Source organism: Patagioenas fasciata, chromosome Z, assembly GCF_037038585.1.
Source record: "Patagioenas fasciata isolate bPatFas1 chromosome Z, bPatFas1.hap1, whole genome shotgun sequence".
In the NCBI taxonomy this organism is placed as follows: Eukaryota; Metazoa; Chordata; class Aves; order Columbiformes; family Columbidae; genus Patagioenas; species Patagioenas fasciata.
In genome coordinates, this window is record NC_092560.1 from 28,708,549 (window position 1) to 28,996,048 (window position 287,500).

The 287,500-nt window shown below is 39.1% G+C and overlaps 1 protein-coding gene and 1 long non-coding RNA gene across 4 annotated transcripts; both read left to right on the plus strand.

Moving 5' to 3' along the window:
* The first annotated feature begins 42,426 nt into the window (after positions 1–42,426).
* On the plus strand, positions 42,427–141,019 carry LOC136114788 (transducin-like enhancer protein 4). Of its 3 annotated transcripts, none has more exons than XM_065860358.2 (20): positions 42,427–43,308; positions 43,722–43,819; positions 44,943–45,006; positions 46,438–46,482; positions 74,358–74,420; positions 83,682–83,756; positions 97,766–97,970; positions 98,377–98,393; positions 127,089–127,208; positions 127,744–127,797; positions 128,440–128,592; positions 129,864–129,996; positions 130,252–130,445; positions 130,637–130,713; positions 134,298–134,547; positions 135,618–135,865; positions 136,772–136,919; positions 137,527–137,677; positions 138,001–138,077; positions 139,192–141,019. In XM_065860358.2, exons 1-20 carry the CDS (start codon positions 43,264–43,266, stop codon positions 139,297–139,299), a joined length of 2,325 nt encoding a protein of 774 aa, XP_065716430.1. In that variant the 5' UTR covers positions 42,427–43,263; the 3' UTR covers positions 139,300–141,019. The 3 variants fall into 3 exon arrangements, with proteins under 3 accessions (XP_065716430.1, XP_065716431.1, XP_071658980.1); XM_065860359.2 differs by having other exon boundaries at positions 97,769–97,970; XM_071802879.1 differs by lacking the exon at positions 83,682–83,756.
* Positions 141,020–155,074: 14,055 nt separating this feature from the next.
* LOC139826422 (uncharacterized) lies at positions 155,075–187,222 on the plus strand. The gene is made up of 3 exons (XR_011736467.1): positions 155,075–155,168; positions 174,038–174,251; positions 183,541–187,222. It is a non-coding gene; the product is annotated as an uncharacterized lncRNA (long non-coding RNA).
* The last annotated feature ends 100,278 nt before the right edge of the window (positions 187,223–287,500 follow it).

Genomic DNA, 287,500 nt, shown 5'->3' on the forward strand with positions numbered 1-287,500 from the left:
ACATATCATTCTCGAGATTAACAAATAAGTCTTTGTAAATGACAAGCAATGCAAGTACCACTATTAGAGAATCACACCACTCTACCATGTATGCAGTAAAACACATTTTTTTTTCCCAGCATAAAATGAAGCATTTTGGTTTTAATGACCTACAGATTCAAGCATGTCTGATTTCTTTCCGTAGGAGAATGGCTATATGTCATGAGAAATTAACATGTTTAGTATGGATTGTCACAAAGCCAAATTCACAAGTGATCCAGAAGAAATACAAAGGTCCTTCTCTGGGCAAGGTTCACTTAATCATGATATGCATCTAAGCCCACAATCTTCAGATCATCTGCTACAACAAACAGTATTTTCAATCTTTTGGCCACCAGTGTTTTCATTGATTTTGGGATGTCTCCATTTGATCTTTATACCATTGTAACATCAAACATAACTGTTTTTTCTACATTGAACTTCAAGTACATGTCTATTGAAAGTGGCTCAGGCAATTCTTTTGGGGTAGTACAATATAGCCATACTGGGATAGCAGAACATTGGTGGTTGATTTTTGTATTAATGGTTTTCCAACAATTGGCTGGGATTTGCATGCAAGTAAAATCTTGTTGTTATTCCAATACCAAATAAACTTCTTCTAGAATCCCCAAAATATTACAATTCCAGCTACTTTCCCTCAGAGTTAATGATGTAGAGTGAATGGTTGTGATATCACCAGAAAAAAGTGTAGCAAAATATGTTTATGACTACAATTTTTATCTAGGGCTTTGTTCCATAAAAATAAAGTGCTGCAAGCATATGTGTCCTGGTTTTCAAGCCACGAACAAGCACGGTCTTCAACACTGTTCCTGAGTGTACTGTCCATAATGAGACTATAAAAAAGGTGGGTTTTCTTGTCTTTTATTTAATTCTAAATGTTTCAGTTGAGCTGTTGCTAATGTGACAATCATATCCAGCAAGTGTAAAAAAGATTGCTGAGCACTTCTAGTTGAATATAAGGAAGGTACTCATTGCTTTAGGTCCTTACATTGGTCTTAGCTTCTAAATCAGTTTTTAATCAATGAAGCCAAATTTAGATCTTTTTCTTCTTCTTCTTCTTCTTTCCTTCCACTATGAACTACCTCCAGAACATTATGTTCCGCAAATTACATCCTTCCAGTGAAAAAAATACTGCCAAGGGTTCTTTGTCTGATTACAGCAGCTCATTCTTACTTCCATCATGCCCTCCCCCTTTACAAATGAACCAGCTTCAGTTTCCCAGGCAGGACGATTATGGAGCAGCAGAGTCCATAGTGCTGTGGAGCCCAAAGAGGAAAACCATGACTTTGCCATCAGCCCTAAAACAGGAGTAGTGCAGACAGGAGTCGCTCTACATTTCGTTGTTTGTCCCCATTTCAGGGTGAGCACTGCACAGTGAAGCACATCACTCATGCAGCTCTGGCCCAGCTAGACCTGCTGTGGAAGCCCTGTCAGCTCTTCCTACCTGTTCCTTGGGAAAAGGCAACCCCACAGGGGCTCTTCAGTCCATTGCTTCCTAATTGTCCAAGGAATAAGAGGACTTCTTAGGGCATCCTGCTTCCCTGTGAAAGCCGTGCTTCAGCCCATAGATACATGACTCGAGTCAGAGATACATGGCATCAACACACAGCTTTTATGCCCACGTCTGCTCTGTTTTTGACTGATGCTTACCACTAGCCTCCACAAACAAACACTATAGGCCTCAGCAAGGACCCTACCCCACTGTGGTACAAGTCCGTTTCCTACGAGGAAGGAAGCAGTCTACAGCCTGTCCTGGCTGTAGCTTTCTGCCTGGCTTTAAATCCTAACGGAGGACAGCTCCTGCAAAGTGTGCTCATATGTTATTGGCAAGGAGCAGCAAGTATTCAGTATGATGCATAATGCATGCTACAGCTTTACTTCACCTAAAATACTGTCACGTACTCTCATAATTTTATAATACACACAAGAGTATATTTTGGATGTGCCTAGGTGATAAAAAAAGATATTTACCTTATTTTATTCTGCAGGAGACAAGCAAGATCTGTTGAGTTGAACCAAGGTTGATCAGGAAACATACCAAAATGCAGCCACAAGCAGGATTTGGGGGCTGCAAGGCTGCATGTTTCTTTAGATTCAAGTAACTTGATGTGAATACTCCATAACAAGGGAGACTAGTAGCAGAAGATCTACAGCCTCCTTAGACTCCCTGTAAAACTCTGTCTGTTATACAAAATGTAAACCATTTTAGAAAATATTTTCAAGAAAAATCTTTCATTCTAGCTGTATGTATGTTTTTACAAAAACACAGGCAATGCAGCAATACCAGCTCATCTCTTCTCACATTTAGTCTTTAATATTCAGGTTCATGTATGCAAATATCTTGTAGTAGTGATTAGTTTTATAGGTGCAGGGAACTGTCTTTTTGAATTAGTGATTTGACTTCAAATATCCTTTAAGTATGGCAAATACGTATTATGAATTCAGCTGTTAAGATGCAAAATACATCATTGAGATAGATTAGGAGATGGTGAGGCCTATTTTTCTGTCTTTACGCAGCTCAGGAACCTCCTGTCCCACAGTAGTTCTACAAACTTCTTCAAAGTTACTTACAGGTTAAAAAATTAACATCAGAACATCATAATTTATAAACAAGTAAGCCATGGTCCAGTGCATTGAAAATGATCCTGTTTCCCAAAGAGATTATTTTTGTCTAATGAAGATAGGACACTGCTCAACTGGTGAGGTTATGGCTCTGACCAAAGGACAGATATTCTCCACAGCACAATCTGCAGTCCTGTTCCTAAAGCCAGCAACATAAGAGGACCAGTAGCTTTGTGTCAGTTTTCTCTTTGTGAGCTTGATTTATTTCCTAGAGAAAGCATGGCAAAGAAGAAAGACAAAAAGAGGGAGGGGGATGGTGTATAGCCAGGCTTTATTAGGATTGGACTAGGACACATACTTGGATTCGGCAGCTGAAACATGCTTTCAGATCTGCAGCACAAAGCACCACAAATCTCACGGCATGTAAGAGCACTTCAGAGAGACATCGATTAATGTCAAACTGATGTGAAATGAAAAGCTTCTTTTCAGTTTGTCAGACCATCACTTTGATTTGGGCTGAACTGGCCTGAAACAAAATATTCTGTTCTAAGTTTTCTCATTCAAACCCAAACAATTTCTCCTCCTTCCACAGCAACTTCTAGGTTTGTTTTTTTTGTTTTTTTTTTTTTTTTGTTTTTTTTTTTTTTTGTTTTGTTTTGTTTTGTTTTGTTTTTTTTTTATTCTTTGCTATGGACATTTATTAAGCCTGGTTTCTGTTACTGGCAAAAAGCCAGTTAGGTAGAAAATACCTGACCACCTCCAGTTTTTTAATTGCTGAAATCTCTGACTAATGTCATCATAAGACATACATTTAGGTTGAAAATGATGGAATGCCCTCTGGGGTTGATGGAAAGCCCTGCCTTCCCTGACTTCCTGATGCCACAGAACATAATCTGACCTGTACAGCTTGACCAAAAGCTCAGCAGGCCTGGGGTATAACTTTAAAATGTCACTTTGAATCAAACCAATGAACCAGAAGGTCCTCCTCAAATCACACTGCTTTGTTCTTCAAAACAGGCTTGATAATAGTGTTCTTTTCACTAAAATTGTGTAGAAAAAAAATCACAGAGCTGCAGTGCAAATGCCTTCATCAGGATTTCCCAAATCCTTACCTTTCAGATAACCTAGGAGGGTAGATTACTTGGAATATTAGAAGCAATTCTGTTCCAAAGTTACTTAGGCTCTACAAAAAAAGGTAAATTTGTGTAACTGTAGAACACATTTTACAACATAAATAGGAATATGCAGCCACATATTTAACTGGAGAAACAGGAAGAAAATGTGCCACAAGCATGAATTGTGGCTAAATCAGCATTTTCCTAGGAGCTGTTGTTGGCTGAGCAGTATTTTAACTCAGCAAAATTTACCTCTTTTTGTTTCATGAAGTGCTTCTGGACCCAGCTGAAAAGATCCAAGAAATATTATAGGTAAATTATCAGCATTTGCTAGGCACCTTCTCCCATGAAGTTTCAGGTGTTAGTGTTTATAACTGAGGTTTTGAAAGTGGTTGCCTATGTCGTGTTTGGTTTTTTTCATCTGCTTGGAAAAACAAGGGCATACAACGATTAAATGCCTTTCTTCTTTGATAACAAGTGTGTGTTTGACTGCCAGACGAGGTCATCTCCAAAGATCTCCACAGGCAAAGCTGAAAATACTCTATATTTGCAGTTGAATAAAAGGCTTAATAGAATGACAAGTAACAGTGCAGATGTTCCGTATTCCGCTAGTAGCAGATTTAAGTAATTTTTGCCTATACAGAGTTCTGCCAGCCCTAGATTAAGTGCACGAATGACACAGAAATATTTTACACTGTGTAAAAATGTTACTTGGGTATAATTTAATTTGTATATTTCTCTAGAACTAGAAGAAACATCAACGTTGCATTAAAGTTGTGGCAAATCCTCCAGTTCTCTTTCTGGCTAAATGTCCACAGACTGATTAAGTTTTGCTTAAAAATTAATGTAGTCTATATATGTTTTGTACAATATCCTTAAAAATAATAGTATTATACTATAATATCAGTGATTACCTGATTTTTGTCCACAATAAAAAAGCAAAGTCTCCTAGAGTGGAGACATTATATAAATTATACTGTTTAGTAGTAGCAATGTTCATTATGAGAGGTTTAATTATGGTCATCATTTACAAAGAATCTGTCTTGTCACAGAAAGCATAATAATGAATGTGTCTTATTTTAAAATTAATAAAACATTTTTTTTCTGAAGGGATGAAGTCTACTAGTCCACAGGGTGTCATCACTTTTATTTTGCTCTTTTAAAGAATTAATATTAATGTAAATTAGATTTCAAATAATTGCAAAATGAGAGACTTTTTTATACTGCAATTTGGATATATTTGTTTATTTACATGGAAAACCACACAAAATAAAGAAAAAAGGTTACAAGAATAAAAGACAATAATATTTGGTTCTGCAGGAATTATGTTGTACATAGGATGAAACTGTGCTCTTATTTACACTGGTGCAAGCAAATAGCAAATTTAATTCTATTCTAATTTACAGCAGAGTGGTTAGGAGCTTTCTTACTTCTAGGGACTAATACATAATGTGAGTAGCTTAAATTTTAACTTACTATGTGTTCCTCAAGAGAAGATGTGCTCCAGTGCAGGATTCTCATGCAATGACTATGTACAGGGCTTAAGGGGGGTTTTATAGGTATGGGGCACAGGCTTTACAATACTTACATTCATTAGCATTAATTTTAGCAAGTCAGGAGAATGGAAAGCAGCTTTTAGTTTTCAGAAGAACTTATATTTTAATGTTTTTGTAGCAGGCTCTCGTCGTGTAAACTGAACCACATCATTCCTAAATAAAGCAATTTGTAGTGAGCTCACTGACATTTTACATGTCAGTTTTAATTCAGCAGTAGTAATTCTGAGTTGGCAAAATGTAGATTCTTCATTAGAGGAGGCATTTTGTCCTTAGCTAACCTAGCAAAACAGATTGGAGGGGAATACTTTTGAAACTTCATAAAAGTTAGATGGCTGTGTTTGCTTCCTGCAATCAACAAAATAAAGGATATGGATAAAAAATTGTTGCTCCATCATATCAAAGAAACAGTCTGTTCATAACCAGTTTCATCTGTGAGGGCTGGCTGCAATCTCTTCTGGGACCAGAGTCTACAAAGACTAGGCTCAGACTAGACTCATAAACCTCTCACCCTTCCAGAATAAATTAGCAAACAAAAAAAAAACTGCTGGCAAAGAAAAGGTTTTAGAAGCTAAAGTGTTAGGATAATTAAATGCATATTTCAGCAGTATTTATTTGGCATTGATTGGCTGCGGCCACTTACTGTGAAGAGTTGAATAGTTAATTCAAGTGCTAGGCATCTCCTAAAGGAGATGACCTTGGGGTCATATAATTGTAACAGTAATTTATTTAGCTGAAGAAACGAATATGTTCTCAATTAGCTTAGCAGGCGTTATAATAACACTAGTGGGATTTATATTTGCTTATGTCACTCTGCTGTAAGGATAAAGTTATTGGATCTGTTTGCCTGTATTTAGTCCCTCAGTTCATGATTCTTCGCAGAAGAGATGTGAAGGTTTGCTCATCCTGATTAATAGGTGTCCAATCTTAATGCTGCAGATATTGGCATAATCACTCAAGGGACCTGAGGGACATACACACAGCAGTAATACTGGCAGAAGATAGTGTTACCTACTTAAATCTTTCTCATGCTGATTTTTTCCCCTATTATGGATTCTAAGGCTTCTGAAACTTACCCCATAAATTGGTGCCTGATCTGAGATTATTTCACCGTTGGGGCTCTTGGAGGTTTATCGCAGATGTTATTCTGCTGGGATTTCTTTTTTTTTTTTTTTTTTGGCTGCTTTAATCTGCTGTCACTATAAAATGGAAAGCAGTAATTAATCTGACTGTGCTGTACCTCAATACTGCTGCAATTCTCTCATCTAAATTCCTTAATGCATTTCTTCTAATTTTTGAATGTTGACACATTTTCACTGTTCACTGGTCAGGGTACATGTCAAATAATATATGATAGGTGTAATCTACCTACCTCACAATGCAGTATGTGATTTATGGAAATTTGCAATCTAGAGTTGTCCATTATCAGCAGCTGCAATCACAACTAAAGCAACTACTGTCACAACTAAAGCAACCATGGGGATTTTGTAGAAATAGCTCCACAAGAGAGATGGGGAGTGGGGGGTGGCGGGGTGGGATGGGGAAAGACCATTAGAGAAAAAAACAAACAAACAAACAAACAAACAGAAAACCCTCCACATTCTCAGGTTCATCTGTCTTTTGGAAAGCAGAAGAATTAGTCTCTGAAGGCTCGCCATACCCAAGGTGAGGAGGAATGAGCTAGGCATGACTTTCTGAGCTCTGCCAGGAGAGGTCTCTGCAGGACTCACTACTGCAGGAGGTGTAGGGCAGACCCTCTTTGTGTGGTCCCAGCTTTCCCCTTTGCTGCACCATAGGCAAAAAGAACAGCATGCCCATGATGTATGTGCCAAATCAACTCTGTCTCTAGCTTGTAGGCAGTTCAGTTTCATCATATGCTACCATTTATATAAATTAGAAGCAGGTGAAGAAATCCTTTAGTGTTTAGAAATGGACTAATCAAGTTGTTAAGATAGGCTGGCTGAGTTGGTTTGCTTCATTTCTAATAAATAACAATCATATCCCCATGGAACAGCTGAGTGAACCAAAAAGAAGTGCGTCATCCTAGGTTTCTCTTTTGTATTTTTTCCTAATTACACAGGGCACTTACACCTGTGCATTAATCTCTTACTGATACACGTTTAAATATTTTATTGATCAAAGCTGGATTTCAGCCTGTGTAAGGAGGATTCCTTGATCACCTTATTTTCTGAGTCCTGAGGAATCTGCTCCCACTATTTCCCTGCTTGTGGGAAGGCTCCACATACGCAAAGCACTCCCAGAAAACAGAAGGGATTGTGTGGGAGTCAAGAAAACTTGTATCTTGGGAGTGAAGCTCCAGAGTGTATAACCTATAAAGCTACAAACTCCATATGATATAGAATATCTGGCCTTCAAATTGTGGAAAAAAAACTATTTATGTTTATTTTCCCATATTTTGTAATCAGTGACAGCACTGAATTTCACATATAGATGCAGGCCATTTTGTAGTCAGTGTCATTTTACAAAATTTGTTTAAGGAAAATATATTTTCAAATTAAGCTCATTTTTCTCCTTTTAAATCACAAAGATGTACAACTCTCTGCAGAGGTTTGGAAGAAGAGATGAGAAAATCAAAGAGCTGTTTAGTTCTTTTCAGCCTCAAGTTCCCTATTGACTAGGAGAATTGATGAGAAGAAAAACTCAATGAGAAGTTTACAGGCATAATAGCAAATATTTTAGCAGGACTAAGCGGCTTGTTTTCCATTTATGACTCAGTGTTTAGAAATTGATGGCAATACTGAACAAGAAACTTTGATCAGAATACTTATTTTGGTGTTGGAATACGGACTTTAGTGGCTACCTATGGACACTGGGGCTTGGAAGTTGACTATGATTCACAAACAGGTTGAACCATATTCTTCGTGCCTTGAGTGCATTATGATATCTCATTGTAAAAAGATGATTCAGTGTTAGGAGAACAATAATCCTAAAAAAATTCCTTTCCCCTCTTAATCACTGCAAAGTGTTACAATTTTCACTCTGTCCCAACTCATACTCTACTCAGTGTGTGAGGCCTCCTGTTGTGTCAAGGTCTTTGGCCAACACAAAGGCTATTGAATCTTACAAGTTAGTATGCACATTCACCTTCAAATTAATTGACTCATTTGTAGTCTTCACAAAAGCTATGACAGTTATGGCTTGTTGCATGAAATGCTGTATTTTACTGATGAAAGCACATTTTTATTCAGGCTTTCACTTCTTCAAATGGAATAATTTTGAAGATTTTTGTGTAGCGTATGAGTCCTGTTTTAAAGCAAGTGCTGTAATATTCTACAAAAACAGTCTGAAACACCAAGGTTTACTGTAGGGATTTTGCAGCGGCTAACGTAATGTTCTGTGTGACTGCTTTATGTAAGCATTTTCAGTTTATCAAGCTCAACATTCATTGAAATACTGGAGTGGTGAATCCTGTAGTAGCTATTTGGATCCAGGTTAAGTGGGCAGGGCTTCACTGACTTGAAGGAAATTGTTTTTTCTCACACCAAATCTCATCCCGGTCCATAGTGGTAACAGCAAATCTCTTTATATGAGCGAATATATAGTCTATACATAATCTGTATGTAATAGAGCACAGTTTTTCTATGGCAAACCAAATATTTTAACTTGGTGGCAGAAAAGCTGGAAGAGAGGGGTAGAGGAACTCTCTCCCCACTTAATATGGGAAGAAGCACCAGACAACCACCAAGATGCTTTACCACTTTTTATTTCTGTGGCCTGTCTTTTAGTGTCTCCCTACCCCTGGTCAAACACAAGCTTTTTGGATGACATCCCAACACAAGTGGTACGGATCTCACCCTAAGGTTCCCTCGATATGAAGTAGAGGTCTTTACCACACTTTTTGCTCTTTCCCTTCCACAGTAAATCCTCTGGGAAAGAAACAGTGAAATGGAAAGATTTTCCTTCTGACTGTGTTGTTTGGACAACCACAAGTCAAGAGTTGCTTGGCTTGGCTGGGTTTTTTTGTCCATACTCTGTGTTTTGTGTTCATTACAATTCTACTGATCACTGAAAACACTGTCCTCTGTGACTGTAGTGAGCTGCAGGGGCAAAAGGGACAGAACAGAAGGGAAATGACGATGTAAGGGAAACCTGTGATGATTGAGTGTGTATTGAGAAGAATTCCTCAGGACTAGATTTCCCCTGGCGCAGGTAATCTTGTTTAGCACTAACGGGGCTTAGGCAGATATGTTTCCTAAGACAAAATACTTACCTTTGTGTCCAGGTGCATGATCAGTAACTATATGAGGAAATCTTCATGCTCTGTAGTTTAACAGTAGATCCCAAGTTTCCCCTAAACACAGTATGTTCTACCTCTTGGTAGAAAAGACACCTTTCACCTGTACAGTTAAGACATGCCTGAGATATGGGAATTCAACATGGCAGTCTTGCTGAAATGAAAGTGTCATGGGTTATATCAGTACATTTTTAATAAAATTCTCTTACCTCAATCAATCTATGCTCTTGAATTTAAAGTTGAGATTAATTCTTCAAGACACATTATGGTACTGTATTAATACATGAAATCATCTTATAAATGCTTGCTTTCATATTTGGCATAACTATTGTACCACTATAGAACCTGCTTCTATTGACCTTTAGATTAAAAATATGCTGGATTATCATGATTGACATATTCAGAATGACTCATTCTTGCCAAACACAGCATAACAACTTTTTAACATTCCCTTTTCTTTACAACTACTTCCACTTTCATTATATGAAATATGGCTGTATTATATACCACCTCTCATTGCTTAACATGCTTTTTTTCAGAGTTCAAGAAGATTTACATTTGGAGCTAAATGTTTCAGTGATTGCTCTGTTGGATTTCATTATACCAGTGTAGTTAATCAAAGCAAGTCTGGCCTTGCAACCATGATTCATTGTATGGTTTTTTGAACTTAGTCATTTATACTAAATGAATATACACATTATCACCAGAGTACCAGATTTTCTTTAACAGCCTGCATGACACTGTACTGTAATGCCTTAGTAAACTACTTATGCCATGTGCGCACTGCAGCTACTTTTTGAATTTTTTATTTTTTTTTTAAGAAATTTATTGAAAGCCATTCTCTTTATCAGTGGTGATGAGGGACTCACTGGGAATGTAGTCAGTGTGAGGGAAATAGTATTTTCTTGTGGTCCTAATGACTGCTATTTCACCATACACAGGAATACTGTCAGATGTGCACACTTTGTCTATGCAGCTGGGTGGTCTGCACAACAGTCGTTACTAGAAAGCCCCAAATAAGCATGACATGTTCAAGTTTGGCTGAGGTTTATTCAGCCACATGCCTTATAGTGGAATTCATTTACAGGCAAGAGAATCACGAGTTTTGGTGTGGCTGAGAAAAGGTTTTGTGGTTTTTGTTTCTTTCTCCTGGGCAATCTGAAGTACAGTTTTGCCACCACTATTGATGTGGCAAACTCTTTTACACCCCAAGAACCCCTGGAGGTTAAGATTTAAGGTAATAGCCCATGTTAGCTAATGCTTCCTAACTAACTATTTTGCAGACTTTTACACAGGCTAGAATCTGTCTTTAACATGCTGGCAGAGTTAAAGCCTCAGCAACCTCTTTTAAATGGTATAGATCAAACACACAGAGATATTCAGCTGCCTAGAGGTGAAGATGTCTATTTAGTAAGATTTACCTAAATGCCTAAACAGGTCAGGTACTTAATTCTGGCTGAAACTGAATGACAGTACTTCAAATACCTCTGTAAATCAAGATACTTGTACTTCTGTCTACAGTGGATTTTTGAACTGTATTAATACTAGTACCTGCTATTATCATGCCTTTATTCTCTGTCTGGACTGAACATATGTGACAGTCATATGCTTTCAGTATAGTGTGGAGGAAAGCAGCACTAGCAAAGCCAGTTTTGATGAGTCTCTAGATAAAACCCAGGCACAGCTGACTGTGGTGTCTCTGTCTTCCTAATCTTTGCTTCTGCACAGCTGGTGCATTACAGCATACTCTGTGGGGTTCACCATTTCCATCACAGACAAAACACACTAGCTCTTAGGTGTTAGGTGTGACTGAGTGGGAAGCCAGTTTGCCTAAAGAGAAGACAACAACAGGGGTTGCCCATTTTGGATCAGTTACTCGGAAAAAGTCCATGTGGCAGGCAGGGAGAAATTTCTAATCTTGTACAGGTTTCAGTCTATTATTCTATGAAAACAGATGCTGTCTTCTAAGCTGGATTACAGTCATTTTGCACCTAATCAGTTAAACGGTTATAAATTGATTGAATCCAATTATGGGAGATTTCCTTGGTTAGAAGGATCCTCCACTTATTTAAGTCTACCACAACAGCTTCTTTGACCCAGCTCCTTTTAGTCTTTGTCATAGAAGTAGTATATTACAAAGTGAGAAGTGATTTCCACCTCCTCAAGCAACCCTGAGGACAATGGTTAGCCAGCACAGTGTGGAACAAAATCAATTTTGAGGACGACTATTGGATATATGCTGCTACTGCCATTTGCCTAGTTTGTTACTACCTAGGAACTATTTTTCATCTTAACAAAAGCTACCCAAGAGCATCAAACAATTACAAAACAGGGAGACAGACAAAAAGTATGCAAATATCTGCCACTGAGATCGTCTGTGTGTCCTCAGTGTCACTTATCTGCCCTACCAATAGCACATTGTTAATTCATTCCCCTGTTTAAAAACAAGATTGTATTTTGTGTTGGCTACGTGATAATCACAATCCCCTTTTGTGTTTGCTTTCTACAGATATATGAATGATTACCTTTTGCCGGTATACATGGTCATAGAACACATGCTGCCCTATCACATGCAAGGGTATTCACTGAAACTAAATGTCATATTCGCATGTGTAAATATTTATTCCAGAAGTATTTGCTTGTTGTCCCAGTGCATGAATAGAAAGAATACTTTGTGACTTATCTGGCTCATTGCAACTAACCAGCCCAATCGAGTTGTCAAATATTTGCAGATAATGGGTTTGGATTAATCTAGATGGTTACTTTTTTACATATACATTTTTTAATACAATTTAAAATAACAAATGAATCTGGAAAACTATGATCTTTTTGCAGATATTCTGTTTGCAAAAAGAAAGCAACATGTGTCTGATGAAATATTCATTGCATATTATTCACCAGTCTCAAACTGTAGTAAGTGTTAAGACAAAAGATTTGTAAACTCATCAAGCATTCAACTAAATTCACCAAGCCTGCTATATCTTTTTTTTTTTTGTCATGATATTTCTGCCTATGCAAATATATTCATGAATTTGAAAGATTCTACACACTTTATGTATACTTTCTGAATTAACAATTACTCAGCAGTTAAAGCAAATCTATATTACCAATAGATCTGTGCTCTTTTGTTTTATTGCTTCACTTCAAAGACATATTAGTTTTGCATATAGCTTAATACTTTCCAGAGCACATATCTTGAGCTCTTCCCAATACACATCATTCCAATACCAAAGGAGAAAACTACCCAGTTCTTCTGATATTCAGTAAAAAATTGCAACTAGGAGAAAATGTATAACTATTAATTTAGTTTAATCATCCTTCACATTTTTTTAGGATTAATTTTATCTTTTACTTGACAGAAGACAATTCCAAAGAAGCCTTGTTAATTCTACTAAATCCTGATTTAAGAATATGCATTGTGCTCACACAGGGCTTTTGGCTATTTGCTTCAGGCAAAACTTCACCCAAGTGCTATGACTTACATATGTAAAGATAGTTGGGAATTCTCCTATGGAGTCTAGCAGTGTAGAAACTCAACTACACAGATAATTCCCACTTCAAGCAATTTTGATGCATTGTAATAAGTACCATACCTATTTTGGGTGATTTTTTAGTATCTAAACAGTGAAATATACAATTGTTGACATTTCAGATCTAAAACAACACTCAGATTGTTTTCTGCAACAAAGGTTTCACCATAAAAAGTTTGGCTACATAATTTCCTGAGCTCTTTATAGGAAGTTATTGTAGGTTACGATAGGATAGAAAAGATTTTAGGGGGTTAGATGCCTTCTTAGATGGGTTTCTTTAAAGAAGTCGTCCAGCAGATTGTTCTAAAAATTACTTCTTTAATAAGAAATCCTGCACATGGTGAAACACTGATAGCAAATACAGCATGGATTCAACAGAATAATTTCACCCTTTTTTGTAAAACATGCTAAGAATTGTACTGTTTGTCCTCCATTAGAGTGAGTAGTAAATAAATGTGCTACAAAATATGGAAACATATTTTTTTAAAGCAATCCATTGTGAATACACAGAATTTTTCAGAAACTCCCCTCACCCCAGTTCATCAGAAAGGTGGTTGCTGAAATCTACACATTAAAAACAGGCAGGAAAAAGACCTCTACTTAATTTTTTTGAAGGATGCTGATATTATGTACACAAACCCTAAAGCAATAGTAAGTAATGTACCAGATGTGAATATTAGAAGAGGGTTTATAAAGCTTGATCTACTGTGTTGGGTGTTTTGTTATTGCCTTCACTTGTGCCTGTAGAAGAAGTTTCAACATCTTGCTGAGAATGAAAACAGCTTCTTGGTGTCTGGGATCACTCCAGCAATCTTTGCATTTGCTAGGGTAGTTGCAGGCCACATTCCTAGATACATCCAGGATCTCTAACTGGTGAACAGGCATCTTTCCTAGCCATCGTAGTTAAGTGACAGTGCCATCCACAGTGTTTCCAGGCACTTGAGCACAGAGTGGATTTGTCTCTCACTCACCCACGCATTCAGCTGTATTTATTTCATTACTATCATCTATAAAAAGCAAGTGCTTACCAAGTGGATGTAGAGACCTCAGGTAGGATGAGTCACCTTTACCCTGTTGCACCTCCAGTGATTCTGCTATTTGACTCATACAAAAAATAAGCCCATATCATCAAAATGAGGCATTTCAAAATAGGCATCCAATGATACAGAAATCTGTCTTACCAATTTTGGTTTCAAGGCACATGTACATGTATGAATGATGATTTCAGACACATTTTCACTAAGACTGACAGGTAGTAACTTTAGGAAATTATTTTTTAAGATAAAAATAAAAAGCTGAATGGCACACTCAACACCACCTGTGTTCTCTGGCTCACTACATCAAGTGGCCTGCACCTTGGAACATACCTCAGGATATTACAAACAACATATCCTCACATCAATTGCCTTTCAGTGTACTACAAAAGACTTGCTGCTAAGACTACATCAGGACAAAAAGTGATCATGAAAATAGCCTTAAAATTATTAGAGGTTTTAAAAATGAAATTTTTAAAATGAACCTAACCCAGGGAGAGGTAAGCCATGTCCATGCTATAGGCTGCATGATGTGGTACATCTCTTGGCCACTACTTGCATGAACAAATTTGTTGATTTCCCTGATATTTTAGAGGTCACATTCTAGAAGTGTCGTTAATGCAGTGGGTGGAACTGCAAACCAGCCTGAGTAAGGGAAGGGTAAGAAGAGGTGGACTGCATTCTCTGCATTTTGCAGAAAAGGGGAATTTCTAGAGCTGCAGGACTTTGCATGGAGGCAGGACAGTTTGAGGGTATTACCAGAGAAAGACCTAAAAGCAGCCACTTCTTTGAGCTTAAGTGAATGACGGAGAAGACTGGTGCAGGCTGTGGCATGATAGTGTGATCAGGAGAACGTAATGCAAGGCCAGCGGGTATGTACCTCCTTGGGCTGGCCTCACAGATGACATTCCCCTCACCAGAAACCCTTTTGTGTATGTTTTATATGAGTCAATGGGAAAATTCATCTGCTTTAATAATCAGCATCTCCCTAAATCCTCTCTTGAAATGGGTCAAGGGGTACAGGGAATAAAGGATGCCAGAAAGAGAATACATGGAGAAGGCAGAGAATAAACTATTCAATGCAATTGTATGCTTTCATTATTTTATCAAAACAAACATATAAACATATAAAACATCCTAAAAATACCTTATCTCTAATTATTTATGGGTCAGCTTAGATTATTTCTTATAGAAATGGTCTGTGCTGCATTATTATTACTAATAATTTATTATTATTATTTTATATTTCCAGGAACACCACATTTATTTTGTCTGACCCAGGGGAAAGTATGCTTAGAGGTAAACTATTTTTGCAATGTTTAGCCATTTCTGTTCTATTCTTCTGCTCTGCTGATATTAATGTAAGAATGTAAGCTGCAAAAATATTTTAGCAGTATGCAAGTAAAGTTTGTTTGGCTCACAACAAAGATTTCTACAATCACAACTAATCTAGCCCTCAGACTTTCATAACAGCAAGTCAGCCCTTATAAGCAGAAAATTTAGAACAAGAAGTCCCCTCACCCTAAATTTCTTTTTTTTTTTCCTTTTTTTAGTAAAACACAAAAGAGAAAAATGTCTCCATCACCCTTCTCCACCACACACACCCTATTGTAGACATCATCAAGCTCATTTTACTTTCCATTTACTTATTTTTCTCCAAATCTCTTGGGAGCTGCACATCATTATCTTCAATGAATATCTTCAGTAAACAGGACATTTAAGTGTATTTGTACTGTTCTGGCTTCTTGCAGTTGTTTACCTGATTGGATCACATGCTGCTTTGATCATTTAAAAAGGAAAAGGTTTTTTTAAAGCAGCATATGCTGGAATGCTTTGGAAAAGCAAACTAAGGAGAGAGACATATTTATTGTTTGTTTTCTCGCTGATGTATCAGTTTTAAAACATCCTGGAGATTGCAGAATCCCTCCCCCCAACACATATACCTTCCAATTATCTTGACTTTGAAGGTTCAAGGTTAATCACTTCCATTGCATAAAGAATTAATTTTTTCCTTTCAATAATTTGAAAGAGCACTTGAGTTAGGGCCTGCCATGGAGTACTTCAAGTTACACCAGACATGATCTTGAATCATTAATTAGTTGGTTTGCTGCTAGTCTAGAATAAAGTCATTGTATTACTGATAGCTATAGACAAGTCTGCTTTCTGCTTTCTTGGTAGTTTTTTAACTTTGGACTGATCTTCTGTTTTGCGTGCAAATATGTTGTTAATTTGATGGGATTTGCAATAATCACAGTAACTTCAAATTCTGCCTTAGTGGTAGAAAGAAATTAAGTGATTATTTTGAGCATAAATCCGTGCACAATTTAAGCAAAACAACAGATTAGGATACTGAAGACTGGTTGTTCTATACCATATAGGGATTTCTTTGTGTCTCCAATACAGGAATGGAAATTGGATTAGGATCAGTTTGGACCAGCCACTGTAAAACAGTAAGCCAGTAGCATAGTGAAGAGAGCATGGTCACCTTCAGTTTATCATTTCCCCTGCATTCCAACTACTGGACAGATCATAGAGTCATAGAATCACAGAATAGTTTGGGTTGGAAGGAACCTTCAAATGTTCTCTATTCCAACCCCCTTGCCATAAGCAGGGACATCTGCAACTAGATCAGGCTGCTCAGAGGTCCATCCAGTCTGGCCTTGAATGTCTCCAGGGATGGGGCATCTACCACCTCTCTGGGCAACCTGTGCCAGTGTTTGACGCCCTCATTGTAAAAAATTTCTTCCTTATGTCTAGCCTGAATCGCCCATCTCTTAGTTTAAAAGCATTAACTCTTTTCATATCACAACAGGCCTTGGTAAAAAATCTGTCCCCATCTTTCTTATAGGCCCCTTTTAAGTACTGAAAGGCTGCAATAAGGCCTTCCTGGACTCTTCTCTTCTCCAGGCTGAACAAGCCCAACTCTCTCAGCCTATCCTCAAAGGAGAGGTGTTCCATCCCTCTCATTGTCTTAGTGGCCCTCCTCTGGCCACTCTCCAACAGGTCCATGTCTTTCCTGTGCTGAGGGCTCCAGAGCTGAATGCAGGACTGTAGGTGGGGTCTCACCAGAGCAGAGCAGAGGGGCAGAATCACCTCCCTTGACCTGCTGGCCACGCTTTTTTGGTGCAGCCCAAGATACAATTGGTGCCCTGGGCTGTTAGTGCACATTCCTGGCTCATGTCCAGTCTTTCATCCACCAGTACCCCCAAGTCCTTCTCCTCTGGGCTGCTCTAAATCCCTTCATCTCTCAGCCTGCATTGATACCGGTGGTTGCCCCGACCCAGGTGCAGGACCTTGTACTTGGCCTTGTTGAACCATGTGAGGTTCTCATGGGCACACTTCTCAAGTTTGTCCAGCCCTCTCTGGATGGCATCCTGTCCATCAGGCATGTCAACCACACCACTCAGCTTGGTGTCATCTGCAAACTTGCTGAGAGTGCACTCAATCCCATTATCCATGTTGTCGATGAAGGTATTAAACAGTACTGGTCCCAGTAAGGAACTCCTGAGGAACTTCACTTGTCACCAGTGTTCATCCAAGCATTGTGTCAGACAGATGACATCTGTAGCTCTTCCTTTGTCCACTGATGCAGTTACTCCATCACAAAAGGTCACTAGGTTGGTTAGGCAGGACTTGCCCTTGGTGAAGCCTTGCTGGCTGTCTCAAATCACCTCCAGGTCCTCCATGTGCCCTAGCATAGCTTCTAGGAGGATCTGTTCCACGATATCCCATAAAATTCCAATACATTAGTAGGTGACACGATACTACATTTCCAACTTGAGTTTTGTAATGAAAATTATACTGCTTTTGTTTTCAAAACATTGCTCCATAATCCAGAAGAAGTGAAGTTTTAGGGTCAGATTTTAAAAAACAGAAGTTGAAGAACCACATGAGCAATGCACACTCCTTCTCCCATACGCACATGGGCATGTGGCCACCCTATTGGTGCTCGTAGCTTCAGTAACACAGACAGGTGCTTTTAATCAGATTTACACTTTTACACAGGCCGACTTGGAGCCCCCACTATGAAATTCTGAATGCTCAGGCCTTGTTGATTGTACTCTGTGTCTGGGGGTACACAACTAATACTAATAATGAATTGCTGTGAGCTTTCGCTTGGGTTGATCCTTTAGAGTGTTTTGTGTGAGCTCCATATCTAAGCACAGTGAATCTGAATAACGCTAACAAATTCAGGTGGTAGCTTTTTACACTAATTTTGCTCAGCTGGAAGTAGCTCCTCCAGACAAAGAGCCAAAGTGAATACTAGTGGAATTAGGCCCCGTATATTAAGCCTTCCTTCTCAGGGAGTTTTACAGCATTAATTAATTCTCATTGTCCTGCTGTATGTAGCTAAAAATTTTATTATCCCCATTTTATAGATGGATAAAATTAGTCACATAAAGGTTAAGTGATTTGTGCAAGGTCATGTAGTAACTCTGTATCAGGGCTGAGAACAGAATTAGGAGTCATAACTTCTGTTACCTTGGGCTAATGATGATTCCACATGCCACGTGTTATCCTTTCATAAATGACACACACTCAGACAAGAACTGACTATAAATTAAGTATTTAAGAGATTCTTTATGTATCTCTTCATACTGTGTGTATTATAAAGGGTTTCAGGTGCATCTGATAAAACATGGGATTCTACTGTAGTGTTGAGTATTGTCCTTACCCTCTTTAGGTCTATACTTTTCAGTTAGTGACATGTACAGCTGGCCAAACTGGGCTGGGCAAAGAGAACTCCACACGAGTCTATCTCAGTGCTTTTTAAAAAAGTCCATGTGGAAGAGTCTAGGGAAGAACAAATCAACCAGATTAGAAGAGTGAAAACAATTTCCCTGGGAATGTCTGAAATTAAGTTCTTCCTTATGTCCTTGAGTGACCATGAATGTCCCGTGTATACTGAAAAACAGCATTTCTTGCAGGGTGTGTAGTGAGGTTTTCCAAATCTCTGAAAGTCTGCAAGTCGCCAAGGAAATCTTCCATTGCTGCAACACATCATTTCCTGCAGTTGCCTGCACTGCTGGAGCAAACAAAACTCTCTGTGGCTGTCTCGCCTATATAACTCAGCAGCATTTGTATAGCTTTGGGATATAGGTTACACTTCTTGTTGCTTCTGCTTGTCACAGAATAAAAAATGGGTCTGTGTTAAATGACATGGCCCTGACTGGGCTTGTGGTTGCGGGGTGGGGAAACCATGACATTCAAGGCATTCATTTATGAAGAAGAGAAATTACATTTGTCAAGTTCAGATAAAGCTTATTGTTTCAACCTTGAGAGAACAGACATGATACAGATCCCTAATAACCTGGCAATTTAAAGTAAAACAAAATGTGAAGGCAATAAAAACAGGAAGGAAAATTCCCTGCTTTAGAATTATTTAAATTGTATTTAAATGTATTTAAAATTAATCATATATAGAACCGGCTGAATTACCAATTGCAAATAAAGTGCCAGACAGTACTACTGAGTGAGTTATTAGTCAGAAATCAGTGACTTTTTTTATAGTTTGCACTCTGGTGGTACCCAAAAAAGCCATCAAGATAAGGACCAAGTGATCTTTTTTTTTTTTTTTTTTTACGACGCATATCGTACTAGGCACAATGAAAACACACAAGAGTAGCCCATGTCTCAAATATTTTACAGTCAAAAACACCATTAGAGAGAAAATAAATGGGCAAAGTGGCATCTCGTTGGTTCCATTTCCTTCGCTTTAAAAAATTCATTTTTGTCATTTTTATCACAGTTACAGGTAATGATGTAAGTTGAAAATGGCCGAAGGAGCTGAAGAAACAGCAGAAAATTAATTAGGTAGGAAAGAGAACACGAGAGTGGCAGTGTGGCAGGAAGACTGAAAGGCAAAGGCAGAACAGGAGAAAAAGAATGAAGCTTAGTTCTGCAGGCAGGGAGCCAGCTGGACCTACAAAGGTATTTGAGAATAGGTGTGGGGAAGGGGCTTACCTCCCAAATTTTAAAAGGGCAGGGATTCTCAGAAGGTTTAATCCTTCTTTCCTGCAAACTACTTCATCCTAGTGACCAATACTGGTAAATTTGTAGCACCAATTAACAATACAGGAGAAAATGGCAGAAACTCCAGATTAGTTCTGGTGCTGATGTTTTTTTTTCTGCTGGTTACAAATCACTTTGACCCTTCTAGCATATATATATGTCCCCAAATCGCCTGCTTCCATTATTTTTAATGATTGCAGAGATACTCTATTGTTGAGATGATTTTATTTTGTTAAGCGGATTTGGTCTAAAATGGTGGGGAGAGTATGGAGGATATCGGTGGGAAGGGCAGTATGCATTTAATGTACTGATGTGAGGCCTGTAAGATCTGAGATAAAGCACTACCATTACCTTCTCATACCTTTGCATTACTAGCCATTACTGAATGACAAGGTGCAGGAAGGCTGTTAGAGAAGGCTAATGCCTATACAGCTGATGTAATGAAGAAATCGGAGGTTTAGGTACAGGAAACCACAGGTCCAACAGAAGGAGCTGAAAAGATATAGATAAGATTAGTGACATATGTAAAGGCACAGATAATGTGTGACAGTGTCTGTCCAGCTGAATAGGCTGAAGCCAGCAGTAACAGGAATCCCATGTTCTTCCTAATCCTCCCAGATAAGCTGTTCCATCCAGAATTATCAGCCAACAATCTTCAGGGTATCAGGCTGAAAATGAAGTTTCAGACTGCTTTGATTCCTCATCCATAAATGAGAAAGTGCCTGAAGGATCTTTATTTATTCTCGCTCCCTTCGAAACACTCTTCAAAAAGTGCCAATATAGGAGCAACAGATGCATAAAGCCTCGCTTACTTTGATTGACAGAACATGATATAAAGCAACTCTCACTTGACATTTCAGTTTCATAAGGCTCCAAGCAAGTGTATGTGTGTAGGGAACTTTAAAACTTCACAAGAAAATAAAAGGGGATATATGCAAACTTCAAAAGAATGTTTTCTGAATAGAGTATAACTCTTCCCTTATTTCGATATCTTGTATGACAAGTAATTTTGGTATATCATTTCAGCTCTGTGTTTATTAAATGCTTGCAATATTTGTACTGTTGGCTTTTGTAGAGTTACAAAATAATTGATATGTATGTCCCCAGGAAATGCATTTAATTTGAAGAGAAAAAGTACTTTAGGACAAACTTTCAAAATACAAATGAGCGCGAAAAGGAATATATGTTCATATCTTCTTTAAAATGAATTAAAATGATCAAAAAGGTGGTGGCAGAATTTTTGTTGTGTTTTGTGTTTCTCTTCTTGACTATTTTATGCACGGACAAAGGGAGAATACCGGCACCCACCTGCAGTGTGCCCCTTTTCCTGGTGTAACTCCTTTAGTCTAACTCCCCTGAGGAAGTCAGCTGAGCAATGGTTATGAGCAGTGTTTGCGTGACGTCCTCTTTAGCTTTTATACTTTAATACATTAATATATTCTTTTATTCTTACATGTGGTTTGCCCTGAGCTTCCTGTGAGACTGTATGCTATATATGTGAACACTGAGAACATTGACAATGCTTAGGAATTAAACAATTTGTACTTGGAGAGAAAGGAAACTGCTTGAAAGAATCTATAATCCTCAACTCTATGATAGGATGCATCTATTCTTCCTAACGAGGAGTGCTTTTCACCTCTGAAGGAAAGGGAAAGGAAATGTCTGTCCGTGAGTTTCGTTGGGGGAAGAACAGAACCATGATCAAAGGGAACTGGCAGATTTCTTACTTTTTATTTACAATAGACAACCAAAATAATTAACAAAAAAATGACTAGTGGAAGAACACTAGAAAAGAGAAATTGTTCCTGAATACTAACATGAAACTTTTCGAAGAAGGGGAGAAGAACTGTAGATGAAGCATTCCTATTTTTCTTTCCTCTTGTTCCATTTCCCCTACAATAAGCTGTAAATTACCTGCCTCCAAACCTGAAAAAGTGCTGCTCGCACCTGTTAATCAAATGTCTAAAAAAGCTACTAATTTTTGCAAAGCTACTAATATTTCACAATACTAGTTATAAAATAAGAAATAGTTACTTTTCTGAGCAATGCTCTAGGTTTTCATATTTCAGATTTTTAAGGCACTAGCTTTTCCAATGCTACACACACAATTTTCTACTTCCTCTCATTCCTGCCTGACCCTGTTTTATGAAACAAACATAAACCAGTTGAAATGTCCTGTGCTGTATATTCTTGCAGGTAAAAGAGTAAAAATGAAGGAGTTTAATTTTTTTAAAGAATTGTCAAAATAGTTACCTTTTCAGAAAGTACATGTGAATTTTGAGAATACCAAGTACATCACTGATTGGTTCTCCCCAGTGTTTTGTGTTTTCCATTATTCTTCATCCTATTGGCACCACTGTAAAGAATTTCTATTTATGATATCTGTTGGTTAACATGAGTTAGAAAAATACATACTAAAACCAACATCCACATCACTGAACGGAGAGACAGGGCTAACAGGAGTCTCCAAAGCAAGGAGTTCTGAGGGATAATCTGGGAACTGGGGACTGAAGCTCAGCTAAAGCAGAGTTGGAAAGTGAAAAACAGGTTAAAAGACATGTAGATTGAGAAATTCATACTCCATCTTCAGATGCAGACATAGTTCTTGTCTTTTCTTCTTTCCTGTCCTTGACTACTGGAGCATGCACAACTTTTCTGAATTCCTAAAACTGATAAGCCAGAAGAGACATGTGCTTAGCTTTTTATCAAAATATCTTGTAGAAAACCAGAAAAGTAGTTTTGCTCCTGTGTTCTTAAGAGTAGGGAAACTCTCCTGATACTGGACTTCCACTTGCTGAAAAACAGTAAGAAGTAAAATAATCTAATATTTACTGTGTTAAGCATCACTGCTGAACACTGCAGAACAGCAGCTGGTGAGTAGTGTCCTTGTTCACGTTCGGAGTAATGAGACAAAGTGGATCCTCAAATGCAAGTTCCACTAAGGTCAATGGGGATTGTCCTTACTCAAATGACATTGGAACTGGATGCCTTCCATGTTTATTTAGCCATGTTATATACCCAATCAGTGGACTCGAACAGATGTTGACATTTTTAGTTCACAGATGGCAGCACCTGTGAGTGGACTAAAGACAAGGCCTTGCTGAACAGTTTTTCACAGCTGCAAATGATCCTATGTATATTGCAGCTACACATTTGTCTATGGATTAATGCCTTTGAGTACTGCATTTATTTTTAAGTGAATAGTATTCCTCAGCCATGCTTTAGAATGAGGTTCAGCTGCCTGAGAACAAAGCTCAGCAGAGCTGGAATATGGATCTTTGGGTGATGATGAGTCCCTGCTTTGTTCATACATCAATATGTTCAAGCATGTGAAAGAGGGCACAACAGAAAAAAAGAGATTGAGGGGAAAATGTACTAAAAAGGATAAGTCCTGCTGACTTTGAACAGCCATATCAGAGACACTATTTTGAGCACAAACAGGATGTGGGAAAGGATTAAGGAAACCGATGAGTTTCTCAAAGCCTAAGGGCAAGGTTGTTTCCTTCACCCACGAGGGTAGGTTAGACAATGAAGTGAAAGTTGGTAAACCTCTTTGTACCACCAAAATTTAGTTAATGTAACTGATTTCTCTAGTGCCTCCTGCGTAGTGCAAAATGCTTACTTTCTGGAAGTGCTGACATGTTGGTATAACCCGTATTCCAAAGAGGGAAAAAAAAAAAAAAAAAAGGAGCTACAGCAAAGAGCTAAAGGGTTAAAATAATTTGAAATGCCACACAAAGTGCTCCCACAGTTTTAAAATGTTAATCAGTTTTGAAAGTGTAAGTCATCCCCCGCTGATAAAGAAAATGAACACAGGAACAGAGAAAAAATTGGAGTTTCTGAATTAAGAATCTGTGTGACTTTTCATCAACACTTGGTAGGCAATCCAAATACTCAAGTCTGTCATCCAGCAGACTGGTGAACAACTCTGCATTTTATATTATACACGCATTTAGAGTCAGGAAGCCTACCTGTGTTTCTTCAGTAGCCATTTTTGTTATGCTTTTACTGAGAATGACAAAGGAGAGCACTGAGACATTCAGAGGTCTCTCTTGAACTGTCTGAACTCACTGATTGCTTTCATTGCCAATTACCGTGTTTCTAACATAGATATTCCCAAGGGAACTATCACCTCCTCTACATCCTTTGCTTCGGCTGATTTAACTAAAGTGGAGTCAGACTGAAGGAAAACGGGAAGCTGTCACTGCTCCACGAGCATTAGCAGAGAGAGATCCTGGCTCCCCATCCTGCCACAGATGTTCCAGTGCAGAACGAAGAGAGGGCCCTTCAGTTTGCTTGTTCTCTAAATGATGCCAGCTTTACCTTGCAATATCGGTGCAAAGAGAGGCTTTGCCACTATATTGTGAGGGATGTGTTTCATTCAGGTTTTTTTGTTTGGTTTGGTTTGGTGTTTTGCTTTGTTTTGCTTTGGTTTTAGGCAGATTTTGTCTTGGTACTGTTCATTTCCAGGGCTTAATTTTATAAGGTACCATACAAGGACTCAACATATTTAATGCTGCAGGGACCAAACTGATGACAACCCCATTCAGAGGGAAAGTCCTCACTCACTGTAAGAAAACCATGGCATATTTTGCGTCTTAATGAGCTATTATAACAAGGGCAGGGGGAGGGATCAGAATCAGCAAAGATTCAGCATATTTTTCTTCTTTCGCTGTAGTCAAGAAGATGCCTTAAACTCCTCAAACAAATATACACAAACCAGACTTTCTCTCATTTCAAATTGGCATTTGCCTTCTGCTTGTTTATTTTAAATATGTTGCATTTTATAAATTCAGAACTTGTAAGCTCAGAGTGGGATGCTACTCATGGCCCCAAGCAAACATCTCTGATTTTAACATCCTATTATGCATGGATGAAAAGCTAAGCTAATAACTAATTTTCACCCTCACAACATGGACATCTCTGACAAGATTAAAAGTTATTGTCTTTAAGGGATGTACACTAACATTAGCCCAAAGTGGACAAATGGGCAAGTGAGGAAGCGAAGTATGATCCTGCATTAGAATGAGGCAATTTTGGCAGCACATTTAAGAAAATACACAACATTCACAAGAGAGGAAAAGACACAGACAATGAACATATCGTATTAATGCCACATAAGATCCAGTGAGGAAAATACTATAAAGGAAATGCCTAAATGGTTGAAAAATGAGCATTTAGTTTAATGCTGTCTGTGAATATTGCATAATCTTTTTTTTATGCCCAAACTGGGTGTGTTGTGCATTACCACAGTATATGTGAGAGCATACACAACAAATACATAGTGGAGGATAAGCGGTGTCTCTTTCTCTTGTTCCAGGAACACATTAATATGAGCTCAAATACAGAGTTTTACCCATTATAATGAAATAACGTAACTACTATTCTTCATCTTGATAAACCTAACCCTTTAAGGAGCTATCAGTAGAAGCCGAAATGCTTCAGGAAATGGTATAGTGGGTCACATAAACAGTTCCTTTGTTCAACTTTTTAACAGTTGCCTTGGGTGCACTGCCTTTTAGCTGAGACAAAATATATATGGATTTCTGGTCAACAAAGGCATTATGGTACTTTCCAAGGAGACGTTTGTGAACTCCAGTGTCATGGCTAAATTGCAGCTTGGGCATTGAGGTCTACCAAAACTTCCCCGTGTGGTTTGTCTGATGACGTTCTCTGCTTCCTTTCTCTCCTGGATGGCTGTGTAGTGCAGCTCTGTGTGGTCTAATAATTATCACATTTTGTCTTGTGCTATATGTAGCTGTATTTCAGTGGAGAAATTAAAGATTAATAATATCCCTCTGTGTTTTTCTGGTTTTGTTTTGTTTTGTTTTGTTTTTTCCTGAAGTGCTATGCATCTTTAAAAGCCCACTGAGATAACAGGGCTATAAAATTCAACTTTATTTTACTCATTATCATTACTGGCAACATGAAGATGTTGTTTACATCAAAAGCAAGGGTAAAATTCTGAATAAGAGAAAAGACATAAAGAAACTCCCCTGAAAATTAGTGATGACTGCAGCTAAGATTTAACTATAAGGTTGTCACACAAACTCATATGGGCATTACTGGCCACTGTACAAGTTGTGATGTATCTTTTACTGGTAAAATAAATAACAGGATCAATTGCTCATTTCAACTGAAGAGACAAGAGTGGTTTAGCAAAAAGAAAATAAAAGGAAAAAAAAATATATACACACACATACATATACATACACACACACATATATATATATATATATATGTATATTTGAAAGACATTGGATATTGGATGACCAGTGCTGAGTCTACACCACGGTACAAGATGCAAATGCAATTTCAGTTAATGCACTTAAGCTAGATTTAAATTAACTCTGATCTCTACGGCAGTATAGCTGCAGCACTGTGAAGTATGACTAGTTAAAGGCATTAACCAGATTCATTTTGCCATGGCTTGCATCTTGCACTGAACTCCAGAGAGCCACTGCAAGACTACTTGTTCTCCAAGCAAGTTTCCCGAGAGCAGAGCTGTGTCACACCTGGAGTGTGACATTATTTGCCTCTGCTCAAGTGGTACAAATCATCCGGAAAACTAATCTAGCTGGTTTGCTAAGGATTGCCCATTTCTTAAAGCACTTTTCCGAAGCATGGGCCACTATACCCGACCATCAGTTACGAGTGATCCCAGAGAGTCTTGGGTAGTCAGCGATGACAGAACAGTTTTAGATGGTTCAAATTTATGCCCAACCCAATCTGGCTCCTGCCAGTTCCAAAGTCACAGGAGTGATAATGTAGTTTCAAGCCACATTTTTCACACCTTTCCTTGCAGTTCAGGCAAACAAAAGGCTTATCCAGCAATTGTATAGCTTCAGGTTAACCTGGAGAACTCTCTTCTTAAACCATTTATAAATCAGATTTTAAACTAAAAGGAAAATATTTTATAGATAGAACATTGTAGCTAAGAACAGAAATCTGAAAGTCTAGGAATAGCTAAGACTTGACAGCAACTTTAAACATACCCTTTTTCTTTTGTTTATTTTTTTCTATTACTGAAGGAAGAATCGTTTCTCAGGGAACAAAATACACTTATTTATAACACAGTATGTAATCAGTTCAATCTATCCCTTACCCATAGCAACAACAAAACTTCTACTTAGAACACTGAACAGGAATACATTAAAAACATGACATGAGCCCTTCAGAGGTTTTCAATTATTAGTTTTCTTGCATTGCATGAAGATACAAGCTGTCATTGTATAGTGGCTTTTTAAAATGCAGCATACGAAACAGATATGTTTCTTCCACATACAGCCTGTAAGTACAATCATTGCAAAATTTAAACTCTCCTTCTTTTTAATCTCCTTGCTTCTTTAATAACTCCCAACTACTACTTAATACAACAATCGGGAAAAAAATTAGTTTCCATAGATGAAAAATATAACAATAAAAGGCAGCAGAGTACACAGAGCAGGATATGGATCTTTGGGATGCTCCATTTCTTTTCCAGGCTATGCTATTAGCTCTCCATGTTGCCACAAGGAGGTAATTCCACTTGGCTACTGCTGATTCCCTGCTATGCGAATACCACCACTTTTTTTTTTTAAATCTTCTGAGGAAATAAACTTGGATTTACTTGTTAAAAAATTAGACTGATCCCAAAATTCACAACTGAAATCCATAAGAGTCCTTCTGCTGGTAGTAGTAAGTAGTAGTAGTAGTAGCAAGAATTTAAATGTAGATAATTATGTACAATTTATTTAGATCAGCACTTCTCCTTGAGTGTATAGGGGGCTTGTACTACATACATTTATTTAAAGTTAACAGTAAGCTAAATGAACTCAGCATCTAAACTTGTTCTTGTCTTTGAAATTCTGCTATGGGGGTGAAGGATTCTAAAAAGTGTCTGTTAATATTGTTTGTTTGTGATATTCACCCTGCACATTATTATGTATTAAGATCTTTGGACTAGAGAAAACAATATAAAAATGAAAAAACCTATAGCCTTCAAAGGAGCCACAGATCAGACTGTCATACAGAGTTTGAAGATTTCCATTATGTCTTTCAACTTAAACAGCTAAAGATGTACTTCACCACAGTGACTAGGAACAGTCTACATCTTCTTACTTTAACATGAATTAGTACCTCCATCATCATGGTGTGAAAAAACCCAGCTCATCATATGGTGTTTATCACTTAAACCTTTCTACAGATTTCATAGAAAGGAATATCACTGTGTCTGAACTTATCTTTTTGCAGTCAGTCAGTCCTAGGAATATGGTATAGAACACATGCCTTATTTAAAACTTGTACATTGTACATTACAAATGTTGGTTTGTAATTAGTACTTTCCGCAATTAACCGACTAAGCAGTTCAGTGTCAAAGAAGTTCAAAACCTTGTATGAGAACAGTAAACTACTTAAAAGAATTATTTCTTTCCAAAGCTGTCATAAGGGCAAATAGCAAAAATAAGAACAGTTCGATATTCTTTCTAAAACAACCTTAGCAAATGTGCTTCAGGAAAATTCCATAGAAATGGGTGTAAAAACAGAAGTACTCTGCTGATATGCTTTCAGCCATATGTTATGTTGTTTTATTTTTCAGCACATGTCATCAACAGTTTTCTTTTGATATGATCAAAGAACTATACACACTTACTCAAATAAGGTATAAAGAAATCTGTGCTTCTATTTTTCTTTAGTTTTCACCCCTTCATTTTCATCTGTTCTTTACATAAGAAACCTTGAGTGTTCTCATGGCTAAGATGTGTATCAATTTAAAGTGAACTATTTACTACAGGGAAGCTAAAAACTTCAGGACCTTTCAGATATGCATATCAATGGTAGGAACCTGATTGCACTTCAGGGACATACTCTATCACAGAAACACTCAGGTTTAGTGCTCTAGTGATTAGGGTAGGAAAAATACACATGCAGATAACTGGATTAAATGGAAGCAACTAATTTTGGCCTCATGAACTGAGCCTGTAACACAATTCCTGTACATATTGTCGGCTTTCATTAGTGGCTAGGGGCACACATTATTATACATGATTGTGCTCTTCTGCTATAGGGCTGGACTACACAATAGTGGATCAAGATGAAAGGAATTTTCATTTTTTAAAGGACTCACAGTAATGTGTCTACAATTGCAAAACAGTAGAGCTTGATGCAATAAACATACAACCACCAGACATATTGTACCAACTTTTTCCTGATCCCATCAAATTTCATAAAATAATTCGTACTAAGATTGAAAACTTTCTAGGAATGTGTACCGCTGCTGATATTCATTATTGTCATTTTGCACTGGAACACCTCTACCTTCTGCTCAGGGAGAAGGAACAGCCTCATGGAGATAACTTCCATATTTTGTCTGCTAAGCACTGAAAAATCATTACTTGGATCAAAAGGTTATTTACTTGCATTAAAAATAATGAGGAATTTTTTGGCCTTTGCTTAAATGCACTATTTAGGTATTTTGAGATGTCCTGTGAGCTTCTTCCTTAAAAGGTCATGTACAAACTTCTCTACAACTCAAGAATCAAAGCTTAGTCCATAAAAAAAAATTGTAGACACTTTGGCAGACCAACAGCTCTGGGCCTGTTCCTTAGTCTCCAGCCCTTGGAGAAAGTTAGAGCGAGAATGAGTTTGGGATCCTGAGTTCACACATGTTCTTACTTGTAACTGTACTCGGCACAGTTCAATGCTCTTCCAAAGCATGAGCAGAGCTGAATTTGTACTATGTTCCCTTATATTTCTAGCTGTGGCTTGGCAAGGTGCTGTTTCTATGCCTGCAGTAGAGTTGTGTTTTGGCCATGAAGATGTTCACCATAGCCAGTATGACAAAACTGCCTAAAAAAGACCAGTAGGAAATGCCCCAGAAGTCCTAAATATTGCTTCTCTTGGTGATTTACAGCTTCAGTTACTCTAGACACTTTCAAGTTTAGGTGGAGAGGGCATGCCAGCTTGTCCAGATTTGCCATTAGAGAGATTTTTGCTTGGTGCCTCCAGGGCCAAACTATGAGCAGACAGAGAGTTTGGATACCATGGCCAGAGTCACCTCCTGCTTTAGCTGTGCAAGGGCTCAGCAAATTGCAAGTGTGGACTTCGGGACTGACAGGGGAGCAAGATACAAGATGTGGTTATCTAAAATCAAGATCCACGACTGGATCTTCACAGGCCACCAAAACTTCTAGTTGAATCTGAGGCCAACACTACTTTGTAACTTGGCTCTAGCACCAGACTTTTTAAAAATGAAGTTGAGAGATTCCTGACAAACAAGGCTCAGAGCTGAGAATATGATAAAAATACCAAGCACTGCAAGACTGATGCTAAAACTGTGAGGACTGATGGTGTAATTCTGAAATCCTCCCTTCACCAAGGTCAGTGAGAGTTTTACTGGGGACCTGACAGGCTAAGGACTTCATGCTGTGTTTTCAGAGGCAACACACAGCTGTGTAAGTTTTGACCATATCTACTCATTTCAGCCCACCTATCAGAGCCCTGGAAACTTCCGAGATACAGTTTTTAACGGGCACCACTGTTTAAATACAAGTTGCTTAACTGCTGATGACCAAGAATATCTACATGTTTTTAAACATTTATGTCCAGCCACTGAAACTGGCATTCTCTTTAAATGAAAAGAGAAAATTTCTGATTTTTCTAAAAAGATGAAGCCAATGTACAGCAAAGACAGACAAGAAATGAAATCTAATATATATCTTCTAATAAGAACAGGGAAGTTAACCCTAGGATCTTGGCTGTGTTCCAATTCTAATAATTGCATTTTAGCTCTCTAAATTCCCTCTGTAATTTCATATAAGTATAAAATTTTTCAATTCCTGTCCTAAGCTGTTGTGTAGATTTGCTGTTCATTAATGAACAATGCCATTTTCCAGTGAGGCAAAGCTTATGTCATACATGAACTATTTGGATTTTATCAAATTAACTATTAAGAGAGTGCCCTAACGCTAGTTTAGTTGCATGTAACTTCTCAGGTAGTTTCACTGGTGAAAAGAATTACAATTCTCCAAAGTTGTACTTCTTCAGTTGAAATGTCTAAGATTTTAATATTCCGATATACAGAAGTAGTATCTTTGAATGAGTATACATGTGATACTTTGAAATAAGAAGGTATATTATTCAGATGACCACAAAAGGACATGTTTAACACATGCATAAAATGTACATCACTAATGTTCAACAACATGCGTACCTACCAAAGCAAAACTGGAACAGTTTTTCCTGGATCTTACTGTCGTTTGAGTACGTTTTTTCTGATGTTCAGTCTTTACTGAGTGCATTAGGGACTTCTCCAGGGAGCAGAAAATGTGTTTTTTAAGTAAACATGAAATGCTTTGATAAATCAAAACATTCAAATGAGATTACTATTAAAAAAAAAAAAAAATCCGGTTTTAACTGAAGTCTGTTGTTTAGGATAATAAACCTCTTCATCCAAAAAGACTGAAACAAAGTTTTATTCATTGTTGTCATACCGTTCATTTTTTAAAAAATAAATTGTCATGTCAGTTGTAAATAACATATTCCCATAAGCTAATCAGAAATCATACTGAATGACTGATATTTGAATGTGGTAACTAAAAGGAGTGGCACCTTTCCAGTACATGTATTCTTGTATCACAGACATTTGGTGGTCTACACATTTACCTATTCAATAGGAAACAAAGCAACCCGTAGCATTAATGAATCACACATCTTTTGAATATTGACTTGTGATAGTAAATTCCAGACTACTGCTTGGAATGGTGCTGGATATGACCCCAGAGGATTGTTTTTTACTTAAATAACTACTTCTTGCTGCTTATTACCTTACATTGTTTCAAATTACACCTTGGAATCTTATGGTTATGCAGAGATTTGTTTTTATGGAGATAAGCCCCCAAATACCTACTCTAAAGTAAGAGCCTTATTTTTCAGATTTAAAATACAGATTACAAGCCTGACACTGCAAGGCAATTCACACTGTTCAGTAGTGCCTACTAGCTGCAATAGGCTCCTTGCAATTAAATGAGACTGCTCCGTAAGTGGAAGATGCAGCACATATTTCTACATGCATTACTTACGTGCTGTACTACAAAATGGAAACATTGATATTATAAGTAGTGTCAAGCAGGAGTCAGATCTTCAAACATGTAAACTGCAGTAGTCTTATTGCAGTTGCCTGCTGCATGATGCTTTATAGCACTATAGGTTTTAGCCTTGTGTTGAGAGAAATAAAATAACTAAATATGAGCTATAAGAGTATAAGTCATACACAGTCGCATTTGAAAAGTATAGATAACTAAAAAGAAACTAGTCAACATTTAGGTAATTAAAAGTATCTGTAAATATTGAGAGATCTCTTGCCCCAAACTGACTTTTATAGATATCTAAGTCCACCAGTACTTTCAGCTGGACCATAAATTGTTAAATTATGGTATCTGATCTCAGCAAGTTTAAGAAAGACAACTAAATCATAAACTTAACAATCTGGTAACAGTCCAGCAAGGCATTTAGACTTGATCTTAATTTTAATCTAGTGACTAGCTCCGCTGAATTAATAGCACAGCTCCTGGGCTCGTAGTTAAGCAAATGTTCAAAGCATTTTATTGACTCAGTTACAGCTATTAGATCAGAGCTTCTTGGGACTGCTTCTCAGACATTGCCAGATTTGTCGTTAGTGTGAGACTAGAGCAAGTGTTGATATCAAGGAAACTCCTGCAATTCTGTGAAAGCCAAGGGGCACACAAATTGCATGCCTTTGCGAGGGTTCCTAGATTTACATGTACTAACCTTGGAGCCTCTTCCTGAAATATAATAAATAATTTACGGATTCTACAGCCCTGTACAAATATTAATTACATCAAGTCTTATCACACTTCCTTAGCAAAACTGAAAATAAATTGTCCAAAGCCAGGCAGTGAGTGGCAGAGCTGGTAACACGCTTCTAATACCCATTTATTTGCTCCCTGCTTTGATTTGATATCTGATTCAAAGATCTAGACACTGTTTGACAAATCAGACTTTGGGCTGAGATTATTGCATTTTAACTATTCAGTCCTAGGTGCAGGAGCTGTAAAAATTATTTTTTCTTCTTTTTGGTCCTTTAGTTTCCAGAGAGGGGAGTAGGTGATGCACTTCTTTTTGATTTAGAAACATATTCAATGTAAATTTATAGCTAAAGAATTCCCTAAAGTGAAAGAATGGGTTAGAGATAGTGTGTAAGTACAAACTCTTCCCTCCTGGATCCAGAGATCACGCACAATTCATTTGAGGGGGGTAGGGAGGGTCTCTCTTCGTTTAAGTATGGCCCTTGTTCTTCTCCATTACCATTACCGTACATCCATCCTCATCTCTGACGGCTCAAGATACTGCTACCCCTGTGTCATCGTGAGTACACAAGTTGTGAGCCCTAACACTTTATACATTGAAAAAGAAGTCCAAACATTAGAATCTAAAGCACTTCCTTATTAATTAATTAGCAGCACAGTACTTGACCTCTTAACTAGATTGTGGTCTGTAATTTGAGGGTTATCATTAGCAGCCCCTATAAAACTGGTACTACAGATCCGTGAACGTTGCCCTCTAACTTGGAGTAATAATCTTCATACAACTGTGTTCACTGTTGTTCTTTAACTGTGGGGAAAAATAAATATAGCAATGCAATTGAATGAATCTAGTATTTATCTCTCTTTTGCTGCCTTGTATGTAGCAATTACAAAGCATTATTCACAATATCTGTTTGGTAAAGGTAATAGTAAAAGGTTGGTGTAGAAAATAGGTACAGCATATTTTAACAAAAATATCCATGAAATTTGGTGGGTAGAAAGCTTTTATAAACTCTGGTTTCTGCTAAGTTACTGTATTAGGAGTCTCAAAGCTTCCTCTAGTTAAGGTTAATTTATTGTTTGCATTAGTGCATATGCCTTAACAATGTAAAGAGCATTTCCCACAGATTGGTTAATAAGATGCAGCACAGAGAAAGGGCCAATGAATCTGTTTGTTACAGTCTACTAAGTGAAGCTACGACTACAATACTCCAGTGCTGAAGTCAGTGAAAAGACACCAGCACAACACAATCCAAGGAAAATGCAAGCTGATACAGCACAAAAGATTCTTTGTTTAAGAGCAGCAGAAATTTCCAGCAACTATCTGTACAAAAATGCATGATAGAAGAGAATGTAATTAAATAACAAAACAAACCAAAACTAAAAGAGAATCATTATAAACCAGGACAAGGACATTTTGTTTTCAAGCACACACAATGAATTTTAAAATCTTTCTTCAGAAGGGGCAATAAAGTATTATGGAGGAGTGACACATTTGATGGATGGGTGGGTTCTGAAAAAACTACATTATCAATTACTTTTTCATGTTTGGCTCTGATCCAGTAATTTTTATTTGAACAGGCCACATGCTAGCATGGTTTTGATTGCAGGAAGTGACTGACTGTTGTTAAAGGGGGTACTATTCATTTGCTACTTTCAGCTTTACTCTATCCCTCTTTTTTCTGATGGGGACTCACTTACTTCAGCCACTGTTTCAATTATTAAAGGAAAAAAAAAAGGCAGAGAGGGTGGAAAGTTTGTTTACTAAACTACTCCCTGTTTTGTTTTCAGCCAGCTCAAATTAAGTTCAATCCAATATATCTTGCAGGTTTTTCAGAAAACAAGCTATTCAATTGCCCCACAAAATTATTTTCTAATCAGTTCAGCCCTGTGGGTTGTATCCCTTCCCTCTTTTATACCAATGTTCATCCAAAGCAGTGCAAATAAACCAAATGGAGTCACTGAGCTACAAGCAGTTAGGGAGTAAATCCCCATCTATGTTTCCTTACGTAAACTTTACAGAGCTTCGTGAGATTGCTTCATTGAAAGGATTAGTTATCAGGAACAAAACGTCCTTGTTTACCTTTGAGACAGGTGTTGGTTAAAGGACTGGCTGATACCTGGAGTACCTGGAGTGAGGATCATTGCATGCGTACCCAGTTAGCCAGACAGAAACAGTCCTTCAAAGAACAATCATTTCCACTCTACTTTCTTTGACTGTGGGTTGTGAAGGTTCATTTGCCAGTACCCAGTGAGGAGAATTGCACTGTTTGCACTCAGCTTTCATAGCGGCCAGACTGTGGCCCCTACTATAAATCATACCTAGAACACAGGGCAGAGTCTCACCAATTCCAGAATCTATTTTGCTTCCCTCTGGGAGACTGACAGCAGCTCTCCATCCCACAGAGATACTCTGGACTCCTCAGTGGGCTCCTCTCTGGTATTGGGGGCAGGAAAGAAAAATGTGTCATGGACAAGGCAAGACTGCAGCTTGATGATATAATTCACACTAGGAGAGTGCGCCAGACCCAGGTGAGCAGGGAGAACAGAAAGGCAACCTTACATGCTGCTTTGACATATTCTGATGACTTGGTAATCCTTTTCAAATCAGTCCAAAATATGCACATAATCCATAAAAGCCCAATGGCCATTTTCTGAAGAAAGTATTGCTGACTTCAGGGATATGCCCATGTCCATATATACGGTCACTGTATGTTAATCCATTAAACACAGAAATAGAAGCAGAATGCATTCAGTGGCTCTCAAAACCCATTTACTGTTTAAAAGTTTCAATGCTGAAATAAACTAAAGGTTCAGAACTGCCTGCACTCCAGTTGGACAGCAGGAAGTTTACATTGCAACTAATAAATTTACTTGAAGCACATCATCTTGACTATTTCCATTCTGAATAATAACCAGAGAGGAAATACTGTTTCTATTTCTTAGGAAGGAAAAGTATATTTAGAGAATAACCCTGATTATTCAACAGATGAAAACACACTGCTGTTGAAATAGAGTTCTCCATTGTTTTAGAAGAATAAACATATATACAGCAACTATTTGTTGAAATCAGTCTCTTGTAAACACATTAATCCTTCTCTGTAGTAATCCATAGCTACTAAAAGAGGTGTGTACATCTTACTCATGAATGTTGCTCCGAAGGAAGGTGTAAAGAAAATAAAACTGTTTCACAATACGCAGTATTTAAAGTCACAATTCCCTGTGGCTGTTGAGTCTGCAGTACAATGAAAGCATGCAAGTGAACTTCAACATATAATTGAAGATTAAAAGAGAAATGGTGTCTTCACCCTTTCAGAGACACCAGGAAATTTGCCATATATGAAAAAGAGAAGTTGAAAATTTTATTTACACTCTGAAAATAATTTAAAATTTTTTTCTTTTTCCCTAGATAATATTTTTGTGTTGCTCAGTTTACTCACTTTTGCCAAAGTACAGAAACTTTTATAGGGTCAATATGAAGAATATTAAACTAAAGATATATTACATTAATTTAAAATTTTTTTTTTCTTTCGACCGCTTCCTTTTAGGAAAGGCTTTCCTCATCCTACTTAATGCACCTTGAAATTATAAAATTAAATTGTTTTTTATAGTTTTCTTGCATGACAAAATATAAATGATCCAACAACATTAATTTCCAAACAGCGGTACTTTATCTTTTATCAATATTATGTGACAAAAGTCCCCTTTTCAGCTTAAAACTTACTTTTGAAAAGCTAAAGTTCTGAAACATGTGGAATAATACTTATCACGCCTAAGAAGTTTTGAGCCAAAGACTTAAATAATTGGCTTTATTCAGTAATTACTATGTGTCAGAAGCTAAATAGTGACTTTAGTTAATGTTGTTGTGAGGGCTGGAAGAACTTTATTGACCTTCAGAGCATGGACTGCATCTCGGGTAGCAAGAAGGCATGCTAAATCCATTCTCCTTATCTTCTAATATTGCTAACAGACTTCTAATGTTGCAGTAAGCACTGGAACCTGGCTAGAGAAGTTGAGAGGATGGATAAAATGGTAAGCTGTGTGTTTTCATACAGCCGTCAGTCCTGAGAGGGAAGCCCTTGTTCTTACACTGGGGGTGAACACAAGGGAGGTTGTATCATGTGAGTGGGTAACTTCTTCCTCTTTATAAGTCTGGCTTTCAGTACATAGTCCAGATCATGCATTTCCTTGTGAAACCATCCGATTAATTTTTTGAAAGCTAAGAAAGATTTGGATCTAGAGCTTAAAATGAACTGGTGAACTTTTGAGTTACTGACATTAACATGAATAAAGCGCATGAATACTGCTCTATTCTGCTCAGGGGTATCACGTCTCATCCAGCTGCAATGTGACTAAAAGGCATAGCTGTGTGAAAATGAGTAGTTCAGGTCCAGCTTTGTCAGTTCAAGGTGCATCGCACTCATTCTATGTCTATTGCAAGCTTGAAGAATGTTGCCACAAAATGTGGGATAAACAGCTTTATGGCTACATCCATTTTGCAAATCTTGCAGGTGAGCCTCAAGATTAAGTCACTCCCTTGCAGAAAGTGAGGGGTGACCGTGTAGCAGTCACATCTCAATCCTGATAAAAAGGCATAAACACAACTTAATGATGGCATAAGACTTTATGAGACTTCTCTGAGGGAGTTTTCTTCCCAAAGGATTTGTCATGTGTTTGCCAGAGAAGAAAGTATTCCTTACTGCTAGTTCATAGATTTCAATGAGAAAAGGAGCATTGTCTAGGAAAACTACTTTAATTTCAAATATCTGCCTAAGTCATTCTGTACTGCTTAAGTTTACAAATCCAGCCTCCAGTATACGATAGGCCTTCAGTGGACTTTAACAGAGGTTTTCCTGTCACATCCCAAATGACTTTCTTATAAGTGGAATTGTGTCATTGCAAGAAGTATGCAGGTAATTGTTCAAGCAGAAATAAACAAACTAAGACTATGAATCCAAAACACAAACATCTGCAAAAGAACTGAATAAAATTGGACTTCAGCAATGTTAAACAAGAATGTAAAGACTTTACAGAAAAATAGTTTGAAACATGCAAAACTCTTGTTTTGTGAGAGAGCTGCATATAAATTGTCATATAAATCATCGTATTATACATACTATCATAAATTCTCCTAATGTGCTGACTAGCTACAACATATCCCTAAGGTCAGTAGTGACTAATTTAGGAAGTTGTAGGCAGGGAGCATTTCGAAAATGCACGGAGGCAGGGTCACTTGATAGCACTTGTAAAACACAAGAACATAAACCGTGTGCCATGCTATTACATTCTTCTACTAGCACAATCCAGCTTAACACCATAATTAAAAGTTTTAGACATAGAGAACGTGGTGCCAATTGAACTGAAAACCTCACTGAGTTTATCTATTTGAAAGATGAGTGCTTGTTACACAGTCCACTTGAATGCGTACTGATGTAAGATCTACTCTGAGGCATGTTGAACTGATTGATTTATCAGTTTAACACCTTTATTTTCGTGTGTGTATGTGCTTGCATGTGAGTACACAGCTGACAAAGCATGGTGACCTAGAAACTTGGTCCCAAAATAACCTGTAATAAGTTGTACTGGTAGGCACAACTCTCCTGGCCTTCAGCTACAGTCATTCCAGACAGGAAACCTGTGGGGTTACATACAAAATGGCCTTAGGATTGGACCCTTTGTTAACGATTCTCTGGCACTGATACATCTTTGTGGTAAGGTTATAACTTGACTGTAAAAAACATCACCAGAGACTGAGAGTGGGCTATAAAATCTCTGCTGGAAAAGAGTTTTTCACCTATCCTGTAAAATACATAACCACACACTGTTCTGTCTGTTTTGAACCCTGGGCTTTGAATGCAAACAAAAACAGACTAGTTCTGAATAATAGGACCGAAATAACCAGTTGCTTTTCTTGATAACAGGAGAAAAAAAGACTTGATGAGACGCTTTGTAGCCCCTGGCTGCTGTGTGATATTTCTTAAGAGTTTTCCTACACCAGTCAAAACTCAGCGCACTTACTGTGCATATAAAACCGCCTAAATATTTCTTGCAGTCAATTCACTTATGAGAAATCTTTAGCAAGATGTGTGAAACATTTAAAACCTACCTTCTCCACTTTCTAGATAATAGTACTGGTTATATAACCTACCATAAAAGATTTTTCATAAAAGAAGGAAAAAACAAGGAACTTTAAATACAAAACAGCCTATATTTAAACACCCATCAAGGCTGTGTCAGAAGTGACAAAAGACAGGAAAATAGAATGACATTGACATTCTGATCTTAATTCACATCATTTAAAAGTGGCAAGTTATAGCACACTTTCTCTTAAACTTCTGAGCTTCGTGGATCTTGCCAGAATGCTAAAAACTGTGCAAAAATATGGTGATTATTTACATAAAGAGTTAAGTATACAGATATACACTTCTTGCTAAAGTTTAGCAAACCAAACTCTGCTCTAGTTCTAGTCACACAAATTCACTGAAGACTAACAGGCAAGCAAGGATGAACAGTGCCGAAGCTTTGATGAACATCGCTGGTAAATTGCCCTCCAAAAGAAGAGGGACTGCTTTGGCCAAAAAGCTGTATGTGTTTGCCTTCCAAAGAGTGGAATACCTTTCCAATTGGAACTCTGTACCTCATGCTAGGCTCATGCAGGGCGACAAGAAACAAAGAATCCTGCTGTTATTTTCAGAATTCAATTTTTTCAGATATAGTGTTTATTTTATAACTGGACTAGTCCTCCAGGTTGTGGATTTGATGGTAAAATCTGCTAAGGTCACCCATCACGTTTCCAAAGATGCCTTCAGCCCTGCAGAGTGAGCTGTTCTGTTCTTGCACAGCTTTCAAGTACTTGGGTGACAGGCATTAAAGCATTTGCAGATTGGCAGCCATACTTCTGAATGTCAAGACTTGATCCTGGCACATGGTGAATGTCCTCTGTTTCAGAGGAGTTGGAAGCACTTCACTGACTAGTGAATGATGCTCATTACAAATCTTTTAAAGGCGTTTTTGGTACTGGAAGATTTAAGACACATGAGATACAATATTTTTTGTAATTAGCCAGGTGTTTTATCTCCAAATCTTTATGATATTTAGAGGTCTAAGTCCCATTGGAACACTATGAATTCGGTAAACAAAAAAATCCCAGCAAACAAAATATGCCGGTGAGCTGAAGGCTGATTATTGCAATACCTAACGTGCGGGCATTTTCTGTGGTATAAAAACAGAAGGTGAAAAGAACACGGTTTTGTCCACTTCCCAGTGGACCACTTACCACTTTAGGCAAAAAAAAAAAAAAAAAAAAGCTTTGAAAGGATTCAAGTTGCCACAAACCACTCCAGATGCTAGCGGTTATAGTGCTCACCACGGAGGAAGCATATTTTGGTTACAAACTCTACTTCAGAGAGAGGAGGCAGCTCCACTCTGTGCATCCTGCACCTCATGAGCTCTCAACTACTGGACCAGTCCTTGGAGGTCAGGTAAGGAAGGAAAAAATCGCTGTGTCAAAACCTGGGTGGTGTGTCCCATCAAAGCCTCAGCGCACTCAGCAGCTGCAGGCTGCAGGCCAGAGGTCTGTGGGCAGTAAAAAATATTTATGACCAAAAATTAAATACATATAATTTAGCTGCCATCATTAGGGCACTAATTGCTGAGTGCAAGTTTTGAGCCTATAGATTTGGAATACAGGCATCAAAAGTGACGTGACTAAACTGCATCTATTTTGCATGCAGTTTTAAACCGCAGCTCATCAAGAATACAAACTGCTTAAAGGCAAATCTAAGCATGACAGGGGCAGAGAGAGAGAGAAGGGGAAAAGGAACAAAAAAAAAATGCCTGAGCCTATCCCCCATGTGCGCGTCACGGCATGGCATTGTCTGCAGTGGGGCTCGGCAGAAAAATTGTTTCGGGGTCCTTTCAGGACACAGCACCGCTAGGTGCAGAGCTGCTTTTTCGGGGAACCCAGGCAGTGACGTCGCTGAGTGCGCGGCCGTGCGACCTGCGGGGCTGGGAGGAGACTTCCCGGACCTACTCCCGCGGGAGGCGGCTACAGTTGGTTGCCCCTTCCCCTTCCTCGGTAGTTCCCGGGGGAGTTTATTGCCCCTTGAGCAACCGGGCCCGCAGAACCGGCCGCCCTCCTCCCGTCGGACGCCGACAGAAAACGCCCCGTCGAATCTGTGTGTCCCTTTACAAATAGCCCGCAAAGGGCAGGGCTTTGAGCCTTACTCCGGCGAGAGGCTAAAGCCCTCTGGCCGCCGAGCTTCCACAGGAACGACCGAGGCCCTTTAGCAAAGCCAGCAGAAAAAACCCAACAATTTAGACGCCGTCGCATTCCGGGCTGCACCTCGGTCCCGCTCCGCCTGCCCAGGCCACGCCGCGGGGCCTATCGGCACCGGCCACGGCGAGGGAGGGTGGCGGAGGGGACGTCCCCGAGCCGGGGGCTGCTCCACCGGCACCCGCCTCGGCTTCAGCACCTTCCCGGTGTAAGTGCTTTAAAACTGACGGCCGCAAAGGGAGGCCTGTCCCAGCCCCAGGAGGGGAGGGCAGGGCAGCACGGCGCCGACGACTCCCGGGGATCTCCCGTCCCTCGCAGCAGGCAGGACGGGGGCAGCTCCCCCGGTAGCAGTGCCGCTCCTTCCGACAAGCCCCCCGACGGGCCGGGGAAGGCGAACCCGGAGACGCCGTCGCGCCCGTCGAGCCCCCAGGGCGTCCCGGCCCGCCGCGCCTGTCTCTTTAAGGAGCCGTTGCCCCTTAATTAGCGCGTCCCCGGCGGCGCGGGAGGGCTGCGGTGCCCGCGGGCGGGGCGGAGGCGGGGGCGCGCGCCCCCCGCTCCCGCCGCGCCACCACCCCGCGCGCAGGAGGCGGTGAGAGCAGCAGCGGCGGCAGCGACAGCCGACACCGGCCCACGTTACTTTGATTGACGGCTGAACAAATGTTTCCCCTGTTCGAACGCCGGCGCCGCGGAACGCCAGCGATCTCAAGGCTCCACCTCGGGCGGCGGGCAAACAGGAGCGGCGAGGCAGGGGGAGCCGCCTGATTGGCTGTGAGGCCACCCTGCGTCAGTCCCCCACGTGGGGGCTGATCCCGGGGCCGCCTCCCCCTCCCTTCTCGAGCCCCTACGCCCATTTGTCAGCGGCGAAATGATGGGCATTAATACAGAACGGCGATTAATGTGCGGCCGCCGCCGATTGGTCGTTGGCGACGCCCTTCATGGGCGGAGCGGCGGAGAGGGAGCGCGAGGGGGGCGGGAGGCGCCGCCGCGGTGCCCGACGGGAGGGGAAGTCCTGAGAGCGGCGGTGCGCGGGCAGGGCGGGCAGACGGACCGGCGGGAGGACTGCGGCTCCCAGAGTGCCCCGCGGCGGCGGCCTTCCGGCTGCTGTGAATATGTATCAGAATGTTAATGACCAGCTGCTGCTAAATTTGGTCAAAGGAGTCACCTCGCCAGAGCGTGCGCTGGGAGCGGCGCGGAGCGGCGGCGGCGACGGGCCAGGCTGGGCAGGGTTGGGTTGGGCAGGGCAGGGCAGGGCCGGGCCGGGCCGGGCCGGGCTAGGCAGGGCCGGGCCGGGCTAGGCCAGGCCGAGCCGAGCCACAGGGCCGGGCACGGGGCTCTGCTCCGTGCGGCGCTGCTGCTGCCGCCACTTCCTGGAGTTTCGAAAAGCGAGGAGGGAAAAAAGGCAAAAAAAAAACCCAAAACATAAATAAAACAACCCGGACCATTTCTTCTTTTTCATCTTTCTCGCTCTCTTTTAAATTTTTTTAATTGAAAAACAAAAGGGCAAAACCAAAAGGAAAAAAGCGGCCCAGCAGCACTCGCGGGGAGATGCGGTCCGGCCGGTAGGAGCGAGGACCAGCCCGCCACACAAAAGGGCACCGTACCGCACCGCACCTCCGCGGGGCAGCCGCCCTCCGCAGCTGCCCTCCCCACCGGGGCGCTCCGCTCGGCGCCGGGAGAAGCGCCGGCAGCAGTAAAAGTTTGCAGGAGAGGAGGAAACTGCCGCCGGGGATCTCTGGCGGAGCGCGCTCCGGTGGAGGGGCTTTCCCCGCCCTCCTCCTCCTTTTCCTCCTCCTCACCCGCCGCTGCACGGGGCTCGCAGCCCGCAGGAGCCCGCGAAGCGGCGGCGCTCGGGAGAGCCGGTCGGCGCCGCCCGCTGACCGCCCCCGGGGGATGTGGCAGCGGCCCCTGCGCGCCGCGGTCGCCGCCGTCGCCGCCGCGCCTCGCTGCTGCCGGCGGTGCCCCGCCAGCCCCGGGGCGGCGGGGCCGGGGCGTCCCTGCCCGCCGTCGTCGTCCTCGTCGCCGCCGCTGCGCCTGCAGTCTTGATCGCCGCCGCTCCGGCCGCCAGCGCCCCCCGAAGCGGCGTGGATGATCCGCGACCTGAGCAAGATGTACCCGCAGACTCGGCATCCGGTGAGTGGCGGCGGCAGCCCCGCGGGCAGCGCTCCGACGCGGGCACCGCGGAGTTGTAGCCATTTTCTTATTGTTGTCCGCCGCGCCGCCGCCGCCCCGGGCTGGGGTTGGCTCCTCCGAGTTGCCCTGGCCCGGTGCGCTGCGGTCCCGGCGCCCGCCCCGCGCCCCGCGGCTACGGCCAGTGTGGGGGGTCCGAGGGGGTGACGCCTCCCCCCGCGGCGGCCCGCACCGCCAGCGGCACCGTCGGGGCAGGAGCCCCGGGCGCTTCGGGCATCGCGTCGCAGCCTCCGGGCGGGCGGGTGTCCGAGAGGCTGCGAGGGCCGCGGCGGCGGGCGGGGGGTGGCGGCCGGGCGGGGGGAGCCGCGGGTGGGCTAGAGGGGGCGATTTAAAGACCCGCTGTTGCTTGCTTGCAGGCTCCTCACCAGCCAGCGCAGCCCTTTAAATTCACCATTTCCGAGTCCTGCGATCGGATTAAGGAGGAGTTTCAGTTTTTGCAGGCTCAGTACCACAGGTAACGTTGCCTACTTTCCCAAGCCCCGCGCGGGCTCGCCTCTCGCCGCTTTCCACCACCGCTGCCAGGGGGTCGGCGGTGCAGCGGCGATGGGAACCCCCCCCCGGCGGAGCCCGGGCGCGGAGCCGACCCACCCCAGCCGGGCGCTGCTCCGCCGGCTCTTCCACATCCCGCCGCCACTCCCGGCCCTTGGGACGAGGGGTTCACAGGGGCTCCGAGCCGAGCGGTGCGAGCGGTTTTTCTTGCTTTCCCCACGCTCCAGGTTGTGGGTTTTTGTTTGTGTGTGGTCTTTTTTATTACTTGTATTTTTATTTTTTTTATTCTTGGTGGGGGATGTTGATGGAAAAATATGTGGCTATCTGGGCTCGTCCTCTGCTTTTCTTCAAAATGCCGCTCAGGACACGCATCTTGTCTTGGCTCGGCCCCCTCGCGCCTTTCATTGACATATCAAGTGCTGATAACCTGGAAGTGAGGCAGCGAGCTATTTCATTATCCTTAGCTGGAAGAGCGCTGAGTCCTCAAAGTGACAAGTGACTTCTGGCAGGATTGCTTAGCGGGCTTCTGAAAACAAACAAAAAGAATAGCGGAGGTGTTCATGTTTACCACGGTGATCCTTAAATTACTTGCAGTATTTTCATTGCAGTTCTGTTATCAGTAACAGCAAAGAAAAAAAAATGCAGCAACTTTTTGCTCTGTGGAGTGGTGATACACATTTGATTGCTCTGTGGGTTGAGTGAAAGCAAGAGGTGTTTCTAAAACTCATTTAAATAAAAACTCCAAAACCCAAATTATGGATTTGTAAGTGGCTTCTCAAGCTTAAGTGTTATAGCTATGAACCCCCGCATGCTTCTACTGTGAACCAGTGTTGGGGTGTTTTTGTCAGAGAAAAATAGTCTCCTGTGTAGTGTATGCAGTTTGCTTAGGGGATGAGGATGTTGCACAGTATCTCCTGAAAGAGGAAAAAGTGCGAACCCCACCCTGAACTCCCAATCAAGAGCCGAAATGCATGTTTCTATTTGTGTGTTGGAGAAATACTTGAAAAGGGGGAAAAACCTGTGCTCAGAAGAATGGTAGTTATATGTTGTGAAGTACCCATGCATTTTCCTTTTTATGTCTTGAACAGTTTAAAGCTAGAATGTGAAAAACTGGCCAGTGAGAAGACAGAGATGCAGCGACATTATGTCATGGTAAGCAAGCTGCATAACAAATTCAAAATGTCTATTAGCTTGGTATACTGAGACTGAAATGCATTCAGATTGCTGGAGGCGAACAGAAAGATTATAGTAGTGCTGCTGTTGTTGAGGTTGCATCAGTGCTTGCATTATAAATCCTTAGTTTCAGGGGTTTATAACCTGTTTGCAGCAGTCAGTTTTCTGTGTGAAACCAGCTTTTTAAACCTTTAAAGCAATCGGGGCTATTTCTTCCAAATGCTAGGAGATTGCTTGTCAGCCCTTTAAAGCCATGTACAACTTTAATAGTGTACCTTGGGAGGATGTTTTTTACTTCTTCTGACTTCTCTCAGTGATCCTATCTCTGTAAAAATGGTTCAGGATAGTATTTTTTTCTGTGATGGGAGTAAGCCAAAATTGTACATGTACACATACAAAACTGAAGTTCACTTCCTAGAAAGAACTGTTGCACCTGGGCAGCTGGTTCATTGTTCGACTGAATTCAGAATGGCAGAGGTCTCAACTGTGAAAGTGATTTCCTCAGTGGTTGTGGTCTGCTGGGTTAAATAACATGCATAGGAAGACATCTCTAAATACGTAATTGAGTGATGGATCATGATAATGCCAGAGCTCTTGCTGTCTTCTTTGTTGTACATCTGTGGAGGATTAGCCATATGTATGTATGTATGTATGTGACAAGTAACACTCTTGTATTTACAAGAAGAGTAAATAACCTTGAAAAATTCTTAACCAAGAGCACAAGCAAATATTAAGGTTCACCAGTATCTTTTTCATGCCTCATATGCTTGGAGATTGTTTGGTACTGACATTACACACTGAACTGAGTTCCCCTCAATACTTGGGCACAACAGGACATACTTAGATTAGTGCATCTGCTTTGGCTCTGAATATTTGTGTTCTTTTATTTCTTGCAGTCATGCAATGTAATTGTAGATTTTTTTGTGTTTTTAATTTAAAATACCGAATAACCGATCTGTTAGACATTGCTGACTTGTATGTATGTCTGGCTTCAAACACTTCGGACATTTTTTAGAATCTTTTATGTGTGCTGGGGAATAAAATCTTAAGCATCTTCTGTGGGTTTTTTTTTTCTGTTTCTCATCTTTGACTCTGGTTGTGATTATGTGATTTTTTTTTTTGTTGTCTTTTTTTTTATTGTTTTATCACTGTTCTTTGTAAATTTTACATGAAGCAATGTAGATAAAGCAAAAAACAAAAAAAGCAAAAATACACAACCAAACAAAAAACCAAACAAAATGAAACAAAAGGTTGCTGCGAAATGCAATCCTATTTTGAATTCCGGTAAATCTTCAAGACCAGTAAATGTAGGTCTGTATGTCTTTGTATAGATGATGTCTGAGTCAAAGTGAATTTTGGAATGGTTTTCACAATTGCAGGGTCTAACAGAGTCATTTTCTTCTTTCTCAGTATTACGAAATGTCCTATGGGCTGAATATAGAGATGCATAAACAGGTAGGTATATGTTTTGTTTTCTGTAAGAATGTTCTGTTTAATTTCTTCAATCTTTCTTAAAACAGACGTGTATTCTGTGTCACTTGCTTTAATTGCATGCTGAAGTGCTTTGACAGTTTTTTTGTACTTAAAGTGGCCCTGAAACTTCCATCTTTTGTATGGTATATGAGCTCTGTGTAGGTTATGGTTGTGGCTGCCCATTGTGCATTATTTGGTCGACTTTCCACATGCAATCTCCAGACATGCAGGCAGTTCTGTACTGTACAAGGAGGGTGTGTGTGAGTCAGACATGCAGGCAGTTCTGTACTGTACAAGGAGGGTGTGTGTGAGTAGGAATGGGTACGTGGATTGTGCTTTCAGGTCTATATGACCTCAGACCCTCAGGGTTTGCTTTTTGGGATGATAGCTATATCACAAATGCATATCGGGTGTTGAGGGATTTGCATTTGTGTGTGGGAAAGACTGTTTTCTTCTGTTAACCTGGAGTCCCAAAAGCAATTGATGCACGGCCATATTCCTGTTTCCTTCAGGCTACTTACTTGGACCTTTGTCCAAAACCAGTGTCTCAGCATCTCAAACACGAAAAAGTAGATGAGCTTTCTGTGAGGATGTTAGCATGCTTGGTTTTGTGCCTTGAAGTCTAGTGCTTAGGCCAAGATCAGTCAGATGGAGCATGGTAGTGTAAATCAGTGTTTCTTATTCGGTAATGCATGTTTTTAACCTTCTCTGGAGGAGAATGAATTAAACATCTGACCTCTTTTCCAGCGAGGGAACTTTTTATAGGGTGGAGTTTAATACTGACAACTCATTTTAGCAAACGGTTGAGCAACTTGCCAGCATTACTGGGGAGTGTAAACTTCAGAAATAAAGAAATGGTTGGATAGGAGAAGAAAGACCATCTGAAAATTGGTTTGTACGCATTTCTGTTCAAAGTTAGGGATTTGGAACTTCTCTGGGTTGTGGAAATAGGATTTCTTTATCTTCTTGAGAGCAGGCATACAAGTCAAATGTTTTTTCGTGTTATTTATTATTTATTATATTTTGTATTCCATTAGCATCCCAATGCCACAGTACTGATGAGGGCCATTTGCACTAGATGGCATACAAATATGAAGATGGTGGGATTTCCTGCCTGAAAGCATTTTGCATCTGCAGCTCCAAACTTACGGGACCTTGTACATATACATTATTTTACAGACACATACCTAAACCTGTTGAATTCAGATGTCCTCCTTACAGGTACCTACCTGTGAAGACTCAGCAGATGCATTTAACAAACGGTTGGTGTAAAGACTGGTCACTGGCTCTCAGAGGTGTTGGTTTTGTTCTCAGATTAATTTCCAGATTGTTTCAGGTCTGATTTAAAACCAAACAAATTAAAGCAAAATTAAAAAAAAAAAAACAAAACAATCAGTGAAGTAGTAGGTATGGAAACAGTTTACAAAGACCAGAATCCTTACAGGCCGCCTACGTAGCAAATTCTTTGGGCATTTGAAAGCAACCCTTGCAGTCAAACTTGTATATATTTCTAGGTACTTGGTTTTTATAGCAATTAGTTATATGTAAACTTAGACTGCACAAAATTCTGTGAGACAAAATCAGCTTGCGAGTGCAATATGGAATTAAATTGTTTGAAGTGGGAGAGGGGAAACCCACCATGAAAGCCCTTTAACCTTAATTCCTAAATGTTTTATTTCAGAAATTGTATACAATAAGTCAATAGAGTCATCAGTGATATTCTGGAGAAATTAAATACTTGGTCACCACTAAGTGTGGGGATTGCAAAGCACTGGGTTTTAATGAAACACGTTTTTCCATTACTGTTCAGTCTGTTTAAATTAGTAGTTTAAGTATGGTACTCTTATGCAAAACACTTGAATATTTTGTCAGATGTTGATTCAAACTAGTTGTGACTAAAAAACTTGTTCGGTATCATTCTTAAATCTGATTTCGTATCTCTTGCATTTCCCCTTCTATTGCCGGTGTGTGGCTGTTTTTGTGTTTTTGTGTTTTGTTTGGTTTTGTTTTTTGTATTCTTTCTCACTTCAGGAACTGCAAAATATTTTCCATCTTGCTTTATGATCGCAGCATTAGGGTCCAGTTTGGTATATTGTATAGATAGTGCTGATTGCTTCATTTGATGTGTGCGGAGCCTTTTTGGTTTTCCACCTTAAATACCCTTATCTTCCTTTCCCATCTTTGAATTTTACTCGGCTGAAATTGACGGATTCACCTTTTTTTTTTTTTTTTCCTGTTCCTCCCTCCCCCCAGCTTTCTAAATTCAATCATATAAAAAATCCAGAGGGCAGTTTATCACGTTATGAAATACAGACAGCCCTGCAAACCACCTACTTATTATATTTTCTTTCTTTTTTTCACTTTAACACAGAGGCATATCTGTCTTTATTTGTTTTTCTGGGCAGACAGCCTTGGTTCCTCTCAGGTTCTCTTCCAGATGTACTCGCTGGATGCCCTTGTAATGGAAAGCAGGCAATAATGCAGTGAAGTTGCCCTTCGGCGTAATTGGGCCTAGTTCTCAAGATCAGGTTAGGCTTATTCACTTATTAGATTTGCGTCTCAAAGGGTTCAAGAGCAGGACTCCCTGGAGTCCGTGGAAGTACCCTAGTAATTGGTGGCCCTGATATTTGAAACCTTTGTGTATTTTTCTGTTAAAGCTTCTGTTCTTCTTGGCTGCTCCCAGCCACAGAGTATTTATTTTTAGAGAAATTTTTCACTGGAACAGAAAATGATGGCTGTGATGGAGTCATGACTCTGTGACTTAGCAAATTGATAAAAGGATAAATGCACAGAGAGCAGCAATAGTGAGTGTGCCTATGTGTCTGAGGGGGTAGCGCGGGGAAGAGCATCTCTCTTCCCACCCCTCGTGTGATGCTCATCATCAGTCATCCTGTGTTGATTTTGATAGAAGACTATTAAAGTGAAACCTATGGGGAATTTGTCATTCTGAAAGGAAAGCTAATGTAATTAGTACCAATTAAAGTACATTTAGTAAATTGGATTTAATCTTAATTAAGCCTGCATAATGTTGCCAATTTTTAACAATTATGTTTGAGAACATAATTAATTTAAATTTTGGTAACTGAGTAAATAGCATTAGACTTGTAGAATTAGTCTTTTTTTTTTTTTTTTTTTTTTTAAGACAGTTGTGGGGTATGTTATGACGTGGTGTTACAGCCTAAAATACTAAGCTAATTTTTTATATTCTGTACTGGGATCAATAGAGCTTCAAAACAGACACAGTTCAAAAAAAAAAAAAGGCACCAAGTTGGAGTTTTTGGGTCTCAGTATGAACAGATACTTACTTACAGTTTTAAATTTCAGTATTAGCATAAATATGAATGCTTGAGTATGGTCTGAACATGTTAATTTCCTACTAAGTCCCTTTTTTAACATTTGTTTTTAAGAGGCTTAGCCGATAGTTTATGAATGAATAGTTGACGTGCTGTGCTGTGTTTCTAATATACTGTTGCTACTTGGTGGTGGTCATTTGGTTTAATTTCTGAAATTAGGCTGTTTTAATGTTATGGTAAACAGTTTATTTAAATTGCTGTAATCAAACACGCTTGCTGAAGGTTTTAATTCAGAATTGTAATTATCACTTAAAATAAGTGTCTGTATTTGGTTACTGCCAGCAGATATTTGTGAATGGGACTGATAGAAAGCATGAATAGGATACACCATTCACTTTTCACTTTGATTATGTTTCTTGCAGGTGGCGATATGTAAATTTTCAGTTGCTCTTTTTGGTTAGACCTCCGTCCTTGAACTAATTCACGTGCTAGAATGTTGGATTTCAGGATTTTTGAAAGAAAATTTAGGTCTTTTAAGAAGCTAGGTATTAAAAAAGAAATGAAATGACTTTTTAAGATTGCAGTAAAAAAAAATCCAGTGCAATCCATGTAAATTTTATTACAAGACTTGGGCAACAACCATTTGAGTGCTGCTAAAATATTAATTGGATAGAAATGAAAGGGCTCTGCTAGCTGATAGGATATCATAATCATAGCTTCAGTAGTCGATGGTAAATGATGATAAATGGCATTAGGAACCTTTTAGCAAACTGTAATAACTACGAGGAGGGAAGCAGTATGGATTTGCATTATATCTGATACCCTCTAGTACCAAGTGGATTGCCAATACTGCTTGTTTAGCATTTTCTAAGGGCAATAGGATATTGATTTCTGACTTACAAGGAACGGCTCTATTTTCACCATTGAAAAGTATTGCAGGTTGTTAAGAAGAAATTGACTTGAAGAGGCCTGACTGCTGCCCATCATGGAGCAAATAAAGCAAAACTGCCGAAGCATGGTGGAGCAGCGAGATGGGGCCCTCAGCAATTTGTTGCTATTAATTTACCATGCTCGACAGCAAATCAATCGGCATCTACTTCATCTGCTGGAGAAAATGCTGTCCAGGGCAGATAAAAGGCCCTGCGTGGTACAGGGTATAGACTGGATTGGCCAAACGGAGGCTGCAGTTAATGTGTAAATAAGTGAAATCAAGGCCACTGTTGCCGAGAAAGCTGTTTTTAATTAGGTTGGGGCTTTATAGTGAGCTATTTAAGAAAGTAGTATGGAGAGTAAGGGGAGATTTATTGCTGACTGAGTTAATATATGGGCTGCACGACATCCCAGCCTTGAGTCTGCTTGCTTCTTAAGCCTTAGTAAATTATTTTGGTAAAAGGGTAAAGATGGGAATCAATTTGTTTAATTTAGGACAGAGTTTTGACTGTTTTTCATCTTCATGGCCATAAAACACATACATCACAGGGAATTGGTTTGTATATGCGCTACCTGTGTAATGGAAAAATACTCTTGTTTTTCTTCTCTGTTTTTTTGGACAGTGGTCTGGTCTTGATGTGAATGTGTGTACATATATACGTGCATTTTTTCGTTGCTGTTTTTAACACAATAGTTGAGTGTATATTGTCTTCCATTTGAAAAATAGCTGGAGAGCCAGCTAAAATTATACTGGCTGAATTTGTTTTCCATTATAAACAGTAGGAAAGATTTAATAGAGATAGAGGCAGTGAGTAGTCAAAACTGAACTAGAAAACTTCGAAATGAGAGAGATTAGAAGTGAAATTTTGAAAACTGCAGCTCACACAGGACTATTAAGGAGGAAGAGAAAAACAAGTGGCTTTTCTATCAAAGTCGCAAAATGTAAAAAATAGGCTGTCAAATCAGTTTGACAACTGAGGCTTGTTTGTCCCAGTTTTAGGTTATTTAGCCTCTGAAGCCAGCAGAAAAGCTTAGAAGCTTAGAAAGAGTTAGAAAATGTATTATTCTGCAGCTAAACCAGAAACCTTTTACTTGGTAATAACTGCTAAGTTCTGAAACAAGATTCTGTGCTTTCTTCTCCTCATGATACGTGTTAGATAGACAGCCTTTCTGTGGAGAGGTCCTGTTAATTACTGGGAAGTTTGTTGTTGCCACTTCTCCATGAATTAGTGTTGAAATAACCTTTCCCCCTGCAACTGCAGAATAACACGGATGAGGACAAGAACTTCCATTTCACTCTGCCTTTGCCATTCATAAGCAAAGTGTCATTTTTCCCCACTTGTTTTGGCAATTCAGACAGATGCTTAAGGCACAGGAAGCAGGACAAAACATGCTGAGCAAACTTTTATATCAAGACTTACACTCTGTTTTTACTGGCAAAAGGCTGTGCTCTACAGTGCTTAAACATAAAAGCATTTTTTCTGCCTTTGAAAGATGCTAATTGCCGTGATGCTTCCTCACTGACTGTGTTAGTTTATGAGCTCGCTTGTAATTACCGAGGAGGCCAACAGTGACCCTGTGGTTAGGGTTGCCCAACACCTTCCCCTGTAAAAAAATCCTTGCCTTTTTTTTGTTGTTGTTGTTTTAAACACAAGAAACTCCATCACCCTTGCTGTTCGCATTAAGGGAGACTGTTATTGTGAGAGCCCCCAACCCCTTTTGGGCAGTGGTGGGAGCGAGGGAAGGTGGAGGTGATATGGGGCTCCCTGTCCCCGTGGCATCGCCGCTGGCACTACGGGGTGGATGGTGGGGCTGGAAATAAATGCCCTGCGTGAGGCTGCTGCTGAACAATCGGAACTTGCTACCCACGAGGAGGGGGAAGCTGTGTCACCATTTTGTGCATAATAACCTTTACACCATTTTGTGGGGTGAGATTTGGCTTCCTCTTGGGGGTAAAAAAAAAAGTGCTAAGGTCGTTCAGCACAGGAAAAACAAAATGATTAGCAGGTACGTTTCAAAGAGAGTTGTCGGGATGCTGGGATGCCCAAGCTTTACAGCATTTGTGTGAGCTTGATCCTGTCCTGTTGTGTATGTGCATTGTGGTGCAGTTTTTAGTTATACATTCGCTGATCTCATTACCGGTTTTCCTAAAGGACCTCTTTCAGTGCACAAAATAGACATTAGGAAAGGAGAATTAAGGCTGCAGAGGCGATTGTAAATCTGCCTTGAAAATGTTTGACTGCTTGGCTCAGCAACTGAAATAACTTTAAACATAAGGATTCAGGCATGTGAATAATTGTGATTGTAAGCTCCTCGAGGCAGGGATTCTGATTTTGGTTTATGTTACAGAAAGTGAAGGGAATGCTCACACCGGTCAATCACAGTGTATGAAGGTTGCTGAAGGATTTGATGCATTGAAGCTGGAAAACAGATTTTGTGACTCTTAATGCCAAGGCTGTCAAAGATTGAGAATTCAGAGTTATCAATTTGGTTTTACATTTATATATCTATTTTTTTAATTAGAAGGTGTGATGTACTATTTGTGGAGCTAATAGAGAACTGAAGTTATCACAGACGGTCAGTTTGTGAACAGTGTGATTATAATTGTTACAGAAGTCACTTCTTTTGCTGTCTGCAGTTTGAGCACATGTGTTGCCGCTGACTTTAAGGAAATCCATTTAGCTATAAGGCATAGCAGGAGCAGAACAAAGCTGTTAATGAGAAACATAGGATGTATAAACTGATACTTGCATTGACTAACAGATGACAATATACTTGAAGCTGAACCTATTGATACTCAAGAGATGCTATTCTATGAAAGAAATGGAATGTCTGAATTAAAAAATAATCCTTATTTTAAAATACAAAGTGGTTTTAAGAATCGTATTTGTCTCTCTGTTTATCTGTATATTTTTGCAGGTTTTGTCTTGGTTCCGAGATTATGTTTTTACAGTTCCAGTGGTACCTTCTGTAAATTTTTCTCTTTATATTGTCTATATTGGTGGTGGTACAAACATTGTGGTTCAGTATAGCAGGAAGCGCTTGGGCACAATGGCAAAAGTGGGTGTCTATTATATTTTTTTAAATTATTATTATTATAGAAATATGGCACAAATATTAAACAGAAATCTAAATAGTGCTTTCTTTCCTGTGTGGATAGGATTTAGACATAAGGAATTGTCTTTCCTAGCCCAGGATAGGTATCTAATGATCTGGTATTGAACACTATGGTGTTATGGCTAAGATGTTTAAATGTGCAAATGTCAGGCAAGTCAAAGTTATGGTCCCGACTGTAAGCTTGAACTGGTCTCTTTATGGTTTTGTATTTGTATGGTATGCTGTATTGCCAACTCCAAATATTAAATCATTCCAGTCCACAGAAAATCATGAGATTGGCTTAAAATTAATCATGAGATAAAAATAATAAATTTAGGTTTCTTTTTATTTCCTTTCTAATTTTAAGCTGTCAAACTGTTCTTGGCTCATGCTTCTTAGTTTTTCCTCCAGTATTCTTCCATAATCATTTTTTGCAAGTAAGGAGTGAAACGTCCCAAGAATCCTGGTAAAGTCAAGGGGGCTGGGTATGAGATATAGCTGGCAACTTTTGCCATAATTTCTTATTCTCAGAAAATGTGTGAGGTGTACTCTCCTAAGAAAAAATAATACCAAATTAAAAATATGTACATATTCTTTCTGGCATTGCTTGTTAAATTTTTGTGGATTATATATCATAGTTTGTTACATTTTTGTGGATTATGTCATAAGACGGCACAGATATGCTGGTGGCAATTCCGCTTTCTGTGGGAGGGGGAGAAGGAACACAGGACATAATTTTGAGTGGAGATTTTCTACCTTGGCCTCTTTTGGTCTACTTAAATGATTTCTCTACAGGATCCTATACTGCAAAAGGTTTCTGACATGTGCTGAATGAGATCTACTTTGTCAAAGGAGAAAAACCTTTCACTGTTATGTTTGGGATGTGGAACATGGGCAATGAGAATGAGTGCTTTTCTTTTTTCTTGTGTTTGCTTAAAAACCTCAGCAGAGTATCTCAGAGTTGATCAGAAGTAAAAATCTGTCCCCTTCATGCTATAAAGAATCTGCATAACAATAGGTCCTGCCACTAGATTTTGTTTGGCATGTGTCATGTCATGTACTGTGCACATGCTGTGTATCATGACTGAGAGCATTTAATTTTTAAAAATGCTGCTATTTCCTCCATTTTAAATACAATAAATGTCTCTTGTATTTACCCTGTCTGCTTATGTGTGTGATGTCTTTTAGTGTCTCAGATGTTTGGAGAATTTGCAAATGTGAAAATCCCATTCTGACCCCATCCTGGCTTACCTCACAGGGAAGTGATTGCCCTGGGACTGAGTAGCCGCTGGTGATGGAGGAGCATATAGAATAGAGGGCATGATGAGACTGCTACTGAGACTTCACCTGGGTTTCAGTTACAAGCATAGCCAGTGATGCAGATTTACTATGGCACTTTGGAAAGCCAAGGGGCCCCTTTCCCCTTGTCTTTTCTGACTTTGAACCCAAATTCAATAAATCAAAACACAGCAGGGCCAACACACGCTCTCTGCAAATACTTAATAAACATTGTGGTACTTGTAGGCAGTGACAGCACATGCTATTGAAATTTAGCACTGACAATTTTAAACCCTAGAACAACAGCAAAAAGGTCTAGCCAGAGTCTGTTGTGTCCTTAAGGCAGAGATCTTTCTCAGAACTCATGGGTTGTCGATGAGGTTAAGATGATGGGCTAAGCAGGGGATGAGGGAAGAGAAGGTGACCTGAAACGCACTGAGCTGACACAGTGGTGTGATCCCATCCTCAGGTCCCCGCTTGCAGTGCCTGGGAGGAGGCTTGCGTGATGGTACACAGACCTAAGTGTTTGGGAAGTCTGGGTTGTAGGATTTTCTTGACAGTTGGACATAATCATAATCCAAACTGGAGTGAGTTTTAAACTGGAGGTTGTGGGAGGAGGCCACATTTTGATCACTCATTTTTCATCTCCTACCTCTGTTTCTTGGCAGGAGAGTGGAAATTCTTTTTTGCTTATTCTTTGTAATGCAGATAGCTCAGTGGAGACTTCCAGGTTAAAATATTTGGATATCCAGTTAAACTGTCTATCTCAGTAACTTCTGTTTGGTGGCCAACCAATTACTCCTACTTAGCATTCGATTCCAATTTTATCTTTTAAAAGCACAGGGAAAGTGGAGGGATCATTGAGGAAAGTTTTTATCTTGGACAACCGCTTCTTCCCGTTTCTAACATTTCACAGGGAAGAATAAGGAGTTTTCAGCCATGCTGCATAGCTAATACACTTCTGGACTTTGTTTTGACAGCACAGCGTTGTTTTCCTATTATGCTTTTCTATTAATAAATGCAAGGGAGGGAAAATAGCTGAAGTGCAGCCCAGCTACGGATGGGCAAGGGGGCATGCTTAGACCTGGCAATGCTTGTCTGTGTGTTTTCATGAAAGCTGCTTCATGAACAGCTGTGAAAGGCTGGATTTCAGTCAGTAGCTCTGGTGGTGTCTCTGATTGGTGTCCTGTCTGCCATGGAAGATCCTGTGTCAGGTTTGAGGTGGACAAGCCACTATTTAACTGCTTGACAGCCAGGTAGCCAGTGACAGCATGAACTCTGGGTGGCTATTTGTATCCGATAGTTAAGCCAGGATTTGTCATCATTTTGGCTTAAAAGAGGGATGTGGAGCACCACTGGGTTTTTCAGGTGGCTGCAGGATGAAGGGGTGTGAGTTCAGTACTTGCCCTTTGTGAAACTCTGTGTATCTGCAGAGAAAAGTCAGTATTTGTATCTGGTGTGCTTCCTGCTCTGGATACCTGCAGATGCATACCCAGGGACTTGACTGCCTCAGATCTGGGGAAAAGGCCATTTTTAATTTAAAGCATGTAACAGATTATCAGTTATGGTCTCTCTGACTGCGAGCTCGTGCTCTGCAGCACATTCTGAAAATCTCTTAACATTCCTGTGTGTCTGTCTCCCTCTATGAAATGGTGGTGATATTTACATGATGGGGAGTGATCTAAGATTTAATTTGTTAACTTCCATTATTAGATGAGAGACTCTAGAGAATTGCAGCATATTGAATGAATACATACTTGCTGCAGAGGAAAGAGGACTCCTTCCAAACCCACGTCCGCTGTGTGTAAAGGTCCATCAGTGCCTTAACTGCTGTGGGATTTCCTTTGTTCTTACACCCCAGAGGTTGCCAGGAGATATCACTGAAGGTACTTGAGTTGTCCTCCTTGCCTGCTGCTCTGTTAATTGTATTTGGAGATAAAAGTTGGAAATAGGGGAGGGCTGGTCTTGTAACATCTGGAGAAGGGCAGCAAAGATAAGAAGGCCAAAGCTGGCCGAAACACTTATGCTGAATTTTTTGTTTGAGGGAGAAGTCAAGAGATTGGAGGGAGCTCGTTAATTGGTTTTCTTCTCACGTCTTCTGTTTCCCTGCAGTACCATTCACTCTGTATGACCACCATCCACTTTCACAGTGCCCCCTTTGAAGGATGGCACCACGCTGATCTGTGAAAGAGTCAGCTACAACACCACCACTGTCTGCTTTCTGTAATTTTATAAAGCATGTGACTAGATACAAAGTGGGTGCCTCTTCTTGAATTATCAGTCCATAGTGTTTGAATAACACAAGAAGATTGGAAAAACTTTGTGCATAAAATACATGCCGTATGTTTGTGTCACAGTGTTAACAAAGGATAGATTGTATATTTTTATACTCAATTTAACCAGTAGGCTTTCTGTTCTAATTTCAGAAAGCTGTTGCAGTCTAAGCATGTTGCTTATTTACAAACTGTATCAGTATTTCTTCATTTCTGAGGACAACCTGTATTTCTCAGTCTTGTCCTAAACAACAACAAAGTCAATCATTGATAAGATTTTCTTGCTTGTTTGTTACTCCAAAGCATTATGGTGGAAGAGACACCAGCTTCTCCAAACATCAAGGACTTAATGTCAGAGTTACTTGCTGTGTATTTATCCGTATGTAAATATGGAGATGTTACTCTTAAAAAGGAAATTGTGTATAAGCTCTTGGTTTAAGTTGTTCAAGAGTGACATCCTGCTCCCTTTGCATTTCTGCTTCTATGTCCTTCTAGAGATGGCTGTTAAGCAAAACAAAGCTAATAATATGTCTTCAATGTGGACAACACGAGAAGACAGACATTATCCATGCATCTCTACAAGACAGTTCTTTTTCCCCTCACAACGTTTCCTCATTTATCTCTGCAGACTAGTGACACCAAAACGTGCATCCTGTTTCACTTGTTGGCAATGTAAGAAAAATCTTAGAATTCTGTGCATGTAACACCCTGGAAATTTCTGGGGAATGGTTTGTTTCTGGCATTTTTTCTAAAACCACATTTGACTGAGGATAACAATTGTTCTTAGGTTTGATCGTGTAGATAAGAGATGTAAAGAGCAACAACACCACAAGATTGTACAAGAAGAGAGCCCCCATGAGTATACATATGTATACATGAGTCTACATTTTATTTCCAAAATTGTAGGTTTCTGCTTGAAGATGAATTTTCAAACATGTATACAAGATGCTTTTCAAACTAACATAAGCAGCCTTGCTATTATATGTTTTCAAAACCTACCTATGTAGAAACACATAAAACTTTCCTTTGCAGATACAAATATCCAGCTTCTTCACATATACAACATTTCTTTTTTAAATGTGCCTTCAGCCAAGTGGACGAATAGGCCTTGTGAATATGTGAAATTATGCTACTTTGTCCTTTGTTTAGTTGATATTTACTTAGCTCTGTTTTCTGCCTGGAACTCACGTGTGTTTTTCTTCTGAAGCATTGATTTTTTTTAACAAGTCTTTTTGTGTGGGTGAGAAGAATCCTGGGATAATATTAGTTTATGCATTTTCGAAGGAAAACTCCGCTGCAAGTATGCACTGTACTATTAAGGGTCATGAGGTTTGTTTAAGCCTGTGACAGAACCTGGAGAGCCTGAAAATCTGTAGACACAGGAGATACCTCTCTGTATTAATGTGAAGCAAAACAGAGGGCCCCCAGGTGTATGGGATACAGCTGCAAGGGTCAGAGGCTTAGGGGGGACCCAGGTGCAAGTTTCTGGACTGTGCTGTCAGGGGCTTCCTGTGAGATCTTGGACACACCACTTTGGCAGCGGGACAGGAGCAGTGCTGTGGGTGCTTCAGCCCCATGGGGCTGCAGGGCCAGCTGAAGGAGGGCAGAGGGATGTTGGTGGGGCATGGGGCGAGTTAAGTGTTCTAGCATGGAGGCAATGAAATCCATCACATATGAAGGATAGCTTACAGGGAAATGCTGAGGTCACGGGTGTGTCTTGAATCTCTCACTGCATGAAGGCTGAGACATCAAAGTTGGTCCTGCCTTGACATGCTACCTTGGCTTGGTAGTCTCAGAATCACTTTGAAGAGTGGCACCTAAACTTTTTTTTAAAGTGTAAGCGTAGTGCAGATTTTTTTTAACAAAAAATAAAAAAGCTGGAGAAGCCAACGCTGTTGTTTCTATTCTCTCAGGAGAATGGCCGGGATACCCAGAAGAAAGCTCTGGTTTGCATGAGATCCTTAATGGTTCAGTAGAGCTGAAAGAGGAGAGACGTAGGCTGTGCTGTTGCACTGGATAGGCTCTGGCCAGCTGGAGTGAGTTGGGCTGGTTCCAGTCTCTGCCCCAAACCCATTTACATGTTTTAGCCCATGGTCGCTTTTCGCCATGATTCTGAGCAGAAACTGGAAAAAGGACTTTCCTTCTCTGGTGGAAGATTTGGGACTATTTCCTTCCCAGAGTTTGCAGAAGCCTACTAGACAAGGTGTTTTCCTAGCAGATGGGAAGGAGAAGTAAAGAAAGAATTAAAGTCATGTATAGAATGCTTTGATTAAACTCTTTAACCACTAAGCTATTACATACAAGTCTACCTGTTCTCCACCCTTTTTTTTTTTTTTTTTGTTCCAATGTGCTGCTGCTGTATTTTATGTGGGAATAATTCTGGCAGTAGTTCTCATCTCCCTGGGGGACATGGGTGGAGAAGCATTGAGCTGGGGGAGTTGCAGGGTGAGGGTGTTTGCAGGGCTCAGTTGTGAGCTGGATGCCAAAGAGCCTGGCCTTGTTCAGTAAAAGACTCTTCTGAACGTGTCTGGAAAGGGATTTAGCAGGGTTAGTGGGGAGCTTCAGTGCTGGAGATGGAAACTCATATGCACTCCTGGTGACTTCAGCACTGCATCGTTCCTGAGTCGGGAGGCAAGAGGGTGAAGATCATAGTTTGGGATTTTAATGTCTAAATTCTTGTGATGCTCCAGCCGTTTTATGTTTGACGTGCCTGTTTTTTAAGATGCAAAGGTACATTTATCTATCTATAGGTATGGGTTGGTGCCCCCCTGTGCTTAGGAGTTATTGAAAATATTTTTCAGCATTTGTCTGTTGCTGACTTTCTACCAGAATTACATGTCTAGTCTGCTCAAGCATTTTAAAAAAATCCTATTATGTACCTTCTGGAGCCTTCACCTCTGGCTTTTACTGCTTCAGTTCTCTGCCTGGGAAGTAGAAGTAATACTATTTCCTGAAGCGTAACCCTTACCACAGAGGAGTTTTTGGAGAGCAAGTATGTTAAGAAATGGGAGGTGAGATATTATTACGTGGGAGTCACTTAGTCATGTAGAAGTGGCTGTGTTTATCTCTGTAGACTGTAAGATGCTTGGGGCAGGGTGCTCTTTCCCAAGGCAGTTCTGTCCTCATTTTGCCTCCCATGTGAATTCTGCTGTCTTTTCCATCCCAGCTGTGATTAGCATGCTCCAGTGATGTACCTTTCAGCGGTAATGCAATCAACACTTTGATTTGTATTAAGGAAGTTTGCCCTTGATGATCTATCTTTTCAGCCTCTCTTCTCTATCTGGAAAATAAGATAATACTACTTTTTACCTGAGTGGGATTTTTTGGGGAAAACCGAAACAAACTTTCTTACCTTATGGTATCATGTCCGTACCTTCTTCCTGTGGGCCAAAACCTTGGCAAATATTAGAGCTGGGGCTTGTTGCTATACATGGAGTGGCTGCAGCGCAGTGGGATCTTGATTCTCTGGCACAAGCAGTTATATTGTAAATTTAGGGAAAACACAAGGTTTGTTAAACCTCTCTGTGGTTCCTGGTTCTGTGCAGAATTAGCCTGAACTAGGCTCATGGTGTAGATCTCAAGTAGCTAGTTTCTCAATCTCTTTTTAACCTTGCTTGAATTTCTATCTGCCCATTAGACAATAAATCTGTGCAAAACTCTTTCTTGATTTATTTGTTGCAGGGGTTGAAGGAAGATAATGATGAGCTGTCAAAAGATTAGGCAAACCATCTTAATATTCAGCAGTGAGGCTCACAGCTTTGGTTGAATCTTTGCTCCTCAGCATGTGAATACCCCACACATGTGAGAAAATGTAAATGTAGTTTTGAGCACTTTGGAAGAAAAGTATTAGTCTAAAGGCTATCTTCAGCATAATATAGCAGGAAGGTTTGATATCTGGTCCTCTCCACTGAAACACTATTGTAGTTTTCCACTTTGTTGAAGCAGTGGGATTTAGATGATAAAGTAGGTCGCTTTCTCTGTCCAGGCATCACTTTGCCGTTACCTGTCTTGGTTACCCTTCGTCAGAAGAGTACCAGTTTTGGTGGTAGAACAGCTGCAAATTTAGCAAGACTATATTATCTCTCAGTATACATCTAACTTAGTCAGCAGAGATGGAGAAAGCCTAATTTACAACCTTATTAAATGAGCTCTGTACAAGTTCTGTGGCGGATATTGAGAGTAATTTTGGGGCTGCATTGGTGGAAAATGGCATCTGGTTTAAAAATTTGTTTACAGCTACAGAGTTAAGATAAAGTGCTCTTTGTTGCATGTGGATGGTGTTCGGCAGTCTGACTGAAGTACTCGGGTTTGTTTTAACCACCGTTGAAAGACTCATTCAGGTTCTGCTGAGAGGTCAACAAGGTTTTACTGTGCCGGCTGTATTTTCAGTTTCTTGGACAGTTCTGCAGCTAGTTTAAGGCAACTTCAGTATTGTGTTCATGAGCTGAAGTTATACTTGTGATGATAAAGTCACGGTGTCTTTTGTTGGTGAGTATTAAAAAATAAACTTTTTCTTGCTTTATATTCGCTTTCATGTGTGCAACGTGGTAAATTACAGTAGTGAAAGCAGACTTATTTCAATTAAAAAAAAACCCTAATTTTGAACTGCCTTCCCTTTATATTAAAGGTTTATGTTTTCCGACTTATTCTTTCATCTTCACTGAAGCTCACAAAAAAGGAAACAGTCTGAGCTATCCGCTAGTCATCAAACCTATTTCCTTTCCTCCTCCCCCAGATTTTTCTGTTGTCTTTGTGAAAAACAGATAGTGATTATACACAAACAGGTTTGCAAACAGTCAGTAGGTAGTTCAGTGCTTTTAAGGTTTCCTTTCTTGTATTCTGGCAAATTTCTAATTCAAACAGAATAGCACAACTAAGTCTCTAATTGTCATGGGAAGCTGCTGTTACAAAAAGGAATAATTGTAGTAGTTTGTGCAAAACAGGTTCTCATAAACCAAAATAGATACAAGAGATATTTTTGTGGGTAAAAATGTTAGGATTTGAATGAGTATTTTTCATATAAATACTTGGCTGAAACCTTTTTGATTAAAAGGATGGCAAGATTACAGACCTGAAAAACTAAATATGAAATTAACAAGCCCAGAGACTGCATTTTGGTAAACCATAGAATTACTCTATGGCAAAAAGCCAGTTATCCATTAAAAAGAAAAAAATATTACCAGGCACAGAAATGTGGTTTTGCTGTCATGCTGTCTGCTATAACTGAGAAAACATATATTGTTTCATGAGTGTGTTTTTTTCACAGTTTTGACCACAGCATTTAATTTCATCATCTGACCACTACCGAACTAGTACATCCACCACTAACGTGCACTAGTTTTTATTCCTCTATTGTTTTGAATTGACTGTGCAGTTGGGTATTGGTGATTTGGTTTAACAGATGAGCTAACAGTGGCTCTGAAGACTAGGAGAAACTTGCAGCTAAACCAGATGGTGTTGCCAACCCAAGAAGTGAAAAGATGAGATTGTGGTTGATATCAATACATCCTGGTGGCAGGGTAGTGGAGGAAGAGAAATGGAGTGCCTTCCCGTGCATGGAGGAATACCAGTGTCTGTAGCAAGACAAGCAGCTGCTGCGTGGTTTGCTTCCTTAACCCTCCTCTGGTTTTCTGACTCAAAGGAGTGTTCTCAAAAAGTCTCGGAGGTTTTGTGTGTCTGAGACTGAAGTTTTCTGTGCACTTCAAGCAGGTAGAAAATGGCATTGGTAATGAAATGGGTGATCCTTCATTTGGGTTAACCCCATGGTAAACTGGGTCTGGCATGGGGTTTGTATTTTTTAAAAAATGCTTTTTTTGGGGTGGGGGAGTAGCTGGGTTTTAATTTGGGTAAATTCATTGCTTGGTTCACCACACACCCACAGAAATGCGGGCAGCGCAAGGGTGGGGTGAGCAGGATTAGCTGGGTTTGGGGAGAGCCTCTTCTCTGCTCGTTTTTATGCCAATTTAAAGTGCATGTGAAGCTACAGTGAAAGCCTTTTCTCTGTCTCAAGGCTAGATACAGCATAATTGGTGGGTGTATAATCTGTATTTCTGGCCCAGGCATTTTATAGGGAAGTTGTGGGTGCAAAATTGGACCAACTTTATGAAAGAATGCTGTTTTGCCGATGCCTTTTCTGGTAAGAACATGTTTAAGGAGAAATACCTTGATATTATTATCACATGGTTGATTTGTTTATACAGTTAATTATTTAGCCCTTTCATTTGCTTATATTTGGCCTACTTTCCACATTCTAGATGTTTTTATTAAAGTCTGTAGGTGCAGCATGATGAAGAGTGCTCTTAACATATGGTGCATCTCAAGTATTTGTCTGAAATTAATGCAATTCATAGTAGTTCTCCACACAAAGCGTGATTTCACAGGGAGTTAACAGCACTGGAAAAGGTTTCCTGAAATCTACATTTCCCGACCAGAGAGTTTTCCTTTGCTTTATGCCTGCTGTTCTTGTCTTTATGGCATTTTCTTAAACTGTGTTTCTTTAAAAAGTTATTTTAAGTTGAAATCCCTCTTGGATGAAGAGTATTTGGAAACTTCAATAATGCTGATGTAATTTAAAGATAAATGCCATTTAGTGTTGCTTGACTCAGACTCTGTCCTGGCAGGAGTTTTACTGGGGGAATGCCATTCAAATGAATTGAACATCAAGATGTACTTAGTGTATCCAGCTGTCTTGGGCAAGTGAATTTCCTAAAGACATTAAGGATGCATGCCTTACAAATGTCTTAGCATTTGCTTTGCAAATGTGTCTTCATATGAAGGTTAAAAAGAGAATTGTGAACTCCCTGATTATTTTAGATGTACTTCCTAGTGAAACTACCACTTGGAAATATTCACATGTTGAAGGATAAAATTACCTGTTCTTTCCTTGTCCTCCTTCACTTAGGGGAAAAATAGCAAGAAACCCCAGCTGTAGAAATGCTGAAATCCAGGTAGAGTTATTTTCAGCAGAGATAGTTATGATCCACAATGACTGAAACTGTGAGCCATGACAATTCGTATCAATATTTTCTCCTCAATAGGTGTTGGAGCTACAGATTGTTGTTTTGTTGTTGCTCTCAGGAAAGCAACATTCAGCTCCATCAAGAATCCCTTCCTGTTGAGCTAGTTGTAGCAGCATTTTGCTTAAAAAAAATGAATATGAATCAGTATCGTTTGAGTGGCAGCTGAGATGTGTGAAGTGCTGGAACTTCCAGTCTTCCCTTTTTGGATGAATGCACTCGATTCTCCAGCTCTTCAGTACTGTCCCTCTTACTCTCAGGGCAACCTGCTCCAGAGAAAAGGGATTGGCGTCCTGACTGGCTGTGTCATCGTATGTGGTATCGCGTGAGCCCTGAGTGACAGGGCTGCTGATGGCTCGTCCTAGCTTGCCTGTCCACACCGTGCAGCAGTATTGAAATTCGCAGCTGGTGCTTCAGTACAAATGTGGCACTGCCATCTCAAAGCATGAGGAAATATAATGAGTCAGTTCTTGAAGTTGAAACTTGCATTTAAATTCAGAGTAAAAGAAAATGTGCCCTAGTTACACACCCCTAGCATTTTAAATAACTTTCACTTGCTGAGTGTTGATGAAAAAAAGAAAACAAACAAAAACAACAACAAAAAAATCCAAACCAAACAGCTATCTAGGTGGGAAAAGGAGGAACGTTTCTCAAATGTAGCCTGATTCTCAGATGATCACTTTATTCCAGAGATGGTAATTTCATTCCAGAAACTGGGACTTCATAAAATGCCACCAAGGAGTATGAAACATTTATTTATCTTCAGAAAGAATTAACAGGTGTCATGCTTCCACTTGGTTTAACAACTGAGATAGTAACATACCTTATTTTAATTTGTGTCATTGCAAGGATCCAGAATTGAAGCTTGATTATAGCTTTGCTATAAAATCCACTGCACTTTTCGTTCATCTCTTTTGGGGTGTTGTTAAAATCATGCTTTTGTGTGCTGGCTTAAAATGGGCAGGTTTTTCTTCTCTTATGTCAAATACAAAAATGTTACTTTAATCTGTGGCAATTGCATCTGACTATTGCTCATTTTTGTAGGACAACAGGAAGTTGCAGTGGAAAAGGAGTTAAAATATTGTTTCCTTTGTGTAGACTACTTTTCCTTGAAATAAATACTGTCTTTTCTTACTGTATTTCTTAAGCTAATTGATAGCTATTAGCCATGTGGTGTGAAATTCCTGGTTAGAAAGAGGAAATGAGGGATTGAAAATGAATCACAACAGAGTTTTCAAACACGGTAAGAATTCCTGTAACCAGACCTAACAATTCCACCAAATAGATCAGTGTGTTGATTCCTAGTGTTTATTTTTTCTGGAAGCAAACATAATCAAGTGTGATTATCAGTGAATCAAAACAGGCTGCAGTCTCAGCCTTTTCATGCCCTGCAAAGCTGAGGTGGGTAAGCAAAGGAAACCAGAGGTGGAAGAGAAGAAGTAACCTTGTTCCTGATGCAGAAGGACTGATTCCTGGCCTTCAGAATGAATTGACTTCAACAGTCACGTTGCTTATTTTGTTTGTGGTTTTTTTTTGTTTGTTTGTGTTTGGTTTTTTTTCTTTTTAAATTTTATTGTTTGGTGGTTTTGTTTGGTTTTTGTTTGTTTTGTTTGAGGGGACGACTTCTGATTGCTACTTTTATAAGTTTATTGATTAATCTAATGTAGTTCATTAAAATCTGGAACAGCACAATACTTACTGGAGAGACTGAACTTTTTTCCTTCTTTTTTGCAAGACTATTGTATGTTACCATTGCTTGCAGTGTTTTATGCAAACTTCAAGACTAAACAGTACGACTTTGTGGGTGTAACTGAAGTCAGGCACAATCTTTACAGTTTTCAGCCATGATAGCATATCAGCTTCTTGGTGATTAACATTTGGAGCATACCGCTCCAGAGTAAGCACTGTAGCCATGATAAAGAGTGGATGTAGGATGGTGGGTGCCTACAGCTGCATCTGAAACTTCATTTGTATGTATTTGTAAATGAAAGGTGAGTGTTGATGGTGATCAGAAGTGGACACTGAGAGCTCTGTTTTGTAGGGGGAAAACGATTTTAGTGTTTATTTTGTGGTAATGTTTAAGAAGAACAGCAGAACACCCTTTCCTAAGCACTGGGTATGTAAGTTTTAAAGTATGGTTTCTTTCAGATTCACCTGCTAGAGGTTTTCAGCTTTTTCCTGAAATAGCTGCCCTAGGAAAGTATTAAGGAGGCAGTAAGGACACCTTAAGTTCAATATAAGCCTACTAAGAACAGGTTTTTCCTATCTCTCACCTCTAAAAAAAAAAATATCATGATGTACACATTGAAACTACTGATGCACAAGGTTTCTTTCTGACCACTTTTCCTGCCACCCCTGAGAAAGAGAACTTGTCATGTAAATAAATAGAGGGGACCTTCTGGATTGAGTTAAATCAAAACAGTGCACTGAAACCACTGTATGCACGCAGTAGCGAGGACAGGCTCAGACCAGATTGTGCCATTTCCAGCGGGCACAGAACTGGTCAGACTCTTTGGAGGGATGTGTGAGGGGAGGAATTGAGTAGCAAGAGATGGGTGATTTTGCATGTGCTGCTATGTTTCAGCTGTTATGGGAAAGACTGAAATGGGAAATTCTGACCTAACGGCAGCTAGGAGACAGATGCAAAAGACTGAGCTTGGATCTGAAGCTGCTTTAGTGTGATGCCACAGGTTTACGAGCTTAAAAAAAAAGTGGTGGTGTGTGTTGTGGTTTTTTGTTGGTTTGTTTGGTTGGTTGGGTTTTTTTTGTTTGGTTTTGTTTTGGTTCTTTTTTAACTATGAAGTCAGATTCCTTCAGTTGGTGGAGGGTGGTGGAAAATTCTCATCCCTCTGGTATGAAACCATATTTCACAAAACAAATATTGCTGTGAAATGCTGAGGATTTCTGATAGGGAAAAGGATAGTACCATAGTACCTTACAGAGGACTTCAAAGCTCTACTGATGGAATCAGCACCTCCCTTGTCAGTGTCCCCTTCTTAGTCATTTCTGTCTGCTTTTTCAGCGTTAGTTGCTGCTTTCAAGGAGGGGATGTTGAAGCCGGTCTCTGCCATTTCAAGTTCCACTTGCAGCCTTTTTTCTGACTGCTCTGCAGGTGCTGAGGGCAGGACAGGGCAGGATGCAGCTTGCTACGTGGTGGCAGCCTGAAAAACTGAAGGGCTATGGGGATCACCAAGATGTGCATTTTTATTCGCTTGCTTGCTGGTAGAAGTCAATATTAACAAAAAACATTGACTTCCTTAAGTGACAGGCTTGAAACGTGTCTATATGTCACCTTACTTGACTTGCTTTTTATTGTCTTAATCATGAATGATTCAATATGTATCCTTTCTTGCTTAGTTGAGCTCCACATGGTTCTTGAGACATTAAATAAAAGCCATGTCTTATCAGCTCACTTCAGCAGCCCACGGATCAGGTTGTGCATTACAAAATTGATTTTGAAAATTCTGCCACTCCGATTTATTGCTTATGTTGCTGTCTGCAGTATTTTGTGCAAAATAAGCACCTAAATTAACTTACAAAGAGTAAGTATCAAGTTTACAGTGCTTCATGAGCTTAGCTGGGATGTTCGTAAAGAAGGTTGATAGGAAAGTGAGGTGGAAAATGTACCTGTGATTATTTGGCAGAGTCTGGTGGTTCTGCTTGCTTTCAACTCATGCATGCATTGCTCAAATTAAATCTCCTAAACTTCAGCAATTGGCTTAGTGAAGAAGTTGTTTTCTGTTTAGTATCCCTCTTAACAGAGAACTTTTCCCATCATTCTCTTCCGCTACAAGACTAGGCTCTTTGTGGCTCAGTTTCCAAACACCATTCCTTTAGGGCTGAAGAGAAATTTCATATTCAGGGCTTACAGTATTTCCTTTAGTTCTGTAGAACTGCAGTAAGCACTTCCAGACAACAGGCTGTGATTAAAACAAAACACATTCTTCTTTATGAAAGAAGGCTTAATTTTCTCTGAAATACTAAGATTAGCTTTTTTGCTTGCTTTATTCAGAATTGTGATATGTCTCATACAGTGTAATAATGTTTTTTGTGCTCACTAATTTGTGAAATGCTTGTTTAGATATTATGTGTGTGTGCATGTGTTCTTGGTAAGCACTTAATAAACTAGATTGATCTTTTTGGCAAAGGCTGCATTGTGTAGAACAAATTAAACCTGAAATAACAGTTGTTTCAGATTATTTTTCTGAAAATGTAATTGCGTATATTCTTTTTCCTACTGGCTGCTGAAATGGGTTTCCCAATAGTGTTTTATTATTCTGTTTTATTTCAACAATACATATATAGTAGTTTTGTTTCCATTCCACTGACAGACCTGCAGCCTCCAGTGGTAATTCTTTACTAGCAATTTTTTATAATTGTAATAACTATGGAACTTTGTGAAATATAGTGGAAATATTTTCCTGAAGTTTATATACTATAAATAAAATCCCAATTCCCTTTTTTTTTTTTTTTCCTACACCAAAAAAGAATGCAAATGGGGATTTTTAAGCAACAAATTGATTCTGAACTCCCTATGTATTAGAACATTTCTGAGTATTTTAATATCTGGCGTTTATATGACACTTGCTTCTCTTTCAGTCCCCATCTGTGCAAAGAATTTGGACATATGCTAAAATACTTATCAAGGCACTTAAACACATTTCCATATTTTACCGTGTGCTTATGTCCTATTTTAGCCGTGTGTGGCATGAGTAAATTGAATTAAACCCCTACGTTGTCATCCTCAAAGGGATTTAGGAGTCTAATGGTCCATCACATGCTCCCCTCTGCATACAGCTGGTGGCTCCTGGGCTGTGGTTGTACCCCAAGGATGAGCTTTGCTGAGCCCCTTCAGAGGCCTTGCCCACAGGCTCATCTTCTGAACATTTTTCTGAATGCTTTTTAGGCACGTACGAACTTAAAGCTCAAGTTTTTAGGCATATTTAGGCAAGTAAGTACTGTTTAACCGTTGGCTTTGGTCAAAAAGATTTTGTTGGTTGAAATCCTAAGCTGTTGCTCTTTTATTGTATCCCTGCAAAAATACTGAGGGACTATTAACTGATATGGGTCTTCATTCCTTTACTTAGGTCCGATTCTGGAACAGTGATTTTATTATTGTCTCTTTGTACACAAAACAAAACAAAACAAAGTTATTAACATTGTCGTTAATAAATATTTAATCTTTCTCAAGAAAGATACCACATAAGTCGTTAGGAAAAGAGCTCAAACCTCTTAAAATCTTGTTTTCTGTAGGTGTCTCCCAAAGGATACAAACACTATAAGCTTGCGTTAGATAAGTAGAAAGATGATTTCTGCCTGAGCCTTCTTTGCCTGCCTCTCCCTCATCTTTCCTGGTTCCATGCTGGTGTCTTTTTATGCGAAACCAAACATCTTTTGTGTTTAGGGAAAGGAGTAATAGCAGTGTCGATGTTTGTTAACATATTTGACAAACTACGGTAGCAAAAGCCATCCTTTTTATATTATGGCATGAGCAATCACCCTTTTATTGGGCCATTAATGCTATTTCAGAGCATCGCACTGTATCCACAGGCAATAATTTAGCAGCTGTTTATCAGGAGCTTTCATAAAGCTTTGAATAGTATTCTAACATTCAGTAACCCTAACAACAACATTTCAGAATCTGTGCTGGTTTAAATGGGATATCCATGAATGTAGTTGTTCAGGGATGCGTGACCCACATAACCTATAAATTTGATTGGAAGTTACAGTGCTGGCATAGGCTGATGGATAGCAGATTAGAGCCCTGATTAACCATGTGATTCACAGGCTGGGAATATATTGTCCTAAGAAAGATTCATCAGATGCAATCAGAATTTCAAGTGGTCAGATGAAATTCAAATGCGCTATGTGCTGCATTTCCCACCCCGCCTTCCTTCCTTGTGCTTTTCTTCTTAGGTTGCCCTCTGTTATTTATTTATTTTATTTCCAAAGCTGAAAAATACTTCTTTGATGAATCTGCTCCTCACCCTAAAGCTGTCTGTCTGTTATTCATCAGAAAGCAGGTCGCAGTTCAGTGAGCAGAAGAAAAGATTTTAATAGAAGCTGTGCCAAGGGCTGTAATGCATCATTTTAGGGCCCTAATTACATTACAATGACAAATATCAATGGTGACAACAGCAATAACCTACATCCTTTAATGGCTATGCTGGAAAAGGAGTTTGGGCACTGTGCCATCAGATTAGACTGGGTTTCAAAACATAGGCCATTAGAAGTGTGTGTGTCCACAGTATTATTGGCCGATAACCGGAGCCCAGTGGAAAGGCCTGTAAATAAATGATGCCTCTCCAAAGCCTGGTCCTATGGGACAAAAGAGGCAAAATTGGATGACCGCGGAAGCAGCCGTGTTTCCGAGGCAACTTTGGCTTTCCGTGTGAGGATTGGCTGACCAATTTTATGAAATCGTACTTTTTCCTTCTCCTGCCAATTAGTTTGATCATGGAAAACCCATTGGCCTGATGTTTAAGTGAAGAGTGACGATCCTAAGCTGGTTTTGAAATGTAGTGTTTTAAGATTTGTATGAGCGTAGAAATATGGACTTATGTTTTATTTTGTGTGTGACATGGTACTTTATGCAAAGAAAACGAGTTTCCAGGCTCCCTCCAATGGCAGTAGGAATAGATCTACTGAGGTGCTAACCTACATCATCAATTGTGTACACCTCCAAATTTTAGGACGATGTCACAAGAAACCCACTCCTGCCAGCTTTTAACAGCTGACTCCTTCTACCTTCTTCTCCTGTGTGTTTTGTAGTAAACAATCAAGCTTGTTGCTGGGGTGTTATCCCCTACAGTTAACTGCACAAATAGTTGCAGTGTCGAGGCAGACGGTACTTTGTGTTTACTTTGTATTTACTACATGAAAATGTCTGCTTTTAGATTTCTTTTAGTACAGAACATGTAATGTCTTTCTGATCATCTGTGCACATACGCAGTGTTTTCTCCAAAGATGGGCAGTTATGTTTCGGCCATGCCGTGCCTCTGCGGTCCACTGCTGCGGGGCTGGGCTGTGTCCTTGCTGGCCAGGTGTTGAGGGTGATAAACCATAACTGTGCACACAACCACGCAACTTGGGGCACTCATTTTTGGGGGAAGTGAAGACTGTTTTAATAAGGAAATAGTGTAGAAACCTGTTTTGGTGCAGCAAGAGCTTCTCAGCTTTGTTGGGCCCCTTGCCTGGCTGAGAAATGCCACTGGGGAAAGTGTCAGCATCTCCTGAAGCTGTTCGTGAGCTCTTTTTCGTCTCCATAGGTTGAGCTGGGTTCTGTCTCCATCAGCTTGCTTTCCTACATACAGCATGAAAAGACTCGCTGTTCTGCACTCCAGTGGGATTGATATCAAGAAGTTTATTACAGTTGTGTAACTGTTCATGTTCAGTCACCTGTTTTCAGTTACTTACAGCTTAACATTTCCCAGGCTTAGAATCTGCCGGAGGTGAATTTTTCTGTAAGTACTGAGCAAATATGTTTCAACTACTTTTTGGCCAGAAGAGAAGAGAGATACATACTTCTTCTATTGGGGCAGGGGGAGGGAAGTGATCAAAAGAAAAACATCATAGCTGAAATAGCTTGAAATAGCTGGGGTTGAGTACCTTAATTGAGAAGAAATGCCTCAAAGTGAGCTGAATAAAATTATTTTTGTTGACTAAGCTATATTCTAGCTGAACTAGAATTTACGTGTTTGATGGAGAAGTCAGTGAAGTTTTACAGCCTATGTTACTCAGGAGGTCAGATAAGACAATTTTAACAGTCCCTTCTGGCCTTAAAATCTATGAATTGACAAGCCTGTTAAAATTACACACTGAGCTCCTGCATGGCACTTTGAGCCAGTTTTATTCTCAGTTCCTGAACAGTGCAGTGGAGGCATCCAGCTAACATAGCTGTGGTGGAAGAGCGGTCTTCTGCTGAGCACAGGCAAGGCAAAGGCTCCCCCAGGAGCTGCGCAAGAGGTGGGTAAGGTTGTAACAGACATTTTAAAGATGGGTAGGAGGAGTTGTTTTGCAGCAGAGGAAGGCATCGTGTGCCTTTTTTTACTAAGGCACAGATGCGTGTTAAATGGTGGGTCAGAGGGGCTTCAGCTCAAGTCAGGACAGTGGTACTTGGGAGTTTTGTCTTTATAGGGGGAAGCCTCAAAGAGCAGATTGTGTAATTTTCTCTTTGGTTTTAAAGCACTCAGGAGATTCCTTAAAAAAACAAACAAACAAACAAAAAAAACCCAACAACATGACTGGGACCCAAAGTTTGGAAATGAGTCAATTAATGGTACTTGAATGACTACAGCACAGGTACTTTGGAGCTGTGCTTTATATTATGGTCTAAAACTCTTTAATCAAATATTATTTCTCAAGTAATGCTGTATTGGATTGTGCAGCCTCTCTGGCTGAAACTTAGATGCACACATCTTGTCTCTCCTGTACTGCTCTGTGTAACATGCAGTTGTAAATCTCTGTGTCAACTACCATAGTGAACACTGTCTATTTAAAGGGGTATTTAAGTTTTACGGTCTAGGTTATCTGGTATTGCAGGCACACACAGACCTTTGAAATTAGCAGATAATTTAGCTTTATGGTGAACAGAACGTATTCTCAAGTGTCCTTTAAGGTACCTATGCTGCTGAACAAACAGAAAAGATGTGGTAGATGAATGTAAAAAATGAGGACTTGCATAAACAGTCAAGACCAAAGAGAAGATACTGGGACAGTGTAACACAAATTGCTATATAAATAACCAACAGGAGTTTAGATGCATTTCAGAGAAATGAAGCAACTGTATTGCAAAGAAGCGTGTGTGAGCTCACGGGTATTGCAGCGTGCACAGGGGGACAGAGTCAGGGTCACCGGTACCCTCACCTCTGGCATGCCATGTCTTGTAGTTATGCAGCTGTGTAACTGTGGTATTTCCTGAGCCCAGATTTATTTCATATGTGACTTTTTTTTCTGCTAGTTTGGAGCCTTTCTGTTCTATAGGTTCTTGTCTAAGCACTGGCAGTTTAAAAGACAGCATAGTAAAATGGCTGGAAGCATTGCTGTTAAAAGAAGCAAGCCTAAATTGTACAAGCTTTTATGTCTTCATCATATGGTTAGTGACTTGGCAAGAGGAAGGGCATTCTGTCCTACTGTATAATGAGGAACTGACCTTGGTTACAATTTATTAAAAGAAAGTTATTATTTATTGTAAGAAATTCTATGTGGCTTTAAATAGTCTGTTTCTGGAGCTCTCATTCTTGTGTTATGTCTCCAAATCTCTTCTGTCTCTATTGAGATTTGCAGATTAAAAACACAGAATAAGAATTGATCTCCAGTATGGAAATAAAACATTGTACATTATTGATTTCTGATCACAACTGCAACATGAGAGTAACTACTATCAACCTTGAATTTGATAACAGCGTAAATATGATACAAGACTGCAGTATCCCCTTCTAAAATATGTTGTAGCGTGATTACCAGTGAAGTAGTATATTGTGTTGCTAATTTTGTCATGATATGCAGTGTTGGTATAGAAATAATTGGTTTATTTGTTCCCTTCGCTTACAGTGGCATTGCTGTAATTTTAAATGATCCTGCTTTTTGCCTCCTAGGAGAGAGTTTAGTTTGATACACAGTATTTTGTTTGTCCTTTCTGTTACATCCCCTGAGGATTTTTTCTTTAAATGCCTTTGTTTGCATAATCAACATTAACTTTTCTTTGTTGTCAGTTCTAAACTGTGTTTTTTAAGGAAAACCCTTTTGCCAGAAATTATTACCTTCCTAGATATTGTTGAATTGGTGTCCAAATACTTTTGTCATTTTTGATAATCTGTCCTGGCCAGAGGGTGACTAGAGATAGGGAAAAAAAAAAAAAAAAAAAAGAAAAAGAAAGAAAACAAGCAAGCAGTTGTATCTTCTGTGTTCATGGGTGACTATCGCATCTGAGAATGTATGTAACTGAACTTCTTTCTTCTTGTCACTTGCAGGCAGAAATTGTCAAGAGGCTGAATGCTATATGTGCGCAAGTCATTCCCTTCCTGTCCCAAGAGGTAGGTAGTCGTTTGTACTGATGCTCATATAAATGATTGTCTCATCGTATCTATTACAAAAGTGGGACTTCGTGTTGCAACTGTTTCTTTATGAACCTCTTGGTGCTTGTAGATGACTTTCCACTGTGTTGTTATCACTGTAATTTCATTATCTTCTCCAAGTCCATTATCATATCATTTAAATGTATTTATGAAATAGAACATGTAATGTGCTAAGCAAAATTTTAATTGTTTAAATATTTTGATCTCATGTACAATGCAGTTTTTCTCACAATTATGACTTTGTTGGTCTGAAATCAGAGGATAGCTTGCAAAAGTGCTAGAAAGGCATGATTTTTGCTACGTTCTTGGCAGCAGGTATTAAAGTTCAGCAGAAACTTCTATTTTGGTATACCAGGCAGTGATGTTCAACACAGCAGGCATACAAATGCAGCCTTTTTTCTCTCTGCATCCCAGATTTCTTTTTACCTTAAATCCTTTTATGTTTTCTGTGTATTTGGGGAATACAGACAGAAAATTGAAACTTGCTGTGAGCTAATTTCTCTAAGCACTAATTTTCTCCAAATTATGATTTGCTGCTATTATCTTGAGTGCATTGCAGATACTTTGAGGGGCAGTGGGATTTGGGGGAGTTGGTGCGAGCTAGCGAGGGAGCATTGTAGCCACAGGCATGTGTGAAGTAAAATTAAAGTGTGGTTCATGAAAGGAGACCTGGGGTGCATAAGGGCTTCCCCTGCCCACCCTCCTGGAGGAACGGGACTGGAGGCTGGGGTCTGTTGGCGCAGGCTCGCATACATCTTTTCATGCATATTTTCATTTCAGTAGAGTTGGTAGCTGAGAAGTCAAAGCTGGAAGGTATATTTCTATGCATTGCATCTGTAAAGTGCCGTGCTTGAGAACACACTATGACTCTCTCCAACCTTTTCAGTTGTTCCATAAAGTGCCATTGCTTTTCAAGAGAGCTGCTCGTCCTGCTGCAGTTGAGAGGCTGTGTGCTCGGTATTAACATTCAGCTAATGCGCTGCATGTGTGCACGCGTGTGTGCATCTGTGTGTGTTTGAAATGAGAATAATGCTATCAAAACTAGAGCTTGACAATGTTCCTGAGTGCAACTGTACTGTCTGCTGATAAAGATGGATTTGTGGAAACTAAATGATGTGTAATGATCTAGTTACATCGCTGGGAGACAAGAATTCAAGTCCTGCGTGGATCTAAAATGAGTAGCTGTTGATTTTGTATTTTGACTGCTACAGAATCTTTATACATCTAGTTACAGGGTTTTATTTGCTGTGCAGGAATTACACAGCATATAAAAATGAGGTGTAAAGTTTATTCATACTCATGCTAAAGTGAGCACTAAAATGACACCATTTTGAAACAAAGGCAGGGGTGAGTACTTGGCAGGCAAAGCTGTGATTTTGGCAAAGACATGGGATCAGCATTTCTACAACAGAGATATCTTCTCCAGAATATGTGATACCATGTTTAGAAACTTTGCACCAGCATACTACTATTGGTACTGGTACTGCTATTTTCAGTTGAAATGCTAAACAAAACTTTATTACCATACACAAATAAGTCACGCTGCTCTACTTGCTCTGCTTCCACAAACCCAGCCCATGTGCTTTCTTAGAGTAGGTGTTTCTTGCCAGTTAGACAAGTAAAGGGATTACATGGGCTTGAAGAAAGATGTATGTGATTCGCAGTGACTGATAGATTTTGGCCTTTGATTTTGGAAATCCTAGCCTCCACCCCCTCTATATACTCCTGTGGAATTGAGGGGGGGGAAAAAAAAAAAAAAAGAGAAAAAAAAAAAAAAAAGCCTGTAGATTTTTGAACTTTGACGTTAGTGGTGTGGCACTCAGGTGTGCATGCACGCTGCCCTTTTTCTCTGCTCCATATGCATCGTGTTCTCCTGTCTGTGGAGCTAAATTGCTCTAGAGTGTTTCTCCTCAGAGCTGACATGGGTAAATTTTAAGTCCCTGCCTTAGAGGGAGGAGGCACTGTGAAGGATGCACATCATACTGCCTTCTCTTCTGTCAAGGAGGATCTCCCATGTGATGCTCAGAGGCAGTAACTTGGGAGCTGTGAGCCAACAGACCTGATTGCTGTTTAACTACCTTGTGGCCATCAAGCTCAGCATGGAAAGCAATTTTGAAGTAATTCTCAACCGTTGCAGTAGCTTGTCATGAATATGGTAGTTGTAAAAACTAGGTAGACAACTAAGATGATCCAGATTGTAAACTGAGAAAATGACATCCCACTTCTGTCATGGGTATAGTACCTCCAGTGAGGGCTTAAGCGCACCAGTGTCACTGTGCTTAATCACTGCTGTTTACATGATTAGGCTTGATATCAAAGGTTTAAACTAAGCAGCTTTAGACCTGAAAACAGGTTCTCATACTGCTTCTGTGCGAGTGAGCCTCTGCTTTTTAAATCTGTGGCCCATAAAGTTTTCTTCACCTGTTTGCACATCTCACTTACCAAGTCTTACAGCTCCTCCTCTGTGAATGATGCATGGTGTGCAAGCTCTTTGGGCTACAGAGGAGATGGAGAGGTCAAAAAAAGTTCACAACTTCAGCATTTTCATGTGCATTGACAAAGACAAGAAGGAGCACTTCCAAAAAGCCAGTGTACACATTTGTTTTGTGTGGAGGCAAGTGTGCTCTTTGGGTCACTTAGCAAGAGCGGAGGGTGACTGGACAGCAGAGAGGGATTGAAAAGAGGAAGTACAAAACATCTTTTCAAGTGTCCTGACGGTGCCACTGATCATGATAATTTTCAGGTTGGGGTTAGGAAAATCTTGATCATAGTTTGACCTCTGTTAGTAGAAACACTTATTTTAATCCGTTTATATTGGCGTATGCTGATGATTGGGCAAAAGAGAACTGATCTCCAGATTTGAGTATTCTACTAGTCTTGTTTTCTGCCTAATTTGTGTCTTTAAAAAGTGAATGTCTTAACGGAAGTCTCTTTATTTCATCATCTAGATTAACAGAGAATTGCATTGCAGCATGCTTTTGCTGTTTATGCATTTTGCATACAGTCTAATTGTGGAATAGTGGCTGAAAAATGTGATCAGCCTCCTTTGTATTGTGCCTCAGGGAAAAATGAACAAAATACAGTGGTTACATGCACTGATGGCAACATTATTGCCTCATAATAGCACCAGGTTAACTTGTCTTATTGCTTGTTAACTTTGTAAGGAATCAATGGCTTGCGATAACTCACTTAGAAGTAAGAAATCATGACCAGAATTGCTAGAGAACTTGTGAAAAGGATGCAATTACAATACATCACCCTGCCATGTACTTCTGCATGCTTTGTTTCAGGGGACAATCCAGTAAAGCGTTCTGGAATTTCTCTAGGCTTCAGTCACTTTTACTATGCTGTACATTATCTAAGCATATATCGAAAATCAAATTCCTAACCTGCCTAAAACCACAGTCAGGTGGTACCTTATTTTTTACATTGGCTCTGACTTCGACAGACTGAAGAACAGCAACAAGAAATACAAGCTTCCCATTTTGGTAGGCAAGAGTGACTTTGTGGTCGAGGCATGACATGGACCTCAGGGGTGATGTGCGTTCAATTTCTGCTGTGGTTGCAGGCTTCCTGTGTTGCAACAGTAATTTTTCACCTCCCTGCGGTATTGTGAGATACCAGTGTGCTCAAAGTAGTTCCTATTGCATAAAGTGAAGGGGGTGCCTGAAAGGTTGTATGTAAATACTTGGAGGCTGTTTGCACTCAGTTAGTTTAGTTTTGATCTGCTGCAGCTGTTATAGATAGCTCGGTGTTCACGTAATTGAATGATCTGCCCAGTAAGATGCATCTCATTTTGGGTCTAACGATGTAGATCATGCCTCTGTTAATTTACACTTCTTCTCAACTGAATTTACCAGCTGCAGCACAGTGTGACACTTGCACAAGACTGTGGGTTTCAAGTTGGGGCTGGTTCCTGTCTGGTCAAGGTGGTGTGTGTGGCTGTCTGCAACCTGTGGCTGTCATTGTGGGACCCTATGGGCTACTGAGTGCTGAACAACCTCATGTGCTGGATAATGGTGTTTGCTCAGTGTGGCTGGAGATACACACGTGTCGCGGTTACCTTATTTTGAGTAAATATTGACTGTGTTTATATTCATGAGACACATGCAAACTAGCTGATTTACAGCTAATGATGTAGTTGTGGCAACCAGGAGCTCAGGACAACCTGCAAAAGCTGCTTAAGAAGCCAGATAAATGTTCACAGGATTGTCCCCTGTCAGCTTCCATGGAAGCATTACTTAGGCTGGAGGAGGCTGTAATGAATTTTTTTCGGAAGGTGCACTTTCCATTCCAACTACCAGTGAACTAACCAATAACAAGCTAGAAGGATTGCTCATTAATAAAAATCTTCAGCTTCCTGTGTACGATAAGATGGTCAAATATACTTAGAAGCACAATAAAATGCCAAGCGCTGGCATGCATGCACACAAGCAAACATACAAAAAGGAAATGCTGCATGCAGTCTTTTCCTTTCAATCTCTTAAATATTAGTTGATGGTTTTCCTTTTACAAGGGAGATGTGGGCTGCAATGTGCTTGCTCTTCTCTGTACATGCATTCACTAGAGGTGCTTCTAAAGTTCAGTGAGTTTGGATGAAGAGTGTGAGATCTATTAAATAGAAGCAGAGCAGGAGGTCTTATTTACATGCTGTTCAAAAGAAGCAGTTGTTGGTCTGAGGTGTGAGAGGCTGAGAAGACAAAATTATTTTCCTCCATCTTGGACTTGCCCTAGACTACAGCTGAAACAGTAGGTACAAGGAAGCTGTCAGATACCTGTAACTCCTCTACCAAGGAAGGCTTCTTATTAGCAACTTGTGTATGTATTTCTAATAATGTTTTTATGAAGTGATTATTATATTATGTCTGAGTTATAGAGCCGGGAAGCAATGAAACCTGCTGGTCCCCTTTGGTTTTCTGAGTGTGTCCTCTACCTCACTGTCAATGTCTCTGCTCTCCCGTTCTCACTGGTGTTTTTGGTGTAACCTCCTCTCATTATGCTGTCTCTAGACTGTGCTTTCCAGGATGGCACTGCTACAGTTCTTAAGCAAGACCTGGTCCATACTCCCTCTGAACAGGCAATACAACAACAAAATAATATGAAGAAAACATAACAGAGCCTGCTCGTGTCTGCAAAGTGAACTCGTAATGGAATTTTGCTTTGGATGTTGTTGGCAGTGCTGGAGACAGGCTGAAATTAGGCATTTTTAGCACCAGCATCTCTGTGTGCGCACCAGAGGGAATTTTGACTGCTTGGTTGCTGCCAGCACATCGCCCCTGTCATTGCGAGCTCTGACATGGTATAAAAAGCCCAGGCATTTTCCACCATGATGCAATGCCTGTGCAGGAGCCTGGGCAAGGTGACAAGATGGTGTGGTCAGACAATGTGATGGTGAAAAAGCCAACATCCTTCTTGTGGTCTCTGTTGTTGCTGCCTACCGTGAGACTTAAAGGTGGTGGTTTTCCAACACAAGGCAAGTGCAAACATACTGCTCATGGCAGAAAGCAGAAAGGGGTGAAGAGAAGAGACAGGGAAGAAGTTAAAAAGGAGAAACGATACTAGTCTGCGTGACAGGCGGGGCAGGGTATTGAGTTCATTGCTACAGCCTGTTAAATGCAATGCAAAATACTGTTTTCCTGTAACTGAAGAAAATGGATCTGTCATTTGCTTGCATGCACAGAGGAAGGCTAGCATTAAATGCGTGTGAAAGCTGCAACCCTGCGTCTATATTTGGTTGGGAAAAAAGTAACCCATTTTTGGCGTTACTGTTTTAACTTGGCTGTAAATTGCTGTGAGATTGTTTGATGGGCAGGCTAATGTGTACTGCTTGGCTTTAGCATAATGCTTCTTGCTGCCAGGGCGCTGGTGAGAACAAGTGTTCAAGCATGCAGTGAGCACCGGAGCCGTCTGTCTGTCTGTCCTTGGGTACCCACATGGGCTGGGCCAGCCCATTGCCCTCCCACTCGATGAGCCCTGGGCTCCATGCCCCGTCTCCTTGGTTTTGGGTTACAGTGGATCTCTGGAACCTGGCTGGGCTCCTCCTCTGTGTGCAGAGATCTTCATCTGTGACCAGAGCCAGGGTGGGTAATGTGGAGTCCACCACTGCACCGGTGATGCTACTTTTCCTTGTCTTTATTCACTGGGACATGTGGTTTGTGCCTGTGACCCCAAGCAGCCCGTGGTTAGTCGAGGCATGTCCCCCGTGGGCCTTCGCAAAGCTGAGCAGGAGTCTGCTCGGTTGCTGCGATGAGGTGAAAGTGATGGAGAGGGTAATTGCAGACCATCTATTTTGGGGTTTTTTGCAGACTATGCCACTGCAGATTAAATCAATGTTAAAGCAGCTAGCAATAGGAAGGTTTTAATTGTCTCTATGGTACCTAATTCAGGTTCAGCATTAAAAGGCCCATGGGTTTTCCCATCTCTGTGAAGGCTTGATCCCAAACCTATTAGAATCAGTGAAAGAAGCCTTATGTGGCTGCTTAGGGAATTTCTGTCTCATGGTGCTTTCCATAAGAAATCTTAATGTGAGATTTTGGTACTCTACCCCTCCACCTTCTCTCCCCTTCACCTGGGAATGAAACAGTGCTTTTCCCAAGTACTCCTCTGAGACATTCTTCATATGTTTGCTGTAAAGGAAAGGAAACCGTTCAAACTCTTGTGCTTGACTTATTTTTCCAAAACTTTGATGAAAGTTGGAGTAATTTCTACAATAACTTTGATGTGTTCAGGCTGGCTTTCTGTAGGTCCGTCAGGAGTCTTTTTTTCCTCTTGTGGCCCTGGGAACAGGATTTAAGTAAATGCATGTTGGAACTGAACACTCAAATACAAATCAAGAGCTAAGTCACTTTCTTTACCTAAGTGCTAAAAGCATTGCTTAGGAAAAGGTAGGAAAGCAAAGATGCCTGTAAACTTCTCAGTAAATGTTTTTATTAAAAAAAATGTTAAAGATCTTTAAACTCCATTTTTTGGGTTTTATTTTGATTACTTGATCAGCGGTGTTGTGGCCCATTTTTGTTGTGGCTGACCTTCACCAGAAAATGGTGATGTCATTTTTATGATCACCTTGTTGCCATATAGAGCTGTGTGCCACTGGGCTTTCAGCTACATAATCAATGAAACCTGTACCTGTCCTTAATATGTGATGACCTGGAGATGATAACACATCATCAGGAACTTTAGGCTTGAGTAGTGTAATTTCCTTTTTACTGGTTGTCTGTGATGGTGATACACCATTGCTTTCCCTCCCTCCTCCCCTTTCCTTTTTTGGAATGCCAAGAACACATTTGCTCATGTTCAGCCTTCTTGTTGTTCTTTACATTGTCTGCTTATAAGCAACAGATTTGGTTTACATTAGCACAGAAGCTTTACAAAACTCTAAATGTGACTGTTGTGTTTCTGTGTGCAACAGTATGTCATTTGCTCTCCTGGTATTTCCTTCATTTAATTCTTTGCTTAAAAAGAAACAAACATAAAAACCATTTTCTTCCTTCCAGGAGTGTTTTTAAATTCCCTCCTTTATTATTCACATTTATCCATTTTTTTTGTAGTTGAGGTCAGCGTTTTTTACAGTTATGGGTGGCTTTTTAGGCTTGCTTTTCCTCACACTAGGGTGGGAGAGAATTTGTAAGTGAAAAGGCCATTTTTGGTTGTGTGTTGCACCGAGAACCAGCAAATCCGAGAGTGCCAAGTCCCAAGTCCCTATGGCCCCTCTCCCAGCAGGGCTCAGGGTACTACCTGGGGAGTCTTTCTGATGCTCTTCACCTGCTCTTTTATTGAAGGAAATCTCGAGGATTTGGGTCCCCACCTTATTATGTGCAGCTTTCTGCCTCTGGTAAGGATGCCCAGAAGGTGTTGCTATGTGGGTTGTGCCTCGGCTCTGCTCTGCCCGTATACGCAGCCCTGGGGAGCAAACTGGAGGCTGTATCATAGAATCATGGAATAGTTTGGGTTGGAAGGGACCTTTAGAGATCTAGTCCAAACGTCCTGCAATGAGCAGGGACATCTTCAACTAGATCAGGTTGCTCAGAGCCCCATCCAGCCTGGCCTGGGGTGTCTCCAGGGATGGGGCATCTACCGCGTGTCTGGGCAAACTGCCAGTGTTTCATCACCCTCATTGTAAAAAATTTCTTCCTCATGTCTAGCCTGAATCTCTAGCTGAGAAACCCTCTCAGGTTTTTCCTTAAACTTTGCACCAAAGAACATCTAGATGTTGGTTTTGATACAGAGTTGATGTTTCATCATTATGGTTTAAGCACCCCTTGAGATAAGCAAGAACTCCCTTCTCTCTGTGTTCAACCTGTGGCTGTTAATCAGAGATGAGTCACTCCCAGTGCAGATCACACAACCTGCTTGCAGTTCTCCCTGACCCTCTTGTGCCAATTTGTCACGTGTATTCCTGATCCTGTGAGGCTGCCTGTGCCAGTGAATTTGCCACTGGTAGAGCTTCAAACAGGCACAAATATGGTTGCAAGATGAGGACCTTATTTTATTTGTAGTTGGTGTTTTCAAATAAATATTAATCAGTTTTCAGCATACAGCAATTTTGAATTTACTAGAGGAATGCAGTATCATTCAAACTGAGATAATATAACCACTGAAGCTTGTAAACTGTGTTGTTAATTAGACCATGTGTTTTTGATGGACTTCTTAAAGCTATTAAAATTTACATGTTGGGGATTGAAATAATTAGTTCTCTTTCATGTGTTTGACAGAATTGTGAATGGCATTTTAAATTTCTTTCTTATGGTTGAGCTGCTTTGAAATGCACCAAGAGGGAGAATCTGTATATCCTTCAGTGATGTGGGTGCCATGTGCTTGTTGAAAATACATACCTTTCTTTTTCACTATATGCTTTTTTAAAAAATCTAAGCTGCTGTGGCTGTAAGGGAAGTTGCTTGCATTTGAAGTTGTCATGTAAATTAAAGAGTGCACTGTGCTGATAAAAAAAGAAAAAGGAAGACAGCTTCTTTTTTAGCCAGGTTGTAAAATAACTCTTTTGCAGAGCAAGAGTGCAATTCCTGGCAAGTAGTGGCGTAAATAAAATAATGCCCTTACTTGATACTCTTGTAGATCAATACAGAATGTGACTGTCTGTTAGAGAACAGTTATTTCAAGACCTGCATGTATTTGAAAATCAAAGAAAAAAGATAAAAGGAAAAATCTTTGCTTAATAATTTAGAAAACAAATAATTTTATTCTGTTTCTGATCTTCATTTATAGCACCAGCAACAAGTGGTGCAGGCTGTGGAGCGTGCCAAGCAAGTGACCATGGCAGAACTGAACGCAATCATTGGGGTATGTGGTCTTTCCGTTTTAGCTCTAATAGTGTTTGTAAATAGCTTTTCTTTTTCTTTCTCTCTTGTATGAACTCATTTCCATCAGGTGGGCAAAAGTTGTGGGCAGTGGTGAAATTTAGTAGCTTGATCTTCATAAAAGCTGGTTACTACCTGAATACTTTTGCTTGCACTTTGCCGAGAAGACTAACAGGGTAATTAATGTCTGTGTTGTGTCCATTCCCTGGTATCTATTTTTTTGTTGTCCTTTATGAGTAGCGTGGCATCCTTTGTGTACCACGTGCCGGTCTGCTTCTGCAGCCACCGTGACAGATAGCCTTTGTACGACACACTGCGCATGAGAAGCATTTTTCACATCCTTGCTGCCCACGTCTTTTTCTGTGTGGCGGCCTAAGACTGTGGGTGTTCATCACACTTTTCATTTTTACATTAAAAAATAGCTGTTGCTTTAAAAAAAAAATCCGCAACCAAAATTGATGGCAAAACTACTTGTCACCACTGTGCTCATAGGTGCCTTGTTCCTAGTCATCTAAAAATAGGAGTGTGTGGAGCCCCTCTGGTAAAAGCTTTATTGCCAGCAATATTAGCCCAGTATAGCAGTCTTGTGAGGTTTTATGGGTGTGGGCAGCTGGAGTGTTTACATTTTACAACTGGAGAGGAAAGGCAAAACAATGAAAACTGTGGCTGTTCACACTACATAAAATAAAGGTGAGAAGTCATATCTTAATCATTTCTTAATAGCACATTATTCACATGTATAATTATGCAGCTGGTGCAAGCAGTTGTTTAAGTTATTCTAATGAAGACACTACAACTGTACTTCCCATCTTCTGCGCCCTCCCAAATGCTTTTTCTTTTGTGTATAGATTATACATAAAAGTCTTCTTCTTTTTTTTATTCAGTGTATCAAACACACTTTGAAATGCTAATTATTCCATTTACTTTCATTAAAATTCAAATTGCTGAGTGAAGATGTGGATAAGGGTCGCGGAATAATCAATCTGAAGTGAAGATATTGCTTCAATTATGCCTCTGTCTTTTAGCAAGGAAATCAGGACTCTCTGATCATTGCTGACGGTGGTGTAGAGCAGCAGTCTGATTGTAGCTTGTTTTTAATAGGCTGTTTCTAACTCTGTTTTGTGTTCCTCTGACCACAAGAAAACACTGGTAGTCAATTAGAAGATATAAATGGAAAAGAGTAACCTTTATTTCCTCTGAAGTGCCCGTTAGAAAGAAGGGGGTGAATTGGAGCGAGTCATGTAGAATCATGAATAACATTTGTTGTACGTCTTTTATGCTCCAGTGGGGAGAGTGGGAGATGAATAATTTCCCAATTAGTTTTCATTACCTAACCAAAAATATTGCCTTCTATTAACATTCTTTGCATAAAATAAGTAGCTAAAGGTTGGCTTCTTTGCTAAATAAGTTTTTGTATATCTACACTGCATGTATGTGCGTAGCATGGGTGTATATGTGCACATACTGTGGTGTGTGTGTGTGTGTATATGCACACGCATGCATATGAGTACTGCACAGTCTATTTGTGTAGATTTTTGCCGTTTACTTTTGTTTGTGTCAGGGAAACTGCTAAAGCAATTTGCTTTCTAATAAAGAATAATTTGATTGATGTAGAACATGTGAATTTATAGATACTGGCTATTACACTCATTATTTAAGTTTATCCTGCTTTCATGAACTACTAAACCACACAGAATAAATACGAGCAGAATAGACACTTGTGTGGGAGCCTGGCATAAACTTCTACTGGTCTTGCCCCATCAGCCGGAAGTACATTTTCTGTTTGTTGCTGTCTGAGTTCGTCTCTTCAAGTCAGTTGAAATTCTATTGCTTCAAATTTTTGTAATAACTGAATTTTGGTTTTGTGCATTAAAATAGGGCAGCTCTCACCTCCCTCATCAGACTGATTTTTACCTTGCTCTACTACCTTTTTCCATTTTCCTGATTTATGTTGAGCTAGGAAATGCTGTCTGGACCTCTTTTTAGTTTTAGAGAAACAGGAGCAATACAAACTGAAAATTCTGTGTTCCTCGGGTTTGAAGAGAAGTAATCCAGTCTTTAAAAAAATGAAATAAAAAGGATAGCAAATTATCAAAGAGACTTAAGTTCTAGTTGCATGAATACCCACAATAATGTTATATCTGCACTTAGAGAGATTTAGACTCTGGAAATGCAGCATGGGACTAAAAAGGACTCGTCATACTTTATGAAGTGTATACCAACAAAAGCAAAACAAAGAATGTAATTAGAAATCATAGCTTTTCCATATCTAATTATGTGGTCTTGCACCGTTTTGCTGTTTGATGAGTCTGACAGCGTTTCTCTTCTGCCAACCCTTTTATTTTTTAAAAGCCTCCAAAGTTGTTTCCTCTTCACATTTTTAAAAATACATCTTTTAGTTACCCATTGAACTGTGTAGCAGGCAAAGAGAGAAGCAGTATTTGAGTTTTTGAAATACACCTGTAGTTGTGGGGCTCTATTGAGTTCACCTCACCTATGCTGAAACCCTCTGGAGTTTGAACGGAGGGACCCTGCATTTGAGTTTAAAATGGATTTTGCCGCAATGGAGGATGGCGCAAGAAAATAATAAAATGTGCACGAATCATGTGTCTCTTTGTGTTTCACCTGTATGTATTTTTGTATGAATGTGCTGTGTTTTAAAGGAATCTGATAAAGCACCTTTTAACTTTGCAATATTATTCTATCTTCATTGGTAAATGAACCAAATCACTGATCCGTGCAGTTTAAATGCAAAATACTGAAGTGAGCCTGGAATCCAGAGAGACGGCTTGTTCTCCTGACAATAAACTAGTTGTGTTTAATGGAATGAAACACAGTTATAATGACTTCTTTCACAGGTCACGTTCAGTTTAAAACTGTTGACGGGCCGAAACAAGTTAAGTATCATCTATCTTCTTCTGGAGAGATGCAGGGAGAAAAACTAAATGAAACCTAGGTGTCATAAGCATGCTGCAGGACTGTAAATCTGCAGCAGGCATCCAGGCTCTGCACCTGGTGTCGTCCACGCCGCGGCATTCTTGCATGGAGCTATTTGTTGTGCACATCCAGAGCTCCTTTCCAGGTTGGGTGTCTCAGGACGAGCAGAGTGATGTATCCAGCCCATCATGTCACGTGCCGTAGCTGCCGTGTTTTTACATTAGAGTCTGCAAGATCACACTGTTGGAACAACACACAAATTGTAGCCTTAAATCAGTAATATGATCTAATTAGGAGTGATGGTTTCATTTCCTGTATTATTAAATTGACTCATCTAGCTCTCCTAAATTTTTGTTGTTGTTGCTGTTGTTTTTAATCCGTTGTACTATATAATCAGAACATGCTGTGTGAATGTGGTTACATTTTAATAAGGGAACCAGGGAATTAACTTGTAACTTTATAAGAATTTTATCAGAGTGGTGTGCTTTTTGATTTTTATTTTTCATTTTTTATTTCTTCTGTTTAAAATAGTCGGTTGTCAACTGCAGTTGGATAGTAAGGCAGAAATGGAGGCTAGTGCTTGTGTGCCTGTTTGTCACACAGAGGGAGATAAATGTACCAAAAACTTAAGAACAGGTATGTGATGGTGTTCAAAGAAAATGCGGTTTAGCACAAGAAATGCTGAACCTCAATTTTTAGCAGTGACATTTTAATGATAGGAAGTCTGCAAAATTATTTGCCATCAATTGTGAAGGCAATAACAAGCCTTGGTGGTTTTTCACACCCTCTGTGTTAAGTGCTTTCAGAATGACAGCGTAAACTGTGTTGGAGAACTCCAAGGAAGTAAAACTGATTAAAATGTTCATGCTTGAATGGTGCTGATGGAATAGTTCATTTGGACTTTCTCTACCTCCTGCAGCTCAAGCTGAAATATTAAAATTCAGTGGATTTAAATCTCTCTCCCCTCAGCTCAGGAAAAAAACATTACATTTTAATAGGTTTTAAACTCATAATTCATTGGTTTGGAGCAGCACTATTAAATCTATTTAAATATTACTTGTATTACTAAGGAAATGATTTGAATGATTTTTCCTTTACCATTCTATACATCCGAGTGAAAAAAAGAATACTTCGGTTTAATTTTTAAGCATTTTATTATGTCATTTTTATTATCTTCTTTAAAAATAAGCAAATGGCAGTTACTGAAAGAAAAGGCTTCTTCTGTATTGTTGCATACAATCATCAAGCTATAAAGTTCCTTCCTTAATACACTGCTTGTAACAATTTCTGCCTTGTGTTTGAGGTGAGGTTGAGGTACTTGTCTGACCCATCTTGAAAGGTGTGTAATTTTGGGTTGCTTTCAAGTGAGTAGTCCATTATACAGCTCTGGAGAACAACGCCTGTTTAAAAAAAAAATAACAGTGTGCCATCACAGGCATAGAAACCTTTGCAAGTGGCACAGTGCAGATAAGTGTATGCAAGTTGTAATAAAAACTTGGCATCAATGCTTCTTATTGCTGCTGTGGCACCAGGGTCTGGAGCTCCGGACGCCACATGCCAAGGGATTTTGTTCACATTGATGCTTAACATGAAGAGGCATCTCTGCGTTGTTTCTGCCTCGCTTGCCCTGTGTGGAAGAGCGAGAGGGTTTTCGTGGAACCAGTGCAGCTGAGGGGGAATGCTTTAATTCCCATTTGTATGGTGAAGTTTCTCCAACCCAGTGTGTGCATTCAGAAGCAGGTGCCCCAGGGAGGATACGGAAGGGAGGCAGAATGAGCAAATATGTGTAGGACGGGAGCAACAGTCACCTCTCTCTTCAGCTCTTCTGTGTTGCTTGTTCAAAGGTGTATTAAGTGGTGGTTGAAGCTCAAATGCTGTAGGAACAAGTTGGCCACATGCCCTATATTATACCCAGTTTTTTACAGTGGGAAGGTGGCAGAGAGGGCTAACTTAATGGGTACATGCTTTGATTTGTCTTTGTGTACCCTAAAGAAATGTTGAAATTCATTCCTCCCTGTTTAATTTTGCTGTTTGTATGTTGAGGATGTGTGATGATGTGGTCCTGCAAATTCTTTGACGCTGCCTAGTGCCTGGAATTGAATTGTAGAAGGAATTGTGGATATAGAAGGCTTTCGGGTGAGCACTTTTTTGTTTTGAATTATTCATCTGAAGTCTGGCTAGGTTAAAGGCACCATGGGGTTTTTTTTTTGGGGGGGAAGAAGTGTTTTGTAGGGATTTTTCTTCTCCCTTTATTCCCAGATGCCAGCTTCAGAGAGAGCCTTGCAGGTGAGGCCTAATTTAAATAAATCTCCTCCATATGCAGCTTTATCCTGATTTAAAGAAGCTGAGAATGAGGCACATAGTCTTTTTGGGGATTTTTGGAGGAATTAATTAGAATGTAAATAATTCCAGGTTCCATATTTACTGAAAAAAAAAATGCTTCAAGGCTGGATTTTAAATAATGTTGCTACACTGGGAATGGGCTGCCACTGTTTTCCTCTTTTTCTCCTATTTTCAGTAGCTGTGGTAGGTACTGAATTTATATTGGTCTATCACTATAGGAGCAGTCAGTAATGTTGCAGTGTGAAGTGCAGACCACTTATTACAGCTCACTGCCAATATGCTGATGCCAGAGGCCCTGCTCGTTATGCTTAAGTAAGTGCATATGACATGAGTGTTACGGCTCACATACCGTATCTGATCAGGCAGGAGAGCTGACTTCTGCCTCCGTGTTCTTCAAGGTTTTCCAAACCCTGGCACCAAAGCTATGTGACCACCATATCTTTTTTGAATTAAGATTAATCACAGCAGATACGAGAAGTCCTATGAAGAATTTCCTTCATGGTCTACAACAGGAACATATGCAATATTTTATTTATGACTTCTTATTGTGTGCTCTCACTTCATACACAGTAGAAAGGAGAAAACACTGTTGCTAGGGTGGTCTGTGCTGCAGTGTATGGAAAACTGTCTCCAACCACATACAGATTTGTGACACTGCATCGGACTCTTGGTCTGTTATGTGCTATATATTACCTTCAATTATGACCTTACACCAGTGCTTTGGAAAAGAAGAAAAAGTCTATAAAGGATCTGTTTGGTTTGGAAGTATTGCAAAGGCAGGGATTTCCCAAAAATGCTTCATTGCAAAATCAGCAATGTTAATGTACTCAATGGAGATGCAGCCCATTTAAATGTGTATCCTTACTGTACAGCATAGTCTAAAAATTCTTCTTATTATTGTGTCCTGTTTTGATACCACAGAGTGCTGGTATCACCCCAAAACAGATTTGTCATCTACACTTCTTCTCAACCACACTTGTAGGCTGCTGCCTACAGCTGTGATTGTGGACCAAAACTCCATACAGTGGATCAGTTAAGCATTTGCTTTTCTTGAGGTATGTGGGTAATTCTTTTGGTGTCTTCAATCTTAAATGTAGGCTAAAGCAGGGCCTTTAACACTTAACTGGGATGGACTTTAAAGTACTGCATAAGGGAAGTGTTTCCAGATGTTAAGTTCATCCAGGAAGAAGGAATGTAAGAGGTCTTAAATCTTCACGTTGTCTGATAATTTAGACTGTTTGACTTTTGGTAGTGAGATAGTTCCTTGCTTAGTGTTCAGTGAACTTTTCACAGGCACTTCGTTAGTATATGAGTGCATCACAACCATTGATGAACTTACCCCAGTAACTTTTCTGAAACGGGAGTACTGCTTTCCCTGTTCTACCTTTGGAAGAGGCTAAAGCAAAGAGAACAAGTGGTCTTTCCACAGTCTTGGAGCTGCAACTTAAACCTAGGTGATTTGATTTCTGTCAAGACCTTCCTTTATCAAAGCTGCCATGACTGGGAAACTGCACTAAAGCAAAAGAAATCACTTTAAGTTTCAGTTATTTGACTAATGGGCACTACATTGAAGAGACAGAACACTACATCTGTCAGTGAAATCTGCTTGGAGAGAGATAATGGTATCCACATGTCCTAACGCCCAGTGTTGACCTGTGGGAATAGCCTGCTCACCACCAAGAGCAGCAGGTGTTACGCTGCTCTGCACAGGAGCAGAGTCTTGAAAGATGCAGAGCGGGTTGAAAGAATGGATCAATCCAAGCAACTCGGATTTTTTATCCCAAGCAATTTTCTGAAATCCAGCACAGTGTGTGTTAGTGTGTTGTAAGCATGATGGAACATAGTATTAGCACTTACGGAGTTATGGAGCCTGTGCTTCTCAGCAATTGCTATCCAGAAATTTGAGTTGCTAAGGATTGGCTTTAAAAGATGCATTAAAGTAATGCATGTGTGAGACACATAAGATGCATCTCTTTTATGCTAGGGCTACATGGCTCTTAGACTATACCTTGAGAGGAAGCTTAGAAGTGAATTATAGTTGCCACATTAAAAGCTCTGGTGATATAATTACTTATGGATTTAGCAACTCAGGTCTCTCGGTGACCAGTGGCATTACTTCTAGCTTTTATTGTTTAATTCATTATACACCTCAGATGGTACTTTTTCACTTTTCAGTAATGTTTATATAGCTGAGGGTCTCAGAAACTTGTTCATGTGAGGACCCTAGAAGGTTATTTAGAACACTGCTGGAAAAGGCATAGGCATCACTCTCATTTTCTGGTTCTAAAGAAAACGGCCAAGATTCACAAGGTCACAATAGGGACTCTGCTTTTCTACAGTCAGTCCAGAGGAGAGAAAGTCTCTTCCCAGAGTCCGTGGGTTGGACATGAGTGGAGCACTTGGTAAATATGGCACTTCAACCAGCATGTACCTACCTGTCCAGAGCTGATTTTTGCCATCTGTTCATCCATAACAGAAGATGCCCATTTGCTGCCATCATTACTCTTTTTTCTCTGCATTGGTCTTTGTGAAAATGTTTTGAATTGGTGGTTTAATTTCATGCCACTGGTGCTCTGTATCATAAGACCTTGAGCTTACTTGCATTTGGTGCTTTCTGCCTTCTCTTGCAGGCAATATGAATTTTCTTTTCCTTATCTTGCAATTGATGTGGGAGAAGGAAGGAAGGAAGGAAGGAAAAGAGAGGTTAGGTGGCATGATTTATGCAAGAATTTCTGCCCTTTATTAAATGATAATAAAAAGTCTAATAATATATGATAATAAAAATTCTAAAATTTCTAATTCTTCCTCGTTCTGCCTCTGATGTGAAATTGAGATGGAGAGGAGTCCTGCAAGCTGATGAAGGAAGTACTGAACTCCCAAGATTCTGCGGGAAGCTGGGGACTGGGATTTTCCTTTGTTAAAATACTAGCCTTTTTTTACCACAAGTCTTTTATTTTTCAGTGGGTTGTGTAAATTTTTTTTTGAACTTTTGTCCTCTGTCTGTGCTGTTTCACTGAGTGAAAAATAGTCATAAGGGGGGAAGACAGGAAAAATGGTGAGACATGTATTGTGACAGATGTTGCTGTGTATATGATTAAGAACAGAGATGTGCTCTCCATTTATTGCCTTTCATCCCACAATAAGATTCGGGAGTTGACTTTTTGTTCCTATATCACTTAAAAGAACTTTGAGGTAATTTGTAGATACATGAATCTGATAGTTTCTTTGTTATTTATTGAAGAGTTCTAAATGCTTCCTTTCTGATTAATGACAACCATTGATTTTTTCCTTCCCCTCATAGTTTTCCTAGTAGAGCTTGCTTTCCTCCTGTAGAATCAGCATCCTCAAAGGCAGAAATTACTATTCTCAGAGAGTAAGAAGCTCAGCATTTTTGTTTGTTTGGGGTTTTTAAAGTTTTTTAACTATTATTGTTTGTCTCCTTCTTATTCTCTCTCCTTTTTTATTGTTTTTCATTCTTTTTCCTAGATTTTATCTAACCCGTGCATTCATTCCCCTTTGTGAACAGAAACGTGTTTTCTAGTCCATCAGCTATGTATAAGCGTTTAGAGCTCCTACCAGTCTCTGATACCTTTCTTTCACACTTGGCATGTTCATTTGCAAAATGATCACTCTCCCTTAAAAGACTAAGAATAGTAGGTTACTCTACCCCACATCGGTACCACAGTTTCTTTATGGCAGATTAATCATATGATTAATGCATATAGCTCCAGGACCATTCCACTGGAGGAACTGCTGCGTGACTCTCTTTGTAGGCTGTTTTATCGTGTTGTATCTTAACATCAGAAACCCCTTTTTTTGTAATGGTGTGCCAGCAGAGAGAGAACTGTACAAAGGAAGTACAAGCAGTGCACGTCATGTCAGGGGTGCGAACAAGCATGATAGATGAAAATTCATACCATCCTAAGCACACTTACAACTGTGTGTGCCAAAGGACTTCCTTTTCTTGCTGATCTTTAAACCATTGGTGTTGACACTGTGTACTCTTGAGCCACTGTTTTTATGTCTTTATTTCCTCTTCATCTTGGTTACTATTTTGTCTGTATGCTCTCTTACTAATGATTCACTCTGAGCAATCAAACACTTAATCTAGCAAATTTCAAACAAACAATGAAGCTATTTTATCCAGATTTTTGAGGTCCCCTCCCAGCAGCATTGCAGGTATGGGTAGTGCATGCGTGTCTGTAGACATAAAATACCTTTTTGAGACATTAGTTTGTTAATGTTAGAAATGGCTTCAGGTTAGAGGAGTGTGTTCAGGTTGTTTGGATAATGGCTGTGAGCTTTCAGGGTCTGTAAGATGGAAAGTGGTAGATTACTGTGACACAGAGCTGCTTGGAAAGTATCCAGTAAAAACTTGAAACTTTTCCAGGAAAATAGGCTTTGAATGTGCTGACTGTAACAAGAGAGCATTAGAAGCTAATTTGTTAGTGGGTTTATTATCGCATTTTACTTTAAATTTGATCTCTTAAGATGTATTGGGAAAAGAATTAAGCTGAGCATCAATATTGAGAATTGCAGCTGTAAAAATTAGTGATACTTAGATAAAAACCTTTTGCAAAGCCTTTTTGTATATTTGTTAAGATGTGGCTTTGGAGTTATTTTACTCTTTACTGTAAAATGCCTAGAAGAATACACAAAAAATTGCAAACAAACAAACAAAACCAAAATATTAGTAGCAACCAGATGTTATCTTGATTTAACATATGTTACTATGTCTTGAGAATTTTACTTCAGTTTTTACTACCGAGCTGATTTAAATGACCATCTTCCTAAACTTACTACTAAAACCAACAGTGTCTTACTTTTTTGGCTTCTTTCTAATTGCTCGGTTTACCCTTGCTGCTATATTTTTTGTGTGTTAAGGATTTCTTAAAAACACTGCAATTTGGTTTATGGTTCTGTAGTGCACATTTCTTGGTAGCTAACTGTTGCTGGTTTTATTTTTAAATAGTTCTGGAAAATTTACAGCATAATAAAGCCTGGGGTACTGCCTTTGCAAGTTTTCACCTGCTATGCATTGATGCTGAAAATTTATGCTTGGCTTTACGGATGCTGTAGTCACTGTGATGAGATTGTCCAAAGTTAACCACGTGCTAACAGTTCATAAATAACATGACTTAGGTTAACAAATTAAAGAGAAGATGGAGGAGTGGGAAGTGAAAGCATTACAGCAACATCAAAAAATCGTGTGGTTGCTCAGTTGGCTTATTTTCAGGCTTTCCTTGGAAGATTTTAAATTGTGTCAGATTTTATGATCTAAATTCGTGGTGCAAGCAGAAACAAATGTAAACTTCCTTCCAGAGTGGCATATTCTGTGTAGGGAGAAAAATCTATCAGTTGTCTTATTCCTCCATGTCTTTAGCATTTTGATGACTAGAGGAGACCACCTTTTTTTACCACTTTGTATCACTAACCTGATGCTCAGTGGGTTAAAGAATTGCCCAGGTTTTTATCACTTTCCCTGTAACTAGGCAGCTATGTACAGGCCACCTGGGTAGCAGATTATCACCAGTGACACCCGTGGGCGCTGGAAAAGCAAAACCAAGCTGTGAATGTCAGGGGCATTTGAATTATAGTAATAGATTTCAAAGGTCTGGAAATGGCATTTAGAGATGCACTGCCACTTTGTCTTCACCTTCTTGAGTATGTGTATCATCAAACAGTGCTGTGATTGTATACTTTTTTTTTTTTCTCTTTTGCTCTTTTATATTCTGTGAGCAAAAGCCTGCCCAGTGTTTAATTTCAATTCTTGTCGTTTTTGTGTCCTACCAGTGCCTCACTTTTGCTGTTGGTCATCATGTTGGTGGAGCTCATAGTGCAATTCCAGACCACAATCCTTCTCCTGTTGTTGGGTTTGTAGTCTCACCCCAGTCTAAAAACATGCACAATGTTGTCTGTGTCTGTGTCACACATGCATGTGGGGCTGTACTGGAATTTTGGGTGTCCGACTTGCTTAACAGTCCAGTTTTTGTACCAGAGTGTTTTCTTTGTGCCATTACAGTGTGACTAAATTGCACTGAATTTCTGCTGTATCAGTGAATGACACTTTTGTCACTGTGGGGGCCATGTTCTTTCCAGATTTCATGTTCCCATTGTTTTCTATGGAAGAGCTTGGTCTCCTCAGGGAAGTTCTTCATGGCAGGAAGGCTGTGGGTTCAGGTAATTTTTTTCCTGCTCTCTCCAGTTATTTTCAGAGTTCTCTGCAACTCACAGTGAAAATGCGTTGGTTCTTGGCCAAGAGGGACTGGGCCAGCCAGGCTGTTCTGGGTGATCTCAAGCCACAAGGCACTGAGGTGTCATTACTCATGCAACTCTTAATGCCTGTATTATGTCTAGGAGGTGTTAATGATGCTCGGTACATCCAAGGTGTGGTCTGTGCTGCTGTCTTCAGAGGTTCCCAACAAAGAGCAGTAGAAAAAGGGATTGCATTTGCAGTGCAGTTTTTTTTAAGCTCTTTGAAAACCATCCTGTACCCAGAGCAGATGGCATATAGTGCAGATTGGGTAGGTCAGCAGGCAGATCTGTATGGATTGTACAGTACTGCACAAGGAGTGTCCCTTGCCTGGTATACTTTGATAAACAGTGAAACAGTTAACAAGTTGAAAGGTCTGTCACCGTTGATATTCTCAGGCTCTTCTCAAAGCCTTTGCTTCAAGCCACGGACAGATTCAGGCAGACATCTTCTCGCTGTGATTTATAGCACGTTCTCAAACAGGAACGGGAAATTCCTTGTTTAAAATGAGACTTCAGAACACAAATTATTTTGTCTATTCCTTTTCTTTCTCTTGGTTTCCTCCTCCCTCCCCACATCAGGCATGCCAGATTGTTCCATTGCTGCAAGGCAGCCCCATTCAAACCGTGAAGCTAAACTGTTGGCTCTTGCTTCGTTTTATTGTAGTTAATTTAAAATTCTGAGAAACAAAGCATCCTTCCATAAGAACATCAAGCAAGCAGAATGTGTTTGATACTCTCTACAAGAAGGGGCACCTGCTGGAATGACACGGGCTTGCAAGCAGGGAGAAGATTGAGCCTTTCCTCTGCCACCTGGAAGAACCTTCTTTCTGGTTTTCTTTTATGTGGGTGATGGTTTTTGTTTGGTTGGCTGGTTGTTTCCTCGCTCTTCTTTTTGGATCATTCCCCTCCTTTCCATTGCACTGATCTGGGTCAATGACATGTGCATGCCACTGCCAGTCTGCTTCCACCACCTGGGTTGTATTTCTAAGAGCAAGAGAAGGATCTGTTCTTTCATAGGGTGATGTTGAGGGAGGCGTGCGTGCAGTGTGCTGCTTGAGTTACTGATGTGCTGTATGCGACTCGCAGGCTTTCACTTTCAGCTCACCATTATGTAAAGATTCACGCTAGGGAGGGGAGGGAAAAATAAAGTGAAGAGCATTTTGTTTCTTGATTATTTAAAGAGCTGGGGTGCAAGGTGGGAAGTTAATTTATGTTCAAATGGAAAACAGACAAAAGGAGGACCTGAATCTTCACAATTAAGAATTTAAAATGGAGTGTGTTTATGCAAAGTGCGTTGTTTTTATTTCTTCTTCTGAAGTCCTTTATACAGACATGAAGTGGGGAGAGAGCAATCCTAGGGGACTTCTGACTCAATTTACCCTCAGTCCTGAGCAGGGACTTCTTGTAAACTAAACCCAAAATTTCAGAACTAATCTAGTTACTGTACAAACAGAAATCAGTTGGATGGTTAATGGGCAAGCTTTAGACCTGAACGCATCTCTCTCGGAACATATTCAACGTAACTTTGTCCGCCTTTTTTTTCTTTTTTTTTCTCCCTTGCCTTCCCATTGAGTAACAACAAACAGTCTATCTACTCCACTATGGTTAGTATAGCACAGAGCTTGATGCAGCCCTGGTTGAGGTCAAGCACTCCAATTCAAACCTCTCAAGGGCTTTCTCTATGTGTTGCCAGTGTACTGGTAAAAATGACTTTAAACTCTTGTCAGCGCAGTTACTGGTGCATGCATCACAGTCCCACTCAAATAAACCTGTCACAACACAGAGTCAGCAGCTAGAGAAGAGTACAAGGGCAGGCCTCTAGCTTTTCATTCGAGCATCACTAAACGTGCACAGAGTGCCCAATTATTTCAGCATTATTGAGCAAGCCTACAGGAGGACCCAGGCCTTGCTACATTAGATTTTCTTTAGTAATTTGCTCAAGTACCGCTGAGGACACTTAAAGGGCTTAAAACGGTGGCTGCAACCAGTTTCCTTTTCTGGATTGTTAATTCAGGTTTTCGCTTTCAAATTAACTCTCACTGCATGCTGTGCAGTAGCGCTGGGAGAACTGTTTAACACTAATTTTCTCAATTTTCAGCCTTTTTTTTTTGGCATTATATAACTGCTTTTATAGTTACTTATGTTTTGATTAGACATGTATGTGGTGCATTTCTGCTAGAAAGAGGAAAATGTAATATCTCTGCCAGAGAAATAAAAATTTCAGCAAAACTGTAAAATTCCTTTTTTTTTCTTTCCTTCTAATTCAGCCAGAAGTTTACCAGTTGTGCTGTCTCCAAACATATGGACATTTTTAAAACGCCAGGATGTTTGCAAGAGTTTATATCTGGATTGATCAGATGCATTGGTTGATGTGATCGTCACTTTTGATAGACGGCATCAGTCTGACAACCCCCGGCTCCCTGAACAAATTCAATATCTGTGTTTCGTTTTTCACAGCAGCAGCAACTCCAGGCCCAGCATTTGTCACATGGACACGGTCTTCCCGTGCCGCTCACTCCGCACCCCTCGGGCTTGCAGCCTCCAGCCATCCCACCCATTGGCAGCAGCGCCGGTCTCCTGGCACTCTCCAGTGCGCTGGGGGGACAGTCGCACCTCCCAATTAAAGACGAGAAGAAGCACCATGATAATGATCACCAAAGAGGTAGGTGCTGCTAGATGAATGTGAGACTTCATTCATTTCTCTTTTATTCTTTCCTTTTTTTTTTAACTCTCCTCTTCAAAAAAAAAAAAAAAAAAAAATTTTCACAAGAAGTCGTGGCTAATTGCCTCAATATTTATTACCTGGCAGTAGCCAGAAATTGTGTTCCAGTGCTAGAAATCCAGTTTTATAAATCTGGCTGTACAGTATTAATAATTAACTGTACAGAAAAGTTAACATCTGTGCAATTTATTATTTAACAGACATCAGGATTCTTTCTTCCAAGTATGATAAATGTATAGTTTTATGTAAACTAACTGGTACTTTTCTCTTTCTCTCTCCCCTCACCTCACCATCCCGTGCCACCGCTTCCTCCCCTTGTTCCGGATGGGGGCTGCTCTGCCTGCAGACAGAGACTCCATCAAGGTAGGACTCCATTTCATAGGTGTAAGGAGTGGCTTAAAAGAGCTGCGTGCTGCATTTTTCTGAAGTATGGCCCAGAGTAGTGGAAAAAGTCACAAAAGTGAAACATGAGCAATGCTCATGTTGCTTAGCAGAACCCTGCACAGACTGTGCATTAGACGTAGAACGTGGCTGGTAGTGGGGCAGCTGGGATTGCAGATGTGTTGTCCAGTGGGTTTGGTGGAACAGCACTGGGGCTTCCTCCTGGATGTGGGGAAAGGGCTGTGTTGGCGTCCCTGCCCAAGCTGATGAGAGAGAAAGAATTAGCCGTAATTTGGAGGCTGTAAACTGTAATTCTGATATGTCCTGATAATGCAGATATGTCGCTCGCAGGGGAGAGGTGGGTTGCTGCCCACTGTCCTTGCTGAAGCAGCTCGCTCCTCTTGAACTGCTGTTCCCTACCTCAGCAAAGGCGCTACACTGAGGATCCTGCCTTTCTTTTCGAAAAGCTAATTTTCAGGCTCTGAATTACTCTTCAGTGTATGTGTGTGCACCATCCTGTGCGTGGTAGTGTTTATAAGTAGATGTAATAAGCACCTTGTGGCTTGTGTAATTTTGAGCATTCAGTGATGCGTACGGCTCAGCGTATGTGCCTGAATGATTGTCCTGGATGTGTCTGTCAGAGACTCCTGGGGTTTTAATGCTGCAAGCAGAGAGGTGCATCTTGGCCCTGCAGTCTCCTGTATCCGTCTGCTCTCCTCACTGGCAGTTTACCAGCTTGCAGCAGACTCAGTTGTTGCCAGCTACACAGTTACCTGCCCAGCTCTGGGTAGCTGAATGTAGTTACAGAGTGGAGCCTGAGTGGCTTGCATAATTTTCGGGAGCATAAGATTATGCCTTTTTAGGTGATGGTGAGTGTGAAATGAAAGATACACTTCTCTTACAAAGAGCAAGAGCTATATCCACCTTTTGAGCACTTAGAACCAATTTGTCAAGTTTTTAGTGATGCTTTTTTTAGGAAGATGTCATATATTCTCAGGGTTGTCCAGATGGCAGAAGGGGTGTTCACAGCATGACTCAGGTGCATTAAATGAGGTGACCAGGAGCTTGCCAGGCAGATGTTAGTGGTGTGCCATAGATGGGATTGAGAGGAACATGGTGCGAGGCTCAGGCTTTGCCCCAACCAGAGACCTGTCTGTTGGACTTGCCACGTGGGGGGCTGTGCCTTCACTCCTCAGCAGCTCCAAGTGGTGACGTGTCCCACACCCTTCCCCAGTGCACCCATTCTGCCGCCGGCAACTCTGCCACGTCCCAGTCGAGTGCAACTGAGCCGATGGTTGTCAGTTTTGCTGTTACCCACATGGCTCTGCATAACAACCAGGAGCTGACAGGAACTGTCAGTTTTTACTGTGAGGAGCAAAGGCACTGAAGCTGTCTATCTGCCGACGTAGGACAGCAACGCGTCAGATTTCACTTCAGATTTCTTGTCAGGAGGGTTGGAGACTGGGATTATTGCTTTATGCAGCAAGGCTGGGTGCAGATTAATGATGGTTTTCTTAAAACACACCGCGTTTGCTGTGAACATAGATTTGGTACATCATCATTTTTTTCCAGAACCTCCACAAGCAAGTACAAGTAGGGCAGATATCTAAATGTGGGAATACAAACCCACCTGGTTTCTTTGGTGAGTTTGCATACCTGTACGTTTGCAACCATGAGTGTTTCACTCAAGAAGGTGAATGAGAGGAACTGTTAGTATATGTCAATCGCTGTCTTAAAACAAAATGTGTTAGTAGTGTTTCTGTAATGTCTGTGGGATGTTGGGGTGTTTATACTGGCGTGGATGTTACAGAGAGTGTTTATACCAAAAAGGCTGATTTTGTATGGGAATAATTCAAAGGCACTGTTATTCGTAAAGTTTTGAGAGGGAGAAGAGGGTGTCACTACTTTGTACCAATTTACTTTCAAATGATAACTAGATGTTTGTCTTGCACAGTGTTCAGGTTGTGAGTTGGCTTGTGTGTCAGCATTATGGGGCTTGCTGCCAGCTTTGCAAGGTGAAATAGTTTGCTAATTTCCTTAAATGTTTTCAGTGATACCCAGAGTACCAGTTAGTCGCTTGTTGGATCGATCTGTCCTCCCTTAAGTGGCTCCTGGTTAAGGGAGGCTTTTTATGATTGTCTGTTGTGTGACTTGAGATGGCTTTTGTCAGCCAGAACGTGCCAGTTGCCAGCAGCTGGAGTCTGTGTGCTTGTATGAAATAATTTATTCATGCAGGATAATGCTCCTTAACATTTAACAGGTAATGAATGTGACATAAATTTCATTCTTGCTTTTAATTTTTCCCTTTCCTCTTCTAATGTGCAAACAGGCAGCTCTGGTACTCTAAATAGTAAGTAATTTTTGGCCATCTGTCAAAAGGAAATTTCAATACAAATTTAAATTAATGGTGCCTGAAATTTTTTATAGCTCCTCTAAAAGCCTCTAATGTGCAGAAAATTCTGAATCTGCTGGTAGTAATTAGTGTAGCATGTAATGAGGATATGGGCAATGTTATACAGCCCCAGTGTAACGTTTTGATATGGTAGCAAAATTTTGATTTATACAAGGTTGTGCCTGGGTTTAATTGTGAGAGACACTTTAAAGTGTTTTCTTGCTGATACAGATTATTAAGCAGGGCAGATTTTAGAATAGCTCATAAAGTGTAAATTTATGCTACAGTGTACAATTCAGATAACGAAGGTACACTACCCATTTCTACAAAGAAAGGAGTTTGGCTGAAGTAGCCCATTGCTTGCCACCACTTACAGTGCTTTGCTGGCCAGTTGTCTTTGTGAAACTTGCTGTTCCTAACAGTGCTGGTCCTGATCATCCTCCTGGTTCAGCTCAAGGAAAAAGACAGTTTGCATCAATCTTCTAAACATGATGTTTTCTGCCTGGTAAGCCAGACTGGGCTCACACCCTTCCCAACAACTCCCTGAACTGAGCAGTTCACTGCTGAGATCGAGTAGTCACCTTCCAGGTAACGCAAGATTGTCCAGGAGCTATTCCTAAATAATAGATCAGCATCAGCACAGCAAGCTCCATGGAGAAGGGCAGCTTTGGGACCTCTTTGATTTCATGTTGAATTCAGTTCTCTCAATCTTTTGTGAAGTTTGAAAGTGTGGGAAAACTCTAGACACAGTAAATTGGGTCAGGGGAGCGCTCTTTGTGCAGCAGCAAGGCTGTGGCGTGGACAAAGGGAAGGCAAGGGTGGCAAGTTCCAGGGCTGCACTCAAAGTGCAGCCGTGGCTTAAGGGCTCTGAGGGAATATAATGTGTTTAGACAGAAAGACAAACAAACAGCTCTGCAGTTAACCGAGCAGCTTTTAATAGAGGACTTGGCGTGTTTCCTTTTCAAAGCAGTAAAACCTCTTTTGAAAAAAAAAAAAAAAAGCTTATTTTGCAGTGGATTCTTGCTTCCTAATTGCACCCTGCAAGGATTTTTCCACCTCCTGCAAGATCTGCTGATGCAGGAGGCATGTTGTTCTTCTCAGCCTTGGTACTCTCTCTGGGACAAACGTGGCAAAAGTTTTTCCAGTGCCTAACAAAGTCCCTTCGTAAAACACCCTGTGAAGAAGCCAAGGAAGCATTTTGTGTGCAAAAGCACCACCTGGCAGAACGTAGTCTATCTAGTGCTTGCAGTCTCTCCCTGCAGCTCTCGCTGTGGCAGCTGGAGTGAAGGAGACCCCAGATGCTGGCTGGGTTCTGGGTCTGCCAGAGGTAGCCAGGGTGTCCCTGAGCAGGTTGCTCAAGGGTATCAGAGTCTCCTGAACCACTGCTTCGTGCACCGGATCCAACTTGTGTAACTTTTTACCACACCACTTGTTCTTTATACTCATGTGGTGTGTTGTTTGTTTGGTTTTTTTTCCCCACTTGAATTGTAAATTATTTGGGGCAGAGACCATGCCCATAGTAACACTTGCCAGTGCAGTGGAGACTGTTCATTTTGATGCTGGGGGTTACTGTTTCAGCAGCAACAAGTTCCAATGACTAAAAGCTGCAGTCTTGTGGCAGGAATAAAATAGTTTGAGATTGCTCTGGGGAAAAAAAAAAGTTTTAAATGAAAGGATCTGAAATAATGTATCAAATGTGGGTTGGGGGTGAACTTCTGTCCAACCTGCTCTTGAAATAGGAGGAGTCTGTCAGGGCAAATTTAAGTGGGTTTAGCAATAAGATTACTTTTGCCTTAATCTGTGTGAAGGCTAATAATTACGCGTGTGGCAGATGCAGGGAAAGTGGATGGGTGTGATTCCCACGTTCCATTCGCATTTGTGGTGGCAGGTGCTCCAGTGCTTCTCAATTTAGCTTCTCGAGCTGTTAGCCATTCTTAAGTGTTTAGACCTCTGTTCATTTAGTATGTAAGTAAGATAAAGCTGCTTACTTCTGCAGCTGTAATTTGGTACTTAAAAAAAATATGAGTGTAATGCTGCTGGAAAGAACAAGGCAGTTTAAAGTCAAAACATCCAACATATATTGTAAGACTTTTGGATATTACCAAATGTAATGACATTGCTCGGACTTTATTCGTCTGCTGGTAGAGGAACATCATGTAAACTGCCAGGATGTACGTTGTCTTAATTGTCAGGTTTCTTTTAAATGAGACTTCCTCTAGTGGTGAGTGTCTCGCCAAATGTCTTTGTGTCCAGTATGTCAAAGAACAAGTCAAAGAAACACAGTTATCTTGTACACACCTAAAGAAATTTGCAGAATTTATTTCCTGATCATTTTGTTATTTTGCCACTTTAATACCATTCAGCTTAAAAGCACTTCACAGGCTTGTTAAGATCCAAATGTTTCACACCCGTGTCACAGATTCTGCTCATCCTTTGCTCCATTCAGAAACAAGGCATTGCGTGTATTCTGCTTTCTGTAACAGTGAAGCAGTAGTTTTAAAGTGAGCATATCTGAACTGAACTTTGCTCTCCAGGATCTGTGGTTTTGATCTTTTTGAGTGTTTTAGGGCTAGCATTATCAAAATATGAATAACTTCTGTTAGCTTGTGATACATTAATTTTTTCAGTATTAATTGATATCTGCTTCTGGGTGTGTAAGCTGTGCCGAATGTAACAGGTGCCCTAATTCCATAAAACGTGTTGTAATTGTTTGTTTGTGGAACAGATGAATAAATATCTATGGGGCATAGCTGGTCCTCAGGTGGTGAACGTGAATGGATTAATGATGTGATTGGGTGAGACATGCTTGTTTGTTGCAGTCTCGTCCAGTAACTGTCTGCTGAAGCAGAACAAATATTAATTAGCAAGGTCCTGTTTGTTGTCTCAGTCTATCTTATGGAGCTGATTTTTGGCACTGCTTTCTTTTCTTAACCTTTTCATGGCTAGACTTGTAGCATGTCATTCAAGCCCTGTGTTTTTTTAACAGACTTTTAGAACATGAAACTAGGCCTCAGGTATATCTCCCAGGTGCGTTCTTTATTTATTTTCTAACTCCTCTCCCCCCGTGCTGCTGAGTTTTACATTTCTTTCATTCCGTGTCACATCATTTGCCTTTTTAATGAGGTTATCTGGGAATTTTAATTTAGTGTAGAGTATTTGTGTGAAGGCAACAGCATATACCCTTGTATCAAAGAATTAGCTGCCTCTGCCATTTTTGGTGGCTTCACGTCCTTTACCCATTTAGTTTTTTCTCGCTTTTGTGTATTCATAGAATCATAGAATGTCCTGAATTGGAAGGGACCCGCAAAGGTCCAACTCCTGTCCCTGCCTGTATGCTTGCCTCTTACTTTGCACTCTTTTGCCAGTTACCGCAGGGTGACTGTTATTTGGTGATGTGCCCACATTTGGACAGACTCGTGCAGTGCTTCTCACTGGCAAACTTTATTTTGCTACTTGGTGATTTAGGGTAACTCAAATGTTCTTTCTCCAGATGCTCTCTTCACCTGGAGGCAAACACTTACATGGGCTGTAATTTCTAACCTGAGCAGTCATGTCTAATTATTTCCATGGCAACCGACTGTGATGTTGATAACACAGGATTATGACTTCACATTGTTGAGTAGGAAGAGGAAGTTTGCTGGGGTGAGGAGGTGGGTGGAAAGGTCTTCTCCAGTGCAAAGGCTTTGACAGTGTAATAGATGGGGGAAAAGAAGTAAAGGGAGGGAATGAATTTGTTTATTATCTCTTTTGAAGTTCTCCTCATTGTAAGTGTACAACTAAAATCATACCTTGGATTCTGGCATTGATGGCTTACACCAGTTTACTCATGCTGAACGTGTCTGGAATGAAGAACACATTTGCAGGCCGGGTTAAATAGGTGTTAGTCAAAGTAATGGAAGAAAATAAACAATACTTGTCAATTTTTGTCAAAGTGGCTTAAATGGCTGCTTTTTGTTATAGATTTCTGTTGGCACTGTGATACCTGTTTTGGTTACATTGAGCACTTTCGGTTTTGATTTTGAGTAATCTTTAAAACCCTTAGATCCAAAGTAACTTGAAACATCCCTTATTTTTATGCAAATCAGTAGATTCCATGGACATGCTGATTATCTGCTAAAGGGAGGGAAGGAGGACGGATTACCTTCTGAAATCAATGACATGGATGACAGGAGCTGGAAATTTCTGTCTTCTAGCTAAAGTCACTGAATGCTAGTAGTAGGTTAATATTTGTATTTGTACTACTACTCTTCCTGTCTCTTCCCTGGCATGGCAAAGAAGCATATTCCTAGTCAAAGTGTTATCAGTCTCTTAGGTTGATTTTAGAAGAAGTTGAAGGAAATGAGTAGTCTGACTGATTCCCAAGTTGTTATGCAAGATTGTTGAGTGCATTATGAATTACAAAGTTTTAGCTGTGCTTTGAAGGAAGAAGCAATTAGGCCGGCCAGCAGGAATTGGCCATTGAGGGGAATTTGAGGGAAGGTTACACCGTGTCTCCCGCCTCTCTCTGGTACAGCTCTAATTGAGTTGAATAATTAATCAAATATCTAAGGCTCGATTAGCCTATTCTGCATAGCAATTTGAAAAGTTCTGTGTTTTCTTGAGCGACATTTGGCCTTTTGAAGAACAAAAAATTGGAAATGCTAATGTTTTTCAGCCAACTAAGGGAAGAAAATAAAAATGTCTCCATAGCAACAAAGCTTCTTTCTAGATGGTTTCCTAAGATATGCTTGAACCAGAAGCAGATGTCTGATTTGAGAACCTCGCCTCCTTCAATGTAAACAAATAACTTCTAGGCAGGTGTTGGAAATAATATGGAAATCCTATTAAGGGGCCCTGGGTTCCTGTCACTCAGGAAGCCCCTGCCACAAAAGGGTTAGTTGTCTGAATAAAGGAGGCAGAGTAAATTCTCGTTAGGCTTTAGCTTTTCCCAGGAAATGATTGTCTCTGCGTGCTCTTTCTCCTGCGAGTCTGAATGTAAGCCGTTCCTTCTATTGATCCCCTCTGCCACCCTTGCTTTCTCCCTCTCCTCTCCCGCTGGATTAGCGCTTGCTGTCGGTGGCAGCTTGCTGTGGGCGTTGTGGCATTTCTGATTTTAACCCCCATCCCTCCATCCCCAGCGCAGCCTCGGCCGGTGAGAGGACAGCCAGAGGAGATGCCCAGTGCCAGCCTGGAGCCAGGAGAGGATGGGAAGCGGGTGATGGGGGAGGTGGAGCAGCTGAGTCCTGGGTGGCTTATTGCTCCATCTCGTTTGTGTGAATTTATAGATGATGTTGTAGCCCTTGGCACTGCGACACAGCGCATTGCCTGGACACAGGATTTTTCTTTTTCACAAGGGTCACAGCTTTGGAGGAGCTGCGGTCAAGGTTTTGGCATGGCTGGCTTGCTGGTGTCACATGTTGGGATTCAAAATGAGTGTATGTTTTTTCTTGTAATATGTCTACAAAGTTGGTGGGACTTTTTTTTTCTTCCCCTCCTTCTTTAGTTAGAAAACATGTTTTGCCTACCATCGGTAGTCTGTTAGTCTGGTGTAACAGTTTTGCCACCTTTGAACTTGCCTCTGCCAGTTTTGTTCCCAGACCCCTCTGTGCTCAGCCCTGCACTACCACAGCCCAGGGACCAGCTTACCTGCGGCCTGTGGGTGGAAACTTCAGTGCTGGATAGGCAGGAGGAGGCACCGAGGACTTGTTTTCCAGGGTCTCTAGGCTGGAAGCAGAAACTGTGTGCGTATTCCCCCCTCCCCGTCTCCACTTTCCTCTGTGCGCCAGACATGCATAGTGATGCTCTTAATAACACTCAGAGGGTTAAATGTGGATAAACACAAAACAAGGCTTCTGAAAAGCCTGACGATTATCATGCAGCATTTCTCGGACTATAGCCCCTGAGACGCACTTCATAAAGCCAATAAAGTGCACGCCGGTGGTCTCCCGTTGCCCTGGCAACGGACCACAGGGCACCCTGTGTGTGAAATGCATGAACATCTGCGAATTAATCTTTTTTAGTTTGTTCTTTCCTTGGCACCGGCGGGGCCGTGCTGGCTGGCAGCGGCGGGGGCTGGGCTGGAGGGTCCCCCAAGGATGCCCCCGGCGCCTGGCAGAGGGGATGAAGCCAGGTCCCTCCTGGCAGTGCTTCCCGCAGTGGAAGGACTCGGCCTGGCGGCACTGTCACAGGAATGCTGTTAGCTCGCTTTTGGCTGCACAGGGAAATGAATTAAAAAAAGAAAAAAATTCTCCTAAATTGAGGCATTATTGGGCTTGTCAGTCTGCCGTGAAAAAAATAATCTCAGGGGAAAATTGAAATAAGAGCTTGTGTCTGCACTGCACTTTACTGGACTTCACCACTCCTGTGCTTCGCTCTCACCAGATTGTGGTGGAAACAAAAGTCGGGAGTAGCTGGTCTCGTGCACACTGCAAAATGGAGACATGTAACAAAAATCAGCAGCGCAATAGCCAAACCGGCAAGTGGCCTGGCCACGACTGCGCTTGCGAGGTGTAGAACCCGGGGAACGATGGTTTCCTCTGCCTCGTGGAGCAGTGACCCGACACAGTGGTGGTTCACGTCCCACCAGTGCCCGTGCAGGTGTGCCAGAGCTGGGTTTCCCTTTGCCCTGCTGTGGCAGGAGCAGCCGGCTGCAGGGTTCGTGCTCCGGGCGCTGTGCCCGCTGTGAGCGCAGGGCTCGTCCTGCTGCTCTGCACCGAGTCTCCGGGAGGACTGTAGGGGGAACACTGTGTATGTCCTATCCTCAGTGAATGCTGGATGCAATCAGTGTTTTAATCAAGTATTGGAAGTGAAATGCGGCTTTAATCTGCTAATTGCATTAAGAGGATGGCAGATTGCTCTGTATCACTTCTTTTTGAGCTGCAAGCTTATCAAAGAGTACCGAGGTGCTTTTAAGTGAGGTGTTGCAGCCAGTCGGACTCTACTTGTTTGCATACGAATATGAGCAGGCACAGCTGTACCTCTGTTCTTCTGCCTCTTGAGAGGCAGTGAATGCAGCTGTGGGAGTTTCCTTAATGTGTACTTACGCGTAAGTGGAGCGGAGGGAGGGAGAAAAATTTCAACACGGCTTGTTCCTTTTTCCATTTGCAGGCTGAGCAGTCTATCGTAGCTTCTCCAGGCAGTGAAGCTGGCATGTTTGAAGCCACTGGATTTTTTGAGAGAGGGCATACAGTATTTTCTTGGCTATATTAATCTTGCCAGGTTGAAGTAAATAATGACACTGATTTTACTGACGGTGTCCTCTTCCGTCAGACTGGTGTGCACTGCAGAGGTGCAGCGCAGGCATATGGAAGAAGGGCCTGGAGAGGGTTTTCCTGGTTGCAGCTATCCCCAGAAGAAGGTTTGACTGCCGGGGTGTGTGGTGTGAGTTTGGCACAGACCACACACAACACAAAACTTGGCAGCTTCACCAATGTATTTCTGAGTCCTTTGCTCATTTCATTTTAATAAGAAAGTGGCCAAACTATATAGAAATCATTGCTTGCATTGAGTTGAACAGCCATTGCTGACCTAAATAACATGAAGCTTTGCCTTGCGATGTAACAACACCAGGCGTTAGGAAATCATTGTATTTGGCTTGTAGTAATTATAGCTGTATGTTTATATTTCTTGTCTCTCCCTGATCTATTTGCTGAAAGCATACCTGTTGATGCTGTATTTCTGTCCCACCTCTCTATTTCTTTTTAAAATACCAAACTGCAATTTATTTTAGCCTTTGAGGAACTGGATGTTTTGCTTTTCCTCCCCTGCTTCGAGAAACGAGTTTCTTGCAATGACTTGCATATATTTTGTAATGAGCTTTGCTGTACCATACTACAAAATATGAGAGGAATTAAATGTCTGAATAATTTTAAAATAATCACTTTAAAATCAATTACAGTAAACCTTGTGGGGTGAGAGAAACCTGTTTTCTCCCATTCCCTTGAAGTACGATATCTTTCCAAGTGCCCTGTCAGGATGCATAATTGGCATTAGACTGGCAAAGGCATCCTGCTTTCAGTATAAAGGCAGCCTGTCCAGGGTCACATTGGTGCCTTTATGAAAAGCACTGTGTGCTCACCACGTAGGTGACCTAAAAGCTTTATATCACACTGCAGGTATTTTAAAACAATTAAGTATTTAGCAGATCTTCTGTAGGACTCTTTGTGTGCCTCATGAAGGTTTTCTGGTAACTGTGTTACCTCCAGCCAGGGCCAAGGCTTGAGGTGCCATTTTTGGACCCTTCTTGTTGCTCCAGTGGATGAGGGAAACGAGACATTTTTGTGTGGTGGTGTTTCTCTTCCCTGATTAGAGTGGCATCAGACTGTGCAGGTTTTTCCCATTTAATCTATGCAAGTTGCAACCCTTTTGATATCAAGTGTTTTCTGTGCTATAGTACCTCTCTGTTGTGCCTTTGGTCTCCATGGACCCTAAACCATTTTGCAAATACTGCTAATGACTGTAACAGTTCTGCAAATACTGATAAACAAAATTAGCCTTGCAAGTAGCAAAAACTTGGTGTATAATAGTAAATTTATCTGAAGTTTCCCACCAAGTAGAGTAGGGCTAAATACCATCACGAAGTGACAGAGCTGTGGCTGCTTAGTAGACGAGTGTTTCATATTGTTTTGGAGGGAAAGAGGAAGAAAACTTTGATTGAAGAAAGCTCTTTATGTTGACAACACAGAACTCCAGAGATGGCTACAGTGCAGTCACTGGAAACCCACTTGTTTTACAAACAAAATATGTTGCAGATTCTAATTCTAAAAACAAAAATTCGCACTTTAATTTGACATACAGACAGAATTTATCCTAGTATTTTGCTAAGTCTTGACACTGCCAGGGATTATTTCTGAAATACTAGTTATTCAGCACACACAACTGCTACCGTAGATGTCAAAAATAAAATATTTATAAGTGTATTTGATATTGTGTTCTGGCTCAAGATATGTATCTGTCCAACACTGCACTGTGATGTATATGTAAAGTGGTCTTAGAAAAAACATTTGTTCATATCTAGGTTTGTTCTTGCCAAAAGTGAGATTAAATCAAAACAAGCACCACTTGCTATCTAATTTGCTCATTTTCTTAAAGTTTGCTTAAAGTTTAAAAACATTATGTGGATGAAGTGATACGGTTGTGACAAAAGCCAACAAAAACAAGGCAGCAGACATCTGGAGGTGGTGGTTTCCCACACTGAAGACCTGAAGTAGAAGATGCAGTGCTTACCACATGGTTCTGTGCTGTATGACTAGTTTGCACTGCTCTTTGAAAGCGTAAACATGAACCCTCCTGAAACCTCTGGAGAAAAGCACACGAAGATTTGACTTGTGGCTGCAGAGAAAGAAACACTAAAGTGGGTGATTAGGAAGAGATCAAATGAGCATGAGGGGGAGCAGAGGGAGAGAGAGAGATGTGGGAATAAATGAATATTTCCTCTCTGCATCCACCTGACTAACTGCTGTGCTTATTTTTATCCACATTTTACATATTCTCTGGAGAGAACCCTTTTACAACTCGCATGAAAAAAAAGAGGAAGAAAAATCGTAGGCAGCAGCCTTGATTATGCTGTATGAAGATCAAGCAGCTAGTAGACCGATGCATGCCTAGCGCTTGTGTGTGAAAAGCTTTTTGCTCTCTATACAGTGACACCAGAAGCAAGGCGTAGGAAGGCGTTAATCCTCTGAACATTAACGCTTTCCAGGATAATAGGTTACCATTGTCCTCTGTTATGACAGAATTTGCCTAATGTTTCCTTTTCTCCCCTTGGACATCTGGTGGTTCCTCGGAAATATTTGAAGAGCCATCGTTTAGTAGTTTATGGGAGAGCCTTGAATAATTCAGACAACAAATGATTAGGCAAGCACTTGTCTATCTAACTGAATTATTCTGCATGTTTGCTGAAGCAGTAAAGCAGGAGAACAGCATTTCCTTCTCCGGAGGGTTACTGTGGTAGTATTGACCCACCTAGTTGTTGGGTTTCAGCCTTTTGTTGACACTGTTGTAAATGAAAGCAGTCTGGCCAGGCACTGAGCAGCTGGGCTGGATAATTGTGAAGGATTCATGCTTGTTGCTGTTACCCCCAGTGTTTGTAGTGGGTTGTTTGCTTTGACTTTTGTTGAACTGTTGACAAAAGCATTAGATACAAATGGGAACAAATAAAGTGGTGAGATGCCAGGAGGGCTTGGCGGTAATGGTGGTTTTCATTCTGACTTAAATGGGGAATGTCGACACAGATCTGGATGGGAAATGGAAGGTGTGTTCAGCGTTTGTGTGCTTCCCCCTCCCCTTTCCCTTCCTTTCCTTACTGCTAAACATGTTTTGGCAAACATAGGTGAATAAAAACAGAGCAAAGGCAATTTTACCATTGCCTTAACTCTTTGGCACCACGTTTTTGAAGCTCTTTCTGACTGTGGATGTCTTGCTGGGTAAATCCAGTTCCTGGCATGAAAGGATTAAGTATAAAAAGGGGAGGGGAGCTAAAAAAAAAAAAAAAAAAAAAAAACAAAACCACCACACACAAGAAAAGGAGGGGGGGAGGTAGAAGGGGTAGAGCTGAGAAAAGAGAGGATTAAATAGAACAGTATACACTAAGTGGTATAGCCAGAAAAATTGAAGTCATTTACTGGAACGCTTTTAATTTGGTTTAAACAAAATACTCTTTTGTATATTCAAATAGGGAGTAGCTCAGCTGTTGTGAAGCCAGAAAATTAAAGATATTTTTAGTGAAATAGCAAAAGCATGTCAACAACATAGCTGTAGATGATAATGTTGGCATTTTATTCATGAGGAATTATCAATGCAGGTTACTGGACAACATAGTGTGACCAGAATGATTGAGCACAGGGGGGAAGCGGCTGTCCTTCTGTAAGATGATTTCATTTTACATTTAGTCTTTCAGCAAGAGAAGAAGGAGAGAGAAAGAAAGCATTTAAAAATACATGTCTAAGATGCCTATCCTTGTGGTTTCTGGCTCTTGGAGACTAACCTTTTTACCTCTGTCTGATTCACAGTTTTGTCACTGCTTCTTTTTTGCCAGCTGTCCCTTCTTTTCAAGTCTGTCTTGAGGGTTGTCAGAGAATAGAGGCAGAAGAATAGACTTGCGTTAGGATATCTTTGCTGAAATGGCAGTTTTGGCCCTGGAGGAACTGCAAGTTTGTTTTAGCTGTCTCTGGCTCTTGAGTTTTGTGCCTGAGCATTGTTCACTTGGGACCCTTAATGCATTTAATGCGTTATGAAATATGGTTACCTTGGCTGATTATGGAGGAAGTTAATGTGTGATCTGGATGGTCCTACCACTTGGCAGGAGACATGCCTCGTATTTGTTACTCTGGCTATAGTTTTCTTGTAGTGATCAACCTCAGAGTGTTGTGCAGGCCAGGTGGCAAGTAGCAAATAGAGTTCACGGGGTGAAGACACCACTATGATGAAAGAAGAAGACACAGTTTCGTATTGCTGTCTGAAGGTACGCAAAGGTTTTCCTTGCCTTTGCTGTAGCATGAGTGTCTGTTGGTATCTGAGGTGCCCACAAGGTTTTGGGGCACCAAAGTTGTCACATGCACATATTCTTTGTTACCTGCCTTCATGCAGCTTCAAGTTGTCCTAAAATCAAATGCCATAGTAGCAAGGTAATTGTGGTGTTTATGGACAATCATCCATGAGTGTTTTCTTTATTCCCCTTTGTTATGGTTGCCATATTGCTGCTCTAGTCTCTTAACAATAAGAAAAGAAGGGAAGCAAAAAAGAGATAAGGAAGAAATTGCCTTTTACTGCTGCCATTGCTAAGATTTCTTGTAACATGCAGCATGTTTGTTGTGCCAAACCACAGCCCTGTGGACATCAGCAAGAAGCGTTTTCCCCAGATGTTAAATACTGTGGGATTAGGGCCTGAATTTGTTATTAATCCTACAAATATTAAAAGAAAGTGTAGAAATATCAAGCTATTTCCAGCAAACACGTACTGAGAGTGGTGTTACTGTAAATATCAGCTTGTGCATGATGAATCCCAAATTCTTTTTGTCTCCTTCTTTGGGGAATACCCTAAACAATTCTACAGGGAGCTAAAGAAATTCTCATAGCAAATTTCAACCTTGAATGAAGGAAAAATGAGAAATCTCTGAAAAGTAAGAACTTAAAGCCCAATCAAAACAAATATATTCCATAATCATGTTTGCACAACATTTAGGAAATCCACTTTTGGATCATCTAAATTGTGTGAGAATTTAGAAAACATAACTTGTGAATGTTCTGTGGCATTGCCTGGATGCTTTTTAATCAAGCTTGAGTAGTTTTATGATTTCATGTGAAATGCACTTTCCCCTGTACTTGGTCACACAGAGTTAGCTCCTTAGGCTAATCTGCTTTGCTTGCAGACCTGTTAGAAGGGCCCCAAGCTGTGCTTTACCAAGAGGAGGCACGAGTTTCAGGAAGGCGAGACCCGTGTCTGTTCTCTTACAACCTGGAAGCAGGAAAGTGCTTCTGGAAATCATTTGCATTGGAGTAACAGTAATTTTGAATGATTGCAGGACCAAGAGAAGAGAGAAGTGACATACTACATAGGCTGAGATTGAACTGGACTCGCCCAAATTGCAAAGAGATTATGCATCACGGTGCAAGTTTCTTTTGCGTAGTCTGGTGTCAGATAGAAATGAAGTGCTAAACTGGTCAGGTGGGAGTAAGAGTGGAGATAGGAAAGAGCATTTAATAATGTAGCACAGGAAACTGTAAAATAATGAAGCAGAAGTATGACAGAGAGATGATGTCCAAATCAGTGGTGCGCAACCTTCAGCACAGAAGGTCTTTACTGGCAACTTGCCGTGAGCCAGTGGGCTGCACCTATTTTGCATATAATTTACATTGGTTTTTAATCAGATAAGCACACACCTTGTTTGTTTTTCTTATTTATGGAGTGCTGTAAGTGCAAACACTGCATAGCACAAAGCAATAAAGGATTGTCTACTTGATGGGTTATAGTAAGAGGGATGACAATAGGAAGACTAGCTCTGCATTTTTGAAATCGGGGAGGTTTGTCTGACATCTGGCTGTCTTTGAGAAGGTCTTACAAATTCTGAAGTACGGGTTTGAGCTTATTAGGCAGCTGCAGTTTTGGCTTTGTTCGCATTTCAAATACATAAGGTTAATTCGAGAAAAATAATTTCCAAGACAAGCTTGCAGATAGCACATTTCCTGGTTAATTTTGTTACCCATGGGTAATTTGAAAAACAACAACAACCACCAGCAGTGTTTTCTTCCTGAAATTTTGTTCAGAGTATTAAGTTACTTACATCTCAGATATAGTGGTTTTGCGTTCTCCCGAGTTTAGCTGATGGCAGTTTTACATACCGTGCAGAAGTATTTCCTCTTTTACATTTCCTATATCTGTGTGATGCATATTTATGCAAACTAAATATAGGCTAAAGTTATTATTTGTAGACGAATTAGTTTCTGGAGTTTAGTATAGGCACTGTTACAGTAGTAGGATTGCTTTAGTTGTCTAGTTGTGCTTTTGCTGATACAAGAAAGACTGATTTTTTTTTTCCGCTCTTTTTTACCTCCTCCCTTATTTTTCCATTTCAGTCTATGATATTTAGTGGTCCATCCCTGTGATACTGGAGTACCTCCAAATCTTCAATACATTAATCCTCACAACAACCCTGTAAGGGAAAGACATGCTCTCTAGGCTTCTGAGATTATCCCTATGCTATAGATAATGAACTGAGGCATGAAGAGGCTTAATTGACTTCACAAGATGAGACAATAGAGCAGACTACTAAACCTAGATTTCCCAAATATAAACACAGTTTTCCATCCTTCCCAGTTTTAGTTTTTTACACAAGCATCAGCGTTACCTTGTGATCCATATTTACTTAATTCTTTCTTTTAAAACCTCTCTGTGGGTCTGAGTCCTATTCATGGCAAGTGCGTGCATGCTTCTTTCTGGTGGTAGCTTGTGTGGGCTAGTTTGCCAGCTCAATCCTCTTGGGCTAATTCCTGTTTCAGTTGGCTACCTAATTGGGTTATGATTTTCAGAAGAGAAGCTTTGGGTGAGTATTCACCCTTCCTTGGGGCTTGATTACATTGCTTTTGTGTATGGAAGGTATCCTTCAATACCCCACGGGACTGTATATGTAGCAGGGTCGGCAGGAGCCCATGGCACTGTTGGGAGGGCCACAGCAAGGGACACAGAGGTGCAATGTCCCCCCTGGACTAGTGTCACAAAGTGTACATACAACACACCGTGAAGCACACTGCCGAGACCCCGAGGCTCATGCTAACCCATCTTGGCGGCATACTACCCACAGCAGTGTGACTCTGAAAGCCCAGCACCACTCCTGAACTGTTCCCCATCGTGTCACCCTGTCCCACAGCCAGGCTCACAGGGCTCTGCTGCCTTCCATACCTGGAGCAGCTGTGGATCAGAATTGTCCGCACAGTGCTCCACTGTCAGATAGCAAGGTGCACAGCTGGAGGACACCCCCAGACTTCCTCTGGTGCTGCTGTGGAGGGAGCAGCCCCAGAGGTGGTATGGGATTGCAATTTTTGTCAGTGGTGAAAGTGCCCTGTGTGGGGAGAGTGTAGTCAGGGAAGAAGGATTTCCATCTGCAGGCTGGAGCTCCAGATACAATTGTACCTGCTGTGAAAGAGCTTGTTATACTTTCTCACTGTAAGGGCTCCATCTGGTGCCCTAGGTGTCTTTAAATGGAAATTTACATTTACTGTCAGAACTGAAGTCTACGTGCAATGAGCAGGCTGAAAGCCTGTCCTGCATCTTGCACCCTGAAATACAAGGGGCAGGGAACGAGAGTGAAATGGAGGGGGATGGACTGGGCAGGTTCAGAATTTGTTCCCGTCATAGCAGGAAGCAGTAATGAAGACCCCTTAAAATTCTCTATCTTAGGGTAGGATTTTGCTCATAACTGAGAGTAAGCAAGGTGACGTAGCAAGGAGACAGAGCTCTTGCTCCAGCAGCCCTGATGTTGCTTAGTAAACAGTGGTGTGGCTTACAACTCAGCCTCTTGAATTCATGCTAGAGACTTGCTGGCAGTGCTTTGTGTTTACTATGTAGAGTCCCCACTCGCTCATCAGGACAAGCTTGCCCTACATTGATGTCAAATTTGAAAATGGTGTGTGCAGAGATCATAGCAGTAGTCAAGCCTTGAATTAAGAAACACTTTGGTAGCTATTCTGGCTACTGCCTTGGTAAGTCGTGGTCCTGGCAGCTACTAAGGAGAAGAAATGCACTGACAAATGGCTGCAATTTGGGATTTAATAACCCTTCCCAGCTGAGAAACCTGTTTTACAAGTTATCCCATGCATCCTTCCTAACTCCTTTTTTGCTTTCTAACTGTCTAGCTGCTTCACTCTAATATGGATCAGTCTTTACAACCAAAATAATTCCTGACTGTGCATAAAATCAAGGTGCTTGGTTGCATGTCTATTAAAATATGGGTGTTGGTTTTTAACATACTCCAAAGCAAGTCTGAAAATGCTTGTGTTTGTTGTTGCACCAGAGGACTAGAGGTGGCTAGAGGAAATTTTCCATATTGAGGAAGCCTGGGGAGGCTTTCTTTTAACCCTGTAGCTCCTGCGTTTATAGTGCTGCTTCGGCCTTTGATCTCCACACTCTTAATTGGCTCACGGGGAGGTTATTTACTGTCGACAAGAAAAGTACCTTGAACTTGTCATTTTAATAAACTTGTTATTTGCCAGCTTCTCTAGAGGCATCCCAGATGGAAATAAACATCTTTCATTTTGTTTTATAAATAAATTTTAAAAATGGTTTCCTAGACAACCTTGATGAAATGTCAACTTCTTCTCGAGTCTAAACCCACACCATAGGTATTGTTATCTCCATCCCTGCTGGGTAATTTGTACACTGCAATAGTTTGTTTGGAAACATGCCTGTTGTTCTTTAAAATGTACTTAATGCTAGATTAGAGAACATAAGACTTTTATTTTTTTTTGGTCTCCTGTTTCCACCAGCTCATTTCTAAACCATTTAAAATAAAGAGCTTGAGCATGTGTGGTATTTAAAAAACCGTTCACATGATGTTTTTAAAACAGATCAATTTCAGCATTAAAGGGTTAGGAATTCAGCCAAGGAAAATTCAACTCAGGATTGTATAGCTATAATGATAATGTATTATACCCGTCTTCCTTGAAAATGATTGTAACAGTAGAGTTGAACCTAGTGAATTACATAATTTAGGAGCGTTTGCCAGAATGCTGTTTTAGGGGGATTACTGTAGTCTTTCTTTAACAAAAGCAAGGGGGACGATGGATCGTATTATGAAGTACTTAAATGAGAGGGAACAGTCTTCACAAATTATCTAAGATAACTCATTTGAATAGAACAGAAGGTCATGTGTGTGCATGCCAGTTATCACACTTAACTACTTGGCAGAGTGTAGGGAAAGTACAAGAGGGAGATTTTTGCTTTTTCTGTCCTCTAGCCTGAATTAAAAATGTATTGGCTGCTCATTGCTGACATCAAAACATTTCCAGCTAGCCTGAAGTTACTATTTGATTGTGCTTTTAACGTTTAAAAAATTAACAGCATGACCTGTCTAATATAAATAATGAAAGGCCCAGAAAAGTAAAAGCTACTGCTGCTTCTCTTGGCAAAGCTCTAGGATGTTCACGAGTTGTAATGCATCTAAAAATCTGGCAGAAATGACTATGTGCTTTATTTTTTCAGCCTTCAAAGTAGGTGTTGTACATACAATGTGCTATTATATACTGATGTAACTGCTTTAAGGCTGACTGCAGGATCTGTGTTCCCACCACTCCTGCATCCATTCCACTTACTACAGTTGTCGATTTGAAGAATGAGACTGGGGACAATTACTTTGAACCACGCTGAGGTCCAGATTCTGGGTAGTATGCAGTAGGCATCTGAAGTTCAGTACATACATACCTTCCTGTGATTTTTTTTATCTGCCTTGTGACTTTCCTGAGATCAAAGTGTGTGCCTCAAATCTGGCATCTGCTAGAGTGCTTTCCTGAATAGGAAATGGGATAATTTCCTGAACAAGGGTCTTGGGAACATGAGTGAGTGTAGATGAGGAGAGGCAGATATAATAGGCTTGAATGTTATTTGGGCAGAGAGGAAAACAGTAGAGCTCAAAGATTTCATTCTGGAACGTATTTTTATAAATGGTTGAGATTATGATTTGGTTCAGAATCAGCATATACTGGAATTTGCAAATATTTAATAGCACCCAGCCATGTTTTATCTACCTGCCCAATTAAGAGACTAGTTGGATAATGAATTCTCTTTTCACTGGGTGCTTAGCAGTGGCACTGGCTCCCTAAAGCATGTAGGGTACTGGAAAAGGATAAAATACTTTGAGTCTTAAGAAGCCACACAAAATCTGACAGGGGAAGAGATGAGTGAATTGCCAGTCTCTTAGTTAATACCTGAGAAAAACATGTGAACATGCTTGTGCTTATTGAAGCAGTGGGGATGTGGAGTGAATTCTTCTATTGAATTTTAGGGTGTTTCTTGTAATCATGGTAGCCTCCTGAAAACTACCTCTTTTCCCATCACTTTTCCACTGATCAAGTCAGGAACAAATAGGATTAAAAATGGGGGGAAGGGAGGGAATAAGTCAGAAAGTGTAGAAAGAGATCATCAGCTCTATTCGTGAATTATTCAGTTAAAACAATAATTTGCTCTGTTTTCTTATCGTCTCCTGGGTCATCGCTGCAGCAAAACAGCTATAAAATCCTTTAGAGACAAACAGGCAGAAGGAAAGAAAATGAAAGTGTTTTTCCCTGGAGGGTTGATACATATGGATAGTTTGGAAGGGAACAGAAATGTGAAAACTCAAAACCGATGCCTTTGCCATGAATATAGCCTATGTGAGATGTAACGAAAACTAAAAGTGTGTGGCACTGGGGCAACAGTACCTGACTGAAAGCAGCTAAATGGAGTGTCTCCTGGGACTGTCTTCAGACATGATCTTTGTGGTTTTAAAGCAACAAAAAGAAGGCTAATTAGTGCTATGTTATATCCTTCTGGTCAAAATGAAGAATTACATAGGGAATGTAAATCCCTGGAGAAAGTTGTTAGGACCTGTCACATGAAAACTGAATCCACTTAGCTATCCCCGCAGAAGGCAATGCTTAAAACCTGATCATTACTACTTTAACATGGAAAATCTGGAAGGCGTAGGTGTGTGTATTTTTTACCTCCTAACCTCTGGTCCTGGTACTGACGAGATTTTTATAACCCCTGTGGCTTGAGCCACTGCAGGAAAGTGTTTGCGTTCAGCTTGGCTCAGTGCCGCATAGTCCATTTTAATCACTGTGCAAAGTGAAAGGATAACAGTTTTACTGTGGTGCTCAGTCTGAAAAGAGGGCTCTAAGCAAAAGCCGGTTATTCTTCAGAGGGATTTCGTGATTCTTGCAGATATTTTTCAACAAAGTATAAAGCATACTGACACAGGCCTTTAATGGCTATCATAAAACATTCCCTCTTTAGTGTTTTCTTACTATACTAAAAACTAATCGAATTACCTTGTGTGCTGTGTTTAAATTCAGTCGCTATGAAAATGTAATTAGTGTTAATATTCTGGAGATACGTTGGGTGTTGGGAATTTTCTGTGTGCATCCATCATCAGCTTTTGAAGAAGGCTCGCGGAACACCGCTGCTTTTCTGTGTGCCGTGGCACGCCGCTGAGTCAAAGCCCATAATGCAGGCTGGCGGCTAGCCCCACTCCCTCCCTTCCATGGTGGTGAGCCCACAATTAAATTGCTGCATTGAATGCTCTGGCTGGTTGAGCTTTTTCTCTTATGCTGTGATTGCATGCTCTCCCTCGCTCTTTCTCACTGCTTAACTCCCAATACCCTCTTCTCTGTTTCTGTTTTGCTAGAGCTGCTCAAGCTGTTTCAGGTTTCTGCTGAAGGAATTAGCATGAAAGATCAGTAACTGGAACCCCAAATAAATATTCGAGGAGAGATGTAGTTCTGCTTTTCCTTGGCACTGCTCTGTTCTTCAGATTTCTAAAGATGATTTTATTTACCCTCAGTCCTTCTGAATCACTCTAACTCTGGGGCCTTTGATCCCTCCCTTTCAATTGTCTGATTTTGGCTGAAGTAACATTTAGGAGTTTGCGTGCTGTGATGACCAACATGCACATTTGACCTGGATTTTGGCATTTATTTTCTAAAACAGCAATAGCAAGGTTTTCTCTGTCTGGTAGCATTTCCACACTTAGGCTGTTGTTATCCAGGAGTGCTTATCTTTTCTAGGATCATTAGGGACAGGATTCCTTTGCAGCCTGCGTGTGCTCTGAGGCTCACCCGATATATTGTGTATGCCAGTTGCAATTTGTGACTTAACACCGTCTTGCAAATTTTTTCACTCTGTTCAAATTACCTGCTCTGCTGTGTGCTGAAGCATGTGGTCTTAGTTTGGGGTCTGTTCAAAGGGGAGGAGATTGAAGCACAGGGGTGGTGAATGGACAGTGGATCAGGTGAATTACTCTGTGGGTTAAAGGGGAGGATGTTTGACAATGCCTGGGTTGTGTTACCATCAATTAAATTAAATATTTATGAGTTGGCAGATGTGGATGAGAGCAGACTTGATGGTAAATGTAATCTGTGAACTTTCAAGCTTCTGTAAACCTATCAGAAGTGTTTAACTCCTTTTGCTGCCCATCTGTTTCTTTTTCTTTTGTTCCCTGCTGAAACCAGGTCCTTTGTTTGAACTGTTTTGCTTACCAAAGGGTGCTTGTTATTCTTGCCACACTCCTTGATTTCACTACCTTCATGTGCCTGTGCTAAGATATACTTTAACCTAAACCTGTCGTTCCTTTTTGCCTCACAGCTGTGCTCCTCTACTGCTTCACTGCTTGTACTTAAGCTGCATCAGTTCTTCTCTCCATCCTTTGACCCTCACAGTGTCAGTAGTCATTAGGCCTTATGTGTGTTATGTCCCTCAGCCAGTGATTACTGGAGAAGCTGTATTTTAAAGGATTTATTGCAAAACTCCATCTGCGAAAGGCTAGACAGCAGCCCTCACTGTTGCTTCAAACACCTGCTTTTCTTGCCACCACCATGCACCTGTACACCAGAGGGGCCAGAGAAATAACAGTACATGCTGATAGGATTATACGTCAAAATTGCTAGGTATCTCCAACTTCTGCTGTGTGGTCTGCTTAGCTTTTCTTGCAAATTGATAAAAAGTGTATTGAAATACATGACTGGAATTAACATGTACAACTGTAGTGCTTTATTGTTCATTTTATCACCCATTTTATAACACCTAGAATCTGATGCTTTTAATTAGCTTAGATTAAATATCGCTGTGGTACCACCAGGACAAGCAGATCACTAGTGTAAACAGTTACACGGATGTTTTTAAAGAAATTACACATGCATATACATAATGCCTGTACTTCCGTTCACACAAAACTTTCAAGAACACTGTGTTTCAAAGACTAACTGCTGACCCTACACATTCTCTTTATTCTGGACCTCTTTATGGCCGTCTCGTTGCTCTTGCAGCAGCACTGCACGTCTAGACTTTGATGGGTTTTATGATTCTCTTATCCACTAATTAACGTCATTAATTTTGCAATTAGTGAAGTTAATTAGTGGGTAAAAATGCTATATAAAACTTCAAAGTTTGCATTTTAATCATAGTTTGCATTAAAAATAATTATCACACGCTTGATTACTAAACTCAGTCCAATTAGCTCAGAGAGGGTCATGTGATTCTAAAACTAGCTTTGTTCTGTGTCTTTGCTAGCTAGTTAGTAGTGTTTTTACCTAACAATTACTGAGATTTTCTCTAGTATTTCAAAATGCAGCTAAAGGGAAAAGGCAGCAAATGAGTGGAAAAAAAAAAAAGATGATATGGTGTGGCAGAGTGGAAGTTTGGTTTCATTTTGGGTAAGTAGAAAAATAAGCTGGAAAACAGGGAGGTGAAAACATTTAAAAAGTGTGCCGTGACTGGTGGTATATGTGGAAACAATACTTGGCTACCAGCCTCCCCTCCTTTGCCGAGCCAATTTGGAACAATGTGCTTGGGGCTGCGCTGCTTGGCTGTGCCAGCCTGATCGCGGCTGACTGCGTACAGCTGGGGAAAGGCGTGGTAAGGAAAACCCGCTTGCCTAAGGACAGCAAAGGGATGATGTTGGCAAATTAAAACAAAGAGCGCAAATTCCATGAGGCTGGAATGGGTACAGGGATATAGCAATTGTCACGTAGTAATAGTAATAAGAACAACAAAAAGCTGTAGTAGCAGTGTAGGTGTGGGCGACCTCAGGAGCACAACCGCTGTGCAGACACTCCATATGGTGTCTGTAAAGTAGCCCACAGCATTTCAAACCCATCTCCCTCAGTTTAATAAAAGCGATGTACCTGTGCCTAGGGGTGTATGTAAACAAATGCATTATTTTAGACAGAGGGGTGTTGTCGTTTAGTTAGAGCCATGCAGAAGACTTGGTGTGTGTGAGCTCTGGGTTACAGTTTTTCTTCCTGGGCTCGGTGGGCTGTGCTGGACAGCCCCTTACTCTCACCCACGTGTTCCTTACGCCCTGACCTGTCACCTCTCTGGTGGCACTTGTCCCACCTCATGCTACTCATTAATCATCGGAGCAGTCTTGGTCTCATCCCTGGAGTGTTGGAAGTTGCCACACTGCTTTTTTAAATTTTTTTTTCCACTTTTCTAATTTAAGCATATGGTTTTATTTTAGAGAGCTAAGTGCTCCAAGCCCAAGCCTGGCATGGTGCCAGAGTCCAAACTCCAGTGCTGGTATGTCCATCTATAATATGGGCCCCAGCCAACCAAGTGGCATTACTGCCTGGTCGTTTCCCTGCAATGCATATTGTATCAGTTTTTATAGTTTCTTTTATACTTTCAACAGACTTTATAATACCAATAATGTCATTCAGATAATTATACTGTAATTGACCTTAGCATTGAGCATCCTTGGCTTTTACTGCAGTTTGCTTAATACTTCAGGATGGTCAATTATCTTGTAATTCCCACTTTGTTGGGAATTATTGTTTTAATTATTGCACTCCAAACACATCATTTTGGTGTAGTAGTAAGGGTACGCTGGGGAATGATCATATTCATGAATGCTTTAAAGAGTTACCAGCTTTATCATGTGGGAGGGCTTTTCATCCTGTCATCTCTAGTCATTACTTTTAACTCTGATTTCATTTAATTATCAGTTAGTCTGCTCAGGCCAGGTCTTCATCTGCGGGAGCTAACATATGGGGACTTGGGGCTTGCAGGATTTGAGAGCAGTTGGATGGCTGCATAATCAGACCATGTTGTTTTCTCTTTTGCCATGTTACAGCATGAGTCATCTATGTTAATGCAAGTAACTTCAAGTGGAATTTCGGAGTAAAATGGTGAAATAGTTTTTTTTCCTTTTCTGAGCAATTTGAGGTAGTAATTATCTCAAATAGATAACAAGCATGCTGATGTTTGCCCTGTTACCAGTGAGAATTTTATGGTTGTGCAAGCAACTTATATAGCCCTCTTTATGTTAATTTAATTTGTGCCAGTGTGACACAGATGCCAGGGGGAGTGCTCTGCCAGTGTCAGGGAGAAAACTGAGAGGTCCTTGTGGTGGGAGATCTTTTCAGTTAGGACTGCCCAAAACAGAGACTGAAGCATAACATGCCGTGCTTTACCGCCTAATGAGAAAGATAATATGGGCCCAGCACTAGAAACACACTGTTCCACTTCTTAAGCAAATTATGTGAACAAGGCAGCATGCTCAGCATTTCTTTAAATGTATATGTTCAGAGTTTTTTGACAGCATTTTGTGGTGTATTTAGCATAAACAAAAATGTCCTGTCTAAGCTGAATATGAAAAAAATGGTGTGTTTTGCTAAACCAGAATCTAAATTTAACTTACCTTCACTGAAGAGTATTTTTTCCTGTGTCTGATTTAATTATTATATGTGAGCAAACCCAATGTTGTTTAGTAGGAAAATGCTACTCTCTAGTAATTAACACATTTATTGAAAAAAACAGCAGTGTGAAAAGACTTTATTTCTCTATAAATTTTAATAGTTACTAAAATGAGGATTCTGGCCCATTAAGTTACAGCCTGCCAAGTCATAATGCTGAATCACTTCATTTCTCTAAGTAGCTATCCTATTCTAGCATCTTAAACGCAGCTGTTAGGAGATCACCAATGTTTTAATCAAGGAACAGAGAAGAGTCTGACAGCCGAACAGTGCACTTCAGTGGAGGTTTTCTTTCACAGTGTGCAACTATAAGGACCTCTTTTGGAGTACTGTAGACTTGCACACTCAGGTACCAAGGTGCGGATGTGTACAGAATTATATGTAGGAATTTGATGTCAGTGCAAACCAGGAGGTCATTGTTACATCCCAGTATTTCTTACTGAAGATAGATCCTTACAAGTGTTTATAAGCACAAAAGCTATTACATAAATAGTGGCAACTCAGTATGGGTAGTAATGTTGTCCCTCACACACTGAGAATTGTAGGTGTTAGGTCCATAGGACAATCTAGGCCATGGCTCCTCGTCCTAACTACATTACATGTCTTTATCACTTAGCATAAGTAATAAATTTAGATCTGTCGGCACCAGTACCAGAGAACCAATGAGTCACAAATCTTAATGTGAAAGATGCATTACATGTTGAAGGGAAAAGAAGCTGGTACTGCAGAGGTTTTGATTGACTGGCTTCATGCAAGGAAAGGCATAGGGAAGTTAAAATTCAGGATGTTTTGATTTGTTCTGTACTGATTGATTCTTGAGGCAAAATAATGTTAGTCCTAGTACACTGGCCAAATTCCAGCTTGGGAAATGAGATTCTGCCTGCTGTCAGTAGCTGAGTTGTCTGTGTTTTTCTGCTAACATCAGGTGAGATACCGCAGCAAGATCTTTTCATATGAGTATCAGGTCTGATCCAGCTTTGAAGCAATGAAGCCATTAAGCGATGTGCATTGCCCCAGTGCCCAATGTGCTCATCCTTTATGTGCTAGTGGTAATTAACTACTTTATCATTCTGGTAGGGAGCTTTAATTTATTACTTTATTAAGCAGTGAAATCAAAGATTAAAATTATATCTATAGCACATAGCTAACTAGATTGTGAAAAATGAAACTATATGTTTTCAAATTCATGAAAATAAATATTTCTATTTAAATAAGTGCAGGAGTTTACTTTAATTCTTTAGACACCACTCTAATTCGTAGTTTAGTAGTGATTATTTTTCTTCGTTTTAAAGCAAATTGCTTTCTGTAGGGTGAAGTTGAGAAATAATGAATTGAATTCACATTGAAAGCTACTGCCTCCTAAATTGTAAATGAATATAAATGTAATAGGAGCATACTATTAAAATCTTTTGCAAAATACTATGCTCTCTCATTGCAGTACACAAATACGTTTTTTAAGCCATCAGTTCATTTGATGTTGTATTTCTGCTTGCCCTTTATTTTAATGGCTTCCATGCCTACTGCCACTGCTGTCTCCAAATGTCTTAACATGTGTTGCCTCTTCAGAGCAAAAAATAACATTTTTTATTTTTGTCATTTACTATAATAGTTGAATAATGGTTTGCTTTAAAACTAAATCAGTGAACTTATTTTAAGATATATTTGCTCAATATAGGAAATCTTTGTCTACCTGTTTTATACCATTGGGGGGAGAGAGAGATGTGGGCAGGCAGACAAATGGGAAAGGCACAGGCTGTGTTCAGCACTTTGGTGTAAATTTTTTATTTCCACTGGGTGTATTTAGAGGGTAGTTAGCAACCAGTTATCCAATCAAAAAGATGGAAGATTTTTGCAAATTCCAGCATTCATTAATGTGAGCTACTGTTGACAAGAACTGGGAATTTTAGAGAAGTGTAAAGGAGGACCTGAGTGTCTCAAGAAGGAGCAATGTTCCTTCACGTGACTTGGGCAACAACCGTAGCTTAACTTCTGGTAAGTGCTCTTAATCCTTACCAGAAGTTTGTGGTGTAGTAAGTTAAGGAAAAGGAGAAATTCAGTAATAGCGACGGAACAGAAGTTGCACAATGTAGATGCTAATTCATTGGTTTGTGTAACTGGTAGAAGCTGTGAAAAGTGGCTAGGGAGGTATGCAGAGAAAACCCCAAAATCAAATTGCCATGTTGCACAGTTTTATGTGGAGCAACAGCTGTCCGTAGTGCATGGAGGAAGAAAGCCAAAACCAGTGTTCCTGGATGAATGAGAGGATCTAAAATCTGGCAGTAAGGACCTCTTCAGTTGTTTTTCCTCCCACCCCCTTATAGAATGAGGACAGAGAGATGGCAACAGTCAGCAGGGTTTCAACTGAGAATGACTTTCATCTTCATTCTTGTCAGCTCCAATTCTGCAAAATGCCTGAACACATCCCTACTTATGTACATTTAAATGTTGACTTCAGCGTGAGATAAAGTTTAGTGCATACTTTCATGTGTTCTTGAACTAGGGCCAAAAGCTGCCGCTGCTAAAGTGAGTCCTAGAGGGAACTTTGCATCTTTCATTACTTCTTTTTTTGTATACCAAGACACAGGCTCCACCAAGCTCTGCAAATGTGGTAGGAGTTGATAAATGTTGCCTGCCTTGTTTAAAGGAGTAAAGCAGAATTGTTGGATGACAGTGCATGAAGTACATGTTCACTGCCTTGCTCTCCTGACCCATATGCGTGCTCTTTAATCACCATTACTAAGCAAGGGCTGCAGTATGGCAAGAGACTCACTGACCCACTGTGTTGTATTTCCATCTACTGTAGGCACAGCCTGTGATTGTAAACAGCACCAAAATAAAAGGAGTTTAGGTGTTTTTCCCTGTTCTTTCCTACTGCAAGACTGTTCAGAAGCTCAGTTCCTTCTTTGCTAGAAATCTTCATTCAAATGTTTGCTGAAGCATGACTTACCTTGAGCCGCTTTGTTCTTCTTGATTTACAAGGGCAAACATACACACATACACACCCATCCTCTTCTTCTGGGAGTGTTGATTTAACCTTGCATATTTGTAGAGGAAACAAGCCAAAGCCAGACCATTGCACAGTGTTCATTAAATAGTCCAGAGCAGCTCTACATTCATACCATTGGCACTGCGGATAGCATCTATGATCTGTCGGCTGATCGCCTTTATCAGTATATCTTGCAATGCGTTATGCACTTGTAATACCAGACACTTGCTGGGTAGCTATCACAGATCAAAACTCAAAGCGCTAGCTGTAAGAACAACTCCAAACCATACTATCAAGTTAGGTTGTACTGAGGGATAGTGACAAATGAACCACTGTTTTGAATGTGCATCTGACAATGTTTTCTTCATCTCTTTTCTGACTGCAGAGCTCTTCTGTATCTCCCTCAGCCAGTTTCAGAACAGCAGAAAAGCACAGAAATTCAACAGATTATTCTTCAGATAGTAAAAAACAGAAAACAGAAGAGAAGGAAATAGCAGCTCGTTATGTGAGTAAATTCCTTGTCAAACTTAAGTGTAGTTTCACCTGATTCCTGGTGCACAACTCATTTTAAAATTGATGGTCAGATTTTTAACTGGTTCTTGCTGCTTGCCTCTAGCATCTATGCAAGGTGGAAAGTTTCAGTGTGTAGGATTGATAGTGTTTTTAGCAATATAAATACAGCTGGCAGGTGAATGAAGAGGACCGCATATCAGTTAGGCTGGGACTCGGTAGATCTACACTCTAGCTTGGCTCCCCTTCTCAGTGGAGTGCCACTTTGGATGAGGATTTTCATCCTGTGTCCTTGTTCACCCATGTGAAAACAGGGAAGAATACTATATGTCTGGCAAACTGTTAAGGAGAAGCCCTATAGGTGACCTAAATATTATAGTTTTATTACCACATAAAGCTTGGCAAAAGTAAATGCTATGTTGCATAGTTGTGAGCAGCCTTGCATTTTATTGGTTTATTTTTTCTTAGTACGTAAGAGATGTTGGGATATTAAATAAATGTTTTTAACACATAATGATTTGTCATTGCAGGACAGTGATGCTGAAAAGAGTGATGACAACTTGGTAGTTGATGTTTCCAATGAGGTATACTCAATAGTGGATTTTGTACCTTATATTGGGGATTGAGGGTTGTCTTCAGTCATTTCTGTGCATATTTGGTATATGAATGAGATTACAGCCTTTGCCTTCATAAAGTAGCTTGAAATGCCTGAAGGAATCTAGTCCGGGGTCTTTCTTTAGAATGCAAATCAGTTCTGTGACACTTATTTCCACAAAGGACGTTTTTTTCTTGTATGAACCGAAAGTCTGCTTGAGACATTTGAAGCCAGCCCAGCACAGCAGATAGGATGCAGCTTGTAACAGTGTCCCATGTTTTCTTTCACTCTGGCCGTGACTTCATTTGTGAACTTTATCAGGTCTGTCAAGTGCCTCAAACCTTTTCAATTGGTCACCTTACAAATCAGATTTACTTCCCTATTTCAGTGTTCATAGATTTTTAGCATTATTTTTCATGGTTAATGGCATCAAACTTTAAGACTTCCCTTAGAAAAAAAAAAGTTGAAGGTTGTCTTTCGTTGTCCTTCTTGATTCAGCTAAATCAACTACAGACTGAACGAAGATGTCAGTTTTTTATGACAGATCTTCATTCCAAAGTGAGAACTGCTCAAGACAAGCACTAGTGTCTAGTATGAAGTTTTTATACTAACCCTCATTACTGATGTTTAGGATCCTTCCTCTCCCCGGGGGAGCCCAGCACACTCTCCACGGGAGAATGGCTTGGACAAGACTCGACTGCTGAAGAAAGATGCACCAATTAGTCCAGCGTCTATTGCATCCTCCAGCAGTACTCCTTCCTCCAAATCCAAAGAACTTAGCCTTGTAAGTGCTTCAAAATGCTCCTGACCCATGATCACATGCCGTTACACATGCTTACTGAATTTCTGTCTGGGCACAATTTGGATTTCCATGGTGCTATCAGTAAAGCACTGTGAAGCATCAATGTAAAATTTGTTTAATTTATCTCTCCAAGAAAATTTAATAAAATAGTAAGGAGAAAGTCCACAGCCTTTTTTTGGGATAGGAAGAGGTTATTTCACTGGTGGTGTGGATAGATGATAGATGTGCTGTGCTGAGAGATGTTTTTCTCCTCCCCCCTATGAAAAACTGTCATTCTGAGAATAAATAAGAGTACACAGGGGTTCCTTGAGCTGTTTTCCTGTACTGTGGTTTATAGCAAATTCAGTTCCCTGCTTGGATGTGATTTGGTTGTTAGCATTGTTTGAATTACTGGGCCATATACAACAACAATAATTTTTATTTTCTATCTAAAAAGTAATCTGTCATTTACAAGAGCCTTCCTTGACTTGCATTGCAAATCACAATGCAAAAATAAAAAATAAAAAGAGCTGCCTGCAAGTCAGGGGTGTTCTTTCCTTTCCTGTTTGTGACCACAGTTAATCACCTTCCTGAGCTGCACAGTAGCTCCCCTCTCAGTTTTTCACAGGTCAGGGTACACGATTATTTAAAGAAATAAAATAAATAAAAAAGAAAGCTTAAAGTGAATGTACTGCTCAGGAAGGGTGATGGAATGACAGGTTCAGGCCGAGAAGTCAGTGGTTTGTCTGATGAACAAGCTTGTCACAAGAGCAGCGCTGCACAGTTCCTGATTTTATACCCATCATTGTCGCCATCCTGTGTTTCCAGCACCACATTTGGGCATGAGTTGTTGGGTCAGTTGTAGGTTTTTTTTCTACTCTTCTTATCCAACTAGCAGTGGTGTTTCACAGAAACTCATGGTCTGAATGGCAGCAGGTCCACCATGAGCAGAATGAGACCACCGACAAATTTCACATATGCTGGCAATGTAATTGTCAGACAGTGATAATTTTGAGTCATGGACCTCATTTTGAATCATACAAATTTCCCCAGCGAGGAAATATGTGAAGGCTGTAGTTATTCCCAAAGCCAGTTCCTTTTTTTCAGTGTCTCTGCAGCTTTTCTTTGTTGCCAGGGACTGTTGAAACCCAAACCCAAAAGCTAAGTGTCACTAGTTGTGCACACCCTGGTTGTTGTCAGCTCTCTTTTTAACTGCTAGCTAAAAAAGTAAAGTAACTAACAATCTGTCTTCCTTTTTCCTTTCTGCTGATTAGAATGAGAAATCTACCACTCCTGTGTCTAAATCAAATACCCCAACTCCACGGACTGATGCTCCAACTCCAGGCAGCAACTCCACTCCCGGACTGAGGCCAGTGCCTGGCAAACCGCCAGGTGTGGACCCGCTAGGTTAGTGTCTGTACATTTTGATGGAGTGAAATGGTGGCCATTCATCCCTAACCAGGCTCGCTCTGAATCTACAGTGATGAGGCAGTACATTAAAGCTGCTTAAACTGGATGCCAAACTGGTGGTCAGCACTTGTAATACAACTTGTACATTCATATTCATATTCATATTTATATATTTTATTGTTGGCCAAACTCACGTTTCATCTGATGGGTCTGGGCTGGCTGTATGACTTCTCCCTTTTTTCCCCTCAATAGCTTCAGGTTTAAGGACACCTATGGCAGTGCCATGTCCTTATCCTGCTCCTTTTGGGATTGTGCCACATGCTGGTATGAATGGGGAGCTGACCAGCCCTGGAGCTGCCTACGCCGGTCTACACAATATTTCCCCTCAAATGAGTGCAGCAGCTGCAGCAGCAGCAGCTGCAGCAGCTTACGGGAGATCTCCGGTGGTAAGTGTTTGCCACTGGGTGCGTTTGGTGTTGAGAACAGTTCATATTAAATGTAAGACCTGTGGAGTTAAATCCAGTTCAGTATTTTTGTAATTTGGGGAGTTTGCTGTAGAGAACATGAATTAAATAGTCTTTCTTTGCTTATCTCTGTCTTTAATACACCTTTTTGTTTTGCTTGGGGAAAACTACAGGTTGGTTTTGATCCACATCATCACATGCGAGTCCCAGGCATCCCTCCCAATCTCACAGGCATCCCAGGAGGAAAACCGTGAGTATCAAACATCCAACTTTAAAAGTCATTTGTCTCTTGAAGTTGTGTTTCCTTGCTGGTTGGAATTCCCCTTATTACTGAAAACTATTATGTGGATAGGATAAATATAGCGATTTGGCAAGGACAGGAGAAACACTGTTTAATTTTGAAGTCACATTTTTTAAATAGATTTTGAAGACTAATAGCAACCAACAAGGACTGGGTAGTATACAGTAAAGGAGACAAAAATAAGTGGAAAAAGTAGCTGAACTTTGAGGTGTTGCATACTGAATCTGACTGGTTGGTCTTACATGGAAATGCAAACTGGAATGAGAACTTGGCTTTCCATCTCCACTGCACTCTGCTTTTCAGTTTAAAAAAATGATTTCTTTGTTCACAGAAGCCTTGCAATTACTTGCAAACTTATCAGCTGCTATAAACAGCAGGATGCAGAGAACAGAACACTGCAATGTTTTGTTTGATTGAAAATACTAAGAATTATATCATGATATTCAAATTCAACCTTGATGGAACTGACCATAAAAAGTGACCTGCTGTACCAGACCTCACTTGATGTGAGCCTTGGAAAAATAATTACATAGAAGAACTCTCTGTTCACAGCCCTGTTGAGTTAGAGAGAGGAAAAAAATAAAATGATGATGCAAACCATATCGATCCAGATTTTATGTAAAGGTTTTCAAGTTTCACTTCTTGTGTGATGCTTGTGGGCAACTGTGGCCAGCTAATATTGGAGAGTTTGAAAGATAGGGAATTTCTTGCCATTCCTTATGTATGAACTTGCTTGTGAAGGAGTGGTTGGGGGGGTCATCACACACTTGCATGCATGTGAGTAAATGCATACGCTTACCTGCTGGTGAGCTTGTGGACGTACAGAATTAATAACATGTCAAGGTGACAAGCAATCAGTCCTAGTGCCTGTAACTCCTCTTATACATGATGTGTCGTGCAATTCATAAACCCTTTCCATCTCTTTTAGGCATCACACACTAGTTACCACCTCAAGTTGACTTTCCTACTAGTTTTGGCGCACCAGTAGCTGGCTACATAAGGAGAGTCTGGAAATTGGTGTACAGCAGTTTCCAGACCAGCTGCTTGTATTAAAATTTCTGTGGGGCATGGATCTTCATCCTGCATATACAGCAGGCACTCTAGAAATGCTTTGATATAATGCTCAAATGTTCTCTGGGTTCAAGGTCATCCTTGGTGGAGTCGGTCACCCAGAAGGAAAGGTGACCAGCTCTCCCAGGCTTTGCTTGCTGTGGTCTGAGAAACAGCAATACCAGGGGCACAGGGACGTCCCTGCTCATGTCTCACTTGAGTTAGAGGTGGAGGGAATAAAACAGGAGGCAAGCTGACATCAAACTGCTTCACTTCTGGTGCATCTCCAAGGTTTTTGAATATTGTTGACGTATTGGTGACTCTTCTAAACATTTAAATGTAACTGTCATTTGTCTGCCATAGGGCCTGAAACTTTTAAAATCTGTGGTGTTTTTAGAACAATTGCATTGAGTTTTCTTCATCTGAAGTGCGTTATTTTTCACAGCTGTCATTCAGGATTGTTGCTTTCTCATTTACTCTTCCATTTCCTTTAGAGCAAAAGTTGTGTAAATTCTCCTCACTGTTGATTGTTGGTTGAAATGGAGGAGACAGCATGTGGCACGTCAGGGATCTGACCCCTAATAACTCTTCTCACTTTGGAGATGTATCGAAATGCTGAGGATTGTACAATATATAAATAGAGAAGGTAGCTAATGTGAAAAGAAGAAAAAAGTGCTCGCCAGGTGTTCATAGTGTCAGATGTTTGTAGGATATTTAGAGTACTTCAAATAAGCAACATGCAGTGTTAGTTCTCAGAGTGAAAAAAAAAGCCCACTTTACCACAAATGAAACCAAACAACAAAGCAACAGTTTAATCACACGTGTTGATATGGAGTAATGAATAGAGTGTGAATAATGTAGTCACAGATCACTCCAGATCTAAGCTTTATTTCCCTGTGCAATTTATAAGCATGCTAAAAATCACTTTGGCTGATATACTCTCAGTGCTCAACGTGGCTCTGCAGAGAGTGACCGCATACAGAATCAGAAAAAAAATGATAATGAAGTTCCACTTGTTTTTTTAGAGATACAGGTGGCCATCAGCTGCTTTTTTCAGTACCTTACTGCAACAAACAGGAATTAGGGAGATAACAAGGAAGATATTTCAGATTTCTTCAATGATAATCCAACTGTAATTCTACTGATACAGACAGCTTGCTGCTTCTGACAGCCACAGAAATCCTGAATGTGTTTAATGTCAAAAAATGGAGAATGATGATATGATCTGTCACTCAGATCTGCCAGAACAAGAAACAGAGCACAAGATGAGAAGAGTGTGTAAAGCTGTGGGAATAGGGCAGAAAGGTGAAAATGCAGTTGTGTTTTGTCCCACTGAAAATGGTTGTTCTAGTGTTAATGCACCATGAATCTTAAATAACAGATTCAGTAGTTGAACTATGAAGACTGTTGTCTTCAGTGACTTTGAAGAAACAATTAAGGAAGTGATCTTCCTAATTATTGTCATTAAGTTATTTTTGAGCTCTTTTCATCCCACCATTATCACGATGGCTTTTTCATCTGTACTGTGGTGATTTTTCAGGTCTAAGGAATTAAAAGCCTTCTGTTAAGCACAACTTGCTATGTAGGTGAACTCTCTTATAAAGTTTGTACTTTTATATTACATGTGGTGTGTCAGGTAACATCTAAGAACAAGATAACAAGACAATTTCACAACCTAACTGTTCTCCCTGGAAAATACTTTGAGATGAAGCTGTTGATAGTTATTCACAGGTGGCATAACTCGCAGTCACACAGCACATTCTTTGTCAGTGAGAACCCTCAGTCTGGCAAGAGAAATTGGGATTTGTAGTCGTTCTGTCAGGTCCACACCCCCGCCCCCCCCCCAAAAAAAAAAAAAAAGTGAACCTAAAAGAAGGAAAAAAAATTCATTGTATTTTTTTTGCTTGTCTGTCATGTCAGATGTCAGCAAGCATGCCTTCAGGATCAAACTCTTTGATGGTGGAGGTTTCACTGCACCCTTAGGGACAGTGCTGGGCAGTTTTGCTCGAGGTACGTGGGACCTGGCAGAGCATTTGGGATAACATGGCAGCACTCCAGCTGAAATTTACACATTAGAGGCAGTAAGGGAGCAAGCAGATGTCCCCTGGCACTCAGCTACCTGCCAAGCTCTGCAGCAGCCAGCCAACTATTTCTGTCTTGAAGGGTGTCCTGACCCGACCTTCCTTCCTTTCTCTGCATGTGGTTGTCTCCTCATGCCCCACATTTAAGAGCAGTGTTGTGTATCCTCACTCATGCCAGAAACCATCATTGCATGAGCTGTGAAAGCTCATTTGATTGGTATATGGAGCTTGAGTTTCCATGTTAAGTGGAAAGTGCTTTGAGGTTTTATACTTCACACGATTAAAAAGATTGCAAAAGGAACTGAGTGCACAATCTGAATGCCTGCAGTGGAAGCACAACTTTAATTCTGTTTTCATAATGGGCTTGAAGAAGAACTCCTTAAATCTTTTTTCTCCCCTCAGAGCATACTCATTTCACGTCAGTGCAGATGGTCAGATGCAGCCAGTTCCTTTCCCTCCTGATGCCCTCATCGGTCCAGGAATCCCTCGCCATGCCCGTCAGATCAACACTCTGAACCACGGAGAAGTGGTGTGTGCAGTTACCATCAGCAACCCCACGAGACACGTGTACACGGGTGGGAAGGGGTGCGTCAAAGTCTGGGACATCAGCCACCCTGGCAACAAGAGCCCTGTCTCCCAGCTGGACTGCCTGGTAGGTGAACAGCAGCATACGACAGCGAAAGAAGATAGGTTGTGTTAGGATTGAAATGCTGCTAAGGTGCAAAAACCAGTGGCTACTTGAGTGCTGTCATTGGTACCGAAACTCGATATTTCATTTGGAATTTTGTTGTTTCTTTTAGAACTGAGTTTGAAGCATGTTCCTGGTCGTACTTGTGGGTTTCCCCACCCCGCAATGAATCAAAACGTCTTTAATATCCTAAAATTGTATTGGTAGAGGGTAAGATCAAAGGCAGCACAGCAAATATTGTTTATAAACTTTGACATTTGTTGGCAATCTTAAAGCTTGATATTCTGTCATACTAAAAATTGCTGTCTTGCAGCTGTATTCTCCAAGAATATTTGAAGGTTGTGTCACGTATTTTGTGTGCGAATGCATTTCCCCATCTTAATGTGACAATTAAAAATATTCCTGAGTGTTATTCAAAAATTATTTGAATGTGCTAACAAGATGAACCATTGTTAGCAGCTTTTTTAATGTCATTTACCAGTTCCTTGTAAGATGTTGCGTCTTGTTACAGAGGCATTAAAATGAGAACTATGCAGCACATGTAGATATATAATGAATTGCTATACAAGTTGCTGCACAAATGAAGAAAATTGCCCAAATATTTTCCTCTGACATCTCCTAGATGGTGGCACCAGGTCTCACTGGAATGGGGGAGGGGGCAGGTGTGCCGGGAATTTGGTACTCCCCCATGCTGAGAGGTTAATGTGCTGAAATAAACAGAGTATGAAAATGTAACTTTCTCTACAAGCTGTTGAATACAGCTATCTTGAATTGTTTTGGGCTGGGTTCAGGTCTTTGCATTTTGATGCTAATTAAGATTAAATATCTCTCACTACTGAATTTTGTAGATCAAGTTTAAGTACTTCCCTAATGTCATGTAATTTTCTGGCATTAATACGCTTTATCATTGTCATAAGTATAAATGGCTCATTAAAACCAGGAGGGAATACAGTACTTTTATGGATTTCTGCTTTCATGTTAATGCTGTTTTCCTTTCCTCATGAGTAATCTGTTGATGGCTTCTGTCTCCACAGAACAGAGATAACTACATCCGTTCCTGCAGATTGCTCCCCGACGGCCGCACCCTAATTGTTGGCGGGGAAGCCAGCACGTTATCCATTTGGGACCTGGCAGCTCCAACTCCGCGCATCAAAGCAGAGCTGACATCTTCAGCTCCAGCTTGCTATGCCCTGGCTATCAGCCCTGATTCCAAGGTTTGCTTCTCCTGCTGTAGCGATGGGAACATCGCAGTGTGGGATCTCCATAACCAGACTTTAGTAAGGTAAGTCAACAGAACGGGATCATCAGGTTGTGAAGAATTAATTAGACATGGCCTGACAGTCTCTTCTGCATATGTATGCCACTTTCTCCACTGTGTCTGCGTAGCTCCTTCCAGTATTTCATTGCTAGGCAATAGCCATGGTAATACCTTGACAAAAGTCTACATAATTGTTTATATGTTTTGAGAGTCTCTTAATTCTAGGCCTGTTGAGCAGCCCCAAAACTATAATTTCCTCAGATCAGCTGATGTTGACACTGCTGTACGTTCTTTGAATAGATAAGGATTTTGTTTCCATGTAATATAGTGTGCTCACACTCCATTCTCTTTAATCAGTGCTCCAGCAAATATGTCTTGGATAAAAATGTCGTAAATTACTGCATTGCAAACTTAGGATCTCAGGGGTGTGAGTTGCTGCACAGCACTAATGTACAGTAAACTAGGAGCCAGTCACACAGAGCTTCTCTGCACACTGCACTGTATGTTGTTACATGTAACATTTCAGTATTGCATATAAAGCCAAGCTTTTACTCCCTGATGTTCCCATTTAGACCACTTTTTCTCCTACAATCATACCACTTTGCTTTGTGAGGGTGGGGTATTTTCAGTCAAATAGGGGATGTCACACAGCAGCAAAGATCCTCAGACTGTCTGACTTGTGAAGTGTGCTTTTGAAATGAAATTAGTGCTTGGATGTCTGACCTGATTGCTTCATCAATTCATCACAAAACTCACGTGGTCAGCCCGGAGTTTATATTAATCTCAGATTGCTGTTGGAATCTACGTTACTGTTGTCTTCAGTGACTGCATGTCAGGGACTGAAAGAAAAAAGAGATATTTTGTATACATGCTCATGTATACAATTCTTTCCAGTGTGAGAATGTGGATATCTTCTTTCAACATTTTCAGGCAATTTCAGGGCCACACGGATGGAGCAAGCTGTATTGACATTTCTAATGATGGCACCAAACTATGGACAGGAGGCTTGGACAATACAGTCAGATCCTGGGATCTCAGAGAAGGGCGGCAGCTACAGCAACATGACTTCACATCACAGGTTCAATCTCAGGAGCTTTAGCATGTTCAGAAAAATCTGTCATGGTTTTCAAAAACAAGGACTTTTATCTTTTGTGGGTTTTGTTTCTTTGGTTTTGGTTGTTTCTTTAAAGCAAACTCAAAGAGAATTCCAAGGAATTTTAGACTTAGTCTCACACCTTTTACACCTTTTTTATTTTTAGTATGGTAGCTAAACATCTTTCTGGATTATGACTATTTGACAGATTATTACTTTTCCCACGAAAGTAGTGGATAATCCCTTTTAAAAAAGAATTGCCAGATTGAAGTGTTCTTGTGTGCAATCTGTTCCTGTTTCTGTAGATTTTTGCTCAAAAATATTTTATGAAAATATTTTTAAATGCTGTGAGGTAAGCTAGGACATTAACTTTTATAGCCTGATTCAGTGCTTCACTATTACAATTGTAATTCAGCTTTCTTTACATGAACTAATTTATCTTGATTACTATAGTAATTGGATTATCGTGTTTTTAAAACCGTGGTAGCCCAAAATGTGTTTTTGCATAATGTTAACAGTGTAACAAGAGTCGGTTTTGAATATCTCAAGCTCATTCCTTTACTGACTGAAGCATGTGCTGTGCTAATTCCAGATCTTCTCACTGGGCTACTGTCCAACTGGTGAGTGGTTGGCAGTGGGAATGGAGAACAGCAATGTCGAGGTGCTGCATGTTACTAAGCCGGACAAGTACCAGCTGCATCTTCATGAGAGCTGTGTGTTGTCACTCAAATTTGCTCACTGTGGTAAGCAAATCTTTCTATGCCAGTGTTTTCCCTCCTGATAAATTTGTTCAAGATGACCCTTGAATGAAAGCAGGGGTATAGTTCAAAATTAGGTGTTATATCTAAGTATTAAAAATATTTTTAAAATTCAATGTGACTGCTTTTGCATATGAACTACTTATGTTGTGATTGAACATCGTAGTGCAACCAGGTGAAAATGTGACTATTCTTTGAATATATTTTCCAGTAATGTGTGAGTGCATTGTTCTTACGATTAATCTGTTTCTTGGGGTGCATTCCTTGAAAACAAAATGCAACAATAACATTGAAACAATCTGTTGCAGGCAAATGGTTTGTAAGCACTGGAAAAGATAATCTTCTTAATGCCTGGAGAACACCTTATGGAGCCAGTATATTCCAGGTAATAATCTCCTAAAAGCTGTTTTCCACATATGTTACAGTGCAGTAGAGCTGCACATCGCAGGGTCTGTCATTAGCTTAAGGAGTTTTTAAATGGAAATTCTTGGCTAATTACTGTGTTCTTATGTTACAGACTTCGTCTGTAATTAAAGAGAGATACACTTTTATCCTTTCAAATATTTGAGTAATTTAGCTCCTAAAATAAATTAACCCTTTGATCTAAAATTGTTTTTAATATTCTTCTTCTCACCTCACCTTGTGCATATTGCTGTAGTAGTCCTGTAATACAGTACCCAGGTCATGTTGTTAAGTGAGCATTCACTGAAAGTCCAAAAATGTAGCTAAAACAGTGAAAGTCATATTCAACACATGCATTTTTCTTGGGCAAGACATCTGAAGTCAGTGAATTGGACAGTCTGAAGACTGTATCCTTGTGGAGGATCCCTGGTGGGGGGACTGGAAGTTGTAACCTTTCTGTAGCCTTTAATCCCTCTGTGTCCAATTCTAATGGCACTTCAGTGCCATTAAGGAAAAGTGGGATTTTTGGCATGTCCTTCTCTCCTTCACTTACAGATACCTCTAGGTTGGGAATGTTTTTAATTGAGCTAACTGGTGTTTAGGTTTAAAGGTCAGGTCTCACCTGTACTGGTACCTGCTGTGTCTTCGCTGTTGGGGACAACGCAGTTTGCCTTGGCAAGAGAAGGCTGAGGTGTGAGTTTTCTTAGTGGAGAGTATTTGGCTCTGGAACAACCTCCCACAGAAAGCCCAGATTGTCCTAACAAGTGCACATCTCCCCGAAAACTGATGTTAAAACCCCAGTGAAGCTTTCTTAATGAGGGGCAGAGAAAGAAACTTCCTGTGCAGTAAAGCAGAGGTTTATTGGCAAAAACTTTGCATGAGTGGGAAGCGTTTAGCTCTTGAAGTGACAGGCAGAAAAGAATGCAGACATATGTTATGTGAAGAAAATATGCACTAAAACAGTGAGAAAAATGTGACAATACGTGCACATCATCTCAGAAAAGACAGGAAAGCTGGGAGAGGCAGAGCCACTGCATCCTGGTGTATCCTGTGGATGGTAAAGACATAATTTTCTTTTTTTTTTTTGTGTCTTGTAGTCCAAAGAATCCTCATCTGTGCTTAGCTGTGATATCTCTGTGGATGACAAATACATTGTCACTGGCTCTGGGGACAAGAAAGCTACAGTCTATGAAGTTATTTATTAGAGACAAATCTGAATGCAGACAGAACTCCTTCTCCTAGCACTTTGCTGTATATTCCTTTTTTTGGTTTCTAAACTGAGAACTTAAATGCTCATCACAGTTGTGGAATTTATTTTTACCTTCTTAACTTGCTGTTGATTTGTGAATGCTCATTAAGAACTTGTGATACCAAATTGTCAGATAGCTATTTGGCAGAAGATGGAGTAAGCATACTTACCAGTGAACTTGACTCTTTAATTATGTATTATAGCTGTAATGTATTTATTTTGTTTAAAGAAGGCTTTCTAGCAATGAACTGACTAAATAAAGCTGTCTGGCCCGGCTTTAGTTTGAAAGATGCATTGTATACTTTGTGTTTTTACAGATGGATAAATTGGGGATCTTGGAGAAGGATGTTCAGGAGATAGTTAAAGTTACACTAAATAGACTTGTAGTTTCTATTTAAAAGAAAAAGAAAAGAAAAAAAACAAAACAAAAAAAACCAAAACAAAATAAAACAACAAAAAAACAAAAACAAACAAAAGAAAAAAAAAAAGAAAAAAAAAACACACAACAAACCACACACTTTGTTATATTTTTTAGTCCTGTTCTTGGATGAGACCTCTAAGTGTTATTACAGTATAATTATTTGGTGGGAAGATGCTGTATCTTAACTATTTTAGACAGTCTTGGAAACTTAGGAAATTGCAAACTGTAGCCAGTAATCTACATGCCTGTGATGAATGGCAAATTCAGTTCACATCTAAATTAAATTCACTTTAAGTAAGAATGTGCTGATTTATATATTTGCAATGTTAATATAGCATCTTGTGTACAGATTTGTTCTCAATGCTTTTCTGTTGATCAACATAAAGCATTTTGGTGTCAAGCTAGGTTTTTTAATATAAGCACCTCTCTTTGTTATATTGTAGAGAGTACAATAAGTTGCCTCAAAGAGTCACCTTTGTTACTTCTGGAAACTTTTGCAATGTTTCCTTGAAAATGGGGATATGTGTCTTTGGGCAATTTTTCAATTACAAGAGATTATGAAAATTATTTGATATGTTCTTTGGAAACTGCACTGAAATAAGGATGGATGCCTACCAATATACAAACTACAAAAGCAATGACCTCCAAGGTAGGATTTACAAGAGTACTCATTCCGACATACTAAAAGGAATGGATTCTCATTGGGATGAGGACTTGCTTTGTTCGCCAGCAGTTCAATCCAAGTCTTGATTGGATGTCTCTAAAACGGACGCAGACTGAGCCATTGTGCCAGAGACAACGTGTTATCTTTTTATGTTGTTGTTGTTGCTGTTAAACTATGACCTGTGACTTTTTTTTTTTTTTTGAATGCTTTAAAAAAAATCTTTAAGTCTGTGGATCTGCTGATGTACAGTGCCTTTGCTGCTATGGATCAAAATCAAAAGACCCGTGTAGATAAATCTTATTGTATAAGTAGAAAATTACTTAATTTCATACTAGAAATGGATTGATGCTGCAAGTTAAAATGGACTGTTCATTGAAGTTCCAAATGTGGTAGCAAAAAATGGTGTCTTAAGTGCTTAGTGTTTGATGTCATTAACAGTTTCGTAATACTCTACATTGTAGAAAGATTTTGATACTAAACTGTGTCATTGTACATAGTTCTAATGCATTGTATTGACCACAAGTACTTCTATATGGTAGATTATTGTTTGTGCATTCAGACTTTTAAGCATTAAACATAAGTAACTTCTAAGATGCATTTTTCTATTTTTTTCACCTCCCTCATTCTTTTTATGCATTATAGTCTCAGTTATGTGTGCAGCATGCTATCTGTAAGGACAACAGGCCTTCAGTCACAGAGCATGCCACTAGAGATAGTTCAAAGTTTTGTCACTGGCAGACAATGCAGAGGCTCACAAAATTTTCCTGAGCTGGCAAAATCAATGGATTTATAGTTTCCCAAGTGACCTGACTGCAGTGATTCTGAACTTCGGGCGTGTCACCTAGGAGTTTGTCACATTGTATTTGTGCAGTTTCTCATCTGGTACAAAGCTTTATGTTACCCATACCTTGGAAAGCATGAAATTAGGAATGATTCCGACTCCCGTGTCTGCTGAAGAATGTGGAGCTCAGCAGGATGTGGGGAATGGTGTTGCACTTGAGCATCACGCCTGGGTTTCCTCATCCAGAGCTAAAACTTGTTCACAGCTGTGCAAAGGCTTCTGTTGACTACAGTTCATTGTACATGAAGAATTCAACATAGCTTCCATTGTGCTAAGACACAGTTTGAAGTGAAATGGGGAAATTAATTTATATACTGTTGAAGAGGCGAGGGGGAGAAGTTGTGCTGTTTCTAACAGGAGGAATGGAAATGGGAAAAAATCCAAAGGGAAATAGGAATTAAACCTTTCTCTTGTACCCCATTTCTGAAAAGCAACGTTGTGTGTGTTGGAAACTCCCAGGTGTGTAAGCCTGTCCTGCAGTGACGTGCCAGCCCTTGGTGATCACTGGTACAGGAACCCAGGCTGAGAAGTTCTTTTAGTTTTTTCGAAATGCAAAAACAAGGCTTAAGTTGATGAGGCCATTTATCTATACTGTGAGTGACTGGGTAATACTTGCTGATGGAGGAGAGTGTAAATGGAGGTTTACCTCCAGCTATCAGTTTCCTTAGAGTTAACAGTGAAGAATTTTCTAGATGTCCCCCTAGAATAATAGAAGTTTTCACTCGTATTGAGGTTCTGTATTACTTAGTACAATAATGCTTCATAAAGGTAAACACGGTACATATGCTTTCTGTTAATTGTTATTCTTGTCTGAAGAGATATAATTTACCTGTTATAAATACCACATTAGAAACACCTTTTATTTTCAAAGCCATTCAAAAATTTAAAAGGCTAGGCTGTACTCCATTTGTGAACAAAAGAGAAACCACCTACTTAATTTTAGCAGAGGATGTTATATTTTTATGTACTAATTCAGGCATGAAAGGTTATTTAAAGCCCTTAAGATTAAGCCTTCCTTTAAAGAGAAGAAAACATTTCATACTCCTGAATTTGTACAAGAGCTAGTTTTGACAGCAGAGTAATATACTTTTAAAGCATGATGCCATATATCTGCTTATTAATGTTTGTACTGATGGCTTGTAAACAGTCTAGGAATTAAATGCTTTAATCCAGGATTACTGCAGCTAAATGTGTAATCATCCTAATTTTTTTCCCCTTCAGGGCTCAGTGCAAGTGAGAAGTGGTGCAGAGCTACTTCCTGGTTTCTAGTTAAGCATACGTAGGCATATCTTCCTTTTTCATTCCTTGGTTTAACCACTGCAGAGCACCATTTTGTCCAAATTGTTTTGTTACATATGTTTCTTGCACCACAGACAATTGGCCAGCATACTCCATATTAAAGGTACAACTATTGCTTTCTCTATTCTTTTTCCTCTCTCAAATGTTTTTTAGTGCAATGATACATTAGGAAGGCCATTTTTTTCTGATCTTTCTGTCCTTTCTGACTGGCCAGTATAAACATGTTTAAGGAGTGTATTTTTCGTGGTATTTTCTAAAAATATGCAATTTTAAGTTATATTTTCAAGTTATAGTTCTTCTGCTTGTTCGTAGCCAAAAGTTATTTTTCTCTTCTGTTTCTTTTTAAACTACTTAATTATGTTAAAAGGAAAAAAATATTTTACTGGCTGTGATTTTCCTTTATTGAAGGATTTTTAAGTCTGTACTGGAATAGTTCAAATTAGATTTTGTGTTTGTTTTTACTGTAGCACCTGAAACACATAGGGAATTCCTTCTTCCTGAAATATTGGTGGTTGTGTCAGAAAAACAGGAGGATAGCTATGCAAGTCTACGTGTATCTGGAGTGTCTTCTAGAGAAACACAGGTCGGATCCTTTGCACAGATCAGCTCATCTCTGCTGAAGACAGCAATGCTCCCATGATTTACAGAGCTGAAAATTTACCTCACTGCTGTAGGCATAGAGGATCCAATCAGCCCATTTGGATTGGGGTTTTTGTTTGTTTTTATTTTGGCCCTTTAAGCCTCTTCTGTTTTTCTACTAGTATGTTTATTTGTGATCATCCCTACCAAAATCCTGATGTGACTGGCTTCTACTCAAGAATTTATGCTCTGAAAGAATGAAAAGCAAGAAAAAAATTGTTAAATATGCTGAAGTTTTCATATGTGCAGGAGTCAGGAAATTCGAAGCAGTAGCTTGGTCTGCAACTGCTTCTCATTTGCATTGAATATGCTACATCTTTGTGACACCAAATTAGCACTGAATACAGCATTACAAAATACACTTTAGAACATCAAATATGGCTTCTGAGAAAAATGTCGCTTTGAATTTTTCAGAGCAAATGTACTCTGAAGAGCTCAGCCGAAGAACTGCTCCTATGTAGGGTATGTGGGAGAAGTAGCCACATGTGGTAGTGAAGACCTTTTCTGATAATTAACATCTTGTAGTGACCACAGTGACACAGTACCACTGGAAGGGGTTGGGCAGTGTGGACTTGATGTGCAGCCAGCCAGTTCTGCCATATATTTACATGAGCATCCCCTTCCCAGGCATAGCTGGAGATGAATCCTGGAGTACTGTGCTGTAGAAGATCATCTCTGACAAGCTCTTAAATAATGCACCTGCCGCGTCTGCTTTTGAATCAAGAGTTACTGAACATAACTCTTGAGATTTCACGTTTCTTCCGGTATTTGGAGTATGCTGTTTCCACCTCACAGCAAGAAATTTTTATGTCAGAACCAATAAATGTTCTTACTCTTACCAAATGATTTTCTGTCCTGGTTACAAGGAAACAGTATTACAGGGTCTTTTTTTATTATTAAAAATGGTGTTGTCTGACATTTACAACATGTCCATAAACCTGCCATCAAGTGCAAAGAGGCTCTTCTGAGGGGTCACTTTGACTCACATAGTTAAATTATAAAATATTGTTGCAGAAATACATCTCTTTTCTTGTTTTGGTGGGGATTAACCTGTGATATTGTATTCATAGTATACACGTTAAGGGGGGGACTGTTTAGTAGTTACTCCTGTACCTGTTATTTGGACTTAGCCATCTACCCCCAGAATGCTAAAATGCATCTGAAGGGTAAAATCAGTAAGTACAAATATTTAAGGATTTTTAAAAAAATTCTGCTCTTCTGCAGTAATTATATTGACCCAAACTGTCTTTTAATGTCATATCAAGGTAAGCATCTGTATTACACCTTCTTTTCATATTCAAATAAAGGAAGGGGTGGAGGAATTTAAAGCTAATCTTTACCTTTCAATCAAATCTATTCTTTAAAAGTTACCTCAACACTTGTGCTTGGAGGAGTAATTGTCTTGGTTTTATTATCTTTGAAGGATCTTTTCACAAATGTGCTGTGGCAAAATCCGCAAGAATGCTGTAAAGGGAGATAGGTGATATGCCTGCTGTTAAAAGCCATGTTTTAGACCATGCTGTTGCCATAAGAAATAAGTCAGTCACTTGGTGGTCAAAGCTATTACCTTATTTCCCAAGCAAAACCAAATACAAACATTTTGGCAGTATATTTAAATGCGTTTCAGTGTCTGTCCAGTATGGCTTTGAGGAGTTTCAGCAACTGCATGTTGATTTTCTTGCTGTAATTTAGGATGCGCTTGATGCAAGGAGTGGTACATAGCGATGAGTGGGGTCCCAGGGCCACAGGCAGGAGGTGCCATGTGGAATGAGCTGCTTTGCTCTCTGCTGCCTGTCATGTAGACAAATTATTTGTTTGAGCCCTATGTAAAGTGGTTTTTATGTTATCCTACATGAAAGGCATTATCTAAAGGCTAGATATCTGTTCTTTAGAAAAATTTGTCAGAGCTGTATTGAAATATAGGGAGACATTTTCTGTTGGGGAAAGAACAAAGGGGGACCTCTGGGGAATCAAGAATTTCAGCCCCTTAACAAGCACTGTAAATGTGCAAATGAGACGGTTGTACTGCTGCATCATAAACGGTCAGTCTTCTGCCTAGTAGCTGGGGTGGGGAGAAAAAAAAAATCTAAAATAAATGGTGTAAAGATAATAAACTTCTCTGTGTTTCAGCATGGTTTAAAGGTGTTAGATATGAAGTCCCAATTTACATTCATTTTAGAATGAATAAACATGAATCCTTTTATGATATTATTGATGACATGGCTAGCTGTCTTACAAAAAATAGTGCTGTTGAAAGAATAAGTATAGTTACAAGGCTTTCTTCTCTCCAACATGTGAAACAATACTATACCAAAAAACTTCTAATTTACAGTATAGTCTCCTAAGCGTGGACAGTGATGTTAGTATTTCAATGAAAATAGGTTTTTCAAAGCAACATTAATGTTAGCCTCCCTTCTTTTCCTGATTAAAAAAGTTCCCACCTCTGTTGTCAATTACCTGATTTCATTCAGGCTTTTAACAGCCAGAATAACTTCTCTATGTTATATTAATTTTAGGGGTTTTTTTGGGGGGTGTGACTCCGCTGCTATTTTCTCAGTCCTTCCTCCCCCACTGAGAACCTTCCTGAAGCTGGTATTCAGTGCTCAAAATATGCTATTGCTTGTGGCTTGGTCTGGTTGTTGGGGGTCACTCAGCAAATGGGAATGGAAAGCATTTGCAGGATTTGGCTGGCTTTTACAACTACTGTGACAGATGTTACAGACTCATTTATGCCTTTTTCTTCCTCTGAGCAGTCTTAAATAAAAGATTGCGGTAGGAGCAGTCCTCTGTCTAGCTGACCCTCCTGCTTTACCAAGTTTCACAGGTGCTCATCAGCTGGAAATGACAGACGAGGAGAAGGAGCTGGGAGTCCGAGCTGGGCTTGGCGTGCCAGGAGGAGACAGCCGTGAAAGAGACAAATGTGACCTAGGATGTGTCAGGAGAGGCATTTGCAGCAGAGATAGAGAAGTATTGCTGCCATTATTCATGGCATGGGCGAGACCCTGCCTGGAATAATAAGTACAAACCTGGTTGCCAGTATTGAAAAAATGTATTTGAAAATGGAACTGATGGGGAGAAGGGCCTACTGGGCAGACTGGAAAATCAAAGGAATGGAGAACATGTCATGTAAGAAAGGCCTACATCCTTCCAATCTATCAAACTGGCAGACCGAGAGCAGATACATTTGTCCTCTAAAAATGCTTCAGATGTCTATTCATCAAGCCTGTTATAACTGAAAGATAATGCTAGCTTGGAAAACAAGTAAGCAAAACAGTGTAACCTGAAATTAAAGAGGCACCTGTTAGAGCAAGGAGCACCTGGAGTGGGTTTGCAATCTAGAGACTCTGGAGAACAAAAGCAGACTGATTTTAAGATGAGGGTGCATTGGGGTGCATAGCCCATAGGTCTCCTCCAGTCCTACATACATGCTTGACCTGCTTATATAAAGGATGTGTAATGGAATGAAGGGATGTTTATTTTGAAAAAAAGTTTGGTTTGAGAGAGGGAGAAGAGGAAGGTGGGTGAAGAGAGAAGGGCTGTCAAATGGAGAACACCCATTTGGAGTGTTTCTCTGCAGCTGAAAAATGAGCACTTCTCCCTAGGTCTATTTATTATGACACTGCTTATCTAAAAACAATAGTTAAAAAGAAAACTACACATTATTCAAGCTCTAATGCAGTGTGTTGCAGCCTGCTTAGACTCGCTGGGTTTGTACTCCATCAGCCCAGACAGGTGATCTGGTTTCTTTTATAACTCAAAGTGTTTGGATTTTTCTGAGCTTGGAGATAGAGCAGATGCTTCTCCTCCCCACATCTGTTACTGGTCATGTCCGTAGCGCTTGGGCTCAGTGGTGTTTCCCCGACCGCAGCTATGCAGACTGATAACTGTAAACTGCTCAGAATAACAGCAAGGGAAGAGAGGGGAGATAATTTTGGCTGCACAGGAGGGAGGCAAGATGATTACAGCTAGGTGTAGTCAGTTGTACTGCCTGCAGCTGTGCCCTGCTGTGAGACATGTGGCTTGAGGACAAGGATTGCCGAGGATCCCTTCACTTACCATGTCTGGAAGAGTAGGGGAAAATGGTATTAATAGCCAAATTGTTCCATGTGAAACACAGGCAGTATTCTCACACCAGGCTGAATTTTACCAGCCTTGCCTTCTAGATCAGGCATTTTTGAATGCCTAACAAATGCAAAATTTCTGAGCCTGCCACAAGTATTTGTATACTTAGGTCTGGGCAAGTTTGCACCTGGAAGGATGTGAACATGCATGTACAGGCTTGATGGATCACCAGGAGCGTTGTTTCATACCAACTAACTTATTTTCTTTCTGCAACCGAACATCAGTCCACCAGAGAAATCATTATCAGCCACCCTGCTTAGCTTTTCAAATAACTTGTTTAATGTAACAATGTCCAATGATAACAACACAAGAAAACTTTGAGCTGAGTTTTGTGGGGCCTCACACCAGTTTTAGGTATGAAATAAAAAAGGAGTCTGATGCTATTGAAGTTAGGTACCTGAATGGTATCCAACTGGAATGCAGCAGGTTGGTAGAGGAACATACAGAAGAAATGAAATAAATGAAGGCTGAATTTTCTTATGCAGAAAAAAGTCATGAAGCTAACTACATGCTATATTTAAAAAAAAAAAAAAAGAACAACTCTCTGTTTTCCTGCACCTTGAATGTACAATAAAAGAGCACAAACACCTGTGCTTGGTTGCTCCTCTGTAACTTTTCATCACTCTGTTTCACTGGATTATGAGAGGAGCCTGCTGAAGACTTTGCTGCGGACCTAAAAGGATAATGTGACTACTGCTAGCTGTGTGGTAACACTCCTGACATCATTTATAGCAGCTTTCCCTCAGGGAATCACCTAATATAACTAGTGACATTTATATAGCACCTCTGTCCAGTGCACTTGACAAACCACAGGCACAGTCCAGGGAAAATGTTATTTATTGCTGAATTCCAGCCATTCCTGGGACTGGTGAGAGGCAGCTACTTGGCAGAGAAAGCATATGCACTAAGAAATAAGTAACTCCATATGCTTTTGAAAGTACAGGGTAGCTACTTCTTGTTGTTAGTAAAGATGTGTTCCATGATGCACTTGGTCGTGTGAGCAGGTTTTGATAATCCCTCGTGTTTGTCACCTGTTTCCCAACCCAGTCGTTTGCACTGTGGTAGTACGATTTCTTGAGAAGGAAGGACATGAAATGATTGTGGAGCGTTTAGGTTCCCCTTGTTAACTTTTAGTGAAATACTGACCCAGCTTGGCAGCACTGTAATACTGGAGACTTAAGGAGCATATTGTCAGGCTTTTCTGCCTGGCAGTCCTAGCTCTCTGCACACAGATGGGCTCTGACTTCAGGGACATAATACATGGCTTTCACCCTCGGGTCTTCTGATCACCTCCCATTACATCTCTGTGGCAGCTCTGTGACCTTCAGCCTTATGGGCATTCCCATGCCTGTGGTAATGGCATGAGAGGCCAGGAAGTCTGCCTTTGTCCTAAAGCATCTAAAAAAATTGTGTCCTGGACTGGTTGTCAAATGGGAGCATTTTGAGTCCTTAAAAGGGCTTTTCTCTCAGCTCTTGTCAGCTCATCTGGGGTATACCCTTTCTCTGAGCTGTAATCTCAGTGAGTCTTTCAGGAAAGGATTTTTTTATTTTATATCATTTCCTGATAATCTTTTTCTATTTAAAAATAAAGAATTTTGATGTAGGCCCTTCAGCTTCTTGGGACAGCTCTCTATTGTGTCTAACCAAAGCCTCCAAGCACCTTGGCAATTTCTGGGTGTACTGTACTTGCAGCTCAATTCATTGTAGTTTTTGTAAGGCCTGGCATAATTGAAGAACAGAGTGCAAGAGAGTTAATTCCTTTAAGAATGTTACTGAATTTGTTCAAAAGGTATGGGGTTGGTTTCTACCTTTTACCTCACATCTCTGTGGCCCTAGTAGCCCAGTGTTGGTTTGTGACAACATATTGTTTAGGGGACCAAAAAAAAAAAAAGGAGTTCCTGTTCCAGATTTACTGTTCAACCTACTCAGTCACAGTGTGTGTGCTGCATAGTCCTATTTACTAGCACAAATGGATGAATATTTGTCCTATTATTTGGTTTTTTGCTTCGTTTTGCAACATTTCCTTAATAAAGGAAAGGGTTTGTGTCCAAAGTACGGCAACAAAGATGATGAAAGAACTATATGGCATGGCAGGAGAGGAATGGCAGAGGATACTAGGCTTGTTCATCTTGGAGAAGAGGAAGCTGAGGGGTGACCTCATCACTGTCTGCAGCTTCCTCATGAGGGGAAGTGGGGTGGGAGGTGCTGATCTCTGTCCAATGACAGGATGTGAGGGAGTGGCTTAAAGCTCATCAGAGGGAGTTCAGATTGTATATTAGGGAAAGGTTTTTCTCTGAGAGGATGGCCAAGTCCTGGAACAAGCATTTCATGGAGGTTACTGTGGCCCCAAGCCTGCTGGTGTTCAGTAAGGTTTTGGACAATGCTCTTAGACACATGGTTTAAATTTTAGGTTGCCCTGTGTGGAGTCAGGAGTTGAATGTGATGATCCTTGTGGGTGCCTTCTGACTCGGGATATTCTCTGATTCTAAATTACAGACTTAAAAAAAAAATAAAGAAAGAAAAAAGAAAAAAAATAAAGCCTTCGAACAAACTACAAATACCTCAAGAAAAGTGTTATGTTTTTCCTTAATGGAAGACCTCAGATAATTCATACTAACTCACTTTAAAAACTGAAATTTATATTTTAGACAAATTTTCATCTGGAAGCTTTCTCATGATGCAGAGCTTAGGCTCCCTACCTGCATGAGGGCACCCAGGGCATGACCTTGGGTGAGGTGGGTGGCTGATGTTAAGTACCCTGCTCTGCTGAGCTCAGAGCAAAAGCTGATGTGCTGTGCAGGCTATTGACCCTCGCCATCAGATACATACCTGTGTGCCTGTGTCTTTTTCCTATCTTGTTTTCGAGGTTGCAACCTCTTTGCATGTGAGAATTATCTTATGTCTTACGTGTGTACAGTGCCTGGCCCTCTCAGAGATCTCTGTGCTTTACCAGAACACAGATAAAGCTGCGTCCTGGTGACTGGTTCTAGTGGTCTAGACTGAACCAGTTCCTCTGAATGAAATGCATTTTTTAGTCTGTTTTACAGTTGATTGCTATAATAAACTTTCACATCAACTGGTTATGGTAGGCCTGGGATTCTTTTTTGCTTTCTTGGGGGTTAGGAGATATAGTATCAATTCCTACAATCTTATTCTGGCCAAGCTAGAAGATCATAAAAATATGTTTGATGTTACTTTGTGATATATTATGTATGCCTGCACCTGTGTCTTCAGTTGGAGTATGGGATATTAGATTCTGATGTAAATCATGTTTGTTTTTTTTCTGTAATGTCTATAATGAAGCAATTTTTCCACAGTGGCTCCTAATAAAATATTCTGATAACGTCCTCCATTGAAACCTATGGAAATTTTTCTGTGAAGATACTTTAACTTGGCTTTTATACTTTATTAAAATATATTTTATAAATATGCTTCTGTATGAGACACTTCGATATCTATGGATCCTAAGTGGGAAGTGTAACTGTTACCTTTTACTCAGGGATTCATTTATAAACTACGTAACATTATTTCTCTGAAAGATTACGTAAAGGACAGAAACATATTTTTAACATATCTGCTTCAGGAAATTTGAGATTGAAAGACAGGCTAATGTGAAAACATGACACATCAATAGATATCCCAGGATCCAGAATGCCGGCATGTTGTGTGTCATTATGCAGAATCACGTATAAAATGAGGCACCTCCCTGAGGGACATCATGATGTCTTTCAGTTGGCATTTATTGCACACTATGATGTTACTCTTGGACGTACTAGTCTCTTTGGAGGTCTTAATGTAACAGGAAGGCTTATAGTAGTTTCCCAGGCAGGCTAGAAATTTAATATTTTAAACTTATGTTGAGTCTCTAAACATCCCTCTAATAAATAATCACAACTGGAGTCTTGTTTCTCCTTTCCTGAACCCAGCTTCTGGATGAGTGAACTTTCACAAAAGACTGCATCAAAATTGAAAGCCTTCTCTAGGCATTGTTATGTGATGAATACAGGACATAGAACAAGTGTGTAACTCTCTTTTGGGTGCACCCTTGCTCATCAGGTATAATAACAGGTGGTGATAGTTATGGGAGCCTGGTTGTTGTATGATATTTGGAGCCCTGTATATTTTCTGTTCTGTCAGCTAGGGTAAATGTGGCATTTTCTGTGAATGGTGATGGCTGGAGGTACTTGATGAGCTCCAGGAAGATGCTTCCATTAATAAACATTAGTATCTGTGTTTGCATTTCTGTTCCGAGGCCTGCTTTATAAGAACCTAGTAAAAATATATTTGCTTTTGTTACAGACTTCATTTATGTAAGGACTTGAGACAAAAATGGTCTCATTGGGATAAATATTATGCAAAAATTAGAGCAAACATTGAGATCTGCTAGAAACAATGTTCATCAAGGTCCCTTGCTACTAAAGATTTTTAAATAGACTTTTAGTAACCATAGGAAAATCTGTGATTGTTTACATAAAAACATTTCAAGATCTTCCTCTGTTATAAGTTATGTGTGGTGAGTAGGTACATTAATGTTTGCAGTAAATCACTTTATCATGGTAAGATAAAAGGAATATTTATAATTTCCTTATAATGTATTTGGTTTCCAGCAGATGAAAGATTATGAAGTTCTTCCTCTAAAGAGAACTGTATTTCTTGCAGTTGTTAAACCGCTATCAGCTGCATAAAAATGGTTAGCCTGTTTAAGTGTTTCACCTATCCAATAGTCCAATGCAGATAAGCTACGATGAATGACATGTATAAACCAAGTATGTTATCTTGAACAAAAAAAAAATTATAATTTTCATTTGGAGGCACCATATATAGCCTACAGTTTCCATTGTTTGTTACATTTTTCTGATGACTTATTTATGGTTGAATTTTTTTATTTTTTAATAAGTGAAACCACAAGTTCATATGAGCTGTTATAATTCAAGAAGTTACAGTAAAATATTATTTTCTGTATAAGCATCTGTAAATTTTGATGGACATAGTTTGACCTTCTGTAGTACGGTCTATGGATGGCCTTGGCATTAGCTCAAACAGTCGAAGAATCTGATGTTCCTTTATTCTGAGAAGTAACAAAATTCAAAAAACATTGTCATCTGTTTTTAAAGATGAAATCAGTTTTAACCTACCTCCCTCTTTGCTGCAGGCAACATTATTTTTGCAAGCTACTGCTGGGAATGGTATTTCCTTCTGGAAAGGAATATTTTTTTCCAGTTTTGCTGTGCCTTATTTCCATAGGACACCAGTTTACTATATAAAATGCCCTCATCAGTGCAAGCAGCTACCTGTAAAATGGGATGGTGGGTATAACTGTGAAGATCCTCCCAAGACATTGGTAAGAACTCTGCGTAGCTTGTCAGAGTCCTGACACTGTGTTGTCATTTATCCCAAGCAGAGCAGTTATGCTGCTGAATAGCAAAACGGGGTTGAAATTTGTTGTTGCTGCTTTTCATTGCTGTGTGTTAACATCAGTGCTGTCCAAGTGACTGGTGATGTACTTAGCTCTGCCTGGCCCTCCTGTACCTTACGGCTTTCAAAAAATTCTGCTGTTTGATACTGAAGTAATTGACACTATAACTGATCTCTACAAAATTCTTTTGAAATGAAGAATGAGCTAGATCTCTCAAGTTGGGTTCTTTTACATAATACATAAAAGGTAACTATGTATAATAATACAGTAGATGTGTTCACTCATTATGCTGTAATTCATTTCATGTCCTATTGTGATGTGCCATTCTGTTTAATATCTGTAACTTGCTCAACTGAAGCACAAAAGAAGCAGAGCTGTAATGCAGCCATTCAAAGTGATGAAGGATGATATATTTTTCTTAAAGGGACAGTCCTTTGATTTTCATCTTGTCTTGCTTGGGCAAGCTACCTTTTATTTCCACGTATTTTTGCTTAGGGAGAAAGCCTCAGGCCTAGAGCCAAGATTAGGGTATACAGTGAGGCTTTGTAGTTGCACTTTTAAACAACTTTGCTCATATGGCTCTGCAACTGGGGTATGAAAATGCTGTTGTTAATGCCTTGTTTGAATTTTAATATGAACTGTCAACCCCCCGGCTTCTCCCCTCCCTCTCCCCGCCCAACCCCAACATGTTTTCATCTTCATAGAACAAAAAATGGTAGAAAACTGACTCTGAGCTTTGGTTTATTTTCTTTAAAAACAAGTCAAATGTGAAGTACAGCACAGGTGGAAAATATTATGATAAAAGCCCCTTTTCGTCTTATAAACAATATGTTACTGAAAGGAGTACTCAAAAATATAATTTGTGTGTTTTGTAAATATGTATCTAGAAATGCAAAAATACAAACATGGAGATAATATCTGTATGCAATAGGCTAGGTCCACAATCTCCAGGTACCACGTGAAAGTTTAATTGTAATCAACAGCAAGGATAGATTCATTATCTTAAAAATTATTGCTATAATAATTAGACCAATTGCAAGGAGACCTGCCATCTTCAGCATAGTTTGATCTGTAGAACTACTTGCCATGAAATACTTGAAATACAGAATGCAAAAGGACTCTCAGTTAAAGAAGGAGCTCTTCATTTAAGGCAAATAACACTGGAATAGAAGTATTCTGTTTATCAGTTCTTCTCTTTCTAATGTCCAAAGAAAACTGTCAGGTGAATGTAGTTTTGAAACTGCCTTTCTTTCTTAAACATTCATTTCTTTAAATAAATGCTGCAGACAAGCCTAAGTGGATGAAGGCCTCATTTGGTCAGTTTCCCCTGCAGTATTGTAAACAGTCATTTTTTAATAGGCTATTTTAATGTAGGTTTTTGTGTGGTGATGGAAGCAGAGGAAGGGGAATGTGAATAGCTCTTCTCTAACAAGTTTTGCAGATGTGTTCTTTTCTTCATCAGAAGGAGAATGGATAAATGCCACTTATCTGAACTTATTCCCTCAGCATTCCTGCCAAAGGTCTTAAAGAGGGTAGTCTGAGGTTTTTCTCAGCATTTAGACATCTACTTATTGATTATGATACGGTGTTTTTTTTGTGTGTACTCACCAAGAAACTTAACCTGAAATGCTTTTAGGTCAAACCAAGTAATTCACAGGAACAGCAGCAGATCAAGAACTAAGCCATGCAAAACCACACTTGTGCTACAAGTGGCTGGAGCTCAAGAGAATTGAATTCGACTGTAACTATGCTTATTAACAAAAGGGTATTTCACAAAATTTCTTGTTCTTTTCCTGTACTGGGAGAACAGGGACCTAGTGACTGCTAATGATGCATGATGAGATGAGTTTGAGTTGTCATGAAGAAATGGTGAGCAGTCTTCCCCAAATAGACACGGTTTAGAAGTCACACTGAAATCCTGGTAACCTGTCTTCTCAAAATCACAAGATTTATGAGTATATAAGACTCTCATCAGATGCTACCAAGCACTGGGTCATGTGTTGCAGCAGGATTCTGCCCATTGCAGGAGTAATAAACAACAGTAAAAGGTATTTTCCATCTCAAATTGCTCTTAACCACCAGGGAAAGATACTTTGTTCCCAAGCTCAACTTACTGTGCCTCACACTTTTTCTGCATTGGAAAAAAAAATAATGTGAAGTCTATTCCTTACTAATCCTGTGTGGGTGTGAAAGTCACCCAGCATTTTGGTTTTCAGCCAGTATTACTGGCTGGGAGAGACTGTTAGGGGAAATGCAATGTGAGAGCAGGAGGGAGCATTCCACTGAGATGGACAGAGTGAGTGGGTACCTGGTCCTGGTGCCACTCGCTGCCACTTTCAAGGAGACCTTGAATTGCAGGAAGGCAATGGAGAAGGAGGATCATCTTGCAGCACTTTGAAAGCTTCAAAAGCTACTGCTGACAGGTATGCAAAATTCAAAGCAATGTATTACAGCATCTCATCCCTAATTTAGAGCTAAAGCATGTTTCCAAGAATGCGCTGACTGTTGCAGAAACCACTAGTACAACGCTGAGAAAGCTCCTCTCTGTGAAAGCAACCACATTAGAGAGTAGCTCCTGCTATGGGCTTAAAGTCAGTGCTGGCTGCCTGCCAAAGGGCAAACGTTTTTGGCAGCTCAGAAAAAGGATCCAGCAAAGAAAGTCCATTACCACAAGAAAGACTAACACATGCCTCTGGAAGTATATCTTGGTTTGTGGAAAACCAATGAAATAAAGTTAATGAATTCTTTTAGTGTTTTATTTTATTGTGTTTGCATGGATTACATTACTAACATTTCAAAATGTAAGAATTTTATTTTGCTAGTATGAAATGAGATTCCTCATATTTACTGCAGGTCATGCACTATTTTAAGCTGCTCATATTGTGTAAAAATATATACAATAAGCTCTAAGTGAAATAAAGAAAGCAGTCCTTTACCTGATCTTAGATTCTTACTGATTTATAATAAATATTAATCACTTATAAAGTATAAGAAGCGTTACTATAATATTTAATTAAAATAAAGCAATTAGAGAGGATGCTTTCAAAGGCACCTGGCCATCTCAATCCCATGCACTTACCTTACCAAATCTGGCAGCTGGATTACCTTACTAAATTGTTCTTTGAGACTCTCTCCCTCACTCCTTTTCCAATACCAGGATAAAAGTGAAAGGGTGAATGGCTTCACTTGAGAATTTCAGATCTTTTGGACCTCAGAGATATCTAACAACCTAGGCTAGAGAGACTTCCAGTATGCCTTAGGTGCTGAATTTACTCAAGGCAATTGACTTCTTTACTGAATATGGTGGGTTTATTTGTTTGTTTGTTCTTTTGTGTGTTTGTTTTTCTTCCAGAGCTGTATGCTGTATTCTCTTGCAGGAAGATAATTATTAGACATATGCATAATGTTGACAGACACGGACTTTGCTTTCTTTGGAAAGCTGAACTGCATCAAGCCAGTTGTGCAGTCTGAAATCGTGTTTTCATTAGAAGTCAGTAAGTGTCTTTAAATGTTTAACACGCTGTCAGGCAGGCATTACAGATTAGGCTGTATGCAGATGAATACAGCCATGTGGAATTCTTGATGGCAGTGGTACTCATTCTGACTGCTATCTCAAAGGATCGCGCAGACTTCTCAAACCATATGATGAGTGTGCTTTGGGGCCATCTCATGCCAGGCATGTCCCCAATCTGCTCTGATTGCTTGAAAGATTTTGAGGTGGTTTTTCTAGGTGTCAGTTTTAACTGACCAAGTTATAAATGTTTTTAAGCCTTTCTGATGGCTGTTTTTTGCTTTTGGCTATTGGCAAAAGTCATGAAAGTTTTTTTTAAAGACGGGAGCTTGCTGATATGATTAATCTCTACCACCTAGTCCTTGTTCATCCAGCTCATGTATGCAGTGGTGTAGTTTTTTTGTCTTGTGAGATCAGTATACTGTGCAAATCATATACCATATTTACGAAACTCCTTGTTTTTCACTCTTTCTGTCCCTTTTCTCCCATTGAATCTTTGGAAGCTTTTAGGGTCTTCTCAATGTAGCAGTACAATAAAAGCAGATTTCTACTGGCTCCTTGATGAACGTTCAGAAAAACTGGTAATCAAACTGGTTGCATTTATTAGATAGAAGAAGGAATGCTGATGGTAGATGAAATTCATAAACACTAGTTCAGAAGAATGCTGATTCAAAGCTTGAAACTTAGGTTAGTCTTTACTACAACAGGCAAGCTGGAGCTGTGTGAAGAAGGAAGTGGGTCCGGGAGGGATTTCTGTTTGTCACTCTCATTCAAACTGGGGTTTCCAAACTAACTAGGACCTGAACCCTCCAGGTTCCATTACAGGATACATTTTTAGACTGACTGAGATCCAATTTACATAAGTTTTATTCAGTCGATGTTATTACTCTTCCTTTTTAGTTCACCCTTGTTTTCATTGCTATAATTTGTTTAAGACCATGTAATTATAGTATTTTTGACTGAAAGTGTGTGTATGCGTATTTCAACTCTGTGGAACATTTTTAGATATCCCAGGGCTTTTGCCTGGTTCTCTGGTTAAATCTCTCTGCTCTGTCTGTTGCAAAATGAAAGAATGAGTGAAACATTTCAAAGAAGAATTATGTGTTAGATGACCAAGTCCTGTAATGTGGTGGCACTTGAAGTTCAGGTGAGCCTGAAGTGATTATAGTTCTTAAAACAAAAGTCTGATCTTAATGAGAATTGTTAAGTGTCAGGACTGTCATGTTATCTTGAATAAAGGAGAGAGGAAAATTCTATATGTTGGAAAAAAAAAAACAAAACGTATTTTTGGTGTCACATCTGTTGTAACAGAAGAGGATTTGTACTTTTTTTAAATTTTTTTTTTTATCAGAGTCATCTAAGGCTTAGCTTCAGGAAATCATGCAAGCATATATTTTGATCCTTTTCTGTCTAGGGAAAATCTGGACTTGTATATGCAGGAAGGTTTTATATGTTCTACAGAACTTCTTTTATATGAGACTCTACTTACGTGGCAATTATATTTGTTCCTTGATAGTTTATTGTAGTGCTTGTATACTCTATGTAAATATTGTGTAATTCCTTTCTCAGAGTGGGACAACATGAGATACCAAAATCTCCTGAAACTGAAAAGACATTTTTTACTTTGATCCTTTATATTTGGGAATATATCTTAATTTATAATATTCTGCAGTGTGAGTATTTAGAGAATATATATTCAGAATTCAATTAATTTCCCAAAGGTCTTCTGTTCCCAAGACATTAGTGATCAACTTACTATTGTTAACTTTCTTAATGTGAAGTATTCTTGGTTTTCAGCAACTCTTTGGAGTGTTTATGTAATGTAGGTGGCTCAGGTGATTAAACTGTATGGTCCTAAACACCTGTCACCACTGTTGTTCTTGGGATTGCAAAAGTCAAAAGCAAATGGATGAGCAAAACTGCCAAAACCTTGTCTAGTACTTGTGTGACATTCTGGGAATAAAATAAATTTTCTTCCAATTTGATGAATAACTGTAAGAGTTTAGGAATCTTAATTTATCTGAATTGCAGGCCTGTTCTTTTTCAGTTTGAGAAAGTGTTCATGACTGTTAAAATAAGAATGAAAAATATGAGCATGAAGCAGATGTTACTTTTGCCTGCCAGACCAAGAATTGGCTAACACTGAATATACCTCTGTCTAGCTCACACAGATAATGCAGTATTTCTGAATGAAAAGGATGTGGACTGGATCTTGAGAAAAGACTTTTAAATATTTAGATACATAAATGGACTTTGTTATTCTTAGTATAGATTCACAGGGGCGTGCTCTTTGCATAGTCTGTGTTCACTTAGCATACCCTCAAAATACTGCATACTACTGGACTAGCTTTTGGAAAATAGCTCCCCCTGTGGACACTGGATCCCTTCTTTGTGAAAACTGTAGTATTCCAGAATAAAGTAAGATGAATAAACCTGCCACTCCAGAAATGAATGACGAGGGAGGTGTCCTGTAGGAACTACTGTAGTGTTTTTCCCAAAATAGTTATCTCCAAGTGAAGGTCAGTCTAAAGCATCTGTAATGGTTGCCAACATTTCTAGAGAATGATAAAGCACAGCACTGCCTTTGTTGCTAGCTTACAAGAACTTGAGTATGGATAGTCAAATTAACAGACATTTTGCGCTGCTCTCAGCTACTTCTTTGGTGAGAGGAAGTCTGTGTTTCTAGTAGGACACTGATCTGAGACTCAGGACACAGCATTTGCTCTTACTGGTGCCAGGAGTGACCTCAAGCAGATTGCTCAGGTCATATTTCGGTAAAAGGCTTGAGCACAGATTCATGTCCCAATGATTGCAAGATGTATATAATAGAACAGAGGAAATAATCCTATTGATACTGAAGTTCTCACATAAAAAAAAGTAAAAATACCAACCCTTTTCTATCCCTCTTTTTCTGCATGGCCCACTTGCATCATCAGCTCTCCAAGACAAATATTATCTTTCTGTAGAAATACATCCTCTTTGTAATGCATCTCTGCCAGGTGAATTGGTTCATTGTATCAATTGTCATCACTGTCTCCCTAGCAGTTGAGACTTTTCCCTGAAATTTCTTGGCACAGATGTTTGAGTGAGCATTATTTCAGCCAAATGACAGAAAGACCTACTGTTGAGACTGTTTTTTAGGTAATTTAGACTCAGATAAGATGGTCACCCAGAAGCAGCAATGTCATCTGGCATCATGTAGTAATGAGAAGCAGGGGGTGGTTGCATCTTCTATTGGCACAGCCATGGTGTTTCATGGGTCCAGAGCTCTCTTGTAGACAAGATAAACACAGTGCAGCTCTTCATAAAGAGATCCTGAAACAGTGCAGTCACAGAAAAGTCTGTCATGCTTTCTTTTGTAATGCCTGTTCTGTCCTTAGATGAGTGAACTAGTCTTGGTTTTGGTTATTGAATTTATGAAATCTTTATTTTTTTCTTACCTTTGAATGCAGGGTTTTTCAATTTTTTAATAGTATGCCTTATACTTGGACACAAGAGATTTTGGCAGAGTTACTTGTTTGTTATTTTTGAACACTTAGCCAGAGTATTTTATATCTCAAAAACATACATATAGTTTTCTGCTTTAAAGCCATAAGAACTTATTTGTCAGTCAGTCAAAATAAAAACGTCAGAAACGCTAGATTTTTATTTTCAGGACTGAAGCTACCAATCCCTCTTCCAAGAGAGTATTATTACATTTTCAGTCTTACTAGCTTTCTGTTTTACCATTTAAAATTGTAATTCTTACTGCGAAGATGTTTAAGAGCAGTGTAAGGTTGCATGATTATGTTCTGGAAAGTCAGGAAATCCAAATGCAGCATGTAGGAGACATCAACCTGTAAATAGTCCTTGCTGTATTTACACCCAGATTTAGGATCTGCTCTTCCTGTGGATCTCCATTCTTATTTGTATCATTAGCCCTAGAAATGGGAATGAAACTGAATGATAGATTTATAAGAGTTTTGGGGGATAGGTCCCTCTTGGTTTCTCTCATTCGGGTCTGTCCCGAGCCAGACCCTTTGCAATAATTGGTCTGAAGATTGCTGATGTTTTCTGAGCTTATAATAGAAAAGGTCCATAACATTCTTGCTTCTCACTTATAAAGTTGCCATGTAAGATCTGAACGTAGTTGTCTGCTCTCAGGTTTTCCACCAGCCTTAGCATTCCAGATGGTGATCTATACATAAACCTAGTTGGCTATCACCACAACCTTTTTGGTATTGCCAACTAAAAATCATCTTTAGGCAAGAGGTGTTGAAAACCTCTAATTATCTTAGTGCATTTTGCTCCGTATTCTGTTTTAGTGTTGACAAGGCATTGCTGTTGCACATTTTCAGTTTAGTGTTTAGTTTAGATCAGGCAGCTGTGTCAGATCTTTCTCACTTGTCTCAATGCATTCTTTGCTGTCGGGATTGGTTTTGTTTAGATTTTTTTTGTCAGCTGATCTTGTTTTTAGCTTGTTCCTGTTTACAGTTTTTGGCTTTCTTACAGTTACCACTTATGTACAGACATATATGCACATTACTTTACTTAGCTTTGAGGAGATAACTTTTTATTTTAATTCCTTCAAATGTGCCCTATATTTTTGTATATAGCATATACAAATTTCAGATCTCTTAGCTATTTCTCTTCATCCCCTTGATTTCCATCTACTCTTGTCTTCACTTCCTCCATATCACAATGGCTGACTTTAGAGATGCAAACATGTACTCAAGTGTGTGAACTTGTGTGTATACATCACACATAGACCTGAAGATCAATCTGCCCTGGTTCAAAGTTTTGTATCATTTTCAGTCATCTAAATGATTGCGTACATATATATTTTCCAAATTAGAAACTAACCTGATAGGTAATTATGCAAGTTATTTTCACTTCAAATATTATTTCAGACCCTTTAAATGAAATATTTCAGTTTTTTTGTTTGGTTTGGTTTGGATTTTTTTGTGTTTGGTTGGTTGGTTTTTGTTGTTGTTGTTGCTTGTTTTTTCTTTACTGTCTTACAACCTATGTTATCTACAGAATTGGTTATTCCAAATTAAAAAATCGCATTTTATTTTTCTGAAAAGCTGTGCACAGAGCAGGATAAGAGTGAAAGAAAAGGGAAATACAAATGTGAGGGCTCCATGAGCAGCTCTAACAGGGAGAGACATGGTTGTCTCCCTGCCTTTACTCAGCCTTCCATCTTTCTTTCCCCTCCATCTGTGGGCTTGCACCTCCCATATTGCTACAAAAGCTGTTATATGAATGTTCTGTAACCTGCTTGGGTCCAAATGCATCAAGTTGTCTAAAACAGTACAAAGGGTAGATCAAAAGGAGCTAATTTGGTTCATTTCAGAAATGACATGTTAGGAAGCTCACATGAAAAAGCTGAAGGGCTAGAACCATTCAGCAGGAAGAGGTGAGGGTCAGCCAGAGGAAGCTGAGCACAGGAACTTCCCTTTCAGCATGGGTGGGTCTTGGGCCGTTGCTGTAACAAGATCATCTCTCTTCTAAGAAAAGACAACTTCATCCAAGCAGTGTTACTGTCATTGCCACACACTCCCTCAACTTTACAAACAAAACAAAACAAAACAAATTAAGACTTGAGGAATGTTTTAGGTAAAAATAATGCACTGAGATTCTCAAAGATTAAAGACATTAAGCTGGACATCAAAGTACCCCATGATAAATGGTGAGTGAATGATGCTGACGTCTTTTTCTTTCTTTTTTGTTCTCTCTATTGTGATAATTGAGATTGGGCTTGTTTGTTTGTTTGTTTGTTTTTGGATTTTTTAACTATGCTCTTACACCAAGTAAAAATATAATTCAAAATTTATATTTCTCTTAAATAGGACCTGAATTTTTATCCAGAAACTGCTGTTTAGATATGCTGGCTTAAAAATCAAATTGAAAGAGAACAAAAAAACCCAACCTTGATTATCAAGGTATTTACTCGTCTGTACTCCTTTGGTAGAAAAGATGAAAATGCAGAGCAATTGATTGCATAATGTCTTGACATCTGTGTGTCCAGTTATTTTGATACAGGTATAATTAGTAGCATAGCATTGGTGGTTCCATCAGTATGAGATTTCTCTTCCCCTTGGCAGACCGGGGGACATGCTGTTAATTGTATGAGTCAGAATGCAATGTTTGTCTTTCCCAGGGCTGTGTGCACGTGAATATGGGGATCCTGTGTGCTTTCTGGCCAGCCAGAAAGTTGAAAGAAGCTGAAAATGTTCCTCTCAGTGTTAAATTTAATGTGATATTTCCTGTTGGTCTGGTGAAATCAGGACTGGAGCTCTGTATAAGCAATAATCTATGATATGTCAATTTACTGATGATAAAACAATTCTACTGTGCAGCTGTAGGTGCTTTCTAAAAGATAAATAATATGACAAACATCAAAGGGTAAGCTGACACTAGTAAACAGTCATCAATTATTGAAAATAATTCTGTGAAGAATTGCTATACCATATCAGTTTTAAATATGAAATGTGAGAAAATTAATTATTTCAAATTGCTTTTACCTGAAATTGAATTTTGAGCAGTATGTTTCCTCTATAAAGTTAATCTTTGTGGAAGCTTCTTTCTTTCTTTCAGTACTAATGAGTTTCTTTATTTTGAACCGACTTAGTAGAAATACAAAGGTTATCCATGTGTCTTCGCTTCTCCAGGAGAGTGCAGGTGCGTACTTTGTTGTCTTGGATTTACAACTATTCAGCCTTGTGCAACCTTGTGCAAGTTATCCTTAAAGAGGGACAGACACAGGGCAGGTGCTTTTTAGTTCACAGAGAGTCCACCCCATGCGACTCCTGTTCTGCAAAGGTGTTTTATGCATCACATGTTGGTTTTAAACTCAGAGGCACTCAGGTTTGTCCTGATATGAGGCTCAATCCTGCTGATACTTTCATGTGTGTGGTGTCAAAGTTATAAGGATCTCTTCAGACTCGAAATGAGTAAACGCTCCTTGTAAGTGTTTCCAGGACTCCACACTTGGAGTGTGTAACAAATAACGTGGTTTCAATCATATTGCCTGTACAGAGTAGCCACATAACTAATGAAATGTACAGTAGCCAAGCACAGTGAATAAGCCTGAAGGTTGGATTCTACAGCCCTTCTGCATAGAAGATTGCAGCACAAAGTGTCAGATGCTTGAAATTTTAAATCCTTAGCACTGTGCTGTTCCAGACACTAGCTTGCTTGATCAGATATGTGAACTAAATAAAAAAAAAAATCATAAAAAAAAAATAAACAGAGCAAGGTCACACTCCCCAGGAGTAACTGTGCTCTGCTACTAAGTTTCTAAAATGACTCTAATTTTAATTCTAACACTCTATAAAAAGGAAAATAAATGAGAGATTTATATTGAGTTTATGTCTTTTATAAACATATATTAAGTGCCTTTTGTTTTGTTTTGTTTGGTTTGGTTTTTTAATGATCTTGGTGTTTCTATGCATCTGATAGTTCAACATAACAGTTCATGGGATGACATTAATGATGTAAACTAGTAAATTATGACAGGCAGCTACTGTCTTCTAATGCTGCTGCTGTTTGCTCTCTATAGCTTGTAGGAGGTGGTAAAAGGCCAAGGAGTCTTGACAGTGCATAAAACCCGATACCCACCCAGTCAAAGTGCTTTGAGACAGATGATGGAGATATTCATCCATTCCTTAATGCTCATCATCCATGGTGCTGAAGCACTTTGCATCAGCAAAATGGTGTGTGTGGAGCGTGCAGTTTTCCTCAAAGTAAAAGGGGCCCATGTTTGGTTGTCATCAAGTGTAAGCTGCATCACAGCTGAGAGGCTTTGGACACACAGGAGTGGGAATGGTAGCTTAGAAAAGAAGAGAAGCTAGGGGGTTAAGGCATGGCCATGGAGAAGATGTAGTTTCTGAGATGTGTAGCAAGCCCTTTCCCAGTGGTTGATGGCAATAAGCTCTGCTCAGCTCTCGCTTGGTCATATGCACAGCCAAAGTGTGGTAATGGTACTGTTTAGGAGATATTTATGCTAATATTGCCTTCACAGTTAACAAGCTAAATCTGCCACCAACGAAGACTTTTAAATATTTACTACTTTGCTTCTAAGGTAATAATTTCTGAACAAAATAGGAAGTAGCATTAAAACACTATGGAAAATGGTTTATAATCCTCTTATATTTATCTTGTGTACTTCTGGGGTCAAAGATAATGTCATTTTTCAATGGCTACCAGCAGCCATATGCTCTGAAATTACAAATATTGCTAACGAAGACCTTCATTCATCAAAAAATCCATATATTTTTTTGCAAGTGATTTCTCTATGTGATCTTCCAGAATACCATTGTGTCCCTCATAAAATAAATACTAAACGTTAATCCTTTTAGCCTTGTTAATCATTGCAGAGATGTACAGTGCTACTGTTACTACCCTCATATAGGTTTTTTCCAAGTAGCATGACAGGATGATTTTAAAGGGTGCATGGGCCCAATATTTTATCTGTGTCAAGGATGCTTTTTTTATAATCATTCATTTCCACTGTTAAAAAGGAAGGATGGCAGTGACAAAAGTATCTGGGTGCAAAACATAAAATATACATGTTCTTTGCAGCAAATATAACAGATTCTGCGTCAGTGAAGCAAGCAAACATAAGTTACAAAATCTCTGTTCTTCATAGTACTTATGCACGTACCTAGTGCACTTGGCAGTCAGTACTTAAATTTAAACATATGCTGTAGTGTTTATTGAGTCTGGTTCATTCTACACCTCCATGAGTATGTTCATTTAATTAATAATATTTTTTAATGCATATTTTCCTTTTCTGTAGCTCACTAAGTAAGTGTCATTAATTTTGTTTACCTATATTAAACCTTTATAATTTTCCTAAATACTCTGTTTCAGGAAGGACAGGACCTTTTGTCATACTGCAATTTTTTCAATTGTGAGAATTTGATTTCCATCTCAGCAAAATTTTTGAGAGCTTGCAATGTTAGTTCCCACATTTTCAGTCTTATCATAGAATCACAGAACTGTTTAGGTCAGAAAAAACCTTTAAGTTCATCACGTCCAACCATTAACCTAGCACTACCAAGTGTAACACTAAACAATGTCCTTAAGTGCCACATCTACACATCTTTTAAACACCTCCAGGGATGGTGACTCAACCACTTCCCTGGGCAGTCTGTTTTGATGCCTGACAGCCCTTTTCATGAATAAACTTTTCTTTATATCCAGTCTATACTTCCCCTGGCACAACCTGAGGCCATTTCCTCTCATCCTATCACTTGCCCCTTGGGAGAAGAGATCAACACCCTCCATGCCACAACCTTCTTTCAGGTGAATGTAAAGAGCAGTAAGGTCTCCCCTCAGCCTCCTTCAGACTAAACAACCCCAGGATGCTGTTGGCCATTTTGACCACCTGGGCACACTGTTGGCTCATGTTCTTCTGGCTGTCAAGCATCATCCCCAGATCCTTTTCCAACAGGCAGCTTTCCAGCCACTCTTCCCCGAGCCTGTGGCACTGCCTGGGGTTGTTGTGATCTAAGTGCAGGAACCGACACTTGGCCTTCTTGAACCTCATACAATTAGCCTTGGCCCATTGATACAGTTTGTCCAGATCCCTCTGTAGAGTCTTCCTGCCCTCAAGCAGATCAGCAGATAGTTTTAACTTGCATCTAGTAAAAGCCGGCTTTGTAGGTAAACTGGGTATAAAACAAAGGTGACCCTGGAGCAGAAGATTAATTGTAATTATAAACATCATGACTGCACTACCTTGTACACAGTAGGTAAACTGCTGTAAGTTAGAGAGTAATTTGTTATGGAATTAATAATCCCAATTTTAAACACGAATAAATTACATCAGTATATATCATTTTATATCAGGCTATCAATGCTACAACAGTCATGGGGATGTGTATTTCACCAATATGACAATATTTTTACAGTGTTTCTCATTATAGACAAGTTGTTAGAGGCTGTCCTAAAAGTGGTGGGCAGCAGATTTGGTAGGTTTATATGACCCAGTCTCCTTTCTAGTCTTGTGCACTGGAGGAAGGGTAGGTGGTTGGGCTGAGGGCACCACTGCTGTGTGGGTTGTAGGATCAGGACAGACTTGCAGTGTATGGCTGTAGATATCATGTGACACACATTCCCTGGTGCTGACTGTTGTCTCTTCAGCCATATCTGTCCATCGTGTTGGATTGTGGAGAGTGGGTAGCCATGGCACCATTGTTCAAAGGCACTGGTCTCCATCAGTGCTACAAGCAAGTAGCAAGAAAGAGGCCAGGTGCCTCCACAACAGCTAGGCTGAGATATACATAGTCAACAACACAGGTAATGCCCACCAGTTGAGGATGCAGCTGTGTGCCTGGAGCAGTATGTGCTACAGCTTTCCTCTGCTGGTTTGTTAGCCTAGTGTTGTTCATACGTCCTCCAAAGTCTCTTGAACAGGTGGAACATTGTCCACTTCCCATATGGCTTCAAAAAGGTTGGATTTCCCCCTCTTTCTAGCAAAAAATTTTCTTTTTTTGTTTTTGTTTTGTTTTTTTTTTTTTCAAATTGGGTTGTTATTTCACACCAGATCAAAATATTAATCCAGGTTTGTATAAATTACTTTTATATGCCCCCTTACCTTCCATCAGAATTCTTACATATTTGTGAGAAAGTTACTTTACTTGTAAGCATTTATGTAATCTCTGCCAGACTGTAAAAAAATGCAAACATCAAGAAAAATATTGGCTTGTGTGTTCTGCTCTAAATGCTAGTGCTAGACAGGGAAAGCATCATATTCATCTGTTAAATTTCAAATAAACATATAGAGATGTAATTGCTTCTCACAAAAAGAAGAAAAAATATACTTCCAGAAAACCAAACATAGACTCCAGTTTTTCTGACAGTAATAATACAATAATAATTTCATTTTTATTAACAGATATTGCAAAAAGTGCTGTTTATTTTTAGGAGATAAATATTTATTAATGAAAAATGCAAAAATAATCTTGAAACATCAGTGTGTCTGTGTGTGATACATGTCTATATATAGATTATTTTTACACTGCGTCTTTACGTAAAATAGAAGAACCCTTATTAACAGTAATGATAATGATACATTATTACATGTATCATTAGAATTTATTAGACTAAATTCTGTCACTCTGAGTTCCATCTGAAACATACTTCCTATGACTAATTTATAAACTGCTCAAAAAATACTTGGAAGAGAAATGCTTTCAAACAGGTAATCACTTCATTGAATCATTCTAATAAATTTCCTTGCGCTATTTTTGCCGTTACTGTATTGCTGTGCTTATTCAAATTTGTTATAAGTTTTAAGTAGCATCCAATATACATGAGAAAAAAAATCCCTATTGTTAATTTTTTGATCAAACACTAATTGCCACAGAATGTAAATCCTGTGTTGCAACACAGCATTTTAATATAAACATAGTTAAAGTATTGGTCACTCTTGACTTTTATAACTGTTTTCAAATATGTATTGAAAAAGAAGAGATTTCAATCATGCAGATCAACACTTAACCCATGTCTTTGGGTCAAAGACCATCAGAAAATTAGGGTATGGAGTTTTATATAATCCTAAATAAATTCAGAAGTTTGGTGAATAAACATTGTGCTATTTAAAATATGACCCCACTCTAGAGTGCGTAAAGATTCCACTGAGTTGAAGTGCACCGTAAATAAATTCAGCTCCTCACTGCAATTCTTGTTTCATTATTATCAAATACAAGAGCAATTCCTGCTTTTCTGAACTGTGTTGGAAGCCGTTCTGCAAAAACTTGACATGGCTGTCACTGCAGTAATCTTTCTCACTGTATGCTGGAACACTCTCTTTACCTTTGCACCCTTGGAAGTTGAATTTTCGGAATCACTGAAAGACAGTTAACAGAGCTGATTGCCTGCATGATGGGAGGGTCTTCAGAGCTTGGGATCTGAAGGACCAGTGATTTTAGCTGACCCATCATAGCAGAACATGGTTCTGTGGATTAAACAATTTTTGAACTTGATGAATTATTTGAACTGATGGTAAATGTTAGGGCTGAATATTACCATTTCTGTCCAAAACTGTAGATCCTTGAAGAAAAGACTGACAGGTATATAACCTTATTATGTGTATTAATATATACAGGTAGTTGTGGTTAAGATAAATGATCTGCAATCCAGTAGTTGAAATTCAGTAAGAGTTTTCTTCCTCTCTTAGGAAATATAAAGTCCTCAGCAAAATCACTAAATGGGGTAAAATAAATGGGAAAAAAGATACAGAATTTTCTATATCACTTAAACTACAGTATTGAGGATCCAACTTCTTAAAAAACCAAAACAAAACAAAAAACAAACCAAAGTTTTGACACTTCTAATAGTTAATAATGAGGAGGTGAGCTGAGGAAAATAAATTGTTTTAAATACTCTGATAATCTAAGTCTTACAGATTTGTCTCAACAATGCATTGTAAGAATATGGTGCAAAATCAAAATGAAAGCTCAAGATATATCAATTTTCAGAAATGAAATAAAAATAGAGCAGAGAGTTATGGAGACTAAATGTGTGACAATATTTAAAATTCCTTTTTGCTATTATTAGTATAAATGGAAATGTTTTCTCTTTTATGCATCAAGATTGGCAAAATATTAGAGAATAAATCTAGCCATGTCTTCTGTATTTCAGGAGAATAACTTGTAAAATTTGTATTTCTTCATTATTTTGTAAACTGTAAAGCAGTAGTCCATAATATTTATTATTGTCAAATGTGAGTATATTTTAACTGTTTCACCTGAGTAGAAATAATTGCTGTTCTTTTACTAAAAAAAATCCCCTTGTGTACAATTTTATTTCAGTGTTAGTGCCTTATGTAGATTTCAGACTAAGTCTCATTCTTATTGGCTTTTTAATTTTAACTATATTTTCTTTTATTACACATCCTAAATTGTCTATTTATACAAGAAAGGCCATCGTTAAGCTAAGAGCCCCCGTGCTGCATTGAGGGACCTGCAGAGAGGTGCAGTCAGCTCAAATTCTTACAGACGACCAAGACATTTCTTCGTTCCCAGTATAACTCAGTTTCAAATGCCTAGTTGATCTTTAAGTAATGGGAATGAACTGTGAATTTCTGAATTCAAGAAATTAAAAAATGAATGTTAAAAGTGTCAATCTCTGTCATTGATTCAACTTCAATTACTGAATACATTCTTGCACTTTCAAGAGGTGTTACGTTTATTTCTAAATGTGTGTTTTGTACACAAAAAGGTTTATTAATTGTGACATAAAACTTTTTTGTTTAGATCCATAGGAGTCTGAACTCATTGTTTCTCTTTATTTGCAAAACCTGGAAAAGGTTGGGTTTTAACTATGCAGGAAAATTATTATCTAAACTAAGCATTTAAAAATCTCGAAAATGACATTAAACATGAATGTGTTAAAGTCCAAAGGATAAGATTCTAGATTCTGTAGCAACAAAGGATAAATTACTTTCAAAAATTATATTAGTTTTTCAGGTCAAGGTGACATCAAAGTTGTTGCAGAAGCTGAACTTATGGCCTGTGAGTAATTTTTCACTCTTCTGTTCAAAATAGGTTTTTGGCGAGACTTATGCTTCTCAGTAACTGCAATAGAAAATAAGTAAAATATAACTATGAAGAGTTTATTTTCCCTCTTTCTCTGCTGATCCATTAGATAATTAACCTTCTCAAAATATCTTAAAGGTTCTCTCAAAATAGCTGTCTGACAAACTGGTATGAACAACTTTCGTTTTGTTAATGACAAAATGATGTATGAGAACTTTGAAAATTACCGTTTTTTATTTCTGTTTGATTAGTCAAAAACAGAGTTAAAGATCTATGGCAGAATTATAGAACAGTCTTTCCAAATTAGGAAAATATTACTCTACTTTTGTGGATTGTCCAAGATGCAACTGATCAGTTATATTTTAGACATCTTCTGTGTTGTGGGATCTTCAGTTTTAATTGTCCAATAAAAGTACAAACTTCTAAATTAGAAAATCATCTGATGCAGTACATGAAGTGTGAGATCCGTATTATAACACTGAAGAATCTAACAGTTTGGAAATGTGGTTGCAATATGTTGACATATGTGTCTCTGAAAAGTAAATGAGTTAAGCTCTTCATTGACCTTCAAAGGGTAGATGGTGGTACTGTACTCTCCAGATAGTCAAATAGATGAATAAAACAATCAGGGTCAAAAATACATTTCTACATAGCCAGCAAAACAATAACACAATTAATCAATGAAAAGGACTTTCTTTATTGGGTTTAGTTTAATATGTTGTCTCACCATAAATTGAACCTTTGGGTCCGGCTTACTAAAATTACTGCTTATGCAGGTTATGTGACCTGTTTTGACTCAGCTTGAATACTGAGTTTTTCTTCATAATGAAAAGATCATTTATGTCTCCACCAAGGATGAGTGAGAAGTTGACTCATCCACTGATTGTTTATTGTCCATCAGACAGCTGGGGGTCTGTAAATTGCATATATAGAAAGAGCTGAGTTATGCTGATGAATGTCATCAGCCCTGGTTCCTATATTTTCAGCTTGTTTCACCTATCCTGTTTCTGGAACAAACCCAGCAAACTGCTGTCCACAGGCACCTCACACAGAAGGTGAGGCACCATTCACCAGGGAACAAATAAGCAGTGGAGAGAAGAGCCTTCCTTTGAAAAACTGGGGTGGCAGACAGGTAGTCTCACATTTTGGGCCCCTCTGGACCACTAACTAAAACTTGTGCCACTGCAGGCAAACTTCTTGTCAGGTATTTTGTGGCAGGATCACCAGGGAGATTTCAAGAGGGTGGTGGAATGGGAGAGACCATTGCTGCTTCACAGAGCAGGACATCTTGGCAGCAGGGAGAGACTGGGAAGAAACCTGCTTTATATTCCTCAGGACTGGTTAGTCTATTTCACTTTATCTGCTGGAGACACCCTTTCCCAAATCTACCACCACAGTGTTGGTGGTTTTTTTGTTTGTTTGTTAAAATAAGTGACCTGGCCTTAGATTACTGCTAGAACTGGGATATAGCATCCATTTTTAAACCCATTTTGCATGCTATTTTAAATAGGTGACTGAATAGGAAAGATGTGTGAATGACATATTCTCTGTGACGATAGTGGTGAATCAAAACCATAAGTGGGGTTGACATGAAAGAAGTAATAGACTTTGAATCAGACTGGGCATAACTCAAAAGCTTCATGACCCAAAAAATGGTGCAAACATTTTCTTTGATTTGAGGAGAAATGGATTTACTTTCACACATCTTGGATGTTGAATGTCAGGTCTGCCACTGCTGAGTTTCATCTGGCCTTTCATTCAGCTCTTCGGAAGTTGTTCTATCTATGTGATGTCAGCATGAAATAATAGGTCAGCTTAGCTGCTCTTGTACATTAAACACCTGAGAAAATTGTAATAAGCTTGAAATCCTCTGATTTTTATGTTTGTTTTTCATGCTGTCTGGAAGATAATTCTTCTTTTTTTTTTTTTTTTTCTGTATTGTGATTACAAATAATTTTTATTTCTTTCCACTCAAAAAAACCCCATCTGGCATGGCAAAAACAAGCAACACATATATTCCATATTCTGATAATGCAACTTTGTTTCTGTGAGAGATTTTTTTCTTTTGAAATTGGTGAAAAAAAGAAACAGTAGATCAAAACCCTTCATCAGTTTGGGAGAAAAGAGTTAATAATTAGTCTACAAGTGCCAGGGAGAGAAATTCCTGCATAAAGAGATTTTTATTTGATAACTCTTGGCCCTTGATTCTGACACGTATTTGTGCAATAGGCAGCATTGCATGAGAAAAGGCAGAACTTCACTCGTAGGCACTTATTTCACAATATGAAGGTCTTTATTCCCAACAGCACAATTTAGTGGGATCTCTCAGCAGAGTGAAATGTGAAAGGAGGTGCAGAAAAGTGGAGATTTGTTTCTCGTAATCACTGGACTAGAACTAGTCCACCTTTCTCTAACTCCTGCTGTGCCAACTTCTACAGATAACAGTTCAGTATAGATACCTTTTTGAAATGTTGCTCCTGTGTCCTGACACTGCAAGATATCAAGCATCTCCTCTCATTCAGGGTAGTCCCTCAGTTGGTGCTGGTGCAGTCAGTGTGAACTTTGTCACAGTGATGGCCTGTGTCTCATAGGCTGCATACTTAGAAGAACCATGAATGATATTTCACTATATTCAAAGCAAGGAAATCCTCTGAAAAAAATCCCTCATTGTATTTCATGTAAAGTTTTTTTAAAAAAGCATGTTTTGTTAACAGCCCTTTACAAGGAGGAGGAGAGAGTAAGGAATGAATAAATGATTAAATTGTGCTAATCCTCAGAACAGGTATCTTCATTTATTTTGAATCAAAGGCAAATGACCTGATAGTGCTATAGCCTTGAAGACTTAAAAAGCTAACATTTTTGCATTGATCAGAATAAATTAATTCCTGCCAGCTTGACAGAGGCAGACATCTCCCATCTCTTGGGTCTGTAATCCACACAGAATCAGATATCTTTAGCTGAAGGCTGTACAAAGCTCAGAATATTCAATGTTGCAGGCTCTTTTATAACTCTGATGTACAAAGTTGAGTTCTTTTTGGCAGAGACTCTTATTTAACATTTCTTTGCACGACGTCTAGGACTTTTATATCCCAATCTAGTCAAGTCCTTTGGATGCCTAAGTATAAAAGTTTAAAAATGTGGCATGGGGAAAGCCATGGGGAAAGTGGAGTCTAGGTATAAATAAACAATTGCAAGTTGGTGGTCTTTTTATGTGAAAGTATGCCCATATTAAATTTAAAGGAAGTTTTGCTTAAAAATATGGTCCTTTGTTTATAAGATACTACTGAGGAAATACATCAACTAAACTTCTCTCTTTGGTTCAAAAAAGGAAGTATGTGAATAAAGTTCTATTTCATGGCCCCAGGGGACCAAAAAGATGTCATCATAGCGCAGCTAAAAGGGAGATGTTCCAGATCATGTAAAAGGAAAAATTAAATATCTCAAACTGATGTAAGCCAACTTGTTACTTTAGAAAATATAAAATCAGAGCAGTTGAATATTACTTAATAATGAAGGAGTAACAACTTTTCACATAGACAAAGGAGCTGAGAAATCGTATTGGTTGTAAGACTTATTAGACTGTCATCTAATTTTTCAAGTGTTGTGAGAGATACTTATGTAAACAGTTGTGATCTTTTTGACAGTTTCTGTGGCTAGTTTATTTTGGTTTATTTAATAAGAGTTTGAAAGTAAGTTCCAATAAATTACTCTCATTGCTTTCAAATAGTGCACATTTTGTGCTGCAAGATGTCTGCAATGTCAATACTCCGGATAAAGAAATGATGATTTCTTGGTATTTTGCACACCTGCTTGTATTCTAGCATAATTTGAGTTTAAACTCCTAACTTTTTTTCTCCCCCACATTGCTCCAACATTTCCCTGTCCCTGCGGATTTCAAAACATTAAATAGAACTGTAAAGTACAGGGCATGATGAAAGGGAAACTGGATAGAATAAAACTTGATAATTTGTGAAGTTAATTGTGAAATTTGTAAAATCAATTTCAAGACTTCCTATTGCTTACTTATTTGCATTTAAATAAAAAGTTGAGCATTTTTCTTCATGCAATAGTTAACATGCTACTCTCTGCATAGTCTTAACCTTTATGTTCATGACTGATAAAACAGGCTGTAAAGGAAGACAAGTTTCCTGCCCTCATTAGGCTAAAAGCACATGTGAATATCTTCTTAATTTAAGTGAAGTTTATCTGTGTTTATAATGCACTATTTTATCTTTAAAAAATATCCCTATAGGTTGAAATCTGGCAATGTGACAGAAAGCAAAAAGAACTATTCCTTAATCAAGCGCCCCTGGTCTACAGGACACATAAGGAGTGCAACAGACTGTATTCAACACAGCTGGGTGACTGAAGAAATAAGTTCTGCGTTGCAGTTTTGGGGCGTGGAGAGTGGAGGCTAAACCAACAATCCTTATTGCATCCACAGGACTGGCAGTAGAACACCAGATGTAAGTAAATTATCTGAAAGATGAACAGAATTGTCACCAACGTTGATTTATGAAACATCTCACAAGCAGACAAAATGTTAGCTCTGATTCAACAAGTTCCAGAATATGTATTCAGCTTGAAACTTGGGAACAGTCCACTTAGAACTGCGTCACCATGTTGAAAACAGTTTAAATTTTTTATACCCACCCTCTTTTAGCTCTGGCTTTTAGGCAGGGGATTCTCACCCCTGCCAGACCCCTTGTAGCTTGCCAGTACTCCTTTGCTAGGAGGCACCTTTTGTTCCGATCAATCAGTGTTATTTCCAAGCAAAGTACCTTGCAATACAGCTGGGGGTGGGCTGTGAGAAAAGTGTAGGAACTGCATCTGCGGCATAGGTCTTTGCAGAGTACATAATAAATCTATGACTACATCTGTCTGGACCTTTTGTTCTGAACTGCAAAATGAAAAGGACCTAGGGATTAAGTGACTTTGCTCTCCACAGAAGAGTCTTAGTACGAAAAAGTGCCTCCTAGGGGCACCTTCTATGCTATCAATCTGTTATTGGCAGGAGGACTAGTGAAAATCAGTTTATTCAACATCAGCTTACATGAAATTCCCAAGTTACTGGTGCCAGTCATGTACCAAAACAAAATAAGTTCCGCTCGGTTTAAACGTGTGCTTATACATAGACAGATCTGGATTATTAAATGTGGCATCATTAAAATGTCTCTAGATGGGTAATTAACAGCATGAAGTAAATTAAGCAGAGACACGCTGTATCTAATTTGAGTTACTGTACGCTAGTTCCTCAGTGCATACCTCCAGAAATTAACATGTTGGAATGCTGAAGTAATTTTTCTTAATAAGAAAAATTACAGGCAATGTCACAGAAGCTCATTGGAAGCTCATGCCATGAAATTACTGCAGACAGTTGACACATTAACTCGCATTTTGATATCTGCTTTGCATTTCATAAACACTTTAGGGTTAAAAGCTTATTGCTTCTCTTTTTGTGAACTGTTATTGTATAAAATACAATATCTTATAATGCATTTTAGTTACATGATATATGTTTTGTTAATGTCTTCAATGTCTTCACTACTTGACACTTGACAGCATCATCAGAAGGCTGCAATATAAGCTTTTGGGATGTGTGTTACAGATGTGCAAACATACGAGAGACTGTTCTAGAGATAAATCTGTAGCATAGACCAAATGCAGGCCAGCTAGTGTAGCGGTGTGACGATATAAATCGGTGCCTCTGTCAGACAAACGTGTCACAGATATCTGCAGGGAAAAGGAATGGTTTCTCCATAACTCACATTGCTTCTGCTTCTGGGGGTGACTGAGAAAGGAAAACCGCTTTGAAATCTTTCCCCACAGTGTAGTCGGAGGAGTTCACTTTTACTTGCACCACAACTTATCTCAACATAAGAGTTGTGTTTCTGTCGACCCCTTCTCTATGGCAACAGCAAAATGGGACAGACAATTGTGTTTGTCTAATACACAGTTTTCACTCTTGGGGCAGTCCAATAACATCTCTAAGTAGATGAGTAGTTGCCTTTCAGTAGTTGCCTTACATGGCAAAGAAACTTTTTACACACAGATAACCACTACACATCAACTTATTTCTGCCAAAAATTTGGTATAAACAGACCACTTACTTTCAGAGTTAGCACAAGGTCAATCAGATGAGGTCAACTGTAGGGGTGAGGTACAGATCTGACATTATCTGGGTACTTCACAGAAAACAGTGAACATGCTTTGTCTGCTATTGGGATTTTGAGGGTGATAACACTATTTTAAAAAATGTTTTAGTCTAGTTATAGAAAAGCAATAGCTTTGACTCAGTCCAGAGAAAGCCTTAGTGTTTGCCTTTACAAATGGTACTTTTCTCTTGAGAACTTGTCATGGTTATTTTGTCTAGCTGCAGTTTGTTTATCTCTGTCCTTTAATATTATCGTGTATAGTTTTTGTTAGAATACTGTCAACAAGCATCCTTTTGAACCAGAACGCCATTCTGTTAATCCTTTTATAAAAGCATGAGAAGTCATAAAATTGTGAGATGTGTATAATAAAATTTACTTTTCGCAGTGTTGTTTCTGCTGATGGAACAACCTGCAAAAGTAAGTACTTTGTGGGGTCTAAGTATGCAGAGAAGGCTAATGTGCTTGTATGCAACACTGAAAGTCATGCAGTCCTGCTCCTAGGTTTTGTAAGACTGCAGAACTTTTTGTTTTAATCTTCTTTCACGTTGCACCAAGCATTCAGAGATTCAGACTAATAGTAGCTATGAAGAAGGAAGAAAATTTAGCCTTTAAGTTTCTTCTTAAAATATTGTGGACCAAGTTTCCCTCCCCTCCACCTTGTTTTAAGCTGAAGGAGATGCATACATCAAATAAATTTTATATCTGCCCTTTTCCTTAAGCAAAACAGCTACCCTGCACATAAGACATTAAAAATTCCTATCTGGACCACCTCTTTTCCCCTTTTCAAGATCCAGGAACCATTACAAAGCTTGTTTTCTGTAGATCTGCTTTTGCAGGCTAACTGCAATACCATAAAAGCAGAGAAGGGGAAGTGTTTCTGTAAAACAGCAGGGAAAAAAAAATAATAAAAAAAATCACATAGTTATTATTTAACTTCTAGCTCAGTCAACGCTATATGGCATAATTCTGCCATGTGTTCTTTGATGCATGAGACTTACAAAATCACCCGCTTAACCAAATTACATGTTTTTTCCAGCTTCCAGCTACTCACTGACTACAGGAATTAAGGACAAAGTTGGGAAGAACTATGCAATTACATTAAATTAAAATTCCAAAACATTCTTTTTCTGACAGTTAGGATCACAGGAGATACATAAGAGAGGAGCACAAGGAACTGCATAACATCTTTTTTAATTAAAAGACATTTGTAAAATTAGTTTTATGGACTTAGGCAAACATGAACAATAGGCAAAGATTATGAGGCAAAATGTGGCATCTCATCTCAAAAACATGTGATAGACCATGTTTTATTGTAACATGAAATAAATTAGAGCCTGTGAGCATGGTTCTAGTCTCAGTCACATGAGGAACAGAATGTACATATATCTTAATTAACTGTGAAACACTGTAAAGACAATCATAAATCCACTAGACAGGTTGGGCAAACAACTGATGAACCAGGAGCCACTCTTGTATGCGCGAAAGGACTTAAAGAAGATGTTCACAACTGTCAACTAATGGGTGTCTGTGGCCATTGTAACAGTGAGAGGTGGTGATCTTGGTGTATTCATCTATGAAAAGCAGCATACTTGCTGTTCATTTGTCTGCTTTTACTTATTAGATAACGCTTGGAGCCCTGTTCCATCTGTCACATTCTGCAAACTTGTGTAATTTATTTCTCACTTTTTTTTTTTTCCTAGCCAGATTTACCTTTCAGCATGATGTTTGTTTTTGATTCTCCTAACTTGAAAGAGGAGTCCTTATTTATCAGAACCCCATATATTTTCTCAGGACTCATCCTAAAATACTTTACTTTGTTAACAAGTAAATATATATATGAAAGCCATATGGGAAGACAATTCAGATTTCTCATTGGTCATGTCAGAAGCATTATATGCCTATGCCACAGTTTCTAGAGCTTCCTGATATGTCTTAAAGGCACAGTTGCCCAAGAAATTTTCTCCTTAGTATATTTCAGTTAAAAAAAAGAAAAAAAAAAAAACAAAAACAAACATGCCAGGAAATTATTTGCTTGGAAAGCTATGAGCTGGTTGTAAATGTCTTTGCTTTAACTCTGGTTGCAAGAATTAAAGGATCTAGTTAACCTATGCTATTCTGGAACACATTTTCTTATGAATGTGCACCTCAAATTAGTTAGGTTCATATCCTCAAAGACAACTCTATGATGAAAGCCACAGTGAAGGAAATGAGGATGACTTCGGGAACACATTCTTTACCTCAACTGAAACATCCATGCATCTGTATTGATTCAAATCTTTCAAATATTATGTTCAATGAATGCAAAAGCCAAATATACTTTACAAAAATAATATTTACATACATTCCTGGATTTTTCAGACTGCTGTTCTGTCAGACTACATTTGGATCCTTATTTGGCAATACCTTAAGCCTAACTACATGGGTAGAAACAAATGCTAGAAAAAGATGATTTTTTTTTTCTTCTATTTGGGAAGTTTTATTCTATGAAGTCCCTTGTCTAAATTTTCCATTAAACTGTTATTTTTGATAGAAGGTCGCAAAATCCAAATGCCTGATATATTTATTTGTAAATGTTACCATGCTAACCTACAGGAGCTGTAGTTCAAACCCTGCTATTGTGCTGGTGCTATTGGTGTCTTAGTTTCCCTAGTTAGATCACATTTCCCTTGATGTGTCTAGTTTTACTTCCAAAATCCTCAGGTAAGTCTGTATCCCAGAAAGTGATCAGTAGAGAAGAAAAAGTGATTTAGGGTATTAAAGCTGCAGTATTTGAGACTGCACCAGGAATTCCAGATTTCCATTTCTGGTTTAAGTTTTTTTGGGGGTTTGGTTGTTTCTGCTTTATATTTCTTTTTATTTCCTTGGCAAGTGGATTTACTTGTTTAAAATCTTTATTTAGTTAAAAAATACTTTGTTACCCCAAAACTATTTCAACAGAAAAATTGGTGTCAGCTCTGTGGCTATATTCTCACATGTAAAATAAATGGTTTTCTATAGCTGTGGTGCAGTATTTCTCTGACCTACCTCCAAAAGCAGAAGTGAAATTAAACCAAGAGTTCCTATCAAACACTTGAGTTATGAGACTTTGACATGATTTCAATTTTACACATCATTTTCCTCAGTCTGTTGAAATAGATAAGTGAAGTGGGCAGGGGGGGTAAGATTTTTCAGGTCTGGATTTGCAGCTAATGTGGTTGTCAGAGCTAAAGACACGCACATTCCCAGAAGTATTTCTATCTCTTATTTTTCCTTGAGGAGTATCATCTTTCTAAAATAACCTTTTGCAAGGTAATCAAGTATTCCCCAGCGTGTGGCTGATGGTGGTTCCAGGGATGCGTACTTTACGGTGTACCTCCATCAGCCTTTGACATAGGACAGAAACTGTGATTTGGAGCCAGCAGTCTAAACCCCAAGACAATGGAATAACTTTTAACTGACCTAAATCAAGCATAAACAATATAGCAATTTGAAAGGTTTGGTCTACAAAAAATGTCACAGTCTTTGGAAGAATGCTTCCTCTGTTTGATCTGTCACTAGACTTCTCAAAACATGACACTCCTTGAGCATAATATACTTTGATGATAAACTAGATTAACTTTCCCAGTACAAATGAAAGGCCACCTGTTGCCAGAATGCCCATATTCCTCGTTGGCTGTCTTGTAGCTGTCATCACTTCAATGCAATCTGCACCCAACATGCTGGAATATAATGAATATGTCAGGAGTTGGAGGTCAGCCATCAAAGTACATGAAAACTTGGCTTGCATACAGTGTCAGCATGGAGGCCTCGCCTATCATCTTGTGCAAAGGATTTCTGCACCACTTGATTTGTTTGCACAGGGTTTGTTTCTGTTGGATGGAACACATTTACTGAAAGGCTTTTTGACAGCCCATTCAAACATTTTCAATTTAGAAAATGGAGCTTCCTGTTTCAGGCTCTGTAACTGATGGGTGGTGTGAAATGCCACTGTAGCTGATCAGGCTTTGTGTTTATTGGTATTACTTTAGCATGAAAAGAGCCATAATGAATGTTGAAGTATTTTGATGAGAGAAAAGGATGTATCAGGGATACAATGAATATATTAAATCCTATCTCTTTTATGTATGTTTAATAGTACAAAGATCCTTACTCTTGCTTTATTCAGCCCTCCTGGAGATTGTGGTTCTCTTTGGTTGTTTTGTAATTTGTCTGGATTAAAGATTTCAGACTGTTATCCATGGTGAATCTAGTGATTTAAAATACAGTGGACATTTCTAAGAATTTGTCTAAAGAGTTCTTAAACTTCTGATGAGCTCCTGTTCTCATGGTGTAACCTCTTGGATGCTTTATTCATTTTTTTTGAAGTGATCTCGACCATATGAGAAAAGGTTGAATTCTCTTTTCTATCTTTTCTCCACATCCTACCCCATCAGGTTGAACCATTTACACATTAGGAGCTCTCAGAACATGAGCATTTGTTTCTTGGCATCAATTTCTTCCTCGTCTTCTGCACAACATATCCACAACCTTCATACATTTTCTTGATTTTGTAGGTCAAGGTATCACCCTCCACACACACAAATTAAGATGTTTGAGTAATCTACAATACAAGTCTAATCCTAGCTCAGCCTAAGGAACCACATCTTCTCTGAAGGAGGAAATTCAAAATATTCTGGGTTAATAAATGTTAGAGTAATGTAATTTCTTAATTTTTAAAAATAAATTTGGATATCTTAGTTATTACAGGCCAGCTGTCCAGGTACTCAGCAAAAATGTCCCTGACCACAAAACACAGAAGTATGGAAAAGTGTGTCTGTGGTTTTGTTTCTCTTTGTGGCCCCACCGATATGTCTGCATGTGTCTTTTATGTGTCAGGCACTTTACAATCAGCCTTACCTCCCCAGCCACAGTAAGAATAGCTGGGAAACTTAGGAAGGGTTTTGGGAAGATGACAAACTTAGCCAAGCCTCTTTTTTTTCTCTTTTGATGTATGAGAGGAATGGGTCCAGGCTAAAAAACTGGGATTTGGGGAGACCCTTATCTGATTTCTAGCTTCATAGTCTTGGTATTCTGATTGATTTAACTTCTTAGATGAACTGCTTCATAGTTACTTTTAAATGTTATTCACTTTATCTTTTATCTCAGGGGTTATGGTTTTGAATTATTTTTTCTTTAACTGAAAAGGAAAAATAAGAGAGTTTAGCTGCCCCCAGGTTACTAACAAACAGGTGAAATTAGCCATTTAGATAAGAATGAAAAAATAAATGCAACTTCTGGGGAAAACAAGAGAAGCAGGATGAGTCCTTCCTTGTCTGAGGGGTGTCAAATACCTAGTTTGTTAGAAATATTCATGCAGGTGAGTTGGTTTTATCCAGAATGCTAGAGATGTATACCTCTAGCACCTTGCCTGAGCCACTGGGCTGTCCTGAATTTTACAGAAAAGCTGAGGAAAATTTGGGTGTGGATGGAGATAAAGGGTTGAAGTTAATTTAAATTAAAAGATAATTATAATTAGCACAGAAAAATGCCCATACCTAACAAGAATATTGGCTCTATCCAACCCTGTATTCTACATTGGACAGTGGTTAGTATCAGATGCTTCGGTAAAATGCAAGAAATCCCATGGTGGACAATTATGAAATAACCATTTGGCTAGGGCAGTGTGACCCATGACCCATGTCCAAATGTTTTCATTTAACACAAATTGCTTCGACATCTTCAGTAATCAATTTAACGCTAGACAAAGTTAAACATGTCCTGGAGATCTGTAGCTTGATTCTTGCATTATTTAAAATGCAACAACACCTGTCTGATTAAGGGCCTGGAAGCTTATTTGTTCCTTCCCTCTTCACACTAAAAAAAATTAATCTTCTTCAGTTTCTAAGTCATGTAATATCTGCCTTGTTTAATTGCTGCTTCATCATTTACTAGTCAAAAATCTTTAACAGGCATATTATTGTTAGGGCAGGAGCAATAGTGGTGTTGCATCTTAAAGGACAAAGTGTTGCAGTCAGCAAAATGCAGCTTTCTTCAGCCATCTTGAGAAAGGTACAATTATATTTCTGTCTAATTTCATTTGTCTTTGCAAACAGAATCCTGTCCCGCTATTCACAGCTGCTTACAGTGAGTGAAGGTGGAAATGGCTGAAACAACTTGTGAAGCGACTCTGTGCTCTGCCACAGTCTGGCCTCATGCCCTGCCCCTGCTGTCTTCTGTGCAGCCCCTGTGGCAAAATCCCAAGGGGATAAGGCTGAGGAGCATCTATAGACTTGCCTCCAGCCTGTCCCATATATGCATGCATATTTCCATGCACAAGCCCTTACACCATCCTCTGGTATGTTTTATGTGAGGGCCCGGTACTTCTGTGCATGCTTTTATACCGTCATCACGGTCATTCATACAGCCTTGTTCATATAAAGCTGCTACTAACTATACAGTAAAATAGTTGTTTACAATTACATACTGTGTGAAATATAATAATACAACTTCAAAACAAGTTTAGTACCTTGAAATGGATAATAGAATTAAAACCTGAGAGAAATTGATATTGGAATTAAAACATGTTTAACAGATGTTCCATCTGTTATATAGTTAATCTCTTATTCTGTAAAAGCATTTAATAATCATTTGGTATATACACAGTAACTCCCTCATGAAAATCTAAATTAAATGTTTATTTGGGGATCTTAACCTAAAGCACTACAAAGGAAAGATTGTTATTGATTCCACATTGAACCCTATGCCTTGTTAATTAATTGTGTACTTTAAATTCATTACTTATGGAATTAGTTAGCCAAAAAGCAGGAACAATGCAATGTGTGTGTGTTGCAATGAAACATGCCTTCAACAGCAAATAAATGAATTTTTCACTGGCCCTTGTTAAGCTCTGTGTTCCTGTAGGAAGGTCCTACTTGCATTATTCAAGGTTTTTGCCTTATTAATTATTCTTGGACTAAACAGATGTAGCTTTGCAAATAATCTATGTGTCTGTTTATGTCTAGAATTCAGCGACTGCAGTCCAAAACCTATGCTAGCTACAACTTCCACAGCCAGGGCAAGAGAAATATTATCATTTCAAGATTAATCAGGCATCAGAAATTGCTTTACGTAACACATTTTGAATTACTAGATTTAGGTAGAATTCAAAACTAGGAAAATTTCTACCTAATGATTAAATGAAATATATATCCATCCATCCATATATATATTTATATATAGAATATATACATGCATATATACACACATATATAAATATATCAAAATAGATTTCTATGCAAGCCGTCCTGTTGGTTCTAAGTGTATTGATGCTAGACTGTATTTCCACTTTTTATCACACATGAACTCATGTGAAGATACCCCTAGAAGTTTCTGCCTTACAAGGACAGAATTTTCTGTCTTTTTTATTTGTTTTTGTTTGGGTGCTGACGTTGGGAAACAAGTACCTACAAGGCTAGAAACTGTTTTGTTGATTTGGCTCTTCTTCCACAGCTTATATGTTTCTTTGTTTTGCATTTGGATAGATGACACGCAGATTTTATTAGAATTCTGTGCATGAATAGGGCTTACTGTTGAACTATAACAACTCCTTTGCTTTCTTTGCGTTCCTCTTTCCTTCTCTAAGCTCATTAAAAAAACCTCTCTGCATTACTTCATCCTCCAAAGATCACGACACATGTGCACAATTACTGCTGTCTACCTTGAAAACTGGAATCCACTCCTAAATACTTACTCTGGCTGAGCAGCAAAGATCAATACATTATCTGACTGGAGGCTGAAGCACGCTATGACTCACCTTTACAGATGAAGGAATTTGAAACAAATGTACCTTTCTCCTAACAGAAAGCTATTGAGGAATCTTCTGAAAGTTTCTTTGTGTCTTCTCCTGGTAGGATTTCTTCAATTTGTGTAAGTCTCAACAATTGTGAAATGATCATTTCAGAAAGAAAAATAGTTCCTGGGTAGCTTGCTCCTGGACATGTGCAGGTGGAAACACAACGCTTACATGATAGAATACTAGCTTAGTATCACTGGTACCTACTTTGTAGACCTAAAGCCGCACATGGGGAGTACTTTCTCGTACTCTTACTCTTTTTAGGAGGGATGAAGGCTGACATTCATGGCTATATGGCTCCACTTAGTGAGCTGAAGTTCAGCCTCTTCGAAACTGAATCTGTGCACATCTGCCCGGTGTTCATCTTCACCTTTTTATTGCCTTCTCATGCCCCTGAGACTTATCCCAGTGTTTGGGAATAGTGTCCTGGAAGTGACACTGCTGCAAAATGTTGCTGTCCTGAAGCTGATGAGCTGGAAGGGAGCTGCCCCTAACCTGAAAGGATGGTCTGCCTGCCAAGGCTGAGCTAAGCCATCTCCGTTTCTTACAGATAAGGAGATGCTTGTTTGGAAGGAGAGGCAGTTCTCAGAAATGGCCCAGAATACTCTTTCTGGGTGATAATTTTCACTTCTTTCCTCACTTCACTCTACTATCTCAACTACATACCAATTGCCATACTGATGCTGCGGTAGTTTGTGCATGACACCTGTGAGGCAAAGGTGAGACCAAGGACTATGATGAGAGAAGCAGGTTATCTCAAGAGCATGTACAGAAAAACTGCTGCAGACATCATGACATGTAGCTGCGTTCTTCGTTAAAAGACAGGTCTTCCTTCCTCTAGTTCCCCTGAAAGGATACTCTCTATAATTGGAAATCACACTGAAATTAAATTACACTAATTTGCAAGAAAGCATACACAGGTAAAATAAAATGTCTAGAAATTAAGAGACTTAGGTTCTTTTTGACATTATTATTTGGCTTATGGCACACCCTGTCTACTTTGTGCTAAAGATTGGCAAGTATTTTACATACACTGAAAGCACAGTTCCTAGTCTGTACAAGATGGCAAAGCTAATGCTTCTGAAGTGGCTGAAACTGCTGTGTTTCTAATGTTTTCTTATTTTTAAGAGATTTGTTTTGCTTTTTCGTGATGGAGACTTTTATGCTCGTGTATGTACTAGCTTTTTTATATACAGGTGGGTAGATAAACATACACCTTCATATAAAATTGTGTGTATATTTACTGAGTGCACATATCAACTATACTGCTAGTAAATAATACATACTATCAGCTTTTGGAAGAAAATTCAGTTTTTAGTTATTTAATCTTTTCTTACACATCAATAACTTTGAACTATGTGAGTGGCAATTTGGACAAACACTGTCTTGGTACAGATTGCTTTGTTACCTTCTGTTTTCTAGTTGGGAAAGAAGGAGGATTTAAAGTATTTCAAGAAAGTACTCAGTCATGCAAAATAAACAAATTAATAAAATTGGCACAGATAATAATGAATCTGAACCTGAAACAATTTAAAACACTGATTTACCACTTCAGAGTTTCATTTTCTTGGAGAAAAAGAAAAAAAAAGTTAAAAGGAGCAGTTTTTCTACATTTGGTTCCTTGCAAACTGCAATTCTAAAGTATTAGTAATATACACAGTTTTTTCATCAAAACAATCTGTGTCTAAACAGTCTCTAGTAAAGTAGCTTTTAAACTCAACAATTCTGGTTCTAGAAATGTGTATGTATCATCAATATCAAACATAGCTTATGTCTGTAAGTTTATTATAAGGGTTGACCTTTCACCTGTTTACAGAATTTTCAAGTGATTTTCTCCCAAATAGCCAATTATTAAAAGATCTGACATTGAATATTCTAAAGTAAGAGACTGAAAAAGCTGCAGTTACTTTTGTAATCCTATCAAGGTCAAAACACACTTCGTGCAAGGTACACTTGTGGATAATACACGTACATTCTTTATTTGCCCATTTCATGTGTTTCCTTGTAGAAAATGCATGAGTTATAAAACACATATTAAGGTTAGATGAAAGAGTAGAAATACCTTTCAGAGAATCATAGAATAATTTTCCCACAATGTTTTCAAAATAAGTTTTGTTTCCACTCCAAGTACTCAGGTGATCAGTAATTGTATGTCTGGGTATAATTTGGGTATACCTTTCAGTGTGGATGGTTTGATGAGGCATAGGTTTTAATCAGTTCTATTTGTGTGCATTTATTCTTTTGTTATCTGGGTGTACATATAACTTGCTTTACACACTACATATTTATCCATAGCTAGTAAGTAAGAGAAGTATCTTAGTAAGTTAGCTTTTTCTATATGTATAGAAAATGTACCCATTGGTCTCTATATAGTGGATTTGATTTCTAAATGAGTTTGAGAGGTCAGAATCGCTTTGATTGTGTAATTCCTTTATTTTCTCGTGTTACTTTGTTTATGGTAATGTCCTTTGCTATTATGTTGAGAGCCTCATCTGCCTTGTTTCTTTTTTTTTTTTTTTTCAGTTCATTTCTACTCTAAAGTATTACTGTAGGAAAAATAGCAAGCATAAATCAGAACATCAAAGTAAGTCCCACCATGATACACTGTACAAATAGCTGTTGATGAGTTTGCCATGCTTACTGAACTGAATAAATATAAAAGCTTTTCTTGTGCATTCCTATTTTCAGTCCCAATACAGTGCGTTAACCTCAGAATATCAAGTTGAATCAGGGGTTCTGAGAAGAGCTGGCTCCAAAGCAGTTAGAATGACACTCTTCATTACACTATCTAGATTCAGGTTTCAGACAACCATAACCAGTGCTTTCACAACCTCTCACCTAAAGTCAGATAATGTACAGCCACCCAAATAAGCAACTGAATTTCCCTGGAAGTGCTTCTGAACCTCTCAAAATGTAGAGTCCATGGAGGCCCTGAAAACTGAAGCTGAAATTGTTATAAAGAGACTTTACTGGATGATTTTTTCCTTGCCAGGCACAAATAAACAGCTCTCAATAGGGTGCTCACCACACAGTGTGTCAGCACATATTATGCAGTCTGGTGCTGAGTGGATGTGTCAGCTGCCCATTAGACCACACTAAAATAGAATTGCTGGGAGCCTGAAGCATGAAGCATGATATTAGATAAAGTGATGAAATTTCACTCGATTAAAGAGCCAGGTCAAGGACAGTTACCTCAGGAAATTCCTTTTTTCCTACAATATTCTCACAAGTTTGATAAATTTATCCTCCTTTTCTGCTTATTTTCGATTATCACTCAAATTATATGAATGGCTACATTTACACTTGCTGGCTTCCAGCATATTGGGGATGACAGGAACTGTAGATTTTTATTATGTAAAAAAGGGGAGGAGGCAGAAAAGAATTGACTGTGCTCCACATTAGAGGCTATAGGAAATGTTAGATTGATTTGTTTAGAGTTGTTTGTGTTTTTTTCCTCCAAGGTGAGAGCAGCTGGGATTTTTTGTTAGGCTTACTGAATGCTAGCATAGAGCAGCACCTGAGGGAACAGAAAATTGCTCCCTTTATCCACGAGAAATGCATGCTGTTGGCAAAAGGATCTGCATCTGTTTTGCTTCTTGACTGGAGTGCTGAGGCCTCACCTAGTCAGATAAAGCTGTGGATTTGATTTAGTGTCTGTATAAGCTCCTCAGAGTGCTCCACAAGAAGAAATTAGCATGCACAGCTAAATCTGATGCGTTTTATTGCAGTTTATAGTTTGGCAAGAGCCATCTCTCTCCACCTCCCTCAATTTAATTTCAATTAGGATCACAAGTTTCTCTGAAACCTAAGAGGAATCTGAAAGGTTAATTATAATTGAGTATGCCATCCTTGGGGCCAGACCCTGACCCTTATCCTGTGAAGCTTTGGTACAATTTCTAAACAATATTTGACATCTTGCAAATTGTTTTAATGCTTATTAATTATAATATGCAAGCTTTTCTCTTTCAGTGGGTCTCCTCTTCATGCTGTGCCACATGTAAAAGTGAATTTTCAGTTAATTCAAACCTGGTCATCCTTCTCACACTGTTGCCCATTCACCCATGTAAAAATATATCATAGTGAATCACATCAAAAATCCCAAACACTGTACCTCTTAACTGTTTGGCTGTATTAATTTGGTGTTAAATTCTGACCCAGTTAGAGATCAGTGGCTACACACAGCTGCCAGATAATAACATTTATTCCAGGCTAAATTTGATTCCCTTCTGACATAGTGTTTTCTCAGATCGATAAATTAACTCCTATATATATGCTTCTTAATATGTGCAAAGTTTGCCCTGGAATTTTATTAGTATGCTCACAGGGAGTCAAATGCTTTTTTGGTATCACTAAGGAAGCTGAAAAAAATAATATTTAATGCACCCTGAAAGCAAGTAAAATTTTGCAAGGCTGCAGTTACCACTGGAGATACCTGTCTGATGAATGGGTTCATGAAAAATGCCCAGATCAACATAATACAGAGGTTATCATGAAATATGAGACCTTAATATAAGTCTAGGGAAAATTACCTTTTGGATGACAAATAGCGTGACATTCACCCCCTAATAGGAGTAATCTAGGAGTCTCGATAGACACAGTCATCCTACCCAAGCACACATTAGAACCTCAAATTATACTGCATGTAATATTTTGTATATACCTCATTGATAATAAAAAGACAAGATATAATGTGGAGAAGAAATGCACAGCAGAAGTGAGGTCAGGCAATTGTAGAGGCATACTGATGAAGTCTAATAATTGTTTTCCATTTCTGTTTTTCCTGTTTTGTGGGATTTCCACCCACCCCCCCACCTGCCCTGCATTGTGTAGGTGACAGTTTTCTTTCTGCTTCTATGAAAGGAATCTCCCAGAAAGCAAAAAAAAAAAAAAAAGCAAGCCACAACATCCTTATTTATTTATTTATTTATTTATTTGTATTATGTATCTTTTTAATAGTGATTTCTCAGTCTAACCTCAATAAAATTTCCTCATAGAAAACACACACACATACAGCCCTCCTGTTTGAAGATGATGAATGTATTACTTTTCATCTCTATGAGGTTAGGATTAAAGTAATGTAATCCTTAGACAGATAATAGCACTATTTGAAATGGGTGGATCTTAAAACATCCCTTTCATGTCCTCATTGAACTGGCTTCCAAAACCCTGTCTGTCACCCAGTGCAGGCAGAGCAACCAAGTCAGGCTTTGTTGGTATTCTCTCTGTGTTTTGCACTGCTCCAAGTGCCTGCAGCAAAACTCTTGTCTTCTCTTGCTTTTGTGTTTTGTTTTGTTTTGTTTAGCATTGTTCTTCAAAACAAAATAAAACAGATGAAACACCTGTTCTTTGCTTAAATTATTTTAACATAATGAGGCCCATTATGAAGCAGGGAAAGTGAGTGGATGTTTACTGGTGGCTGACAACACAAGGACATGTCTGTTTGTTAAAGAGCCTGTAGAAGGAAATCTGATATGCCACTTCTCACCTTTTCCCTTTGCTGGAGGAGTGATCAGCTGCTTCTGCCAACTCATACCATTTACAGCAAAAGCTGCCTGCTCCAACATCCTCTGTCAGCTTACTCTTCTTCATCCACTCCCTTGAACCACAGCCAATGATAGGACATGTGAGCACCTTGACAACTGGTAAGGAAATGTGGTTGTATTTGCTCGATTATTTCCTTTTTAACATTTTATATTGCCCAGTGTCTGTGCTTGGTGGGTCAGGAGAAGTGGAGTGAGGGACACTCCCTTGATTCACGCATAAGATAGCCCTTTTCCTTTCATCAGTCTGTAAAGAAAACAGTTTAGTAAGGGGACCAAAAGTGGATTGTTCAGTCTCCAGAGTAATATCAGTATTGCAGACTCTGAGAATAGACATTTCACTGATTTCTCCCATGATCACTTTCTTAAGGAAAAGCTTAAGTGACACTGTGAAAGTGTGAGACAAAGGCTGGTACCTTGGCTCTCTGCAGACACTAGCAGTCCAACTTATGGCTTGCTTCCTTCAGGTTGTGCACCCTGATCCCCAGTGTGAGGAAGGTCAAGCTGTAATGTTTTCTTGGGATTTTACAAGACCTAGCTGCCACGGAATCTAAATTAGACTGAAGTGCAAATACCACCAGTTTCCTACCAAAACCCTCAGCAAACCTGTGCCACAGGGAAACAGTAGTTCAGCCCTCAAGCTCTGAAAAACCCAAATCCTCAAGCTGCTAAATAGTGTGTCTGGAGTTTTTGTTAGAATCATAGAATGTTCTGAGTTGGAAGGGACCCACAAGGATCATCAAGTTCAACTCCTGTCCCTGCATAGGACAACCCCACAGTTCACACCATGTGTCTGAGGGTGTTGTTCAGCCTCTTCTTGAACACTGTCAGGCTTGGGGCCATGACACCTCCCCAGGGAGCCTGTTCCAGTGCTTCACCACCCTCTGGGTGAAGAAACTTTTCCTAATGTCCAACCTAAACCTCCCGTGGCACATCTTCCTGCCATTCCCTTGGGTTCTGTTGTTGATTGCTAAAGAGAAGAGTTTGGTGCCTATGCCTCTTCCTCCCTTTGTGAGGAAGCTGTAACCACAATGTGGTCTCCTCTTCTCCAGGCTGAACAAACCAAGAGACTTTAGGCACTCCTCGTACAGCTTCCTCTCCAAACCCTTTACCAACTTCATAGACCTCTTCTGGACAGTCTCCAGTACCTTACTAGATTTTTTCATCCTGTGCTGCCCAGAACTGCACACAGTGCTCCAGGTGAGGCCAGGACCACGTGCTGGCTGGGACCAATGACTGTGCTGTCATTCAGATGTTTTTCAGTAATTCCCAGAACAATCTACTCCATGATTTTGCCAGGAAGTGAGACTGACAGGCCTGTAGTTGCCAGGGTCATCCCTTTTGCCCTTCTTGTAGATTGGGATAATGTTTGCCAGCTTCGAGTCATCTGGGACCTCTTCAGGTTTCCAAGAGCATAGAAAAATCACAGAGAGAGGTCTCACTGTGATGTCGTCTAGCTCTTTAAGCACACTCAGGCCCCATTGACTTGTAGGGATCTAGCTGTAGCAGAAAATCCCATACAAGTTCTGGATTGATTGGGACTTTATCGTTCTCACAGCCATGGTTTTGTAGCCCAGGGTTTTGGGGGCCCCAAAGTCCACCAAGGTGAAGGAAGCATTAAATGTCTTGGCTTTGTCTATATCACTGTTAATAAGGTGACCATACTCATCAAGTCATGGGCCCATGTTATTTCTAGTTTGCCTTTTGCCATTAATATATTTTAAAAAGCTTTTTTTATTGTCCTTCACAGTACTGGCCAGCTCCAATTCTAATTGAGCTTTGGCAGCATGAATTTCCTCCCTACAATGCTGAGCAGCATCTTTGTAGTCCTCCCATGTTGCCTGACCTTGCTTCCACTGACCGTGTAATTTGCTTTTTCACTGTGTTTCAAGTAGAAGATCCCTGCTCAACCAAGCTGGCTCTTTGCCTCACCTGCTAGATTTTCAGCATTTTGGAATTGCCTGGTCCTGTGCTTTTAGTAGGTGGTACTTTAAAAACGACCAGCACTGATGGACTCCAACACCTGCAAAAGCTTCTTCCCAGGGTATCTTACTAAGTAGTTCTCTGAGCAGCCTGAAGTCTGTACTCCTCGTGTCTAGTATTAAGGTCTTGCTGCAGTTTTCTTCCTATTAGCAAAGATTTTGAACCTCACTGCTTCGTGGTCACTGTAGCCAAGGGACCCACTAGTTGCCACTTCTCCCACAAGACCCTCTCTGTTAGTGAGAATCAAATCCAGGAAAGCACCTTTCTTGGTTGATTCCCTTAGTACCTGCACCAAGAAGTTATCCAGATGTTTTGGGACTCTTCTGAATCTTTTGCTGCCAGATGTGTGATATTCCCAGTTGACATCTGGCAAGTTGAAGTTCCCCATAAGGACAAGGGGAGATGACTTGGAGGCTTTGCTTAGTTCATTAAAGAATAACTCATCAGTGTTGTCATCCTGGCTGGGTGGCCTATAGCAGACACCCACGAGAACATCCACTTTATTTGTTTGTCCTTTAATACTTACCCAGAGTCTCTCAACATTGCCATCACCAGCTGCCATCTCTGTGCATTCTAGCCCCTCTGCTATGTACAGTGCCAGCCCCCACCTCTCCTGCCATACCTGTCCCTTCTGAATAGCCTGTAACCATCCATCATGGTGCACCAGCCACAGGATTCATCCCACCAGGTTTCGCTAATGCAAATTATATCGTATCCTTGAGACCAGGCCAAGGCTTCTAATTAATCTTTTTTGTTCCTTCTGCTGCATGCATTAGTGTAGAAGCACTTCAAGTGTGGTTGATCGTGCCATTGACCTCATGGCACATCCCAAGGAATCTCACTGCCAACACCTCCTCAAGCTTTGATATGCCATCCCATTGCTAATCACTGACTGGCCTGGTACTGCCCCATTCCCTCTTCCAATCTAGTTTAAAGCCCTATCAATCAGCCTTGTTAGCCCCAGAGCAAACACCCTTCTCCCCGTCTGTGAGAGGTGCATTCCATTGGGTGCCAGGAGACCTTGCGAAGGACTGACTATCCCATGGTTGAAAAACCCGAAGTTCCATCAATGACACCAGGCACATAACCGTGTGTTGATTTGCTGGGCCTGCCTGTTCCATTCTGTATTCCTGCCCACTTCTGAAAGTATGGAGGAGAAAATTACTTGAGCACCTGAACCATTGACCAACCACCCCAGAACTCTGAAATCCCTTTTGATTTGCTTAATACGACTTTGTCCTGTCTCTGCCCTGCCAGCATTAAATACCAGTAGTGGGTAACAGTCAGAGGAACTAAACTACCTGGGGTGTTGTTGAGCCACATGTCTTATCCTAGCCCCAGGGAGGCAGCAGAGTGCCTGTGGGTTGGGTTGGGTCAGGATATCGGGTCCCCTACTCCTTTCAGAAGGGAGTGACCTGTGACAATTAGCCTTTATTGTCTCTTTACATGTGAGGTTTTAAAGGGTTTCATTTGGGGTGTGGGTTGTTTAGAGGACGCCTTCTGCCCAGAAGGGTCTTCAGCAGCAGCAGCTGCTTGCCCATCTGGTTCCAAGGCCTCATACCTGTTGTATACAGATACCTGGGAAGATGGGGCAGGCTGAGGGTGTGTTTGCCTGCTGTCATGAGTAGTAACCCATTTCCATTCTCCCACATCTTCTGGGTCACTCCTTACAGCCTGGTGGGGAGAGGGCAGGGGATTCTTTGTATCTGGTGCCATGGTTGGTTTCTCCTCCTGCATTACCACCCTGTGAGTCCAACAGTCAATCTTCTTTTCTGACTCCCTGATACTCCTCAACCTGGACACCTCCTCTTGAAGCTCCATCACCATGCCGAGCAGCTATTTCACTTAAGCACATCACTAACAGGTGAGCTCACTGCTGCCATCATTCCCCAACCAGAAACTCGGGCACACTCTGCAGCCCAGGACCTGGACATCTGCATCTGCTCTCCCAAGCTTAGTTTGGGTGGCTGCATCAGTTCTTGCAGCCAGAGGGACCATTGGGGATGTTGAAGGCACTGCTCTTCTCCAGGTGGATACCATGCCTCGTGCTGTACTTAACTCCTTGCTAGCAGGTCGTAACCTTTGTTTGAAGTGGCAGGGCCCTCCCCGCTTGCCTTTGCCGCTTGCCCTCTGTGTGAACCACCATGCTAACTGCCTCATCCCTGTTTGCTGGCCCTGTTCACTGTGCTCCTGGTCACCTGCATTCCCTTGGGGCCATTTAAATCTTCTGGCGACAGCCAGGCTTTGCCGGGTGCTGGTTCTTCCGAGTCTGCCCCTCTTCTCTCCTTGATCTGTGCTCTGCAGCAAAACTTATGTAACTTCCACTGTGCTCCTTGCTCACTCCTCATACATTAAACTGTATTAGTCGCTCTGGTTCAAGGACCAGGAGGTGACTCACTACCCACAAAGAAAATCATGGAAGAATATGTGCCTGAAATGTTTTTTCGGGTACCACGAACTCCTAGCTATAAGGCTTTGTGGGGTAGGGCATGCTGCAGTACCACACTTCATGGCGGTGTACAGTCTGTTCTCAGTAGGGAATCTTAGCTCAAATATATCCTTAGTGTTTGAAAGCTGATTCCTGGCCTCTTCAGACTTGTGAAAAGTGAAGCTTTCTTCCATTACACCCTGCTAGTCCACTCTATTCACTCAGGCTCTAGTTAGCATAATTTATGTCTCATCTCTCTTCTCTACAACCTGTCTGTTGCAGTTTTTCCTCAAGTGATATAAGACTGCCCTTTTCACCATCAAGTTGGATAGTTAGCACTGGTGATGTGAGGTAATGCTATTTGTGGTAAGGTTTGGTAAAACAAACCTGAGAGTTTGTCTGTGAGGTTTACTGATTCATCCTCTTTGCAAAGTAAGGTGGACAAGCCTGGATGGCTAGTGATTATTGTTTGGAGGCTCTTCTTCTCCTAATGACTGGAGGCACTTCCTTCCTTTTAATACAAGTGGAGTTGATAGAAAATAGAGTGATCTGCCTTGATCTCCTCCGTATGTTATTCCTGCATGCCCTCTCTGATTTATGTGTGTTACATTTAGCAAACATCAGTTTCTATGTATAGATGCATTTCAGATGAATTGGCTATTTAAATATGTACTGTAACACTAGAAAGCATTTGCTTTAGCTTACAACCTAACTGCCTGTGAAGTGTTATTTGTCAGAATCAACAGTTTTGGTCGAGAGGCCATCTGAAAAACTGTTACAAACCACAAGGATATTATAAGGCTCTTTGGCAAAACAACATGCCTGTCTTCACATCACAGGTGCAATGGTCTCTACTTAGAAGTGTGCAGGTTTATGCAGTCCATTTAAACATGACAGGAAGCCTACTAATGGAAATGCCTGAAATCACTGGAGTTTCAGTTTGGTGAAATATCCCCAGTGCCACAACAGAGATGTGCTGCAGCTATTGTGGGTCTGAATCCATTAAAGTACATTTACAATACTGGTCTGCCGTAAGTGGCATCACCAGAAACAGACCCTAAGTCCTTTTCATCAGTCTGTGTTTAGGGCTCTATTGTTGTAAATATTACAGAAAAAATATCACACCTTCCCTCTTTGCCTGAAGCACCACACTGAGTACACCAAGAACATATTTTTCTTATTTTTCTTTTTTTTTTTTTCCCGTCAAGAAACCCAAAAAAATGCACTTGAGAAAAACATTCCTCCCTTATTCTCTGGGAAGTTTTGGGTTTTTTGATAATACAGTGGTCTACATGGCATGCTTCTCACACTTCTCAATTGGAAAATGAACTACAAGACAGAGACTGGGGGAGCAATGTAGCTCAGACTGTAAGTGAGGATCTGGTTTGTGACAACTTACAGAATCTGAACATACGTAAGTCTATAGGACCTGATGAGATGCATCCCAGAGTCCTGAGGGAACTGGCTGATGTGGTTGCCAAACCACCCTCTATGATAACTGAGAAGTCATGGCAGTCAGGTGGAGTCCCTGGTGACTGGAAAAAGGGAAACATCACATCATTTTAAAAAGGGTAGAAAGGAGGACCCCAGCCACTACTGACCTGTCAGCTCCAGCTCTCTACCTGGGTAGATCATGAAACAGATCCTCCTAGAAGCTCTGCTACGGCACATGGAGGACAGCCAGTGTGTCTTCACCAAGGGCAAGTCCTACCTGACAAGCCTAGTGACCTTCTATGATGGAGTAGCTACGTCAATGGACAAAGGGAGGGCCAGGAGTGCTATTTATCTGGACTTCTGTAAAGCCTTTGAGTGGATGAGGAGCTCGCTGGATAGTCACACCCAGAGAGTAGTGGGCAATGTCTCAATGTCTGGGTGGACACTGGTTACAAGTGGTATTCCTCAGGGGTCTGTACTGGGACCAGTACTATTTAATATCTTCATTAATGACATAGGTTGTGGATGACACCAAACTGAGTGGTGCAGCTGACATTCCTGTCAGACAAGAAGCTATCCAGAGGGACCTGGACAAACTCGAGAAGTGGGCCAATGTCAATGTTATGATGTTCAGCAAAGCCAAATGCAAGGTCCTACACCTGGGTTGAGGCAACCGCTGGTATCAATACAGGCTGGTGGATGAAGGGATTGAGAGCAACCCTGCAGAGAAGGACTTGTGAATACTTCTGATACTCGTAAATGGAAGACTGGACATGAGCAAGCAATGTGCATTTACAACCCAGAAGGCCAGTCATATCTTGGGCTGCACCAAAATGAGCATGGTCAGCAGGTCGAGGGAGGTGATTCTGCCCCTCTGCTCTGGTGAGACCCCACCTGCAGTCCTGCATCCTGCTCTGGAGCCCTTAGTACAGGAAAGACATGGACCTGTTGGAGAGGGGCCTGAGGAGGCCTCAAAAATGATCAGGGGGGATGGAACACCTCCCCTGTGAGGACAGGCTGAGAGAGTTGGGGTTGTTCAACCTGGAGAAGAGAAGGGTCCAGGGAGACCTTATTGCAGCCTTTCAGTACTTAAAAGGGGACTATAAGAAAAATGGGAACAGACTTTTTAGGTGGGCCTGTTGCTATAGAACAAGGGCTAATGGTTTTAAATTCAAGGAGAGGAGATTCAGGCTAGACATGAGGAAGAAAAGTTTTACAACAAGGATGGTAAAATGCTGGAGCAGTTCGCCCAGAGATGTGGTAGATGCACCATCCCTGGAGACATTCAGGGCCAGGCTGAACGGGGCTCTGAGCAACCTGACTAGTTGAATATGTCCCTGCTCATTGCAGGGGATTGGGCTAGATGACATTTGAAGGTCCCTTCCAACCCAAACTGTTCTATGATCTGTGATTCTACGTACTGAAGTTAGCCTGATTTGTCACTCTGCTAAGTTTAGTCCTCTAGTAGCTGAATCTGTATAATGATCACAGAATTGCAGACAGTCTTTTACCCTGTCTCTAGCACCTTATCTCTTGTATACAACCTAGGCAAAAGTAGTACAGAGACAATCGTTCACAGGAGATACTGAGGTTCTACATGCAACTTTGTGTCACTGAAATCCTCCGTCACTCTGTGTTCCTTTACAGTGTCTTACCCTGTAGTATGTTTATTCCTAAGATGTACCCATGAGTCAATACTTTTTAATTGTACTGCACTGTGAACAGAGCTTTCCCTTAGGTAAGCCCGTTATAAAAAAATCCACTGGACTTTTTTAAAGATAGTGTCCTGGTTGGCAATCTCTGTGCCATGTTTCAGCTCAGGATGCAGTACATCCAAACAGTGCAGAGCAAGCAGAAATAGTGACGTGCTCCGAATGACAGCAATGAGAGCATGCAAAGCTGTACTTTCTTTGGTTTACACCTATTAGCAGTAGTGGGTTTATTATAGTGCATCTGAAAATTTCTGAGGGTTCTTAATTTCCTTTTTTTTTTCTTTCCTAATATTGCAGCTTAAGTGAAAGCTTGTTCTGCGATTTTTCTGCCTCAGTGCTCAGTGAAGTCCTGTTTGTGTTGTATCTTGCCAACATGTCATCCCATGTGTGTAAGAAATGTATTATAAGACTTTATGGAAAGAAGGCAGAGTTGCTAACTATACATATTATCTTTATGGAAAAAAATGCACACCATCATCCCATAAATAATGTTCACTTGTATAATATTGTACATGCTTTCCTTCTCCCTGACATACATTTGCTTGTCTTTAAAGATGTAATTTAACTGTCTTAACAAAATGAGTTTGACTCCCTTTTCTACATCATCATGCAGAGAAACAGAGCTGCTAGCCTTTGATTCTGTCTATCTGGAGAGAGTAGTGATCAATTGTACAAAGATTTGCTCTTAAATCCAGATAGAAAATGAGATGGTGAGTCTTTGGACATATTACCTCACTTTTTAATGAAAAAGTTGGGTACATATGGCCTACATGAGAGTAGTGAAAGGAGATGTAAACTTTGGAAGCAACGACCTAAGACAAATATATGTGTGTCAGTGTGAAAGAACAGATAGAAAATACAAGATGCTGTGCTGCTTTTGTCTGGAGTAGAGTTACTCTTCTTAATAGAAGTGTCGAGGGTTAAGATTGCGGGGTGACAATCAAACCCTGGCAGATGTATTGTTAACCTCCTCTCTCCCCCACTTCCCCCTTTTGCCCCTCCCTCTCCCCCTTTCCACTCAGGACAGGCGATCGGGAGGGAAAGAAGGACAGAGAGAAGAGAGTTGGAAAAGTTAAAGATGTTTTACTAATGCTACTAATAAGAATAGAGAAAATAATACAAAATATACAAAACCAATCTTGTAAGTCTCAGCAACTGCAGAGCCAGCACCCAGAGTCCTGGATTAGACTCTGTAGCCAACCGGAGCTGGATTCAGTCTCTCACTAGGCCTCAGTTCGCAGGGACGACCAGCAAGGTCCTCTCCTAATGTCAGCCATGAGGAGAAAAGGGAAAGAGAAAGGGAAAAGGCCCAAGATAGTATTTCGGGCTGTAGCATGAGGTACGGCATATGTTTCCAACCATCCAGTGGTTGCTTCCACCATTGTAAGTACATAGCGCTTACCTTGACGTGTTTGTGGAAGTGTAATATAATCAATTTGCCAAGCTTCTCCATACTTTAACCATCGCCCCCCATACCATACAGGTTTTAACCGTTTTGCTTGTTTGATTTCGGTGCAAGTTTCACATTCATGAATAACCTGTGAAATAGTGTCCATAGTTAAATCCACCCCTCGATCACGAGCCCATTTGTATGTTGCATCTCTACCTTGATGCCCTGAAGCATCATGGGCCCACCGAGCTAGGAAAAGTTCACCTTTATGTTGCCAGTCCAAGTCCACCTCAGATACTTTAATCTTAGCAGCTTGATCCACTTGTTGGTTGTTTAGATGTTCCTCGGTGGCTCGACTTTTAGGCACATGAGCATCTACATGACGAACTTTCACAGGCAGGCTCTCTAGCCGAGCAGCAATGTCTTGCCACAGTGTGGCAGCCCAAATGGGTTTACCTCTGCGCTGCCAGTTGCTTTTCTTCCATTGCTGTAGCCACCCCCACAAGGCATTTGCTACCATCCATGAGTCAGTATAGAGATAAAGTATTGGCCACTTCTCTCGTTCAGCAATGTCCAAAGCCAGCTGGATGGCTTTCACTTCTGCAAACTGACTGGATTCACCTTGTCCTTCAGTGGCTTCTGTAACTTGTCGTGTGGGACTCCACACAGCAGCTTTCCACCTTCGATGTTTTCCTACAAGACGACAGGATCCGTCTGTGAACAGTGCATACTGCTTATCAGTCTCTGAAAGCGTATTATATGGTGGTGCTTCTTCAGCACATTTTACTTCCTCCTCATCTGGAGACATCCCAAAGTCTTTGCTTTCTGGCCAGTCTGTAATCACTTCTAATATCCCTGGACGGTTGGGACTTCCAATTCGAGCTCGTTGTGTGATCAGTGCAATCCATTTACTCCATGTAACTTCGGTTGCATGATGTGGAGAGGGAACCGTCCCTTTGAACATCCAGCTCAGCACCGGCAGTCGAGGTGCCAGGAGGAGCTGTGCTTCAGTGCCAATCACTTCTGAAGCAGCTCGAACTCCTTCATATGCTGCTAGTATCTCCTTTTCAGTTGGAGTATAGTTGGCCTCAGATCCTTTGTATCCTCGACTCCAAAAACCTAAGGGTCAACCTCGGGTTTCTCCTGGTGCTTTCTGCCAGAGGCTCCAGGTGAGTCCATTATCTCCGGCTGCAGTGTAGAGCACATTTTTAACATCTAGTCCAGTTCGGACTGGTCCAAGGGACACCGCATGAGTTATCTCACGCTTAATTTGTTCAAAGGCTTGTCGTTGTTCAGGGCCCCACTCAAATTGGTTCTTTTTACGAGTCACTCGATAGAGAGGGCTCACAGTCTGGCTGTAGTCAGGAATATGCATTCTCCAAAAACCTACAACACCCAAGAAAGTCTGTGTCTCCTTTTTATTAGTAGGTGGAGACATTGCTGCAATTTTATTGATCACATCCATTGGGATCTGACAACGGCCATCTTGCCATTTTATTCCTAAAAACTGGATCTCTCGTGCAGGTCCCTTGACCTTGCTTCGTTTTATGGCAAAACCAGCATCCAAAAGAATATGAATTATTCTCTCACCTTTCTCGAAGACTTCTTTTGCTGTGTCGCCCCATACGATGATGTCATCAATATATTGCAAGTGTTCTGGAGCTTCACCTTGCTCCAGCGTGGTCTGGATCAGTCCATGGCAGATGGTAGGACTGTGTTTCCACCCCTGGGGCAAGCGATTCCATGTATACTGGATGCCCCTCCAGGTGAAAGCAAACTGCGACCTGCGCTCTGCTGCTACAGGAATAGAGAAAAATGCATTAGCAATGTCAATTGTAGCATACCACTTGGCTGCCTTTGACTCCAGTTCAAATTGCAGTTCTAGCATGTCAGGCACAGCAGCACTCAGTGGTGGTGTAACTTCATTCAGGCCACGATAGTCTACAGTTAGTCTCCACTCATCACTAGACTTACGCACTGGCCAGATTGGGCTGTTAAAAGGTGAGCGAGTCTTACTGATCACACCCTGGCTTTCCAATTGACGGATCAGCTTCTGGATAGGAATCAAAGAGTCTCGATTGGTGCGATATTGCCGGCGATGCACTGTCGTGGTAGCAATTGGCACCTGCTGATCGTCAACCATCAGCAGTCCTACAACAGAAGGGTCATCTGAAAGACCAGGCAAATCAGACAGCTGTTCAATTTTCTCAGTGTCCACAGCTGCTATACCAAATGCCCACCTATACCCTTTTGGGTCCTTAAAATACCCTCTCCTGAGGTAGTCTATACCAAGGATGCACGGAGCATCTGGACCAGTCACAATGGGATGCTTTTGCCAGTTTTTTCCAGTTAGGCTCATTTCAGCCTCTACAACAGTCAGCTCCTGGGATCCCCCAGTCACTCCAACAATATTGATGGATTGCGTTCCTTTATAATTAGAAGGAATTATTGTGCACTGAGCACCAGTGTCCACTAAAGCTTTGTACTCCTGGGGTTGTGTTGTACCAGGCCATAGTATTTGTACAGTCCAATAAACTCTGTTATCCCTTTCCTCCACCTGGTTGGAGGCAGGGCACCTCTAATTCCTGTTTTGCACAGTCTCTGGGTGTGAATTAGAGGTTCCTTCAAGAGCATCAGAATCTCTTCTGCTCCTTTTGTAAACTGGAGCAGCCACCTTCCTAGGAGTTTTTCCTTTTATCTCACGTACTCGTTCTTGAAGTTCTGAGGTAGGCCTTCCATGCCACTTATTCATGTTTTCTCCCTGCTCACGTAGGAAGAACCACAGTGAACCTCTTTTTGTGGGCTGTCTCTGCCCTCTCTCTCGAGATTGGAAACGCCTTCTCCTAACAGCTGAAACATAGGTTTGTGAAGGTTGTGAACGGTACGAGTCTTCTCTGAGCTCTTTGATTTCTTGCAACAGCTTTTCAAACCGGTCATCAGATTTTTCACACAGTTTCTCCACAGCGGAGACACAAGCCCGTAGAGAACCAGCAAGGCTGTCCTCAAAGTACCGGAGCTGCTCAATCACTTCATTAATTTCTTGTACACCTCTAGCTGACCAGACCATCCCTGCCAATGACTTAGCATATGCAGGTGGTGCACTTTGTACAAATCTGCGCCACATAGATTTTGTACAATTGATTCTGTCTGGGTCTGTCCCCTCTTGGCTGTTTGGTCCTAGATAGATGATCTCTCGCACAGCTAATTCTCTCAGGAAATGGATACCTCTCTCCATAGTATTCCATTTCCCTAACTTGGATATACAATCTTCCTTGTAGGGAAATCTGACTTTCATAGCTGTCAGGAGTCGGGTCCAGAGAGTAGCGGCATTAGACTCTCTTGAAATTGCCCTATCAATGGTGGAATCTTTTGACAGAGATCCCAGCTGCCTGGCTTCACCACCTTCTAATTCAATTGTTTCTGCCCCATTGTCCCAGCATCGCAGTAGCCAGGTTAAAATATTCTCGCCTTCACGACGACTGAAGTCTTTTCGCAGATCTCTCAGCTCACCTGGAGAAAAGGACCGAGTGGTGGTCACTTCATCTCCACCCTGTCCTGATGATGCCTCTTGGGTTGATGTTGGCCCTGTGCCATCACCTGCTGCACGGGTAGTCTTTCTAGTGACTTTCTTACAACCGGCAACTGATGCTGATATGGGTTCACCATCATCTGATTCATTTCCAGAGTCTGAATGACTGTCACAGTGATTGCTGTGGTTACAGCAGCAACAGTGCCCAGTGTGTGAAGACGGGGGGGCTGCCTTGTTAGCCTTTGAGGCTGGAGAAGTAACGTTATCTGCAGCGACCTTGGCAGAGGAGCTCTGCGGAGGAGCTGTAGCTTCAGCCTGTGAAGCCGCGGTTGGGGGGGCAGTGGCTGCAGCAGCAGCTTTGGCTGTTTTGCCTTTTCTCGAGCGGCTCGGAGTGCTTTTTGCTAAAGCTTCCGAAGACACACCGCAAATCTCAGGACTAAAAAGAGACGCAAACCTCCTATTGAACCTCATTTCTCTTAACAGTAACACAAACTGACACACATTCAGCAAACCAGATAACACCATCACAGTTCTATCAAAGCTCCAAGGGTATTCAAAGTTCTCTAAAACATTTGCAAACTGTCCTAGCGAAAACGCAAAAGTATTGTTAGTCAACCTTTCTAAATATTCGCTTGACCAATTAGCAAATATAGAGCCATTCTGCTCTTTAATCTCTCCTGGAGGTTTTTCAAGGTAAAGCAGAAGCGAGTAGAAATTCATTAGCGGCTGCAGTATAATGAAATAAACCAGTGCCATACCACACAGAATCATCATGACCGCTGTCCAGTTTCTTGTTGTTATATAATGAATACTTCGATTCAGAAAGAAACACCAACACAGATATGGGATCAGCGAGCACAATGTAGAAAATAACTGATACAACTTTTGCCATAACATCTTTAAATCAGTGTAATTCACTTCGCCTTAATACCACTAAAAAATATCCGAAGCAAACAGACGCGCGAGTATCACAACTTTATGAGTTGGCACCGTGCCAAGAAAATTGAAAGGTACGTCAGAGCAGTAGAAAAGCCAAAAATCTCCAAATTTACCCCTTTCTCTTGCCCCACGTTGGGCGCCAATTATCTGTTGAGGGTTAAGATTGCGGGGTGACAATCAAACCCTGGCAGATGTATTGTTAACCTCCTCTCCCCCCCACTTCCCCTTTTTGCCTCTTTCCCTTTTTTCCTCATGGCTGACATTAGGAGAGGACCTTGCTGGTCGTCCCTGCGAACTGAGGCCTAGTGAGAGACTGAATCCAGCTCCGGTTGGCTACAGAGTCCAATCCAGGACTTTGGGTGCTGGTTCTGCAGTTGCTGAGACTTACAAGATTGGTTTTGTATATTTTGTATGATTTTCTCTATTTTATTAGTAGCATTAGTAAAACATCTTTAACTTTTCCAACTCTCTTCTCTCTGTCCTTCTTTTCCTCCTGATCGCCTGTCCTGAGTGGGAAGGGGGGAGAGGGAGGGGCAAATGGGGGAAGTGGGGGGGAGAGGAGGTTAACAATACATCTGCCAGGGTTTGATTGTCACCCCGCAATCCTAACCCTCTACAAGAAGCTAGTATGGAACTTTGCTTTTAATTTGTACTGGAAACAGGGTTGATAATTCAGGGATGTTTTAGTGATTACTGAGAAGTGCTTATACAGGTTCGAGGCCTGTTCTGCTCCTCATACCACCCCACCTGCGAATACGCTGGGCGTGCACGAAAAGCTGGGAGAACACAGAACCAGGACAGGTGCCCCCCAACTGACCCAAGGCATATTCCAGATCATATGACACCAAGTTCTGCAACAAATCAGGGGGAAGGCTGGCTGTGGATCACCTGCTTGGGGACTGAGCATTGGTCAGTTGATGGTGAGAAATTGTTTTCATTTGCATCACTTGTTTTTCTTAAGTTTTATCTCTCTGTATTATTTTCATTTTCATTAAAAATTCATTATTATTATCTTTTATTTCAATTTATTAAACTTTTATTCTAGGAAGCAGTAGAATAGCCCTGGAGTAAGGAAGATGTATGTCAGAAAAAACAAACTATGTACTAATGTGAAGTTTTGCTGACTGTTCTTAAATAGATTAAAGAACATTTCTTCTGGATAGCATTGGTACAGTTGATTCCATCACCAACAAGAGAGATTGACTAGAAAATATTTGAGGTCTGCAGGTTGTGGTTGTTTGTACCCGGTGGCCAAACAAGGTTCAAAGAGAGAATGATCAATGTAGCAAATACAGGGAAATGATTTATAGAATTGAAATAGAACTAAGAACTTTATTTTGGTTTGTGTTGTGATAAGGGTTCAGGAATGAGGAGGCAAAAAGAAGAATGAGGATAAGGATGTTATACAGAAATTAAAAGATTGACATCGGTTTCTCTCAACATTAAACTAGAGTGCACACCAAAATGAAATAGAAGTGACTGCTTAGCAGCTTTGCAATGAGCAATCCAGGCTATTGTGTTTGGATTTTTTTTTCTTACTGTGGTAGAGTATTTATGAAAAAAATTTAAATGTTACTTGTGGCTTTCAAAGTCCTCTCATGGAAGCATGTTTTCTCATGCTTCCATTAAAACCAATCAATCACTTGCCTACTGGTCCACAGAGAAGATTTTAAGTTCCACCAAGAACTTTCACCAAAAATTAATATTTCTTTAAGTCCATGAGAGCTGCCCTGCCAACAAAGCAGTTCTGTTTGTGACTAAATGTAAAATCAAATTATATTTAAAAATCCTCAGAGCTAGTAAATATGTTTTACTACTTAGAATAAAGTACTCTATGGAGTACAGTAGAGATAGAATTAAAGAAAGGTGACAAGCTACAAGTGAATACAAGTAAGGGAAGGAAGTTAAGCTGGAAATACCTTGCTTGGGTCTGCTGTGATATCAGTAATCATAATTTTTAGAATGAGAAATTATAAAAAATTTAGCAATTGAAGTGAAATTAATTCCCTTGAAAGAGGCTTCGTGTATGAAAAATATTATCCTCTACCTAGTATCATATCTTATTATAATACATTACATTGAACATTACTTGAACAGGAATTGGAGCAAGCACAGAAAGTTTTATTCTTTTGTTTTTACCTTCTTCAGTTTTCAGATGACCTCCTTTAACCGTGTTAAGCACTCTGGTTCATGATGACGAAATCTAGGATCATGGAAATGGCAGATGAGTTGATGCTAATTGCTGGAGAAAGCTGGATTTCAATTTTGAACTTTAGATGCAGATTCATCCTATGTTACAGGGCAAAAAAAAAAAAAAAAAGGTTAGGGGAAGCAAAATTGCATTCCTGTTTACTGCGCAGTTGCAACCATTGGTGACTAAATTGCTGATTTTTTTGTTTTTCTAAAGGAGAATAGATCATTTCTTTATTGGGCATGATATTTACACTTGTACAGTTGCTTATTTTTTCACACTTATAATTTGTCAAACTACAGGATGTTTTAAAAAGATGGATCCAATCTGAAATCTGCACTGCTTTGAAATGAAGTCATTCTTTTTGAAACATCCTGTAGTTTCACTTCTTCCTTTCTCTTCCAGCACAATAGAAAAACCAGCCTAGAGAGTCTTATAAAATCCTGTTTGTTACTGGAACAGATAAGATTCTTCGATTCAGTGGTAGCAAAAGGGGAAAGAAAGACAAGCACATAATTGGGAAACATCAGAAACCTACAGCATGTAAGGTGAAATCTTGCAAAGGAATCACTGACTTTCAGCAAAAGACTATTTCCCAACAACCTTCTTGTCCAGTGACTTTGATCAAGCCCTTCTTCGTGGAGACCTAAAGAACAGCTGACTGATCTTTGCTCTCTAGCATTTGCTGGAGTAATGTCACATAGTATCCTTTTGTAGTCTAATATTTTACAGTTTTTAAAGTCTTATTTTCCTGACAGTAAAGTTCCGTTCTGTTTCTTCATGGTAGTCAAATTTATGTTGCTGAAAGTTCTCTGTGTTAATTCATAATGTCCAAGAAAGAATTCAGGTTACAGAGATTTAAGCAATGCTGTTGAACCTGGTCTGGAACGTGTTAATATGAAATAATAATGGAGAAATTAGAGTATTCTACTGCAGATTTCCCCTTCCTTCTCCACCCTGAAAGCAGCTCTACAAGGTGAGCAAAATGAGGTAGATATGGAGAAACAAGAATGACACCTGATCATAAAAAAAAAAATTACACACCTCTTCTGGTGGAAGGTGAGAGTGTGATCTTCCTGTCAGGCTGTGAACAGTGGGCATCCGTGTTCAGTTTGAGCCCATTTAAGCCCAATATGGAGGATACTGAAGAAAAGTGTGACGTCAGGAGTTAAAAAAGAATGGGAGAAAATAGGTGCAAAGTTAGGTCCTTCCTTCCTTCCTTCCTTCCTTCCTTCCTTCCTTCCTTCCTTCCTTCCTTCCTGCCTTCCTGCCTTCCTGCCTTCCTGCCTTCCTGCCTTCCTTCCTCCCTATAACCTGCAAGCTTCTTAAAGTTTTCTTTAGTTTTGTCTTCCAGTGTGAACCTAAAAGAGAATCAACCAGTTCTCCCAGAATTTTTGCTGTGGTGTTCATTGAAACCTGGCTAAATCTAAACAGGCAGATTTTGCACATCCCCTAGTCATTTGTCTTCAGTGTATTTGATTTTTTTTTTCTGCTTGTCTTTTTATGTTGTACAGCTTACTGCAAGTGTATTACATGAAGTTATATAAGCAGATTTAGGCCTGCATCATGCAGTGCATAAATCAGGAAAAGGAGGGGGAAAATAAAAAAAAAAACAACACCTCAAATGCCCTAAAGAATATTTTCCTTGGAATGGATTTTTGCTCTGGATATAGATAATAAAGCTAATATGCAGCAACTGATTCAAATTGTTGGCAGCTCATTCAGGAACAAGAATGCAGCAGAAGAAAACAATGAATTTAAAGGCTGTCATTCTGAAATGCTCTAGACTTTTATCTGATGCCAGTTACATCAACTGTAATACATGTCCATTAGTACTCATACAACTCAACTGAGCAATGAAATAGCATGTTAGCATTTAACCTGAAAAAATGAAGTTATTGAAAATTTACATAAAATTATGGAGTAAACTCCAAACAGGTCGTCCAAGAAATGTATAATTATGCTCAGCAGTCCTGTCAGCATACATAGAAACAATTTTATTCCTAATTATCTTCTGCTTTTCTTCACTCAGGAATGTATTATTAAAATTTCCACAGAACAATGACTCTTAATAGGTGCTAATGCAATTGTGAATTGTGGTAATTGTTACCTAAATTAATCTCTGTACATTCAATTTCTTGTTGTCCCATGCAAAAGGAGTGTGAAAAAGATAATATAAGAACAATATATAAGCTATACTATTCTTGTTAGGTAGTATATTGTTACAATTTACTAGTCTGCAGAGAGATTTCTACAGATACATCCAGTATGATCATTAGATGCGTAACTTTAATTAAGTTGTTTGTGTGTAATTTTAATTTATGAAGTTGTTTATTTTTGATTTACATCTAAGAATTTGAACCTGAATAACATGTATTAATTTATACAGTGTACAAAATTCTGCTATGTAAAGAGATCTGTACATTCATATATTTCATTTTTGTTCTTAGTTGTATGTACCCAGTACATTTATGATTACTGTAAATTAAGGCATTGTGTTTTGCAGGTTACAATTTTAAAGTGGTTTACAACACCAAACTAAATGTTAGAAAATTCTTTTGGAAAATGGAAGGAACATTAAGCAATTCACTCTACTGATCTGTGAAATGCAACCATCACTTTGGGGGGATAGAGTAGCTGTTCAACAGCATACTTGTCTCCTGGAGCCAAGGCAGGAAGATTGCTACCTCAAACTACAGTTTGAGGATTTTAGAGAGACAGAAAGTAATTATTCAGACTGAAATTTATCTGCTTTCCAAACATCACCAGAGGATATGTGAAAACCAAAATGTAGTTTTGTTGATGTGAGGTGACCTCAGCCCCTCACCTTGACCAGCAGAGGTTGCCCCTTTTGTTACAGAGGCTGAGCTGTGACACTGATTCTCATTCAATGAGATTATACTTGTATGATGATGTCTTTCTCTTACTGTTTTACCTTTTTTTTTTTCTCTTCACCCCCCTGCAAAGTCTGACTTCCTCTAGATCCATGTTCAGAAATTTTCTTTGGGCTTTTCATTTAAGAACGAAGTAACAAACCTCACTTCTTGCCAATAAAGCCCTGCTTGGACAAATAACCCATACATTTTCTTAACTGGTAGTCGGTTCCTACACTTACTCTACTCTGTTCCATGACTCCACTACAGGCAGCAGAAGCTTTCATTAAGGAAAGGATTATGAGCCTGTAGGTTCTAGGAAGAAGAAAAAAAAGTATCAGTTTTCTAACGTGACTTTTTTTCAGTTACTGATACTGAAACACTTTAATCCTTTAATCTCATCCATCTTGCCTGCTGCAACCATGTCAATATAAATTGTAAAGTATAGCTGTTTTATATGACATGAATGATAACAAATCATATCATTTAGCATATTAGAGGGGTACAAAGCATATGTGATTGGAAATCTTAATGCTGAGATTTTATCAGATTAATGACTTTTCTTTTTATAGCAATGTTGATCTTGGTAGCATGATTGGAGTAACATGATTTGATTTGAAATGAATGTCTGGAAGTCAGAGTTAACAAGCAAGATGAGTGAATAGGCAATTTCTTGAGTAACTCAAATGCTAGCAGCATTCTAGCAATCACACATTTTTGCTCCTTCTTGTGACCTGCTATGTGAAGTCTCACAGCTGTGATAGAGTTTAAGTGTAATACATTTATTTATACATTGCCTCCACCTAATGCGATATGTTTTCGTAGAACTAAGTATGTGTAGGGTTTTACGATGATTTACAGACCTGGCAAAATCTGTATTACAACCACAGTGTTCCAATATTGTGTGCCCATCTGGAACTTGTAGGAGAAGATTACTGTAGTGTTTGAAAATTATTGCTCATAACTATGCATTGTCAACTAGCAATTTCTGTTTCAAATTATTCTGCTTGATCACAAGTTCTTGATCACAAATGACAGAGGTGAACTCTTTAATTTCCCTTCAATAATATTTTGAGCAAAAAGAACAAACACCTAAAGGTCAGTGCTTCCCTGGGAGGTAAGAAACTGAAATCCAAAAACACTGGTGCAACTTCCCAAACACGAGGAGATATACAAGGGTTGAGAAAAGTAAAGTGGAAAGCGATTATTCAGTCTTGACAAACCTGTTCTCAACTAATTCTTCATTGAGATAATGAGTTCTGTAAGTTCTGTAGAACAGAGGAAGTTGTGCCATGTTGACCTAGAGAAATAGTAAATTGCTCAGATGCATTGTTCAAGGGACTGCAGTCCTTAAAAATTATGTCTTTGGAGGTCAACAGAGTCTAGAGACTTCCGGGAATGCAACAAGGCAGGAGAAAGAATACTTGAACCCTACATATAAATATGTGACTTTGCAACACTTCACAGGAGTATTGACTTTTATGACTTCAGGACTCTTAATTGTCTAACTGTTACTCACTTCCCAAATCATATAGCTTTGGATGGCCTCTGGGAGACCAAGAGTTCAAGTCACACTAGAGAATCAACAATGACCTCAGATATCTGACTGTAGGTATGGGCACATGTGGTCATATCCATAAAAAGTTGTAAGACTTGCATATAGGTATATCACACAGATATTTGAAATATAAGTTATACCTTGCTCCGAAACAGAAATTCCTGTCATTGGTGTAAATTCAAACTAAAAACCATGGTTGTTAACTAAACTAAAATAATAAGTGATGACATGGTGTTATGTTTGACCTGGCTTAACTTCAAAAAATAGAACTTGTATTTTCTCACCTGAACTTAATCATTTTATATGAAGAGGTTACATTTATATTTCATAATGGAAATGCATAGTCTTTTACACATTCAGTTGTGAAGAGCAATGTGGAAATTTTAAGTGTGTTTCACATCTGATCACTTGGAGTAATGGTTCAAAATGGTTGTAATGGAGAATGTTGATTTAGAACTTGTTCAGTGTGTAACTGGCTTTGCAATTGGCTAGTATGGGATCTTGGTCAAATCGGTTTTTTTTGTTTGTTTGTTTGTTTTGTTTTTTGCGCAGGTTTTCTATCTTACAAGTTGTCTCAGTCTCTTCTCATGTTGTTAATTGACAAGGATAAGAAAAGTGGTAGCATTTATTTTCCAATATGCTCATATTCTAGGTGTGCACAAACGTAAGTTGCATTGTGATATCTCTTAGTCAATTTCTCCAGGTCCGTCCTCATCCTTCTCTCTTAACATGGCATGAAGGAGTTTTGAAGACCTTGCTAGGTCTTCTGCACAGTGTGTGATTTGTAGAAGGTTCTCTCATGTTTCAAAGAGTAATATTTTTTTCCAGTCTGATATGACTGACTGGATGAAAGAGCATAATGCAAAATATCATTTTTTGTTGGAAATGTTAATAATAGCTGAAGTTGAGAGACAAAATTGGCCCCAACACTGAGGTACTCAGTAGATTAATATGAAAATTGTAACTATTAGCTTGGGGTTACTGAGAAATACATTATTGCTTCCCCTGCCCTGTACAAAAGAAGAGGATTAAGAGACAGTAAGACATAATTACCTAGAAACTATTATAAATCAGGTAGCTGATCCAATAATATACAATATTTTTAGATATTTCTTATGGTGGCAGCAAGTGTGTATCAAATAATATTAATTAAATAAAACCACAACAAAAAAGACTCATACAGAAGCTAAATATTTCTAGAAAGCCCAGAAAGGTCAAGAACCCAGGCTTAGTCCCTAAGAAGTGCCTGGGTCAACTGCAGTCAAAATAGGTTGAAGTTTGCTGTTTTGGACTGAATTATTCATACTAATGTAGAGGAAATATGTGGAAAAAGGTGAGGAAAATTTGTCTGCTGAACTATCTGACTGATTCTATACATGTACAGAAAGACGAGCTGTTCACTGGACATCACCTATGAAGAGACAGGTATCTTTTCCAGATTTTTCAACTTGGTTCAATTAACCACAGTGAATGTGAGCAAATTGAAGGTCAGGAAATCCTTTACAAACAAGTTGTTGGAAGGAACTGCCAAGGATCTAGCAAAATGACATATTCAGCTAGGGAAGAATGTTTCTTCATTGTTTTGGAGGAAAGGTCAAGAACAAATTACTAGGCAAACTTGACCTGAGCAGCAGATAGATAAAGTGCAAACAGTGCTGAGAAAGAGGAGTCTTTGTGATACAAATAATGGTGGGAAAGAAGTTAGTTGATTATTGCATAACTTTTATTTATAAACCATCATTTCACTGCAGTAGTAAGTTTGTTATGAATAGCAGTGGGAGTAACATCAATTTGTTACCTGAGGAAAAGAAGAGCCTTTGTTTCTTTGCGGTCTGTCCCACTATCTCTTCTTATATACAAAACAATTCAGACATGGAGGTTATCTTTAATACACTTGGTATCACAGGCTTTTTTTTTTTTTCATTGAAATTCTCTTTTCTATGTAATATAGTATGTACATTTTGCATTTCCATGTTATAGCACAGTTCAGGATGAGAATATTGTGTCATACACAGTGTGTAAAGACTGTTTTTTATTTCTATAAAATATACTGATTGGTTATAAAATTACAAAATAGCCAACACTGGCATTCAATTTTGAATCATTTTCAGAGAAACTAACATAAAAATATTTGCAGCAGGAAAGCGGCATATAAATTACAATGAAGTCGGTGAAGGCTTGCTGTTATCCAACATTTTCCCAGTCTGTCTGTTATATTTCCTTGTCGCTTTAGGTCTTGAACTTAGTACTTGCCTGATATGTTGATATCTGAGGTCCTTACAGTACCTGGCTCTAGGAGATCTGATTTCAGTGCTCAACTATGATAAAAATCAGGTAAGTTATACTTTGAAAATCTGACTATTTAATTTAAAATAGTGAATCAGTTTTCTGGTGTAGTTACCCTTCTGGGTTAATACATATTTCTATTCAAAAAAGAAAAAAAATAACACATTTTTTATCACCATGGTTGAGTACAAACTCTCCATTTTACAGAGATCAAATTATTATACCAAAATCAAGTAAAACAGGTCCAAGCTGTAGCTAGTTTAGGCAGTTTGTTTGTGAACCTGATCAAAAATGCAGGTTTATAAAGACAATACAGGCTTTCTTCCAAGTGTTGCAACTGCAGTTTGAGATGGACCTAAAATATAGGTATTTTCAGAACAGTTGAGGCTGAGTACCTCACAGGACTGAGCAACAGCAAATCTTGAAGCAGCTTGTAAATTTAGCTTCAGAGTATCCATTCGTGTGAACAGGAATGCAGAAATGGCAGTGTCAAACTCTGGAGAAACTTGATGACACTTCTTACGCAAAGGTAATGAAAAAGGAGGAAGGGAAAAAATAGAAAAGAGCAAAAGAGATCAGTTATGTCTTACCAGAAGTTGGAATTTGGTCTTTGTAACTTTGCTCCCTTTGTTTCCATTCCCCGTACTTTCAGGTCTGACTCAACCAAATTGGAATAATACTGTGATTTCTTTAGGTTCTAGGGTCAATTACTTGTGTTTCATAGCTATCCGCACTTTAACAATGACTAGTGAGGATGCAACACAATAACTGCTGAATTGACAAGATCCTTTTTGTTTTCTTACACATTAAAATCTTTGAAAGGAACAACTTATTGTAAGAGTAAAGTGGGGACTGTAAAGTGAATGTGCCTTTTCTTCAGTTGGTCAAAATGTTTTCAAACTGTTGTTTAAATGTAAGGAATTTTCCTTCGACTTCTAAGACACACAATGGTGTAGCATTTCAGATCCTTACCCCTCCACTTTCCTGCTATTATTTCTCCCCCTCAGATCTTGCTGTTTCAGAAAGATGGTGTGTGAGATATTCAAATATATCTATACCTCATTTAGATGACAATGATTGTAAGGAGAACTGAGAGAAGCTACTGGCACAACATGAACACATTCCCATGAAAGGGACTGTAAATGATGATTGTAAATCAAACACCTTTCTCGAACCTGTTCTATACATTGAAAAAAATATCTTAAAAGGAGATTCCTGGGGGCACCTCTGCTGGCACCAAGTGTACAAATAATGTTTGTATTTCAGTTCAGAAAAAGAAAAATGAGAATACCTCATTGAAAGCTGACAGCTTTAACGAACTTTAAAGGTTAGCCTTGGTGCTAGTTAGCATATCTATTCATGTATCTATCAGTCTATTGAATTACTCAGTTTAACAGCCACACAAAAGCAAAACTAAGAAAAAAAAAAAAGAGAAAGCCAGCATTAATTATTCATAAATACTAGAGACTTCTGGCTGACTATTTTTTCAGGGTGTTGGAATTCTGCTAAGAGCTGAATCCTGCTGCCTCCTAAGTTACTTCAGAAGCTCACAGAGCGACCCTGCCCAACAATGTTAATGTTTCTGTAAGTGGTAAGCTACCAAAACATACAGTGGATTTTTATCCCCTCAAGCACTTGTTCATGTTTCTTTGGAATAGTATAAGGTGGGGCTTTTCAAGAAATGTTTAACTGACAGGTTTTATATTTGAATTTCACAAGCCTCTACAGACCATAACAAACTACAAATTCAGCCATAATCCTCTGTTACAAAGTAAATCAGAATTTTGAACAGATTCCAGATGCCAGTTATGGTAATAATGAGGATACACAACCTCCTTCTCTGCCTCAGCTGGATCAGTAGCAATGATGCTCTTGACAGGTTAACTTGTCTTAAAACTTTCTGTGGGGAAGAAGGCAGAGTAAATTAAAATGTTGATTATTATGTCTTTCAATTGAAGGCTGAAACTATTACCATTTATCAGAACTAACTGTTTTTCTGGAAACCAGTTACAGTGAATATTGCAACTGTTCCCTGGCACAAATTGATTTTAGGTAGTATTTATGAGGGATTGAGGTGCAAGTTTTTAACAATTAAGACAGTTTAGTGAAATACTCCAGCAATGAGCTGATAATAGTGGGAGATCTTGTTTTTCAGTACTTACCGCTTCACTCAAAAAGTGTAAAAAAGAGACAGGTGGTAAATGACAGAATAGAGGCTTTACTTTGTCAAGGTTTGACTCACACTATTACAGTCCAGATATAATCCCAGGTGCAACCCACTCCACCACACTGGGAATGTACTTACTTTACTTACTTTCCAAGTAGTTCTATGTGGATTTTTTTTTTTTTCTTTTGTTTCTGTCTGGGAAAAAACTGCACAGGAAAGAGGAAAACAGCCCCTTTTCTGTGGTGGCAAGGTACAAGGTGCTCTCATAGCAATCACCGTCTTTGCCATATTGACAAACAAGACCTTCAGTGAAGATGAGTTGAAGATTACACCCTGGATCTGTGGCTCATGTTTTGCTATGCCGTGACAGCAAAGCGTCACTGGAGCAGGTTCATTGACAACACAGACTTCATGAATGACAAACTTGGCTTTGGACAAAAGTTTACTGAACATCATCTCTTTAGACTAGTGCAGTATTACAGTCTTTATTACACTGTTCATCTCCATCATCAGGTTAGTAAACCAGTCTTTGGGTGTTTGAAGAAAATGCATGATATGAAATAGTGAGATGAGAAATACAATATTTCCTGTGGGACACGAAGTTGGGGCTGCAGGGAAAAGTCTGGTTCAACTCTGCTTTCAAATAACTGTTAATGCATTTTGAAGCCATGCTCTTTCTCAAATATTTACAATGATGCAATCTTGTTCTCATGATGAGCTCATGAGTGTATATCTTATGTTAAAATAGATGCAGTGAAGTACTAATCAGAAGGAAAAATTACACAAACAAGATATTCAACCCTACTCATAATGGTAGAGGTTTTTATCCTCCTATGAGGGCATAAACAGTCACGTAATTACAAACAGCGAAGTTCATTTGTCAAGACTTCTTCACCTATCCTCCTAAGATATTAGAAGCTTTTTTCCTCTACACTCATACCCCTTGTATGATTGAGTATGTGTGTCTCTAGTCTACTGAGATGCGAAGGAAAATGATTTACCTTAATTTGTCACTGTTTTTTATAATGGACTCTCAAGCAACGTACTGTATCTAGCTTATGAAAAATATTCTTACTTAATTGTTTATATTTATATGAGCACATCCTTATTCTGTTGACTTCATTGGCAAACTGTCATGTCACTTTACCTCAGATTTACTTGTTATATACTTACTCTTTATAGTGGCTTTAATTAAAATTTTAGTTGTTTTTATGGTGCTTACAACAAGATAAAGAACACCTCTGCATCTGAAAGGCAGTTAAAAGTTTCGCTGTACCTAATGTTAGGCTACATTGTAATGTCCTGAACACATACGGTCTAGTTCATTTAGTACAGCACATGAGAAGAGGAATTACTGAAATAATTATTCCTGCTTTGTACATTGTAAACAGAATTTTCATTTCATCATCCATGAAGATAACTCTGGAGCAAAAAAGAACAGTATGCACTAAAGTTTCTGATAAATAAATATCACAATAAAATCAGAATTACATTTAAAAAAAAAAAAAGAAAATGTTTCATGTTGTGTAAACTGCATTCATAAGTATGTATTGTGATTTTGTTTACAAAAACCTGTCTAGGTCAATACCTTATCAGAGGTAAACTGAAAGCACCTCAAAAATACATGTGATTTTTGTCCTTTGATTTTTTTTTTTTTTTAATCTCATTGCCTTACTCAAAAGGAAGACCTGGTTAAACTTAAACAGTTGTTTAGAAAATACAGACACCATAAAAAAACACCGTTTAAAAAATACAGACACCACTAAATGAACCGCAGTCATGGGTGGTTTTGGGCAAAAGGACAGTCTCCCACATCCACATTCATTTTCTAATGGCAGTGATGACTGTGTATATCTCTGTACCTGCTTGAAAGAATACAATGTCATCCTCTTACAAATAGAATGTGTTTCTAAGCAGCAGAGCAGTACCTTTCAACAGTAGTTGCTGTCTGTTTCTATTGCAAGGAGGAGCTTCATTTTCATTTTTTTTTTAGGAAACCCAACTAATTGATCTGTCACTAGCTCTTACATGACTGTTTTCATCATAGGGCAGCTGATCCATCACGTTTCTGTCTCTGCCTTGCCCACACAATGTTTAAATAAAAATACTATGGTAAGTTTCCATGAGGGAAGAGGTGGTGATGGAGGCAAAAAAGTGTATTACAGTGAAAGCATATTTCTCATGTAGAGAAGAGAGTGGAGAACCTGTTACCTATGGAAAGAAAATCATGAAGCTGCAATGGCATCAATAAGTGGCTGTGCCAGGAGCAAGGAATAGCAGAAATTATGCTGTGTTGGGAGCCAAAGCAGAAGACTTCAGTTCTACCCTCTGTTTTGAGTTTGTGTTATTAAGAGAAGTTTCTGTTCCTGAAATCTGCACTGGACTGCATTAACTATTAGAAGCCTCTCTGAAATAGTTTTTTTGAGACTATGTAACACAGGGGGTTCTTAACTGAGCAGGAAAATGTGTTGCTAAGAAGCCTTCATTCCTTTTTTAACTTTCTGAGAGAAGTCCCTTCCATCAAAAGAAGCAAACAAATTGGCATTTCCTAGTCCATTGCAGTTTAAAAGGAACTGGTTTATTCTGTGGTCTCCTGCAGATGGAAGTGGCTCCCACTGAAGGAACACTTACTGAGAACTAACTGGAAATTACTAGCAGCTGCTCAGCTACCACTGATATTAACTGAAACTGCATAGTTAATTTTTTACCCACAGACTTGAAAAAAGCTCCATAGTGTGATTAAGGACATTAAAGTTTCACATGGAATTTTCAGCAGTAAAAATGCCTATAGTTGTTGCCATATATGCTGAACCTCAGCTGTTTTATATCCATTTATCCTTCAAAAGAAGAGAATTAGGATGTCAAGAGCCTTCTGCTTGATTTATATTTCAGACCACAAGCCAGTGCTACAGGCTTATCCTAGTGCAGTTCCTAAACGTGCTCAAAAACATGTCCATAAGCTTTCCTCCTTTTAAAGAGACATGTCTTGTAAGCTGGGATTTGTCCAAGGCCCTCTCCACCACCTGCTGTATTTTTCCTGGTCACAAAGCACTTCATTGGTTCACTCCAAACTCCCAGATGAAGAAAGATTGATGGCTCATTTTGAAATAAGTATAGTATACGACTTTTCGTCTCTTGAGCAGATTCACTCTTTTTTACCTCATTCTTTCACTATGCTTATGCTGCGTTTTGTATTTTCTCCTGCTATGCTCAAAAGTACAGGCTGGCTATGCTGAACCGAAAGACAAGAACTCTTCCTAGCGCTGCACCAAACCCAAGCTAGTCATTAGCACAGCTTTGGTTATGTCAGAGTTAGATCAGCAAAAGGTTGTGTCCTGTCTGGGCACAACTCCAACTTTTGCAGACCTCGGCAGATAAGCAACTTCGAGTATTCTCACTTAGGTACTGTCTTTGGGAAATTCAGTTTCCATCATAATTGACACAGAGATGATAGACTGTAGCAGATGCAATATTGGGGTACAACATGTTTTAACCTCAGGAAGGAGTAAAAAAATGATAATAGCAGAGTTATTTCTTCTTTTGGGCAATACTTCCATGATTCTTTCAGAAGTATAGATACAAACTTATTAACTGAACTGGTGAAGAAATATTACTTCAAAAATCTTGTCAAAATTGTTTTAATATTCTTGTATGTTGGTCTTTTCTGAAGCATAAAAATATTGTTTGATATTTGTTCATTTGGTTTAGGAACAGTATTTATAAACATTTCATTCTTTGTCTCCTAATAAACTTAGTTGTAAATCAAAATTCCCTCCTTTTGATGTGTGCATTTTTAAACACTCTCTATTTCAGGGGAAAAAAAAAAAAAAGTGGTTTTGTTTGTTAGTTTGTGTTTTTGTTCCCACCCCCCACCCACCCCGCCTTGTTTTTTGACCTGGTCACCATGTACAATCAAGGTTATTTATGGACATATTTTTATGTGATATACAAGGACACTTTTGCAGAGCCATTACGTGATGCTGAATTTGACCCATAAAGGTTAGACATCGCAACTGTTTTCTTTGAAGTTTAATTGTGGTGCCTGTTTTTGATAGTACATATACTTCCTGAAGACACGTTTTGAAACCAAATTCTGCTCATGTCCTGTTATACCACTGGGACTAATTGATGCACTTTGCATATTGCATGAACAGTATGCTATTAATGGGGGACATTTAGTAAACTACTTACAACTTACCTACCACAAATATTTGTTATGTTTATTACAGTGACACCTAAGCAGAAGCCAAGAATGAAGTCTCCTTGTATCAAAGGCAGGGAACAGTAAACAATTTCTGTATTTAACTGTGTGTATTTGACTACTACTATCACTACAGAAGCCTGAGGGATGCCTTAGGAAGTGTGAAAATCTTGAGAGAAATATGAAAATTAATTATTCTACCTCTGTAATCCATTGCTTTTATTCTTGTTACTAGATTTTATTTATTTTTTATACCTTTTTCCCCTGTTGTTGTTGTTAGCCTTGTATAACTTTTTTCCTTAGGAAATACATGGTATGCAATGCGAATAAAAACTATACCTATGAGGCACAGTACAATCTAGACTGGTTAGCAATGCCAATCAACTGATCATATATTGGCATTACTATATTTGGCTTCTTTAAGCATTCAAATTATTATCTTGATCTGAGAACAAGAAAAAAAAACATAACTATGAATACCAGAAATGTTTTAACTTCATGCCAGATTTATATACGAGAGGTCCTTGTCCCATCCACTTCCAGCCCCAAACCCTCCCCCAACAAAAACCAAAAAACAACCAAACAAAACAAAAAACAAACCAAAGAAAACAAAAGCAAAACTACAACAACAACAAAAACAAGAGTGTACATGATTCCATGTTTCTTTGAGCTTGCAGTAGCCCCTAACACAAAAATTTCCAGAGGACTGGGTATTAGCAGAGTGGAAGAGAATGAAAAGAAATGGAAAAAAAAAAAGAAGATGTTAAGGCCACAGATGAGATATCCAGTTACCACAGCTTTGTCTACTGGCAAACTATATCTCAAAATCTCTGGTATACCATGGTCAGGGAGGAGGGCTGAGAGAAGTGTAGTCTGTGGGGACCTCCCAGAAGTTCTCCTCCTTTGTGAGGCATCTCGGGAGGGTGGTATGAGTGGGGAGCATGGAAGAAGTTCTCCTGTGGGCTCACAAGCAGGTATTCATGCTGGCAGATGAGGATATCACTGCTTTCTCTGGAGTCCCAGCAAGCAAGCATGTAAGCACTCTTGCAGAAGCCAGAAACATGGAGTAGCTGGGGTTGTTTTTCATGCCAGGTTTAATGGAGTCTCTGTGTAAATTCTGTCTGTCGTTTATGTTATCCTGAATCAACGCAGTACTTAAAGATGGGGACAGACTTTTTGGGTGGACCTGTTGTGATAGGACAAGGGTTAATGGTTTTAAACTAAAAGAGGGGAGATTCAGGCTAGACACTAGGAAGAAAATATTTACAAGGGTGGCAAAATACTAGCACAGATTGCCCAGAGAGGTGGTAGATGCCCCATCCCTGGAGACATTCAGGGCCAGGCTGGATGGGGCTCTGAGCAACCTGATCTAGTTTAAGATGTCCCTGCTCATTGCAGAGGGGTTGGACTAGATGACCTTTGAAGGTCTCTTCCAAACCAAACTATTCCATGATTCTGTGATTTTAATGCTGTCTTTAGTTACTGCTTTTAAGAACCATCTGAGCACTCCCAGCCATCATCCCAGTATCCCGAAGTAAATTCTTATATTCCCCTTAGAAGAGGCAGTCACCTGGTGCTGACAACACCACTGAAAAATGAGCAAAAATGTCTTTTGCCAGGAGCACTTGTTAGATCAGAGCTGTAATTAAACGGGCTCTTCAAAAATTGTATTTTGGTCCTCAACAATTTTGTAAAGAGATCATTTTTCCTACAAGTCCTCCTTTTGTTTGATGAAGTCTTTCATCTTTCTTCCAAAACTGCAGCTACCAAGCAGTTCCGTTACTTAGCCCACCCTGAACTCTGCTTCCTTTCTCCCTTTTTATATGACTCAGATGCTTTTTCTTAAGTGTCACTGAGGTACTTCTCTACTTCATTTTACATACCAAATTGTTTTGTTCCCTGCACTATGAAGTTTGATGGGCAGGAATGTGTGGGTGTTATGTTCATCTGCCTTTGGTCTAATTTACTTTTTATTTGGAAAACCTTTCTTTTAACAAGTAGGTGTGATCAAATGGACTTAAACAATGGCTTTATAGTATGAGGAACATTAGGAAATAGTCACTACTATACGGAAGTGATAATGAAGTGGAGTGTATGAATTCTTGATAACCATTAGTGCAAAAAACATTTCTTTTATAGCAGATCCCCTATTCTGAGATGACAGTTTTTTCCTCTCTTGTGAATATGAAGTGCCAGATTATGAATTCAATAGCTGCCTCTTTTTTAGGGCATTGCGTACAAATCTGCCCTGCCCTGTCACTGCACATTATTAGCATTAAACACACATGCAGTACCATAAATTTACAAGATGCATGCCCTACCTGAACAGCTATGGTCTAAATGAGGTATGAGAAATTCACAGCAAAACACAGGACAACAGTTCAGGAAAGGCAGCGTGTAAGGATTAATAGTCATGATTTAAATTAGGAGGAAGAACTGTACAAAGAGGTATGTGTTTGGAGAAATCTGAAAAAGAAGGCAGAGGGCACATGGTGGCTAAGAAAAGGAAAACTGCTTCAGACACAGGGCTGAAATGGATTCTGAAATAGCATATCTAAGGCTTTCATTACTAAATTAATAGTCAGGTTCCTTTTTGCCTGCTACTGATCTTCACTTCTTCAGCTGTGCTTTTGAACACTATTGCACTTTGTCTGCTTGTTTTTTGATGTCTGGTCTGAGAGACTGAAAGGGTAGGTGCCCTTTTATTCTGTAAATTGTTGACAACTGTAAATCATACTGCTTTGGATGGTATTGATGAATGTTCTACATTTTGAGGGTCAAGCGTTAAATAGATACCGCAGTCTATTTCAAATGTCACAATTTTTTTTTTTTTTTTTTTTTACAGTGACTGCCAAAAGAGTGTATCTACCTTGCATGGTGAAGATAAGCAGTCAGTTGTCAAAACAACCTAGCCTGGATATAAGAAACCATATCTTATATGTTTTAATTATATTTTTCTCAGTGCCCCCATGCTCCTGGTTGTGTTTTTGTTATTGTTTTGTGTTTGTTTGTTTGTTTGTTTGTTTTGAGGGGCATATCTCATGGATCTTGCTAGTGTATTGAGTGGCTCCCTGAATACTTCTGCAGTACTAATCCATTAAAAAAAAAATCTAATGTGGTTATTAAAGATTAAGACAAAACCATCAGTTCCTGAAGTCCCGAGACTGCAAGTCAGTGGGAATTAGGGGATTATTGTGATTATTTGCCTCATACTTCTCCTTGGACATCCAGTATTGGTTGTTGTCAGAGACATGCTGCTGGGCTAGGAGAACCTTTGATCTGACCTGTTTCAATGGTACCTATTAATGTTTCTTTCCCAGTGAGTCTTGGGAAAATGGGTTTGTTCTTCTGGGCAGAAGAGTAGAGAGAAAACTCTGGGCAAGTACTAGGAGATGTTAGCATTCAGGTGGCTCAGTTTACATTCTCAGTTAATGGAGGGTAGTTCTGTAGCACGAAGCAAAGCAGCACACATTCTGGTATTCTACCTGTAAAATGATGTGCAAGTTCTGGACATTGAATGGGAGAAAAAGTTAGGTATTTACAGCTCTGCCATGAAGACAATCCTTCGTAGCTATACTAGAGGGGCATAGTTGCCATTTAAATGAAAAATAACTTAAGGACTAACTACACTAGGTCAGGAATGTAGAGACTTGTGGATTCCTAGGATGTTCAAGTGGGAAGATGAGACTACGAATTTGACTGAGAACCAGCTTCCTGCCGTCCTCCTCCCATTTGCAATGCAGAGCTATTTTAATTTATGCTTTACTAGAAAAGGCAGGCTCACAATACTCATTAGACCAAAATTCAGCTTGAGGATATCATATTATCTTCAAAATGGACAATGTCTCTCTCGCTCTTGTACTAACAGCATGGAGGCTCAGTTTGTGTGCCCTAACACTGCTCTTCCACTTGCATTTGTCCTGGCAGCTGTGGAGCTGATGTTTTTATTTCTTTTTGGCAAGTGACATTGCTAAGTCATTCTGTCCCTTGTATGCAGTAAGTCAGTTGCGAACAAAGGACTATATGCATATCTGCAGGTCACTATGGTGTCCTGTCCCACCAGGTGAGATTAAGGATGAGTTAATTTTGAATACTCTGCCTGGTAACACAAAGTTTGGAACTATATCATAAAAACTTAGCAAGACTTTAAAAACAAAACTCACAAGATGTTACTCTTGGGTGCCTAGAATAAAGTTAGAGAGAAAGAGAGAGAGAGGAAAAGGAGAGAGATAGGTTAGGGTATCAGAAAAAAAGGTAAGATCTCAGCACCCTTTGTCTTGGTGGTGGGTGCAAAACTTGGTTAATCCCATGCAGCACACACATAAGACAAACTCACAAAACACAAACAGGCAGACACCCAAATGTCCCAGGTGAGGAAGTTTTATAATCCAGTCCATTTGTATGTGACATAGAAGAGGGACAGCTCATCTTCTACCTCTGCCTGCTCTTTGTGCCAATTAAGAAGATTTTTTCAGAAATGAGTTGGTAGTCTAAAAATCAGAGGAATGGTTGCAGTGCTGACCAGGAATTAATTGTCTTGTCCGTTAGGGGTAGCTGGTGGTTCATGATTTCTCTAGATGACCCATCTTGGTCATCCCAGTTAAACCAGAAGACCTTGAGAGCAACATTGCTAATTGTCTTTTTCTCAAAAATTTATGCCTTTGTTTCACAGAAACCTTGGAAGAGAAAAGATAGATTGTCTACCTCCACAGCCACGCAGCCACCTATCTTTTCCTGTCCTGCAAAACCCAGATGTTTAAGGCATGCCATACCATTAATGAGTCTTTTGTTTTGCAAAGGTGTGTGTGTGGTGTGCTTCAAGGCTGTCACACTGTGGCTGACAGATTAGGTCTATCCTAGAGTGCCCTTTGCAGCTTGCAATTGTGTTTCATGTGTGACCTGCAACATTTTTTTTTTTTTTTTTTAGGAAAAAAAACAAAACGAAACCCACTATTGAGACACTTAAATGTTTACAAATTCAAAATTTCATAACATCCTTTTCTTGGATGGTAAACATCCATTCTTGTTCAGGGCTCACACTGTTTTCCTTCCTAAATTGCTGGCTTATCTAAATTCCTTCTTCTAGCAGCCTTCTCCATCACATATTTTTCAGTCACCTAAAAATGCCCTTAATTCAACACAGGTGAGCCCCATCCTGAACATGTCTCAGCTGACAGTGACCAGCAAGGAGTTCCCAGTTTCTAAGGATAAATGGCTGGGCTGGGCCTTCCCCAGTATGCAAACTTTTGTCAGAGGAGTCTCCTGCTATTCCACTTTTAGTTCGGGCACATCTCCAGCCCTCTCTCACTTCAATGAGGCTTGCAAATGGCCTGCCCTAACCACTTCATCATTAGGGCATTTGGTGGTCACCTTCTTTTACATAAACAGTAGGAAACTTCAGTCTCTCAAAGCAAGGGAAATTTCACCATTTCCTGGTAAATACCACCTGGTAGCTTTGGAATGGACTCCGTTTCCCCATATTTGAAGGGATCTCTGGGAATCATTCAGTCCAACACCCCTGCTCAAACAGGGCGGCCTAGAGCAGGTTGCCCCAAATCATGTCCATACAGCTTTTGAACATCTCCAAGGGTGGAGACTGCACAACCTCTTTGGGCAACCTTTGCCAGTTCTTTATCACTCTAATAGTGAAAGTGGTTCCTGATGTTGAGAAGGAACCTCCTATGTTTCAGTTTATGCCCATTGCTTTTCACCCTGTCACTATGCACCACTGGTAGGAGACTGACTCTGTCTTCTTTACACCCTCCTTTGTTCACCTCTATAAGGTCACCCTCAAGCCTTCTCTTCTCCAGGGTGAATAGTCCCAACTCTTTCAGTCCCGTGCTTGTTCTGCTACAGATTTATTTTTCCTGTGAAGCAAAGCTCACTATCATTTTCAGCAGGAAAACTTATTTACTAAAATACATGTATTCAGTTAGGATGAAAATATGTTCACAAAGATACATAGTTCAACACAAATAGTTTTAATTACTTTGACTTTTTTTTTTGAAAAGGTCAGAAGATCTCACTTCAGAATTTACAAAATCAAACGTCATAGTATTTCAAATAAAATTTGAGAATAAATCAATTGTGAATAAGAAGTTTAGAAAAGGAAATCTAAATGAAACGTTTATTTGTAGGTTGGTTAAATCATTGAGTTTCATCTGAAGAATTTTTTTTCATATTTTCCTTCCAACTCCAAGGAAAACATTAATTTTTATTAATTTTATTCTGTTTAAAAATACATAATTTATTCATCATGTTTATGTACACCATAATTATTCACTGTGCGTAAGTTTTGGATTACTGCATTTTCAGGACATATAACTTTGCTAATCTTCTACACTTGATCTTTCCAATCATGTATGCTATGCATTTGTTTTCTTCCATGTCCCTCGTTCCCTATTTGCAACAAAGCATTGACTGAAGCTCTCCCTATCTGTGTTTCTTTGATGACCTTAATGCTCCCTTACCTGTTTTCAAGTAGTTTGCAGAGTAGAGGGTATGAACAGTAAGATCAGAAAGGCCTCTAATATAACTCTAGTGCCCCTGAGAGCTATTCTGTTTTTCCTTTGTTCTTCCCCATGTCCCAACTCCCCCCTTCTTCCAAGTTTTCCTCAGCTGTGGAACAGAACAATACCTTCTCCGATATTTTCACTGGGTAATAAAAAGGCAATTTACTTGCTTTTCAGATGGTTCATTCGTGTGGATACTAAAACACCTGTACATAAGCCCAGCTCCAAAATACTGTTAAATATAGAGGGCGGGGAGGGAAATGCAAGATGTCTAAACTGAAATCTTGGAGGCAAGACAACCTGTTATTTCATTACTTTATCAAGAGAAAGTTTCTAGGTAGCTTTGTATTTTTATATAGCTTGGTTGTTTACATTTTAATCTGTAAATTTTTCGCCTTTTGTATAAGGAATATTAAAAATGCTATAGCAACTCTGACAGACTTATTTGGACTGACCTATGTATTTTTACTCATTATATGTAACAGAAAAGGTCACTCTTTATTGATATTTCCCCTACTGGTAGCTGACACTATAAAAGTCTCAAAAGACTTATAGAGCTGAATCAGTCAGAAATCAACACTTTTGGGAAACTCGTGGCTACTTGTAATCTATTAGTGTTACTATCAACTGAAATAGTTCAGCTATCTATGGAACAGTTACACTAATTTTAAAGCTATATTCTTTATAAAAGATGTCATTAACATCCTATGTTATTGCAGAATTAGTAGCAGAAGCCTTGCAATTTAATTGAACAGTAAAGTAAGTTCCTGATTTGTTTACTTTTATATTTGCAGCACCCTAACATTTACAAGATGCAAATAACTTTGATACCTAGTGGTAGGTAGATATGCCAAGTGGCTAAAGAAATCCACTTAAGATGTGATTGCTGACTTCTGTGCTGTTTCACAAAATGCCTCCTGTATTTCTTTTACATTATGCAATAGATGTATCGTATTGGTTTTTTTCTGTTTCTCTGACGTTTGCCTGTGTTTCATTGGGCCTCATTGGGTTTCATTGACTCTCACAAAGGAAAAAATACTGTTCTATGCTTTGGTTAAATCCAACCTTAATCAGTGTCTGATATTTTAAGTAAAGACACACATGTTGAGCATCATTAAGAAAAAAACAAAACCCCTCACTTGTTGAACTTCCACTTTCTTCTTTAATGTGCTTTAATTAAGTTCTTGAAGATGTATTCTATTTGAAGTGCTTGTTGTGTATTTACTGGAGGTGTGTTCTGAGCAGCTGTGGCTTAAAAACAGCCACCTCCTTGAAATTCAGACCCATAGGACAGCTGAGCAGATATTATGAAACATTGCATTTTCAAATGCCGGATAATGATCTTTTTCTAGTAAAGGATTTTCAAAACTTTGTAAGTTTTATTTAGTAGAAGATTTTGTTGACTGTGAATAAATTCTAAATTTAATAACCTTTTTATTTTTAGTTGGGGATGGAGGAAGGAAAGGTAGGAAGTCTTATAGCATTGAAAATAGTTGTAGGTTAGCTCATGGAATAATTGATTTAAAAATGCTTACAGGTTTAAAACTGAGTACTCTTCATGGCTGAACTAATTTCAGTGGTGCATACTGAGCACAACTTTGGGAAGTCGGCTCTTTTTTTAGGACTATATAACTAAACAAGAAATAAGAACCATACCATGTCACAAATCCTCTCAAATAAATTGTTGGATGTGTGCAGCAAGGAAATGACAAATACGAGGCTTCCCTGCTAACACTATGATTGCACAGTTCCATTTATGCATTATTTTCTCTCCATCATTTCATCTATTTTTTACATGATACAAACAGTAAAAGACAACAGGCACAATTTAAAACCTGCTTCCCTCACCTTATCTTCTTATCTGTTTTGCACTGTGAATTAGGATAGCTGACATCAGGTTTGGATTTAGTTTGTTGAAGGAGATGCATTCTGAACCCCAAAATACCTGTCATCAGTCAGCAAACATAGTTTGTGCTTGACTTTCAGGTAATGTTTCTTGTGAGAGGGCTGTCACATCTTTTGTTATATGGCTTGAAAAAGTGTTTATACCCCTCTATGGCTCTATAAAGCACCAAGCTCATTTAAATAATTGTACAGTCATTTAGTTAATGTGTTCTTTTTTAAACTTGCCTAACTACAGTGAATGTAGTTTTGATGGCAAAAGAACCCCTTTTATGTAACAGCATTTTTCTTCTCCCTCCTCCACCCCCACCTCGCAAAATAAATGCAACACAATTATTTTACTGCCAAGAAATTAGCTCATTTGCAAATGCCACCTTGGAACACAAGAAGAAAGGCATTTATTGAAGCACTAATAAAGGCACCATGTTAGGATAATTTTATGCTGACGGGCCCACAATCACTCAATATTTTAAGAGCTGTCATCACACCAGCATGAGCTGCATGCGAAAGTACAAATTTATGCTGTGACATCATGGCACTAAAAGTATAATTGGAATAAAATTACAATGCTTCACTCTAGCTTTCAGCAGCAAGACAGAGCACTTCAGATGCCCACCCCAGGCTGATCCTTTGCTATTTATCACTGTGCCACATATTCTGTTAACACATGAAGTATTATGACACAGATTTCTGGAGAGTTCAATGTGCCTTTCAGGTATTTCCAGAGTGAGCTTTCAGTGGGTACTCAATGACCTGTGTTGTTAATACACAGTACACTGCACACTAGCAGAAAGCTGGAAGAATATCAGATCAGCTAAAGCCACCATTTTAACTCTTTAGATACGGATAATTAAGTAAGCAGTCACTACACGATGGCTGAGGACCTAATACTATCATTTTTCAGTGAGTTAATAAATTCCAGTCATGGGCTGTGGTTAAATGCTAAGCTTTAACAAATGAGCATATCTGCATAAGAACTGTAACTTGAAAATTCAACCTTTTGGCTTTTGCCATATCTTTATTCCTCACTGTAACAAGGAAAAAAGGAAAAAAAGAACTGGCAATGGATGTAGGTGAGATATGGGAAACTGCAATTAATTACATGTCATATTTAGACATAATATTCTGCTTGCAATCCAGCATTTCCTACGTAAGCTCCTAGCCGTTTCAGCATGATCAGATATGCTTTGCACCACAGTGCAAGCAGAGGCACTGATTCTGATTTTTCTTGCATTGTTTTCAACCACAAACTTCTGTCAGAGTCAATGAGACAAGAACAACATCTGTGTGATTATACCTTCTTAACTAGATCCTGATTTTATTAAAATGAGTTTGTGAAATAACTAACTCTCTTGAAGGCCATTCACTTACAGTCTTGTAAAACTAATGCAAGTGAAATTAAGCTAAGGCTAGGCTGAGGGAGCTGATGACCTTCAGAAATAGGAAAACTGTGGGATGCAATTTTTCAATAGCAATTTCAATTGGATTACTCTGGGTGCCGTCATGGTTACTGGTGAAAAAAGTTTCCCATAGCAGCTTATATACCTTGTTTAATATACCTAATTTTGTTTTTAATAGGTCTGAAATGAGTTTATCTCTCTTGTTAATTCTCTCATTAATGAAAACCAGATTTATTGCTGAACTTGAAATTGCAATGAGACAATCTTGGTAAGGGGCTAGTAGTACTGGGGTCTCCCATACTGAATGTGTGCTGAAGTGGCTGCAAGCTGATGCCAAAATGAGGCTTGACCTGACTGTCAGCTCAGCCAGGCACCCTCATGCAAGCTGCCTAGAGGCTGCCTTGGCCCCCAGACCTGGTTACTGCTCTCAAAGACATGAGCTGCCGTGGTGCTTGGGCTGGGACAGTGGTGCTGGGGATTTCTTGGGCGGTGGAGGGAGTGGGCAGGAAGGAGGGCTGTGCTCACTCTGCCACCACCTCTGCCACCAACACTATAAACCCTTCCTCATTTTAATACATCATACCTATGGCAAATCCTTGTATAACCATTAAATGCTATGCATTTTTTCTTATTGAAATCAGATACAAACCATATCTGTAAATTTGTGACATTTGGCATGTCTGCTCTCTAAGAAAGTTGACAAAGACTTATTTTCTTAACCAGATTAGTCAGGGTGAATTCAAGATCCATGCAATTTCACTTATTTATTTATTTGTGATGTAGACTGGATCAAATACAAACAAACAAGTGATGCAATAAAACAAGGCATTGCATTTCTACAATTTCAACAGTTCTTAAAAACAAATCTAATCCAACTTTGAAAACTGGTTTCAAAGTTAAGAAATTGAAAAGTTTTGCTTAGAAAATGTAATAATGGTGATCTAACACAGTCTTTTATTTTTTCTGAAGCAGTCTAAGCTCAGGGTAAAATTCTATATAAATTCTGTTTGTTTAAATGATCAATTCAAATTACAGCTAATTCTTCCTACTGAAAAACTAATAAGAGGATACACATGAAAAGGTACATTCAAGAAAACGATGGTGTGTGACATGACCAAACAGGTAATGTGAACAGCTGCCAGAATGACTCTCTTACCTCCTTCTCACCTCCTTTAACACTGTGCATGGTCCCACATTGCACCTTCCTGTTGCTTTGGAAGGTAATGCCCTCTCAGACAAGCATAGAAGCTCCTGACCTTTACAGACATGACAAAGTCCCTCTGCTTGTCCCCTAACAAATGGCAGCTGCTGTGTACCTTATGAAGGGAGAGACAGTGATGGTGGGTTTCACACTCTCTCGGATCCTCCCCTGAAGTGTTTTGCCATCACCCACCCCAGGCATGCAGAACACCCCCAGCCACCTCTGTTCCATAGCTGCAGCTGCTCACAGCCCTCTGCACAGAGCCATAAGTGAACTTCCAAATGGCACCAAGAAAGAGAGAGAAAGAGGAAGGAGATCTGATTCATATTAATGGTTTCTACAGTTGATTTTCCTAGGAATGATTTAAAGTGGGGAATACATTAGAAAACAAAGTGCCTGGAGATGCATTTTATCTTGATTCTGTTGCCAGAAGGTTTTTAATTAGAAGGTGGTGACACTTCCACCTTTTACAGGAATAAAAGGGGTACATGCTCTGAGACCATACTTTCCAGGAGGGCTCTCTGTAGCAGAAAGGCTCTTGGAAAAAGACCTGTAACTCAGCAAATTGGATGCTGGTCAGCCCAAAAAGCCTGTAATTTCTGTGAATAGTAGCTGCTATAAGATCATCAGGGAAACCCACAATCCAAAAATTTAGATTTACAGTTTCCATTAACTTGAAAATGGAAATTGAAATATTAATTTATTTAAAGACGAGATAGTTAATTAAATACAACCTTTTGCAAGTGATTTTGTAAATAGATTTTTACTAAAAAAAACCCTAAAATCTCCGCTTACCTACACTGTGTTACAAACTCTCAATTATAAAACATAGCCCATTTGAAACTTGTCTAAAATTATATCTTTAAGTACTTTCTTCCCATTTTTAACAATGAAGACGTAAAATTTGAAGACCTCACCACAGTACTGGACCTGTTGCTCATGAACATGGAAGAACAAGGGATAACAAGATCGGTGGTAGCCTGGGCTGCAGTGATCATACACTGGTGAAATTCACAATTTTCAAAGAAATGAAGCAGGTGAAGAGTAGCCAGGGTGGTACATTTTAAGGGAGCAAACTTTCATTTTTTTAAGGAATTCGTGGGTAGGACCTTCTGGGGAACTGCGTTCAGGAACACAGGAAATGAACAGACCTGCAGCTCTTTAAGGACATTTTTCTTAGAGCAGAAGAGCTCTCGATTCCCACATGCAAGAAATGGGGCGAGGAGGACAGGAGCCTGACATGGATCAGTAAGTAAGGACATTCTGATCAAAGTAAAGTGTAAGATGAAAATGTTCAGGCAGTGGAACCAGGGATGTATAACCTGGAAAGAATATAGGTTCTGTGCTTGGATGTGTAAGTATGAGATTAGGAAAGCTAAGACACAGTTGGAGCTCCATTTGGTGAAGGACTGGGTTAGGGAGCAATTAAATAGTCTGGACATCCATAAATCCATGGGTCCAGATGGGATGCATCCACGGGTGTTGAGGGAGCTGGCTGAAGTCATTGCTAAACCGCTCTCCATCATTTTTGCCAAGTCTTGGGAAATGGGAGAGGTCCCCGAGGATTGGAGGAAAGCAAATGTCACTCCAGTCTTCAAAAAGGGCAAGAAGGAGGACTCGGGTAATCATAGACCGGTCAGCCTCACCTCTGTCCCTGGGAAAGTAATGGAACAGCTTGTGCTTAGTGTGATCTCAAGGCATATCAGGGATAAGAGGGTCATTAGGGGCAGTCAGCATGGCTTTACCAAGGGTAAGTCATGCTTGACCAACCTCATAGCCTTTTATGAGAATGTAACAAGGTGGATGGATGATGGCAGAGCGGTGGATGTGGTCTACCTTGACTTCAGTAAAGCCTTTGACACAGTCTCTCACAGCATCCTCACAGCTAAGTTGAGGAGGTGTGGTCTAGACAATAGAGTAGTGAGGTGGGTTGCAAACTGGCTTACGGAGAGAAGCCAGAGAGTGGTGGTCAATGGTGCGGAATCTAGTTGGAGGCCAGTATCTAGTGGAGTGCCTCAGAGGTAAGTACTGGGGCCGATACTATCCAACATATTCATTAACGATTTGAACGAGGGAATTGAGTGTACTATCAGCAAGTTTGCTGATGACACTAAGCTGGGAGGAGTGGCTGACACGCCAGAAGGCTGTGCTGCCATCCAGGGGGACCTGGACAGGCTGGAGAGTTGGGTGGGGAATAACCTGATAAAATTTAACAAGGGAAAGTGTAGAGTCCTGCATCTGGGCAGGAACAACCCCAGGTTCCAGTATAGGTTGGGAAATTACATATTAGAGGGCAGTGTAGGGGAAAGGGACCTGGGGGTCCTGGTGGACAACAGGATGACCGTGAGCCAGCACTGTGCCATTGTCATACAACCTGGGGTGTATTACAAGGAGGGTGGTTAGTAGGTCGAGAGAGGTCCTCCTTCCCCTCTACTCCGCCCTGGTGAGACCCCATCTAGAATATTGTGTCCAGTTCTGGGCCCCTCAGTTCAAGAAGGACAGGGAACTGCTGGAGAGGGTCCAGTGCAGGGCAACAAAGATGATTAAGGGAGTGGAGCACCTCCCTTATGAGGAAAGGCTGAGGGAGCTGGGTCTCTTTAGTTTGGAGAAGAGGAGACTGAGGGGTGACCTTATTAATGTTTATAAATATATAAAGGGTGAGTGCCCTGAGGATGGAACCAGGCTCTTCTCAGTGGCAAATAATGATAGGACAAGGAGTAGTGGGATCAAGCTGGAACACAAGAGGTTCCACTTAAATTTGAGAAAAAACAACTTCTCAGTGAGGGTGACAGAGCACTGGAACAGGCTGCTCAGGGAGGTTGTGGAGTCTCCTTCCCTGGAGACATTCAAAGCCTGCCTGGACATGTTCCAGTGCGACCTCACCTAGGCGTTCCTTCTCCAGCAGGGGGATTGAACTAGATGATCTTTCGAGGTCCCTTCCAATCCCAAACATACTGTGATACTGTGAACAGTAATAATAATAATAGTTTTTACAGGATGGCCAAAAAAGGAAGATTGAAGAAAATGTACTACCCCCTGGTAAGTAAGACAGGACAGCTGGTGACAAATGACATGAAGAAAGCTGAGGTACTCAACAATTTTTTGGGGCTCAATTTTAATGATAATCTCTCTTCTCACATATCCCAAGCTCTTGAAACTCAAGAGAGAGATTGGGGGAATTAAGGCTCCCATAACAGGAGAGTAACAGGTTTGAGATCACCTGAGGAAACTGAACACAAGCAAGCCATAGGACCCAACAAAATGCATCCCAGGGTCCTGATGGAATTGGCTGATGTAGCTGCCAAGCCACTCCCCACCATATTTGAAAAGTCATGGCAGTCGGGCAAAGTATCTAGTGACTGGAAAAAGGAAAACATCCAACTCATTTTTTTAAAAAAGTAATAAGGAGAACCCTGGGAACTACCAGCTGGTCAGCCTCACTTCTGTGCCTGGTAAGATCATGGAGTAGATCCTCCTAGAAGACATGTCAAAACATATGTGAGACCGGGAGGCGGTTAGGGAGACAGCCAACATGGCTCAACCGAAGGCAAATTGGGCTTTCTTTGATTTAGTGGCTCCATTAGTATACAAGGAAAGAGCAACTGATGTCATCTATCTGTAATTCTGTAAGACATATGACACCATACCCCACAACATTCCTGCTTGTAAATTGGAGAGATGTGAGTTTGATGAATATACTATTAGATGGACAAGGACTAGACTGGATGGCCGTGTCCAAAAAGTTACAAAAACCAATGCTGTCCCTTGAGGATCTGTACTGGGACCAATAGTATTTAATATCTTAATAAATGACATAGCTAGTGGGATTGAGTGCACCCTCAGCAAGTTTGCAGGTGACATCAAGCTAAGTAGTGCAGTTGATTCACTTGAGGGATGGGATGCTATCAAGAGGGACCTTAACAGGCTTGAGGAGCGGATGCATGCAAACCTCATCAGGTTCAACAAGGCCAAGTGCAAGGTCCTGCGCCTGGGTCAGAACAGCCCCCAGCATCAATATAAACTGCAGGATGAATGGATTGAGAGCAACCCTGTGGAGAAGGACTTGGGAATAGTGGTGGATTTAAAATTGAACATGAACCAGCAATATGTGTTAGCAGCCCAGAAAGCCAGTCCTTCATATCCTGTGCTGTATCAAAAGAAGCAAGGTCAGCAGGTCGAGAGAGATAATTCTCCCTGTGCTCTTAAAAGACACCACCTGGAGTAATTGCATCCAGCTCTGGAGTTCCCAGTAGAAGAAAGACAGGGACCTGCTAGCGTAGGGCAAGAAAAGGGCCATAAAAATGATCAGAGGTCTGGAACACCTCTCCTATGACGAAAGATTGAGAGTTGAATTGTTTAGGCTGGAGAAGGAAAGGCTGGGAGGAAACTTTATTATAGCCTTTCAATATACAAAAGGAGCTTGTAAGAAAGGTGAAGAGAGACTTATTATCAGCTCTTGTAGTGACAGAGCAAGGGGCAATGGTTTTAAAATGAAAGAGGAGAAGTTTAGATTGGACATAGGGAAGAGATTTTTTAAGGACGCAGGTGGTAAGACAATGCAACTGGTTGCCCAGAGAAGTTGTGGATGTCCCATCACTGGAAGTGTTCTAGTTCAGGTTGGATGAGACTTTGAGCAAAATGATGTACTGATAAAAGTTCCTACCCATGGCAGTGGGGTTGGATTAGATGACCTTTGAAGGTCACTTCCAAGACAAACTATGATTTGTAAGAATCACACAATATCCTATGCCACAAAGGATTAGCAATTATTTGAATATATTGGCCAAGTCAAAAAGTTGTCATCATTATACAAAGGGAAGAATAAGGGTAGGCAACAATCTCTTCTTTCTGGTGGCCAATGACAGAACCCAAGAGAATGGCAGGAAGATGTGCAGGGGAGGTATAGGTTAGATATTAGGAAAATATTCTTCACCCAGGGGTCAGCAGAGCACTGGAGCAGGCTCCCCGGGGGCAGTCATGGCTGCAAGCCTGACAGTATTCAAGAAGAGACTGGACAATGCCCTCATGCACATGGTGTGAACTGTGGGGTTGTCCTGTAAAGGGACAGGAGTTGGACTCGATGATCCTTGTGGGTCCCTTCCATGTCAAGACATTCTATGATTGTAAGATTGTAATTTCCTTCTGTACATACCCATAGTGACTATCAGAGAAATTAAATGTGTGAACTGGCACATTTGCTAACAGCTCAACATAAGAGAATTTCTTCTCAGTATACAGTTATCATTGAGAACTATGATACTGACATCTATCTGTCAGGCATTTTAGTATTGCATATATATTTTCCTCTGTACTTGCATTAATTAAAAATATTGTCTTTGATGATGCTGGTAATACTTTTTAGGTTTTTTTTTTAATGTGTTCTTTCCACATATTTCTTTTTCATCAATGGGTTGCTTACGCCTTGAAACTTGGCTTGCCTGAGTATTTCTCTGTTTTAAGCATATGTATTCCAGTCACCTCAAAGATATGTTAATATTCCTGAGAGTGCTGTTTGTTCAAGGAACGCCAGTGTGCACCATATTTGCCCATGTGTACACCAATCTTAGTTTCTAGTTATGTAATAAAACAACACAAATTCTTCTTGTGCTCATGTTTTTGTTAAGAAAATCTGTTTCAAAATAATCCCTTATAGTGGTAAATATAGTTGAGTTACTAACAGTGAGGACTCTGTCACGCAGAGATTTGGAAGCGGTGCAGAGGAACTCTCTGTATGAGAAGAAAGCCAAAAAAAGGCCAAAACCTCAGAGTTTTGGAAGAGGAACAGAGCATCTGGCAAGAACAGTGCACCTAGTGCAAGCCAAGAATTCAGAGCTGCTGATTATGAAAGATCTTGTTTATTTAAGAACGACCAAATTGCTTCTATGAGCCCCAGGTCCTGATCTTGCTCCAGCATGCCCCTGGGAGCAGTTCTGAAGCTTTCTCTCACCTGCCAAAAACTACAGTCAGAAATACTGTCCCTTACAGATATTGGGCTTTGTGTGATTACACCAGAACAATTCAGGTCTCACTATGCCTTTTCCCATCGTTCATAAATATTCTCTTTCATTTCCGCACATATGGGTGGCAATATAAATGTTTCCTCACACTTCTGCCTAGTATTTAAGATGCATTTTCTGTTATTTAATGAATAAGTCCTCTCTTCTTCAACATTTGCATGGCATCTGTGCTCTCAGTGCAGTAGTTAATCACATCTTATCCTGGCATGCTTCAAATTTAATTGAGCTTTAAAAATTTGGTTTTTCTACCAAAAAAAAAAAAAGAGAAAGTGGTTCTAAATTCCTGAAGCTTAAGTCTCTGGTTAGTCTGAGACACCATGTGGAGACCTGGCACAGAAATTCCTTCCACATCATCTCTCCAGTATCACACAGTAAGAGATTATGCTAAGAGTAAAGTTCTTGTCTGGTAGTCTCAGAGTGGAGACACAAGCTGCTTCCTCTCTGTTTTAACACTAGTACAGCAATGTCTCTAACTTGCAAAATGCAAATTGGCTTTAATGGGAATTTGTCTGAATAAGGATTTCGGGAGCGTTGCTTATGGAAAGGTGCAAAGATTGGCAGGTATTTCATCCATTACATTTTATTGCATGCATGCTGGTACTTGTCCCTGTACACTTCCTTGCAATCACAGGGAAAGATTGTCAACAGCTCTGAAAGAATTGTTGTGGAGGAATAATTAAGAGGAAATTGTACTCAAGCCTGGTGTTTATGCAGTAGGAGTTTATACTTACACAAGTATCTCCTTGTATGATATAAGGCCACTCTGCAACATTTGAGTGCAAACAAGAAAGGAGGGGCAGTTTTCTTTAGAAACAGCATCTTCATGCTGCATGGGCTCTTACAAATTGCATCACTGAGTGCTGTGTTTCCCAGGGTGAAAATGGAAAAAATGAAAAAAGAAAAAATGAAATTTGATTGATTCCGTATTTAAGTTTACTTGATTCCCCAACTCCCATCCCCTGGCTTCTTGTTATCTCTCTGATGATTTAAAAAAATAACTTGGTTTTATACTGTAAATGTTGGACATTGACTCCCTCCATAATTAACTCGAATATATGAAAATCCTATTATAAGGCCTGAAAAACAACTACTTCTTTGCCATTCATAAAAAGTCAGATGTTATATTAAAATTGCATACATGTTGATAAGTATTTATTATGTTTTCTAAAACTCCCATTGCAGATAAGAGTTCGTGAAGTTAGAGAAGCAATGAAGCCATTAAGGACTGTCAGTCTATTTTAAAAAGATAAATACAATAAGCATAATATATGATTACTCTGCTTTGGGATCTCCTATCCAGGTGCAAAACAAACAACCCAAACTGTTAGATAGACTTCCAGTAATTTGAGATTTGGTATTGGATGAGGGCTGGAGTCTGACAATCTTTTGGTTTCCACTTAAACAGAAACACTATATTGAAAGAGTAAGAATTCTGTTTTGTTTTAAAAAATAAATCAAACATTGATTTCTCTTTGTAGGATGTTTTTTTTTCCTGTGAAGTATAAAAATAGGACAGAAATCTTCGCTACTAAACCTCAAACAGTGAAATTCTAAGTCTCTGGCACTTAAGAAAGGCTTAAAATGCTGGAACATTTTTGTAGAAATATATAAAAAAATGTAATTTACCTCCAGAACCTAATCTTCCACCATTATTCAGAAAAAAAAAAAAATAAAGACAGCTGCCACAGTATAATTTTTACTTTAATTAACTTTATGGCTTCAGTTCAGCAATTGTATTACAGTGCTTGTGAAATCCTATTGACCCAGTGAGAAAGCTCCCTGAAACATATGTCACAAAACATATCTTTTGGCTCACAGGTGTGATGAGCAGTTGAATGCTGCCCAGCCTGGGATGCAGTCTCTTTTGTTGGGGGTGACCTGTGAAAACAGGTGGAGAAAAAAAACCTTTTGGGAGGCAAAATACTATCAGCCTTTATGAGGAGTGTGGTCTGGGCTTGGTGTCATCAGCCACTGGCTGCAAAGTGTTCTTTCCCTAGGCTATGTGCACCCATGTGTGCAAAAATCCTCCAACTTTTACCTACACAAATTCCTACTAGTTACTGATCTGACTCATGGATCTTAGAGCTATTTCAAAGGCTAGTGTGTCTTCATTTGCTTTGACTCAATTTTTAGTTTTGTGAGCATAATTTTATTCTCAGAATGTTTCCATCGTGGGACGTTTTTCTGGATGCTGATGTGCTCTATTGCCCCTAAGTCAGGCACTATTTAATTCACTATAATTTCCCTTCTTATTCTATATGAACAGATAAAAGAAAGCTACTTGGGCATATAGTATGATTAGAGCATTTTTTTGAATTCTTGAAGAAAGAAAAGATGTTTGATCTCCTGCTCCTGTTGCACCGTCAAAGATATCAGGCTCATTTTGGATGTGCTGTGCTGTTTTAATTTAGTTACAAGCAAGAGAATATTCCCTTCTCAATCTCATAAAGAAATTGCTGTCTGTTTAATCAAATCTAGAAATTATTTTTTCCCTGCTATGTGTATTTGATTTTGTTTCAGGCAAAATCATAGTGATTTGTTTTGCTAATAGTCATGTGCCAATTGGTTATGGAGGATAGGTTTGGACATAATATGAATACCCCATGGACTATACAATTTCAGACAGTAGGGGTTTTTTTTGGCCTGATGAGCTTATAAATAGAATATACTGTTCCTGCTGAAACAGTATTTTGGTTCACAGTTAATCAAAGTCCACAAATTGATGCAATATACTTAGCATACAGACCTCAATTCAGTCAAATGCTGCAATTTTTGTTATTTTTCTACTCTGGAGGATAGAGAGTTTGAAGATTTTCCTTTCTTTGAAAGACACTTATGCACATAGACATAAGAGGTCAGGCCAAGTTTCATAATGCCACTTAGGAAGAAGGCCAATTTTACATGACAGTAATAGATTAAGCTCAAGTGTTTATTTTTCAATCAATTCTTATTGATTGAGAAAACACAGCTATTTAATTGTGCATTCAGTCGTCCTGGCTGTTTGTAGCAGCTACTTGTTATGCTAACTGTATAGCAGCCTAAAAGGGCTACATTTTCAAAGCAGGGTGCACAAATCCCATTAACAGTAACCGAGTCTGGTTGTTAATGTGTAACCCTCCATGTGCACGCTTTTGAGAAAAATTTAACCTGAGACATCTACATTTGAAATGTTACATCTGTATCTAAACAGAAAGCACATTTGAGACCTGTTCTGCTACAGCATCTAATTTTAGTATTTTATTTTATTTTATTTTATTTTATTTTATTTTATTTTATTTTATTTTATTTTATTTTATTTTATTTTATTTTATTTTATTTTATTTTATTTTATTTTATTTTATTTTATTTTTTAGTTGACTAATTAGCTGAGGCTCCTAGAGCACCTGGCTAAGGATGTAATGCTGTGGTCCTGACACAGGCTGGTGCAGCCTGAGCTCATTGACTGTGAGCTTCCTGCTGCCTAACTCAGGGACTAACAAGCCACTTGTGATTTTAGCAAAAGCCAGTTTAACGTGAATGGGACCTTTGTGGACCATTTTGTTCTGTTTTTCTCTGGACCAAATGTCAACACAATCAAGATCTAGAAACTTGATGTTCCATTGTAATAGGATATACATTTAAATTAGATCTCTGTGAACTGAAGGATGTTCATGTTACCATCATTTTCAGTAATCCAGTGGAAAATCTGCAAACCTTGCCTGAATGACTGGGCCTGAAGGGGGCCTTAAAGACTGGATACAGGCTGCCAAAGAACACCATATATTTAATGTAGATATTTTGTTTCTACCATGCCACTAGCAGTAAAACATTGCAAGTAAGTACATCCTATTACTTCTCGTTCATTTCTAACATGTTATTTCCACACTTATAATTTCAGTAAGATGTTATTTCCAAAGTTTGGGTTTAAAGCTTAACATTTCTTGGATGATACCTATCTCAGTGCTGTATTATTCATTTTTAAAATTTTTTAATCATGCATTAAAACGTGGACTTCTATCTGCAGCTTAGCTCTTGAAATACTTCTTGTGTTTTCTTTAGATTCAGCGTCTAAATCTGAATTTTTCAAGAGAATTTTCCTCTCCTCCTCTCCTCTAATGTTTATCTTTTTTTGAATTTAATAGTCATTCCAGACGGATGGGAAATTGATCCTCAAAAAATCAGCTACACAAATACTTTTAATACAACATCTAATGCAGGGATCTGCAGAGGAAGCCTCCAAGTTTCTCAATTACATGTAAGATGCTCTTTCACTAAAATAATAACAGGCAGTAGTACCAGATGTATCTGGTAAGAAGGGAAACAGAAGGCAGAAGGAGTCACAGCTCAAAATTCACCACTTGCTGAACAGGAGAGCTATCTACATGTTTATGTATACTCCTACCTTTTTAATATTCCCAAATCAGGCTTTCTGTACACAAGTCCCACTTGGTACTGGACCAACCCTTTTGAGTTCAAAAATCCTGTTTAGATCTTCTATTACTGAAATGTAACTGTGTTGAAGTGTCAAACACAACATTACATGAAATGGGAAGATTTTCTTGTGAAAGCTGTATAATAGCCCAGTGAAGCTATTCTCTTTGCTGAGAAAAGCGCAGAAACTGGTGTCCAAATAATTTGCAGAATTCAGGAACAGTTCTGTTTATCCTCAATGGTACTTCTTACACCTCCCTGAAAACCAGTAGAATAGATTCTTGCTCGTGTTTTGAATCCTGTTTCTGTCAGAAGATTAGGAATGGCACCTCAGATACTTTACAAATATTTGAAAGTAAGTCCACAAATCTTTTGGAAATAAACAGATTCTTCAGTAGGAAGGGAGGAGAAAACCAACACATTAACCCAGACCTTTTCAGATGTTTAGTTCTGAGAAGGTATATCTGCAGTTATATACCTTAAGCATTTGCATTTTGGTGATGCTCATAAATATATTTATTTGTGAAAGTTTGTTAAGGGTCTAAAGACAGTCTCAGTGGAAAGGAATGTCTGATGTGGTAGTACTGTGAGCCATGCCCACGGCAAATACTTAAAAAGGATGCTGTGAAGCAAATTAAAACAAAGAAAAAAAAGAAAAAGTGAGACATGAGACTGTTCCAACCAGCACTGACATCACAAAATACAAAAAAAAAATATATATATTTGTTAAAATATCATAACTGAAAGTGTATCAGTAAATAAGTTTCTTACAGTCAACAATGTGCTCTTGTGGCCAAGAAGGCCAATGGCATCCTTGGGTGCATTAAGAAGAGTGTGACCAGCAGGTCAAGGGAGGTTATCCTCCCCTTCTACTCTGCCCTGGTGAGACCTCATCTGAAGTACTAGGCTCCCCAGTTTAAGAAGGTTGAAGAATTACTGGAAGGAGTACAGCGAAGGGCTACAAAGATGATGAGGGGTCTGGAGTATCTTTCTTGTGAGGAGAGACTGAGAGAGCTGGGTCTGTTCAGCCTGGAGAAGAGAAGGCTGAGAGGGGATCTCATCAATGTTTATAAATATTTCAAGGGTGGGTGTCAAGAGGATGTGACCAGACTCCTTTCAGTGGTGTCCAATGACAGGATGAGGGACAATGGACACAGATTGAAACACAGAGGGTTCCATCTAATTATGAAGAGAAACTTCTTTGCTTTGAGGTTAACAGAGCACTGGAACAGCTGTCCAGAGAGGTTATGGAATTTCCTTCTCTGAAGACATTAAAAATCCATCGGGATGCATTCCTGTGCAATCTACTCTAGGGATACCTGCTTTAGCAGGTGGGTTGGAGTAGATGATCTCCAGAGGTCCCTTCCCAGCCCTAACCATTCTGTGATTCTTGAGATTATATGTTATAAATAATTTTCTGGAGTCCAGGAGACAACGATCTTATGATCCAGTCTTTCAACATGCTTATTTATTTTTAAGATAAATATTAGGAACAGTAGGTGAAAATTAAGGAAAGCATTTTATCAAATTTTTTTTCTGTTGCATTGGATTAGATATGCTATCTCCTTCTGGGACAATCTTGTGGTTAGTTAATTTAGGCCAATTTGTAATTTACTACGTCCAGGAAGTGAGTTAGTTAATAGCTAACTTCAATCTGTGAGGTTCTCTTTTCTGTATGCTTTTGGCAAAACAGATAACTAAGGTTGTAAGTTCTCTCAGCATAGAGATGGATGCAGAACCTGCTTTTCATGGTTCTTAGTGGAACATTTTGCCTACAGCTAAAAAGTAAGTTGAAAGGAAAATTCTGTAGACTAAAATTGTCTGGATTATCTTGTTTCTCCTTTTAAAATATAATCATTCTGTCTGCTGAAGAGTGTAGCATTTGGGAGTTTTGCTTGCCCCTTGGTGCCTGCCAACTCAAACATTTAGTTATACAGGTAACCAGTTTGAAAAATGGCTTGTTTAAACAAATACAGGTGCTGTTATATCATCTGGGCTTTGCAATTAGGTAATTTTGTATGATTGAGGACTTCCTTCATTGTTACCCTTCTCCTTCAACTCACAAAAAGACAAAAGTAAAAAAACCACCACCAACAAAAGGTAAAAGAGATATGACTGGTTAAGCTAGCAAATAGAAGACATTTAAACTGTATTCTGAACCCTTAACAACAATTATACATCCTGTTCTCAGTGCTACTGACATGACCTTACTTGTACATGCGCCTTGTAATAAACTGTTCAGTAAATAACTTACCTTGACTTGAAAGTTCTGTCTAAAGTAAAATGCAACATAAAGAATTGGTAAAGAATGATAAAGAATACCCAGTGAAGATTCTGTTTCCAGTTTTATTTTAAGACTCAAGAGGGACAAAACTTAAAGTACCAGAAAAAAAAAAAAATCCCATGGCCTTTGAGGCACTGATCTTTTGTATCTCTTTCCTTCAGGGGTGGTCAGAGTCTTCTTGTGTTCTGAAGATTCTGACAAATACAAACTTTTCTGAGCACAGGATTTGAAGCAGTTGCACATGCCCTTGCAAGAACAGAAAACAACATCAGCTTTGTCATCGTCAGAACTAAATGTCTTCGGGTTTAGTCTCCAGTTCTGAAAAGTACAACATGTTTGCATTTGTGTATAGCTTAGTAACTGTTCAGTCAAAGCACATCCAGACAATTTTTAAACCATTAGCCAAGGAATAATGAGCAAGTTATTAATGGAAAAGCTTAATTTATGTAAAATATATTTCAAGTATTAAAAAATCTGGGACTTCAAGGTTTGTTGCTTTTGGTCTTAATGAGCAGTTTACTTATCACTGTTTCATCCTATAGGCTTTACACATGCACGTATTCTTTTCTGCCACAATAACTACTATTTAATGCAATAAATGTTAAGGGATTAATACTCAGTGTATTTTATTGATTTTAGGTTATCAAGAAATCCATGTTGACTTGTTTTCCTTCCTTTCCAGTTAAGAAGTGGGACAATCTGAAGCTGGAAATTTTTTAAACCTGAAATATGTAAAAGTATATGTTTCAGCACCAGAAGTCCCTTTGTCCCTTTTGAGGTCCCTTCCAATCCCTGATGTTCTGTGATTCTGTGTACTGTGGATCATTCTGCTGCCTTTGCTAAGCAGTAAAGTTTTATCATATTTATTAAAAATCTGCTGATGAAATAGTGATATACTGTTTGCACTAATGGAAGGAGAAGCTGGCAACTTACATGGAAGATGTTCCTGTACAAGTGATGGAATCACAGAACTATCAGCATCAGAGACAGGATAAATCTATGAGTTTGACAATATAAAGTGGGTAGCAGATATATCAGAAAATGTTTTTCTATTAGACATCTTTTGAATAACTAAATAGAAGATTTAGGTCAGTAGTACACACTAGTTGATTGAAAGTACTGCTTTATAGCATTATATCATACAGAAGCAGCATCTTCTAGAGGAAAGCAAATTAATATCCATTTCATTGACATTTTTGGGGCAAAAAGGTTATTTTAAAATACAATTGAAAACACCTGATTGATGCCATCTCTGTATTTATTTATATAGGTACACAAATATTTTCTGTGTAGACAATTATTGCAGTTCTTCAGAGATGAGGATATACTTTCCTCCTAGTTTAATAGAACTTAGAATAATGCATTAAAAATCTTTGCTGTGTGTATTTTCCTCTGAAGGCTGTGTATTTGATCACTTTTTAGAAGCTTTTAATTAGTAAAAAGTGGGATTCCTGAAAAAGCAGAGATTATTTGAGAATGACTTAACTTTGTTAGTGATCTTTCTTTTTGTAGGCATAAAATTCAGCCATAACATTTTTGTCTTCAAGAAAAATCCCTTCAGTAGAAAGTAAGCTTTTCCTTGACAAAAAAAGTTGAAGAAAAAGCTACTGAATCAGTTCTCTTGCCTGTTGATGTTGTTGTTGTTTTTGATTTTTTTTTTTGTTTTATACTATTTAAAGTTCAGGTGTTTTCACTTGCAAAGCACTGTCATTGTGCTGCAAAAATTTCTTAATATTAGTTTGTCACAGTGTAGATAATGTTCCCTCCTTACTAACTCACAGCAGCCCAGTTCGTACTTTATAGAACAGCACCAACTCCCATACCCTTAAATGTTACTAACAAGTTTTACAATAGTGTTGTAAGCACTATGTAATAAACAGGCAGATGTTTTCTTAAAAATATTTCTGATTTTTTTCATACAAACTCTGTGCCTGACAGTTTATACTGCAAATGTCTTGCAGAGTCCATAATAACATCTGTACGTCACAGTGGTTGTAAAAACATGTGAGAAGGGCATGCCTGTGGGCTAGAAAGGTCATTCTGTTTAAGAAAGGTGAGATGCCTCCTCTGTGACTGTGGAGAAATGCTCTTGGTTCCAGAAAAATTGTATTTAGCAGGTGATGATACCAAAAGATGGTATACTACAGGAAAATAAAAGTGTTTTTTCTTTTTTTTTCTTTTCTGTATTTAACTGGATACAGTGTATACCTTTATTTTTGTAAGTAATTGATTCTTTAAAACTTTTTCCTGTGATTTTTTTAAACTTATGTTGCATTTACTCTGCTTATACTGTAGGTAGCAGTGCCTAGAAAGTGTAATTATTGTGTATTTCTAGTTTACTTCAAATTTTGATTCAATCAGAATCCCTAAATCTGACAACCTATAATCAAACAAAGGGAGTACTCTAGTAGGTGGGGATTAACAGAAGGGAATTAAACTGTCATTTTGCAACAGCTTAGACCAATATGAAAGCTCATTTATGAGTCTCTCAATAAATATCTCTTTTGTTTTGTCTAATTGCTGGTTTGAATGTATCAGACTCATCAATGGGATTAGGGTTAATAGATGTTTGGTCACGCATAACATGCAGAGGAGGAATCTGATACACACACACACAAAAATTGCACTTAATGAGCTTAGCAAATGTTTGCCATATTTTTAATGAACCCTGGGGCTGTCATTTAGAAATGCTTAGCAACTGCTTTTCCATCCTTGAAAATGGAGCAACTGAAGGACATTAACACTATGTACACCATAAATAAAGTGAGCTATTTAAAGAAGCCAACTGGGAGGTGGGAACGATGACATTTTCTGTGCAGAAGCCAGTGATACTTAACACTTCGTGTGTGTGTTAGATCTTTCACAACCCAGCCGGGCATCTCTAGTTTCCTACAGGGAATGGGTATGAGTGTTTGAGGGATACCAAATAACTGCCTTAAAAAAAATAAAAAAAAGTTAAACCTGTTTATGATGCAGCTTTCAAAATAATTCTTCCCTAATTTTTTTTTCTCATCCTCCTCTTATTGCCAACTACTTGCAGAGAGGATTTTAAAAAACCTGAACAGATTATATGTTTGCATCATCTGCTCCCAAGCTTATCTTTCTGCCTTTGCCATTAAGTGAAATGCTTTCTTAAACAAGTGATGTGGAAAAGAATGGGTATACTCTGGGGGATTCATTGTACAGTAGATTTAATGATCCATTCATTAGCCTCTGGGACCTGTGCCTAAAACCAGTGCAGGCTGATTAATGGGAAATTATTGGAGCAAACCATGTGTCATGTGTTATAGTTATTTTGACTGGACGTAAAAGAATCAGGTTTTCTTTAAAGAAGGGCTTGATTTGATATAATAATGCAAAAAGTGCCATTCAGATGGATTATGACTAGAAGAAATGAATACTTTTTAAGACTTCAGTTGCCATAGAGGCAGTGGATCTAAGATCTTTTGTCTGCACACAGAAATCTTTTGAAACATCAGCTCTCAAGACCTTGGATGAGGAAAAGAATCTGAAAACTGAACTGGCCTTTAAACGCTTGTTCCTGCTGTGATCAGTCAAAGCAGACCCTGCTGTGTCATGTGGGCAACCCTTTTCAAAATCTGAATAACTGAGAAAAAACAATATCATTAGCTTAGAGAGTTCACAGATGTCATCAGACAGGGCTGTGACTACTGAAAACTTGTGTTTCACTATCTCATTTTTACTTAGTGCAGAAAGGGAGACTTGCATAAAATTTCTGCTATACTGAAGTGGACGCCTCGGTGTAAAACCAGAGTGGGTTTAAAAAGGAGACAAAAAAAAAATAGGCTGTCTAACATCTTTAATCTTGTAATGCAAATGTGAATATAAACAGCACTGGAATTCAATAATTACATCTTTAATTTCCAAGAGGGACCAAGGCCCTTCTATCTCATTCTGCTTTTAGCTGATATATTATCCTCCTTGAAATCAGAGTGGGAAATATGATGACTATCCTCACCACCTTAACTTTGAATTCCCAGCACACATTTTTAAAAAATCTTGGAAACAATCCTCTCTGCTTTTAATTTGTAAAATAATTCATTCAGGGAACTAAATAACTCTAAAGTTCTCTGTTGGTGTGCATACATGTTTTCCTCTATTCTGAAATCAGTTCAAGACCACTTACACCTGGAAATGTTTTCATAGAATAGTCAAACTATGCCCTATACAGAAGTATTTGGCCTTATTTCTATTCTCTATGAAGAGGTATTCACCTTACAAAAAACTGCCACTATGTTATTTCGTTTGTGTTTATGTAAAATAGATAACTGAGCTGTTCCAGGCGTGTGCTGTTCAAAAGCAATAAGAAGCCTTGGAACTGATATGAAGTGCTATCATTATTCACAGTTCTACAGGCTATGTATTCTGTTTGGGTTTTTGGACAGGGGAATTTAGAATGCATCTGGTATCATCATTGGTAATGTAGTTTTGCTGTCTTATTTCTGATGTGCTGCTTTATTTTTTTGGATCAATTTCACTTATGTTTTCTCACTTACATTTTTATATAGGAATTTTATAACTGAATAGCAAAATCTTCACATTTCTTAAGCTCCTTGGTGTATTTATTGCTTCATCATACTTTAGAAAATAATCTAAGAATAAACTTTGGCACTTTATATGCAAAATACAGTGTGCATTTTCAACCATAATTTTAAAGAGTTTTTCTGGCTCTTACAAGGAGAAAAAGCTTTTCAGTTTACATAACCTCAAGGAGGGAAGATACAGTGTGACACCAAATCTGACTTCATCACTGTTTTTGTTATTCTGAATAACAGATACCAAAAAGATAATAAATACCAGGAAAGAAAAAAAGGCAATGCTGATGGTAGAAGCAAGTTCAGGAGGGATTTAAATGACTGCGTGGCACCAAGGAAGAAGCAGGTGTTGAGCTGCTTGGGGAATGTCCACACACATGAGCAGCATAAATCTCTCACCAGAACAATGTGACTGTCAGGGAGAAGGTAGATGACAACACAGGGTGTATCAAAATAGAAGATGAACACGTCAAGCCTAGAGTAGACCAGGAATGTTTCTGTGAAAACTTATGACTTCTGTACTGTAGCTATTTGCCTGGATGTAAAATTATACGGAAACTATTTATTGGCTTCACTGTTTGTGCTGAGAAAGGGTAGTAGTGCAATACACTGCCTTTTTTGAGTTGAATTTGCTGCAGGACGATGGAAAGTGGCAGTAGGCTGCTGCCTTGTGCCTCATGCTGCTGTTGCTACAGAAGTCACAAAGGGACGCAGGAAGGGTGATCATTGTTAGCACAGGCAATTTTGTACTAAAGCAAAAGGCATTTATTTGGTTATGGTCTCCTGCTCCGTTCCAGCATTTTTTATTTTTTTTTAATACAACCTCATGCAAGTCCACAGAAAGGACTGCAGGGCTTCAGCCCTGAGTTAGTGCTCTATGTGAGGAGGAACTACTAGCTGGTTTCCCTTGTGAAAAAAAAAAAAAAAATTGTAAATACTCGTTAAACTGGAAAGGTTGTGCAAATCAACTTCAGACACCTGTACCTCTTTGCTGGAAGACTCGAGAAAGAGTGTGGCAGCACATCCTGCTTCTGTATCTGCATGTGTTAACCTGTACGTGCATAGGAACACACCAAGTGTAAAACCTGGGGAAAGCTCCCCAAGTTTATCATGGAGGCTCTCTTACCTGGTGGCCTCCTATAAATCAGTAAGAATGATACTGTTGTATTGGTCAGCCTGTAGAATAACCTGTCATCAGTATAGAACATGATGTGCAGAATATCAGTGTAAATTGAAATTCATAACACTTTAACACCTGTTTCCATAGCTACGGCGTAATCCAGACATCTGAGAGGCCAGCCTGCCTTTGCCAGGCCTGTCATTTCAGAGAAATAAATTAAGAAAACTGATGGCAAGGCCTAGATTATACAATTTCTTTAAAGTATAGCAACCAGACCTGAAATGTAGCCAGAAATGAACATCATTTGGATGAAACGGATAAAACCCATTTTCTGTAACCTTTGTAGGAAAATTTGAATGTTGCCTCCTCTATATCTTTTTTTACCTCCCAAAAGCAATATTATATGCTACACCTGGCAGTTATATTTGAAGGACCATATTTCTTGATTTTTGAGAGGTTGTACTGTATCCTTAAGTGAAGGTTTGAAAGAAATAAACAGATGGAAGAAAAGGGGGGGAACACGGGTAGGAAAGATATACAGTTAAGTGAATGCTAAAGGGCAAAGCTTCAGTGCCAGACAGTTATTTGCATATGCACAATATGTTTCTGTCTAGAGGCATATTTTCTCAAAGTCTGTGTGTATATTTCTACGACTCTATATTTGTCTGTATTACTGGCAACATATGTATGACTATGAATAGAGTTGGGGTGTTTGCTGAATGATTTATAATGTTGCTTAATTTTTTTTTTTTCTTTAAATTCCTGCTATTATTGAGAAACAGTCTCGTGCAGGTAGGGAAATTGGGAAGAAATACAACCATCATTTCTTGAATACAAAGCACCGGAATTCACAGAAGACACAGCCATATACATATTCGTGCTTAGAGGGCAAATATATAATGGGTATGCATGCGTGTTTTCTAGGCCAGTTCATTTGTAAAATGTTTAACAAGGGGCTGAAAGCTGTCTTGACATTTATAGGACTGAGGAGCAAGGCTATATTCTGCAAAGATGAGTCTCTCCTATCCAGATTTGGCTGGCAGAAGGGATTAGAGGTTCTTTTAAAAATCATGTTTTGCACCCAGTAAATTGTGACATCCCAAGACAGAGGGAGGAGAAACCTATGTAAAGGTCTTATATCTGCTAACTGCATTAGGTAACTGTACAGGTACAGCACTACAAATTGTCCATGTGGGTAAAAATTTGTTGAGACCCTAGAAGTGGGGCTATGTTACTGTCTCATTTAGCAAATGCAATCACCAAGTACATCTGTAGTGGAGACTAGGAAGTGCTTTCCTTGACTATTAGGTAATTTATCACCAAGTAATTTATAAGGGCAAATCACATTTAATTACTTTTATCAGTAAGTACAAAAATAAACAATTCAACTTTGTATGACTGTAAGTAAGCGGAGCCTTGTATCTGTTTCTTTAAAAGCAACATATTTGTTTGTCTTTGCTTCTATAAGTAAATAATTTTCCTTGTATTGGTATTAATATAATGGTACTGTAATGCCATATTCGACTTTTCCTTTTATAAAGTATCTCACTGGTGAAGTGTCACTTAATGGATTGAGATAATAAAACACTGGACTGAAATATGGCTTAAATTCTCGAAGCACACAGCCAGATAAAATCAATGTTCCTGGTTGTAGTGGTCATTTTTGTCCTGGAGGTGGTTGTAAAGAGGCATAATACATTGACTTTGACTTGTCAGGCTGAAGCTGTTACAGTCTGCAGACCAGTGATCCATAAGCTAAAGATTCTCAGTAGAAGCCTTAACCCAATAAGCTGAAATACCTTAGTAAGAGTTGTTATGGACTTTTGAAAGACTAATAAAATAGATTCTTTTCAGTGCCTATGCAATTCATAATTCAGTGGTCTGAAAGGATTCTGAAGTATTCTGAGGATACTGCTCAGAAATAACAAGTAAATAACATATTTTTATACATATTCTTATTTCTGTGGTTCTAAATATGGGGTTGTTTGTTTGTTTGTTTGTTTGTTTGTTTTTTTATATATTTCCTGCAAAGTTTCAAAAAAAATGGTATCTCTAAAACTAAATTAGTTTTGGTAGTTGTTTATACTTCATAAAAGGAAAAGCTACTTGAATCAGTTTGTTAAATACATGGTTTGGAGTATACTTTCCCTCTTATCTCTTCAGAAAATCTGAATTACGACTCATATTGCTTTGTTAAATACATATGGGAGGCTTCAGAAGGTTTCAAATTAGGTCAGCAACCCTCCTTGTCTCACAGTTTAATCCTTAGCTAATCCTAAGGATTCAATCTTGGTTCAAGCAGTAGATACTATAACACTAGATGCTAAGAGTTTTCATTTCTTCTCAAGATGCTGTCATGACACCACTTCTTGGTAGAAAGATATCAAAGCAAGGGCAATAGTTTAGGATGTTCCAATGTCTCTGGGTGGTGGGAGATACCATCATATTTGCTTGGTAATATACTAAGAAATGGTTCAACAAAGGCAAGTGTAATTGCAAGCCCTGACATTGCTGAAAATGGAAATAGTTGGATCTACTTGCCTCTGAGTCCAAATGTTGTGTCTGTTTTTAACTTTGTCCCAGAAATCTATACAATAAAACAGTGGACTTGTGGGATAGAGGGGTGGTGTTGGTGGAATAATTTTACAACAAGGTAGTGACATAAAAGAATACATGTAAAATGATGCAGTCCACTCTAGTTACCAAATAGAAGTTCTGAAAAATATTATTTGGAAAGTTTTAATTCAATAATGGTTAAAATCAAGGAGATACAGAATACTCTGTGGAATTTGATAGAGGCTAAGAATGTACATGTCTCTGTCTACTCTGCTGGAGACTGTCCTGGGGAGCCCTGTAGCTCTGAGACCCAGGATGAAGCCAGGTCAATGGAGGAATTTGCTTTGGTCAATGAGGACTGGATTAGGGAGCAATTAAATAGTCTGGACATCCATAAATCCATGGGTCCAGATGGGATACATCCACAGGTGCTGAGGGAACTGGCTGAAGTCATTGCTAGACCACTCTCCATCATCTTTGCCAAGTCTTGGGAAACGGGAGAGATTCCCGAGGATTGGAGGAAAGCAAATGTCACTCCAATCTTCAAAAAGGGCAAGAAGGAGGATCCAGTCAACCTCACTTCTGTCCCTGGGAAAGTAATAGAACAGGTAGTCCTTGGTGCCATCTCAAGGCATATCAAGGATAAGAGGGTTATTAGGGGCAGTCAGCATGGCTTTACCAAGGGTAAGTCATGCTTGACCAACCTCATAGCCTTTTATGAGAATGTAACAAGGTGGATGGATGATGGCAGAGCGGTGGATGCGGTCTACCTTGACTTCAGTAAAGCCTTTGACACAGTCTCTCACAGCATCCTCACAGCTAAGTTGAGGAGGTGTGGTCTAGACGATAGAGTAGTGAGGTGGGTTGCAAACTGGCTTACGGAGAGAAGCCAGAGAGTGGTGGTCAATGGTGCGGAATCTAGTCGGAGTCCAGTATCTAGTGGAGTGCCTCAGAGGTAAGTACTGGGGTCAATACTATCCAATATATTAATTAACGATTTGAACGAGGGAATTGAGTGTACTGTCAGCAAGTTTGCTGATGACACTAAGCTGGGAGGAGTGGCTGACACGCCAGAAGGCTGTGCTGCCATCCAGCGGGACCTGGACAGGCTGGAGAGTTGGGTGGGGAATAACCTGATAAAATTTAACAAGGGAAAGTGTAGAGTCCTGCATCTGGGCAGGAACAACCCCAGGTTCCAGTATAGGTTGGGAAATTACATATTAGAGGGCAGTGTAGGGGAAAGGGACCTGGGGAGGATGGTTAGTAGGTCGAGAGAAGTCCTCCTTCCCTTCTACTCCACCCTGGTAAGACCCCATCTAGAATATTGTGTCCAGTTCTGGGCCCCTCAGTTCAAGAAGGACAGGGAACTGCTGGAGAGGGTCCAGTGCAGGGCAACAAAGATGATTAAGGGAGTGGAGCACCTCCCTTATGAGGGAAGTCTGAGGGAGCTGGGTCTCCTTAGCTTGGAGAAGAGGAGACTGAGGGGTGACCTTATTAATGTTTAGAAATATATAAAAAGTGAGTGCCACGAGGATGGAGTCAGGCTCTTCTCAGTGGCAAACAATGATAGGACAAGGGGCAATGGGATCAAGCTGGAACACAAGAGGTTCCACTTAAATTTGAGAAAAAACTTTTTCTCAGTGAGGGTGACAGAGCACTAGAACAGGCTACCCAGGGAGGTTGTGGAGTCTCCTTCCCTGAAGACATTCAAAACCCACCTAGACATGTTCCAGTGCGACCTCACCTAGGCATTCCTGCTCCAGCAGGGGGATTGGACTAGATGATCTTTCGAGGTCCCTTCCAATCCCAAACATACTGTGATATTGTGATAAAAGAATATTGGAGAAATCCATGGAGGATAAGTCCAATACAGCTATTAAATGCAGCAGCCAGCATCTGTAAACCATAGTCACGCGATGCTCTGAATATATGCCAGGAAAAATACTATGCACATTTTCTTTGTTTTATTTTCCCTTTGTGTCATTTTCCCTTTGTTTCTGCTCCTGCTTACCAACAGAGACAGGATGCTAGGCTAGGTGGAGCTTTGATTCAAGAGATGGCAGTTCTTATCTGGAAACTCTTGACCCTGTAACTTTTTGTGTTTACCTTCTCTGTTCTCATTTTACATTGCTGCAGAGAGAACATTCTGGATGTGTAAATGTATTCACAAGTGTGGAAAAATGAGAGGAAAGAATAATTTTTTTAATGTAATTAGGAAAGAGAACAACAGAGATTTCCCTCAAATTCAGATCCTAATGTACCATTAGTCTTTAGAATTTATTAGACCAAATAATTCCCTTTAAACATTTTTGTTGTACTTGTTGTGCAAGGATGAATGGACTGAGATTTTAATTTCTCTCTAAAAGTAAAGCACTTCTGAATACTTCAGCTATTCCATTGCTTTATGTTATAGGAATATGCTAATTTTTTGTCTTACCAATCTAGGGAATTACATACTAAAAAATGCAATTAGCATTAAATACCAAAAGATAATTTTGAGGAAAAGAACATGAGGTGGATACGAATTGATTTAATATTGAGTTTTTCCATTCAAGACCTAGCTCTATGAAAAATAAATATGAAAAATTAAGTACATGAATAGAAATGGACAATTAATTACCATTGCTTGGGCAATAATGAGAATAAGCAATTGTACAGAGTAAACCTAACATCACTGTTATCACAAGATTCAGATGACACAGTCTTCCTCAAATGTCACAGCTGAGAGTGTAAAGGTACTGTACTTGTTTGTTTGAAAAATTCCTAGCTTAATCACTTAGATGGGTCACATGAAGTTCAGTCTTGAAAGCTAACAGAAATATCATGTTGAAAAGTAAAAAATGAAAAGCAACTCAAGCACTTAATTAATGTGTTGATAGAGATCCACTTTAAGGAAGAAAATATTGGAAACCCCTAGTTAATGTTGTTAGTTATGTTTAAATGCTTATTTTTGAAGAGGCGTGAGTTCAGGAAGGTGTATAAGAAAAATCCACAAACTCATACTTTCACATTGACTAGAATGCAGGTGCGTTTTTTAAAGATAAGTGTAGGCCTGGAAAGAAAAAAAAATCTCTTTTGTATTTCTTTCAATCTGCAAATACCTAACATAATTAGTCTTAGTTCTTAGGTCAATAGGTGCTTTTCCAATCTCTGAAATGTCAGCTCTCAACCCTTCAATATGCATCCAACCTAGGAACTAGTTGATGAATTTTGAACTTGTTTCAAATAGAAGGTAGTTGGAGTCTATTAAAAATTAAGCAGAATTTCCCATACTTTACACATAAATACTTAAAAAGAAGAAATAAAAGAGGTCCTGATTTTTTTGTCTCCTCTGCCCTGAAGGGCATCCTGAAGGTGTGCTATGCTTTACAAATCCAACTGCAACAACTGCAACTTCCAGATATGGTAAAATACAAACCTACAGTAAATATCTTACTTATTTGACTACACTTTTCTTATAGATCATCTAAGAAGGCAGTAATTGTTGGTAACATTAATAATTGTGGCAGATTTTGGTTCTTCCTAATGGCTTTATAGAATCAAGACAGACACCATTGTGGCTCGAACAGTGGGAGGTTTCATATCAGTGCTTCTTCACAGACTTGTCCATTTTCAAGCAGTTTTCCATCAGCTTTCAAAATGGACAAAGAAACATTAAAAACTAGCAAAAAGACAGCTTGTTCAAAGCTCTTCTGTGGCCAAAGATGTTTGGCATCAGCCACCTCAAACTTAACACCAGCCAGGATATTGATGGACCTAGCTTAGCAGAAGAGACGGTTGTTTCGCAGAAGAAGCCACAGGCAGCACTTTGCAACACGACCTCCTCCCTGGTGCATCTGAGGAGCAGCCAGCCCTCCCCTGAACTGGGAACAGATGGTAAAGGGAAAAAGACAAACCTTTGGTGACCTACAGGTACAGACAGCAATTCTGTAATACCTTTGATAACATTCAGGCCCTTTGCCTTACCATGGTCTCAGAACTTATGGGAGTGCCCAGAATTTTTGCTTCTCCCTTTTATCTTGTAAGAACAAAGCATGGTTTGTCTAAATTTTGTGTGTATGTGAGTGTCTTCTTGACCCTATGAATAAGATGAGGGAGGAAAGGAAGAAATAATTTCTAAGGGCATGAAATTCTGAAAGGTTCTCTCCTAGCCTCCTACCTCAGGTTCAACCTGTTTAAAGAAATGGCATGGCAGCAAAGGCTGGAGCTGGGACTTGTTCCGTAACCCAATTGCACAGAGTCAAAATGTGCCAGAGGCGACACTTGGTGACAGGATTTAGAATCAAAGACTTCTCTCTAGCAATGTTGGACAGAGACCAGGGCTGATGCTGGGTTGGCTCTACGAAGGTGGCAGAGGCTCTTGCCACCCGGGGCTGGCATGTGTCACAGGCAGCAGCTGCTGATGGGATTCAGCTTTGCTATTTTCCTTCTTAAACACAAATAGCTGGGTAGCTGCATCTTTGGGAAGAAAAGCATAGGGTTGAGGAGTACTGGTACTGTCGTATTTCACATAAGAATCTCTATCTCTGAAAATTTGCAAATTCTTCACTGTTTTATTGCATCAAAGTCAGCTGGTGCTCAAAAATGAAAAACTGTGTGGACCCATCACTGTTTCTCCCACCTTCCTCCTGAAAGCAGTGTTTTTGAGACATAACTAAACCTTAAAGCAAACCTGATCTAGTGTTTTTTCACAAGACTACACCAAATTCAACAGTCAAATCCCTGGAAAGATTAATTGTAGTACTGTAGGAGTAGATTTAAGCTCTCCAAGTGTAAATCTAGTCTCACATGTCTAGGATGAGAAGTCATCTCAGGTTGCTCAGAGTTTATATGGGTGTCTGCTGTCTAGGGAAGCAAAATGTGATGATGGTTTTCCAATTCATTCAGCAGTGCTTGTCCCTGACTTCTCCTTAGACTAGTAGTTATAGTTACACTTCAGTATTGATTTAGAAACAGAGTGTAAAAGAATACAAATATCTGAGTGAACTTGTGCCTTCAAAGTTCATAACTCATGTTGCAGTTTGGTGAAGGGAGCCAATGTGTGTGTTTTCAAGAACTTATAAAAAAGCAAGTAGACAAACACATGTATGATTAATCTACAGAATGAAAAGCCACAATTAAAAATGTAATCAATAAATATAAACATTCAAAGTAGTTAAATAAGCAAATTGAAATTAACTCTTCGTGATGTGATTATAAGATTATTTTTCATAGAATTGCACTAAAACTCATCATGGGGGATTTTGAATCTTAAATTGACAAGAGAGTTAAAAATTCAGTATTTTAGGCAATCCAGTGTGTTGACCCAATTAGGTGAAATGTATGTGTTTGTAGGACTCACACAAGAATTCTGGTTTTTGTGTCTTGCCTAAAGAGGCAGCCCAGGGAAAATCCCTTGATTCATGTTAAGGAAACACTTCAGGCACTTACAGCAACTCTGGTTTACCACTTTCTATCATTGATGCTACTTGCTTTGGGGCTTTATTTTTCACTATTTAAAACAACAAAGTCTGGAATCAAAGCAAAGGTGATAGATTAAGAATGGCATCTTTAACTCAAAACAATCTATTAACTCATTTAGTGTCAATTTGGCATACAGAAAACCTTTTAGGAAGCTATTAAAGAATTCTTCCTCACGGAAATGTGCACACTTCTCCATACACAGACATATCAATGACAGACTAGAGATAAATGTATAATAGAAAACAAGAGAAAGGTGTATTTTTTTTTTTCTGGTAACTCAAAAACATGTTACTTGTTATCTCAAAGTGAATTCTACTCAGGCCTGAAAATGCAAAATGGTCCCTGGGCAAAAGGGTCCTAGTTGGTCATTTCTTCCATCACATGGTCTGTTCAGAAAAGGATGGACTATAGAGCTTTGTCTACTCTTTATGACACAGGAGGACTCCTTTTCTTCTGCACATCTTTTTGTTCTTTGAAATTTATTACCTTCTGTGTCTACTTCAGAGTTGTTTTTAACTGATTCAAAATCAATTAGGTGAACGTGCATTTTCTGAACTTAGCCTTCTGCCTAGTCTCTAAGGGTTTCTAAAGAGTCTCTCAGCATTGTGGCTCCATCACTGAAAAAGTATTTAATCAGATCTGCTTAGGTATTCCACAAATCTGATTTTAATCTAGCAATGTGAAACCAGTTAAGAGTTAATAAAGTCATGCATTTTCTGTATTCTCATGTGTTCTTCTATGTCCTAGTATTTCTTACATTATTTTGGGTTTCTCAGTGAAGAATTAGGGAGTGAATAAAAGTATATTTATTATTTATGTTTTAAGGCAAGAGCCATTAGGAAATACAATATATATAAAAAATATATAAAAGGATAATTTGTATTTATTATTAGAAAAGATTTTTCTTGTCTTATCTCTAAGCTTGGACTATGATTTTTATGTATTCATTGGTGCAGATTTTTGTATAGTCTAGTGAATTATGTGAAAACAACTAGATAATACGTTTCTTCTTCCAAGATAAATTTTCTGTAGCCACATCAGAATTACTGTTGTCAGTCTTCATGGTAAAATCAATAAAATTGTGGAGGCAATGCTGTCATTAAACATCAGTTGCAGCTTGATCTTCAAGCTTATATAAATTAGCAGTTTTCCTGCATCTGCATGTAGCCAATATGAAAAATATTTTTACTTTTTCTATTATTAATTGTTCCAGTCAAACATTTACCTTTTTGTTTATGATGAATACTAAGTTTCTTGCTCAGCAAAGTGATATATCACAGGAATATGTTTTGTTGTGGTTTTCTTTTGTTTTGTTTGTTGCGTTTTGGATTTTTGTTGTTTTGTTTTGTTGTTTATTTGTTTGTTTGTTTTTCAGTTGGGAAGAAACACATGCATAAAACCAGGTTAATAATGAAAAGTGGCTTCATTGAAAACAGCTACAGCATTTGTTCACCCATCATAAACTTATACATAGGTAAATAAATTCACTTACTTCCTGCCACTCGTAGAGTGTAGCTCCACGTACTTTCTCAACTAAACAGTTGATGAACGATACACTACTCTAAACACAGCAGTTGGTGAGATACTTCCAAGTACAATGGACCTGGTGGCAGATGGGTAGAGGGACAGAGCTGTGCATTGAATCTGCTTGGCGCTCCTCAGAGATCTGGTGAATCTGACTGCAGGTGTGTGTATGCCTGGTTGTTAATTGAGCCTCCCAAACAGAGTAACATTTACAACCACAAAAGCTCTCTGGTGGGCCATATGTCCCACTGCCATGTGTGAATACTGAAAGAGAGGCTTCAACTGGTTATCGAAAATTACTGAGTATTTGTTAAGGAAGGTTTGTAAACATTTTGCTGAAATTAATTGGCTTATCCAACATGTCAGTATGAAGCCTGATAAACTTGTGAGATGGGAAGATTTTGGTAAGAAAGCTCTCATACTTTGTTTATTATGTAATTTCTATTGTATGTATTTATAATATTATTTATCTACTTGAACAAAGATGAAATATTAAACAAGGAAGAAGCTCTCACAGTTTCAAGATGCTGAAACACTCAATTACTTGCTGTGTTTTTTGTTGTAATTGTTGTGGGTGTTGTTTTGTTTTGTTTTGTTTGTTTGTTTGTTTGCTTTTCCATTCTGTCTGTTGCCAAAGGTATTTGAGAGATTCGCACACTTAAAAGATTAAACATTTTCATTGAATAAGCATTTCAAAAGTTCTGTTTTCCTCTCATCTATAAAATCACAACCATCAGCATTTGCATTTAACAAAAGTTCATTCATAATCACATGCATATATCATCCTTGCTGTCCTGCTGTTCCTTATGAACCAATTGCTTCTCAGATGTAACAGTCTTGAGTGACAACTTCATGGCAGTCCCAGCTAGCTACTTCTACCTGGCTCTTCAAATCAAATTAGGTAAATTAGGAAGTTGGCCATGAGCTCCTGGCAGGAAGAATAATACGCCAAGCATAAGCTGAGCTGAAAGTTATCACACCTGCATATTTTTTCTTTTTTTTCTGTAAAAAATTGCATTCTGTGATTTGAACTAACTCAGTTTTATTGCTTTATCTTTAAAACAAGATGAGCTTTCCATATGGGGTAGGTCATGTGAAGTTTTTTCAGCACAGCAAGTCTGTGTAAACCTGTCTATGTCACCTTTCCTCTTGCTTAGATAGCTCTTACATCTCTTCAAACCACCCTCACCTGCAAAAAAAATGGTCAGGAAATTTGACCCTTTTGAAGTTAATCTGCCTGTTTTGTCATACACAACAAGCTGCCCAAATAGATAGCAGTAGCTGATAAATGATATATACACAAATTTGGTGTTGGAGAGAAAACAGGTTCCAGGAATTTAACTTCTCAAGTGGCATTCTCAAAATCCATTTCAATAGCAGTGGCTGATCAACAGTGATCATTTGTTTTCTCCTGATCAAATAAGAAAACTTCACAGATTCGAGGAGGTTAGAAACAAAACTATTTTTTTTTCATTTAATTTTTCAGATACGCTTATCTGTTTATAACAAACAAAAGTGGTATCAAAGGAACGCGCCTTTGAGTGTACAGGACTGAACTAACAATTGTGCTTATTCCATGCAATTTATCAGGTATGGCCACATGCTTTAAAAAAGAAGTCACATTCTCTGCATAAATAAATCTGGCTGAGAAAGCTTTTCAAACTACATTCCACTGAAAATATTTTCTAATTGTTCTGATATAAAATTGGATACAGAGCAATAAAATTTCTCTTTTGTTGTCTAGCAATCCAGAAATCATCCTGAACATGTCTGTATTTTGTGGAGAATATAATATGTATGCCATGCTCAATGTCACAGGTAAATCAGAGAATCACAGAATTGTTGGGCTGGGAAGGGACTTCTGGAGATCATCTACTTCAACCCACCTGCTAAAGCAGCTTCACCCAGACCAAATTGCACAGGAATGCGTACAGGTGGGTTTTTTGTATCTCCACAAAAGAAGACTCCATAACTTCTCTAGGCAGCCTGTTCCAGTGTTCTGTCAATCCCAAAGTAAAGAAGTTTCTCTTCATAATCAGATGGAACCCTCTGTGTTTCAATCTGTGTCCATTGTCCCTCATCCTATCATTGGACACCACTGAAAAGAGTCTGGTCCCATCCTCTTGACACCCACCCTTGAGATATTTATAAACACTGATGAGATTCCCTCTCAGCCTTCTCTTCTCCAGGCTGAACAGACACAGCTCTCTCAGTCTTTCCTCACAAGAAAGATGCTCCAGACCCCTCATCATCTTTGTAGCCCTCTGCTGGACTCGCTCCATTTACTCCTTGTCCTTTTTAATCTGGAAAGCCCAGAACTGATGCAGTACTCCAGATGCGACCTCACAAATACAAAATAGATCTACTGGTCACACTCTTCTTGATGCACCCCAGGATATCGCTGGCCTTCTTGGCCACAAGGGCTTATGGTCAGCAGTGGTTGTGCATCAGAACTCCCAGGTCCCTCTGGGCAATGTTGCTTTCTAGTGGGTCAACCTCTAACATGTACTGGTACCTGGGGTTATTCCTCCCCACGTGCAGGACCCTACACTTGCCTTTGTTAAACTTCATCAGTTTCTTCTCTGTCCAGTCGGCCATCCTGTGCAGATCTTGCTAAATGGCAGCACAGTCTATTGGTGTGTCAGCCCTTCCTCCCAGTTTGGTATCATCAGCAAACTTGCTGAGGGTGCACTCGATCTCTTCATCCAGATAATTGATGAACAGGACTGGACCCAGTACTTACTAACTACAGGCCTCCTACTAGACTCTGCACCATTGATCACAACCCTCTGAGCTCTGCCATCCAGCCAGTTCTTGATCTACCTCACTGTCCACTCTTCCAACTGACACTTCCTGAGCTTACCTATGAGGCCAAAAGCCTTGCTGAACTCAAGGTAGACAACATCCACTGATCTTCCTTTGTCTAACCATCGAGTCATGCCATCACAGAAGTCTATGAGTTTGGTGAAGCATGATTTCCCCTTGTTGAATCCATATTGACTACTGCTGATAACCGTACTTTTCCTCCACATGCATAGGGATGACATCCAGAATGAGCTGTCCAATCACTTTTCCAGGGATGGAAGTGAAGCTGACTGGCCTGTAGTTTCCTGGGTCACCTTTCTCACCCTTTTTGAAGACTGGAGTTACATCAGCTTTCTTGTAGTCCTCAAATACCTCTCCTGTCGTCCATGACCTTTCAAAATCTGAGAAGCTTTCAGCAGTTTCACCTTCTTTATAACTATTTTATAGCCTAGTTGGACTAGGAAATAATTTTTCACACAGCTTTTAAATGGAATATTGCCATAATCTGGCAAAAATATTTCGAGACAAGCTATCTTCGAAGCAGAATTTACTTGAGTAGGAATTTAATGAAATGTATTATATAGCATCATTTTTGTGAAGTCCCGGAAGAATTGGGGCTTTTGGCAGATGTAGTAAATCACTTTTCACCTGTCAAAGGAAGCAAAGATAGTAACTTTAATATACTGAAAAAACACGCTGAAATTAACCAAAGGAAAAAGGATAGTCTTCCTCTCTTGTGCTCACTTGAAAAGACTAGCTCTTATAAATAACATTTCAAATCACTAGAGCATTAATTTGCATGAGATTCCCTCATCTGGTTTTCTTGTTCCTCCTGATGCCTTTTTTTTTTTTTTTTTTTTAATGAATGTACTCAGGGCTTCTTCCTCAGAAAAGTCCAAAGAAGTCTTTAGAAGAGTGCTTTTCTACCTTCCTTCTAGTTTTATGGCTTTACATAAAAAGACACTTCCGTCAGCAGCCTTAAAGTCATGTGATTCATGGAATTCTTTTTTTGTCCAAGGTCAAAGCAGAATCAATTAAAGACCTGTTTTAAGGGATAACTGTTTGGTTATTGCTGACACATTTTATTAAATTTTGATTTTAAATGAAAAAGAACCATGAACTTAAAGGTACATATTCAAAAATGACAGTTTTTCTTCTGTTGCTGTTATAGAACTTGGAGCTAAAATAACACAAACAAGACAATACACATAGCAAAATAGTATGTTTTTATTGTAAATTAGTTTTGTAGTGCCCAACTACAAGGCCTTGTGTATCTTCTTAGGGATAACAATGGAATGTTTTGAGAGTTGGCCTTATAAAAGACATGCCCTCTCCGTATAAATCAAACTTATTCATATATTGATCAATAAAACAAGACCTAGAGCAACTGTTGAAGGACTCTTGTTATAATAAATTGCATCTCTCACATAATATAATCAGTACAAACTGTTCAAGGTCCTTTCTGCAGTCATCATGGAACCATCTAGATGCATGTGCACAATAGCAGGAAATGGGATCGTAAATACAAAGAAGTCCTTTCACCGTTTCTCAGGCAATCTGGAAGTAAGTCAGCTAAACAAATGGATTTCTAACTCTTTACTTTCTACTCTCCCTCACTGTAGTATACATGATTATTTCCAGGGACATATAGAAGCTAGAAATCACAAGCCCCTAAGCCCATTGTTATTTTAAGATTAAAAAAATCACAGACATTAAGCAACACAGATAGGTTTTTAGCAGCTGAAACATGTGGTGTGTTGGACCTTGAGCACATAATCTTGAAATTTAAAACTTCTAAGGGCAAATAAAAAAAGAAATCTCTCATCTATTCTTTACAGGGATCTCACAGAACTCCTAGCATCAAGATCACAAATTCTGCAGAGACAAAAATGATGCAGACTCAAGACTTGAAAGGTCTAATTTTTTCTGTTCTAAAACTAAATTTACTCTTATATGAGTGCACCTCTGTACACATTTAAGAATGCATGCATTGATAGATCTCAATTTCTAAAATGTTGAGTGAATGGGCAGGCTGGGAAGCAGTGTTGGTTAAGCTACAAACTGTAACCTGAAATTTGTAAGTATTCCTTGTAAAATCATGGTTACAGAAATTCATGAGCAGTGGAAGCGTTGAAATTTGAACCCAGACCTTGCTATTTAAATCCAATGTTGACATTTGAATCCACATATACTGTATGTTTTGCTTGAGGATCACCATTTTCAAGCACTATTCAATTTAAAATACTGACCTTGTACTTCAAATTAAAGCAACAAATTTCCAATAGTAGCAGTATATATCCACTGAATACAGATAGACAAGTAAGAGCAGTAACAGAGTAACCAATCTTGAATATCCCAGGGTAGCGCAATGTTTTCACCCTCCCTTGGTGAATGGAGCTGGCATGGCTCCAGCGGCTGCAGGGCAGGCACCTGGAAGTCCTGGATGGGACTTTGCAGTAAATCAGAACTGGGTTCAGGGACCCAGGGTCTGGAGCCAGACCTTGTATCGCAGGCACAGCAGGCAGGGTCCTCTTCAGATGTCAGCCATGGTTGAAGAGAGCGAGACCCTCGTGATCTCCCTCTTTTATAGGGTGTATGACGTGTATGGGATGGAATATTCGGTCAGTTTTAGTCACCTGTTCTGTCTGCCCCTCCTTGCAAATATGTGCTGTTATCAGAATTATTGTCTGCTATAGCAATAAATATAAAAATGGGCTTCTTCTGCATTCCATTGGTCACGCTTATCAGTTTTGGAGTGCAGTGACTGAAAAAAAGCATGCAGCTGAATTTAGAAAAGTGCACTTACTTAAAAGAACTTAGCTGAAAGGAAAAATCACTAAAAGAGAACTGGTTTTGTTTTTCACAAAACCAGTTCAAACAGGGCCCTAAGAAGTGTAGATAAGATGAGCTGAGATGAAATGAGATGAGATGAGAAGACTGCTGGGGACAAAAAGGTGGAGGGCACAGCTGAGCAAACAAATAATGGTGTTACGTTTTCACCAGTCTTGCAAAATTTCAGATTAAAATTTTTGCTTCCCTTTTATTCAACAGTACTTGATGTATAAATTATCCAATTAGAATAAAAAGTCAAACTGATTTTTATAGTATTGTGTATTAACAATCACTACTCCAATAAATGTGATTAAAAGACCACTGTTTAAAAAAAAATAAATCTGATTTTGGATGGCACATATTTCAGCATAATTGCGCTGTGTGTACATTATTAATCAAAGAACTGCCTGTCAATGTAGATACTGTTTCTTTTATAGAAAGTGACAATACAAGATCGCTTTACAATCTATAGGTATATATTTCTGAAATGTTTGAACTTAAATACAGTACAGGCAATAAATAATTTACATTTAATATAAAGCAGTTTCAATGGCAGGTGGTGTTATATTAATATATTTCTGGTGATTTGTTACAAAATTATTTATGTGTAGAGGTTTTCCTTTGGTTTTGATGAGTCATGGTATTAAAAAGATGATGTGAATTGTAGTTGTTAATAGAAACTATATGTGATATTCATAACAGTCTGTCTTTCAATTTATTACACTTAATGTGTTAAGAGCAGTTTGTTAAGGCTGGATGAGTATATTCAACAGTTGAGGTAGTTTTTGGAAAATGAGGCTTTTTAAATCTTAAACAAATGGGGATATTTTAGGAACATCTTACCTTGTTTGTTCTGTACCCTTTTAAGACTTCCTTTTGATGGACAACCACTGAATTTTCTGAAATATCAAATTTGAGGCAGAGTGGCAAGAGAGAAATAACAAATATGTTTGCTATTAAGAATTAGCATAACTGAAAATACCAAAATATCCTAGTAAATCATAAGATAGAAAGCATCATCTTCAGTGTAACAATTTCTCATTTTTTCAGCAAGAGCTTCACTGGAAGTAGCATAAACACATATATGCTGACAGAAAAGATGCATAACAATGATCTTCTCTTGTTTATACGGTAGCAACGTACTGTATGTTTAATCCCCTTCAAATTACTATTGCACATAACACTATCCAATAATTTCATTCTTTGCTAATATGTTAATGCTAGGAATTCTTGCCTAGTCCAGAGTAAACAAAAAATTGACTTTGTTCTTTTTGTATCACAGTTGAGGACATGCCTGTGCTGTGTCGTTACCAGTTTAAAACCTGAAAACAATTCTAGAAAAAATGGTGAGTTAATTTTTCTGCTAAATTTGAGATTTACTAGACAAAAAGGAAGAATAAAATCTTTACAAAGCCATACATGTGCACACATATACTTAAAGAATTTGACTTTCTTGCACTTTTCTAGCAGGTCACAGGGCTTCTCTGTGCTTGTAGTCTACTCTTAAGGCTTAAATGAATTTTGAGTGTTGTCAGAGACTTTGGCATATAGAATAAATTCCTGCCACAAGCAGTCTTTCCTGGAGTATTTCTACAATGTCCTGTTTATAGAGAAGAAAAAAGATTATATGAATTCTAACATTCCCTACTTTTATAAATTCCATTTGAAGCATGACAGTTAAGTGACTTATCACATAGTGGCATTAGAAGTAGAAAACGCTTTCCAGGTATTTAACTTTGAACTACGTCAATCCTAGAATTAGCAATTGACTCAAGGACAGGAACAATTTTTGGTTGTTCTTTTTTTGCACTCAGAGTTCATGACTAGCCTATTAAAGTTCACACCACCCTCTGTCTATTTTCCAAAGAGCATAGACAAAAACCTATGTGTTAAATATACCTCCTGATGCATGTGCTAACCTGTATTTCATGTCTGTTGGAAAAGCCTGTCTACTAATTTTCTGAAATCTACTTCTCTGTCTTTTGATGTTGTCCTTCATTTGAAGAGTAACAATAGGTGAAATGGTATTTTGTAGACAATTTTATTAAATAAAAATCAAGTTCAGAAAGGGGAAGATGGGTGTATGCCAACTTTTCACTTTGGAATTTGGCCAGGAATTTCCCTTACAAATTCTAGTTTTCTTTCTTTGTGATTTGATTTTTTAAAAAATTTTTCTATCCTGATGTAACTGTATTAATGTATGTGGTAGGTAATGATTCAAAGTTTAGACAAAATACATTCTTAAGAAATTAAAAGAAAAAAGAAATGTAAGATGCAAAATAATGCTAACATTTATTTGTTTAAGCAGACATAAATTTGAACGACTGTGTTCTTCTGTTGCATGTTTAAATACGTTGGATGAATGAGTGAAGCACATGTTTTTGAAACTTGGCATTCAAATAGCTTTCCTAAAGCCTTTCTTGTCTGATCAAAATTGAATTATGTTTCTTTTCTGTGGCAAATATTTGAAGTAAAAATTAGGAAAAGCTGCAAAAAATATTGTCCCCACGTTTGTACTAATAAACTTTGAGTTTCTATTAGGTTTTGCTCTAGGAAAATCACAGTTGTGTCTTGGAGTACCAATATTTACATACGTAATTAGTTTAACTATAATATAAAAGCAACAGACACAAGATGAAATAGGCAATTATCCACTTCATAGGTGCATTAAACTGCAAATCAAGGCCATGCTTAGAGTCTGGTATTCGTCATAAATTTTTAGTATTCTTTTTTTTTTGTTTTCTTCTTGGGATCTTCTGAATGCTTAAGGCAATCAAAGGAAGAATGTGATACAAGGAAGAGAAGGCAACAAAATGCATCAGAAAAGTATAGATAGTTACTGTTCATGCAAGAATGTAAAGGGGTTTATGTATTTTTTTTTTTTTTTTTAATTTATGTGAAAATAGGCTTACATTGTCAGTAGTCAAAGAAAACCTTATTTGGGATATCTAAAGTTTGTAATGACATTTGGTTTATATTTGTGGGATAGATGTGCTGGAGAAACTGCTGAGGGCCACATGCCTCTGGATGTTAACCATGGAGAGTATGAGATGATCTAAATTCAGATCTCGAGCACTTCTATCTATATCTTCTGTCTTTTCTTCTAAACTCCACTGTGCAGTCATACTCATTGCACATGGACTATAGTAACATCTGAGGGCATCCTGCTTATGCTCCATGAGGTATTTATTCAAGATTTGCTAACTCCTTTCCTTTTCCCCATCGTTATGTCAACTAATACATTGTTAATATTGTTTTTGCATAAAAGGTATTGTTCAACTGTCCCAAGAACAGCAACATAATATAGTTAAGGAAAGTGGATAGGAAGTGAAGTAATAGATTACAAGGCCACAAGATGATACAATGACAAACTGCAGGATTTTTTCAAGCAGATTCTGTTTCAAGTTTGTAATTTCCTGTTGGACCAAAGACTGGTTTTTAGAAGAGGCATCAAGGCTTACTATAATGACAACAGCTGACAAAGAATGTAAAATATTCTACTGTTTAATTACTTCCACTATAGAAATACTATCTCTATAGGAGTTTAAGATTCCAGTTTCCACTTCTTGTTATGCCTTTGGCAGTTATATTAAAAAAAAAAAAATATATATATATATATATAAATTTATTTTTTCCTCACTGATTACTTAGAGCTGATAACTTAGACTTCTGGTTCTAGTGAATTTCAATTAATTGAGCTTCTCTAGTCTTTCACTGGGAGACACATTCCTAAGTTAATCTTTATATTGTATTACTTTTAATCCTTTCTAGTTTGCCAACAGCTTTTTGTTTTGTTTGTTTGTTTTGATTTGTTTTTTTTCTTTTGAAGTATGAACAGCTGCAGCTCAACAGGCTACCAGAGGACAGCAAAGAGTAAAAAGAGGACAGAGTGTGAATCTATGAAAAAGCTGAAAATTTCCTGACATACAGATCAAGTTGAGGCTTTAAGATTTATATGAGAATGCAATGTTTCTTGTTCTACACCAGATGAGTTGCAGCTGTGGAGAAAAGGGCTGAGAAAGCAAAAAAGTGAAAGTAAGCACGCTGTAGGATGGAGTGTTGCTTGTAGACAACCTTAGGGAAGAAAAGTGTTTCCTCTTGATGGCTTTGGTTAAATCTCAGTTGGATGTAAGCTCAAGGGGGCCATTTTTTATTCTATTTATTTTGATATAATGGTAAAATTATCTTGTTCTTAGAAATAAGTGAGAGATAGTGTTTCAAATTTTTGGAAAAATGGGTAAAGCTGACGACTTGTTGTTGCTGTTCTAATATAATTCTGCCTTTAAACTTACGCAATATATACACAGATGTGCAGACAATTTTCATTCCTTATTCTTTCTCCTCTGTCTCATTTCTGCTACACAGCACAGGATGGGATTTATGTCCCTAAGAATGTGTTTCTCTTTATGAATTAACATTGGAAATACTGATGAAAATTTGTGTCTTCTGCCCTCATTTCACTAAATGCATAGTAAGAATCTTACTCAGATAGCTATAATATGTTAACAAGTCTTTCAGGCTTGGGGAACACTTCTTGAATTCAGAGATTTTGTTTTGAAAAGACCACAAAAACCAAATCAATAGTGAAATGTTGTTGGAAGGAGCTTTATGATCTTTTATGGAAGACTAAGAAGTCTAATTTGGTCTACTAAAAACCAGAACAGCCTCAAATGCAATCTGCTTCTCTCTCAAAGAAGAAGAACATTGTCACTAACTGCTCTTTCAGCTTACTCTATGAATAGGATTAGAGGGACTTACAGAATATGGAAAAGCAAAAAGGGCATAATTTAATTATGGAGGAAAGATATCTTAAGTGTCTTTTCAAAATACAGGAAAAGAGGTAACCAATTTCTTTTTCTCTGCAGCTTACGTTCAGGATGAATTTATATGGCAATTACTGGAGAAAAATAATTAAATAGAATGTTCTGAGTTTGACCCACAGCAAATATTTATGAAGAATGTATAACTCTCTAAAATAAATGTTTGTGATATGTAATTCTGTGATTCTTGCTTATACTTGGATTCTGATACATTGACCCTAGTGAACGGTTGGAGAACCATAAAATGAAGCGGAGCTTCCCCACCTTCCCCTGCTCAGCCATCCCAAGCTTGACTACAAATAGGAGGTATCTTATAATTTAATTATAAGGAACTCTAGGGACCATTTACATTACAATGATATTTTTGCAAACAAAAGCATCTCCTGCCACACTGTGTGAATGCTTCCCAACCCCTTTTCTCCTTCTTAATTTCTATGTTTACTTGGGCAGGTAAACAAGTTTCAGCTGGATGAGATAAAGGTTGGAAGAAAACAATAGCATGTCCAGTCCATATAATACACACACCCATGCCCTGCACAGGCTACTGCTTGTTATAGCCTGGAGTGTCCAGAAATTCAGGTCCTCTTATTGACAAAATATCACTCACTGCCTGACAACCCAGGTAAAGCAAATCTTATAGTTCAGTGGTGTGCTACAGTACATGTTTTGAGCAATCACTGATTCTAGAGTAAAAGGTAAAGCCACAATAGTGATGCTAAAGGGGAAAAAAATCACTGAAGCAGTAGAGTAAATCTCTGAAACAGTGCAAAAGAGCAATTGTTGGAACAGTAAGAGGAGCAACCTTCCAACTCACCAAAGCAGTTTGAGAAATGATTGCAGAAAATATGAGGGATAAGTAGACTGGAAAGGTAGAAAGCTGCTGTAAGAGTTCATGATCTAGAATCAGACAGTTGTAAGATGTAGAGATGAAATAAAATTTATGAAGCATTTGTGATTCCATTAAGTCATGACATCCAAACATTATTAAAATAGTTATAAACACAGAAACTATAATTACTGATGGTGTTGTGGACATCACATTCTGGTTTTGTTGTATAACTAGGACTTCCTAATAAAATTACTTATTGTATTTTTGTCTGTCTTTTTGCCTCATGTTTAGTACAAATATATTGAGGAGCACGAAGTATGTTGAGAACTATTTGGCCCAGATATCATTACACTGGTGTTTCACTGGTTTCCCCCTTTATGGGCCTGTGTATTTGAAATTAAGAACTTCACTTGTTTTCATGTAACTTGTTTTCCAAATGTAACAAAAGGGATCACTTGATGCATACAGAATTTAAACCATTGTAAAAAACTCAAATAAAATGTGTTTAGCTAATGATTGTCCACCTTTTCCCATTTAGGATGTGCTATTTGGTGTCACATAGCAAAAATCTTAATGAACTTGAACCCCTGAGTATCTGCATACACATTTAGTCTCTTCACTATCACAGGATAACCTTGCTGCCCTGACACTTTCTGAATGTGAGGCATGTAGATTCTATTTCTGCTAATCTTCTCAATGCCAACTTTCAAGTGCTTCACATTCAGTCATAAGACAACACTTCACACATACATAATTAGCATGATTAGTAAGTCTGGTGATAAAGGAAGCTGATATGTGCATGGTATAACAGGCCACAGCCTCTCAAGGATTTTCTGTTTCTAATAGATTGTTTGTTTATACCTAAGAAGATACTAATGTTTCTTACAGAATCCTTGAAATGGAATTTTCTTCTTTTTAAATTCAAAATCATGTTTTTGTATTCATTATTAGTGCTCGTGTTTCGTGAACTCTCTGTATCTAAAAGACTGATTGTTTAGGAAGATTTTTGTTTTTCTCATTTGGAAAATGCTTGTGAACGAGTTGTTTTTTTACAAGTTATGCTATCTATTCAAAATCACTATAAGAGAACAACTGATAGTCAACAAGTGTTGTAGACATAGTTGATATTCAGATTCAGGATCTTGTCAATACTAGTTTAAACAACTCAGTAGCTTGGTGAGTACTTGACTTAGTAAATGTGATGTGCATGTAACTGTCTTCAAGATAACATACTATACAGAGGCAACACATATTTTAAGTCAGTTCTACATATTAATGTAGAATCATGTTGAATCACATGAATGAATTTAAATCTTCAAATTTTACAGGAAAACACAAGTGTTTCAAAATCTGTCTTCCATGCATCTAGTCATCAAGCAGTCATAGTTGAAAGCTGTCGTACTTTAAATACTGCGTGACTACAATTTATGGGGACAATTAGTGTTTCACATCAGTTTAGACACCATGATTGACATCTTGTTTGCCAATGACACTTAAGGGATAACTTCAAGAGGTTTAGATAGAAAAGCTTCCAAAAATGGTTAAAATCACTATATTACTTATATATTTTGGAATATATTACTCACAATTATTTCATTCACCTAAGGAATCTTTAGACTTTAGTAGTACTTGATAGGGTTCTAGGAAACACAGGAATTCCAGAAAAAATTAGCCTATTTTTCCTTTTTTGCTGGGATGCCTACATGCAGTTTTTTTAGAGAGAAACAAAGCTCCAAGTCTGGATCCTAAGTTCATGGAATAAAAATAAATAATACAAGCCACTTACCTGTTGATGTCTTTTTCCTTTTAGTCTTTGGTAAAACTAATAAAAAGTCCTCAAATTCTTTCCATTTATCCCAGGAATCTTTGCAAAGGGCCAAATATTTCTTCTTTTCCTTATTTAAGAAGTTTTGTCAAGTAAAATTCTTTCATCTCTCCTCCTGTCATTTATTAAATTCTCCTTTTAATGGTCCATGTGTACGCACAAGTTTGTCTTCAGGTGCGTAATCCTGAAATCTTAATATGCAACTTTTTTCATAAACAATACAAAGAAGTTGACAGGTCTGAAAGGGGCTTGTGTGAAAAGATAATTAAGTGCTTTAGAGAGTGTCAAGAGTCAATAGCTAAGCACTGTCAGCATTCTGGAGTGTTACAGGCTATAATTAGATGGCATGGAGGTGTAAGGGATGTTTGGCAGTTTATTTCAGCATGATCTCCAGGGTGAAAAAAAAGAACTGCTTCAAAATGAGACACTATGAGTGAGGAGAGCAGAAAGATTAAAACTTCAGACATATTTTTCAGTGACTTACACAAATTGCTATTCTGTGGAGATGGCACTGTTTGCAAAAATTCCATCCATCAGTCAGTTTTATCTTATGCCCTGAATTTCAATTATGAGGTCACTAGTACATTTACTTTTCTAATTTTCTAATTATTTTTTAACTTGCACTCCCACTGGTTTCATTATGGCAGTTAGTGTGTGTGATCTTTAATCAATAACATCATTTACAACAACACATGTGCTGTTACAAGAATTGGTAAACACTCTTAACCATGCTGATGCAGAAAAAAAGATACTACCAAATGCTACCGAAGACTGGAAGTTGCCAAGAAAGCTTTAAAAAATACAGATCCTGAAATGTTACTGTAGTATTTATGTGACAGAACCAATGTACATGACAACTTTTCAAGAAAAAAAGATCTTTCTTTAATTTCTAAACACACTGCTGTAAGGACAAAAGGTTCTTCACCCAGAGGGTGGTGGAGCACTGGAACAGGCTCCCCAGAGACGTGTCACAGCCCCAAGCCTGACAGTGTTCAAGAAGCAGTTGGAGAACACCCTCAGATACATGGAGTGAACTGCGGGGTTGTCATGAAGGGCCAAGAGTTGGACTCAATGATGCTTGTGGGTCCCTTCCAACTCAGGACATACTGTGTTTCTATGATTCTATAAAATTGATTCAAGAGTAAACATAAATGGCTTTGACTACATGAGATGCTTGAGTTTCATGCAAGTAGTCCTAAAGCAGATAAGACTAAAGGACTTTCACATCCTGATATGTGATCTCTGTTTGTACACATCCCTCTGAAGACCTGATCCTAAGTAAAATTGAATAGGAAACTGACGTGCCAAATTACTTGAGTAAAATTTTTAAAAGCACCTATTTGATTTAACTATTGCTATTTAAATCATTCTGCAATAAGGCTTGCTGGTTACTTGATTACTGAACTGTATACTTCTGTAAATGTAATAATTTACCTCCTTTCTCTTTCACTCATGCACTACTAAATCCTCCCACTTGCATTAATACAGCACTGACCCCTCAAAATCCCAAGGATTTTTATTGTTGTTCAAGAAAAAGTATGTTATAGCTACTCCTTTGAAATGTTAGAAGCTCAGATTTTATTCTGAAAAATAATTCCTACTGTATTTTATGTTTTTGACTGTAACCAGTTTTTCTACATCTAGTTTTGTAATTAAAGGTTAGCTATATAAGAGTTCATGTGATTACAGATATAATTACTAAAATATCAGTTGGCCACATTTCCATTAGCATTCTACCTGGTAGTTAGAAATAATCAGAAATAAAATATTAGGACTTTTAAAGCAGGAGATTACCAATTAGTGGAATTCTCCAATGGCACAGAATAATTATTAATTATCATTGTCATCATTATTCATAAAGCAAAATGTCTCTGGGATACCTGTGTTCTTCCTTCCTGCATTGTTCTCCCATGCCAGCCATATCTCCTCTCAAATTCTGAAGCAATATTTTTATTAACTAAACAGCTGACTGCATAGCGAAAGAAGAGTTAGTACTGCAGGAAAGTCATGGAATGGAGCTGAGTTTTGTTTGGAGGAAGATTTTTCACCTTTTTCTTCTAGACATTTCACAAAGTATTTAAAATGACAGCGTCACTGGAGTGATCATACCCCTCTCCTAGCTTCATACTGACATTATTTATAAATAATCAAGAAAAGTTGGAAGATCTGTTTAGAAAAAAAAAATAATCATCATTATCTACTAAGCCGCAGGAATTTCCTGAAGCTGATCTGAGAGAAACAATCACATTTTTACATTCATAAAAAACAAGTTACAAAAGCATTCAGTGCACTGAGGGGATCCTAACAGGAAGACAAGCTGGTGCGCTCCGTTTTGTTCCCTGCTCTGCTAGAAATTTTCTGTTTGTTATTAACATGATCCTTCCAGGTTGGAGGACTGTACTCCAAGAGTACAGAACCTGCTAATTTGAATTTAAACTTACTTGTTGCTCAAGGCTGGTTGATGTCTGAGAGCATCACAAGATGTATGCTAGGTCTTCTGAGTTACATGTCTAGGCGTTATTAGGTAGATCACCCTTTTGCTCATCCAAGCTATGGTCTCTTCAATGTGTCACCAGAGGTCTATCCAAGACCTCATCACCTGTCGCATTGCCTGAGCTATTCAATAACAAGCAATCAATTACAGAAACACTTCTTTCTGCAGCTTTTGTTAGAGAGATTTCATCTTTCTTGATCCTTGAAATCAGGAGATTAGGCCGTTTTCTTTGGAAGAGGATTTAGTGCCATGAAAGCCAACTGGCATGGATTAAAAGCCACAGAAGGATGAGATTTGTAACTGCTTTGTCAGAAGAACTTTCTTCTGGGTACACAGGCCAACCAAGTGCTTGAAATCTCTGCAGTTTGTTGTAAAGGACATTTTGTGACACTTCCCTGCCCTCACCTCTTATATTCCTATATATCAAACTTGAAAATGAAAATGCTTTGAAAGTTCTCCTCTGATAAAGTAATTTTATGCACATGACTTTTTACACGTGACTTTTTATGGAAATAAAAAATACACATCCTTTATTTGGATTGTTTGGGCATTCTGGTAGAGTATTGCAAGGAGAGAATGACTAGGAATAATTTATTGAGACTTGCAAAAATTTAAAAGAAGTCATACAAAAGTGCTGTTGTGGAAATTAAATAGTTTTGATATAAGAAACAATATAACATCATGAATCAATATCAGACAAAAGAAAGTAAGCAAAGAGTGAGGTTTAACTGATAGTAGGTGTTGATAGCACAGGGATTCCATACTGAGGTTCTATGTAATGCTCTAAGCACATACACAGTCAAAGAAGAATGTGATTAATGAAATAGTATAGTTCCAAGTCATAAGAATGACTTGGGTGTTTCTAAGACCTGTGAGAAACTTCAGAGCTATCTGATCGTGCTAAGTAAATCCAGCAATTAGGAAAGGATAATCTGAGGAAAATCTTCACTTACTACCCAGATTTTGTCTTTAAAAACTTCTAAATCTCATAAACAGGATGATATAGTTAGTAGGTTGCCATTGTGAAAAACTAAAAACTCTAATTTTCTAGCAATATAAGTCTCCCCATCTCAAAAAGAATTTTGCTAAAGTTGAAAGTGTTCAGTGAAAGATGAAGGACATTATTATGAAGAGGAGTCTGTTAAGGGAGTTAAAAACACTTTAGACTGGAAAATGATTTTTTTTTTTTCATCTTAGAAAGGAAATGAAGTAGAAACAGGATATATTTTGAAAAATAGTGAATGTTAGAGAAGAAATAACAGAGGATATTCAGTTCCCTATTGCATAGCTCAATGACAAGAGATCATTCAAGAAAGCAAAATAATTTGTCAGTTATAGACATTAACACATATTTGTGAATGCAGTGGTCCACACAACATCCTTGTGCCCAATAATTTTGTGTAAGTCTAAAAGAATTTGGAAGTTATGTGACAATAGAAATGCTCAGAATTCTAAACTTTTTGGCAGGTATCATACATGAATTCTGCAGGGTGGAAGAGTATACCTAAACAATGAGATTAGGACATATAGAGTTGATACAAATTATTCCATGTCTGCCAAAAATGAACTATTCTCCTTTCTCTGAAACTTTCAGAACTGGGCAGTCTCCAAAATGGAACAGGTTTCAGCACAATCTATATCCTGTTGAAATCAAGGGCCTAGTCTTTTAGATTTCGTAGTCTTAATTCTACTTCCTGAAAAACAACACAATTTTCCATAATTTGATTTATATCTCAAATACTCAGTCAAGAAATTAAATGTACATTTATCTTTCGTGATTTTGTATCAACAGATACACACTGAGCTAAATCTCTGTTGTGGTGCTTTAATCTCCTGTAGGACTAACCTCAAAGTGATTTTGCAAGTAGGATTTAGGCTCCTAAATTATTTAGACACTGTAAAAATTATGTTGACTTAATACATAAAATAATAATAATAAAAAATTGACACAAAGGCATATAAATAATTTGCTTCCAACATTAGACAGCATGATTTTACTCAGCAATGCAACCCAGCAACTCTGGGAATTGCTTGTGTGCAGAATCTAGCTTTTTTTTTTTTTTTTAATATAAAAACCAGAAATAAATGTTAAAAAAAACTAATCCAGAATGATTTCTCTAAACAGCTACAGGGTGAGAAACTATTATATCATAATGTTTGCAATGTTTTGTAAGCTGCAGAGGAAAAATAAAAACAAAGCCCAAAACACCCCGAAGCTCTCTCTGACCGTCATAGAAAAAAAATTAAAGCCCAAAATTTTAAATCACACCTCTTGACATTAATAATTAATGAGAAGAGAGATGGCATAATTTATTTTGTATATATGAATGTAATACAATAGGTAAATTTGACTTATCTGAGAGTTTGATTACTGTGTTTGCAATTCCACCACAGTGGAATCAAGTGGGGAAATTATGAAGAAGGGAAGGAGAAGACAATGTTTATAGAATAGGCTTCCAGAAGAGGAGGAGATAAGATATGTTTAATATTATTTTAGACTTTTAAAGAAGACACACGGATATTACCCTTCCTGGGAAAATATTTTTTAAAATATAGTTTTTCGTGTTCCAGAAGTTATAATTCATAGAAGCTGGTCACATTTTTCCTTTGACAAAGGTTATTTTCTCATTTGTGGAGAAACTCCTCACTGCTGTTTGTACCACCGATCTCATGAACCTGTGGTGAAGTCCCTGTAAGTTTTTGGGTTCATCCAGTTCTCTGAACATAATTCTTTTACCAGCAGCAAGAAATATCCTATATTTTAAAGCCTACATTTCTGAATGAATTCTGGCAACCTGATTAAACCACAATCCAGTCAGAAGGTATAGGTGGAATTTTTTTTTAGGATCATCACTTTCCAGAGTCCCTTGACTTTCAGTTCATGACATCGGTTTGTTTTGTGTGTATTCTTATGCTGATGGTCTCTTCTCCTTTAAGTTTTGAGATGGTTTCTCAGGTATTGACACTGACATGGTTCTGAATAAGTCAATATCTGTCTTTATAATATTATTTTTAAAAGACTTTGCAAGATTGATTTTGCCCTTTTTTTTTTTTTAATATATATATGTATTTTAATTTTTTTTTATCCCAGGGACACATTTTATATCTGGATAAGTAATTTCATTTAGCATCCTTGTTTATTTCTCATAGTTACATGTGTTACAAGGGAAATGTCATATTTTGTCTTTTAGCATGGAAGCTACAGCAAAAAAGGAAAATAATAAAAATTCCTTTCTTTTATTTAGTGATTAATTTAATCTCTGTGTCTCCATTAAAGCACAAGCCAATCAGAAATTCTAAGCAGATAATGGGGTAAGGTTATTGCCATCACACCTGTACTGCCCATGGGCTCGCCTATTGTGAGGCTAGGATCTGAAGCCTCATCCAAAGTAGGTGAAATTATGAATTATATACTTTAAAAAGTATGTAAGAGCTTTTTCTAGTTCTTAGTTGCTCAGGTGGGATGGTACTAGGAAAGTGCAACTGGTTGTCTTTTCTTGGGATATTGACCTATAAAAAATATTAGTCTAGTAAACCTGAGATATCCGGAAAAGTAAAAAAAGTTAGTTTGATTGTATTCTGGAAAAGAAAATCTTATTATGTGGTTAATTGTGCATAATAAACTATATTCCTGAAAAATATAAACCAACCTAATTCCGTTTACTCTCCTCTTATATTCCACTGATTTCCTGTGCATGCTACAAAGAAATAGTTGTTATTTATTATATAAGTTTGTTTTGGAGTCTTAAATTCCTCAGTAAATTACATTTTTAGAGCTGAGATCTTGGGGTATATTATATGTTTAATAGAAGAATCTAAAAATAAAGGAAAATCTAAGTCAGGTTATGTGTGTCCACTCCTAGATCACAGACTTAGGTTTGGGATAAAAATTTATGTAAAAATAAATGTATTTTGACTGTTTTTTGGAATTTATATTATGTTCAGTTAATGAAATAAACAAGACAATCAAAAAAATCTCTAAACCTAAAGTTAATACTCTGGTTTCAACCCAAATCATTACATTTCTGCTGCCTTCAGAGCATGTATAACTGGTCACAACACCACCACACTGCACATCAGCTCTCTCAGGTCACATTTGAAAAATTCTGAAGGAATTTTAGGTTTTATCATAAACATTCCATCTGTGAAGTCTTCAGTTGTGTATGCTAGTTTCTTAAATATATTAACAGATATTCAATGTGTATTTTATAATATCTTAACCAGTAGTTGTCCTGCAATAAGTTGAGTGGTTTCAAAAAATGCGATTTTTGTGAGTGTATAAGAATTTTCAGAGTATTAGATTAGATACACATTCACATACTTCAGGAAACCTGCCCCCTTTTTACAGTCTTGACACGGGGGCAGGATGAAGATTGCTGATGAAGATTGTTATGTGTCAAAAGGAGTATGATTATGTGACTCACCTTGTTTTCCATTATATATAATTTAAAAGCATACTGTCATGGTATTTTTCATAATTAAAAAAAGTCCTTTCTATTGTTTATAATTATCCCTTTAATGCTTGACATTGAAATCTGTTTCCTTACTGATTTATTTTCCCTTTTCTTTGGAACTACTTTTGCATGAGTTATTGAAGAGTTATGTATGAATGTCAGGTGACTTAATTCTTATGTTTTTTATTAAAAGAGGGGAGAGAATTTCTCTGTATTTCACCTAGATAGTTTCCTTAACAACTACTTGGCTGCCCTCACTGGACTCTTGGACCCGTTAATGTCTGTAGACAAGATGAATATGGCTGTACAGTGTACAGTGCTTCCTTGTATAGTGCGATAGTGGTGCATGCTATGCAAAAAATGAATATGTGAGGGGAAATGCCTTCAATTAAAAATCTGAGACTGAGTCAGTGTGTCTCTTCCATTACCAGTTTATTGCAAGACATTCATCTTTTATCACCCAGTCTTCATCACAGATGACCAGTTGCAAACCTATTGACTCTACTCATTCATGATATTATTTGCCTACTTTTTTGAACTTCCCTCAAACTCCAGCTATTCTGACAGAGATGTTTACCAGTTTGCATTGTATAAAATAACATTGCAAATTTTATAATTCATGTATTGTGAGGCTGACATATAAGGTCTTTACCAAATATTTGTCTCACTGAGTCATACCAGATGTTCAGCTAGCCCAATTTCCCATTCCTTACCAACAGGACATGTAGTTGTTGCTTATTGGTAAAGAAAAGGAATCAGGGAAATACAGGTTGGTCCTTTCATTCTTTAACCTTTCATTTTTTTGAAATCTGCAATTTTGGAACTTTTTAAAGCTGAACATTGCATCTAGACTGTGTTTTTTAGTAGATCTTGATTGAAATTTATGGGGGGTTGACCGTGGCCACCTGAAAGGCACCCACTGAGCCACTCTCTCACTATCTCAACAGGGTGGAGGAAAGGGAGAAAATAAGCTGGAAAAGCTCATGGATTGACATAAGGACAGGGAGATCACTCACCTATTACTGTCATGAACAAAATAGCCTCACATTGGGAAAATCATTTTAATTAATTATCAATTAAAATAGAGTTAGACAGGGAGAAACGAAGACAAAACTTTAAACACCTTCCATCTCTTTTCTTCCAGTCTCAACTTCACTCGTTTATTCCTGACTCCTCTACCTTCTCCCACACTCTAAGCAGTGCAGAGTGGGATGTGGAATGGACTGTTGTGGTCAGTTCATAACAGTTCACTCTTGCACTCTTTCCTCCTCACACTATTACCTACTCTGTCATGGGGTCCTTCATGGGCTGCAGGGAAATACCTTCCCCGTTATGGTCTCCCCAGCAGGCTGCATGGGAACCTCTGCCCCAGTGTGTGCAGCACCTCTTCCCCTTCCTTCTTCAATGACTGTGTTGCTTGTAGGGTTGTTTCTCACACTTTTTCCTCCTCTTGCTCCTATTCAATTAATTTGTTTGAGTATGTACTGCAATTTAATTACGTTTTGTTTAAAATGCACTTTTTATTTTAAACTCACCAACTGCTAGTTATATTTGGTTCCTTCTAGGTAGTGTGTATGTGAAATGGTGAATAGCCATGCCTATTCACTTTCTTCATGTCATTAATGGTTTTACAGATAGCTGTCAAATTCTTGGCCACCTCCTCCTAGACTGAAGAGCCTGTTTGGTTACTCTTTTTACAGAAACCATTCTGTACTCTTGACTGTCATTTTTGTTCTTCCTGTCTATTTTAGTTGTGTTTCATCTCTTTTGAGATGGGGATATCACAACTGAAACTGTGATGTCACCAGCGTTTACACGTTGCTATTCTTTTCCTAATAGTTACTAGCATTCTGGTTTTACTTTTTATTTCTGGTGAGCATTTGAGGGAGGAGTTGTCTGTGGTAGTTCAGAAATCCATTTTACTTCCAATAAGATTTAATTCAGAGGAAATATTTTTTCTTTGTTCCTTATTTTTAATTTAGCAACACTTAATCTTTTTTTCGTCTCACTCTTTATTATTATTTTCAACTGTTGTATATCATTATCTGTTTTTTTTTAACTGTTTTTTTCTGATCATCACAATTAACATAGTTCTTAGCAAAGATTTCTCTGATGGACTTTCCTGGTAGACTTCATATGCACTGAATGTTGACTGTTTATTGTTACTTTTTTCTTAATATCATTTTACCAGTCATAAATTCATTGGATGACCATCCCTCAGGGCCTCCAAAAGGTTGATTTTTTAATAGCTTTTAGAGAAACACTTTGCCAGAAGTTTTCTGGAATTCCAAAGATGCTATGTGAACCGGATAACCTTTGCCATGTTTGCAAGAGCTCAAGGAGTGCTTGAGTTGGCTCTGCTTATTCCTGCCACTACAAAAAAGGGAAAGGGTTCAAGACTGGACAAAAACATGCCAGCCAGGTGCCTTCACAGCCTCCTGAAGTTGTAGTTCCAGCTGAGGTGATCCAAAGAGATGGCTCTACCTTTTATGGGTTTGTCTGGAGTTTTTACAAAGCTACTATTTCACCATCTTCTTAACATTGTCACCCACAGTACCTACAGTAAATATATCTCTATGCAACACATCAAACATTTGGGTATTTTAAAAAACACAGAGCACTACTAGTATGTGTAATATCCAGTACCTGAGCAAAAATGAAAATATGAAGCTTTATGAGAAGATCTGTGAAATATCCACTGAATCACATTTTGGCATCTTCTTCTGGCAGTACAGCAATTGTAATTTTTCCTTCATGCACATAAAACCAACTAAACAAGGATATCATTGCACAGTTTTTCCCACTTCGAGAACAAGTAACAGTTTCAAGAAAAAAGCTGTTTCAGATGAAAATACCAGCTTGCCAGAACCACTAATCCACCTGGATAACACTGCTAGAAATGGCTTTCTATAGTACTATAGTTACTAAAATGGTCCATAGTTTTTTCAAGCTATCTTGATCTTTTAAGACCTCCCTCCAGCTTAAGGGTCTCACTCAAGAGTAGGAAATTTATGTCTTGAGCATTACACAGGACCTTTAGAAAAACAGTCTGTGCCTGTCATGGACTAGACTTTCTCTGACAGATGATGTGAAGATAAGCAGGATTGTTTGTACTTGAGATTTCTTTCAAAGAATATTCCCCAGACAGCAGTGTTTGTGTTCAATGAGTCTTCCCCTTAAACAGGATGCAAGAGGTCATAATGAGGCCCTAAGAAGGGATGTAATTTATTTGGGGTGGTGGTTCTAGACATACACACAAAGAATGAATCCAGTTTAAAACAGGAGAAGGAGGAGTCAGTGACACTTTCTGAGGAGCAAAACTCCATAGAATGGCTGTTCTGGAGTAGGCAAATCTTTAGAGGACTCACTGTGAGGAACAGATTTCCATTGTTGAGCAAATGTGCTAAACCCCCAAATCAATCTTTCTCTAATCTCTCTGTCAAACTTTATCCTGCCTGAAAGGAGGAAAACACCTAACAACATAAAAGTACATATTTAAACCTGCACCTCAGTAAAATGTGGTGCTTATAGCCAAACTGTAGTCCTTTAAATTCATGTTCACATGCATGGTACTTATCCCCAGTCTTCCTTCTTCCTTAGAAATAACACAGATGCCTAGAAAAACACCTAGGAATGTGCGGTCTGCTTGTATCCAGAGTTGCTTCTGTCCTGTCAGACTGAGCATCTCAAGTCCAGTCATTACTAAGAAACAGTTATTTCTCTGTGTGACTCCTACCAGGCCTCTGTGTAAGTGCTCTCCGGGCATGCATGTCTGCCATGATCAGCTAATAGGGTCAATGTGCTGTCTACTATGAATTCCGTGTTAAGATACCAGACTGGGATACCTAGGTGTAAGTCAATTAAACTAGATTCAGTCTGGGAGCCAGCCACTTCACACAAAATCCTGTGATGCTCAGCACTGCAGCATTTAAGACAGTTTTTGCAGTTTATCCTCAAGTGTGGAAACATTACTTGATGTGGGACTGAATTCTTTGTTAGACTTGGCACTAAATCATCCTTTTTGTGAGTTTTTCCAGTCTTAATTTTAGTGATACTGGAAAAGTAGCTGTTCATTTTCCACTATCTAAACATTTGCCATGGTTTATGCCTTTTAATACATTCTTTTTTTCTTTTTTTATTTTTTAATTTATTTTTTCAAATTTTTATTTTTATTAAGACTCATCTTGGCATTCTTTTTAAATTATTAAGGGCTAGAGATATTCATTAAGAAAGAGATTAGAAGACATATGAGACATGGGTAATTATTTAAGGCCCAAGAAGGGGACACATGATGCATTTTAACTGAGGCTTTAGTGAATTGTTAAATTAAATGAGTGGTTTAGTAATAAACAGGTTGGAGTTAATCAATTGAGTAAAACTATAGGGATGCCATGTAAGTGGGTTTGGATTTGAAGGGTTTTACAAGTAATCACACTTTGAGAGCCACATCTGCTTCATATTTCTTTAATAATAGACTTGATGACTAGCTAATGGTGCACAACATCTAATACTGCCTAAAAGTGGTTCTGTCAATGAGGCATTGTGAGAGGCCTGAAATTCATTAACATAACAAATCAGATATTTGTGATAATGAGAATATTTTTGAATAAGAAATATTATTCAAATCTTGTGATTAATTGGTGCAGAACACATCTTCTGAGAGTTTATTTGACAATAAAAACTAATTATTCAACAATATTTGAATTTGCTTTAATTTCCTGAATTCTTCCACTCTTCTTCATTATCTGTAACTTGTAAAGATAGAGTTGATGTTTTTTGTCTACCAGTAGGAAACGATAATTGGAGTTAGCTGATCCTGCTGCTCAAGAGAGTCAGTAGCAAGCAGTAGGATTATTTACTTTCTAATCTAGCTGATTTCTGTCACATTTAGGAAAAAAAAAAGTTTTCTTTCTACAACAGATTAAGTGTTGTAAAATTTTTTAGTCACAAATTAATGGCTTGCTAGGGTTCAGAACTTAGTTTAGTGAAGTATACTTCATCAGATTTGGGTTTTGTTTGTGAATCTGTAAAAAAACCCCTTAAAACATCTAAGAAAACATAATTATTTCTCTGTGAAATATTACAGGGAGAGGTTAAGGTTTCTGTTATCAAATGATTGTGACAAAGTTCAAGCTGTATTAGTTTTGATTGATCATACATCATCACTTGTGGTTTGATTGGATGAGCATCACTGCTATATCAAATTTAATAGACATGGCATATATGAGATCTACATTTTTGTTCAGTAAATATTTTCATATTTTGGCTGTATTTTTTTCCCAGTTTTCTTATTACTGTTCATAAAAGTGTGTATATAAATTAAACACAAAGGCACAAGGCAAAAAATCCCTAAAAATATCAAGTACAAAAATTCCATTAAATATTTTGATGTTTTACTCAGTTCCATAAGAAGTAAAAAATAATTTTATTTCCTTTTGATGCTATTAATAAGTAAGTAGTAATGCTGTTGAGGACAAAATAGGCCTCAAAACTGGAATGTCCTTCTACCCTGAAAGCTGGTCTCTCAAGTTGTGATGGAACTTCTTGGCAGAGAATGACCAAGATCTTAATACATCAGTGGATGAATAGTGGAAGATTGTATTTTTCAGGGATTCATACAGATTTCAATCTAACCTTTACAGAAAAGACAGCAATGTCAGTATAACAAAGAGCAGATAGTCTGTTAATAAGGAAGTGCTGGGTATTTGAAATTGTTGGAATTCTTCTTCAAGAAATCACCAAAGATGCAGAATACTTTTACGTCACTCATTAATTGACGGCAGAAAATTAAAAAAGCTACTTGTGGATTTTGGAAACAGGTAAGTCATACTGATTGCAGAGTATAATACAACTAAAAGCAGAAATCCAAAAGCTAGTCCTGATTCACACTAAATACTTTTGTCCTGGTTTTGTTAAAAAACAAGTTTCTCTTTTAGTGGATTTTGCCTGTCAGCTAAAGCCTTCATATTAGCTGCATTTTCCTGGAGAACCAGACACATGTTTTGGTAAACCTAGCAATGGAATGCAAACTTATTGATAAGTATGGATGGACATCTTGCGAGAGGGGCAACGAGAAACCGGTGACCAAGAGACTAACCAACTGTGTATAACATTCCATTCACGTGAATACTTCATCTAAAACTGGGAGATCACGAGGATCTCGTCCCTGTTTGCCTTTCCCTTTTTCCTCATGGCTGACATTAGGAGAGGACCTTGTGAATTGTCCCTGCAAACTGAGGCCTAGTGAGAGACTGAATCTAGCTCCGGTTGGCTACAGAGCCTAATCCAGGACTTTGGGTGTTGGCTCTGCAGTTGCTGAGACTTTCAAGATTGGTTTTGTATATTTTGTATTAATTTCTCTATTCTTATTAGTAGCATTAGTAGAACATCTTTGATTTTTCCAACTCTCTTCTCTCTGTCCTTCTTTCCCTCCCAATCGCCTGTCCTGAGTGGGAAGGGGGGAGAGGGAGGGGCAAAAGGGGGAAGTGGCAGGGAGAGGAGGTTAACAATACATCTGCCAGGGTCTGATTGTCACCCCACAATCTTAACCCTCGACAACTTTGTCCTCAGCCTCCTCTGTATATGCAAAAGAAATGTAAAGAAAATTCTAGGACAATCAGTTATTTTGGGTAGAAGGAGAGGTTTTGACAGTGACATTACTAGGATCAACCAAGGAGAGTAAGATTTCTCAGTCAATATTTAATACAATGTCACAAACAGCACTTTATTGCTGTGACTCAGGTTCTCCCTTGTTTGCCACATCACAAAGGTGGAAAGAAGCTACTAAAAGTCTTTCCCCATCTTGTTGGTAAGGAGGTCATCTCAGCTAGGTCCTGCTCATGCATATACAAGTCTCAGTTCTGGTTCTCAGTTGTGGTTTGTCTGGCTTTGTTACAGTAGACTGTTAATTCTGTCTTTCTTGTAAAAGAAAAAGTGAGCAACAAATAAATGATTACAGGGTTGTCTGTTGTTGTTTGTTTGTTTGTTTGTTTAAATAAATATAGTGCCCTTTCAGAAGGCAAACTAACTTGGAATATAGCTAAGGCTCTATGCCATTTTTGGGACGGTCAAAATCAAAGCAATGTTCTTATCAGAGGTAGCTCCTCTCTTTTCTTTGTGTAAGTTCTAATATATAAAAAAATTTATTAATGTTCTATGTTGATATTAGATACAAGAAAAATTTGTCTTTGTTCTTTATTCAACATATTACTGCTCTCTGGTCTTTATTTAAAGATGCAATTGTACATCTCTGTCCCTGGTGTCATTTCATGGAAATACACCTGTTACTGAGTTTATAATTCTCTGACATAAGTACTGGGATCTTAGGCAAGCTAGGCAATGCATAGCAAGCATGTAAATACACACACATATGTATACATATTGTACCTATAACTTTCATTTATTTTTTCTGTGTAATTGTCAGTGTATTACTTTTTCATTCATGAAATATTAGGGGCTCCCTCTGGTGGGACAAAACAATACTTTTATACTTTAGAGTCAAATTAGGGTGTCGGTAGTCCATTTAGCCTAGTGGAAGTGTTTGTTCTATGTTTCTAAGCTTCGTAGTTCTAATCTGGATTCCTCATTTAATTTTCATTTCTTTACAGTTTATGCTTCTGTCTCAAGAACAGTGTATGCTTATTTCTCATCGCTTCATCATAATTTAATTAGAAAATATTTAAATGAGAAGACTAAATAACCTGTATTAAAGCTGAGTGTTCAGGTTGCATGAATATGTGATGACTATAACCAAGAGGAACAGTAAGTCCCTCAACTGAATCACACAGATAGAGTTGTGCTAGGTCACTACAAATTCAAATAAATACGTATTTTTTTCCCCCAGAATATCATAGTGAAGTTATTTTGGACACTAAACTAATCGATCTCAAAAGTTTGCAGTTTTTATATCTCACAAGATTAATTGCTTGTTCAAAATCAGGACTGTACTTGGTTGTGAGTGCTTTTTCTGTACAAATATTTTTTTTATATTCATTTCTACAGTTTCTGTAAAATTATGCTGATCTCATCTCTGTGAGGTAAATATTAAACTTTCTTGATCCTTTCTTCCTTAATACGCAACTTTATTAATGTGCCTGTTTTTTCATACTCAATACAATTAAGCATCAATTAGTTCTTATAATTTTCCTGAAATAGATTCAGAATTTGTAGCACATCTGAACTATTTTGTAGGTACAGGAAAGATTAATCATAGAGGTAATGCTTTAGCTAAACAGAGATGAAAGTTTAACAAGTGAAAGCATCAGAGCAGGCTGAGAGACTAAAATGATGTAGAAAAAGAATATGTGATTACATCAAAGATGATTACATTATCCTGATTTTCAGACCCAGTTGTATCTTACTCAAGTTGGTCACTCATATGACTAACACATTTTGCCAAAAGGGCTATCATCTTTGGAGATTGTTTGGGGGATTATATTTTTGTCTGATATAGCTGTAAGCTTTCTTTCATCTCTTCCACAAACTGTGTAACTTTTTGCACTGCTGCATTGCTTTACTATCTCACACATGAAGTGCTTTCACAAAAGAGATCAAGACAAAAAAAAATGATTAATTGAATTGATAAGAAGATGAAATATATCTCTGTGTTTAGTTATGTTGTTAAAGGCAAATTTTCTATTATAAGAGTAAGACCACCAAAATGCTGTTGAAAAATGCCCCAGAACTCTGTTGCAAGCAAAGTGCAGAAGCAATTTCTGACAGTGACCAGAAGAACTTCAAACTTAGAAAAGAAGAGGACAGGGCAAAACTTTTAATTTGTTCACCTCTCTTACAAAGACCTGACTGAAAGATGTCACCAAGCTTAGTGTGTCACTGTGATCAGGCGCACAGTTTTGTTGTTCTGAGTGTAAACTGATAAAGCTTTACAAGATGAATCATAGCTGACATTAAGCTGACCCCAAATGCATTTAGGAAGCTGATGAAGAAGAGCAGAGCCTTGCACAGAACTGTTGCTTTTTAAGGAGACAGCAGTGTTTCAAATCCATATTCCGAACTAGCATTTCACTGTCAATAAATGCTGCGGAAGAGCAGTAACCTCTGCACACATGGAGAGATGGGGAAACTTTTAATGAAAGGGTCTGGTTACAGCACACTCTTCTTTTCTCTTGTTAATGGCAGTGGATGGCTACAGTCTTTGTCCTTACAGTTTGCCACATTTTTCTGAAGTTCTAATTGTAGAATGGAGAAGATAAATTGTACTCTTAACTCTGTTTCAAGCAGAGGAAATGCCACAGATATAGGGAAAATTTCCAAAACTCCAGAAGAAGTTCTTGTCATCATGTCATCCTGTATTTACATAATAATATATCATTATAGAGAAACACAGGAATTATTTTATACATTTAGTTATGGTGATTAAAATACTGATGCTCATGTTCTAGTGGTTTTTGTCCTTACAGACTACATTCCTCTCAGCTCTCTGTGTGAGGATTGTGATGATAACGATATATCTGGTTTAGAATAGGAGAAATGAGTCATTCTGAGAAGTTCCTGCTTGAAAATAATAATAGTGGTCATATTTAGATAGCTTTTTTTTTCCCCTCTGTTTTCAATATGGACAAATTCCTGGGTATATATGCAGAAATGACCTGCATTTGGCTACAGGCAGGAGGGAATTATTAAAAAAATCAGACCATCACATTCTCACCTTCAAGTAGGTTCATAGGTCCATCCCTTAGCAAACATGTTCTGCCATTGCAGGTTTCCAAACTGTCAAAGGGTATGCTGCAGTACCAGGTAAATAGGTAGAAAATACATTTTTCTCAGTTTCACCTTTCATTTGAGGCTTTTACAGTACGTATTTTTATGACCAGCTGTACACACTGAATTATCTCTTTTCATAAGTCACTGAGTGAAATGAAAATGAAGTAGAATACAAAGTAACTGCTGTGTTTTGGGTTTTTTTTTACATTTTTATTTTATTTTGTCAGAAATATAGCATATTAAGTGTATCTACATAAAACAGTCTTTGAATGTAATGCATTTATTCTCTTTGTAAATTCCAGCTGGTGTCCAGGTTTTGCTTGTGATTTTCAACACATCTGATACTCGCTTCCAGAAGCAATTTGCTCCAGCTTCCTTATTTCTGTTCTTTCCAAAAGGCACCATGAGTCATGCTGATTTCCAGCCCTGTTCTAGAGTACAGCTTTCCAAACCTCTTCATATGCTGATTTAATATCATAACAGAAAAAGTGGCTTGGCAACACTCTAGCTTTAATGAAAGTCAGAGTGATTGATTGATTTCTGAGGTGAGAACCAATGATCCTGCAAGTTAAATGGCATTAACCTGCATACAAAGTCTAAACTCAGCCTTGAAGTATTTGACATGTTGCTGATCATCAGTGGAAGATAAGTCACATGCAAGCATCAAGATGATAAAAATGTAAACAGCCATAAATCTCCATTTGGATTTTACAAAAGTCTCTCTTTCTTCTGTCTTTCTCATGCAAATTTTGTTCTGTAAATTATTTCAAATAAAATAGAAGACCTACTGTT

Excerpts from the sequence above, each read along its gene's own strand:
- LOC136114788 (XM_065860358.2), top strand. The coding sequence starts at position 43,264 with ATGATCCGCGACCTGAGCAAGATGTACCCGCAGACTCGGCATCCG. Across the intron at positions 43,820-44,942 it reads TTGCAGGCTCAGTACCACAG|TTTAAAGCTAGAATGTGAAA; the intron begins GTAACGTTGCCT and ends TGTCTTGAACAG. Across the intron at positions 127,798-128,439 it reads TAGTTGATGTTTCCAATGAG|GATCCTTCCTCTCCCCGGGG; the intron begins GTATACTCAATA and ends ACTGATGTTTAG.